The sequence below is a fragment of the Neolamprologus brichardi genome, chromosome 3 (genome assembly GCF_056152115.1).
Source record: "Neolamprologus brichardi isolate AB-2024 chromosome 3, ASM5615211v1, whole genome shotgun sequence".
NCBI classification, from domain to species: Eukaryota; Metazoa; Chordata; class Actinopteri; order Cichliformes; family Cichlidae; genus Neolamprologus; species Neolamprologus brichardi.
Genome location: NC_142106.1, coordinates 15,082,107 through 15,341,804, shown reverse-complemented (window position 1 = coordinate 15,341,804; position 259,698 = coordinate 15,082,107). Strand labels below are relative to the sequence as shown.

The 259,698-nt window shown below is 41.4% G+C and overlaps 15 protein-coding genes, 1 long non-coding RNA gene and 1 other non-coding gene across 24 annotated transcripts; 7 read left to right on the top strand and 10 right to left on the bottom strand.

The window, feature by feature from the left end:
* Positions 1-6,140: 6,140 nt before the first annotated feature.
* On the top strand, positions 6,141-13,564 carry LOC102792150 (uncharacterized). 2 transcript variants are annotated; one of them, XM_035915884.2, is made up of 7 exons: positions 6,141-6,469; positions 7,357-7,437; positions 8,214-8,355; positions 9,522-9,637; positions 9,904-10,130; positions 10,349-10,455; positions 10,768-13,564. In XM_035915884.2, the coding sequence occupies exons 1-7, from the start codon at positions 6,217-6,219 to the stop codon at positions 12,032-12,034; spliced, it is 2,193 nt and encodes a 730-aa protein (XP_035771777.2). In that variant the 5' UTR covers positions 6,141-6,216; the 3' UTR covers positions 12,035-13,564. The 2 variants fall into 2 exon arrangements, with proteins under 2 accessions (XP_035771777.2, XP_006808915.2); XM_006808852.3 differs by having other exon boundaries at positions 10,765-13,563.
* Positions 13,565-19,423: 5,859 nt separating this feature from the next.
* Positions 19,424-23,987, bottom strand: LOC102792452 (ceramide-1-phosphate transfer protein-like). The gene is made up of 6 exons (XM_006808853.3): positions 23,723-23,987; positions 22,467-22,531; positions 21,729-21,910; positions 20,813-20,969; positions 20,385-20,581; positions 19,424-20,289 (listed from the first exon to the last, which is right to left on the bottom strand). Exons 1-6 carry the CDS (start codon positions 23,829-23,831, stop codon positions 20,061-20,063), a joined length of 939 nt encoding a protein of 312 aa, XP_006808916.2. The 5' UTR covers positions 23,832-23,987; the 3' UTR covers positions 19,424-20,060.
* Positions 23,988-25,556: 1,569 nt separating this feature from the next.
* On the bottom strand, positions 25,557-39,071 carry LOC102795637 (F-box only protein 41). Of its 2 annotated transcripts, none has more exons than XM_087832456.1 (17): positions 38,888-39,071; positions 37,177-37,345; positions 35,337-35,858; positions 35,176-35,255; positions 33,897-33,969; positions 31,855-32,085; positions 31,668-31,732; positions 31,430-31,585; positions 31,175-31,344; positions 30,814-31,037; positions 29,955-30,070; positions 29,357-29,509; positions 29,189-29,284; positions 28,883-29,001; positions 28,556-28,717; positions 28,353-28,468; positions 25,557-27,278 (listed from the first exon to the last, which is right to left on the bottom strand). In XM_087832456.1, the coding sequence occupies exons 2-17, from the start codon at positions 37,324-37,326 to the stop codon at positions 27,216-27,218; spliced, it is 2,496 nt and encodes an 831-aa protein (XP_087688582.1). In that variant the 5' UTR covers positions 37,327-37,345; positions 38,888-39,071; the 3' UTR covers positions 25,557-27,215. The 2 variants fall into 2 exon arrangements, with proteins under 2 accessions (XP_087688582.1, XP_006809625.2); XM_006809562.3 differs by lacking the exon at positions 38,888-39,071 and adding an exon at positions 37,515-37,590.
* Positions 39,072-42,178: 3,107 nt separating this feature from the next.
* egr4 (early growth response 4) lies at positions 42,179-44,572 on the bottom strand. Its single transcript, XM_087839153.1, has 2 exons — positions 44,313-44,572; positions 42,179-44,188 (listed from the first exon to the last, which is right to left on the bottom strand). Exons 1-2 carry the CDS (start codon positions 44,437-44,439, stop codon positions 43,014-43,016), a joined length of 1,302 nt encoding a protein of 433 aa, XP_087695279.1. The 5' UTR covers positions 44,440-44,572; the 3' UTR covers positions 42,179-43,013.
* A 6,928-nt stretch (positions 44,573-51,500) lies between these two features.
* On the top strand, positions 51,501-64,985 carry cyp17a2 (cytochrome P450, family 17, subfamily A, polypeptide 2). The gene is made up of 9 exons (XM_087832448.1): positions 51,501-51,863; positions 57,010-57,130; positions 58,688-58,826; positions 61,745-61,974; positions 62,475-62,561; positions 62,928-63,140; positions 63,359-63,528; positions 63,768-63,871; positions 63,972-64,985. The coding sequence occupies exons 1-9, from the start codon at positions 51,628-51,630 to the stop codon at positions 64,235-64,237; spliced, it is 1,566 nt and encodes a 521-aa protein (XP_087688574.1). The 5' UTR covers positions 51,501-51,627; the 3' UTR covers positions 64,238-64,985.
* Positions 64,986-71,822: 6,837 nt separating this feature from the next.
* Positions 71,823-86,984, bottom strand: LOC102783099 (uncharacterized). Its single transcript, XM_087832438.1, has 5 exons — positions 86,775-86,984; positions 79,657-80,341; positions 76,715-76,876; positions 74,570-74,774; positions 71,823-74,190 (listed from the first exon to the last, which is right to left on the bottom strand). The coding sequence occupies exons 2-5, from the start codon at positions 79,799-79,801 to the stop codon at positions 72,132-72,134; spliced, it is 2,571 nt and encodes an 856-aa protein (XP_087688564.1). The 5' UTR covers positions 79,802-80,341; positions 86,775-86,984; the 3' UTR covers positions 71,823-72,131.
* A 10,152-nt stretch (positions 86,985-97,136) lies between these two features.
* LOC148103612 (alpha-tectorin-like) lies at positions 97,137-104,904 on the top strand. The gene is made up of 15 exons (XM_087838158.1): positions 97,137-97,184; positions 99,341-99,425; positions 99,540-99,669; positions 99,835-100,078; positions 100,398-100,554; positions 100,672-100,759; positions 101,420-101,482; positions 101,626-101,825; positions 101,935-102,066; positions 102,160-102,347; positions 102,508-102,659; positions 102,742-102,987; positions 103,075-103,237; positions 103,543-103,629; positions 104,795-104,904. Exons 1-14 carry the CDS (start codon positions 97,137-97,139, stop codon positions 103,627-103,629), a joined length of 1,983 nt encoding a protein of 660 aa, XP_087694284.1. The 3' UTR covers positions 104,795-104,904.
* Positions 104,905-112,904: 8,000 nt separating this feature from the next.
* On the top strand, positions 112,905-124,912 carry LOC102785195 (uncharacterized). Its single transcript, XM_087832429.1, has 18 exons — positions 112,905-112,956; positions 115,913-116,004; positions 116,287-116,511; positions 117,628-117,699; positions 118,046-118,157; positions 118,287-118,416; positions 118,550-118,787; positions 119,009-119,165; positions 119,283-119,370; positions 119,479-119,541; positions 119,729-119,928; positions 121,448-121,579; positions 121,673-121,860; positions 122,021-122,172; positions 122,260-122,505; positions 122,619-122,781; positions 123,578-123,670; positions 124,764-124,912. The coding sequence occupies exons 1-17, from the start codon at positions 112,911-112,913 to the stop codon at positions 123,668-123,670; spliced, it is 2,397 nt and encodes a 798-aa protein (XP_087688555.1). The 5' UTR covers positions 112,905-112,910; the 3' UTR covers positions 124,764-124,912.
* Positions 124,913-126,784: 1,872 nt separating this feature from the next.
* On the bottom strand, positions 126,785-133,662 carry prelid1b (PRELI domain containing 1b). Of its 4 annotated transcripts, none has more exons than XM_087832418.1 (6): positions 133,600-133,662; positions 132,452-132,575; positions 131,920-132,145; positions 130,729-130,842; positions 128,561-128,639; positions 126,785-127,874 (listed from the first exon to the last, which is right to left on the bottom strand). In XM_087832418.1, the coding sequence occupies exons 2-6, from the start codon at positions 132,541-132,543 to the stop codon at positions 127,783-127,785; spliced, it is 603 nt and encodes a 200-aa protein (XP_087688544.1). In that variant the 5' UTR covers positions 132,544-132,575; positions 133,600-133,662; the 3' UTR covers positions 126,785-127,782. The 4 variants fall into 4 exon arrangements, with proteins under 4 accessions (XP_087688544.1, XP_087688536.1, XP_087688549.1 ...); XM_087832410.1 differs by lacking the exon at positions 133,600-133,662 and adding an exon at positions 133,439-133,589; XM_087832423.1 differs by lacking the exon at positions 133,600-133,662 and adding an exon at positions 133,439-133,589 and having other exon boundaries at positions 131,920-132,097.
* trnag-ucc (transfer RNA glycine (anticodon UCC)) lies at positions 132,993-133,064 on the bottom strand. Its single transcript has one exon. It is a non-coding gene; the product is annotated as a tRNA-Gly (tRNA).
* A 6,600-nt stretch (positions 133,663-140,262) lies between the features above and the next one.
* Positions 140,263-155,325, top strand: LOC102783385 (uncharacterized). 2 transcript variants are annotated; one of them, XM_006809565.3, is made up of 4 exons: positions 140,263-140,471; positions 142,095-142,324; positions 143,989-145,044; positions 148,093-155,325. In XM_006809565.3, exons 2-4 carry the CDS (start codon positions 142,208-142,210, stop codon positions 148,138-148,140), a joined length of 1,221 nt encoding a protein of 406 aa, XP_006809628.2. In that variant the 5' UTR covers positions 140,263-140,471; positions 142,095-142,207; the 3' UTR covers positions 148,141-155,325. The 2 variants fall into 2 exon arrangements, with proteins under 2 accessions (XP_006809628.2, XP_006809627.2); XM_006809564.3 differs by lacking the exon at positions 140,263-140,471 and adding an exon at positions 140,710-141,569.
* Positions 155,326-162,451: 7,126 nt separating this feature from the next.
* toporsb (topoisomerase I binding, arginine/serine-rich b) lies at positions 162,452-176,175 on the bottom strand. Of its 2 annotated transcripts, none has more exons than XM_087832392.1 (4): positions 175,958-176,175; positions 172,426-174,911; positions 170,321-170,452; positions 162,452-165,075 (listed from the first exon to the last, which is right to left on the bottom strand). In XM_087832392.1, the coding sequence occupies exons 1-4, from the start codon at positions 176,045-176,047 to the stop codon at positions 163,089-163,091; spliced, it is 4,695 nt and encodes a 1,564-aa protein (XP_087688518.1). In that variant the 5' UTR covers positions 176,048-176,175; the 3' UTR covers positions 162,452-163,088. The 2 variants fall into 2 exon arrangements, with proteins under 2 accessions (XP_087688518.1, XP_087688521.1); XM_087832395.1 differs by lacking the exon at positions 175,958-176,175 and adding an exon at positions 175,833-175,945.
* A 1,828-nt stretch (positions 176,176-178,003) lies between these two features.
* LOC102784335 (uncharacterized) lies at positions 178,004-181,130 on the top strand. Its single transcript, XR_437767.2, has 3 exons — positions 178,004-178,134; positions 178,719-178,851; positions 179,530-181,130. It is a non-coding gene; the product is annotated as an uncharacterized LOC102784335 (long non-coding RNA).
* Positions 181,131-187,432: 6,302 nt separating this feature from the next.
* Positions 187,433-198,516, bottom strand: LOC102785773 (atrial natriuretic peptide receptor 1). Its single transcript, XM_087832385.1, has 23 exons — positions 198,417-198,516; positions 198,120-198,231; positions 197,807-197,939; positions 197,584-197,716; positions 196,557-196,658; positions 195,169-195,271; positions 194,773-194,918; positions 194,619-194,691; positions 194,165-194,309; positions 193,041-193,127; positions 192,821-192,964; positions 192,520-192,641; positions 192,060-192,198; positions 191,836-191,884; positions 191,642-191,743; positions 189,509-189,628; positions 189,247-189,340; positions 188,968-189,055; positions 188,659-188,798; positions 188,109-188,261; positions 187,930-188,028; positions 187,715-187,806; positions 187,433-187,627 (listed from the first exon to the last, which is right to left on the bottom strand). The coding sequence occupies exons 1-23, from the start codon at positions 198,450-198,452 to the stop codon at positions 187,436-187,438; spliced, it is 2,604 nt and encodes an 867-aa protein (XP_087688511.1). The 5' UTR covers positions 198,453-198,516; the 3' UTR covers positions 187,433-187,435.
* Positions 198,517-200,377: 1,861 nt separating this feature from the next.
* On the top strand, positions 200,378-214,916 carry LOC118455997 (nephronectin-like). Its single transcript, XM_087832376.1, has 13 exons — positions 200,378-200,967; positions 201,822-201,922; positions 202,537-202,629; positions 204,370-204,489; positions 205,457-205,576; positions 205,659-205,793; positions 206,694-206,768; positions 209,833-210,348; positions 212,930-213,013; positions 213,175-213,273; positions 213,400-213,586; positions 213,659-213,743; positions 213,828-214,916. Exons 1-13 carry the CDS (start codon positions 200,900-200,902, stop codon positions 213,912-213,914), a joined length of 1,770 nt encoding a protein of 589 aa, XP_087688502.1. The 5' UTR covers positions 200,378-200,899; the 3' UTR covers positions 213,915-214,916.
* Positions 214,917-216,983: 2,067 nt separating this feature from the next.
* Positions 216,984-242,344, bottom strand: LOC118453478 (scavenger receptor cysteine-rich domain-containing protein DMBT1-like). Its single transcript, XM_087838157.1, has 16 exons — positions 242,257-242,344; positions 241,480-241,580; positions 229,728-230,103; positions 227,214-227,645; positions 225,711-225,964; positions 225,333-225,489; positions 225,118-225,205; positions 224,954-225,016; positions 221,307-221,506; positions 221,066-221,197; positions 220,785-220,972; positions 219,314-219,465; positions 218,971-219,216; positions 218,726-218,888; positions 217,566-217,652; positions 216,984-217,115 (listed from the first exon to the last, which is right to left on the bottom strand). Exons 1-15 carry the CDS (start codon positions 242,342-242,344, stop codon positions 217,566-217,568), a joined length of 2,727 nt encoding a protein of 908 aa, XP_087694283.1. The 3' UTR covers positions 216,984-217,115.
* A 13,120-nt stretch (positions 242,345-255,464) lies between these two features.
* LOC148103611 (low affinity immunoglobulin gamma Fc region receptor III-like) lies at positions 255,465-259,474 on the bottom strand. Its single transcript, XM_087839152.1, has 6 exons — positions 259,439-259,474; positions 259,028-259,063; positions 257,346-257,606; positions 257,021-257,266; positions 256,748-256,945; positions 255,465-256,660 (listed from the first exon to the last, which is right to left on the bottom strand). The coding sequence occupies exons 1-6, from the start codon at positions 259,467-259,469 to the stop codon at positions 256,611-256,613; spliced, it is 822 nt and encodes a 273-aa protein (XP_087695278.1). The 5' UTR covers positions 259,470-259,474; the 3' UTR covers positions 255,465-256,610.
* Positions 259,475-259,698: the final 224 nt, after the last annotated feature.

Below are 259,698 nucleotides of genomic sequence, written 5' to 3'. Positions count from 1 at the left end.
ATAGCAGACACCAGCGTGTTTTAATAAAAACATCAAACATAAACATTGTAGTATATAATCCTCACTTTTTGGGAGGAGTTGCGCTCTCTGAGTGCTTTGTTAAAAAAAATTAAAAATTACATTTTTTAAATGTTGCACGTGTTGTTGATACCAGTAAAGAAAACATTGCTGCATTGAATACTTTCCAATTCCAAAAGTTTAATTTCCATATACCACTGCTCATTTTCTATGGGCTCAAGTTGTTTTCAAAAATATTTTGTGCATGTAAATCAAATGCGTAGTTGTGAACTGAGTTTTGTAACCTTGTAAACCAAAATTTCTGAAAATGTTATGGTTGTGCGTCTATACAGGGTGGGCCATTTATATGGATACACCGTAATAAAATGGGAATGGTTGGTGATATTAAAGTCCTGTTTGTGGCACATTAGTATATGTGAGGCAAACTCCTCAAGATGGGTGGTGACCATGGTGGCCACTTAGAAGTCGGCCATCTTGGATACAACTTTTGTTTTTTCAATAGGAAGAGGGCCATGTGACACATCAAACTTATTGGTAAAGTCACAAGAAAAACAATGGTGTGCTTGGTTTCAATATAACTTTATTCTTTCATGAGTTATTTACAAGTTTCTGACCACTTATAAAATGTGTTCAGTGTGCTGCCCATTGTGTTGGATTGTCAATGCAACCCTCTTCTCCCACTCTTCACACACTAATAGCAACACCGCAGGAGAAATGCCAGCACAGGCATCCAGTATCCGTAGTTTCAGGTGCTGCACATCTCATATCATCACACCATAGACAATTGCCTTCAGATGACCCCAAAGATAAAAGTCTAAGGGGGTCAAATCAGGAGACCTTGGGGGCCATTCAACTGGCCCACGACAGCCAATCCACTTTCCAGGAAACTGTTCATCTAGGAATGCTCAGACCTGGCACCCATAATGTGGTGGTGCACCATCTTGCTGGAAAAACTCAGGGAACGTGCCAGCTTCAGTGCATAAAGAGGGAAACACATCATCATGTAACAATTTCAAATATCCAGTGGCCTTGAGGTTTCCATTGATGAAGAATGGACCTACTATCGTTGTACCCCATATACCACACCAAACCATAACTTTTGTTGTTCCAGCAGTCTTGGAGGGAATGTGGGTTAGTGTCAGACCAATAGCGGTGGTTTTGTTTGTTAACTTCACCATTCACATAAAAGTTTGCCTCATCACTCAACAAAATCTTCTGCATGAACTGAGGGTCCTGTTCCAATTTTTGTTTTGCCCGAAGGGATGTTCGACAAATGCCACTCTCCAGTGACATGCGGCGAGTGCTGCACTGTGGGCTCTTGCTGAATGAAGCTAGGACAGCCACTGATGTTTCTTCATTAGTGACAGTTTTCTTGCGTCCACATTTTGGCAAATCCAACACTGAACCAGTTTCACGAAACTTAGCAAGCAGTTTGCTAACTGTAGCACGGGAGATGGGTGGTCTCGTAGGGTGTCTTGCATTGAAATCTGCTGCAATGACCCGGTTACTGCGTTCACCAGATATCAACACAATTTCGATCCGCTCCTCACGTGCTAACCTCTTTGACATGTCAATGGCTGTGAACAAAGAGAAACTTGTAAATAACTCATGAAAGAATAAAGTTACGTTGAAACCAAGCACACCATTGTTTTTCTTGTGACATTACCAATAAGTTGATGTGTCACATGGCCCTCTTCCTATTGGAAAAAAACAAAAGTTGTATCCAAGATGGCCGACTTCTAAATGGCCACCATGGTCACCACCCATCTTGAGGAGTTTGCCCCCTCACATATACTAATGTGCCACAAACAGGACTTTAATATCACCAACCATTCCCATTTTATTACGGTGCATCCATATAAATGGCCCACCCTGTAGATTAGAATGTGTTTGTATAAAAAAAAAATTACACAAGTTACACTTGCTGTTAAGGTCTAGTTATAGATACACAGCAATAAACAAAGTGTAAAACTTTGTGCTCAAGTTCCCTTGCTGTGTGTGAGTTTAAACTTACAAATATGAATTTTCACCCAATTGTTCTTGTTTTCAGCTGATTGGTCAATGTCATGTCAATCACAAATTTAACAATCCAATCAGAGAACAGATGGATGTGGTTGTCGGAGGGGTGCCTTACTGAGCCTCAGGTCCTGGAAGGGTGATGGTCCTTTCACGTGCCAGCCCAGCGTTTTCCTTCATCACCACGAAGGAAAACATTCTGTGCGTGTCCGAGTTCGGTGAAATTCCATAGATGCACCAACCTAAAATGTTCAGATATTTTGGTTTACAAGGTTACAAAACTCAGTTCACAACTATGCAAAATATGTATGAGCACAATTTGAGCCCATAGTTTTCATTGAAAATAAACATTTAGTTCATATTTGGGAGAGTTGTTGACAATAAGAGAAATACAGATGATCACCAGATGCCATCAGAAGACTTTTCTACGGGAAGTTTAACAAAGTAAATGTGATTACGTTCATTAGTGGTCCCTCAAGGGTTAAAGTCCTGTTTATGTTATTTCATCTTATTTTTTATAAGAAAATGTGAGTTTGTTGTTACCTGTTTCAGATCTGAACCTTTATTTATCTTTGGTATTCCAGAGTAATTTGTTTATGGAGGTAAAAATAATTTTGCTGGATGAGTTCTTTGCTGTTTACGTACTAGTCTCAAGAACAAAAACTATTTTTATGTTTACAGGAGATGTTTGATAAGTTTTGAGCAGCTCTAATTGACGCCGGTTGTATGAAGGTTAGTTTTATATTTGATCATTTTACGGTAAATGTTGTTTTGGTGGGTTGTTTCCTATGTTGGACCTCGGTAAAGCAGGCCTACAGATCGGCTTGCACCTCTTTGGCAATCAGCGGTAAGTAGTGCAACCCGACTGTTTGCTGGAGGTTTCTGGCTGTTGATGGGTGAAATTGTTTGTAAAGAGAGCGCTGCACCGAAAACCTCCTTGTGAGATTTCTTTTGGTGACACTCAGGTTGCCACAGCCTCACCAATTAATATGGGAGACATCGGTTGTAAACTACTTGCAGAGTTGTTTTAAAACTGAAAAGTTTGCCTCTAAAGAAAAAGCTAACTGCTCCTGTAAGGTGCAACTTTTATTTTGAAGATGAATGGTCTCTGTCTCAGTACAGCTTGGGACTTAGTTAGCAACTGTTTGCAGACCCGTCTGTATCTTCCATGCAAGCTGAGGGAAACAGCAGAAATCTGCTAGTGACCAAAGCAATCACAAGCAGGTTTTTAGTGCCTCACTGTGCAGTCTTTCCAATGAGTTTCATGCAGACAACTCCCAGCGTCCTCCACAAACCACTCAGCAATTGACTTGGGATTACATATGTTGGTTTGCAACCAGTCTGTATGCCTGTGTGACTGAGGTCTTAGTTATAGTTGTTTTGAGTTAATTCAGAGGCCTGTATCACAAAGTTCGCTGTACTAACAATGAACAAGAACAAAGTGCCCAAATGCAAAGAAAGAAGAAGTGAAAAAAAATTCAATAATGAAAAGACAACATTGTTTCATTTGTGTTATTTAAAGGTTCATCAACTACAGTTGACCCCCAGAAACCACATGTGAATAGTTTAAATCCACAAATACCTGAGATCCCTCTAAAAACACCTATAACTGCCTATTTTAATAGTTCAAACACCAAATATAACTTAAACTGTCATCCTAATGAAGATAACCTGATAATACTGAACTGTGAATAGGTGGGGGTCGACTACACTACTTTGTAAGTATGGCAGATTATTTGACAGTAAGGAGGCATATAACTGATGATTCCTCTGACTCCACATTAGATTGACAGTTCAGACTCTCATGGTGTGATTCACACTTAAGGACTCAAAAGCTGCTTGCTGCTGCAACATGCTATGAAAAGTTGTTTTTGACATTTTTACTAACTGCAAAGCCATCCGGTGGGCCGGATCGGACACTTCGGAAGGCCGGTTCTGGTCCACAGGCGGTGTGTTTGACATACTCGCTACAGATATTCTACAGGGAACGTCAAATTGTTTCCAGAGTCTGTGAACACCCTTGCACCGCTCCCGCAATCTGTGGGACTTTTATCAGCACACAGTCATTTTAAAACTCTTCGGGGTTAGTCATTGTGAATGTCGTCCTGCTTGGATTGTCTTGACTTTTGTTTAATGTGTAATGTCTTGTTGGTTTGTTGTTGAAATTTGGATTAAAGTTGTTATTTTTCCACTTCATTATTTTACCCTGTGTGCACAATTGTTTTTTCTTCTATTAAACATTTTATTGGAAAATATTCTAGTTGGATCAATATTGTGACAGTGTTTGAGTTTACTGCAGTAATCCCACCTGTGCAGAATCTATCAAAAGATTGTGTTAGGGGGTTAGGGTGAAAAGTAACTTCATAAGAAGCCAAATTTAGATCAGTGCGTTGAGCGGGTGACCACATGCTATACAGCTGAGAGCGGCCCGCCCGGGTTTGAGTCTGACCCGCAGCCCCTTGCCGCATGCTTTCCCCTACTTTACTGTCCTTTCTTCACTGAGTCTATCAAATTTAGCTGAAGAAGTCCAGAAAGAAAAATCTGTTAGACAGTTTTCAGAGATTTTATGTAATAAAATGACCTCCCTGTTTACTCTTAATCCCTCTCTATAATTTCTAATTAAATAGAAGTTTCTTGTATTAAATCCTAGATTTATATGTCAATGTGAATTTAAAAGTACAACTTACACTATACCCATTTCTTAACATTTTGAAAAATCATTTACGTTAAACACCTTTTTGTTCAAAATTATACTTCCAAAATACCTTAAAATGTAAAATTTAGTTTGAATAAAGTTATTAATATTTTAAAATTTAAATATAAAATGCAATTTATAAAATAATAATTAGAAAATACCTATGTTAAGAGTATTTTTGTGTTATATATTAGCTTATGTGATATAGTGTTAACTTTTCATTTTATTGAATTATTGAAATAATTTTTAACTGTTTAATGGAGAACATAAAAATAATGACAAATATGTTAATTTATTTATTTGTTATATTACTTTTAATATAGCCAATTCAGTCTAAACCATTGGTTGTTAATAGTACTAAACTGAATTTTTAATGTTTGTTTTAATTATTTTTTATATTTAGTAATGTATATATGTATAACAATATGAATTAATCTAGAGGCTTTAGTGAATTAAAGTCAGAATATTAACAGACAACATTTTATTTATTTGATTTTTTTTCTTTATAGTTTTTTTCCTTATGATTTTAAGCTAAATACCTGAATGTAACCATTTTAATAAAAGGGCAATAAGTTAAAGTAACCAAATAACAGAAATGACCATTTTTGTCATACTTGAATGTCACCTGTCATTTTGCTTTCGAGCAGCCAGACTTGCTTGAAATTTTTCTTATTATGTGTAGACAACGTCACAAAGCACCAATTTTAAATTATATCTTTAGTCACTTTGTTACTATCACCCTGTCACAAAAACACATATTTGCTTCAATTTCTATGTAAAATGACAAAAATATAAGTTTAATAGGTATAAAACTGTATTTCCTTATATTCGACTGTGCAATAATCACTGTGTAAAATCACTCAAATGTGCAATCCACTGGTATTCCTATTTATCCATATTATATATTCTGTATTTATATATGTGTATATATGGTATATTTATGCCTATATCCTTACTCTCATTCCCCTTTATTGTATCTGTAACATGCTGTACTTCTGTCGGTGCTGTGCTACTGGACAGAAACCCCTAATGTAAAGGTCCCCGAGGTCACTGCAGACTGTGCAATATCCAATGCTGAGGGCTAAAAGAGGAGATAGAGCTTTTGAAGCTTGAGATCTATGAATTTGGTGATTTGTTTTAAAAGCAGCTAAAAATATAATCTTTTTAAGCTTGCTTTTGGGTAACTTTTTGTTCTAACATTTAACCATTTTTGTTATGATGTTTGTCCTTAAAGGTGCTACATTAAAAATGCTTTTCACTTACTTTACTATAATGCCATGATTTTCACCAGCATCTTAAATGTACAGCAGACACCAGTTTTACTGGGGTTAGCTAGTAAAAGTCACACCAGCAGGGGAACTAAATAACGCCTGATTTTCTTTTCCGGACACAATTTGTAGCTGCACCAGAATCCGCCGGAAACGCACCCTGCGCTGTATTGTGTGGATGTGTTCTGCGTCAAAACACAGCTGAGAAAACAAACAAACATGTTTTACTGGATGAAGAGCGGCAGCAGCGGCGGCCCCGAGCCGGTCGACAGCGTCGGTAACATGTCTAAGAGCGACATACTGAGAGGAATCGTCACCGAGAAAATGAGCACAGCCGCCCGGGAGATCTTAGCGGTGGTGGAGAGGACTGTAGCCGATTACGAGGAGGAGGCTGCGGGCTTCAGGCGGGAGATCGGCCGTCAAAGGAGATTGCTGGAGCTCCTGCAGCCTAACGTCTCTCTGGAGAAAAGAGGTGAGTGGACAAATAAAGCGAGAGATAATGTCACTGCCCGCAGCCACAAAAAGCTGATTTGTAAATTTAGAATTTGCCGAACTTCGTTTAAAAATCGCTGATTTTATGTTTACAAGCTGTTAAACATACAGATGTGTAATTACAATAAAATGTGAATGCAGGGAAAACAATATTAGCGTTATTTGCGATTCGGCATGAATCTCTCTCAGCTTAAATGTAGAGAAGAGCAGATGATTCAAATATGTTTTGTGTTATTCATAAAAGGATATACCTCTGGTTCACCCTGGGATTTTTTTGTTTTTGTTTTTTTTCCCCTGAACTAGACCTTGAGGTGTATAAAGCCTCTACTTGAGGTAGAACCTTCAGCCTGGAGTGGTTATTCCATACATTTTTTTAGTGCCATGACCTCAGACTTTGAGGGACTAATTAGAATTTCTGCTGCTTCAGACTGTTCCAGTGAGATGGAGGTCGCCAACAGAAAACATCTGAGACCACCCAACTAAACTCTTCTTGAGCGTGCAATCTGACTTACTGCTTTTTATTAGCCACGCTCTGATGGCTGTTGTACAGACTCTTAAAAGCATGTAGCAACAGGCCATATAACCCATAACCACGCCCTTCTTCTTACAGGATATGCCACTCGGCGTAATGTAGTTATCCTTGAAAGCATAAGAATCTGGTCTAATTCTTATCCCAGATTGTCATTCTTTATTTTGTTTTGGGTTTTTTTTGTCTTTTTGGAATCTAGAGTTAATGTTTTCTTAGTGGTTTACAGAATAAAAACAATGATCAACAGGAAGGAGCGTCTTCGGAGCTGCAGTCAAACACCACAGTCACACAAAGCTGATATACTGATCAAATGTTCTTTTTGACCAAAAAACACAAAGTCCTACAGCCTGATGTGGAGAGGCATGAGGTGGAAGTCGTGCCTGAGGACGGAGAGGAGCAACAGCCCAAGCAACAGACAGGTACGTCTGAACAGTCTTACCATTAATTGTTTTTCTTTCTGTGGGGTGGGGGGGAGGGGTCGGGGGGTAGTTCAAGGCTTTTATAAAGAATATTGCAAAATGACACAGGCACCCCATAACATAGGTAACCCCATATATAGGTATATATCCAGAATACAACCAGTTGGCAACCAGATGAGTTGCGCTTATTGACTGATTAAGATTGATTGCAACATGTTGGCAGTCTGTCCATGTTTGTAAATTGGCCTCGAGTTATTTGCAAACATCACCAATTTGTCACCAGCAGTCAGTCAAAAGTCAGCCTGACTGTTTAGAAACAATTTGCCTCCTACTGTGTGTTAATAAGGAGGTTCAAAGTTTTTATTTTTTTATCACCATGGCCTCATCTGGTCAGAATGCAAAGAAAACTGCTATCAATTAGTTGCCGTATATGTTGGTTTACTTCACTGTAATCAGTAGTAACTTAAAGGAAGACACGCATGGACTGCTAAACTCTGAAAGAGAAAACAAGTCATTTAAGTTAATGATTTTAAGTCATTAACTTAAATAAAGATTTAAACTAAGAACTACAAATCAAACTCACCTAAGCTGCCGCCCCATGTGGGAGTGAAAAGAGGGCATGAAAGTGAGTGCAGTGCTTATATAATGTGCGCCAGGCGAGTTCAATTAGTCAAATTATTACTAAAGCAAACTGACTAAACCACATGTATTGTGTCTTTATCATCATATGATTCAAATTAAAAACCATAACAAAAAGTGACTTCTGATGTATCCAGGTGTGGAGGACACTGAGAGCCTGGGCCTGCTTTGGTACGACGACATTGATGACGATGAAGAGGAGCAGGAGTTGGTGCAACCAACAAGTTCCCGACAAAAACGAGAAGATCTAAAGGACCCAGATTATATAATGCCATCAAGGTTAGAAAAAACACCACTTTAAGGAACAACAAACTGTAGAGTAGGGATGGGTATCGTTTAGGTTTTATCCGATACCAGTACCAAACCGGTACTTTTGAAACGGTGCCGGTGCTTAAACGGTGCTCAAACCGATGCTTAAAGAATGGAGAACACAAAATTGGTCCAAAAACCTCTCATGTTCAGCTGTTTTTTTTGTAAAAAGATAACAATGTTAGCCTTTTCTGCAGCTATGGGGGACATATGGTATCACTCTTGGCTGGAAGCAGTGCTTAAACAATGGAAAAAACACAAACTTTGTCCAAAAACCTCTCATGTTTAACTTGCCTTTTTAGCCAGGGTGAAGAGAGTATCTGCCGTCAAACAAGAAGACAGCCGCATGTAACTACGACGGTGTTTGCTAGTTCACCTTACATGCATTAATGTCATAACGTGGTTAGCGTACTCAACGTAAATTACACATGAACAACATTAAGCTACTCACGCAGAGAAGAACGGCTGCTGCTGCCATCATCATCCGTCATCATTTCTGCTACACTGGCAGGGCTAGGGGCCAGGACTCTACTCTTCGGGTTTTTGGGGGATGTTGCTAACTCCGGGTCCGATAACAGGCACCACACCCACAGTAGATGTGCTCGGTGTGAGGTCTCACAGCAAGCTATCAAATACAGCGCATTTCTCGGCTTTTAAAAAAAAAACGCTATGCGTCGCCAGGTGTTTAATCAGATTTGAGGAGTTACCTCCTTTGACAGTATCACAGTATCAGCTTAAAGCACTTGTTGCAGCTGCTGAGTTTGCATCTTTTGCATCTTTTGCTGTGAAGTACAGCCAGACTTTTGACCACTTCCCCTTGAGTATTTTTAATCTGTAGCTCTGCTCTAAAAGAACGTACGTACCTGGGCCTGCCTACTATCCTCGGAAACGTAAAATGATTGGCTAGAATCTAAAGTGTGTCACAGCTCAGGAAAAAAAAGCACCGAAATAAAGCACCGAAATGTGCGCTGCTTTTCGGTCTGGTTACTACCGTTTATGTCAGAACCGGATACCGGTACCCATCCCTACTGTAGAGGTTTGTGATGTGGCCAACAATATGTGGATGGTCTCCAAGTTTATTTGCATTTGCTTTATAGTCTTTTATGGCACTGACTTAGTTCCTGCATTTTCACCAGAGTTCCGACTATCAGGAAGAAGCCCGGCAGACCTCGCATCAGTGACACAAAGAACCATATAGATCTCAGAGTCCGCATCCTGGAGGACTCTCACACCAATGTGCTTTCTAAGACGAGTATGAAATGAAATGTTAATCATTAAGGTTTTGTATTTGTCTGTCATGTGGTACAGTGTTAGCCGTGCTATTAATACCATTTTTTCTTTGTTCCTAAATCAAAGCATTTTCCAATGCTTACAAAAATATTTAATTACATTATTCATCATCAGAAATAGTCAAAGACTGGCCAACTAATCACTTGAACTAATGAATACTAGGGCAAGGTTTGGTTTTACTGACTGCCTAAGGACTATTGATCTTAAGATGAATTTCTTCTGTTCCAGTATTCAAGAAGTTCCCAGCACACGACCTGAAGTGCCCTCTTGGTCTACAGGAAGCTGACTTCCTGGACCTGTTGAAGTCCACCTTTCCTCAGCTGGCAGATGATGAACCTTTTGACTTGTTCACAACTGACAGAACCCGGAGGCTCCAGCCCCTGAAAGTGAAGACTGTGACTCCAGAGGAGATCCACAGGTTTACTGGAAACTCTGCCCTCTACATCCGCCTGAAGGTAGACGCTGTACCTGTTTGTGCTGCTTTTGCCTCTGACATTGGTAGGATTTTGATAATTTTGCCTCTTTATACCACAATAACAGATTTAAAATGCAACAATCATGATGTGATTTAAATGTACACTTTAAGATTTTACAAAAATGTTAAAGAAATTTTAGCTATTTTACTCTCAGTTAACACAAGTACTGATAATAATTTGGAAATGAACTCTTGCAGACTAGTGAGGAGGGAGAGAAAGAGTTTCCCCCTTCACCAACAAACGATGACTGTCCATCCAGCGATGCTGACATAACAAAAAACAATGAAGCCGAACTCCAGTCAAGGTAAAAATAAAAACGGGTATAAGGATTTGTGTGCTCTTCATTGACCGACGATATCAAAAACAAGACTCGATATCAAGAATGTTGATGTAAATCTAGATGCTGGATTGTGATAATTCAATGAAAAACATGAAATTTAAAAATTATTGAGGGAACAAATTCTGATCTAACGAATACCAAACCCAAAATTCTGTGGTTCAAGTTCTCTAATGGATGAGTTTGTTGTTTTTAGTTATTGCAAGTAGACGAAACCTATGGCTTATATGTACAGACGCTCAGTACTTACTTACCTTTAACCGTTTTGTTCCACAGCAGCTCTGATCAGCATACAGACAGTCCCAGTGTGGACATGCTAGCCAGCAGCTCAACATCACAAAAGCAAGACCTGCAAACAGATAAAGAGGCCGGTGAGAGGGAAGTGGACAGAAAAGATGAACACAAAGCCTTGGCTGTAGACAAATGCTTTAAACCTGTTTCTGAGCTCCAGGTGACAAAAAAGATGAAGAAACAAGTGCGCAAAACTGACATGAAGGAGATAGAGAAGAGTAAAATAGCCTGTAAAGTGTGTGGAGTGTGGTACTTGAACCTGGGCAGCTTGATCAAACACACCTGGAGTCACCTGGAGGAGCCACAGGGTGGTTGTGGAGTTTGCGGAGAGCAGTTTGAATCTGTGGATGAGTTGAAGAGACATATCAGAATTCACCAGAAAACTCACGACTGCTCATATTGTGGGAAATCTTTCTTCACCATCGTCGGTCTTAACAGCCACGTTTCTCTGCACACAGGAGACAGGCCATTCAAATGTAAGATTTGCAGCAAAACCTTTGCTTACATGTCTGGTCTGAATGCTCACCATTGGGTCCATGTGGAAGAGAAACCACACAAATGTGACATTTGCCCAAAATCCTTTGGTTTGAAGGCGCAGCTCCAAGCTCACAGCAAGATACACACCAGCAAAGACAGATACGTCTGCAATATCTGTGGAAAGTCTGTCTGTGACCTTCGATCTTTGACCCGCCACAAGTTCACTCACTCTGGAGAGCGGCCGTATGGCTGCCAAATCTGCGGGAAGCGTTTCAAACTTTCCGGCAACCTGAAGTCCCATGAGAAGATCCACATGGCCAGGGAGCGACCTTTTCTCTGCCACGTCTGCTGCAAATCCTTCCTGTCAAACTGCAGCCTGATGACTCACATGAAGACGCACAGCAGCGAGAGGCCGCACGTCTGCGGCGTGTGCAGCAAAGGCTTCGTGTCCAACGGCGAACTCAAGGTTCACATGCGAGTGCACACTGGTGAGGCGCCGTACGGCTGTTCCGAGTGCGGCCGTTTCTTCAAACGCAAGACTCACCTGACCAACCACATCAGGAGCCACTTGGGCATCAAACGGTTTGTGTGCGCGATCTGTGGGAAGGCGTGCTCTCGCCAGGAACACCTGACGGTCCACATGAGGACCCACAACGGAGAGAGACCGTACCAGTGCACCATCTGCGAAAAAGCCTTCACCCAGAGCCACTGTCTGAAAACGCACATGAAGAGCCACCAGGTGGAGGAAAACTCTGTCCCCAGTCCATCCACAACCTAAACGACACTGAAAACAACAACTTTTTTTTATCATAATATACTGTGATCTGTGAACTTTATATTTCATTTTTTTAAACTGGAAAAAGTGTTGTGGATTTTTTTTCTTCTTTTTATAACTTTTTGTGCTAAAACACGTGGTTCTTAGATCATCATGTCACTTACAGCAAACATGTAGTCTGGTGATCAACAGTTCTACTAAATCGTTATTTGTTTGGGCATCAAAACCTAAGTTACTGAAGGACCTACTTATAAAATAAAACAAAAAAAATCACAAAGTTCTGTAAAAAATTTACAGTAAAATGTTAGTCATGTAAACCACTCTGCTTTAAATAAAAAGGGGAAAAAACGTAACTATTTGAATTCTTGGTTTGTTTCTTTTCTCTTTTAACACAGTAATACTGATAATCAGAAGTCTCAAAATTAGTTTAGTATGATTTTGGCCATCTTAAAAGTCTTTGAGTTTCATCTTGTTTCCTAATTGTTCCCCTTAATTGTGTTTCAGGGGGAACTTTGTATTAATCAAATTGTTTTAAAAGTGAGCTAATATCAAGCCAACAGCCATTGTAAACAGATGTTCCCAGATTTTTTCTTAGAAACCACAGATATCCTCCGCAGTTGTTTTAAAGGAAAACGCACCTTTGAGTGTTGAAATGCCAGTGTACTCAGAGGCAGGGATTTGAAAGTAGCCAATCCGAGAGCGTTGTTCATCTCTCTTAATTGCATCTCCAGCAGATACAGTCCAGCGTTCCCACATCATACATGTAGCTCGAGTGTTTTTCATTTTGTTCTTAAAGTCCTGCATCCCCAGATTTATATATTCAGGGTTTAAACTATAAAATCATTTATAGGCAATTTTGTTTTACCACATCCAAAATTCAAGGTTTTTCAAAATTCACGGGTGTTCTTGGACCGTAACCCCCCATCAATTTCAGGGCTCAAATGTACATTAGCACACACTTTAGATCAGCATATAACTGTAAAAGTGGGCAGTCAGAATAACGAAAACCAGTAAAAAGCTTTAAAAAAAAGCCAAACATCTGCTGTCACACTCCTCTGTATTCATACAGCGTCTTTCATCACAGCAGCCCTAACAGCATTAACTGCTGCAGTGCTTGTATCTACTAGGGCAGTAAGTGGAGGTGCTTTCCACCACAACGAGTCTCAAAATCATTTATGTTTGTGAGCTACAGTTTGACTGCAGCTGTTCCTTACCACTAAACTATTGCCTAATCTAATAAAACCAGCCTGCTGTCATGAGGAAAATATAAAATATTTGCCCTTACTTGTACTGAGATGAAAAAAATTGTTGAAAATCTGTCTGAGAAAAAAAAAATCAGTGGTTTTTCAGTCATGACTCATGTTGGTTCTTTAACATTAATTCATGTTGAAGTGTTATTGGTCATTGTAGTCTGATCACATAGTATTATGATCAGACATTTAAATAATATAACTGAATTGTGTTAATTTTGTTTAATTATTGTATTGGATGCGTCAAAGCTTGAAGGTGTGTTTTGTTGTCTCCATTACTGTAGAAAATAAAAATGGTTTAGTGGCAATTAAAATGAGTTCAGAACTTGAGTCATCTCTTAAATCCTGAAAAACTGCTCTACTCTACATATGCTATTTTATTTTATTTTATTTTATTTTATTTTATTTTAATTTGGGAAGCAGAAAAACTGCTACTGCCACTGAAATACTGCAGATGGCAGGAGAAACTTCCAACCTTGCAATAATAAACTGGAGAAAAAAAAGAACAAATGTTGTTTCTCTGCAGACGGGATTAGAGCTGCACCAAAACAAAACAAAAACCAACCTTGAAAAACATCAAATAAAAAATAGAAACACTTGAGTGCGCAATGAAAACATAATTAACTAGAGATAAAGGAGTGGCGGAGAGATCAGCGAAAGAGTTAACTTAAACAGAAAAAAAATCTCCACACAGAAACAACCATCCAGGTTTATAAAACTTTGAAATCCAGAAGCTTCTCTAAAGTTAGCAGCTGAAAAACAATCATTTTGGGGGGATTTCTGTCGTATTCTGTGTCATTTTACACTGTTAGTTTGTATAAAAATTGACCAATACTTTATTTTTTGTTTTAAACCTTTAACCCTGCAATTATATATATACAAAACTACCTTGTACTGCTATTGTTTTTAGTACAAATAGCCTAAAATATCACATTAGTTACAGACATCAGTCATACAAATAAAAAAAAGACACTGGATGATCGCTTTTATTTCCTTTGGCTCTCAGCGTTCTTGTGAAGTGATTGCAATTAAAATTAGCACCTTGAAGCCAGAGGCATTGGTAGTAAGCAGAAGAAAGATGAGGCTCTACTCAGGGTTGCTGCCTCAAGTTGAAGAGTTCAAGTAGCTCGGGGGTTGTGTTTGCGAGTGAGGGAGCAGAGCACTGACTCTGTGATGTCTGCTGCGATGTGGAAGACCTGGCAATCTATCCATTCTTACAAGCACAAGCTGAAAGTACAATAAAATCTTGATGTCAAGTAGTGGGAATAAGTAGGACTCTAAACTGTACAACGGTGTTTTGATTCTGCGTTCTGCAGTGTTCTTATATCTAAAAAACTCCAATAAATCACTTCGAGGAATCAAACCTTGCCTCTCTTCCCTCGCACGATCTAATATCGTCGTGTTGGTGTTGTTCATGTTGTTCCAGATCAACATTGCAAGTGACCAATCAGAATACTATGTTGATCTGGGAACAACACCAACACGACGATATCAGATCGTGCGTGATCTCGTGGGCTGTGATCCAACATGTGATTGCTTTTTGTGGTAAAGCTACACAACATCAACTGCATGCACTCTGACAGTATGTGACACACACACACACACACACTCATGAAATCTGCAAGTGTTTTGTTTTTCTTCCTGGGGGAAGAAACTGTTTCGCAGTCTGGCAGTGAGGCCCGAATGCTGCAGTACCTCTTGCCAGAAGGCTGCAGGGTGAAGAGTGTGTGTGAGGGGTGTGTGGGGTCCTCCACAATTCTGGTGGCTTGTGGATGGAGCGGGTGATATATGCCTCATGCCTCTTTCCTCCATCACAGATGGAGGGAAGAGGCATGATCTGATATCGTCGTGTTGGTGTTGTTCCCAAATCAACATAGTAAATGTTGTTCCAGGATCAACATTGCAAGTGACCAATCAGAATATTGTGACATCATACTTTTGCGACTTCAGGAAAAACCGCCGTAAAACAAAAAACTGTACTTAAGCTGCGAGAAACCGCCTCTGTCCGCCGATCAACGGACCCTGACCCTGACCCTGACCCTTTAATAAACGCTAAGCAGAACTGACATTGTCCTTGCAACACTGGAATTTCATAAATGCACGAATGGCTTGGCACGCCAAAGAATAACGTCACAAGAATGTGATTGGTCACTTGCAATGTTGATCCTGGAACAACATTTACTATGGCTGTATCCCAATACAGGGTCTGCAGCCTTAAAGTACGCAGCCTTAACGGTCCACAAGGGCCGCGTACTTAAAGACCGCTAAGAAGTGCGAGGCTTGTGAAATGGGACGGTCTAGCCTCCATCGCGCTGCCCAGGTTGCCCAGCAGCCATGATACTAACAGCTGGAAATGTTTCATACAGCTTTGTTTGACAGAAATGAAGGAGAAAATCTTTTGTTCATTTGTTTGGTTGTTTCTACATAAGCTTTGATTTGATAAGTATCTGAGGCTGAGACCACAGGACAGTAAAAACATGATTGTTGGGCTTCATTTCTGTACTGAACAGTCATTTAAGATTAGCTAGTAAATAACAATTAGCTAATGTTGTTCATGAGACTAAAGTCATCTCACTTTGGTAATGTAAATATAATATGGCCAATATTAAAGTTATTATTTCAATCATTATTAGTTATTACAGCAGTGAATGACTCTGTTTCAAATACTGAGCTTCAGTAAAGATTCAAGCTGCATTTATTTATATTATTTTTATTTCCTGTCACCTTAAATCTTCACTCAAAGACAGGTTTCTTTGACACTGTATATATAACTGTGTTATATATAAGAGACAAATATTGTTCTTTTAATATGTTGGCATTACTAAATTTCTCTCAAAGCTGACTTTAAATATCCATGAAATCATCACATTCTCTGTAAGATTAACGTCAACTATTGACCGGCGTATATTTTAAAGTAAAGGCTTTAAAACCAAGTTAGTACAAACGTCACTAATGTCACATAACTTTGCCGACATGTGGCCAACAGTAATGTTTTAATGTTATTAAACATCCACACATAAATAAGTAACATAATATTCAGTACTTACTTTTAAAAGTTTACTCTTCGGGCGCCCCTCTTCCGCCGTTTTTTTTTTTCTGGCAAAATTATCCACACCCACTGCCACGCTATGCATTCTGGGATATGTTGGGCCACGAAGTCTACACCGCCACGTCCTTAAAATTCAGGGAAATGAAGGACGCATTTGAGGGCCGCATTTCGAGCAGCCTTTGAATTGGGACAGCGTTCACAGCGTCGCTGTGACGTAATCGGCCTTAAAATGTGGCCTTTAAGGCTGCAGACCCTAAATTGGGATACAGCCTATGTTGTTCCAGGAACAACACCAACACGACGATATCAGATCATCCCAAGAGGCACAGTCAAACACTCATGCGCTGTCCATGGTCCTGAAATTATCACAGTTTCATAGGAGTGTAATAACAGCACTTTGATCTGTTATATAAATAAAACAGAACTGAACTAAATACTTTTTTCACATGTTTTTAAAGATAACATAACATAACATAAATTAATTGATCAGACTGATGTCCATACAAGGGCTCATTATTTTTAGGACAGTCTGTGATGTCATCCCTCTGCTCTGCTATCTGTTCTGCAGCCATTTCTCTTTGTGATTGTCATGCTGGTATTCTCCATGTTTGTTCCTCATCTTTGAGTAGATGATGCTTCTTCCACGCAGCAATAACTGTGACCATAGCAAGCACCCTTTTTTGACGTTTAATATCTGTGTAATTAGCAGTGAACTGCAAGTTGCAGATGTTAGAAAATCAGTTTGCGCCCTTGATTTAAACAGTGTTGGGGTTCATTATTTTTTTCAAAGTAATGTATTACACTCTACTCTCTCATTACTAACATTACATATTTAAGGTGTCCTGCATATGTGATATATTTTTCCCTATATGAAGTCATTCTTTTTTGAACAAAAAGACAACAACACAGAGCCTATTAATCTTTCAGTCATTTCAACCCCCCCACAATCCCACATGCGTACTACCCTTTAGGGCTAAGCCCCGGGTGTATCAAATGTCTGCCTCCGCCTCTGAGCTAATGTCTACCCTACTGTTACTTATTTTATATTAAGATTTAAAAATCTACTTGGTATTAGTATTGCTTGTAGCCTTCATTAATAGTAATAAATAACACGGCAATATTCATGTAGTTGTAAAAAGCTTGATAATATATTAAGTAATCCAAAGTATTCAGAATACGTTACTCTCCTTGAGTCACTTAACTGAATACGTTACAAAATACATTTTGGGGCATGTATTCTGTAATCTTTAGTGGAATACATTTTAAAAGTAACCTTCCCAACACTGACAACACGGGTTCTCACTCCCTAAGGGTAATATTTTACGCTAGGTGACAAATCGTCAACATTTTACGCTTTTGCGTACCCAAAACGTTCCTAAATGACGAGATCGGAGGGGGGAAAAAGAGAGAGAAATTATGAGAACCGTTTGGACTCAATCTACACATTTTTGTTCATTTTCTTAAAATCGCTTTGGAAAACACTATTTTACGTCATTTCAGTGCTGGTTATGGTTAGAAATAGGCTTATGGTAAGATTTAGGCCTGGTATACATGGCTGGAACGTCCACGGGAGTGAGAACAGGCTGACACTGAACATGAAGAGCCACCAGGTGGAGAAAAACGATGTCTCCAGTCCGTCCACAGAGACATCGTGGATGGACTTTAGATACTCTAAGTATTTCAGTTAGAGCACTAACAACAACTTCTTTTTGATCAGTTTTACACATAATGTACTTTGAGTTGCAGTTTTTTTACATCTGAAAAATTTGTATTTCATTTTTTTAAAAGAAAAAAATTGTTGTGGAGATTTTTCTTTTTATTACAATTTTTTTGCCAAAACACGTGATTCTCAGATCCTTTTGTGACTTACAGCTTTCACTTACTGAAGTCCAGGGACAAACGCTTGATTTAATTCAGCGTTTTGCCAGTTTTATTTAGTTTTTAATCTATTTCTCATTTTTAAAAAGTGACTGTGAACTTCTGTAAATATCAACACTCACCGAGTTCTTTTGATTCCTCAGAGGCATCTGATGGAAGACAAAACACACTGCTCACTACACCATTTCACACTTTATTTCTCTTTCACATTACTTCTAGAAGGGAGATACGTCATGTATGACACGGTGCCGCAGATCTCAAAATGGTGGTGGTGCCCCTGACAGTTTTACAGAAGCTCTCTCATTCTAGTCTAAACAACAGTAAGTGTCTCAGTAACTTTCCACTAGAGATGGTCCCCACTTATCTGCATTTTCCAAAGCAAGCATGAGAGTCTGCAGCTTTCTACTCCCCAAGGACACCTGGTCTAATGCCTTTATTTTTCAGGGCTCCGTCCACTCAATACTACACTATATAACTTTATTAATAAAAAGCATAGCATTATTGAGGCACTGCAAATTATTTAATTCCAACAGTCCCTCCTTTGATCTGCCCCATGGCAGATCAACACTATTAAAAGCCATCAAACATCATCATGTCTGCTTTGGTATTAGATCCAATCCCCAACAGCCCTGTTAACCAACCTTACCAATAATCCCCTAATAGACCACAAATTACCCAAATAGCTGTAAGTATGAATAAGGAAACCCTAATGAACCTAATACACACTTTCCTGTTCTGGTGTCTTAGATAAACCACGGCCTGAAGCCTGCCCTGGGGTCCTGCCCTCCTTTTCAGGCTGTTTGCGACCATTGCTGCTGCTGCTCACAGTGCTGTCCATCCTGGCTCTGGCCCCAGTTGGGGCAGTCCTCTCTCCAGTGTCCATGCTCACTGCAGGTGAAACCTGCATCGTGTTCTGTGTTTTGTCCGTTCTGTATAACTTGTATATTTTATAGTGAAATGCCATCTTGCCATCATCTTAGTGGTAGCAATAAAAAGCAGTTAAGTATTGATAATCAAACAAGGGGAAAAACGCTGGCTTTCAAATAGCTTTCTGTTAATGCTTGTAACAAATAAAAGTATTTCAGTTAGAGCACTAACAAAATTCTCCAAACAAAACATAAACTTCAGGCCCATAGTTGTCTGCAGTTTTTTGTGACCTTTTGAATTAATGTTAAACATAAACCATTGCAGCTTCTTCAGTCTGTTAAAAAGCCTTTACCCTGGAACACGAACCTTTTACCAGTCATGGAAAGCTTTATTACATTTGTGGAAATTATTGTCAACAATAACTCTAATGAAACTTTGAAATTCTGAGTTCTTTCTTTTGATATTATTGCCGTCTTCGTGCTCCTCCTCAGCGAATAACCTTTTTTCATTTGTTCATACAAACCTCTGTTCCTTATGTGTGAAAAAAGGGAAAAAATCAAGCCGGCTTGTTTTCCATGACAGAATTTTATGTTCCAAATAAACCAAAGTGTGAAAAATCCTAAACATGTCAGAATAGTCCGTATAATCCTCTCTGAATTTGTGAGGTGAAAGTTTGGTTTGTTCCTGATGTTTCCAGTTTTTTCTTAGTTTGACTGCTCACATCCATGGGTCCGTTGTGTTTTAAGCCAATCCATGATCTTCGTTTAAACCTAATCCATCATGCTCAAACCTAACCAAGTAGATCTACAATTGCTAAACCTTATAGTAGTAGTAGTAGAAGTACTAGTCTCAAAGTTAGTTTCACACTTTACATTCTTCTCTCAGAAAAATGAGAAAATTCTTGTAATGAAAAAATAGGATTAAATAAGATTAAGATTAAATATTGTGACTGTCTCACAAACTGCCGTGAGACTGAGTTGGCTGGTCAGGGCAGATCCAACATGTCTCGCTCGACCAGAAGCTGCTGAGTTTGTGTGTGCACCAGCATCAGGGCGTGGATGATGATGCGCAGGATGGGCGTAGCCTCCTGCTGGTTCTGCACACACACCAGCTGCAGAAAGTACTGTCTGTCGGGAAGGGCGAGGAAGACAAATTCTGCTGCCTGCCGGAGCACCCAGGGGTGGTGTGGGGCCAGCGCCACCTTGTAGGCATCCCTGAACGGATAACAGTATGTATGTTAGTCAATTTTTACTCTAAACATGAGAGTTGGAGTCTGTCTGAGTACTTAAAAACAGACTGGTGGGGTTACCTGCTCAGCTCCCCCGGCGTTTTGTATTGTCCGTTTTCATCCGGTCCTTCAGCCAAACCCTCCAACATTAGCTTCAGCCAGAGGAGGGAACGGTGCAGCCGGAGCAGGGTCCTGCAGCCTGAGTCTGTGCGGTACGAGAAGTTAACCATATCCGCTCTCAACTCCGCCTCCATCATGGATCTAACAGAACGATACGCCTCCAGAGAAAAATAAAACCAAAAATGACAGTGTCACAGTGTGATGCCAGGATTTTGTGAACTTTGGCCTCACTATTTCTTCAGGAATGTCTTTGTTACCATTTAAAAACATCAACAATAAACCAAAATGTTAAAAAAACAAACAAGAAAATTCACATTTATTTTTTGGCAGGTATACTAGAACATGGTTTGTGTTAGATGAAAATTTCACACAATAATCCTCAAACTCACCCCTGTTTTTAATCCAAATGCTTCTGGGGTTTGTAGTCCAGCGGGTTTCCCATTAGCCTCTGCACTGTGTCTGAGTGACAGCTCTCGAATCAGCACAACCTTTTCTTGCACCTTCTGAGAGAAGAAACTGACCATCGGCCCAAGCGACTCCATGAACCTGAGGGCAAAAACATTGATGAGACCCTTCTGTGAAGATAACACGAGTGCTGTGAGAATCAGCTTTCACAGATTTTAGTATTTTTTTAGTAAACTTTTTGTTTGTCCCTGCATCGTCATTTTTAATTTTGGACCTTGGTTTTATGTTAAATTAGTCAATCAAGAGCACATACCAAGAAAACATGCCCCTGTGGGACCACAGTGGGTAGCTGTGGGTAAACTCTGGGGCTGTGTGGGTAAGACAACCCAACACTTGTCCAATGCACCCCCCAATGGGTGTGCCTGCACTGGGCTCGCCCATAGAAAACATGTGGTAAGTTAAAGCTAACATGTTTTGTCTGATTGATTTTTAATTCATTTTTGATTGATTGATTTTTAAACCCAGAAATGTTACATTTATTAGCATAAAATCAGATAGATGGACAGATAGATAGATACTGTCACCAATGGTGGATACTCACAAAAAGCCAAAGTTTTAAACAATGACATCAGCACAAGTAGTTGCCGTAAGCCAAAATCTCAAACTGCTCTAAACACTTGTTTTCTGTGGGATTTCCTTAAATGATCACTTGTGAGCCTTGAAGCCACACCCGCAATAAACTTTCCACATTATATTGTGATATAGCTCTATTTTTATTTTGCCTGGGTGGCAGCTCTACGCTTCCGTACTAAAGGGCTCCACCAAGGCCTAAAGTAAAACAAAAAGACTCATGCAAAGTCAAAGAATAAGAGTAATGATACTGTCGAGCTGTTTGTGTACTTCAGCAGCTGGTCCCAGCTCTTCAGGTATGGCTCCAGCAGGATGTCACCGTCGTTTGCCAGGCTGGATTTCAGGTACAGCAGCAGATGTGAAGCCTGAAATGACTGGCCGGGGCACTCCTTTATGAGGGACAGGGCTCCATCTGGCTCCGCCCACTGCTCAGGGGCCCACGGAGGCTCCAGCTAAAAGAGAGAAACTTCTTTTACTGAACAACATGATATTTACTGTTATCATGATCATGTTAGTTTCTCTTTGTTTCTCTTCTTCATTTCTAGTCTCTTCATGATAGACTTTGTATTTGCTTTCACATGTCCTTAGTCAGTTTTAATAATTTAATTAAAAAATATAGTAATATATATATTATTAAATATCATTCAAACCTTTCTAGTTTAACTAAAACTATTAAACTTAGGTGAAGTATTGACTAATTTTATGTCCAAACATTTTGTTGAAGAGATATTAATCGAAACTCTCCTATGGCAGGCTGTACTTTCCAGCAGTACCAGTTTGTACTGCATGATGGTGCAGCAAGTCATTGTTAGCTTTATTTCACCAGGTAGGTCTTAAAACAGACATTGGTATTTATACAGGTGTTCTGGAAAAACAAAACAACAGTCCTCTAAGAAAAATTTGATTATATCACTCAGAAGAGCTTTTTAAAGGTTTGAATTTTTTGTGAAAATTACAGGTTTTTATTTATTGTGCGACTTACATGTATATAAGTGGGATTAATCTTACCTTCTGGTGGTAAAAACTCAAACATGGCTGCCAGGGGCTGCCACAGTCCCAGACTCCACCCTGGGCTGAAACAAACAGATGACAAACCAACCAAACAAACCTCTGGTTAGACAAATAAGATGCAAACCTCATCAGCTGTCACGCAGAGTTAATATATTAAATGATTGCATTTGGTAATAAAGTTGGTTAAAAAGAAGCAATGTTCAGTTAACATTATTAACTTTAGGATTTCTGGTAATGTAGTTTTGATTTTAGGGTTCATCATATGTTTATCAATGTAAAATGAAAATATAAAAGTAGCTAGTGCAGTACTTCCAAACTCTAAAAATCTAATGTGCGTTATTGTTACATTTTTTTAAATTTATTTTGGGACTCGTAGAGTAGCTCTGTTATTTATACTGGGCTTTTATACAGCCCGACTTACACGATGAGCTCACTTACTTTTGACTGGCCAAATTCTGGAAGCCTGCTGAGGGGCAGCTGAAGTCTAGTTTTCTCTCTGTCCACACTTTATGTCACATTTTCTAAGTAGCAGGGTATTTTAGGCTGATAAAAAGCTAGGAAGACGGCTTTACCGGATAAAATTGTAAGTTAACATGAGCTTATCTGTAGAACATGTTATCATAAAAAGTGAGTTCAGGTTAGCTTGCTAGGGTTAGGGGGTACCTTAACTCACTTGCTAACATTGATGCTAAAATTACTTTATGAAGCCTTACTAGCGTGATTATTTACTGAGGGTTATTTTCTTTTCCCTATAAAGAGTAAGCCAGGCAGGCGTTTATCAGATCAGTGATTCTGGCTGATATCAGCAAACATTAGCTTACCTGATATTATTTGATACCAATAATATCAGGTAAGCCCTTACTGACTAACCTTAGCTTGCTTGCTAATGCAAATGATACAAAATCAAAGCAACAAAACCAAACACAAACTATCTCGAGCCTCCCTAAAAACTCACCTGATTGGCCAACTTCTGGAAACCTGTTGAGGGGAAGCACCCAGTGCTTTGTAAACTTAAACAGAGTCTAGGAGTGAATCTTTGCTTCCTGAGGTTGAATTTATATACTTTCAACTCAATATTTGAAACCATATAAAATGTATGGTCTTTCATATATCTGTATCTAGTTATTTATGACAGAATAAGCAGAATAGATCATCTTTAAGTGTCTTAACACTACATGAGCAAATATACTTTGTTACAGTCTGTGGTAGAAAATAACTGAGATTTGGAACCAACAGTGACGAAGGAAACTCACGCAGCCAGAAAGAGCTGACGAAGAGGAGCAGAGCCAACATGGCCGACAGCAGCACGTAATGAAGCAGCAGTGTCCGTCTGAGGAAAACCATGGTGACCAAAACACACATACACTCACACACACACACACACACACACACACACACACACAATCAGCCAAACCACACAGATTTGCCTGGGATCCTCACTTTTTTCTCACACAAATTAAAACACATCATCTACCGTTACTTCATACCATGCTCTCTCTATCAGTCACTCTCTTGGGATCAAAGGTCGCTCACTCCCACAGGTGTAAACACACGGGGACAACCTTTGCTCCTGACCTTCTTTGTGTAGCAGCTTATCTTAGCCCATTTTATCTTAACCACATGTCATCCGCAGAGTTTGCTGACTGAAACTCAGACCTCACAGAGACAGTTTTTATACACTGATTGGATCTTTTTGTAACAAAAAAAACCCCATCAACGCTGACCAGGTGATATTTGTGCTTCAGACTGTGTATCTCGGAAGCTGCAGAAGAAGCTGGATGTCTCCTTTTGGCAAAATATGACTTCCATTGATGCAGACAGGAGGAGCTGAAGGAAGGGGGAACGTTTGTGTTCCTGGTGGTTCTCAATGTCTTTTACGGCGATTATACTCACCGTTCTTGCCCTTGGTACAACAGTGCTGTATGGCAGTTACAAATGGATATGGTTGTGTGATGCCATCACTGCTCGCGCCCAAAGCAATCAATGTGGTGGGTATAATGTGGCTCACATTTAATCTTCAAAAAGCTGTTACTATGAATGACCCCTGTGGCTGTTAATTGAACTGCAGGCAGCGAGTTGCTATCACCCCCAACATCCACTTACAACGTATTACTACTCTATACTGTATGTCATGAGTGTTGTACAGCAGCTGAAAAGGCAGAACATATTAAGGTTTTGCTGTCACATGACTTAAACCTGCCAGTTACAAAGGTTGCTTTGGTTGCCTTGGTTGCTAGCAGTTTGCCACAGTCACCTGAATATTGTATGGAAGATGCCAGCTTGTCCCGAAACACTCGCTAACAACTCACCGAGCTGTAGGAAACTTGCAAACCAGAATCGGAGACAATGCACAGGCATAACTTTTACTTTTAGAGTCCTCGATTTTCAATTTCCATTTCACTTTTTCTAACTTCACTAGAGCTCAGAATACAGAACAGCTGTTTGCCCATAGTTTGCCTTTTCCACACACTTGTTTGGGCAACCAAACCAACAAGAATGAGGGTTTTGGTGCAGCACTGTACACCTCTTTGCAACCAGTCTCCCCTTGTAACTACTGGCAACCAGTCACCAATAGGTCAGGAAATATAAACTCTATTTTGGAAGTGATTCTGTAAGCATTCAGCAAATGTAACTTTAGTAACAGGTCTCAACCTCCAGGAATCACTTGGCAAATACAGTAGACCCCCAGAATTCACGAGGGTTGCGTTCCTAGAGCACGCATGAATTGTTGAAAACCGTAAATTTTGGATATGGTAAAAAAAAATGCCAATGTTGTCAATAAATGCCTATTTTTTATAGTTTAAACAGTTTAAAGATTCGGCAGGGGGTTCTGCAAACAATTATCGGTAAGCTTCTAAGCAAAAATCCCCAAATGACTGAGTCCACAAACACTGAGCCACGACTTCTCAGGGGTCGATTGCAAACAATTTGCCCTCACAACCCCTGATCGTTAAGCCTGTGCGACTGGGGCCTAAATCCTGTGTGCAGCCCTACATCAGGTTTTATTTTTGTGTTCAAACGTCACATCCTTTAGATTTCCATCTCACATTCATCAGACAGGAATGAGTCCAAAGGCTGTTTGAGGTAACTGAGAGACTCAAGGAACATTTTTATTTCTAAGTGGAAATACAAAGTGTTTCACATGTGACAAAGCATTGCATAGGGCACATTTAGGAACAGTAGATTCCAGTCCAACATTAGAAACAGAAACCTTTGATTGTAGAAGACGAACATATCTTGATTGTTTTATAACATAATTAATCAAGAGGAGACACAAACCTGATGAGGAAGTGATTTATTGATGGGGAAACCACACAGGTAGCATCTGCAGCTTCTAGGGGTTGCTAAAAGACATTTTTTTTATCAACACATCTGCAGTTCTCACTGACAGGTTGGTTCAATGATTGCTCGACTGATATCTTTGGGGCATAATTCAATGCGCCCTGCTTGCTTGTGCAAAAAATCTTTGTGCATATGTGTGTTCTTGTGCTTATATTTAAGGTAAAAATAATGAACAAGGGTTCTGTTAAAACTTGAGGTAAGACTAAAGGTTACGATTACTTCAATACAAGTATGGCTCTTTTTTGCGGAACAACGATGTTCTGTTTGATGAGGGTAAATAAAGGTTTATTAGAGGTGCCTCAACTTTGCTGAGGTCTGAGTTATTGCAAAAATAGAAGAGATGAATAAAAGTTAAAGGGCTCTAAGATTCGTGAGGAGAAAGAGTGCTAAAAAAGAGGTCACTATGGTAGAAAAAGTTCTTATTCACACTTTTAAGTAAAAAGTTAAAGGATCAAGATTTTAGTTTGAGGTCTTGCCTTCTCATTTCACTCAATGAGTGACTCATACAATTATTTTAAGTCTTATTTTTAATGTTAGAAGCTGTTCATAATAATAAAAGTCTCAGTCTCATTCTAAGAGTTCCAAATACTGCCATGTTTCTTAGCCAGTGGCATCTCAAAGATAAAATGACAAGTGGTGTTTGTTCTTCATGTATCGACGCTTGTGAAGGGCCCTTTCGTATCATGCCATTTAAACAAAAGTTTTTAACATAAGGCCATACTTATTGAACAAAAAAACAAAAACAAACTTGACCAAGTAGTTTTCCGTGCCTACAGCTAACTAATTTCTTTTTAGCAGCCCCAATCTCCTTGAGAGGTTTTTTTCTCATATAACTTTAATCATTTTTCTGGTTAAAAAAGTCTCCACTGAGTCGCTGCACTTTCTTTGGGTATACAGTGGTATTACACCAAACTACTGCTTTTTCTTTAACACAGTGTTTAGTTCTGTTGAGCTTTTCAGCTTTAATTTGATTTTGAAGGATTTAAACTATTTTTGAAATAAGTAGCTTTAAAAGAGGACTGTTAGATATGTCAGGACAATGAAGCCAAAGGAAACCTATCAATAGGACAACAGCAGCATCAGATAGAGTGGCAGTATTTGACGCCATGGGACTTGACTGCTTTGCATGGGTTTAGCACAGACATTAAGGGATAAGTATGGTTTATTTTAGCCTAAATTCCTAAAAACACATTAAATACCTTTTATTCTTTTTTTTTTTTTTTTTAAATAAATCAAGCTACAGGTAGCCTATTTCCTTAAAAAACAGTTTCAGTTTGGGCCAGTGTGTAGTAAATATTGCACACATTAGTTCAGGGAAAGATTAATGGCTTCAGGTAAAAAAACAAAAAACAAAACCCAGATTTAGACGTTCTCACGTATAAAAGAAAGCAGTTTGCGCTGAGGTCAGGAGAAACTGTCGGCTTTAACTCGCAGGACGTCACTCACACCAGGACGCGTCTGAAGAACCTGAAGGGGCACAAAAATGACAACATGAAGGTGGACTGTGCTTAAAGTCTCTCTGAGTTTTAAAGCTGACCTAAAAAAACTTCCTCTCCAGTTAAGTCGTCCAGAGTTGGGTTTATTTCCAGGAAATTAGATCCTTGGTAAATCCAACCATGACCATTTACAGATTTAAAGGAAAATACAAAAACATTGTGGTTAAGTAGTACAAGCATGTTCTGACCACTGAGTCTGACGTTGTGGGATTGCATTTGTACAGATTTGTATGCCTGCACCGTTATACGGATGTATCCTGTACTGAATCAGAGGGTTTCTGTCTGTAGACACTTTATCACAAATGTCCGAAAATCACACGAGTGCAGAGTGAACTGATGCACTCTGCTTGTTGAAAGCACACTTGCAGAGGTATTTTGAGAGCTTGAAAAACTTGTAGAACTGCTTCTGCAGTTCTAAAAACAAAGCAAGTTGTAAAGTGACTGTCAGTGATGTCAGTTGTTTGTGATGTTTGTGATGATTTATTAAGTATTCATGAAGCCGATAGTGACCAAAGGGTTTTTGTCTTAATTTGAGCAATTCAGAGCAGGGTTTATTTATGACTGGCACATCTCAGGCACATCATTCCAAGAAAAGCATCAAACCCAAGTCAAACCCGAGCTTTGCAGACCCATGTTGTAGCTATGTACAGTCACCAGGGGGCAGTGTCAGGAACTTGTGGGAGAAGCAGCAAATGTGAGCTACTCTTGTTTATATTTGTGTTTTATTTGATGTTTTAATGTTTCATGTTAAACATAAGTGAAGTACATTTGAGGGGAACTATTCTGCTCATTTACTGTTCCACATTTTATTCTAGATGAGCTTTTCATGATTCACAGTTAAAAATAATCCTTCTTTGTCTTATACTTGGCTTTTTTGTAGTTCCTCAAGTGATTGCCCATATTTGTGGAGCCTGCTGAGGAGCAGCTGATTTAGCGCCCTGTCCATAAGCCCAGTCTTATTTTGTCTCAGTGCACACTTTACATTGAAATAAATGTTTGTTTGCTTCTCCTGACAGCCAATCAAAGAGCAGTATTTATAACTCACCTTCAGTGTACTGAGAATCTCTCCAAACAGATGTTGTGCTTCCTCAGTGTCCGGTTCTTCAAAGTAATCTGACGCAGAGACCTCGACAACGATTGACCTGATGTTCTCACACTCACCTGCACAGGTACACAGAGGAGTCATCAGCAATCATTGATTAATAATAATCTCACATTTCTGTGTTCCCTTCAGTTACAGAGACTCACTGTGGAAGTGCAGGATGGCCTGACCGCTCACGGGCGTGTGTGTCAAGATCAACGTCTGCAGGTTCTTCTTCAGTCCAGCCTTACACAGCTCTGTCGCCGCCTGCAGGCCGAGGTCAGTAATACGCTCCAACTCCAGCACCTGTAGCTGAGCACAGTTGCGTACTGCACACAAAACACACAACAACAAAAAACCACACACAGCTAATGGTATAATGCATTGTATTTTTACACCAAAATAAACTGTAACTTTACAGTTATTACGGATTTCATTTGTACAAGCATGTAGGAGATGAAACAAAAATGTCAATAACCATATTTTTCACTGACCAGCAGCAACCAACCCCTGAGTCCCACAGCCAGCTCCGCCCACACTGAGAGAGCGGAGGTGTGGCCAGCAACGGCCAATTGTCTGCAAGCAGCGGTTACCAAAACGAGTTGGCTGTTGGCTGGAAATATTGAAGAGAGAAAAAGACTGGTGTCAAGGTGACTCAAATCTGCTCATTTGTTCCTGCACTGTAGACTGGATTCACAGCAGACAGGACAGGAATTTTTTTTTTTTTTTTAGAAAAAGGGAAACAGGTTTGTTGTTTTTCAGTATGGAGCTATCACAGTGGACTGTGTGTGTGTACTAACCAGGGATGAGCAGGCGCCACCTGCAGGCTGGTGATGCTCCTGCATCCAGCACCCAAAGCCCAGAGAACCTCCTGACCGAGAGGATCTGATGAACTCCTGCAGATGACCAGACAGACAGTCGAGTAAGCGGACAGACAGGTGAAGAAGGGGACAGGTAAACAGTCTTACCTGTATGTGAGCATCTGCAGGTTCCTGCTGTAGCAGCTGGCCAGCCACAGGGTCCTATCGGTGAGGATGTGGGGACACTGAGAGATAGACAGGTGGAGCAAGCTGCCCCCTGCTGACCGCAGCAGGGCCTCCACCCCAGGCTCCACACTCCCTCTGATTGACACACAAATAGACGTATGCCAACTACAGTACCCACTGTGCACTCAGAGGACAGCTTTCTTCTCTTGTAACGAACGTCTCAGAAACCTGTTAATGCACTGAGCACTGACCAATCAGATAGCAGCTGCGTTACCATGACAACATGCATTTCAAAAAGATAAGAAAAGCTTGTACATTTCCTCGGTAGCAGCATTAATCCTTGAGAGCGGTGTGTGTGTGGGGGCAACTCACACAGTCACACTGTGGGGACAAAAATTAATCCTCAAAATGTAAATGATTAGGTTTGAATGAGGGCTTGACTCAGTGGTTATTTTTGGTTTAAATCATCACCGTCTGGACATTTTGGCTAGCCAGTAACATTAAAGACTTAACCTATGCTTGGGCTACAACCAGGGCCGTCAGATGTACAGAAAGTCAAACCTTTGTGAGTTTAATTTACCGTATGTTTCTGTGGTAATCCTCTCGCGTCTCGTTGGCTCGACGACTTCGAGGCTTCAGGTTGCTGAGCACCACGGCCTGAGTTTGAGTGCACCACTGTGACAGCGTCGTCAGGAACTACACACAAAGAAACACATTTTAAATGTGAAATAAACATTTTAAAGTATAAACCTAGTAATTCCTGCATTTTTCCCCTGACAACATCTTTCATGTAGTGACTCTGCCACACAGTTTAATACTACGAGACAGTAACTGTTTATTGAATAAAAATCAGATTTTGGAGTATTACTGAATAAAGAATATTCTGCCATATTAAGGTTTCTATGTGTGAACACAGTTTTAAATTAGCAACAATTTTAAAACTGAGACAAAAAGCAAACACATATTTATTTTGTATAGATGCTGCTCTTTCTTTTATCTTTCTGTTGAAGCTACTATGCTCCATCTTGTAATCGCAAGGCTAAAATTATGGAAAAAAACAAATTTCAAGTATGAAGTCAAAAAAGAAAACCAACCAGCCAAGCTTAAGTTTGGATGGAAATACCCAAACTGAAAGCAGGAAGTGGTTAGTGTTGCAGTTTTCAGTTTCTTTCATGCAAAGTGGCGTTCTGCTAGTGACTAAAGCAATCACATGTATGTTTTTGCGAACATGCACAATACACATTTTCCCCTAGCAACCAGTGGTTGCCAGGGCGTCACTGACTAGTTTCTAAACCTGTGTGAGTGGGGCCTTATTCCCTCCACCCTACACTGTCACCATGACTGTCACATGTTAAATGTTACATGGCCAGCAGATTATCAGGGACAGCTATAAGAGGATGACATTAGTAACTATTTGAAGATGATGAGGACTTCGATACCTCTGTAGACACTCTGGCATTCTCCAGCTGGAGGCGTGTCCAAACAGCAGGGTGCCTGGCAACGAACCGCCAATCAGAGCACACCTCGGCTGCAAGCAGCATTGAGCGCACGTCCAAATATGGGAAGATGCAAAAAAGGCCCGCCCTCAGCCGCAGGGTGTCTGCTACCAGCTGTCTGTCACCAAAGCAACGGGAGGGTGTGGAGCGGATGGAAGAGGGGGTATCTGGGTCAGGAGAGCAGAGTAATGAAAGGCAGAAGCTTTTATTGTGAAGCAGCCACAGGAAGTGTTGCATTAAAGCAGCCTGTAACAGCCAGAGGGGAAAAGAAAGACCACAGGAATGATGGGCAGAAATTATATACCTGATCCAGGTGTGTGTGTCCTGGCAAAGATGAGTCTCCTCATCTCAGCACTGGTCCACAGTTCCTCATCTTCCTCATCTTCCTCCTCTTCCTCCTCGTCTTCCTCCTCGGTGCTATGGTGACGAAAGTTTCTTTTCTTCCACGTTCTCCCCCATCCCTCTTCCGCAGCCCTGAAATCACAGCAGAAGAAAGACTTGCTCTTTAAAATTTTAAGCCCCGTTCAAAATAAAAGTCACAAAACAAACATCTGCATACCAGAACCTCTCCCTCCTCCCATCTTCTCCTCCTTCTCCTCTCTCTCGTTGAGTCCAGGGTTGGGCGTAGGGATTCAGATGGAGATGGGTTGATGCCGCCTCGCAGTTCCAACCTCCCGAACCCAGAGACGAGGTTCGCATTCGTCCAGCCAGACCACTTGATGACAGAAACCGAGAGGAGGTGTGAGCGTTTCACTGACACTGTAAACTCTTTAAAAGAGTCAGGTGTGTTCAGGTACCTGTAGCGATGGTGTCCATGCAGCTGCTCTCCCAGCCTGTAGGAGCTCGACACGCTATAACTCCTCTGGAAGAGCAGGATGAGGAAATGTTGAGTGAGACCTAACAAATCCAGGTCCTGCTCCTCTCTATAGACAATACATACTCTCATGAATACTTTAATCAAAGATGTTCGTTTGTATTTCCCACCCTGTTTCCAATGGTTTCCTGCATCTTATTTGCAATGATGTCATCAGTGCTGCCATCCAGACTGCGTCCCCCTTGGCTCCGTGTAGGTTCGTAAACCTCAGTGAGCACATAGGGCTCGGTGTATGCGTACCCGTCACTGTCTGGGGAGAGGTTGCGATGTTCGTGCGAGCCAAGCATCAGGAGCCGTCTCTCTGCGTGATCTGCTCGCTCCAGCAGTGTCTCAATGAACATCTGTAATCAAGCAAAGCACCACAACAGAAAGATTTTATCCGATTTGCCGACTTCTGTATATTTACTGTAAGCTGCATCTGAATACCAAAGGTTTTTGATAGGAATTACTAACACACCCCACAATCATGAACTAGCATGAAGTTGTAAGAGGTTCTCTTACACTATGAAGCACCAAGACATGACTAAAGAAAACTGAATTGAGTGGAATATCTCATTCCAGCTCTACAGTCCTTAGCATCGCCAGCAGCCAATGTCCTTGAGAAGAGAGGCTGTCTTTAGTTACACTTCAGGAAGAACAATGAGGTTTTCATCCTCAGGAAGCACTGGACCAGCTCTTCTCAAGGATATTCAAGAATATGTGGGCGTTTGCCCAAGGCAATAAGACAGACTTGTGCTCAGTGGCTTTTGGACTTCACCAGGACATTTCTGGACAGTCTGGTTCTGATGGCTTTATTGAGCAATGAGCTCCAGCATGGATCAGGAAATTGGACCTCAAAGTCTGAGGCCAAGGTTGGAAATGAGTCGCTACCCCAAGTGGAAGAGTTCAAGTATCTCGGGGTCTCGTTAATGGGTGAGAGAAGAAAGCAGCAGGAGATTGATGAATAGACTGGTGTGGCATTGATGCAGACCCTGTACCGGTCTGATGTGGTGAAAAGAGAGCTGAGCATGAAAGTAAAGCTGTTGTTTTACATTACCACCCTCACATGTGGCCACAGGATCTGGGTAGTGACAGAAAGAATGAGGTTTAGGGTCTCTGCCATTTGGTTGGTACTTTGAGTAGAGCCGCTACTCCTCCACACTGAGTTAGCCTTCGACTCGGATGCCTCCTGGGACCCTTCTGGGTGAGGTGTTTTGGGCATGTCCAACTGAGAGGAGGCTCTGGGACAGACCCAGGACTGGCTGGAAAGCTGTAGTAGGGGAAGAGGACGAGGCAAACAAGGCAGGGTTTGCCTTAGAGCATGTTTGATGAGTCACTTTTGGGTTTGTTATTGAAATCGAATATTTTGGGTATTTTTGTGAATGTCTTGTAGTTTTCCTTCCTTTGTGATTGTTCACGCCACTCGCATTAGTTTCACTGTGTGTGTGCGCTGTTATCTGCACCCGTGTCAGTTAAATTTCTTGTTTGCGCTGCATGTGCACCCCCGTGTTCCTCATGTTCATTGTGGGTCTCTTAACTCAGTGTGAGTTAAGATCCAATTTCAGTGGATGTGTTTTAAAATTGTTTAAAATTGTTCTAGTTTGAGTGACAACAGTGTTTGTGGGCCCACAGACTAAACAGCGTGGATGACACTAAGGCCTGAAAGGAGTCCTATGACAGATACTTACGTATTTTACTTGCAATAGAATTAACATCTGTGCATTTTGCAGGAGTTTTCTTAAGTTGCCAACAAAAGCTCGCTTTTTGTATATTAACTCCAGTGTCCTTTATTTTCTCTCTGGAATCTGAACACGTTCTTGTACATGAACTCTATGATTTTGACCCAAACTCTAATCTAAAAATCTAATCAAACTATGTGGGAAGAAAAGGTTAAGTTAAAATATAAAGTATAATATAACACTTTACAGGTTTTGAATGACAAAGGATTATTTCATAGACGAGTGCACATGCTGCATACTTGCCCCCCTCCAATACGTAGTTTCATGTGTAAATAACAGCCTCATCTTGGCCAACCCCACTATAAAAACTGTCAGGTTACCCTGTGTGAGCTGAGTCAGATTAATCTCACGCATTGCTCTTGTCAAACAAATCAAAATAAACCACCAAGAGTTTAATTACAAAAGAACCAACAACAGAAGATCTCCTGCATCACCTGCAGCCTGGATTTGGCTTCGGCCTCTTTCTCTGCCGTCTCCCTCAAAAAATGCTCAATGTCCACCATCTCCCTGCAAAACACACACAGTTCAGAATGTACACATTATTCAGTGACCCAAATGATAAATAAGTTAAATAAGATAGACGACACAAAAAACACGCAAAACAAACCGAGTGACCTCCCAAAAATACACACCCTCGGGCTGCTCTGCCTCATTGTCATCTTACATTTATCATCCCAGCAAACCGCAGCAGTTTGTGTGTGTGTGTGTGTGTGTGTGTGTGTGTGTGTGTGTGAGACAGAGAGAAACACAGAGTGAGGCAGATTAAACATGACGTGTCCTCTGCCTGTGCACCGTGTTTCTGTGCTCAGCGCGCTGTAGTTTCATGATATTACATTACATGCTGTTTGCTTCTGCTATTAGTGATTCATTTCCCACAAACAAAAACTGACCACACGACAAATTCTGCCACACTGCATCTACTGCTGCCAGAGGATACGAGTGCAAAAGATTTTAACGCCCAAAGCACTTCCTACTTGGTATTTAAATCTGACCCCATTCAGCTCCACATACTTCCCTTACATTCTACACCAGAGTTCAAGTTTGCCACTGAGGGCTGAGTAAAATTAGCCAAAAACAACCTCAGCAGTTGCTGCCTGCAGTGCTTGGAGATCTGTTACGTGATGAGTGTAGTACTAGAGGAAACCTTAAAGCTTGGTAAGATTTAGGTAAGCGCTACACATCATTTTCAGAAGAATTTATGGATATCTTGGTCATTTTATTGGTGATAAATCCAAAGGGACTCCAAACTTTAGTCCTTCATACAAAATAAAAGGTGTGATATAAACAAATTAAAACACCCAACAGAAACTGGTTTTGTAGCAGGCTGCAGACATGTTTATTTCTGCTGTAAAGTTGGAAAATTTAACATGGAAGTCTATGGGCACTCATTTACTTTTACACCCTGCCCCAAGTGGACAATAGGGGAACTGCAGCCCTAAACTGCTGTTTAGTCTTTTCAACCTTGTTTATTTACAGAACAAGTTAAAAAATGTACACTGTTTAAAATAAATACGCGAACATGTTAAACTTTTTACCATTGTTATTGTGTTGACTAGTCCATAGAACATAGAAAAGTGGCTGATCATAAATGAATAATAACAATGGTGCAATGAAGAAAACTTTAATCTAAAAAAATTTCTTGTTTGTTCCATAAAAAGAGGGAAAATAAATCCTGAAAACACAGTTTTATCCACAAAACTTCCAGATACTGACTGTTGTCGTTTGCTGAGCTCCTTCTCTTTCCCTGTAAGATCTTTCTTTAATTTCTCCATCATCTCCATAGCAGCTGAGACCTGAAAGAATACAAAAATAGGACTGTGAATATATAGCGACTTCGAAATCGTGTTTAAAACATTGCTTAAAGCCCCACCCACCTGTCGGGACAGGTAGGCTGCTTTCTCTTCCACTTCCTGTTTCTCACTCCTGAGTCGTTCCTTGTCTCGCCTCGCCCGCTGTAGCTCCATCTCTCTCCTCTGTAGCTCCACTTTCAGTCGGGCCATGCGTCGGTTCACCCTCTCCTCAACCTCCGCGAAAGTCCGGGCGATTTTATGATCCAGCCCGAGCCCCAGTCGCTCCTCCAGCCCAATCTCCACCAAGCCTAGCTGGACCCTCACCTCTCCAAGGTTCTTCCCAGCAAAAAGATCCACAGATCCAGGAAGGGCCAGAGCAGTGGAGGGGCCTTCTGAATGTACCGTAGAGGAAGGCAGAGGGCAATCTGAAGCACCGAACATCTCCCTGAGCAGTTGGACGGAGGCAGATGATGAGGCGAGATCCAAGCAGGCCAGTGGCAGGGGCAGGCTTTGATGTTCCATGTCCAGAGAAGTGCTCTGACTTTGGGATACAGCTGGGCTAGGGAGTGGGAGGAGAGAACTGGTTCTGGAGCTTCTGACCCGAGCCTGAAACATTAAGACAAAGTTAATACTGGCACTGGTAACGCAGTTCAAGGGCTGGTCACATTAAAAAAAATGAATTAGTTACAGGTGGAAGATCTGGATCGTCTCAATGGTCTCCAAACCATCCTGTAAATCTTCCTTTCACTCTTGCTGCTATCGTTTATTCACAAATTACCCCTGACACTCTCCCCCCACTCCACCCTACCTGTCTGTTGCTTTGAATGGTTGACTCACCTTCACCATCTTTTCCTCTCCAGAGCATACCTCCACCTCTCCCTGCTCAAACTATAGAACACAGTGTCATCTGCAAACATCAGAGTCCACAGAGACTCCCGTCTGACTTCCTCTATCTTCCTCTACCTGTCTATCATACCTCTAAATAAGGGGGGGTAAAGCCAAACCCTAATGTGGTTCCACCCACCTGCCACTCCTACCACCACTGTCTCGCTGTCTTCAAATGTGTCCTGCACCGCTTTTAGAATGCAAAGAACTCAAATATTCTCAATAAAATGAAGGAGAAGAAACGAATAGCACTGGTATAAATTTCATGGGTGTCTCAAACTCACAATATTAGTTACATCCCTGAGTTTATGATGCTGACATGAGGATCAGAGAGGTGATGCTTGACAGAATTCACATAAATCTAAACAGCTTAAGTCTTAATTATTTAGAAAAATAAAAATAAAAGCCTGCGTTTGTTTCTATTCACAAACCATGCACTAACCAGATTAACTGTCAGACAATGCCGCAATAATCGTTGCAATAATCTGGTCAGTTTTTTTCCCTTTCTAAGGTCTGACACGACCTCACAAAAACAGCACGAACATCCATCGATCTATGGTTTATTTTTGCAGTCCTAGCATGATCAGTTATGACCGGGCAGATTATGTTGGGAATTCAACCATGTTTGCTAGGAAATTAAAGCTACCAAAGTCATGTATTGTTGGCTAGCTTCATTACCAGCAGGTGTCAAATAGAAACAGAGAAAATCTTAAATCTGAGAGGCTGAAAAATGAAACAGACAACATCGATTTGTTTTAATGTAGAGTAACTAATGAGTCTCTGTAGCTCCGTATAGCTGCTTTCCATCCATATTCCATATTCACCGGGTGATGTCAGACAGATTTCCCAATCAGATCCATTATTATGTGTCCAAATTCCAATCGTTTCCACGATGTGGCCTCTGGGAGGACACATTATTTCTTTGTTCCACATGACAGTAAACTCAAATCTCTTTAGTTTGTCACATATCATGAAATCTTCCACAACAAAGGTACTTTAGCAGTTAATCAGTGGTGAAAATGATCATTTGCTTGGTTACCTGGGAGAGCACCAGCAGGGTCTCGTAGGTGTGTCGGCTGACCAGGTGCGCCCGGAGCTCAGCTACAGATGAGAACCGAAACCCATCCCCGCAGCGAGGACAGAAGTAGGGCAGCTCCGTGGAAGAAGAGGAGGACGAGGAGGAAGACATGATTCACGAGGAAGCAGACCTGGAAGAAAAGATATGAGCTCATTAGGGAACAACAAAGAGACTGCAACAGAGATAGTAAGAGTAGAAGAAGAAACACACAGAGTAAACCGGAGTGAAAACTGGGTCAGAGTGCGTGTGAGCTCTACATAATTGATTCTATGCAGATGAAGATGTAACGAGGCTCAGACCTGAACATTAAAAACAGCAGAACACGTGTGTGATTCATTCTTCACGGATAAGCCGGATCCATGCTGGAGCGTCACATGCGTGTCCTGTGGCGAGCTGCTGGGTCTGATGTTAGTGGGGCGCATGTGTGTGTTTGTTTCTGTGAGGCAGCAATCTTTCACGCCGCTGCTCAGACCCGTGCAGAGGAATTTAAGCACGCATGGATGAGCAGGAAGAAAGAAACGTCTGGGGCGTGGAGTCTCTGTGTTCGCCTACTTCAGCCTCCTCTTCCTCTTTCCATGCCCTCCATGTTTCATTCAGGAGTTTTTATTTGGTACGGACTACAGCAAGGGGCTGCTGCATTACAGTAACTCGCCTGAGAGCTTATACAAATATAGAAGAAGAGCAGATTTGTGCTTTAAGCAGCACATGCTCCACCTCTGTGTGCCACAGAGGAGGGTTTGTTCACAGTTCAGTTTTTACATTTGTTTTAAGGGAGTTATGCAGTTACTGAATGTCCTTACACTCACAAACAAATTGGTGTGGAGGCCTTTGATGATTAAATTTATGTCACTCAGACCAACACCAGCTTAACAAACCAAAATGTTTGAGTCACGAAATCAAAATCATGAGATAAAAAGTAAAAGTGATCAAAAAAATTAAAGCTTTAAACATACAGCAACATTTTTAAATGAAAACTGAAACTGAAAGAAAAATATACATTTAAGAACTAACCACTAAGAAACAAGTGAATTTTGAGATATTTTGACATAAAAAGTCTAAATTATGCCACTAAAGAGTCAAATTTTGACACAAAAATATCAAAATTGGAAAATTAAAACTTAAAACGTTTAACCTAATAAGTGAAAAGGTAAGCAAAACAGTCTAATTAATTAAAATATAAATAAAATAATACTTACATTACAAAGAAAGGTCAAAATAAGAAATTAAGTAAAATTAGTTCTGTGATGAAAAAAATATAAAATGTAAATATATTAAAAAAAAACATGAAAAATAGAAAAGTTTGATTTGTGACACGAGAAAACTTTAATTTAAGAATTTAAAAAATGAGACCTGAGCACAAATCAAAGAAAAGACTGTCGAATGACCTGCAGCATAAAGTATGAACACTGAACAGGATTTCACTGATTAATCAGCCCGCCCACTCTGTGTCCAGCTGTTACAGCTGCGGGCTCGTTCACAGTTATTACACGAGCAGGTGTTAGAACGTAAAAGTTGAGCCACGCAGACAGAAACTGATTGATTATTCGAACATCTGCCTGCAGCTGTGAGGAGAACGAGCTGCTCTTCGGGTTCTTACCGAAATATCGAGACTGATGACAGCTTCTGTGCTGCCACACACACGCGCGAGCGCGCCCGGTTCACCTATCAGTACCTGTGACAATCGATCCGCGGATGTCTGGTCCTCGCGCTGCCTGAACCCACCCTTATCGACCGCCTGCGTCACTCAGCCCCAAAATCCCGTTGCCATGGTTTCTTTCCCGCATCTCCTCGGATCGATGGTCCATCATCCCGGTACCGACCACGTTTTATCGTGCAGCAGCAGCAGCATTGCACACGGAGCGAATGTGTGCGTGTCTGTGTGTGTGTGTGTGTGTGTGTGTGTGCGTGTGTGCGTGCGTGCAGCTGCTGACGTAGAGAACGCGTGATGTGGGCCATGATTGCCAAGGCGCTCTGGTTTCACACATTTGTGTTTTTATCGTTCAGATTAGACTGAATTGGACATAAAAGCATGAACACGGTGACGCGCGCGAGGCGATCTGTAGATAATTTGATATTCATTAACACACATCCACTGTGCGGGCTTCAGTGTGTCTTTGGAAGTCACGGAAACTGTGTCATTCTCACAGCGTTCAGACCACTTTTTTTTCTTTTTCTTTTTTTAACTGAGAATCAGTCCACTTCTTCACCCCTGTAACCAAGGAGACACGTGTACTCCAAAACATCTCTCCATAGAGGAAGAAAAAAACAACTTCAAGCATCATGGGAATGTTTCAGAGTCTTCCAGCTCAAAACATCCTTAATTAAAGTCATTTGTGTAATGTAGAAGGAGTGCAGTGACACAGTGTTTATTTTATAATGAGTATATTTGGCTTCACCGACAAGTTTTATTCTCCCAGAGTGACACTGCTGGTGTTTCTATTTGTCCGGGGGAACTTTTCATACCACAGAAATGACAGTGTGGGCTTAGTGCCGCTTTTAATAAGACTGGAAATAAATGTCTGTGTTTTATACATAAGCAGCAGCCTGCCATCATCATCATCATCACTACCCAGATTTCACTGTAATAGCTCCAGCCACCAGCCAGTTCCTCTACAGAGTGTCTGACCTTTAACCCTAACCACAAGCAGAAAGAATCAATTAAGAGATCTGTTTTCCCAGTCGAACTGATTAACTGATCAGGATGTCAAACACAGAACAGTCCTGCTGGATGAAGACATTTGAATCACTGAAACTCCTCCGTGTGAAGTTTTGTTCTGTAATCTGTAATCATGTTGAAATTTCATCATGAGATGGCTCCCTGTGCAGTCTATATGACCTGTCACCGACCACAGAGAGACAGCAAGACTATAAGTTTGTGGATATTAGGTGGTCTCTGTTTTGCAATCTGTGTAAAAGGCATTTTTTCTGACACATTCTTTTGTGCATGAGTGTATTATTTTGTCTCCTTCTGTGATAATGTGGTGGCCACTGGAGGGCGCCAGAATCCTGCGGCCTTCAGGAAAAGCTTTTATCCTATTTAGTTTGTGGTGGAGGCCAAAGATCTCTGAAAGCAAACATGTGTGAGGTGTTTCCAAACACGTCTGGTTTTAGTATCAGGGTTACAATTTGGTTATGTTTAGGTTTAGGCTGAGGGTTAGGCTTAGGTATTCATTTTTGATGGTTAGGGTAAGCGACTAGGGAAAGCATTATGTCAATGAGACGTCCTCACGAAGATATGAAAATGAGTGTGTGTGTGTGTGTGTGTGTGTGTGTGTGTGCCTGTGTGTGTCTGTGTGTGTGGGAGAGAGAATAAGACTGGGTAAAACTGCTGTTCCCATAGCAACATGACCTTCACTGTTCAAAAAAGTGTTGCAACAAAAACCTGTTGATGCACGGAAAACAGAGAAATCTGGAGAAACCCGAGAACGACTGAAGTGATGATGCATAAATAAGTCATGAGGAAGATGAAGGTGATAAGTTGGTATAATAATTACCATTTAATTGGTGTGAATTGTGGACTTAATCGTATTAAGTGGCTGCTAATACAGTGGTTCCCAAACTTCTTTTTGCTGGGCCCCCCTTTGTTTTACACGAAAAACATTCGCGCCCCCCCCCCCCCCCCCCCCGCGCGCGCGCACACACACTAACACATTAGCACTAACACATTAGCACTAACACATCCTCCAACCACACACACCCATATTTTGCTCAATTGCACACCTCAAGCATTTAGTAAACAATTAAGCAAATACGAGTAAACTGCAATAAATGACAAGTAGTAATAAAATAAACTACAAACTCTTTTACGCTGCGTCCGCAGCTACACGGGTATTTTTGAAAACGCAGCTGTTTCGTCCACACGTAAACGACGTTTCGAATCATCGAAAACTGAGATTTTTTTAAAACTCCTTTTTTGCGGTTTACGTGTGGATGAGGAATACAGAGTTCCTCTGGTATGTGCCTCTTTAACGTCACGCTGTGCGCCACTTATTGTTTACATGAGATGAATTGCAGAATGGCAGATAGAGACAAAATACTGTTAATCTGACTGTCCTCAGGTTTTATAGGCAGTTACTGTCCCTCCATTTACAAAGGCAGAGGGGTCACCATGTGATTATTTTACATGTAGTTGTTTTTTCTTCTTCTGTGTAATAATATTCAACATTGCTATCAATACATTTTTCAAAAAATGCCTCTCTGTGCAAAATGGGTTTAAAAACATAAACAACTGTGGGATCCTGTTTGTCCGTGATTTGAACCGAGGGAACAAATCGTGGCAGGATCATCCTGATGTTATTTGTAACTTTACTGTATGAAGAGCTAACATGTCCAAAATGTCAGGAGTAGTTAGTCATTACAATAAGTGTTTGTGAACTAAAAATCAGGAATGTGGGATACTGTTTGTCTGTGATTTGAAGAGCCCAGCGCTGCTCCCAACGAAGGGAAAACCAATCCTGCTGAGGAGACCTACCTCGGCACTTGTGCAGGTGAAGCCAAAGGGAAGATTTGCTTCACCATATTTTCTAGTCTTTTCTAGTCTGTGGACGCCTGTGCTAGCAGTGTCCAAGCGTTTTGTTTTTTTTCCTTTTCATACCGCGCCCCCCCTGCCATGGTTCTGCGCCCCCTACACTTTGGGAAGGTCTGTGCTAATAACACTTAAAAATGCTGATATAGCAGAACAACGGAGGAACAACTGCCTGTTAAACATAAGAGGACCGGGCTGAAACTCAACCTCCTTTTTAAATGAGTAATGATTAAATATAATTAAAGAAGTTGAGGTTGAGATCAGGGGTGTCTGCCCTGGTGAGTGTGTGGAAATCAAAGAAAAACACAGAGTGCCCCCTCATATCCCCTCTGAGTGAAGAGAGCCTGAACCCCCCCACAGACCCATATAAATTAGACCCTAACCTGTGGGCTGTGTTATGAAGCAGCAGAAGAATTAGTCGGACACGCTCACTCTTTGTTTGTTTGTTTATTGACAGCGACAGCAGCCTCCATGCAGAACGAGGGAACAGTAAACCTGCACAGCCATGTGTGCTACTTGGAGCTCAGCTCTCACTGAGCTGGTATGTGTTCAGTTTTTTTTTTTTTCACCGTCACAGTACAAACAACACGATGCACCGGTGCAGCTCAGACCTGCACCCGCAGTAATATAAAGTTCAGTCAGCGTCCAAAGACGCGGGCGTTGGTTTCATAATCAGTCTCATAGAAAAGAAAGAGTGACATCGCAGCACATTCATCTTTAGAAATATATACAATCTGATTGTAAACACGAAGAGGTAGACGAGCCATCTAGAAAAATAGAGCTATCTTACAAACATAGAACTCCTCGAATATAAAGATGTTCACATAAAAATAGCAGTCAAAACAAAGCACGACATTCTGACGTCTACATTTCTTCACGTCCTCATGCAGAAAAGTCACAGGTTGGTATTTTACAGGAGAAACCTCCCAGCGGGCAGCGGACTGCTCCTTTAACAGTCCACCACAGTAAGCAGGCAGACGGGCGCAGACAGGAAACACGTCAGTGGCACCTGCGGTACAGCCCTCTCCTGTGCGGCCCTGCTCACAGTCCAGCTGCAGGACAACGCTTGCGCATGCGCCCTGAGAGGAACCAAAACGTGCACTTGGTAGTCCCCCGAACACCTGTAAACGCCTGGCACGTCCTCCTCCTCTTTCGGGTCCAGCCAAAATCGCCCACGATGTGACGTTATGTGGAAAGGTGTCTCGGACGCTTTCCGGTCGACGGTTCAAATCCTGAAGCTCTGAGCGAGCTCGCCTGCTGTTGTTCTTCGCTTTTAGACGCCAGGCGCGTTCAGGGCCAGGGAGTAGGCGGCCATCATCTGAGCGCGCAGCTGCTGCTTGACATGCACGCGCCCGTGCCTTTTTCTCTCGTCGCTGCGCGCGAACCTCTTTCCGCACACGTCGCAGGAGAAGGGCTTCTCTCCGGTGTGCGTGCGCGTGTGCGTGGTCAGGTGGTCGCTGCGGCTGAAGCTGCGCGCGCAGATGGTGCACTGGAACGGCTTCTGTCCCGTGTGGATGCGCACGTGCCTGTTGAGCTCGTCGGAGCGCGAGAAGCGGCGCTCGCAGCCCTGCACGGAGCACGGGAACGGCTTCGCCTTCGGCCCCCCCTTCGCGGGGGCTCGCCTGCCTCCGCGCGACAGCTTGGGGGCTGCTGCCGCGTGCACGCCGCCGATGTTGACTATCGGGAACACGCCCTGCAGGAGGGAGGAGAGCAGCTGGGAGTCGAGGGTTGAGGGGAGGGAGGAGGGGGCGCAGTGGAGGTCGCTCCCGCTCTGCACGAGCTCCGTCTTTATCGGCGGTCTGTTGATGACGTAGCTGCCGGAATCTCCCCCGGTAACGGGAGCGGCGGACAGGCTCTTCAGCCAGTCCTCCAGCCCCAGCGGCTCCTGCTTCACCTCGCATGCGGGCTTCAGGTCTCCCTGTGCGGCGTCAGCGCTCAGCAGCGAGTCGATTAGATCCGCCACATCTACCTGTTGCTCCAGAGCTGACAGCGGCAAAAGCGAGTCCGCGCTGGAAGGGTACAGTGCGTCGTTTCCGGCTGTGGAGAGCGGCTCACACCCGCTGCTGCAACTGGAAGCCACAAACTCGCTCTTGACCACAGCTGGCAGGGAAGCGGAGGTGGAGGGCAGCTGCTGGGCGGCAGGCAGGGTTGGAGGGAGGTCCGGGACAGGTGCTGGGGCGAAGCTGGAGGCTGCAGAGGTGGTGGAGGTGATGGTGTTGGTGGCGGGCTGCTGCTGCTGCTGCTGCTCCATCTCTGTGCAGATTCCCACGATCTCTGTGATCATGTTGAGGATCGCGTCTGCGGTGCTGCTCAGTCCCGCCGGTGCCGCCTCCGGCTCCGCGAAAAAGCTGCCGGTGTAGCCGAGGGAGGGCGAGAGCGTGTCCGAGGAGCAGTCGCTGAAGTCGGAGAAGAAATCTGAGTCAGAGGCGTCGGTGCCCGGAGAGAAAACTGGAGAGAGAGAGAGGGAGGGAGAGAGGGGGCGTTACTGTCATTGCATAATCAGCGGGCAGCCTCCTCGTCACACATCAGTCACAGGTGCAAACATCTGGCACAGCTGCTCTATCACACTCACCTTGGCAGAAAGGTGATCCCACGTCCGAGTCCGCGGGGTCGCTGAGGCTCGAGCCCACACTGTCCACCCAGGCGCTGCATGCGTCCTCAAACTCCGACATGAAGCTGTCCTCGCGTTCCAGAAGCATTTTTACACGAATCACAAACAAAAATCCAGTAAAAACGTAAAGCTGCTGGGCTCGTGCTGCCGGGATTCCCTTTAAAAACGATAATCCGGCGGTTAATCCGGAGCGGGTCGGTTAGTCCGCGCTCTGAGGCTGAGGATGCTGAAGATGCTGAGGATGCTGGGCTCCCTGCGCTTTTATACTCTCCGTCTCCTAGGTAACTCCCGTCCGGGCCTTATTGGTCGACACCGGCGCGAGGGATTCCCCCCGCCGCGACGCTTCGTAGCTGCCCAAATATGGGCAGCATCCGGCCGTGACGGCGGGTATCCCCCATGCCTTAAAAGGACAGGCGGCAGAGCGACGTAGAGCTATAGGAGAGAGGGGTTTCCTCCACTGCGGCAAGACAGGAGTTACACAAGCAGAGGAGGAGATGGAGGAGGAGAGGAGCGGGCTGTTTTTGAAGCTGGAGCTCCAAGTTAGGAGCATTTGGCCTCGCGGGGAGACCGAGGCTGTGACCGGTGTCAGTGAAGTTTGTTTTGAGGACAAAGAGGCTGCTGCTCTGCTCAGACCTGCAGGTAAACACAGTCCGCAGTGCTGCAGAAGGGTCGAGAGACACCCAGAGGAAACATAAAGAGAGAGGGTGGCATGATTACATGTTAGTGACATTCCTGCACAGCCTCGTTCTGGCTCAGCTGCGGTGATGTTGTCTCCATGGAGATGAGGGAGATTCAGGGCATGCGTTATGTAAAAGGAGCAGAGTTTACTTAGATTATTATTTTTATTTATTTGATGTTGTTTGTACATTTTTCTACATAAAGCCACACAGACTGCAGCTCAATCACAACTACAGTAAAGCGTTAAAATACTGAAGGTGATATCAGCGCACAGGGAGGCATCCATCCATCCATCCTCGATTCAGCTGTCACAGACAGGAGGACAAATAGAATCAATTACCCATATGCCCTGCTGATTAAGATTCTGTTTGAGCGCTGGTTGGTGGTGTGCACATTTCTGTGTGTGCACATTTATAAAATAAAAGCACAGCAGGACCAGTGGACTCTACGGCTCCACACAGAAGTTACGTGGGTGTGAAATGTCCACATGTGAGTGTCTGCCTCGGTTCAAAATTAAATTTAGTCATTAAAGGATGAACCAGAGGCTCCGAGTGGACATCAGTGACCTCTGCTATAAGAGTTTGAAGCCTAATTTTAAAAGCAGAGCTAGTGTCTGTCTGCTGAACCCAGTCTGGGAGCTGGAGCCTGAAAGCTGAAGGCCTGTCATTCTACTTTTTATTACTCTAGGAACAACAAGTAAGCCTGCAGTCTAAGAGTGAAGTGCTCTAATGGGACAATATATTTCCATGAAGATATGACAGGGTCTGATTATTAAAGAGCTTGTATGTGAGGAGCAGGACTTTAAATTCTGGATTTAACAGGGAGCCAATGTGGGAGAGATTTTAGAAGAACACAATCAATAATTTTTGATGTGTGACAGTCAAAACATTATGACTCTTGTCCCTGATTACAAAGACCAAACTACATCCTCTGTTTGTGGTTAGTGTTAGGGTCATCAGTAGGGATGGGTACCGGTATCCGGTGCCATGATGGCACCGGTTCTGTCATAAACGGTAGTAACCAGACCGAAAAGCAGCGCACATTTCGGTGCTTTTTTTCGGTGCTTTTTTTTCCTGAGCTGTGATACACTTTAGATTCTAGCCAATCATTTTACGTTTCCGAGGATAGTAGGCGGGCCCAGGTACGTACGTTCTTTTAGAGCAGAGCTACAGATTAAAAACGCCCAAGGCGAAGCGGTCAAAAGTCTGGCTGTACTTCACAGCAAAAAATGCAAACTCAGCAGCTGCAACAAGTGCTTTAAGGTGATACTGTGCAAAGGAAGTAACACCTCAAATCTAATAAAACACCCGGCGACGTATAGCGTTTCTTTTAAAAGCCGAGAAATGCGCCGTATTTGATAGCTTGCTGCGAGACCTCACACCGAGCGCATCTACTGCGGGTGTGGTGCCTGTTATCGGACCCGGAGTTTGCAACATCCCCCAAAAACCCAAAGATTAGAGTCCTGGCCCCTAGCCCTGCCAGTGTAGCAGAAATGATGACGGATGATGATGGCAGCAGCAGCCCTTCTTCTCTGCATGAGTAGCTTAATGTTGTTCGTGTGTAATTTATGTTGAGTAGGCTCACCACGTTATTACATTAATGCATGTAAGGTGAACTAGCAAACACCATCATAGTTACATGCGAGAGTGATACCATATATGCCCCATAGCTGCAGAAAAGGCTAACATTGTTATCTTTTTACAAAAAAACAGCTGAACATGAGAGGTTTTTGGACCAATTTTGTGTTCTCCATTCTTTAAGCACCGGTTTGAGCACCGTTTAAGCACCGGCACCGTTTCAAAAGTACCGGTTTGGCACCGATATCAGATAAAACTTAAACGATACCCATCCCTAGTCATCAGCAATGGCGACTGAATTACAAGGAGCCTCGATACACCAAATTTGGGCTAAGTGTGCTGTCAGGGTGAGGTAAAGAGAAGTAAATATTCAAATAATTTTAATAAAGGAGCCCATCTCACATTTTACAGAGAATACCTACATTTACACATAAATTTTACATCTTATCATCTTATACTAATATCACTTAAAAAAGTGAAACACATATAATATAATTAACTAATAGCACACTATAGTGCTGCATTATGATTATTTTAACCTGAAAGAAGAAATATAACATTAAGGTAAAAACACAAGGTGGAAAAAGATTTTAATAAAAAGTTATTCGTTTCAAACTATGAAACAAATGACATACGGTCGTGTTGAATATAAAGTTTTCACAGGACTCTTAACAGTCATGGCAAAAAACAAAATAACTCCCAGGGGGTGATTATCAGATGCATTTGATTAAATGATCATCAGGAAGTCCGAGCACATCTATAAAAGCAGAAGTTTTACACATTTGCAGGTCTGGAGCATTCAACTGTGTTCCCACATCCAAGAAATTCACTGTGAGTTCAGACCCTCTGATGATCAGGGAAACTGCAAAATATCCAACTCTACAGGCCTCAGTCAGCATGTTAAACAGTGAAGTTCATGACGGTACAAATAAAAAAACTAGATGTGTGGAAGCAGAAAGCCTCTTCACTCTAAAAAGAACAGAAGGTGCTCCTAAGCAAACCGCAAAACTTCTGGAACTACGTCCTTTAGACAGATGGGACCAAAATGATCTTGTGTGGAGCAAATCAGCACGAACACCTCAGACCAACAGTCAGCGAGGTGGTGGGGAGGTGATGATTTGCGCACCTTGCAGTCACTTGGTCTGTCATGAATTCCTCTGTGTACCAAAGTATGCACGAGTCTAACGTAAGGCCATCTGTGTGACAACTAAAGCTTGGCTGAAACTGAGACATGGAACAGGATGATGAGCGCATGCACAGCAGCAAATCTACAACAGATTCCCTGAATATTAAAAGAGTCAGTGCAGCAGCGGTCAGGTCAAAGTCCAGACCTTCAGAGAGCTGTGCACGAACCTCAGTGACCTGAAGCAGAGAAGACAAAGTCATAGAGAAAATAATTACTTCAGCCTGTTGCTGCTAAAGTAATGTGCGACATCAACAAACAGCTGCTCTGATTTCTGCTGAAAACATCTCTGACATATTTCAGAAAGGTCCCCAAACTTTTCAGATACTTTTTCTTTGACCTTCAGCATCGCTCTAAGTGTAAGCATACAACAAAGTTAGGAGCACGGCTCAATTTGGTGTATACAGAAAAACATAAATGAAATATGTTATATGCTATCATAAATAAAAATAAATGAATGAATAGGTAATATTAGTATAACAACACATCGAATGTGTAACTCTTTCTGATGGGAGGGTTTAGCTCAAGTCTCTGATTATGCTGTTAGACCAAACAGACAAGCTTCATTTTTTAGTTTAACTTTTACTTCCACACATTCAGAGCATTCCCCGGGAGCATCTGGTGGCTGTCAGAGGAACTGCGGCTTCGGGCATTTTTAGCATCCTCTGTTCTGTATATTCATATTTAATCAGCTCGGGTTCTGGTGCTGCTTACGTTTGTGAGTGTTTGGATCCCGGGCGACTAAAATAAGCCCGATCACATCGGCGTGAGAGCGTTCAGGCGACAGGGCTGCAAAAAACAGTCAGCTGACGATGCAGAGAGAAGAGAGAAGGAAGCTATATCAAGAAAGATGATGGAAGAGGGAGTGTGTGTGGGCGAAGTAAGAGAGGCTGTTGCCATGGCGCTCTGCCACCTCCTGTTCCCTCCACCTGTTACAAATAACACACTGCGATGGAGACATTAATGTGGCGTCAGAAGCGCTGCGGCCTTCAGTTTCTGTCATCTGCAGCCACTGACTCACACTCCATACAGTATGTGGCTGCTTTAGATTTCCCAGATTCTCCTACATCGCAGAGGCATCTCATTGGCCCCAGACTCATCCTGCAGCAGGACAGCAAGCCCTAGCATCCAGCCACAGTCACAAAGAACCAAATTCAACTGCGAGAGGAATGAGATTTGTGCTCTTTCAGGTTCTCAAGAGCACAAATCTTAACATCATGGCGTCTAAAATCAACCGAGTCCTGCATGATGAGTCCGCCACCAACTTCAAAATGTGGGGCACAAGTGTGTTTTGTACCTTACTCTGTAAGAAGGTGGTTATTTAATAAAAAGTCCTTATTTTGTCCTGAATTTACATTTAGAGCCTAAAACTTTCCATACTCCTGTAGCGAAGGACTATAAGGAAAAACTAAAGGAGTCCAAGCACTGATCCAAAAACCATTTGCTGACTCTGGATGGCATTACCTTCACCTCCAATACACTGTGAAAAATCTTGGAGTCGGTTTTGACCAGGATATGTCCATCAGTGCACATATTAAACAAACACATAGGACTTCTTTCTTCTATTTGTGCAAAATTGCTAAAATTAGAAATATACTGTAATTCATTATTATCAGGATGTCCTAAAACCTCCCTGAAAAGTCTTCAGTTAATCCAAAATGCTGCAGCAAGAGTCCTGACAGGGACTAGAAAGAGAGAGCAGATTTCTCCTGTTTTGGCTTCCCTTCATTGGCTTAAATCCAGAATTGAATTCAAAATCCTGCTCCTCACATACAAGGTCTTAAATAATCAGGCCCCATCTTATCTTAATGACCTTGTAGTACCATATCACCCTATTAGAGCACTTCGCTCTCGCTCTGCAGGCCTACTTGTTGTTCCTAGAGTATTTAAAAGTAGAATGGGAAGGAGAGCCTTCAGTTTTCAGGTCCCTCTTCTGTGGAACCAGCTTCCACTTTGGATTCGGGAGACAGACACTATCTCTACTTTCAAGATTAGGCTTAAAACTTTCCTTTTTGCTTTTTTTTGCTCTTGTTTTTATTAAGAGATGAAGCATGTATTTCTGTCATGTAGTGATTGTGGTTAACTGTATGAAGCTTATTAGATATTATGAAACCAATGATATTTTTAAATTATCTTTTTTTTTAAAGAAACCTACTACATCATCTGTAATTTTTTTTATGTCATGTGTAATTTCCATTGCAAATATTAAACGCAGTTAAATTACGAGTCAGTCTAACCTCAGCTAACACCAGCTAACAATGGCGGATACTGAAGTTTCGCCCATCCCATTCATCTTATGAAGTGGTGTTGGAATTTCCAAGAAAAGCATTCCTGCCCGTGTACCGCTGGCTCTGAGTCCATTGTGTAACTGAGGCCACCAACATTAACAGAATACTTACATTAGAGCCTCTTATTATGTCTTTTGTTTGGGTTTTGGGCAATCAGAATCCAAATCAGAAAAATTGTATTAATCCGAGATGGAAATTGAGTAAAATAAATAAATAAATAAAAATGACTCCGATTCAAACCCCAACCAGCAGCCCTTAACCATGTGTCATATGAGTGCATGATCAGCCAACTGAACTAAAGTGGACCCAACTCTGTTTAATCACCAAAATTGGAGAAACAATAGAGAGGGGATAGCCTAACATATGAAACAGGAAATGACTGCAAAAGGTGGTATTCTAAATACCACCTTTTTAAACAGTAACTGTAACAGAATACAGTTACTCATACTTTGTATATTAAATACGGAACACGGAACACAGAACACAGAACATGTATTCTGTTATTCAACACTGCTCATAAAACATTGTCTGATTGTTGGTGTTTTCTCTGTATTATTGCACAATCTGTGCAATCTGTTTGTTGTGATTTGGTGCTATATAAATAAAACTGAATTGAAATTGAATACGTGTCTTTTTGACTCTCTGAAATGTTCATGGAGTTAATCTGAGGTCCAGTAATAAGTGCTACACGGGTCTTTATATAAGAACAGAAACAGACTTTTCCCGTATCACTGTACCACAGAGTTACTCAAACAAGAGTCAAATTAAAAAGAGACCACAATGAAGCCAAAAACAAAGCTCAAAACTAGTTTTTAAAACAAGTTAATTTGTCAAACACAACATAACAAATATAATTAAGCAACAACAGACAGCATAATACAAACTCACATAAGTATACACAAACACACACCATCTCATTTTGTACCATTATAATAAATATAAATATATAATAAATATGATGTAAAATGGTAGTTTAGAGTGAGTCTCAAACAGTCCGAGGTTAAAGGCGTTTTATTTTGAAACCCTTCAGCTTTAGAGCAGCAGCTGTAAGTGTTTGCTGAGCCTCCTGTGGGCACTCGGGTATCTGTGCAGCTGCTGAACAAACAGACAACGAATGATAGACCAGTAACAGTAACAGCTCGTTAACACATTAATAAGAGCTTTGAAATGCTCACAAATCCACTGGGGTGCATCTGGCATGTGGTCTATTGATTTACAGCTATCCAGGAGATAATTTCGAATGTCACCTTGAAGTTTCATCCTGTGGTGAAACAGAACAAACTGACTTGGATGAAACCCACTGACGAGGTCGTATTCTCCTTTAAGGTTGCTATGGAAACCAGATATGCAGCTTGATAACATCAAGGTTGTCGAACCAACATAAACACCCGCCAGCGAGCGCACACACACATTCACGGCCATACATAAGTGATAAAAACAACTCCCGCATACACACACAGCGACCTCTCCAAGGTTTTTTTGCGTGTGTGAGAGGTTAAAGCCGGGGCTCTCCAGCGTCTCCCTGCACTCTCCTCCACCTCACCGCAGACATGCTCACCTGTCTCCTCTCATTCCTGCCTCCTTCGCTCTCTCCCTCTGTCCTTATCACCCTTTTTACTGTCGTAGTGGTCGTCCTGTTCTTGACCACATGCCGGCTCGTTCCTGTAACCGAACCCTCGGCTCGGGGCTCCATCCCCTGCCTGCCACGGCTCCCCTTCCTGGGCAGTCTCCCCTGGCTTGGAGGAGGCCTCCCACCTCATCTCCTCTTCACGCAGATGTCCCACAGGTGAGATCGGCATGTTAATTTTCTGGTCGTGAGTTTGGTCATGAGTTTGGTCAGGAGGAATCAGTCATGTTTACAAGACAGCAATCAGTCACAGGTATGGAAGGACTGGTTCATTTTTAGGGACATTTTGGCAGGACCTTTTAATGTTTGAGAAGACTAGTTAATGTTAGTCGGCAAATATTCCTTCAGTTGGGGGACAAAATAAGTGGAAAACCTAGTGCATGTTTAGGAGGACAAACTATACAAATATGTACATCTTTGGGGGACTAGTTTGAGAGATCTGGTTAATGCTCAGAAGCACCAACTTATCATGGAATGAGTAGTTAATGTTTGAGAGGAATAGTTAATATTAACTTTAGTAGCAGAGCTGCACTGGGACAAAAAATCGGCCTGGACATTTTGACTGGTGACCGGCCCACCAGCTATTATAGGAAAAACCATAAATCCTCTGAATGAAAACAAACGCTGTTGTCACAGTGATGTACACTGTCTTGCTGGTATATATGTATCAATCTAATAAACTTAAACCTACACCATCCTCCCTATTCTGGTATTCTAAACAGTACCCGAAAGTAGACTGCTTGGTCAAGTTAACGTCCTGAACTATCTACAACACATGGTGAAAACCTGAAATTAAGACAGAGAAGACTAGAGGTGAGACATGATCATTACTGATGACAGATTTAGATATATTTTCATAAACCATTCATTTGCCACATCAATAAACAGCATGGCAGGGCAAAATATTTTTTCTAACATGGCAACCTTTAATAAGTGAAAGGAGACAGAAAGACAGGTGAGAAAGAATAAAACTTAATTGACTTTTTGATGGCATTTTACACACAGTACTGGTACAGTATCTAGAAAATGTGGGAAAATGCTGGCATCATATACAGTACTTACTTCTGAAGAAATTATGTTGGGACCCTCAAAAAAATTACTATGCACAATAATGGATTTCTATATTCCACATCAAATGAAAACGTTTGTTGTAAGTTTCAGATAATTATTTGTTAAAAGTGAGAAATTTTAAATGAGAATAAGAAAGTATTTCTTTGTGCCCACCTCTCCCCCGTTAATGCCCTACCTGTCCACCTGGCAAAACTTTGCTAGATCCGCCCCTGCACAGTTACCAGCTGTCAGCTATGTAGAAAAGGATGCTGGTGTTATTTGTCTCTCAGAAACAGTTCATAACTTCCCTTCAACTGATTCATGTCACCTAAAAGGTAAACCTGTTTCTCCATCACCTGTTCAGCTCTGATGATTCAGTAAGGACATCTCCTGGTTTCATCTGCATGTTTCCCTCTCACCACATATCCAAACCGACATCATGACCAGCAGCTTTTGCAGCTGTGGCTCCAGCAAACATCAGCTGATACTAGAAATTAATATTAAATAAATTCTAGCTGATCAAGCTTAAACGTGCTGCTGTTGTTTAGCGCGACATCCGCTGGTTTCCTCTTTCTGGCGCAAAGTGGGCGATAAACAAACAAGAGAGAAAAGCTGATCAGCTGATCATTGATCAGTTTCATGATTGAAGTAGAAACAGGAGAGGGAGGGGAGAGAATGAGAGAAGAAGAGGCAGCTGTGCAGCAAAGACACAGAATAACTCGAGCTGTGTGTCTTTTTCATTGTAGTCCGGGACAAACTGTGGGGGTTTTTTTCACCTCAATACCAAACGCACAATATTTTCTCAGAATACGAAACGATTCCGTTTTTTACGGGACAGTTGGAAACTGTAATAACTAACCTTATAAATAAAATAAGATAAAACAAGTTCAACATCAATAAAATCATAGCACCCGCCCAGCAGTATAGAAACTCTGTCATGCTAGCTACTCGAGTTATTGTAACTGACTGTAAAAAGTCAGCATAACGAAAATAAACTCCACCTAAACTTGGTTTATATCTGACCCAGATAGACTGCAGGTCATAACTTCTTACCTGAAGTTCAGTTCACCTGACACTTGGACCGGCGGCCGCCTCAGGTCTCTGCTCCTCCTGCCTCCCCTTTCCCTCATCCACCTGCCAGCGTGTTGCATCTGCTGGTCTCCACCATTTGCTAATGCAGGGGTGTCGAACTCCAGGCCTCGAGGCCCGGTGTCCTGCAGGTTTTAGATATCACCCTAGGTCAACACACCTGAATCAAGTGATCAGTTCATTACCAGGCCTCTGGAGAACTTCAAGACATATTGGCTGTATCCCAATCCAGGGTCTGCAGCCTTAAAGTACGCAGTCTCAACGATCCTCGAGGGCCGCGTACTCAAAGACCGCTAAGGCCGGAAGTGCGAGGCTTGTGAAATGGGACGGTCTAGCCTCCGTTGCGCTGCCCAGGTTGCCTAGCAACCATGATACTAACACCTGGAAACATTTCATACAGCTTTGTTTGACAGAAATGAAGGAGAAAATCTTTTGTTCATTTGTTTGTTTGTTTCTACATGAGCTTTGATCATTCTCTGTAAGATTAACCTCAGCTATTGAACAGCGTATATTTTAAAGTAAAGGCTTTAAAACCAAGTTAGTACAAACGTCACTAATGTCTTATAACTTTGCCGACATGTGGCCAACAGTAATGTTTTAATGTTCTTCGTTATTAAACATTTGCACATAAATAAGTGACATAATATTCAGTACTTACTTAAAGTTTACTCTTCGGGCGCCCCTCATTGTTTTTTTTCGGCAAAATTATCCACACCCACCGCTGCGCTATGCATTCTGGGATATGTTGGGCCACGAAGTCTACACCGCCACGTCCTTAAAATTCAGGGAAATGAAGGACGCATTTGAGGGCCGCATTTCGAGCAGCCTTCAAATTGGGACAGCCTTCGTCGTATCGCTGTGACGTAATCGGCCTTAAAATGCGGCCTTTAAGGCTGCTGACCCTGAATTTGGATACAGCCATTGAGGAGGTAATTTAGCCATTTAAATCAGCTGTGTTGGATCAAGGACACATCTAAAACCTGTGGGACACCGGCCCTCGAGGCCTGGAGTTCGACACCTGTGTGCTAATGTTACTGAATCTGTGGAAGCTCTGCAATAGCCACCACCAAACAACTAAGTTCTTTTACACATCTCCCAGCATCTGGCCAATCCACCACCTTTCAGTGTTTATATCATTACGGAAAATAAACAAAATAAAAAACCCATCGGCCCATAAAAACAAAAAATCACCATAATGCCCGGTATGCCCGATGGCCAGTCCAGCTATGTTTAGTCGGTAAATGTTTATGTGTGGAGGACTAGTTACATTTCAGGAGTAATGTTCATCAGCCCATGTTCACTGTAGAAGCTTAATGTTTGGAAGGACTAGTTAATTTTTGTAAACAAGTATACATGTGTTGATAGGGACAAGTTTATATATATATATATATATATATATAAATCCATTATGGAAGTACTGGTTAATGTTTGGGAGGACTAGTTAAAGGATAGGAGGACAGGTTAATGTTTGTAAGCATGCGTTCATTATTGGAGATCTAGATAATGTTGAGGAGGACAAGTAAATGTTAGTGATGTAAGTGGAGGAAAAGTGGAGGGGAGGATGAGTTAGTGTGTATGAGGACAATTTACTGTTTACTATGACTACACAGCAAATCCAGCATGTCCAAATTAACACTGTCAGATTTGATTTCAACACTTTTAAAGTGTCTATATGGGTCCACACCAGAGAGTGTTAATTTAACTCTTTTTAGAGAGTTGGTACGTTAACTCTGATTTAGTGTTAAACACCAAATCTGTCTGGAGTTGATAATTTAACACTTGGTGTTAAGAGTTTATATATTAACTCTCAAAGAGTATTTTAGTTTAACTACATAAGAGTTATCTTCTAATTAATTCTAAAAAGCGTGAATTTTACTGTTCTGAACTTCTAGAAATTTATTTTGGAAATAAACATTGACTAAAAAGATGCAATGGTTTTTGAAAAACATTTATTCTGAACTGTGCACCACAATTTCAAAACATTTTCTGAAAGATGTAACAGTGTACATGTTCTCACTTTCATTAGAATTTTGTTTATCAAAAGGTCTGACATAGGTGAGCTGGTAAATGCAAATAACAGCATTCTCATCACTTATTTCTTCAATACAATATGCATGTCCTTCATTCATCACTTTGTGGAACTTCAACGCACTTCTGCTCTCCCCCATATTCCATCTTCACAAGCATATCCTATGTGGAGATTGAACAAAAATTAGTTGACACTAATTAATGGCACAAATCAATTGCAGCACAGTAAAAAAAAAGGAATCCTTTTTGAGCCATTACTTGTGTAAAGTATTTTCCCAAAAGACAAGGACACAGGCAACAGGTAATACTAAACTAAATGTAAAACCTCAACCTTTTTCATTTTTACCTAAGCCGTGTGCACAAAACTCTGGAGGAATCTAAATGCTAACGTAGAACCCAGTCAGGACGTCTGCTACTGCTGTCTGCTCGTTTTTTTTTTTTTTTATGGGAGATCATTTTCAGGCTTCAAGTAGCACCATTATACCAACATTTCACATTCTAGACATTGTTTTAGGTGCATTTGACCAAAAAATCTAACTGAAAATTCACATGCAAGCTTTTTTTCAAGGCTGTGGTATTTGCCGCAAACAATACCTTTCAGCTAGCTAAAACAGAATATTATGCTATCACCGAGCAACATGGCTAATGCCTTTCACACAGCTTTGTCTCAACTCCAAAGAGCCACAGAAGTAAAAGCTAATAATAATAATTGAAACAATCTTTGAAAAAATGACTTACCAAGCATGGCAAACAACTCAAATATGCAGAACAAAATGTTCTGAAATGGCTTCACTTCAGCTTCGATTGGAGCCGTGCTGGGGGCGGAGTCTGTGAATTTACTCTATTGGTGTCATAGCCCCTGTAGGAGTTCAGAGTTAAGAGGTCAAGAGTTAATGTTTCCATTGTAACACCTCCAGATTTGAAATAGAAACACTAATTTTTAACACTCGATTTTAACTACTATCATTTTACACCTCAGAGTTACATTAAAAGAATGTGACTCTACTTAGAGTAAAATTAACTCTAAGACTACTAACACCAAAACATTTAACACTTTTGAATTTGCTGTGTAGTTAGTGTATCTCAATTCACTGTGGTCATGTTTTTATGCATCAGTGTCCGCACTGTTCTGTTTCAGGTATGGGCCTCTGTTTGGGCTCTACCTCGGTCCTCACTACACTGTGGTCATAAACAGCCATCAACATGCCAGAGAGGTCCTGATGCAGAAAGGCAAGGACTTTGCTGGACGACCGAGCATGGTGAGATATGCAGATGCAAAGATAGAGAAAATACCCACATAATATTCTGTTCCAACAATTGCCCAGATTCTTCAATTTAATTATGTTTTTGCAGCTTGAAGGGCATAAAGAGGGTATATGGAGGTTCATGATCTAAATTTAATTTTAACTGGACTGGTTAGTTTCTAAAGTGGGAAATGATTTTAGGCTCTTTAGTGTTTGATTTCTGGATTTTTTCTGGAATACTTTGGGTTTTAGGCTGTTGGTTAGATCTTTTGGTACTTAATGACACTCATGTCTTATGTGATCTGTGATAATTGAGAAATAATTTTATTCAGTTTAATAAAATTTCATTTCAACAACTGCCCCCTCAAAGAGCTTTACATTATAGGGTAACGACTCTAAAGAGCCCCCAACAATCATATCGTTATCCACCAAGTGCTTGGCAAAGGAAGGAAAAACTCCCTTTTTGTAACCTGTATATATATTGATAATGACCAGAATTCTTCAATTCTTCACTATAGCTTTAGTGTACTGCTCTCCTTGTGTGTGCAGGTACACAATTCACGCAGCCAGCCAAACTCCATTCGAAAGAATACATGAGTTAGCATATACCGTCCAAGCTCCAGGTGCTTTATTTTACATTGCACCGCCATACACCATTGAATTTGAGTGAAACTAAAACATATGAAAAAATACAATAGTAAGGTGATTAACACAATGATATATTACAAATGCCATTATCTACTCTATAGCAAGTCAAGGCTAGCAACAAAAGACAAAGACATATTCATGTAATAGGTCATCCTATGTATACATGACATGTGGTTAGCTTAGCAAATTTAGCAAATGTTACTAAAATATGGCTCTATACTCAACAAGTACTTACAGACGCTGCTTTCGAAGGCATAAACAAGAAAGAGAATTGCAGTGGATAACTACAGGAACCCTTCAGCACATGTGAACCTGCTTACCCTAACTAACATGGTCAACTTCCTGTTCTGGGTCAAAGTGCATGTCACATTAACAACAATTTACAAGGCCCAGGAGGGGGCACTAAACTCAAGGCAGAACATCCAGTTTATGGAACATTTTACCTAAATCAAAAAACTATATAACTCATATTTCATTTTACAAAAATTATTATTATTATTTTTTTACAAAGTTTATTTGAGGTTAACGCTTATCCATAATTATAAACCCTTCACCTTTACTGTACTTCCCACCCTTAATTAAACACATGTGAAGTCTTTCATTAAGATGCCCCCAGCTTAGTGAGAACCTCAGTAATGTAACTGTTACGTAATGTGGATTTTCCTATGTATATTTCATGCCTGTAAACCATTTCACAGCTACTCTGATATGAAAAACACAACAGAAGAAAAACCCACTGCATTTTTAGAAAACCATTCACAGAAACAGAAATAGTGTTGGTTTTCGTCCTTGGTGTCAAGTCAATGTCATTTCCTGTCTCTGTGCTGCTCTCAGCAGTGTCCTTGTCTGAATATTTTTCTTCCATTTTATTTTGAAGTACTGTTTTAAAACTGTTCTTACATTCATCCTGGTTTTCCCCTGCAGGTCACCACCAACCTGCTGACCAGAGGAGGCAAAGACATTGCATTTTCAGACTACACCCCTCTCTGGAAGCATCAACGTCGCCTCGTCCACAACTCCTTTACTCTGTTCGGAGAAGGAACAACTCGACTGCAGGACATTGGTACTTGGCTCCATCCTGCTACTTGATTTTCATTCACCCATCTGTTTCGTAAAAAAACAACAAAACCCCACACTTCTAATATTTTAACAGATTTAGCTGAAGTACACTGCTGTTTGACAGGCAAAGTAAAAAATATTCATCAAAATCAACATCAAGCTAACGTAAACTTAAATAGCCTTCAGGTTGGCATGGGAATTCAGAAGAAATGTTTAATATAAGGCAAAAAGGAAATGCTTTTTCAAATGTGCCAGTTTATGTTGATTGTTTGATGGATATAAACAACATGTGACTCCATAGACAAATTTAGAGGATCATCATTTAGCCTGGAGAAATAGTTTGTTGCTTTATAAGAAAGCCCTCCGCAAAGCCAGAACAGCTTACTACTCATCACTGATTGAAGAAAATAAGAACAACCCCAGGTTTCTCTTCAGCACTGTAGCCAGGCTGACAAAAAGTCAGAGCTCTTTTGAGCCAACCATCCCTTTAACGTTAACTAGTGATAACTTCATGAACTTCTTCACAAATAAAATTTTTATCATTAGAGAAAAAATTACCAATAATCATCCCACAGATGTAATATTATCTACAGCTACTCTTAGTACCATTGATGTTAAGTTAGACTCTTTTTCTCCAATCGATCTTTCTGAGTTAACTTCAATAATTACTTCCTCCAAACCATCAACGTGTCTTTTAGACCCCATTCCTACAAAACTGCTCAAAGAAGTCCTGCCATTGATTAATTCTTCGATCTTATATATGATCAACCTATCTCTAATAATCGGCTATGTACCACAGGCCTTCAAGGTGGCTGCAGTTAAACCTTTACTCAAAAAGCCATCTCTAGACCCAGCAGTCTTAGCTAATTATAGGCCAATCTCCAACCTTCCTTTCATATCAAAAATCCTTGAAAGAGTAGTTGTCAAACAGCTAACAGATCATCTGCAGAGGAATGGTTTATTTGAAGAGTTGCAGTCAGGTTTCAGAGTTCATCACAGCACAGAAACAGCTTTAGTGAAGGTTACAAATGATCTTCTTATGGCCTCTGACAGTGGACTCATCTCTGTGCTTGTCCTTCTTGACCTTAGTGCAGCATTCGATACTGTTGACCATAATATCCTGTTAGAGCGATTAGAACATGCTGTAGGTATTACAGGTATTCCACTGCAGTGGTTTGTATCATATCTATCTAATAGACTCCAATTTGTGCATGTAAATGGAGAGTCCTCTTCACACACTGAGGTTAATTATGGAGTTCCACAGGGTTCAGTGCTAGGACCAATTCTGTTTACATTATACATGCTTCCCCTAGGCAGCATCATTAGAAGACATAGCATACATTTTCACTGCTATGCAGATGACACCCAGCTCTATCTGTCCATGAAGCCAGATAACACACACCAATTAGTTAAACTGCAGGAATGTCTTAAAGACATAAAGACCTGGATGGCCGCTAACTTTCTGCTTCTTAATTCAGATAAAACTGAGGTCATTGTACTCGGTGCTGAAAAGCTTAGAAATATGGTATCTAACCAGATTCTTACTCTGGATGGCATTACCTTGGCCTCCAGTAACACTGTGAGGAACCTTGGAGTCATTTTTGACCAGGATATGTCCTTCAACGCACATATTAAACAAATATGTAAGACTGCGTTCTTCCATTTGCGCAACATCTCTAAAATTAGAAATATCCTGTCTCAGAGTGACGCTGAAAAACTAGTTCATGCATTTATTACTTCCAGGCTGGACTACTGCAATTCATTATTATCAGGATGTCCAAAAAACTCACTGAAAAGCCTTCAGTTAATCCAAAATGCTGCAGCAAGATTACTGACAGGGACTAGAAAGAGAGAGCAGATTTCTCCTGTTTTGGCTTCTCTTCATTGGCTTCCTGTTAAATCCAGAATTGAATTCAAAATCCTGCTCCTCACATACAAGGTCTTAAATAATCAGGGCCCATCTTATCTTAATGACCTTGTAGTACCATATCACCCTATTAGAGCACTTCGCTCCCGCTCTGCAGGCCTACTTGTTGTTCCTAGAGTATTTAAAAGTAGAATGGGAGGCAGAGCCTTCAGTTTTCAGGCCCCTCTTCTGTGGAACCAGCTTCCAGTTTGGATTCGGGAGACAGACACTATCTCTACTTTTAAGATTAGGCTTAAAACTTTCCTTTTTGCTAAAGCATATAGTTAGGGCTGGACCAGGTGACCCTGAATCCTCCCTTAGTTATGCTGCAATAGATGTAGGCTGCCGGGGGATTCCCATGATGCATTGAGTTTTTCCTTTCCAGTTACCCTTCTCGCTCACTATGTATTAACAGACCTCTCTGTATTGAATCATATCTGTTATTAACCTCTGTCTCTCTTCCACAGCATGTCTTTTATCCTGTCTTCCTTCTCTCACCCCAACCGGTCGCAGCAGATGGCCGCCCCTCCCTGAGCCTGGTTCTGCCGGAGGTTTCTTCCTGTTAAAAGGGAGTTTTTCCTTCCCACTGTTGCCAAAGTGCTTGCTCATAGGGGGTCATATGATTGTTGGGTTTTTCTCTGTATCTATGAAGCGCCTTGAGGCGACTTTTGTTGTGATTTGGCGCTATATAAATAAAATTGAATTGAATTGAATAGACTATAAATAGTTTATTCAGAATATGAAGAAACAGACTTTTCGTTTTTTTTAAATGTCTCTGTATTGTACTGAAGCGATACCTACTGATGCTGGCAAAGGGTCAGGCAGTACTTTTATGTAGAACCACTTCCTACCACAAGACGGTGCAGCAACTCTCTGTAACCCTGATTTATGTTACCTTCAGAAAAGAGAAAAACCTTTCATTTCAAAAGTGTTTTGTTAAAATTCTGATTGTGCCATTTTCTGATCTTTTTTCTTTTTCTTTACATTTTTTTTTTTTTTATCATTTCTTTCTTCAGTTCTGTCTGAGGTGGACAGTCTGTGTGTTGAGCTGTTGTCCAGCGAAAAGCAGGGGTTTGATCCATCCTCTGCAGTAACCAGAGCCGTCACGAATATTATTTGCACACTAGTGTTCAGTGCCACCTATCGACACGGCGATGCTGAGCTGCAGGAGGTGATTGAATACAACAATGGGATTGTGGAAACAATTGCCAGGGGAGGACTGGTTGACATCTACCCCTGGCTGAAGGTATAATTCTATACTTGGTACTGAGGTGCTCTGTATGCAATCTTATATCCTATATCTGTTTGAAAAAAAGAAGAAGAAAATTGCCCTTATGGAAAAAGTCAAACTCACTCTAACTTTATTTAAAGATATCAACTGACAAATTAACAAATACATGTAAATATTTAACTTTAGAGAACACATTTCTTCTCACTGTGTTGCTAAAATGATCAGCTAAAACTTTCTCAAGGACTTATTGTCACCATTTGGTGACAGCTGGAGCTGTACGATTCAACTTAACTTTTACATAGAAACAAACAAAAATAAAACATGAGGACTTTGAGAAAAGTGAGAAAAACTGTACGACTTACTGATAAGTTGTAAAAATATGATACAAGGCCCAAATATTTGGCAGTTAAAAAAAGATCCAAAACCATCCAGTAATGGCATTTATAGTAACACAAGCAAAACATTGCTTCTTTCCTTGTCTGAATAAACTGTAAGAGTCTAACTCTATCCCGCAGGTATTCCCCAACAAGTCTCTCAGTAAATTGAAGAAGTGTATCACTATCAGAGACCAACTACTGACCCGCAAACTGCAGGAGCACAAGGTAATAAACAGACTTGCACTACTTTAATATAAGCAAACAGAATGGATTTTTATCATAGAAACACATCATGTAGCATCAGAGGGCAGGAGTCACTCATGGCTCAAAACTTGAAGATGGATCTCTCCAGTAGGCAACGTCAGGATTTTGTCTTGGGGAAATAAGGAACACACAGCATAACAGTGTGGCATTGTGGGTATATTAAACCCTTAAAAATGATATTAGATATGTTAGGTTTCAATTTATAATGTATTAAGCACGTGTTGTTGCCAGTGTTTCAAAATATATTTACATATCTTCAAACAATTCTAGAAAATTGTCTTTGATCTTGCCTGATTTTTTGTTTTGTTTTACCCGATCTGTTTTCAGTTATCAAGAAGTGACGGAGACCCACGAGACCTCCTGGATGCCTTGTTAAAGGGCCAGACTGGTGGGCAGGGTCAAAAATCTTCGGAGCCAAAAGACGATGGGATAACTGACGACCATGTCCTGATGACAGCGGCTGAGACTTTTGGAGCTGGAGTGGAGACAACATCCACCACACTACTGTGGATTCTGGCCTACCTGTTGCATCACCCTGAGGTAGAAACATAATGTCAGTCAAAGAAATGTAAAAGAAAAGGCATTATGAAGACTTTCTGTTTATCAGCCCAACAAGAAAAACATGAAGACGTTTGGGCAGAAAACTGGCGGCATATAAGACACTTCATCTTGTGCCCTCCATCATGCTGGATGCCTTTTCTGTAGTCTTTAATTATGAATGGTCAATTTGGTCTGCCAATATGCTTCATCCACTCCAGGTCCAGGAGCGCGTGCAGAAGGAGCTGGATGAGCATGTTGGCAGTGAGCGGACTGTGACCATATCAGACCGTGGTCAGCTGCCGTACCTGAACAGTGTCATTAATGAGGGCATGAGGATCCGGCCAGTGAGTCCCGTGCTGATCCCACACACCGCTATGACCAACAGCAGGTAGACCAGTTTAAATCTGTATTGCAGCCATTGCTGATTTGTTTAGTACATTAAGTTTCTTGTTATGATGAAAATGTGAACAAGGAAACATTAGCTTATTTTCTCCATCCATTGTCTTCTGCTGAACTGAAGCACTGTTAGCTAAAAAAAATTGCAACAGAAATGCATTATAAGGTAATCTGATTGTTTTGTATAATAAGAAAACCTTAAAACCTTAAATAACTGGGGATCTCTGGTAGCATTGGAGGCCACATTGTCAGCAAGGGGACACGTGTTTTGGTCAACATGTGGTCGATTCACCACGACCCCGATCACTGGGACACACCTGATTTGTTCAAACCAGGTTAACAGATGCACATAAACACCAACAATGTAACTCCAGCTTTTTTTTAAAAAGAGCACCTAATCACACCACCTTCTCCTGTGTTGTCCTATCATTTCAGAACGTTTTCTTGACCAACATGGTCAGCAGGTCACACCCTCCTCTTTCCTTCCATTTGGGGCAGGACCTCGAGTCTGCGTTGGCAAATCACTGGCTATCCTGGAGGTCTTCCTTTTCTTGTCCTCTCTGCTCCAGCGAATGAGCTTCAGGGTGCCAAATGGTGCTCCTCTGCCCAACTTGCAGGGACGGTTGGGTGTGGTGTTGCAGCCATTGCCTTTTAAAGTTGTTGTTGTTCCCAGGGCTGGATGGGAGGATGGAGGAAAATGACAGTGAGAGAGTGTGAGGCAGACAGTCAGGCTGGGTGATGAGGAACAGAAACGTAAATTGCTCATTCCATGTCATTTCATCACATGCCTCCTACTGCCCAAAATCCAAGCAAAAAAAAAAAAAAGGAAGAAAACCCAATTCAGGTGAAAGATACACTTCTTAATAGCAAGTCAAAGGAGCTTGCAAAGAAAAGCGTCTGGCCTTCTTTAAGTTGCTTGAAGACGTTTCACCTCTCATCCGAGAAGCTTCTTCAGTTCAGGTCATTGTAGTTCTTCAGTTCTGAAGAACTACAATGACCTGGATGACTGAGAACCTTCACAGACATACTTCTTAATAGCAACAGAGGGAGGAATACCAGTTTGTGGTGTCTCTGCTGTCATTAGTTTTCTCACAAAAAACAAAACAAAACAAAAACAGAGAAAAAAAAGTTTTTAAATGTTTTTGTTGCATTGTTTTTTGAGGATTCATGTTTGCAGGTCCTTTATCCAATATGACATTTTACATAAAGATGTGAATCTTAACCTTGGGATTTTTTTCAGGCAAAGGGGAGATTTTATTAAAGCTTATGAACTGTGATGGAGCCATACCATAACCACAATGCACATATAGCTAAGAGAGTAAGCTAAGCACTTCCATAACCATTAAACTAACCCATTAAACCATTATTCTAGTCAAAATATTCTAGATTGTTGTTGTTCTTTAGGAAGCTCTTTGTCGTAACATACTTCCATCATATTTGGATAAAACACAGTTATTTTGTTAAATAAACATTGGGTAGATCTGACCAATAAACGTGTTACTAATTAGTATAAAATTATTATGAAGTATACTATATAAAGTATTAGTATAAAACTAGCAACTATCACCTGCCACTATTGCCGTTTTTAGGGGGTTTTCCTACCTGTGCAGTTTGGTCAGTTCAAGTCAAACTCTGGTTGAGAGGTGTCACACTTTGCGCTTGGTAACAGGAATGTCCTGTGGATCTTTTCCCACATTTTGGCTCACATGATAACAGTGGTTTAATGACCCACAGGAACGCCTCAAAAAAAGCATGACCAGGAGGGGTTAAATACTCTGGGCTGTCAGTTATTTTAGAAGAATCCTCCTGGATGCAAGGCAAAACAACTTCACAGTCCAGTTGACTTCATTTTAACCACTCAAGGTGTGTTCAGTTGTGAATATGGGCATCACACTTAGACGTGGGCCAATATGAGTGGTTTTGGTCGGGTTTCAAACAAACTCCAAAGCAGTTTTTATAGAACCATCCGACTCAAGTACTAGGTCTATGCTGCAGTTTTGAGTTAGACGGCTTCCCGTAGCCAGCCATGGTCTGCAATCTGGTGCGCAGCAGAGCACTACAGACACAGACTACAGTTCATCCTGAAATATCATCTAATATAATGAGTTTGTAAACTACAGGTATGAAAATGCCCTGAGAAGATTGACAAGAAATTGTTTGACTTGGTAGTTTTATGCCAAATTCCCTTCCTGACACGACCCCAAAGCAAACTTATGTCCCCGGCTGGAATCAAAGTTTACCACTACACTATGAAACCACATAATGATTTCTTCTTTAAATAACAGACAAAAAATGTACAAGAACATTGTAAATCCTTAGAAATGTTAGTGTAATGGTAGAACCTTCCCTACAGCTTCAAGCTGCTAATACCTTCAAATTTTCACTACTTTTTTTAAACTTTAGTATTAACGACTATGTGATAATTTTATTACTTGTTCAATTATCATCTGTAATTGTTACAAAATATAGTCTGTCATTATTATTATTTCAAATGAATAAATGATGATTAATCTTCAGTGTGGTTGTAGCACTTCTTCATTTTCTGTCCTATATGGATGAAATGTTGCTCTACTAGAAAGAGCAGAAAGACACAGGTGGGTTTTTTTTTTAGATTTGACAGTTTATTCAGTATATTTTCACACACTTTTAGAACAGGCTGGTTTAGTTGGATCACACACACACACTCATACATACACACTAGCTATTAATTTAGTATTACTACTAATTAGCTCCGTTGCCATTGTAATATTAATGGGTTTTAACAACTAATCTCTTCTGTGCTTCTTTCGACATCGCCGACAAACCTCATGCATACAGGAAGGACAGAAGAGATTACGAGAAGAGCATAGCATCCTTTGGACAGAGGGATGGATCCCTACAATAGAAGGAACAACAACACTTTCAGAAAAATAAATAATTTTGCTATACACCACAGGTGAAGCTGCTTACAGTTGCATCGTCCAAAAAGTGAAAATTGATCAAAGAGCCAAAAAGAGAGAAATTTGGTTATTCCAAATCTAAACTGACTCTAGTCATGTTAAGATCTGTGTTTGTTTCACAGAGTAAGATAATAATAACAGGGTACAGACTCTGCATGACCAAATACTGACTGTACCATGATCATGACCAAACATTTGGTCATCAGACTTTAGTTCCGAATTTAGTCTTTTGTTAGCATCAATGTAGGCAGTTTTACATAAAGAGAACCGGTCACCCCAAAAATTAAAATATGATTCATTGCCTCCAAATAGCTCCTGCTCCTGGATCTCAGGACGGACTTCCATTTATAGCCCCCACCCATTAGCAACTCTGATGAGAAGTTATGATGAGAATACAGAGTTTAGCTTGTAACATTCGCCCACCATCTTCACGTAATCATCAAACAAGCATGCGTCTTTCTCCAGAAGTTAAATAAACCTGGTCTCTTCTGACAGAATGTCAATGACGCAATAGCTCATCTGGCTTACAATCCATCACAATTCACTGCTTATTAACTTGAAAATAACAAATTGATCTTGACCTTGACATTAGTTGATCATTTTGTGCAAGTTCCACTAAAACTTCACAAATACTTCAGGAAGAGCAGAGATTCTTGTGAACTATTAAGAGAAGGCAGATGCCTCAACATGGTCTAAGTTCAACGATCCTTTGGCCAGATGAGCTAAAATAACAAGATGGCATGGCCTTTAAGATAAGGAACCACAGAGTAAGATTACAGCAACTATGGTATTCTTTTATAAAATGGTCTAAGAAGAAAACCATTTCAGTGGTTAGCCAATGGGCTGGGTAGGTGATCAGTTCCCTTTAATGGTTACACTACCTCAAATGTATGGAGTCAGAGAAAAACAGGAACATAAATGCTTTTACATAGATACTTTTTGACTCTGTTTGAGCTAAAAGTTTAAAATAACATATTGTGACACTACAAACATGTGACCTGTCGATGCAAAACCTGTCAACGTGCTAGTAAATGTAAAACTCTTCAGTGCAAGAGAACACTTGTTAACATCTGATGAAAATGATAAGTCCCGGTTTAACTCTAACAAAAAGACAGAGACTGGGGTTTCCAAAAGTTATTCAGCTCTAAAATTAGCCTCACATTCAAGGAGACTGGGTACAATGGGTTGAAGATTTTATCCCCAAAACGCCAAAGGAGACAGTTACCATGTTGGCTCCCAAGAGCTTCAGTAAAAACTCTTGATGGTCAACATGTCACAGCTCTAAAGTCACAATCACACAGCTCTAGAGACTCTTTGACACTGACTGGCAACTCCTGGTTGCAAGGAAATATTTAGCATTTCCCAACTGGTTGCAAGTGGCTTAACAACGGCAAGTGACTTCTGGTAACCACTAGTTACCAGGGAAAAATGTGTATTCCCCAAACGGTTGCCAGGTGGTTGCTTGATGCTGCTTGGTAAAATAAGTCACAAGATGGAGATGATGTTGAGTCTAAAACCTTCTTGCCTTTGCTTTGGCTGCTAGGAGATTGCAGTGGTTGCGTGATGCAGAGTTATCTGCAAAGACTTATCACTGAGTGGCTTCGAAAATGAAAAGTGCAACATAAAGTAGAATAAGATTGTTTCCCTCCAAAGTAAAAGTTATGCCCTTTCAAACAAGATGGTTTCTATTTCAGCCCCATGTTGCCCTGTGTTGCACTCTTCAGACCTTCAGAACCACCAGTGAGTAGTTTGCAACTGTTTGCAGACATGTCTGCATCTTCAGTATACAGGAAACTGCTGCAATCTGCTAACAATCAAAGACATCACAAGGAGATTTCTGTTGCTGTTTGTTGCTCATTGATTTCAATGAGTTACCTCCAGCAAATACTCGACATCTGGTTGGGAATACATATTTTTACATACTGACCGGACCTTGCCAAGGTTCGCCAAGTGGTCTCTTGGCTTGTGTGACTAAGGAATTGTAAGGCAGATCAAAGAGCTCCACAGCTTTGGGAACCCGGGCTTGCAGACAGATTTCAGGCAACATTTCTCCAGTCATTCTGGTCAAAAGTCCACACAAACACACACACGCACACACACACACACACAGAGCAAGAACAGCTCTAGCTAATGCTAAGTAGTAACAGTTGTCAAGTAGAAATAGCACTCATTAACCATGGAGATATATAACCTTATTAGTTCAGGTATACAAAAAACTTCAAAACAAAACAAAATTAATAAACAAAACAAAAAAAACAAACACCACCAGTAACAACATTTACCACAACATCAACGGCTTGTTGTCATCCTTGAACTTTCTGGAGGTCCATCAGCCACGGCAAACTCTTTGATCTCAATCCATAAGATGAATCCGTTCAGACTCACATAAGTCCAGGTTCAAAACCAAATATATGCACACTGATCCAAGTATTAATCCAGTCTTTTGTACGTTGGCTACCAAAACAGTCTGCTTCGTCATGTCCTTTGTATGGTGGGACACTGCTTCTGTCCATGACAGCGTCGTATATTGTGAGAGGTATCCGTATGGACACCTCTGCCAAGAAAGTTGTACATGAAGTACGTGAAGTACATGTTGTAATGCAGCATGGACACAGGATTTAAGGATCAGTCCAGGAGACTCAGTGTCTGTCCATTTGACAAGGTTGAGTTAACATATCACCAGGTGAACCCTGCACCATGGGGACCTGACCATTTTCATGTCTTTGCTTTTTTTAGGCAACAGTTAAACTTTCCAACCTTTAAGAGTTCTGGTTTAAGCATTCACCTGCCAGTACGATCCAATAACACCACTGTGCACTATTTCTCTTATTGGAGTCAACACACTTTCCAACACACTGCAAATTTAACGCACGTCTGTGAAAACTTTCAAACGCAGCTAACATTAACAGGCTGCAAAAACAAGTGCACTTTGTGGGAGCAGATATGAAGGCATCTCACCCTTTGTGCTCCAACCAGTTCAGTTTTAAGAATCCATGCGCTACAATGCTACAACACAAGATAACAAAGTGACAGTATACATTTTTGAATTGTATGCATTCGACTTGATGTTATACACCGACACACAGAGTCTCACAAATGTGTGATGGCGCACTTCCATCAAGCGCGTTGGAAATTACTTGTGTCCTTAAAACTGCACAATTATTCTACTGCTGTCAGGTGAAAAAGAAAAGAAAACACAGACAAAGGTAGGCAGAATTTGCTTGAACCACAGTAGAAATCCAAACCTTACAGATTTTACAATCAATGATGATGCATTCTTACTATGAAGCCTTTCAGAGGTGGTTATTCTGCAGCTCTCTCTCTGGCTATTTACACACAGACTCTTGCTGAAAAATATTGCTTTTCACTAATTTCACACTCTAAGGTGACTTTAAACACATTAGCCATTACTATACAAACATTATTCTGTGTCACTGACAAAATATACTCTACCTTCAAGTCTTTTTGTCACAAAATATCAATATTGACATGTTTATTATGTGAAGAGTGTACGAAACATTAATCGGTACCAACCGCTGCCAAAAAAATAAATCACAGTTCTAGCCAGATTGTGGGGCATCATTTCTAAGGCCTTAAAATATCTTGACTTACTGGCAAAACGTTGATTGGAATACATTTACTTGATTTTTACCATTTTACCAGGACAAAGGAGAGTTGTCTATGAATAAGAGGTGCATGAAGCGTAAAGCAAGATGCTACTGTTTAGATGTATTGTATCATCTGACCTCAAACTCAGTGAAAGAGGCAAAGAAGGCAAGACGGGAACCATGACGTGTTTCGTCTCTGCTGTGTTTGGCGCTTTGTTTCTCTCTAAACGTTCCCATTGTTTGCGTTTATTTATGTAAGAGCTTTTCTCTGTTGAATGGCTGACGCACAGGAAGCCTGCCGATCCTGTCCACCCCGAAAATCTTCTACACACAATCGGGATCGCAGGAAAAAAAAAAAACATCAACAGAAAAAAGTAAATGAAAAATAAAAAAAGCGACCCACCTAATTCTACCCTTCTGACAGACTTCTTCATCAAAAACGTCCCCTTAATGAATGAATCAGCTTTCCTGCTGTCAGTCAGCGTGAATCATCCGCCTACATCAGCCTCTCTTCAATTCCAAACCAGCCAATTTGTCCCCAGCACATTGCCAAACCTACGTCATCACCCAAGACGAGCGAGGCATCTCTGGCTACATGTCCAACTATTTAAAGTTCCTTATTTCTTTTTATTAACCGTGGACAACATAATTTCTGTGAGGGGTGTGATGCAATCTACAGCGACAATCTGTGCAGTCTTAATTCAGTATTAATGACGAATTGTGATAGTCATCGGATCGGCTGAGTTCCTCTCTGAGCATTTAAATCCTCTGCATCACTAAAACAGCATTAATCTGCTAGTCTGCTGAATTTGGGGGAAATAACCACTTTTTAAGGTTTCTGGTGTAGCCAACAAAAGTCTGTATCAAGACTACTTCTGCCCATGAGTCATTGGTCTACAAATGCACCAAAACTTAGGCTAACAAAAGCCTAAAAGCTAATGATTTTGTGGTTTTGCAAGTAAAATTACACAAATCCAATCCCTGACTGTTTGCCTTCATGCAACTTGCTGTGCAAACATGGTTAGAAAAAGAACCTGAACTTGAAGTGGAAACCAAAAGTTTTAGCAATTATCATCAAGTGTTTGATGACTGGATGCAGAATATGTTTTGTAGATATTTAATGGCATGTCCATCTGCTGTCACAACCAAACCATGACTGAGATGGTTATTTGTTTAATGGAAACTAATAATGTCATCAATTACTTTGTGTTTATAATTTTTGTTGCTGGCTAACAAATTACTCCATCTGTTGTGAAAGCCTCCAATGTACATGAGTTAAAATCACGTTGGAACTGAAAACGTCAACCTCAAGACGATCCTACAGTCAGAGTTAAGGTTAACTCTAACTGTAACCCTAATGTTCTGAATAAAGAAAACTATATTTTTGCTAGTTTAAAGTTTTGTGTCAGTTTTTCTTTTGCCCTGGATGCCAAAGCTCAGGAGAACAACTTTCAAAAGCTAAAAAAACCTATTGTTCAATACCACAGATTAGATTTTAGGGTTTAGTTCCCACTTTACAAAGACTATCCTGTAACTGTGAACGCCACTTAATGGATGTGCAGATCCTTTACGATTGGGTGCTTCAGATAATGCTCCATAATCTTTGTTAGAGATATAGATTTTCTTCATAAATAGGCAACTGTCCAAAATGAAGTAATAATGGATGGGTAGAAATTTTAGAGGCCGCTTTTGCAGCACCATCTAAATGAGATAAAATTAGGGAGATGGGGCCCACAACAGCTCTGCAGTGTGGTAGTCCTAAAACTTTTCCAACATTGCATGGAATTTGAGTGAAAACCGCTCTTGTACCTGGATATGTCAAAAGTTGGCACAAGGACTCTTTATGATTCCAACTCATTTTAAGAAACTCTCAAGTCAGCCATCTAAAAATTGTGCATGCCTATTAACGGGACCTATTTTATCCTCAGTCAAAATCACATTTAACTAAAGCCTTTCCAGTTACAGAAAGATTTAAGGGTAAACACTATCGATCAGTTCTTGTTGTCTGGAACTCCTGTCTGGATGGCGAATGACCCTACTTATGTCAGTCACACTGTCTCCATGACAATGACGACTTCGCCACTGTCCTCAGATGTTGGTGTTGTGGTGGCGGTCGGGGTACACAGTGTAAGTCCTTCCTCTGTGGTCACCTGACCCCTTGCAGGGCAGTCCACACTGTCATGGAGATCAGAGTCACTATTTCTTTTATCTCTCTCCCCTCCATTTCCTCTTCTGCCACCTTCCTCCTCCTCCTCCTCCTCTTCATCCTCCTCCTCTACACGACACCTGCACACCTCGATCCCAGAGTCACCTGTGAGTCGCCGGTGTCTATACTGGCTCTCATCAGCTCCCATGTCCTCATCTTCGTCTTCGTCATTGTCCTTCTCCTGCTGGTCCTCGTCCTCATTCTCCCAACTGGGTGGTCCTGGCTCAAAGACATCCACGCAGGGAGAAAACAGAGTCTGTTTTGGTGGAGACTGAGTAGCACGAGGTGATGGTGAGAGGGAGGATGCGTGGCCAGAGGAAGATCCACCTTTGTCAGACTGGTGCAAAGCAGTAAGGGGGTCCAGAAGTAAGGCTGGAGCAGGAAGGGAGGTGGAAGAAAGGGCTTGAAGAGTTAGGGGAGGAGGAGGAGAAGTAGAAAGGGATGGGGGTGAGGATGGGGAGAGAGTCGCAAGGGGTGACTGACAAGTAGCATAAGAAGATTCAGACTCTATGGTTATGGCTGGGCAGGGGGACGCAGTGGACACTTGTTCTGAGAAAGTGAGAAATGGTGTAGGGGTGGACAGAGGCTCAGACTCAGAACCAGCACCAGGGAGCAATTCAGATCCAGAACAAGAACCAGAACTAAAACACGTCTGGGCATTTGAAGGCAATGGAGGAATATGGTCAAACTCAGACAATCGAGGCGGGACCAGAGAATGACCTGAATGATCTGTTTCTGCAGTTGAATCCAGGCAAGATGTTGAAACAGCAATAGACCCTAAATGCTGGGATAAATGTGACCCAGGGCTGGGCTGACCCTCGACTAAACCTGATCCAGGTGATAGTTCTAGGTTCTGGCACTGAGTTAGGATGGGTAAAGTTGGTGCTGCATCTGTGACTAGGGCAAGATTTGCATGCCTTGGAGACAGAAGGCTATTAACTGGTGAATCTGCAACTACCCCAGCTTTAGGCTGTGGATTTGGAAGCAGGATATGATCTGAAGTTACCAAATCTGGAGGTTGTGTAAGCTTTAGAAATAGCGATTGTGGTTCCTGACCTTGTGTAAACTTTGTATGTTCTTGGACTGGAGACTGGGTAAGCTTTGTAGGTTCTTGGACTGGAGACTGGGTAAGCTTTGTAGGTGATGGAATTGGTACAAGATTTGGGTCAGGAGTTAGGCAACCAGAAACAGAGCCTGCTATTGGAGACAAAGTTCTTCCAGCATCTGGGGATGGAACTGAGGCTGGGCTATTAGGAGAACTGGCTGTATCAAAAGTCCTTGTTAAATTTAGTGTTTCCAGTGATTTTATGGTTATAGAAGAGTCAGAAGCAGTTGGGGTAGGAGGCCTTGACATTAAGGGAATCTTTGGGGTATCATTTTGGACAGTATTGGTGTCCATTGCTGGGCTATGTATTATTTGGATGGAGGGGAGTGCTGTGTCAACAACATTTGGACTAGGGAGTGTACTTGAGCTACAGGTGCTGACTATTGGGGTACATGGTGCTATGTCAAGCTGCTGCTTTATGGGAGATGTAGTCCCGACTGGAAGGGTGAGCTGAAAACCAGGTGAGGGTGGAGGCTGAGGGGAGGCTGCCCTGGTAACAACCGCCACAGTAACAGTCTGGTTGGAAACCGATGAGTTTGTGGCAACTGCTGTATGAGCTCCAGCACCGCTTACGTCAGCAACGTCAAGGACCATCCTCTCAGAAGCAACCTGCGTCTCGTTTGAATTCAAGTAGGCTGCAGCTGCAGAGATGGTCTCCATGGTGACATCAAGGGTGAGAGGCGTGGCTTCACTGGGTGTGGAGGCATGGCTAGTGTCAGTCTCATATGTAATGGGTGCCGACAGGGAGGAGCTACATGGAGAAGAGGGGCAGCAGGAATCACAGGAACAGCTGGAGCTACAGGAAAGATTTACAGATATTGAATAACACCTGAATATTATATACTAAAGCTGCAAAAATCCAACTCATAAGGTAAACACAGTAATCAGTGACAGAAAAATGGTTTGAATGGTATTATCAGTACTGAAAAGGCTACGTTAATGAACAAAATGAACCTTCTGGGATTTTCTTACCTGGATTGAGCGTGCATCAAGACAAGCAAAAATACTGGGAGTAGCTATTATTTGTGATAGTACCACTAATACCAGTGACACTTGATGTTACACTTGAGCTGAGGTAGGAAAAGCGCCTGGTTCCAAATCAGTAATTACTGCTACTTTTGCTGTTGTGGTAGTAGTACCACTTGTACTTCCTGTACCATTAGAAAAACTGTTACCTGTTGTCTGAGCTGAGGGAGGACGGCCCATCGCTGTGCGGCCGGTGCAGCAAGGGACCGTGTTGTGTGAGCAGATGGGGGTCGGCGGTGCGTGGAGGTTGAGGGTATCGAGGGGTGGTGAAGACGGAGCTGTAAGGAGGAGGAGGAGTCGAGGGCTGAGCTGCCACCTCCTCATAGGAAGGCAACTTCAGGGATGCCAAGAAACCTACAAGCAGAAGAGGGAATGAAGGTTAGCACAAAGACACTGTTCAGTGGCCCTTTTCTTTTGTTTTTTTCTACATTTGTTTTGATGTAATGCACCTAGAGGGCAGTGGGATTGCTTTTTTTAAGCAGTCCCTCAGCAGGTTGATAGTGGTAACTTTGTTAAACTGAACTTAATAAAAGCCCAACTCAACAAAAGTGCTCTCTCCTGCAGCCATGTCAAAAGGTGGAAACCAACATGGCGGTAGATTCGAAAACCTTGTCCTATTTAGCAATATTTTTTCTATAGAATGTGAATGCATTTGTATTCCTAGACATGGAATATATCATGGTTTTCCAAATAAATAAACAATACCCACCTGCCAAGGGGGGGCGCTACAGCAAGTAGCTCCACAAATTAGATATTTTACGCTGGACTCCCAAAGCGGCTTTTATCCCCTCATGGGTAATTATAAATTATGCCTGGGTGATCTACCCCAAAAAAGTCCAAACCCGAGTTTAAAAGACGATCGAGGTGTTGTGGTCCAGCAAGCATCTGTGATTTATATGACGTAGCCTTGATCTGGATTACAATAATGACAAGTGGGCAGCTTGATGCCGAGGCTCTACAAACAAAACCTGATGCATTTACAGATGCACTTATCTTTGGAGTGCATTTCAGCACAAAGTTTCTGAAAACCTTTGGTCTATGTAACTCATTATGCAGGCAAGATATATGCTAATGGAGCTTTTTCTGCCAGCTGTACACAGAACAAGTGATGAAGACAGTGTGATTTATCTGGAAGTAGCAAGACACTTAGAATTCTTTGATCATGCAAACCCACTGCATGGGGTGGGTGTAGCAGAGGAGGGTGCTAGGGGATAGGATGAAATGGAGGAAGATGATCTGCTGTGACGAACCCCAAAAGGGTGCAGCTGCATAAGGCAAATTCATAAAAATCAAACAAACAAGAAGTGGTTCAATTGTGATGCCACTTTAACTCGATTAGCACAGCGTTAGCATGATCCAACATCTCCTAGCTCGAGTGACCCCTGCTTCTACTTCAGCATTTTGGGAAATGACTGACTGCATAATAAGACTTCAGAAAATTAACCATTCATTTGTGCTATTTTGCAGACACAGACCAAGAATGGGATGTGTGGAAGTGATGCATCACATGAAGATCTACTGCAACTTTAATTTTTCTCTGCAACACTTCAAGAAATGTGCTGAAAACCTTTTTAAACATATAAAGACGCAAAAGTACATAGACTGTACACAGCTGAAGCCTAATATGCATTAAAATGAGCTGATATGTAGCGCCCAGTGAATATTTTTAAGTCATGCAAAAAATTATTCCAACGTTTAAAAGAAAAGAGAAGAAAAAGCAGAAAAGAGGGTAAACGTCTTCACAGGAATCGTTCTTTAAGGCCTCCACACTGTAAATTTCCACTGAGTCGTCACAGCCACAGATTACAAAAGCGGCACGTCACTTGACTTGACAGCCGAGCATCAGTCACAAACAAGAACAAGCTTCATTGTCTTGATGCTGTGAGTGGAGTTTAGAGGCAGCTCTCATACAGACAGAGATCCCACTGGTCCTAGAAAACCAGAAACCTATGGTTTTCCAGCCTCTGTTGTTTTGTAACAGTGCTCGGAGCTTCAGAACAAAGCCTGAACTAAAAAAATGGCTCTCAGTTAAAGTTTTAATGCAATTTAACAACACTTTGAAGAACAGTGAGATGTTCATTTATTTTTTTTCTCCAATCAGCCAGAAAAAGATGAAGTTTGGAGCATTTTATCTTTAACCTTCTGTCCAGTTTGGACGAGTCTTGTTGTGGCTGGTTCTCGCTTTAGCCCTGCTGTGATGAGGTACGGATAGAAAAAAACAGACCTAATCTAAACACCTCATTTTTCAAATAGCCACTCAAAGCATCCAGAAAACACAGATTCAGGTTTCTTACTGAGGTCCAGCATAGAGGAGGGGTAGGAGTTGGCTCCATGGTAGGCCAGCAGGCTGATCTCTCTCTGTCTCTGCTGCTGCTGGACTCTGAGTTTGGCTCGACGGTGTCGGTACGCACAGCAGCAGCTGAACAGGATGAGGACGGTCCACAGCAGCCAGAACCCTGAACACATCACACACACACACACAGATTTCATTGTGATCATATGAAAATCTTCATTGACATTCTTGTATGTGAATAAACATTTAAAAAGTCCTTATATACAGAATCAAATAACCCAGGGGTCGGCAACCTGCGGCTCTGGAGCCGCATGCGGCTCTTTTGTCCTTATACTGCGGCTCCGGGTGGTTTGGGAAAATAAATTAGAAGTATTTAGCTGAAGTGTATTTTATTTGTGTTTAGTTCTTTTTTTTAACTTGTAGTTCTAAATTGGAAGATTATTGTGATTTTGAAATATAAAAATAAAATTATATTATATTATTTTTTCACCGCTCAAAATAAGCGTCACACTCGCGGAAGCCGGTATACCCGCCGAAACGCCGTGCATTTATCGAGACTTTTGACCCCAGGTAGGCCAGTTATGGATCTTCGGATCCACATTATGTCAGCAGCTCCACCATGAACTATGTTAAAACAAACACCGCTCACGCCTCACAGATGACAGCTTAAAGTCCTGCGTAAAGATGAAAGCCCCGATTTGCAGATGCTGTGCGCAGCGGTCGGGACCATAAGTCTTATTGTAAACATATCACGGCAGACCCGACGATGTTTCCATGAACATGCTTTTCAGCATCTTTTTACTGACCACTTTTCACACACGGTTGCTGCACGCATACAGCCGGCTGTAGCTTTTCAACTCACAGCCCGACAACACAACAGCACAGAGAGCACAGACTTTAAGGCAGCGAGGCGTGATTGCGGGTGCAGCTCAGGTGCGTCCGCCTCCCAGCGGCGCTGCAGACCACGCCCCGCCACACACATTAACCAGGTAAAATAAATATTTAGGCGGAATTTTGCAAATATCTATTTTTCCTTTTTTAGCAGCATAGTGCTTTTTTCCAATTACTTTTTAAAAGTCAGGTCAAGGCTCCAAAAGCCCAAAGGCGATATAAGGGTGGTAGCTCACAACAGTTTTTGTTTGCTGGATCATTTTAGTTCAGCTGGGTGTCTTTCCTTTTGTTATATTTCTTTAAGAGTTCAAAATGTGTTAATTACATAAATAAAATGTAATTTTCTCTGTAGCACTTCATGGATTTTATAAGCAACACACCTTATTTGCTCTGTGGATTCTTTTAAAAAGCAGTTAAAAACTTTTCTGTTCAAACAAGCCTTTTGTTGATCTACGTATTTTAGATTCTTTACATTATTTACATTTGATCTTTTACATTGTGTATAATGTCTATTGATTGTATTGTTTATTTTAATCTTTGTGTACAGCGCTTTGTGACTGCCTCTCTGTGAAAAGCGCTTAATAAATAAACTTTACTTACTTACTTTAGTTGTTCACACAAAGCATAAAGGTAAAAAAACAATATATGCAGTGTTATCTTCATTTTAGATTTCAAAAAGTATTTGCGGCTCCCAGTGTTTTCTTTTGTGTGGAAACCGGGTCCAAGTGGCTCTTTGGGTGTTAAAGGTTGCAGACCCCTGAAATAACCCAATGATGACATGATGAAAATGATTCATCTGAAAATGTATGAAAGTAATTTACAAAGTGCAGTAAACGCTCAGAGTCTACAGGAGCTTGGCAGAGAGATTCAAATATTCTGGGAAAAGTGAAACATGAGGAAACTGTTTTGTGGGTTCTTGTACAGTGAGAGCTCGGACCACCACCCTGTCAGATAAGTCTCATTATCGGTGGGTGTTGAACTCCATCAAGGGCGCCATTTGTCACCAAATCTTCTGTTTTTTTTAGGCGCAGCCAACAGCAGAGATGTGGAGGACCTCTCTGCTGCTGTGCTGGGTTTATCATGCGTTGACCTCCAGTGAACTGTGGGGCGGTTTGCAGTGGAGTGTAACGTGGCTTTAATAGGAAGTGGCACATCTAAGTCGAGGAGTAGGTGCTGCCCCAAGTCGAGGAGTTTAAGTTCCATGAGATGTTGTTCATTAGTGAGGAAGTAATTGAGCAGTGTCTGTAGTCATGTGGACGCTGCTCTGGTCTGTTGTGGTGATTCGATTTGAGCTACCAATGATTTCTGGGTAGCAAGAAAGAAGGAATGAGTCAATGCAAGCAGCAGAGGCGAACTTCCTCTGGTAGAGCTATACTCCACTGCAGACAGACAGCTGGAAACCCCACGACTGAGTAGATAATCTTGCTATGCTTGTTCTTCTGTTTGGAGCGCATGCAGAAGCTTTAGGAAATCAGCCATCTGGGAGGGACTAGGGGTTTCTACTTCTTTACATTTAAAGGAGCCATGAGAAGTTCAGGCATCTGATCGTGTGATGCCTCATTGGCGAGTTCGGCTATGTTGGTTATGTCCAACTGGGACAAGAGCTGGGGGATTTGGTCAGGTCCTGTTACCCGGACGAGCAGCAGAAAAATGTTATCAAAGGTTGGAAATCACACAAAAGCTATGAAGTTATGATAAAAAAAATGAACAAAAACATAATTAACTTGTTTTCCTAAATGCTAATATTATAACAGCCTTGTTTTGAAAGAGATAATTCACTCATACTTTTCTATAAAAAAATCAAGCCAGCCCATAAAGCGGTTGTTAGTGTTTTGATATTCTTTTTCTGTTAAATAAATAAATAAAAATCAGCTAATTGTAAAGCAGCAGCAAGTAAAGCAGGCTTCCTTTATTATTATTCAGTACAAGCACTCCTACAGCTGCATACATGCATGTATAAGAGCGACAGACCCAATTAGGAGTGCAAACTGATGCTGAGACAGCACTTTAAGTCACCGCTACATCACACTGAGCCTTAATAAATGAACTTACACCAGAGTTCGTAGTAGTAGGTGCAGCAGCCGGTCTCTCCGCAGCAGTGTCCTGTCTCACACAGGTATCCTCCGTTAACGCTGGCACCCGGGCAGTACCGCGGTCTGCCCAGCAGGGGCTGGCTGCCACCGGAGTGGTACTCCATAGCACCCCTGCTTCATGCACACTTAGCCCCGAGCCACCGCTGCCTGCTCGCCGCAAGCCGCTAACTAGGCGTTAGCTGCTAAAACGTGTGATCCCGGTTGCAAATCCAGCTACATTTTTTCATGTAATCTGTTTTGTAGCCAAACTTTACTTCAGGAGCAGAAAGCCTGTTATTCTTAAATTCTGGTCAGTCAGTAAATCCAAAAAGCTTCAAAATTAAGCTAATCTACATTTTCAGCGCAGGTGAAACACCTGAAATGATAGATTCAGGCAGTTTCAGCGACGCCTCTGTGATAGCAAATTACTGAGCTGATCACCGAGAAGGACCAGAAACCAGGCGGGAACTTCTGCATCCAAAGAGAGACCGACGGGGCAGGGAAGGGCTTCCTCATCCGTTAGCACCACTCATGCACGATTTAAAGGCTACAGAACAGCAGCACCTACACCACCCTCATGTGACAGCTACTAAATCCTGTTAGTACTGCAGCTGCAAGAGAGCGCCGGGGAGGAGACAGGATGACAGCCAGTAGGAGGCTCTGAACTGGAGAGAGAGGAAAAAAACAAGAAGAAAACAATAGTTAATTGATAAGAAACAAGACAGGGTGTCTCTCTCTCTCTCTCACACACACACACACACACACACTACTACAGGCCTGTTTGATATTCATTGCCGCAGCGAGTCAAAGCACAAGTGACACAAAGCTGCCACTCTGTCCATGTCACACACACACACACACCCGTGTTTGCACTTGTATCCTTGTGAGAACCATTGCTGACATAATTCACCGCCAGAGTCCCGACTCTGATGGACGGGCTCACACACAGGGACAGAAGATCAACATTTAAAAAAACTTCAGGAGGGAAAGTAAAAGTGGCACTGAGACATGAGAGTAACCTTAATGAGTAGCAATTAAAATAAACTGCTGATGTTTGCAGCCATGATAAAAAGAAAGTACATCTTCATTCTTATTCTAATTTTTTATGAATCTGAGCATATAAAAATCTCCCAGTTCTTAGGTCTTAAAACTATTTAAATACAGCCGAAGATGAACAACGGCTCACAGCTTATTACACGGTTTCACTATTTGTTTAACGTAACTCTAGCAGTAATGCAGAAGCAGTGCGTGAAAAAAGTACACCCTTACTGCTCCCACAGGAATTCAGAGGCTAAGCAGCAGCCAGCTGCTGATAATCAAATGCACTTGATTAAAGTCATCATCAGGACGCGTGAGCACCTCTCTGAAAGCAGGCGTTCTGGTGGCTTGCTGGTCTGCAGCATTCAGATGTGTGCTAACACGATGTCGAGGAGGAAAGATATCAGCAGCAATCTTAGAGCAGCAACTGTTGATATCAAATGGGAAGGGTTATGAGGATATTTCCAAACAATCTGAAGTCCATCATTCCACATCATTTTCTGAAATGGAAAACATTGAAGGCAGCTGACAATCTTTCCATGAGTGGACATCACAGCAAATTCACCACAAAATCAGAGCAACATCTCAGACTCGTCAGTTAGCATGTTAAACATTAAAGTTCATGACAGCACAATCAGAAAAAGACTGAACAGGTGTGCCTTGTTTGGAAGCATTGCCAGGAAAAAGCACACAACAGCACGGCTTAGGAGTGCTTCTGAAAAAATCAATTTTTCAAGACTTCCAGAACAAAGTCCTTTGGACAGATCAGACCAAAGCAGAGACGTTTGGCCATAACGTAGAAAACCAGACACAGCACATCAGCACGAATACTGCTTCATACCAACTGTCAGCATAGTGGAGGATAGGTGATGATTAGGGCTTGTTTTGCAGCCCAGGACCAGCACGGTGCAGTCATTGAGCAAACCATGAACTCCTCTATATCAGTGTTTTCCAACCACTGTACTGTGGCATATAGGTGTGCCGTGGAAGATTATCTGGTTTCACCTGATTGGTACTCTAAGGCCAGTGTTGGGAAGGTTACTTTTAAAATGTATTCCATTACAGATTACAGAATACATGCCCCAAAATGTATTCTGTAACGTATTCTGTTACATTACTCAATGAGAGTAACGTATTCTGAATACTTTGGATTACTTAATATATAATCGTGCTTTTTACAACTACATGAATGTACTATTGCCGTGATTTATTACCGTTACTGAAGGTCCGAACCGTAGTAAAGGGACCTCTGACTAATACGGTGGGTTCTGTGTCGGGCTCGTAGCCGAAAAATAGCTTTACTTTGTTGTTTGGGTCAACTTTGCTAGCAGAGACAGAGAGAGGCGTTGAAAGGCTGCTCCAACGGAACTTATTGTTTTTGGAGGAAAACACGAACACGGTGTACAGTCGAGTCTTAATAGCTTACTTACAACTGGGCTCGTCAGGCTCTCTTCTTGGCTGCAGTGGTTATTATTATATTTACATGCTTCCAGCTCCCGTTTTTGCTCGATGACAGCTCGTACTTTTCCTTTTTCTCCCTCCCTCGCTCACAAACACATAACGGGTATGGCAGTCCATTCTCCCTGCAGCACGGACTACACTGCCTATGATGCTACATTCTTTAGAGCTATACCTGTAGCATTCTGCCTGTTAGCTTAGCACAACAACAACAAAAAGGCCTCTCTCACCCAGGAAACACGCAGAGAGAGAGCGTCACCCTGTAACCATGGCAACCGTAACGCTGCCGCCTGGAACAACAGAACGTAGCTGTCAAACAAAACCCAAACAGTCCTGACCCGCCACAATATGAAACAGGGAAGTACCGCCGTGTAATCCATTTATTTCAACAAAGTAACTGTATTCTAAATACCACCTTTTTAAACGGTAACTGTAACGGAATACAGTTACTCATATTTTGTATTTTAAATACGTAACGGCGGTACATGTATTCCGTTACTCCCCAACACTGTCTAAGGCTACGTTCACACTGCAGGTCTTAATGCTCAATTCCGATTTTTCGATCAAATCCGATTTTTTTTGTCTGCTTGTTCACACTACAAATAAAATGTGACAACAAACGCGCTCTAGTGTGAACCCTCAAAGCGGCCCGCATTCGCAAAAGAAGACGTCACACACAACCCGCTCTGTTTACAGAAGTAAAAATGGCGGCTACAGAGCTAGTAGGTGTTGTTGTAGCAGTCTATCAATTTGTGTGCAGTCGTAACCGACAGAATTTTGACAAATTAATTAGAGAAAGAAGGACACTGAGAAAAAAGAGAGCCCGTGCTTTAACAATGGCCTTGTTTGATGCAGTGGCTGCTACTTCCGTGCTGAGGTTTGTCTTCTCCGGCGCTGATAACTGGCGTCTGTCTTGTGTCATTGACGTAAAAGACGGATTTAATGCGACATGACCATTCAAACAGCAGTCGCTTTGTAAAACATCAGACATGTATCGGATTCAGTACCACATACGAAAGTGACCCAGATCGGATTTGAAAAAAATCTGATTTGTGCTGTTCAAACTGTCATACCATGATCGGATATGGGTCGCATAGTGTCAAAAAAGTCGGATTTGATGCGCTTTCACCTGCAGTGTGAACGTAGCCTTAGTGATTGGCATGAGTAACAGGCAGAACAATTGCATTCTCTTCCACTAGAGGGCAGTGCAACTACCTGCTCTAATTAAACAAGTTGCCATCTGCCAGTAAAACAGAAGAAGATGAAGAAGGAATGACATAATAGTCATGCTGCAAGTGAGATGATGCAGCTCGTAATAGCAATAGATAAGTATTTGAAAAGAAAAAGTAGTCAATCTGACCTGGGTCCTGGAGAAAATTCTGACCCAGATGAAGGCCCTAGCATGAGTACTGGTCAGAAAAAAAGCAAAAGATGTATACTGGGGACAAGCCGAGCCAACTCAGCTATACCTGGTGTGCTGTAGGGCTGCCCAATTAGTCGACTAGTCACGGTCGACGACTAATTTAATAGTCGACGCGTCGTTTGAAGCTTTGTAAGATCCCAAAACACGCAGGAATAGGTAGTAGGATTTAAGCGTGTAATAACGGACTGAAACAGAAGATGGCAGCACTGCATGTACAAGGATGCCAGCTGCCGTTAAAGAAGAAGAAGAAGAAGAAGCTGTGTCTGGTATCGTAGCTGTGTCCAAATTCAGGTACCGCATCCTACTGTAGCCGCATTTGTAGGCCCGTTACGTTACAGCGACACGATGAAGACTGTCCAAATTTGAAGACTCCGACAAATGCAGCCAACAAATGCGCCCTTCACTTCCCCAGATTTGAAGGATGGGTCGGGTGTATTCTTCGTGGCCCAACCTATCCCAGAATTCATAGCGCGGCCCTGCTCAGTTTCCAACAATGGCGGCAGCTAGTTAGTTTTAATATTACTCTTATTATTCTTTCTGGGTCACAAAATAAATGTTTTACATATTTTCAGGCGAGAGTGTAACTGTGTAAACCTCAAATATCTGCTCAGTTTATCAAGACACCACATATTTTCAAAAGCGCTCCGACGTTTTCGGAAACGTCTGTTACCCACTAGCTTGATAGCTAGCCGGGAGCAAGGCTCACTAGAGCCGTGAGAACACCGGACTCCCGGCAAATCGTTTTCAAAACCACCGCCGTCTTTCGCTACTCAGGTTAAACATGATATATGAGTCACTTAGGTAACTTAAAAATGTTATTGTTTGGATTTTTTCAGTGTTTTATTTGTTCCTGAGTAAATCGGTTTGGCTCAGATTAAAGTTATAGTTTTTACACAGCTGAGTAAACGTCAAACAGACAACTGATTAAACAGAAGTGTGAGATGGTCGAGAATTTACTCCAATGTCCTGTTATGTTTTAGCGAGTGAGAAGCAGACGGCTGAGTTTATTAAACTCCACTGAGACAATAAGTTTAATAAACTATCATCTTGTCTTTATTTTTAGTTAGCACATACCTTAAACACTTAAAGCTGTAAGCTAATGATAGTTATATAAGAGCAGATGCTGCTGGTGCAATAAGCTGTACGTTTTACGTCCAATGGATGCATGATCTGATTAGTCGACTAATCGCAAAAATAATCAGTGACTAGTCGACTATCAAAATAATCGTTTGTGGAAAATTATCAATATGGTTTTTGTGACACTTTTGTTTAGGTGGTGTGCCGTGTGATTTTTCTGATGTGAAATATGTGCTGTGGCTCCAAAAGGTTGGGAAACAGTGACCTATATAACAAAGTATTCTGGAGTCAAATGTGAGGCCATCTTAATTCACGCAACCGGACAACGATCCCAATAACACCAGCAAATCTACAACACAACAACTGAAAAACATAATAACCAGTGTGCTGCAGTGGCCCAGTCAAAGTCTAGACAGCAAAGTGGGAAGCTGCCATTAGTCCTAAAGAGTGCTGAAACAATGCTGTCAAGAAGAGGCGACGTGAGGAGCTGATAAAGTCATACAGGATATCAGAACCACCTTTGGCAGCAAACTATGAAATCATGGGGTGGGCTTAGATTCTCACACACTGCGTCTTCATTTTAGCTTTATTTTTGTTAAATAAAATGTAATAAGGAATGACAGCACAATCACATCACAAGGTTTGTTTATCTGAGCTTGTAAATCCTTAAAACTGAAAGAGATTTTTTTCACGTCTGCAGGAAGTCTGTTTTCACTGGTGTAGTTAAGGAAAATGAAATTAGCGACATCCAGATGTCTCTCTTACTAAGATGGCTCAGAATTTGAGGAAGCTTTTCCTTTTTTGCGTGTAAGATAAATGTTTAGCTAAAAATTTCTGGCAAGATTCACATCCCCCTCTGTACCGTCCGATGAGTGAGAGACACTGCGCTGCTTCTAACTCTGAGTCATTTCAGCATAGACCTGTTTATTGATTAATCAATAAGAAGAAAATTAATCTGTGTACGTAAAACAGTCTTTAGTTTCAGGTTCTCAGTCGTGTCTAATGCTCCAGCTGGTGGAGAAGTAAACTGAAAAAAATAACCTTTTTAAAAGAGGTTTGATTGTGAAATTTGTTTTGTTTTTGGCGTTTTATTGTAACACCATATTACAGAGCAAACATATCACCATATCACAACAACAGTCACCTGAAGGCACTTTATATGTAAGGTAAAGACTCTGCAATAATAACAGATTATTCAGCAGCAGCTGGTTGTAGCCTGATCACATTGTACTCTGTATCAAACAGTTACGTCTTTAAAATGAAGTTAATTTTCATGTTTCTATTGTACACAAATACACCAGTCAAATATCATTACCACATTCTTGACTGCCATCTATAAACAAGATGGCAGAAAAGATAAACAAAGCCAATGCACAGAAAACTGCTTAATTCAAAAGTAAATCAGACATCCAACTCTGCATTGGTTTATGCATCTAATTTCCCCATTTATAACTGCATTGCTATAACTCATTGATTTCTCTTATTTTAAGAAGGATGTGACATCTGACTGAGAGTTCCTAAAATGCGATCATACTTGTTTTTCTTCAGCAAGCAAAGGAGGAATTCATAATGCAAACATTAACAGTGATTCTTTTTTTGTGCGTGGAATAAACTTAAACCCTCAAAAAAGCCCTGTAGAAAGGTAAAAACCAAAATGTCCTCAGTACGTATAGATGTCCTCACTCCCTAAAACTCAGTGGTCCCCACACTGACAGATGGACAAGTGGACAAACACAGTGGTGCAGAGTTCACAGGAAAAGCTGGTGGTCTGTACAGGACTTTCTTTCCTGGGCCAAGTTCTAGCTGCATTCTGCAGTACTACAAACACGCGCGCGCACACGCACTCACACATTCTTTGCAGCCTGGTAAACATGATGGCTGATGGTCAGTGAAGGCAACACGCGCTCACACATAAAGGCCATATGTGCCAATACAGAGAGACGTCAGTGGCAAACACATACACGTTATTTATGGCCGCAGAAGCCTGGAGCCGCTGACTGAACGCAGGTTTTACTCAGACCCAGGCAGCCTGTAGACGGACCCCCCTCAGCTGCCGTTAACGGTAAAACCCCCCGGTAGCTCATAAACAAAAACAGCCCTACCGCTCCGTCCGTCCGCCCGTCCTCCACTGGGTCAGTCTGCGGGGCTTCTGCAGTCGGTGTGATTCCTGTTTGTCTGCCGCGGTGTCGGTGCTGGGTACGCCGGGGCCTCCTCTCTCAGTCGCTCTGGTCCCCCGCCTCCTCGCGCTCCCTTCTCAGTGCGACCCTCCGCCAGCCCCGCCGCCATCAGCGCCAGCAGCACGTCAAGCACGCACAGCGCGAGACCACACACCTCCGCCCTGTCACCGCTGTTCCTTTCAAAGTAAATACCTCTTTTGAAAAGTGCAACAGAACTAATGTGTATTTTCATAACTGTGCCACAAAATGCAAATCAGTCAACTAATCACGAAAACTTTGTTTTTTACCACTTTACATACACATCTATGACAAGTCTCTGAAAGTGTGACCTGATGGATTTTACACTCAAATATGGGTTTTCTTGCATGCACCATTAAACAGAGAGCATTGTGAAAAACGAAAACAGGAATGAGGGGTGAATTTGTACAAGCCATGGAGTTCCACAGGGCTCTGATATAGAGCCTATACTTCTTGTTCATGTTTAAATTATATTCTTGTTAAAAAAACAACGACAACAACTCGTAACAAGTGATCGATGGGTTATTTTTCCTTCTATTCTTTTTAAATAACTACCTTATCAAATTATATTAAGGCTTAAAATGTACATGATCGGGGAGTGGTACTTAATTCTGATCTTATTCAATCAACATTATTGGCGGTACGCAGCCCCATAGACAGGAGGCAGTAGGGGCCTTCGACACCTACTAGTTTATTAGAAGTTTTTTTTTAAATCATCCATTCACATAGATGACCACTAACAGAGGTATAGGAAGACTCCATAATCTGTTGCTGCTGGCTTCCAGTTGATAAGGCAGTATTTACAGGTAAAATGATTTAAATGGAGAGCATAACGTCTATTGAATGGACTGATAATGATGAGCTAAAGCAGGTGCTTTGACAGTGAATGGCAGCACAGGCTGACTTCAGTTAGCCTGCACCACCTGAACTGTGTTTGTGCTGTTGATGCCTTTTAATTCTAATGAAAGTGCATTTTAATGAAATTATCTGACAAATAACAAGGCTGCTGTGTAGTTAATTGTACTAAGAGGTCATCTAAGATGTCTGTGCTCTAGTAATAGCGAATGAAATTCTAGGATTTTATTCAGATCTTGCCTAAAACCACCATACTGGCAGTGAAAAAGCTGTGGCTTCAAGATTCAAAACCAGTGAGTGAAATTATGGTGGCTACATCGTGTAGACTCCAAACATTTTGGTCAGCATTTGACAAGCTACTGTATAAATAAAGTTGGCTTGGGGCCTGGAACCTGGAACAAGAGGAGACTAATGTGCAGAGTAGCAACAGCAAAATGTTTAGAAAAATATGCACAATATTAACTGCAAATACAGTATTAATACAGTATTAACAGATATACAGTTAAAGTAAAGTACCCCATGAAACTATATACTATATATAATATAAATATTAAATATATAAAATATGTTTTAAAGAAGTGTTTGTATATTTTAAGTTATTCGTATAATATAAAAGAATACATCTGTGTAGAGTCATGTTGTTTCATGTGTTTTTTTAATATAAAATACGAGTGTATATCTAAAGTAAATATAATGTTTCACATGGCATCATCGACAGTGGTTACAGTTTCACCTTTATTCAGTTTCACTGCAGCAAAGTCGATACATTTGTAGCGTCGCCCATTGCGAGTTTTATTTTGTAAAAACCATTAAACTAAAACGGAAGTTGTGCGTGTGCGCTTTTTTCTGACTGCACCGCCACGAGCCAGCAACAGCTGCTGCTGCAGCACATCCCCATCGGTGTGTCGGTGAAACCAGGAGAGAGAAAAAACACACCTCACCGACGAGGACGTGTCTGTGTGTTCATCAACAAATAATCAATTATGTTGACATGTCCTCGCGCGCAGGTACAGAAAACCTCAGACCAAAGGCACGTTCAGGTTTCACAGGAAATAAACAGGTCCTAACAATAAATCTTAGTATAGAAGAAAAAAAAAAGGACCATGGTTTCTCAGTACGGACGCACTGGTATCTGATTGGCTCGAGGTGGCGGGCTGGGAGCCAATCAGAACACCTTGAGGGATTTTGCAGGTCCTAGCAACAAGAAGAAACACCAAAGGGTTCCGCACTTTTCTCAAAAGAGTAAAAAAAGAAATGTGGTGAATTTATTGAAACTTTTACTGCTAAACTTTTTTCTTCGCTGAATCACGTGCTCTGACACACATCTGAAAATCTGCTTCTCACCGTTTTTTGTGTCAGAAATGAGTCCGAGTTGTGAGAAATGCATTTAGAGGGTTGATAAAACTCAGAGCTTTAACAATTCTTCTTTAACTGAACAAGGACTTTATAAATCTATTATAAACTATGAAGCTGTTTGAAACCATTGTTTGTATGGACAGCATGTCGACATATAGGGAATGATATATGGGGATTTTTAATATCAGGTTACTTTGGATCTCTGACCTCATCTTCAAGGTCAAATAAGGTCAAAATTTAAATTAAATGTTTGATCTTTAAAACTTTTTTTTTAAATTCTGCTCCTTATTTGTATTATTCACATGTAGGAAATGATAGTGGCGATCCTAAATAATTAAGTCTGCATCCAAATCAATCAATCAATCAATCAATCAATCAATCAATCAATCAATCAATCAGCACATGTATGTAGCACAAAGTGGACTGTTCACCCCACCCCGCCCTCCAACTCACTCCCCACACTCTCATTAACATAAACGATCATGGATACATATCCCCCCCCCCCCCCCCCCCCCCCCCCCCCCCCACACACACACACACACACACAAACACACACAGTTAAAGAGTAAAATTGGGCTGGGCACACATGAGCCAGGTGAGGAAACACTATCACAGGGAGCCATCACAGACCGCACCCACCAGGCTGGGCACACAGCAGGAGGGAGGCAAAGAAGCCCCCCAGCCAGGCTGAGAGGACCCCCAGAGCCCCATCAGCCACGGTCGATCAAAGCCCCGGTGCAGAGAGCCCCCTCCGAGGAAACACTGGAGATATGACCCAATAAGAATATATACAGGATAAAAAGATAAAATAAATAAGAATGGGATACAATATAAATATAAATAGCGTAAGAAGTTTAAAAAAATGAATAAGAATAAAATCAATAAATATTAGGTAAAACCTAAATTAATAAAGTAAATAGAATAACAGGATATAATAAATAAGCATAAAATAAATAAACGTTGGGTAAAAGCTAAATTAAAAAGGTGGGTCTTGAGCCTGTTCTTAAAAACATGTACGTTCCCTGCGGCCCTGAGCTCCTCCGGCAGGCTGTTCCACAGACGAGGATCATACCACTGAAACGCTGCCTCTCCGTGAGTATGTGTCCTGACTTTAGGAACAATCAAAAGGCCAGTACCAGAGGACCTCAGGGTCCGCAAGGGTTCATATGGTAACAGCAAATCTGAGAGATAAGAAGACATTTAAAAACCAATAAAATAACCGATAATCGATCCTGAAACACACGGGGAGCCAATGCAGCGATTCTAAAACCGGTGTAATGTGGGCCTCTGGTCTTCGTCAGCACACGAGCTGCAGAGTTTTGTAAAATGTCATATTTGACCTCTGACCTCTTTGAAGTTGACCCTAAATCATGTTACATCTTTAAATAAGGTATTGTCAAGAGAAAGAGAATGAGCTTCTCAGTTAGTCCGAAATATACTGAGTTTGATATGATACAATAAGCTATTCATGCCCACTTAACTAACCTTATTGCTAAACATTTATTGAATCCTACATTATGTGGATGTGTCTTATATCCACATAAATACTTTTTAAAGTATGTAAAAGTATGTTAAAAAGCGAAGAAATGGAGGTTTAGACTCTCTGAGTGTTATTTGTTCTTCGTATTCCTTCTGATTGATTTATTGCTTCACATTAATGACGTCAATGATAAAATTTATTCAGAAGGAATAGCGTGCGTTAAAGAACACAATGATTTTTTACTTATTTAAAATGCTGACATTTTTCCTGAGCCAACTGTCAGAGACCTCAGAGGAGCTGAGTGTGTGAGATAGGAAATATAAATATATATAAGTGCAGCTGTGTTACACTCATTTAGTTTAGAATGTATGCTGCTAGACAGACATGCTATATTTTACTGCATTTTGCTAATTTGACAATTATAATTACAGATTCCTTTGCAGATTAAGATTTGTTGTCTTAGAGCTTAAAAAAGTCAGATTCATTAAAGTGCGGGTTCTCGGCAATAAAGGAGTCTCTGTACTGTACAGTTTGCAGTGAATTGAATGCTGAATGCAAACATGACTATAAAATTAAACATCCACCATTCACATTCATAGTAATGGGTTTAACCTTTACATCACGGAGGTGTTGGAGGCTGTGAACCACTTTCTCTTCTTTGTGCCCATTTGTAGACACAAATGTTGTTATGCACATATAGTAGCTGCAGTTACAGATTAATGCATGGTTACACAGTCAAAATGAATGGTTTGTTGTTATTATAGTCATCGCCAGGATAATACGAGTCAATTCAATCTTATTTATATATATAACAGCTGCCTCAAGGCACTTTATATTGTAGGTTAAAGACCCTACAATAATACAAAGAAAACAGAGAAAACCCCAACAATCATGTGAACCCCAGTGAGGAGGCACTTTGGCCACAGTGGGAAGGAAAAACTTCCTTTTAACAGGAAGAAACCTCCAGCTGCGACCAGTTGGGGCGTAAGCCAAGTCAGACACAGGCAGTATAATCAATAGTAATAATGGATTGGATTTATATAGCGTTTTTCAAGGCACCCAAAGCGCAATGGTTGCACAATGCCACTATTCATTCACTCTCGCATTCACACACTGGTGGAGGCAAGCTACGGTTGTAGCCACAGCTGCCCTGGGGCAGACTGACAGAAGCGAGGCTGCCATATCGCGCCATTGGCCCCTCTGGCCATCACCAGTACGCGAAAAGTGGTAAAGTGTCTTGCCAACGACCAGGACAGAGAAACCGGGGATCGAGCCGGCGACCTTACGGTTACAGATACGCTTCCCAACCCCCTGAGCCACGGTCGCCCCATTTAGTGGTTGTACTAAAACACAAAAACACACAAATAAGTTCAACAAATGCACAAATGATGAACACAAAAACTATTTAGACGATTTATTATCTATTTATGAACTTCACTGCCAGTGAAGCCTAAAACACTGTCAATTTTTTCACAGCGGCTCCTCGACTTTTAGTTGAGTGTTGCGGCTGATGGAGGTGGGGACTGCTAAAGATTTGATTTAACACCTGGAAACATGGCTGGAAATGGAACAGCACCCTCTGCTGGCTGGACTGTATACTTTACTGTAAACGTTAACTGAAGCTCACTGATGTAAATCCAAGTTTTTAGTGGTTCATGTTTCCTCTTCCCAAAGTTAAGCATATGAGCAAAACTTAGATTAACTGAAGACAGAAAAAGGACAGCATACCCAAGCATGGACTGGACATTCACATACTAACATATTTGTCAACGTCATTTTAAATGAACACAAGTTACATGTGAAAATGCGGAGGGACATTTTTAGATCTAGAATTGAATTTGAAAAGGAAAGCTTTAAAATATGAATGCTATAGGTTTTAATGAAATGCCAGCGGGAACAAAGCGTACACCACAACATTGATTATGTCAAGTATCCTACCTCTTCCGTCTGCATCCAAACAAAACTGCAACCTCAGCCGAACAAACACATAACAGCTGAAAGGTCAGCGTGATAGTACGTGTGTCAGGCAGAACTACGCAATACTGACATGATAATCTCAAATACGCCGTGTACTCAGATGTATCTTGATAAAGTGACATTGGGAGTTTTTCAAGCTCTTCTTTGCTTTAGACCCAACAGTTCTGACATGAAGGTAATCATCCAAATTTTACATCCAACTATGTTCTCTTCATTCACGTTACCATATCATAACCTACAGTTATTACAACTGAAGCTGTTGTATTAGCCACTGAAACAGTAAAGCATCTCAGTGAAAACAAAACCTCTAAGTCTCTAATTCTGTGCACCCCACACTTTTATTGTTTAATCCCACTGATCACCAGCCATTGCTCAGACTGCTCATATTCATTTTGCATTGCTGACATGTGTGTCTCATGTATGACAAAAGATTAATACAACAGTTGGCACAAGGAGAGAACTGATGGTAATTTTTGAATTTCTTTGATACAATATCTCTGGCTTCAAAGACTCAAGCCTCTGGACTCTGTCTATGTCGTCTTTATCATGGCAGCCTTGAAGACGTTGTTTGTGTATTTGTAGCTGCACAAAGATCAGGAGATGCAGCTACACAGGGGAAAAAAGGCTAGAAAGTGCCCAATTTAAACCCAATATTTCTCATAAGAATGAAGATGGACCATAGTAGGAGGGTACACATCTGCAGATAGCCATTAAATGTCAGTCAGTACCTGCTGATCAAAATATACAGCCTCAAATCACAGCAACTGTCACCTACAAGTGTGAGGCAAAGACCCCTCAATAATAAAAAGACAACCCCAACAATCAGATGAACCTCTTTAAGGAAGCACTTTGGTGACAGTGGGAAGGGAAAAACTCCCTCTTAACAGGAAGAAACCTTGTGTTTTAGCTTTGGAAAAGGTGGAATCTTTAGAGGGAGGTTTCCATGATTTAGCACCGCTGTGGACTCCACCTCCACCCCTTCACTCCTAATGGGTGGGGACAGCAGCGAGGATCCACGTAAAAACAGAGACAGCTGATGGTTCGCTCCACCTGCTGCAGAATCACCAGAGAGCCTACTGAACAGTAGCCTTCAGCCACCTCATCCTCCTCATCCTCCATCCGAGCTGCAGAAGGTAAGAGGATCTGCACATGACTGACATCTGCAGACATGTCCACAGCTAATAGTCTTTCAATTCACCAGATTTCATTCCTCATGATTGTTCATACATCAACGTTATCCCCAAAACAGAAACAAGTGAGAGGAACTGTAGGGTCAACAATAGCTTCCTGTAGCTTCATTTCAAAACAAAAGCCACCTAGAGTACCGTATCACACGCTGATGCCAATTTTTACTGTCTTGGTTTGAAAAATCCAAACCTTATAGCTGGTTGCTATTAAAGTTTAAGACTCCCAACAAGCTGTGTGAGCAGAACAATACAAAGAAACAGTCTGAGTTCAGGGCAGGCAGGCTTTAACAGGAAGAATAACAAAAATGAACTCAACTCAAGGGTGAATTTTGGCTCCTTTTTAAAAGCAGTAGTTCATAGTTGAATAGTTTGGAGTCAGAAATACTCTTTTAACCTTTAATTTCAAACTCTAGTCCGACAAGAGCCTTTTTCCATGGACTCTGACACAATGAAACCTGTAAGACAACATTTTAAAGAAACCTAATTGATTCAGCAGTATTACATCATAAGCAGTTACTTCCTCAATTCCCAACAACAAGCATCAGCAGCTCAGCCAGGTTACAGACTCTGGTCAGACACCTACTGCAGTACCGCCTCCATGGACTTCATAGACAGTTGTCGTCACCTGTTGAGATTCATGGTTAAAGTAACTCAGTCTGTGTTAGCTGTTGATAAATACGAACTATTGCATCACCTCTCAAAACCATTTTAGCATTTCCTGTCAAACTATCCTGTCAGTTTAAGTCGGGGCTACATTATTGTGACTTATTTTTAGGAGCGCTTCGTTTTTGTCGTACAGTCACGCCCACCCATTAATTACATCTTAAATGTAGGTTTGAAGACAAGGGAAAAAAATACTTAAATTGTGCTTTTTTTACTATATTTGAGCACTCAAAGTGTTTTCTTAACACAAGAACATTTGCCTCATTCATATACACATTTATACAAATGCTTTATTCTGTGCCAGAGTGCTTCTAAACTAATATAGATGCATTGAGGTCAACTCAGGGTTCAGTACCTTGTCCAAGGATACTTTTAACATGCAGACTAGAGGAGCTAGGGACCTTCCGGTAGCTGGGCCAACCGTGATAAATGGACCTTTAAATTGGTAAATGACCCACTTTACCTTCCAAGCCACAGTGACCTGTATTTGAAATTTATTTTGTATGGCCACTCATGTCATATCAGGTCTGTAAAACACTTAGGCATTGTGGGTGTGTTTTCACCACGTGTTGAGAACTGGAACAGCAGTCTGGAAACCATGTTTGAGCATGAATGAACTTAAAAACAAAGATAAGAAGGACATGTCTTGCATCAAGGTGACCCCACACATGAGCATGCTCACAAGATAAGTCATATTTTTATGACTAGTTGGGAAAACATTATAACAAAAGTTGTGGAAAACAGCGAGTATATAGTCATTCCATTATATTGCTGTTAAGAGGCCAGTCGTACCCTCTCTGTCAGATACTCATTCAAGGTAAAAATGTTGTTTACACTGACAGTTTTTGTTAGCCTACAGCTATTTCAGGTTCCATGGTGATGGAGTAAATTTGATTCTGTATAGGACTTTGATGTTACAGTTTGATTGTGGCTGTTACTTTCTGTCCAATCAGAAAACTTGTGTCTTTCAGGTCTCTGTGAGCTGATGGTCCCCCCTCCAACATGCCCCACCCTCTGCTCTTCCTGTCTGCTCTCATTGCACTTGCATGTAAGCATCGGCACAGCAGCCTAGAAGACCTGAATAGAAAGAGCATAATTAAATCTGAACAGTATAAGAATGAAAAAGCAGAAAGTGTTCATGGGCAGATATTTCTGCCATCTTCGTAAAAACTGCTAAATGATGACATCATGGTAGAAGTGTCGACCTTTCATGAAGTCGACACTTGTAGTACCTTGTAGTACCATATCACCCTATTAGAGCACTTCGCTCTCGCTCTGGAGGCCTACTTGTTGTTCCTAGAGTATTTAAAAGTAGAATGGGAGGCAGAGCCTTCAGTTTTCAGGCCCCTCTTCTGTGGAACCAGCTTCCAGTTTGGATTCGGGAGACAGACACTATCTCTACTTTTAAGATTAGGCTTAAAACTTTCCTTTTTGCTAAAGCATATAGTTAGGGCTGGACCAGGTGACCCTGAATCCTCCCTTAGTTATGCTGCAATAGATGTAGGCTGCCGGGGGATTCCCATGATGCATTGAGTTTTTCCTTTCCAGTCACCTTTCTCACTCACTATGTATTAATAGACCTCTCTGTATTGAATCATATCTGTTATTAACCTCTGTCTCTCTTCCACAGCATGTCTTTTATCCTGTCTTCCTTCTCTCACCCCAACCGGTCGCAGCAGATGGCCGCCCCTCCCTGAGCCTGGTTCTGCCGGAGGTTTCTTCCTGTTAAAATGGAGTTTTTCCTTCCCACTGTCGCCAAAGTGCTTGCTCATAGGGGGTCATATGATTGTTGGGTTTTTCTCTGTATCTATGAAGCGCCTTGAGGCGACTTTTATTGTGATTTGGCGCTATATAAATAAAATTGAATTGAATTGAATTGAATTGAATTGAATTGAATTGAATTGAATTGAACTTGAACGTGCAGTACTTCCTGTTAAGGTATAGCTCACACCCGTCGTCTCGTGTCTGCATGTTTTCAGGTGCTCAGCAGATAATTACACCGTCCTCAGTGTTGAACATCAGCTCATGTCCCATCACGTATTATGGAAAGAAGTATGAACAAATCTATGTGAGTAGAAACGTGATGTTTCAGAAGACCATTGTTATTTATTGATGAACTAAAGCAATCCTTGACTTATGTGTAACATTTTCAATTACAGCTCAGTAATAAAAATGGAAATAGTGGAGTAATATGGTGGAAACAAATATGTAAATAGCAAGTCATTTAATTACCATTATGACCAGTGATAATGCCCATGTAATTATCCTGTATCAACAGCGGTTGTAGACGAGTTGTAACACTTATGTAATTGTGTAATAAGAGGCAAGAATGTGGCAGTAATGTGGAAAGAAATACACACCTATGAGGCAAAACAGTTACTAATTATAGAGTAATTTTTGTAACACTGTAATAACCTTTGGTAATATAATGATACCATCTCTGCATTCAAGTTTTTATATACTGATTTGTGGTAGTAACCTCATAATAACAAGTTAATATTGAATGATGATTTTAATATATAAGGAAACCATTAGTGTACAAAGTTTGTTCTTGATGTTTGTCTCGGACTTCCCCAGGTGAACAGCACGACTGAAAACTTTGCGCTCTGCTTTGATGGTTTCTTCAAAACTCAAACTGGAGGAGATTGTCTTGTGGGAACTGCAGTCAGCTATGTTACCTTACACATAAATTCAAAAAATTCAAAATTGGAATCACAAGTCAACCAAGAAGTGCCATCAATTAAGGCCACTATGAAATGCAACTTGGAATTCTTCATGGGATACACCAAGGCGACAAGTGTAAGTGTTGTTGATTGACATGAGAAGTCAAACTTGACTTTTAGAGTCCACAGCTTACAATTAACTGCTAAAACAATGAATTCAAGCATCCTGATTGTGTCTGGATCTTTGTTCACCCTTTACAGGCCGATTTGTATCTGTTAACTTATGGGAAACAAGCAGCTCTATTTGTGCTCACAGATGTGACAACTAAGGTGGTGAGTGTGAGTTTGTATGTAAACACTTGTGTGTGTACTTTAATATGATAGAACCATTTTATGCACCAAATAATCTGGTTGATACTTTTCACTCTTGGGCTGAAAGGTACGGAGCCCCGCAGGGGACATGGGAGAAAAAAAAATTAAGACGGACTTTTGCGAGATCTCGCAAAACTAACTCGGGATCTCGCAAAACTTTTGCGAGATCTCGCAAAACAAACTCGGGATCTCGCAAAAGTTTTGCGAGATCTCGCAAAACAAACTCGGGATCTCGCAAAAGTTTTGCGCGATCTCGCAAAACAAACTCGGGATCTCGCAAAACTTTTGCGAGATCTCGCAAAACGAACTCGGGATCTCGCAAAACTTTTGCGAGATCTCGCAAAAGTTTTAGCCGCATTCTTCCCGTTAGCTTCGAGCTATCGGGAGGTCGAGACCTACTACAGCCGGGAGGAACACCGCTTTCCCGGCACATCGTGCCTCGACCTCCCGGTCGGCTTCGAGCCAGCATCCGAAGAATGCGGCTAAAACGTTTGCGAGATCTTGCAAAAGTTTTGCGAGATCCCGAGTTTGTTTTGCGAGATCTCGCAAAAGTTTTGCGAGATCCCGAGTTTGTTTTGCGAGATCTCGCAAAACTTTTGCAAGATCCCGAGTTAGTTTTGTGAGATCTCGCAAAACTTTTGCGAGATCTCGTAAAAGTCCGTCTTAATTTTTTTTTCTCCCATGTCCCCTGTGGGGCTCCGTAGAAAGGCACATATAGTTCACAAATCTCACAGCACATGAAAATGAAAAACACTAAATGGAGACTGGGCGCCATAACCAGCCACAGCTGGCTGCTTTGCATTCCCATACCACTGTTTGCGCATTAAAACGTGTCAGATATTTTGTGGTATTAGTGTTTTTACCCCTGAATCACTGTTCTGCATTAAGTGTAGGGTGTAAGTCTGCTGTTTACCTCAGCTCTCAATGCGTCCACATTTACTTACTCTTTATGAGTAAGTAAACTGTGTTAAGTTTGTGAAAGGAGTCCAATACGAGTTGATGAGTCAGTGAAGCTCATTTCTGTGTGATGACAGTATATTAAAAAGTAGTTTATGAGGTGTACTACGTATCTGGCTGGCCACTAATCAACGTACATCTGGAAGTACAACATTCTTCTGTCATGGTCTGCGGTGGGTGGCTGGAATTTCCATAAGGCTCCTGAACTTACCTGGGATCCGCCCCTGGGCAGGGCCAACTCCTCCAGCTCCTGCACACCTGGAGCCTATTACAGGCAATCAAGCCAGAGGGATTTAAGCCACACGTTGAAGTTCATTCACTGCCAGTTTGTCATCAACACATTTGCTGTATTCAGCTTGGCTCACGCGCCGCCTCTGGACTCAGGATACCAAGCAATCATTTTGAAAGTCTCTCTGTGCCTCACCTGCCTGCCCTCCTGCCATCACACTCCATCTGAAGCCCTGGATCTCAGGTCAGCCTTTCCACGCCACTCAGCCTCCCCTGGATTCTCTCACCCCCCTCTCAACACTCCATGTCCCCTACTGCAAGTAAGAATTGCTACCCTTACAACTTGCCACTTCAGAGCTGCCTCCACTACCTCCCTAACTCCACTATCTTCTCTCTTCAGTGTGACTGCTCCCTGCTCAGCTCCACTCGGCATCTCAGGCCTCATTCCCTCGCCCTAGCCACGTTTCCCAGGCCACGCCTCGTCAAACTCCCCGTCTTATTGTTTTTTTGTCTTTGCTACGTTTTTTGCACTTAAGCCTAATAAATTGTTACATCATCTGCTGTCTCTGCTCTGGGTTTCTGCACCTGAGTCCTGTTCAGTACAGGCCACTCGGCCCCGTGACATCTTCTTTTCTATTAGATGACCTACAGATTACTTACTGCACCTTTAATATGTCTGAAATTATTTGCCTCAACTCTGAGATCATAACATGAGTTTTGTGCGGTTCTGCTTAGGACTTGGAAGTTTACATCGGTGGTATCAAAGTGACTACAGTGTACAAGAATACAATACAAGATATCAGTGGATGCAGACACTCAGGTTGGTGAATCTCAGGCTCATTACTTTGACGTTGGGATGTTACAGGGAGTGCTGTGCCTTTCTGCTTGCTCTTGTTGGTTTTTAAACTAAAGTAAACCGTCCATCACTTCTCAGGTATTGCCTATGAACCTGACACTGTGGTGAGCTCTGATCCAGAAACCTGCTCCAAACTCACCTGCTCTGAAACTGCAGTCCTTGAAACCATTGGTTGTGGTCCACTGGAGCGTTGTCAAGGAAACAACACGTGAATATAACCCCATTTATATTTAAAAGAAAGAGCTGATGCGTTAAGGGATTTTTTTTTTTTTATGTAATTTAATTATTTGTTTTTATTTTGTGTATTTGGTCTCTTCCTCATCAGCGGCTTATGAGGTTAGTGGTTGATTGTTTTCTTCTTTGCTTCCATCAGCTGTGTAGTGGACACCACCTGTACTGTGACTGGCCCAACTGTCATCAACGTCCACGGCCAACTCAACTTCATCAAGGATCGGTGTGCTTACTCTCTGGTTTCTATTCCGTCAATCCCAAACTTGTACCTCGTGGCAAATTTCAGAGACCGCCGTCGTGAAGATGTGAGCTTTTTGGACAGCGTGATACTGCGTCTAGATGGGTCAGGTGTTCATATTCACCTGGAACAAGGCGGGAGAGTTTGGGTAAGCTGCCTCAGGCAAGCTAAGGGTACATCTTTAACCATATTGCCATGTACATTGTTGCAGCCATTCCCCGACTCTCAATGGTGCTCATGGCAATTAATTAATGGTCATGACAATTCGGTCGATTGTTGGTCAGTGGTGCAAGTTTAGGTTATGCAAAGAAACTGCTGTGTCTCCTCGCATCTTTCTTCTCAGGGCTGTTAGAAGCAGTTCTTTCAGAGCTGCTGAACTCAGTGGTTGTTGCTGTGAAATCAGCCTGTTTGTGTGTTTGACATGTTTCACTCAATGTTTCCTCCACTTTGTCTCTGCTGTGATGCAGCTGGACGACTCCACACTGACCCTCAGCAGCTCACCTCAGCTGGTTCATGGTGTGCAGCTCTCTAAGGACCAAACTGGAGTCACTGCCAAGCTGTCGCTCTCCAACCTCATCATCTCTGTCTTCTTTGACGGCTACACCGCACAGATCCTCTTAGAAGGTACAGAAGATAAAGTTTTATTCATGTAACATAAACTGTAAACTGTGCTGTTATTTAATGATCTCTCTGTTTGATTATTGATGCTGATCTGACTCATTCTGTCCTGATCCTGTGCAGGACCTGCTGGTTCATCTGTGGAGGGTCTGTGTGGAAACTCCAGCAGGTCTCTGAGTGACCTGAGGCTCTCTGAGTACAGCTCCACCAGGTAAGACCTCATCACAAGCTCAGAGTCCCTCTAACTGCTGCTGCTGCTGTGTCCAAATTCATGGGCTGCATCCTCCTGAGGCCGCATTTGTAGACCGATTACATCACAGCGATGCGCCGAAGGCTGTCCAAATTCGTAGACTCCTCCGAATGCAGCCGACAAATGCGTCCTCCTTTTCCCCGAATTTGAAGGATGGGTCGGGTGTGTCCTTCTTGGCCCACCATATCCCAGAATTCATAGCGCGGCCCAGCCAAGCTCCAGTTTCCGGCAATGGCGGCCGCTACTAAGTTTTAAAATTACTCTTATTAATCTTTCTGGGCCACAAAAAAAACTTTAAACATATTTTCAGGCGAGAATGTGGGTTAGCTCGTTGATAATTAAAAATGAACACAAAAAACGGAGAAAGATTTCGGGGTCCATTTTTGATTTTCGTGCCGTGGCGCTGACAACCGGAAATACTCTGAATTAAGGGCGGGAGTAGATCGAGAAGGCTAGACCGTCCAATTCCATAGCCGTTTACTTCCGGCCTACCCGACCTCCTGAGGACCCGGCCCACGTAGACCGCGAAGGCCGGGTCCTCAGGAGGATGCAGCCCATGAATTTGGACACGACCACTGTTTGTATGAATGAGCCTGAACTTTGTTGTTTGTCACCCCCTAGCTGTGAGATGCAGTACAGTGAGCCTGCTGACAGCACGATCAACTGCACCAGTGTGACTGAACGGTGAGCAGACTGATCCACACAGCAGGAAACATCTGTGTTGCACCTTGATCTCTGTGGTACTGCAGCACAGATAGAAGATAAACACATCTGATTACAGATGATCATTTTATTGTCTTCAACTTCTTCTTCTGTCTGTGGTACAGCTGTAATCTCCTGAAGGAGGCGCCCTTCTCCTCCTGTAACAGTGACATCGACCCAGAGCCCTACATAACCGCCTGCACCGACACTTTGTGTAAATATCCTGCAGTGGACGGACTCAACTGTCAGTTCCTGAAGGCCTACGCCAGAGCCTGCAGTCTACACAACCACGCTCTGGATGGCTGGACATCAAAGGCCGGCTGCTGTAAGACCTTAATAAGACATTAATAAGCTCTCCTTTGTTAAAGAACCGAACTGTGGAGTTTTAGAGCTCACATGTTTTCAGGATAATACATCAGTGTGTTCCTCTGTAGCCTCTGAGGCCTTCTGTCAGGACAGGACCTGCAGCGATCACGAGTTCTGTGGTGAGAAGACGGTCGGTGGTGACACTCGCTGCTTCTGTCGGACCATTTTTGCCTCCAAGTACCAAGAAAACAACTCTTTGGGTATGACAGCTGTGATATCATCATGACAACAGGGCTGAATAATGGAGGAAAACTTCTAACTGTGATTTTTCTGACTGATATTGTGACGTTCAGGTGATCCAACGGTCTGCAAGGAGAACTCTGCTTCACTCACTCTGGTCGGTTGTCTCCTGGAGGACAAAGGCATCGACTACTCTGCCTTACAGCTCAATGACCCGACCTGCAGGGGTCAGATGGATGAGCTCACCCACATGGTGACCTTCAGCTTCAACAGCAGCAACAGCTGTGGGACGGTGGTCACGGTGGGTTTCATCTCCTGCTGTTTAAGCTTTGATCTCTGTGAATTCTAAATTTTTTGGTCATCTGAAGTTTATACCAGTCAGTCAACATCTTAAAGAGTATCAGATGTTAAAGATGAAACAATGAAGAACTTGCCCAGTATCTGATTGTGTGACCCTGCAGACCAACAACAGCTACGTCATCTATAAGAACACCATCAGGAGCCAGAGTTACTCTTCTGACGTTATCATTCGCAACGACCAAGTCCAGATCGACTTCTCCTGTGTTCACAGTCAGCCGAACATCAACACTGCAACCTTCAGAATCAGAGACTGGTTTGTAGTGGCTGCTAGGTATTGTTTGAATATGTGTTAAAATGTGGGCATTGTTAACAGTGCAAATGTGTGCATTCTGCAGCTCTGTTGCACAGAAGATCTCATGTGGAGCTTGGAATTACACTCTGATTATCAAGGCCTACACTGACGCTGGGCGGATGCAAGTTGTGCAGCTGAACAGTGAAGTTAGACTGAACCAGAGGATCTGGGTAGAGCTGGAGACTAATGGGCTGGATGGAAGCATGGTCACTGTGGTGAGCGACTCCTGCTGGGCAACCAACCAGGCATCACCTACCAGCAGTCCAAGACATGATCTGATCATTAACGGGTGAGAGAGACTCAGAGTCACTCATAAGTCCTCTTTGATCACCTTTATCAGCTCCTCAATAACGTGTATTTTTGTGGTTTTGAAAAGCTGTGCGAACCCCGCTGACCTGACAGTGGCAGTGGAGGAAAATGGACTGGGAACATCCACCTTGTTTTCGTTCAACATGTTCCGGTTCACTGGGGGTTCTGGTGAAGTCTACCTGCACTGCAAACTCCACCTGTGTCCCAAAGAGGAGACCAGCTGCATACCGGTAGGCCTCGCTGTCAAACACTCGTAGCAAGCTTTACCATCCCACCTGTTAAAGGAGGGCTTGAATTTTTATGCACAAACCTAACCATCTATTCATTGTTCCAAAGCACACCATTAACATATATGGTCATATATAATCATTTTGGTGCTTTAAGTAAAGCAGGTGCATGTGTTACGTTCTAGCTAAACACCTGGTTTATTACCAGATTATATTCTTCTGTACATTTTTATCCTCACTTAACTCCACTCACAGCACAACACTGAAAACAAGAAGTGAATTCAGTTGTATTTTGTTTGAACATTCAGAATTGTAATGCAGCAGCTCGCAGACGCAGATCTGTTGGATCCAAATACGAAGGTGAAGCCTCCATCGGCATGTCCTGGACTCATTAGGTAACTTCAGGTGACAAATCTAATGAGTGGTGTAAGAAGTAAGATTGGCTGCGAACTAGGGATGCAATGATACCAATTTTTTCAAACCGATACGATACCGATACTTGGATCTGAGTACTTGCCGATACCGAGTACAAAGACCGATACTTCTACCACACACACACACACAAATGCAATGAATTGGAAGACAGGTTTTATTTTATTCTCTGCCGATAATAAATAATATCTTAAGAAAAATGACCACAAAAAAATTTCAAGTAAAAAATAAGCACTTCTGTTAAATTATTGCAGAATCTCCACATTGTAATTTTACAAAATATCACTGAACTATTGGCACTGTCTCGAGCTTTCAGAATAATAAATAAACACTTCTGTTTGGAATAAAATAAATACAAATTAGGTTTGAGAATAAAATAAACTTTTAAATTATTGCAGAGTGTCCATATTGTAAACAAACAAACAAAATAATGAAAGTATTTGGCATTGACGAACGAACTCCCCATCTGCCCGTGGATCATCAGTCCACTGTGCCGTTAAACCGAGGACTGACATCGTGCACACACTGCTTGTCTTTACCTCTTCAGAAACTTTTGGCACCATTATCTCCCTGATGTGTGGGCGGCTGGGAATTTCATATCGCAGCTCGAGTATGCTGAGAAGACGGTGCAATCCTATGTTTTCCACGACCGGCATTGGCTGGTCATCCAGAGCGATAAAATGAGTCAGAGCCTCTGTTATTTTAACTGCCCGTGGATTTTCTCTTGACATTTTTCTTCGCTTTTCCAAAACCCGAGTTAAAGTTGGCTGTTCCGGTCCACACTGCTGACATTTTGTTTAGCCTATACAGCAGCCTCCAGTTTCTCTTTTTTATCTGGAGCCGCCAGTCTCACTCGTCTAACCCTGTGCCTGTTTAGCGCGGGAAGTCCCCCTAGTGGCCAATCTAAAAAACTACAACAAAAATGACAATCCACCCTCTGATTAATGAAATAAGTTGGTATCGGTTCGTGGTATCGGTTAACTTTTACGAGTTAACCGATACCACATTTTACAGTATCGGTCCCAATACCCGATACCAGTATCGGTATCGGTGCATCCCTACTGCGAACAGAGTCACGAGAGGGCAAGAGTGTTTTTCAGTCGCAGTTTGGTTTGATTATCTTTCCAGGTGGTTTCCATGCTGACTACGACTGAATGACCAGTTACCGACCAAATGCTGAACATTGTTTTTGAGGACAGTGTTCAGCAGACACACAGAGAGACACTACTTTACTCCATCTTTTTATTCAATTTTATTTATATAGTGCCAATTCACACCAAAAGTTGCTTTGAGGCACCATATATTGTAGAGGCAATATATGGTATATATCATATATATGGTATATATGTGATATAATTATCTTTATTGTTGTACTTTCTGCCAAAAAAAATAAATAAAGAATGTGGCAACAACCAGCCTGAGTTTGATTCTTCTTTTCTGGCTCAAACACCATTCAGGTAGAAATCCAGTAATTATCCAGCTGAGGATTTCTCCTTTTACGCCACCTAATGGAGTCAAAAGCGTACAGTGTATCACAGGTGATTTGACCAAGTGTTTTTAAGTTTTTAGACTTTTGTTTTATTTATGTAAATATTCTATTTGACTCTTGGTTTACTTGTTTATGTGGTTTCCTGCATTTTCCTTGTGCCTTGATTTTAGCTACCCTTTCATTGGCTCATCCTTCAATTTAGTTTACCTGTGTCTCGTTATCCCCGGCTTTCTCCACTTCCCCTTCTCCGTGTACATATATTAGTGCTGTATCGGACTTTGGAGTCTGTTCATCTCATCTCGGTGTTTCTGCAAGCTTTACGTTTCAGTTGTTTATAGCTTCCCCCCCTTGAGCACACAGTTTTTGATGAAAACAGAGAGGTGTGACAATAGCAAACAGGAAACTAAGGTTGTAGGAGATGAGGCAAGCACTGAATTATTTTAAATCTTGTTAGGCAGAATTTAGAAGTTGACCACACATGTATACAATACTATGCACCCCAGATTATTTCAGAGCATTCAAAACAAAACAAAAACTAAGCTTTATGCAAAAAGACTACAAGAATTTATGAATTTTTTGGGATGAGTTTTTGGGGTTCACTTTCTCACAAGAAGAACGCCGGTGAGATTTGATCCAGGAGTTAAAATCTGTACCAGATCGTGCATTTTTCAGGATGTCAGTGGGGCAGTTTGAGCTTTGGTTCGCAGAGTTGGGAACACATCTGTGGAGGCAGAGAAGTAATTTTAGGGAACCGGAGCAGCTTCTAGCTGCGTATCTGAGGTAAAATAAAGGCCTGAATACTTGCAGATGATTTTGAGCTTCTAGAAATAAATTGAACACATCATTGTTGAAGTGAGAAATGTATCTGGTGACTCAAAGTCCTCCTAGAAGCAAGTCCTTCCACTCAGAACAGTTTCTTAAAAGCCTCCTGACACTTTAAACATTGGAAAATTTTATTTCAGTTGGTTGGTTAATGTTTTTGCCAAGTACTCTTTAAAATACCAGAATAGAGAGGATGGAGGATTTAAGTTTATTAGATTGATCAGTATTGCTGAACTATGAAATATTTTGAGTGCAGTGTATTTTTTGCATACAGGTAAAACAGAATAGCTTTAGTGTTTTGTTTTTTAAACTTACAAAATGCAGCAAGATATTTAAAAACGGTTTTAATGATTAAAAAATACACTATCGGATTCGTATCGGTATCGGACATAAAAAGTGGTATCGTGCCATCTCTAGTATATATAGAATGTGGCAACTGAAGTATACACAGAGGGAAATTCAGGGAAGTGCAGACAGCCATGTAGAACGAGACCCAGCTGAACTAAATTATCAACAATGGCACAAGGAAAGCACAAGCACACCAACTCAAAATAAACCAAAAATGTCATAATTATATGTCAAGTTTATTTCTAAAGTACATTTAAAAACTACAGCTGATGATTAAAGTGATGTACATCTAAAAAAAATAATCAAATAACATAAAACACAATCAAAGTTTAGATTCAACAGTTTTTCCAAACAGTTAGAGTTGAAGCATTTGCAGAGACAATCCTGTCTTTCATCCCTGACCACCAAATACAGCACAATCCTGTCAGAGCTTCACAGTGCAGCGATAAAGCTGTGCTGCACAGTGGGGACCTAAACATAATCATCAAATAAATGACAATGATAACACGATCACATGCTTAACTTGTTACAGACAAATATACACAATACACCTTTTACATCCTGTCAGAAAACACTGGAATTCACACTACACCTAAAAATTTCCATGTATGGTGGATCCTAGATGCACTCCAGCTGTCGATGGTGTACTGCCCACAACTCAACAATGGCCTCTGGGAACAGACATAAATAAAAAGTTGTGTAATGTTCTCACAATCCTGTCCAACCTTTTGGAATGAGGTCTGTCACACTAGGTGTTTTGGCGAGACGCACTCCAGAAAATATGCCTGTCACCTTTTCATTGACATTTACATTAATTTTAATGTAAATCAAATTAATTTGATTTGCATTAATTAACATTAATTATGTGCAACCACATAATTTCCTCAGGGATTAATAAAGTATTCTGAATGTGTCATTTAGTTCACTAATTAGTAGCATTTACCTTCACGACAGTGGTGATGTCTTTCAATTTGTAGCACAGCAAGTTTTTTGTGTTTTTGATTCTGTGAGAATCGCTCCACATGGTTTACCCAAAGTATGTTGATTTCCTCAAAATCAAATGTGAAATGCGCCCTTATATCTGCTCTTCTCTTTCTCCCAAGCCTTGACATTCTAGATGTCTCATCCAAGTTTTTATGAATCTCAAAATACCTAAAAATTGTCCTTGTGTCCTTGCATGATGATACCGTAACTAGTTTTGTGTTTTTGCGAATATTTTGTTGACTCCTTTTTTTTTTTTTGCCTGTCCCATTTGGTTCTTTAGTCGTCAGAATTGTTGTCTGAAGACCAACAAGGATACCCAATGGATTTATTTTGCCAAATGGATCATCATGGCATTGCCGTATTGGTCCATTTGATAAACCTTTTATTATTTATTTTATTTTATTTTCAGTTGTTACAGACGGGACAGACATGAGTGAGGGATAGGAAAGGTAGAAAGAAAGAGGAAGGAAAAGAAAAACAGAAGGGGAGAGGGACAGCGAGAAAGGGAAAAAAATCTCCTGGATCACCTGTTGAGAGAAAAAGAATAGAAAACAAGCAAAAAAAACGAAAGCAACATACTAAACACAACACCATCACATTAATCTAGCTAAGTGTAAACAGCAGTAAATACTAAATATTGAATGTTGTTGTGCAGCACGCAGGACAGACAGCGCACAATGTGCTTTGAAGTAGCAGCCAAGAAAGGTGTGATTTAACTCTATGAACAGTGAACACCTGTGTGCACACCTGTGTGGATCAGTGCGGTTGTATTCAAATGGTTTCCCCATGTAATGCTCTGCAAGAGCATTGACTCTTTTGTTGACTCCTTTTAAATAAAGGGGGTTTTCACATACTTCACTCAAGTAAAATTGTAAAAATTGTAAAGTTAAATTTTCTACATTCCCCACTGGTTCCTGGTCCCTAAAAAGGTACCGTCTGAGCAGAAGCAGATGTAGATTAAAGTTGTTGTAATATGATGGCATTAACAGGACTCTAACAGTGTGAATACACAGTCATCCCAAAGATGAGGTGCAGTGAGGGTGACACGAAAACTTTCAGTGCATGCAAAATGACATCATTGCACTGAAAGATCATCATTTTACACTCGGCTCCACCAAAATCCCATCTCGATGCAGTCTGGCCAGTTTAAAATACGTGTTCTTGCACAAGCACAACCAGAATACCATGGTAAAATGTCATGTGATTGAAAAAGTGAGACTGTGATGAAGATGATGTACATATGACAAAAATTAAATTTTTGCACGAAATGCATTTTGAAAGTACACATAGTGTACTTTCTGTGGTGCAGTTTGTTAGCCCGAGTACATAAGCATACGCCGACAGATGTTCACCATCAGAGAAGCATGTACAAACTTAACGGTTCTTGATTCAGAGCCCAAACGTCAGAGTAAAGGAGCTTTCAGAATGTAAAGTGCGTGTTGTTGTTAGCTGTAATAAAATCCCAGTGGGAACAAAATGTACACTAAAGTCCTTATTATCCAAACTGTTCCACATCCTGTATCTGTGTCTACACCGAATCAAAGCAACATGACGTATAATGGGGTTTTTCAGATGAGTGTGTCAAGGACTGATAACAACTACGTAACACTGACACGATAACCTGTAAACATGCTGTGTACTCAAATGCATCTTTTGATATTTCAGAGGGCTGATAAAGGGACTGTGGGACCTTTTCTATCTGTTACACCCAATAATTCTGACATGAAGCTGATGCTAATGACACTTACTAGAGATTTTTGTCAAACATCAGAAAACCTGCTCACAAAGGATTGGATCAATGGGTCAGTGAGTCCAAAGACTAAGCACAACAATCCTTCTAACATCTTTAAATGTAATGACCAATATTTTACATCCTGTTATGTTCCCTCCATTCATCCGCTAAAATTTAAAATTTGGGTTAAAATTTTTCAAACTTCAACATGGCATGAGTAAACATACTAGTTTTCTTAAGTAAGCCTAAATTATTTCTGTTTCAGAATCAGAATGAGAATCTTTATTGTCAAGAACAACAAAATTGTAATCAAACCCGTCCTGAAAAAAATACTTTTTTATTAAGCCACAGCTGTGCAAATGATCTAGTTTAACTTTAAATCCACAAAACTTGTGAAATAAAGTTAAAACTGAGGATTATCTTTCAACTTACACAGACACATCGTGTCAAAACCAAAAGAAATCAGTTCAGACTTGAGAAAAAGACTTGCTGAGGCTCAGAAAGCTGGAGCTAAAAATACAACATTAACCAAAATTTTCCAAGTGTCAAGAACTGGAGTGAGAAGGATCATCGATACATTCAAAGACAGCCAGACAGTTCAGAACAAGCCTGGCAGAGACTGGAAGGAATAGATCTCAAAGACTGGACAAAAAAGGATGATCTGATATCGTCGTGTTGGTGTTGACCCCAGATCATCATGAAAATGTTGTTCCAGGTTCAACATTGCAAGTGACCAATCACATTATTGTGACGTTATTCTTTTGCGCACCAACCCATTCGTGCATTTATGAAATTCCAATGTTGCAAGGACAATATCCATTCTGCTTAGCGTTTATTAAAGGGTTATGGTCAGGGTTAGGGTCCGTTGATCGGCGGACAAAGGCCGTTTCTCGCAGCTTAAGTACAGTTTTTTGTTTTACGCCGGTTTTTCCCGAAGTCGCAAAAGTATGACATCACAACATTCTGATTGGTCACTTCCAATGTTGATCCTGGAACAACCTTTAGTATGATGATCTGGGAACAACACCAACACGACGATATCAGATCGTGCGGACAAAAAACTAGTGAGAGACGTGTCTAAAGACCCCAGAACAACCAACTCCTAGTGAACTTCGTCCCCACAGTGAAACACGGCGATGATGCTTCATAGTGGAAGGAAACATGAAGAAAGAAGGAAATGTGACAACCCTGAAGGAAAACGTCAAGCATTTAGCAGCAAAACTGTGCTCAGGTCTTCACTTTGTCTTCCAACATAACCGCAAAACAAAACATACGTGGCTCCTTCTGGAGGCGATGAAAAACCAGCTCACCATGAGGCTGCACAAAGTCCTGACCTGAATCCTGCTGAACATCTGTGGAGGGAACTGAAGACCGAGCTCCATAAAAGATGATCGTCAAATCTGGAGGTGCTTGAGAGATTTGCAAAAGAAGAATAGGCTGGGGTGACTCGGTTCAGGCTGTTATCCAACAGAGACCACACACAGCGGACTGTTAGCATCACTGACGCTAATAATTCTGACCTTGCTAGTTTTGTGTTTTTGCAAAGTAAAAAGTAATGCGAGCATTCAAAATAAAACCAGGATGTTTGAACACGCTGTTTTAAACATTCCTGCTCTGTTTAATGAAATGTTCATTGAGCGACTAATGACCTACAGTGAAGTGATCATATTAGCCAGTGAAAGAGTGACGTTATTCCATTTTTACCTATAACAGTGACCGATCTGTGTTTAATTCTGGGTAACTCACTCTTACTGCTTAACCCTTTAAAGCCGGTCAGAGCAGACACGCTCCATTTTGCGTAACTATTTTTAAATCCCGGTAGCACTGCAACCACGTAAGCTAGCGCAATAATTTTTTTTGCATATGAAACCAGAGGAGTTGTACTTACATCTTATGCCATCAGCTTGTCCTCGGTCACAGTTTCCTTCCACATATAGCTTTGCAAAAACTGCATAAAAAGCACTTGCAGCAACAAAAACATAATATTCCAGAAACACGCTTTGCCGATCCGATCAGCTGTTCATAACACTTCCTAGGTTGGAATAGACGTCAGCGCGAACTATCGCATGTCCGCCATTACTTGCCCGAAACCGGAAGTGACGTCATTTTCGCAAAAATGTAGTCTTTTACCATCAGGGCCTCATGAGCCTATACTTGTGTTTTTAAAAGTTATCTTTGACTTTAGGACTTTCTGTGTCGTTTCTGGGATGCTTAGGACTCATATTGCACTGCTGGAAATAGTTTATTTTGATGCATATGCTGCTTTTTTTGCAAATTAGCACTATAATATTTATTTTCGTTTTTCCTGCAGTATATAAAAATTGGTGTATTTCAAAAATAAAACTATGAAGACACTCAAAATAAATTTCCTGTGGTGGGAAACTATTTTGTGCAACTTTTTTGTATTTGCAGCTTTGAGGGATAAGCCTCTTAAATTTCTCTAACTAGAAATATATGTTAAAAAAGCAAAAAAGATTTTCAATTTTTTTGTAGTTTATTGCACTTTTTCTACAATTTATGTAATTACTATGCACTTAATGCATACATATTATTAAAATTTAGGCTATAATGGTTGTATTGATGTATAGCAACTTGAAATGCTCCCAAAAATGGCTCCACAGCATGTAAAAATATAATATAAGCTCTGGCAGACTTGGTTCTATGGTAGGTCTTAAAGGGTTAATCAGTCTCTCTGTAGCTACTCAGAGTTGTGTTGCTGGCATATGTGACGTGCTTCTGAGAAAAATTGATTCATGTATTAATCTTTTGTTTATCTGTCAGCACAAGGAGTGAACTAAAGGCATTTTTGTTTGATACGATATCTCCGGCCTCAAACGTTCCAGCCTTGGCACTCTCCTCCATCTCTGCCATCTCTGTATCTCGGCGGCCTTGACGACTTTCTTGCCCGTGTGCACTTGTGTTTGCAGCCACGTGGTGATTAGAAAGCTGAGATTACAAACGGGACCGAGACAAGATGTTGGTCACTAGAAAAATCTCAGCAAGCAAAGTTCATAAGGAATTATTTCTCATTTTATTCCATTTAAGAAGACATAAATGTTATATGCTGAAAGGTTTCAAAAAACACCTGAAGCTCTCCGGGGCTTATTTCAGGTGTCTCTCTGTAAGAGGCTGATTCATCAGTGGGAGGTTCCCATCAGGTAGCTCCTCCTCTCTACCTGGGTGTGGACAGCAGGAAGGATCCAAATAAAGACAGACGGACTGCTCACAGAGACACCATCACCAGAGAGCCTCCTTAGCAGCAGCCTCCACCCTCCTCATCCTCCAACAGAGCTCCAGAAGGTAAGACAAGCTGCACAAGTAGAACAATAAAGAGTCACTGACGGGCAGCTCTGTGGCTTTAACAGGATAAATAACAGACAGACGAAGGAGTGGGGAAAACTCGCACACTGACTTTTAGAACTTTTAAATGCCGAGTCCTCCTTTTAAAGGATAAATTCAAGGTTTTCTTTGTTTTTTTTGCTCATGATACGCATTCCTCCAGTCTTTGATTCATATTGTTATGTTTCTCTTCTTTGAAGTTTGGTGTTTAATGAGAAAATAAACTTAGATTCAGAGAGGAAATGTCCCAAGTGTTGATGCAAGGAGACAAATTTCACTGACAGCTGAAGGAGCATGGAGATGTTTAAATCGCACAGTGATGATTGTTCAGTTAGTCTGTTTCTGTGACATCTTCAGAGTCATAATTTCAAATATTCTGCATGCTGGGATTTTCCTAACCTTACAGATGATGTAGAGTAATAACCCCAAGTGTTACCATTTGATGTTTGTGCTACTTTCTGTCCAATCACAGATGTCCAACTGTGTTTTTTTTCTTTCAGGTCTTTGTCAGGCAATTGGTTCCCTCCAACATGCTGTGCCCACTGCTCTTCCTGTCTGCATTCATTGTACTGGCAGGTAAGCATGCGCCACAGCTACTTTACAAGTATCCTTACTAGACTTGAGTATTTGGTGATTAGTGTTCAGGAAATGATAATCAGAGACTGAGGAACAAAGACCAAATGACCTGAAGTGAGGAGGGACAGTGAAGGACATTTGAAGTGCTGATAATCTGACAAACATGGACAGATTTTCCTGGGATCCTTGCTTTCATATCTTTATTTTAGAATAAACAATCATACAAACAAACAAGCATTTTTAAAGAGTTCAAGGGATGTAGATCTCTGTCATCCGCCCATCCATCAATCTGATGGTTCATTAATTACATTCAACACGACTCCCTGAACTCTTTCAAACGCCCTGTCTTGTCTTTTAGTTTCTATGTTTTTCTCGTGGAAGGTTTGGTGCGTTTGACAATGCTATGGTCTTTTTTGCATTGGAAACACTGAGATTTACTAACATTTTGCTCACATTTAACATGTTTGTGTCCTTCAGGGTCCAAACACAGTAAATATAGTTTTGGGTCTATGTGGAAGAAATTATTTCCTGTTTTCTGTTCACAATAAATTTAACTCACTCATCTTAAACTTTTCACGTAATAACTGAACATTTCAAGTCCTGTTTTTTGTTAATATTGAGTTATTTTCATGGCATTTTGAACTAATAAGACTCGGACAAATTATGACCCCTAGTCCTGATCCTAAACTTGAGTTACTAAATTGAAATTTAAAGACAATAAACCAAAAGTGTAACTTGCAGATAACTGACAGCATTTTTTTTCAGTGGCAGAAACAAGCTTCCATATTTACTGGATGCAGGAAGATAAAACTGTACCATGGGGAAAATATGGATCGCTACATACAAAAATAGCAGTGTGTGTGTGAAGAGAAAGGCACCGTAGAGAAATATGTAGTACTAAAAGTTTATACTTTAAGCACTTCAGTTAGTAAAACTGAAAAATGTTTAACAAGGTCACCGATACAAATATCTGCTCTCTTTTAGAATAATATATTAATGCTTATAAAACAGAAAAGATGTGTTAAGATATCTGCAGCCGGCCAGGAGAAAATCAGCAAATAAAGTTGAGAATCTTTTTTTTAAAACTGATACTCAGAGAAATACAAAAACATTAGATGTCATTGGAAAAGTTTAGACCCTCCTTACTCACCATCAGAGATGTAATCTGATTACTTTTTTCAAGTAACGAGTAAAGTAAGGGATTACTATTGCAAAAATGGTAATTAGATTACCATTACTTTCCCATAGGAACGCTGCGTTACTGTGTTACTAAAACCGTGATTTTTTCTGAGAATGTCTCGTGACACTGACATAAGCGAGTGCGACGTTCGTGACAACAGCTGTGTGCAGATCAACAATGGATAATATATCGAGTGCGGGAGAGAGTATGAGCGTGCAGCGTTTAAAGCGTGGAAGTACTGACCTTACTTTGAGTTTGATTCCATAAAAAGTGACAAAAACATTAGTGTCCGTTGTGCGTGGGAAGAAAACTTCTTTTTACGGCGAAAAGAACCCCTAAACAAGCACTGAGTGCGCTACGACGTAATGGGAAACTCACAGAGAAACTCGCGGATTCTTCCACTGACCACTGCGGCACACCTGCACCAGGTCTACTAGTCCACTAGTCTGTGACTTTATTTATTTTCTGCTGTGTTTTACTTGCATCTATTTGAAAGACTGAGTGTAAACACAAAAAATATTTTATTTTATGTGCAGAAAATAGGTTTAAATATTAAACAAATTTCTTCCAGTCAGATAATGTTGCATATAATTAAATTTTTGCTTAAAAGATTACAACTGATAAAACAAGTTTTAAAAAGAGACTTTTCCATTTGATTACATTTTGTATGATGGATTATGTAGAAAAAGTAGAATTGGGCTGAAAGATCTATCGCTTTATCACCTATTCAGGTTGTAAATTGTGTTTTTAAAAAGTAACTAAGTAACTAAGTAATTAATTACTTTTGAAAATAAGTAATCAGTAAAGTAACGGCATTACTTTTTTTTTGGGGGGGGGGGGGGGGGGGTAATCAGTAATTAGTTACTGATTACTTTTTTCAAGTAACTTGACCAACACTGCTCGCCATACAGAGGTCCGGGGGATCTTCCAGAAATGGCCAAGCTCATATCTGGAGACTAGGTGATTGATTTCATACCTGCTGATCTCTTACCCAGTGCAGGTTAGGTTTGCAGTATTAGTTACTATCATGATATGCCCCAGTCACACTTTCACAGGACAGGAAACCCAGCGCAAATAAGATTAAATCCTGCTTCATAGAGGACCTCCACTCTTTGCATTTGGAGTTTTTTCCTTGTCCATATCTGTCTGTTACTGGTTTTTCAGCTTCACCCTGATTATCTGTGAGTCCCTGTCATGTATTTCATACATTTTGTTTTACTTTGTTTTAGCCTCACTGGCACTCTGAATGTTATCAACTCATCATATTCAGATCAAAACAGCTCTCACTCTCTTTTCCAAACACTGCATAGTTGATCTATACGATGCAATATCTGAAGTTACAACATAGTAACATTTCTGTACTTTAGTGTTTAGGCCTGTCGTGAGAGTACATGTTAATGTACTACCATAACATAGATAAGACTTCACAAGTCCCCATATATCCATCAACCCTATTTCTTTAGCGAAATAATTTGAATAGTTGTTTTACACCAGCAATGAGACTGATGATGACCTATCCGGCTGTCCATCGCTGCATCGAGTATGCTCTGCTATTACAAACGAGAGTGTAAAGTGAGTAAGTAATAAAAAGGTTAAGTCTACTATACCCATCCATATAAGTTCCCCAAGTTTAACTTGTAATCTACCCTCCTTTTCCAAGATTTTGGCAACTTGTACGAATACTTTGTTTCCACAAACGCGTGAATGTGAACCTTTGTTTGTCCTAACAGCTAACAGGCTGCAGCTCACACCTATCACGTGTGTCTGTGTCTTCAGGTGCTCAGCAACAGACAATCACTGAGTCTTCAATGGTGGACATCAGCTCATGTCCCATCACGTATTATGGACAGAAGTACGAGGAGCTCTATGTGAGTAGGATGAAGCCTGATGTTTTAGAAGAGCTTTATGTGTTGTTGCTGTTTAATCTCCACCTGTAGCAGAGATGATGTTTGCAGACTGAGTGAAGAGTTCAGAGATCAGCGTCTTATTAATGTCCTCTGCAGTGATGCTGAGTATGTAACCATCACCTGATGCAGCTTCCTGAAGCAGAGCGAGAGCTCTGACTGAAACCTGAGCACCAACAGTTCTGCTGACAGAAAAACCCACAAAATATTTTGCTATTTGATTTGTTGTGTCTCTGATTTTTACAGGTGAACTTCACAAACCAAGAGACTGTGTTCTGTTTTGACAAGTTTTACGACCCTGGGAATAAAGGCGACTGCATCATGGGGCACTTACCTGACAAAAGGAGAGCAGATTTTGATATAGTTCAAGCAGATTATTTTCTTGAAAGTTGGATTAGAACTAAAACACAAACAATTCAGAACCGTTTGAGATGCAGTGTGCAAATAAGCATGCAGATCAGCAGTTCAAAGGTGAGTCCTGCTCTGTATCACAAAGCCTGAAGGGTGTCCCTAAAATTAATAGTTTCAACACTGAAAACAAACATAAAATGAAAAATGTTTTTTTATTTTTTTTTATTTTTTAAAGGGACATTGTAGACTAATTAACATGAGTATGTCAGATGCAGCCGTACAGGCTAGTTTTTTGGGGGGTTTTGCCTGTCCCATTTGGTTCTTTTGCCATCAGAATTATTGTCTAAAGGCGAGGAAAGATGCCCAACGGATTTACTTTACCAAATTGACCACCCCAGCCTTGCCGTAATGGTCTATTTGATTCACCTTTTATTGTTTATTTTATTCATTTTTTTATTTTCACTTGCTAGATATGGGACAGACTTGAATGAGGAAAAGAAAAGGGAGAAAGGAAGAGGGGGAAAAACAGCGGAGAAGAGGGACGGGGATAAAGGGCAAAAAAACAAAAAACAACTAAATAAGCAGACAAAAAAAATACATAAATCAATCACCTGGATCACCTGTTGAGAAAGAAAAAAGAAAACAAGCAGAAGAAAACGAGAGCAATACAATAAACAACATCACGGTGATATATGGGAATATAACAGTTATGGGAATATAACAGGTACAGGCTAGTTTTCACCTGAAGGGTGAAGGAAAACCAAAGATGCAAAGGCATCTAAGCGTAGACAGGAGACAGGACCAATGCATGTGAATGGTAAAAGTAATGCATAATCATAACCAAACAAACTAAACATCAAAAGCAACTATAAAACATTGAAAACAGAAGCACGTTAAGACAATACAGACCATGAAAACAGAGACTTGCATGGATACCACTTCAGTATATGACAACATGTCGGATTATGATCGTGTTTGTTTAAAAATCACTTTTTCTGCTATTTTTGTTGCTAGCAGAAGGATTGGTCTGATGATTGGTTATATAATCACCTGATTTAAAAACATGATGACTGTAGTTTTTATAGCATATGGAAACACTCCATTATGAAATTCAAAATGTTTTAGCAATGCAGCTCAACAGGCCCAATGTTAATGTTGTGAACCTGAGCTTTTCTAAACACTTTCAGATGAAACTTCTTCACAGTGACTGAATCTTTCCTGTTAACCTGTTTACAGATTAGCTTAGACCTATTCAACTTTGGGACAGAAGCAGCTCTGAGTTTGGAAGCACATGACATTGGTTTAGTGGTGGTGAGTCTGTGTGTATATGAACAATAACACTTTGACGTAATATGTTAAATACTTTATATTTAATGCCAACATTTGTGTCTGTTTTCAGCTTGATAAATCGCAGCAAAAAAATGTTCTGGCACAACTTCACTTCCAAGAGGATAAAAGAATTCACAAAGCAGGAACTCCAGCAACACTTGAGAGAAGATGAACAACTTTAATAATAGACCGATAATAATGGTCTATTATTAAAGTTGTTCATCTTCCCTCAAGTGTTGCTGGAGTTCCTGCTTTGTGTTTTCAGCTTGATGTCAGTTCTTTCTGCTCTGTGATTATAACATTAGCTGTGTTTGTTTCTGTTTAGCTCTATCGTACTTGGGTCGGTGATGTCGTAATCAACAGCGTAGAGGTTAATAACATTCTTGACAACTATCGAAATGATGATACCATAGATATCAGTGGATGCAGACACTCAGGTTAGTGAAGCTTAAACTCCTACCGTGTTTTGGGATTATGTAATTCTGAAAGATTTGATTGTTACTGTTTTATTTGCACTTACAGTTGGAAAACTGTTGAACTAAAGTGAAGCCTCTATCTCTTCCCAGGTACGATGTATAAACCTGGTACTGTGGTCAACTCTGACCCACAAATCTGCTCCAGTGTCACTTGTTCTGAGACTGCAACCCTCCAGACCTCTGGTTGTGGTCCATTGGAGCATTGTCAAGGCAACGGCAGGTAAATATTTTCTCTTCATATTTGTTTCTAAAAGGTTCTACAGTGAAATAACTTAAGAAATAGAGGGTCCCCTGGGGTAACCTTCTTTGGCAGCAACCCATGGTGATGTTTGTGGTTGGTTGCCTTTTGTTAGCTGCGTGTTGGCCTCCACCTGCACTGTGACCGGCCCCACTGTCATCGACGTCCACGGCCATATGAACTCCATCCAGGATCGGTGTGCGTACTCTCTGTTCTCGACTCCGTCACTCCCAGGCTTCCATGTTCTGGGGAACTTCAGGGACAGACGTCGTAAAGATGTGAGCTTTTTGGACAGTGTGACGCTGCGTGTGGACGGGCATGACATTCACCTGAAACAAGGTGGGAGAGTTCAGGTAAGCGACCTACAGCCACAGTTCATGTGTCAGAGTGGAGTCTGATCCAAAGTCCTCCCTCATCCTCTGCTGTGTCTCCTCTCATCTTTCTTCTCAGGGCTGTTAGAAGCAGTTCTTTCAGAGCTGCTGAACTCAGTGGTTGTTGCTGTGAAATCAGCCTGTTTGTGTGTTTGACATGTTTCACTCAGTGTTTCCTCCACTTTGTCTCTGCTGTGATGCAGCTGGACGACTCCACGCTGACCCTCAGCAGCTCATCTAAGCTGGTTCACGGTGTGCAGCTCTCTAAGGACCAAACTGGAGTCATCGCCAAGCTGTCGCTCTCCAACCTCATCATCTCTGTCTTCTTTGACGGCTACACCGCACAGATCTTCTTAGAAGGTACAGAAGATAAAGTTTTATTCATGTAACATAAACTGTAAACTGTGCTGTTATTTAATGATCTCTCTGTTTGATTATTGATGCTGATCTGACTCATTCTGTCCTGATCCTGTGCAGGACCTGCTGGTTCATCTGTGCGGGGTCTGTGTGGAAACTCCAGCAGGTCTCTGAGTGACCTGAGGCTCTCTGAGTACAGCTCCACCAGGTAAGACCTCATCAAAAGCTCAGAGTCCCTCTGACTGCTGCCTCTGATGTTGCAGATATTCTGTGTTTGTATGAATGAGCCTGAACTTTGTTGTTTGTCGCCCCCTAGCTGTGAGATGCAGTACAGTGAGCCTGCTGACAGCACGATCAACTGCACCAGTGTGACTGAACGGTGAGCAGACTGATCCACACAGCAGGATCTGTTTACCCTTTGACGTAATAAAAAACATGTGTGTTGATCTGTCTTGTAAATTACATGGTACATCACATGTGACTGTAGCATAGATGGAAGATAAACACAACTGATTACAGATTATTATTTTATTGTCTTCAATTTTGTTTCTCTATCTGTGGTACAGCTGTAATCTCCTGAAGGAGGCGCCCTTCTCCTCCTGTAACAGTCACATCAACCCGGAGCCCTACATAACCGCCTGCACCAACACTTTGTGCAAATATCCTGCAGTGGACGGACTCAACTGTCAGTTCCTGAAGGCCTACGCCAGAGCCAGCACTCTACACAACCACGCTCTGGATGGCTGGACATCAAAGACCGGCTGCTGTAAGATGTTAATAAGATGTTAATAAGACCTTAATAAGACGTCAGATCGTCACTGATTTCTAGAATCGATTCGATTCTATTCTGATTCGATTCGATTTGATTTGAATCGGGGAAATTTGGCCTCAGACAGTCAGAAATATTATAATTCAGATCATGCATCAGTACATTTCTATATTTTTATATCTATAAAGAGAAAGCTGACACTTGAGAGACTTTATCAAAGGTGAAAGCATCACAGCAGATGCATTTGTGTCAAAGTAACTGAGGATAAAACACAGAAAAACGTGAAGGTGATTTTCCTGGCCTGAGATTTTATAAAAATATTCTGTAGTAGATCAAAAACGAAAGAAAACCATTAATCAGCATATGAACAGTACCTGATGCTGCTGAAGTGAAGCAGAGCAAAGTTACAGAGGTTTTATTAGAGACAAAGCTAAACGTTTTGCAATTTTGCACAATTTTAAAAAGTTTAAATTTGTTCAGTAGCCTATTGAACAGCAGAAATTAGGTTTACTTTTCAGAAGTAAGTAAAAGGAAAAAAACAGCGGCCAACAGCGCTGTAAACAATGGTAGACCTGTGCGCAAGCGAATAATGAAGAAAACAGATTTTTAGACTGGAAACTTGTTAGCAGAGACGGGTCTTCCAGCAGAATCTGCATGAATATTGAAGATACTTTTTTATCTAGATGGAGGAATAATCACACGTGGGGCATCGGCTTTTATCGGAACATTCACACCAAAAGGTGACTTTGTTTATTGAACTCTCGCGTATACTCCGCAGCATAACAGGAAGCATCCTTTCAAAATAAAATCACAACAGATGACAATGAGGGCATACCTATTATCTAGCTCAACAAAACTGTTCTTGAAGTAGACTGAGAGAGAGAGAGAGAGAGCTGTGCATGAAGTGTGATTGTATCGTGGTGGAAGCAAAACAGCAAAAGTAAGAGGGAATTCACGTCGATGTTTATCAAATGTGAAGCGTAGTTTGCTGCTTCTTTTGCTGCTGGTTCAGTGAATTTTGGTTGGAGAGAGATAAAACCTGCAGCTTCGGAATCTAGCGCAAAAAATACGTACACACAAAGCGCGTACCCGCCGAAACATCGGAATCAGTGAGCTGTCGGCTTTCAGCCCCGACCGTGTCTGTGCCGCCGGGTGAGAAAGGCGACATCTCACTGATTCTGATCCTGATCCGCGGGTCCGGGCTTTGTGTTTACGTCTTTGTGCAGAATCCATGTACCTGCTCTCATTTACTGTTTTAGCTGTTTGGTGGTTGTTGAAATTGTGTGAGGTTTAACCTGAGATTCTGGCTTTTCGGGAAAAATAAATTTATATTAAAAAATCGATTCAGGATTTTAATGAATCGATATCACGTTATCCAAGCTAGAATAAATTTTAATCGATAAATCAATAATCAAAACCCACCCTATTAATAAGCTCTCCATTCTTAAAGAACTGAACTGTGGATTTTTAGAGCTCACATGTTTTCAGGATAATACATCAGTGTGTTCCTCTGTAGCCTCTGAGGCCTTCTGTCAGGACAGGACCTGCAGCAATCACGAGTTCTGTGGTAAGAAGACGGTCGGTGGTGACACTCGCTGCTTCTGTCGGACCATTTTTGCCTCCAAGTACCAAAAAAACAACTCTTTGGGTACGACAGCTGTGATATCATCATGACAACAGGGCTGAATAATGGAGGAAAACTTCTAACTGTGATTTTTCTGACTGATATTGTGACGTTCAGGTGATCCAACGGTCTGCAAGGAGAACTCTGCTTCACTCACTCTGGTCGGTTGTCTCCTGGAGGACAAAGACATCAACTACTCTGCTTTACAGCTCAATGACCCGACCTGCAGGGGTCAGATGGACGAGCTCACCCACATGGTGACATTCAGCTTCAACAGCAGCAACAGCTGTGGGACGGTGGTCACGGTGGGTTTCATCTCCTGCTGTTTAAGCCTTGATCTCTGTGAATTCTAAAATTTTTGGTCATCTGAAGTTTATACCAGTCAGTCAACATCTTAAAGAGTATCAGATGTTAAAGGTGAAACAATGAAGAACTTGCCCAGTATCTGATTGTGTGACCCTGCAGACCAACAACAGCTACGTCATCTATAAGAACACCATCAGGAGCCAGAGTTACTCTTCTGGCGTTATCACTCGCAACGACCAAGTCCAGATCGACTTCTCCTGTGTTCACAGTCAGCCGAACATCAACACTGCAACCTTCAGAATCAGAGACTGGTTTGTAATGGCTGCTAGGTATTGTGTAAAGTATTTTAAGATGTTGGGATTGTTGTTAACAACAGTGTAAATGTGTGCATTCTGCAGGTCCATTGCACAGCGCATCACACATGGAGCTTGGAATTACACTCTGACTATCAAGGCCTACACTGATGCCGGCCGCACACAACTTGTGGAGTGGAACAGTGAATTTCAGTTGAACCAGAAAATCTGGATGGAGTTGAAGACCGATGGCTTGGATGGAAGCATGGTCAGTGTGGTGACCGACTCCTGCTGGGCAACTGACCATGCATCACCCACCAGCAGTCCAAGACATGATCTGATCATTAACGGGTGAGAGAGACTCAGAGGTGGTCGTTGCTCGCTGCTGCTCAGAGATTAATTCAACTCCTTTTGATCGCTATTATGGACTCCTGAACAAAGTTTATTTTCCTGCTTATGAACAGCTGTGCAAACCCTGCTGACCCGACGGTGCAGGTGGAGGAAAACGGACTGGCAACCTCCACTTACTTCTCCTTCAACATGTTCCGGTTCAATGGGGGCTCTAGTGACATCTTCCTTCACTGCCAACTCCACCTGTGTCCCAAACAGGGGAACAACTGCATCCCGGTACGCATCACTGGCAAATGTTCATAGAAAGACATACCAAATCTGGCCATCTTTTCTGATTTCATGAGACATTTCTCTGCACATAGACCTTTCTCTTCAGTGTGCAAATGTTCAAGCACTGAAGCGCATTATTTACTGTTCCTTATCCATAGTGTCTTTTGCTATTGATGTCCAAATAGCTTCTAGCTGTCCACAGAGAATTGGTTTGCATAAAACTTTAGCGAGCTGTCTTTGAATACATTAAATCTCAAATCTGCTCAACAGAACTGAAGTCTGACCTTTCACTTCGCCATTTCATCGGGTCCAGAACTTCACATTCTTTTTTTCTTGGTCAAATAGTGTCTGCACAGCTTTGACTTATGATTGGGGTCAATGTCTTGTTGGTATATGAACCCACGACTAATCAGCTCCGGTCCAGAAGAGACTCCATAATGCACTAAAATGTTGTGGTAGACTTTCTTGTCCATGACACCATAGATTTTTTTCCTAATTTGCCCATGCTGTTAGATATGGCTGCAGTGCATCAAGCATTAAAAGGTTCTTCAGCTTTTGAAAATGCTGTTGCTGATGGTGTTCATTGTTATCACCGGAATTCGTCATTTTTAAAAGATGAATCGACCCATATAAAATAGATGCTGATCGACTTTCAGAGACTACTATCATCAGATTCAATAAAAATGTTATAATTGGAGGGTTTTGACACAAAAGGTCAAATGTTTGCTGTTAGTGGCTTCAGTCCTAAATGAATGGATCACTCTTGGTTTTGTAAAGCCTGGACTTTGTCTTTAACTTCCAGATGTGTAACACAGCTGCTCGCAGACACAGATCTGCCAGTTTGACATATGAACCTGAAGCTCCAGCCTTCATCAGCGTGTCCTGGACTTATTAGGTATGGTACAATCGGCTTTTGTGATTTACCATCATATATGTTATGTGGTGATTGCTGAAGAGAACAGTGAAGTTTAAGTAAGAAATTCAGAAAGAGGAAACATGCCTGTGGAAACCTCACTGGTGGAGGTGGAAAGAGACATTACAGATATGTTAGCAATTTTTACTGGGGTTAAGTTTTCTGCCCACCTAAACTGATGGGTTTGTATTTCCAACTTTGCCTGATAAGCTGTTGAGTGAATAAAATGTCCTAGTTTATACAGTGGTTCAAAACGATAACACAAGTAAACACAAAATGCAGTTTCTAAATGAAGGTGTTTATTTTTAAGAGGAAAAAACCTACATGGCCCTGTGTGAAAAAGTGATCGCTCCCTTAAACCTAATAACTGGTTGGGCCAAACTTAGCAACAACAGCTGAAACGAAGCGTTTACCATAAATGGCAGTCTGTCTTGTACAGTGCTGTGAATGAATTTCGGCCTGCTCATTTTTGCAGAATTGTTGTAATTTAGCCACATTGGAGGATTTTCAAGCCTAAACCACCTTTTTGAGGTCATGCTACAGCATCTCAATCAGATTCAGGTCGGGAATTTGACTTTGACCACTCCAAAGTTTTCATTTTGTTTTTCTTAAGCCATTGAGGTGGACTTGCTGTTGTGCTTTGGATGATTGTCCTCCTGCAGAACCCAAGTGAGAATATACGGCCATCTGTTCGTGATCTCAGCTTGAGGTCAAGAATTGTTCTTTTGTGACCTCCTGGATGAGTTGCTGATGCACTCTTGCAGTAATTTTGGTAGGCTGGCCTGTGAAAGTTCATCACTGTTTGAGGTTTTGTCCATATGTGGATAATGGCTCTCACCGTGGTTCACTGAAGTCCCAAAACCTTAGAAATGGCCTTCTAACCCTTTCCAGACTGAGAGATGTCACCTACTTTGTTTATCAGCTGTTTCTTTGGATCATGGTATGTTGTTTTGCTTTTTGTTTTGCTCAAACACAGATGATTCCAACAGAAGAACTGGGATATGATTTGTGAAAAGGAGCCAAGGTCTGTGACAGAAAGAACAGCAGTCACAGTTTACTCTGGTTGTCTTCTCAGGTGGTTTCCACGGTGACTTGGATGGACTGACTGACCAACCGAGTGCTGACCTAATGTGACAGTGTTCGCAGAGACAAGAGACATGCTGCTTTTATCCATCTCCTTTATACTTGTACTATTTCTGCTAAAGGATGAAAATAAAGCGTGTGGTAACCAACCAGTCTGTGTTTTTCCAGAATTTCATTACTTCTACTTTTTGGCTCTGAAACTGTTCAGCTTGAACTCCAGTCTTTTCAGCTTTAATGAATATTTTCTGCAATACATTCAGAGGCTTTGAAAAGCTTACAGGCTTAGAAAAATGAAAAGATGTGCACTAATATTAGTGTTACAGACACCACCCATTCATTCCACATTTAAACATACAGTTGTGGTCAGAAGTTTATATACACTCATCATGAATGTCATGGTGATTTGTTTTTTTTAAATAATTTATTGGAACTGACCTTTTTCGATGGTGGAATGATGGTATAGCATACATCTTTAATTACTTTAAAAAATAAGAGCTGGGTGCTTAAGTTTGAATTTATTTGGAATTTTCTCTAATTCACACAGGGTCGAAAACTATGCATAAAGACTTAAATATATACTTACATCCTCACTAGTATTTGGTTAAATGTCTCAGAAGGTTTGACCTCAACCAAACACTTTTGGTATCCATCAACATCTTCTGGCATAATTCAGGCTGGATATTTGACCATTCATCATGGCAGAATTGGTAGAGTTTATTTCAATTGGTTAGTTTCCTCGGAAAGACCTGGCTTAGCTAATGTGAGCTAATGTGCTTTATCCATTTGAAATCGAGTTTTCGTTTGTGTTTGGGATCATTGTCAAGTAAAAAAAAAAGGAGAGTCCTGTATTATTGCATCCACATTGTGTAATGTACCAGTAGCAATAGTGTAAAAACAGCCCCAGAGCATGATGCTACCACCATGCTTGATGGCCGCTGCAGTGCTACTCCTCCAAACACACCTCCTGTCATTTTGGCCAAATAGTTCAACCTTTGTTTAATAATAATAATAATGGATTGCATTTATATAGTGCTTTTCGACACCCTTAAAGCGCTTTACAATTCCACTATTCATTCACTCACACACTGGTGGAGGCAAGCTACAGTTGTAGCCACAGCTGCCCTGGGGCAGACTGACAGAAGTGAGACTGCCATATCACGCCATCAGCCCCTCTGGCCAACACCAGTAGGCAGTAGGTAAAGTGTCTTGTCCACCGAACCGGCAACCTTCCGGTTACAAGATGAGCTTCTCAACCCGCCGCCCCGGTCATCTAGTCTCATCATGATGTTCTGCAGAATGCATTTGGCTTGCCCATATGGGCAGCTACAAATTTCAGTGGAGTTTGAAGGTGTTATTTTTGGAGTAGGGGTTTGTTTCTTGGTCAGCACCCTCTCATTCCGTGGCAATTTAAAACTGACTTCGCTATTGACGTTGATGCTGGTGTTCCAGAAGTTTCCTGTTCATGGCAGGCTTGAGCCTGGGGGATCCCTGAACATCCTGACCAATTTCCTCTCATCTGATAGTGACAGTTTGGCTCTTCTTTCAGTCCTTAGCAATGAGACATCCAAATAACTTGTACTTAGATGAAACTGCTTGAACTGATGATCTTGGAATCTGCAGTTGCTTAGAAATGGCTCCAACAGACCTTCCCAACTCATGTTAATCTACAGTTCTCCTTCTTATATCTTCACTTAGGCTTTCCCATTACAAGCATTGGTCAATCCAGTGAGGGCTGTTTAACAAATTCTTAGTATCCGGGCAAAGAGAAACTACCATTTGCAGCCCACAGGTTTTTTCTCTTTTATTTTCAGGTGCTTACTTTACCATGTAAGCACCTTGAGGTAACTGGTGTTGTGACTTAGCGCTACAAAAATAAAACTGAATTAAATAAGTTAATCCTGATCACTAACAAAAAGAATATACCTTGGCCAAGTTCAGATATTTTAGAACCTTCAGCGTCAAGATGTGTGAAGAGATATTATATAGAACACACAGGGAGTGGGCAGTAGTTTTAACACTGATGTCCCTCTTCTAGCCAACATGCAGGACAGTTTATATGGCCAAAATATCTTTTTGTAACAGGCTGTAAATATCTTTATTTCTGTTGTAAAGTTTGACATTTTGCGTTTGTGGGAACTGACTCACTTTTGGTCACTTTTGGAACCAGTCTGAAGTGGATATTAGAGAAACTGCAGTGTTCAGTGCTTTAACATTAGCTTTATTTGTTAGCCCCAGAGGTTGATTTTGCATAATGCAGCTTGGCATGCTGCAATATTAACATACACCAGGTTACTGACAACCCTTTTTCGAGCTACCAAATGGAAAAATGGGAAAACGGATAAGACTACATCTAAAACACAATATCCTCTTTAGCATGAGACAAAACAAAACTCAACTCTGACCTTCCCCTTGGTCTCAATGGGTTGGCCAATTATCCAGAACATAAATCTATTGGAATTTTAAGATCAGAGCCATACCACCAGAAAACAAACATCTACTCAAACTGGCATATGGATACTATGAAACATGCATTTCTACAACAGTCTGATTCTAAACTACCTGAATCTGATGTAAACCCGTTCCTATTGATAGAAAATCTCTTAAGACATTTACTGTGGGAGGTCCCAAAGAAATTCAAGATGACAATAATCATTCAGAGAATTCTACAAAATAAGATAAAAAAAACTATTTCCATATAAAAATATAAAAACAAAAATAAGTCAACATAAACTTAAATTATTAACTTAATATCCTGTTTACATTACATAACTGACAAATTACAAACTGAAAACTTAAAAAAAAAATAAATTACTAAAACTTTAATAAGATGATTAAATCAGTCCCAAGGAATCCTGGGAATTACTGTAGTTCATTGCTCTGATTGGTGACTTTGAAAAGTAATCAGTATCAGCTAATGAGTCACCAATCAGAGCTGAGGATGAGTGGATGCCCCACCGTTTTAGTGCTGCTCTTCAAACGAGCCATTGTGGGCTTGTTGTTCCTACTGAGGTTCAGACAAACTGTTTGGGTTTCTGGTTGGGGGTCGGCGTGGCTTGTGGTGGGAGGGGCTTCTGCTTCTCTGATGACTCTCCTTGGTCACTAGCTGTGGATAAATAAAAGTAGAAAATGAGGAACTGTCACACTGATCTGAGCCCTGAAGTGAAAAATAAACTGAATATGAGCATAATGGAGCTGAAAATAGGTTTAAGGTTTAAAACAAGAAAAGAAAATGCACAGTTCTCACACCCAGAGTGTACCGTCGTCTTTTATATGCAATCTAAGGTTTAAGTTCTAATAACCGAAAATCAGGCTGATCTAAACTACATCTACATAAAAAAGTCAAAAGAGAAGACTCCTATGACATTTGTTATTCATATTTTAATAAATAAATAAAATTGTGAATCCTGTGACCAAATCTAAAAATCAATGAAAAATTTGACATCACTCTAAGCCACCACCAAAGGTGTGCAATACAGTAAATGTTGGTCTCAATCTGATACCAGATTGAGACCAACATTTAATGAAATGCTCTAAAAGTTAAATTAGACAAAGATGATCAGAGAAAATAAAAACCATAGTTTTTAAATGATGATTTCCCTTTTTAGGAAAGAAAAACAGCGGTTTTGTAATAGGCTGATGTTTGTTTTCTTGGTTTTAACTGGATTTCTTTTTACAGTTTCAGGACTTTTGTACAAAAACACATAACTTCAATGGTAATTAAGCTTCAGGTTTTGGTGAAACCTTCAGAGGTGAAATACAAATGTGTGTGTGCATGTATTTGTGACTTACTCTGTAGCTTGGAGAGAGAGTACTCCAGCCCTCTCATGGCTTTAGCTTGGTTACTTTTAAACCTGGCGAGACCGAATTCCTGGTGGAGAAAGACAAAGAATTAGTCAAAGATAAATACCCGCACCATACGTTAGCTGTATATAGATACTGACAAAGTGTCACATAGTTGGTTTTTGGTATCTTGGCTTGGCTTGAGAGCCAGGAGGTATTACTTCACAATTTTCTGAGTGTTTGCAGACAAGTCAGCATCTTCCATGCAAACTATGGGCGACAATGGACAATCTGATAAGAGACCAAACCAATCGCAGACAGAATTTTGGTGCAGCACCCTCTTTGCAACGAATTTCCCCAGCAACAACTCGCTAACTAGTCAGGGGTTTTATTTATGACCTGCGTTGCCAAGGAGTAACTGAGATATTAGCTAATCCAACATGAAGCTATGTAAAGCATAACATGAGCAACCCAACTGCAAAAATAATGGAATAAAATTATAATCGCAAACATGCAGAACATTAAGGCAAACTAAGCAGCCGTTATCAAGTTCGTGCTGACCACACCTCCAGCCATTACTGGGCATCTTTTATAGAGATTGAAAATGTGATGTCATTCTGGGGTAAAACCGCAAAGGATTCTGGGAACGCGTGGCAAGCAGTACTAGCACACACAGGCTTTCACATGAAAACAGTCACACAGCGATAAAAAGAAACACAAAAAATGGCGAGAAGCTGTTGTATTATTAACTGCAATAGCTGGTCGCATGACAGCCACGGGAAGCCGACGGGTAAAGAGATCGTTTATGGGATTATGTCGTGGAAGAGAAATTGTTCAAACCATGTTTCCGAAGTAACAAAGAACCGACGTATGGCCTGGATTGCAGCCATTCGAAGACCAAATATAACGTTTCAGAACACTCCAGCTCACATGTTAGTCTGCTCCAAGCATTTCCACAAAGTTAAGTCTTCTGTTGTAGTTATTACGTAATTTATCATAACATAATTGTTGATGTAGTTTACAAATAAGTCATATTGATTTGAATAGAAGTCATTGAGCTATGCTGCTTTGTTCACTGTGGCTTTGCGGGCTAATGTTTGTTGTGTTTTGTAGGAAAACCAGCCTACAAAATGCTGGAATGTGATCCAGACTGGGCACCCTCTATCAACCTGGGTCATACCGAGTTTAAAGCTGCTACCACAACCAGATTTGATCGGTTAAGAGAGAGTGAGATCAAAACAGCCACGGAAATCCCACATATATGTGCCCAAGGGTTGTTTGGAAGCAATCAAGTGATGAGTAACTGTTTTCTAGTATGCTGGTTTGCAATGTTGTTGTTGTTGTTTTTTTGTTGGGGTTTTTTTGCATTGTTGATTTGTTTTTTATCGAAGCAGCTAATAAAGTTAATGGAATACAATTTTGCCTCTTTCTTGTAAGATTCTATAATAGAATGAAACAGTAATGCAGTTATAAAGAAAGACAAATTGAATGAATTATGAAACACTTATTTTTTTTCTATTAGATCTGAAAATGTTGTGTAATACTACAACCTGAAACGACAAATAGATTGCGTTGGCCTGTACAGGAGATAAAGAAAAAGAATGTAACAACAGCTGTGAAATGGACTAGTCCAAATCACCAAAGTAAACTGGACCTGGGCTTGTTGCAGGGATCAGAAGTTAATAAACGTGAAGTGCATACACTCACACTTAGGACCATATAATAATAAATATGTTCGTGATGAAAGTTGGGCAGCACGCTAACGTCCTTACTCCACTCTGTATGGTCGTATGGGTCTGACCCTTTCAATCCTTAGATTTTTTCATCGTCCTTTTTTTTTTGCCTTTTCGTCAAGTCTGTCTTTGTACGAACCTGCCGTGTTGTCCGTCGTTTTGTACACAACTGTTTTTGGGGCAAATAAAATGCAAGTAGGGATTAAAACCGCAGAATTAATGATTACCGGTGCTGGAAATACTAGCGCTTGATGCAGTGTTTTGATTTTGTTGCCATGGGTACCCACAAAGCAATGCACAAAGGTCACGTGGTCTGTCAATCTCTATCAGAAATACACTAAGAGAAGCTGGTGTGTTCTTTATACTTTAAGTGATAGTAGGTTGAGTTTGAGCTTTGGTGGCCAATTTTCCTTAGGACTGAAACATTTGTATGTTTGTGTATACCTGTATGGGTCGACCCAGTCCATATACAGCTGTGGAGATCCAGGCCTCCCTCCTCAATTTGGTCCAAGATGGCCGACCATGGTTCTCTTCAAACAGACACCGCTCCACAACAGTCTTAGAAAATGTACAAAAAAGCCAGTTTTTACTCCAAACACAAACTATGTTCAAGCACAGGAAAAAGTATTATATTCAACTTAGTTAAATACTGAAAACGTTAAAACCAACCAGACTGTAAGAGGCCTTGTAGTTTTCCAGTCAAAAAGCATTTATACCTGTGTTCAGTGCAGTTCTTTAAATCCGCAAATTCATCCATTTTCTTGTCCTTTCTGAGATGAGCAAAAGTGGAGAGAATGGCCTCATTTAGGCAACTACCTCCAACCTTTCCAGCAAGGCATTCCCAGTCCAGTCCTGTTTCTGTCCCAGGTCTCCTCACAGCTGGACATGCCCAAAAAATCCTGACCTAGTCCATCAAAGTCTAGATGTGCAGATCTCCTATTCAGGTGCTCAAACCATGTCAGCTGGTTCCTCTATTACAGTGGTTCTCAAACTTTTTTTGCTAGGCCCCCCTTTGTTTTACAACACGCACGCACACGCACAAACACATCCTCCAACCACACACACCCATATTTTGCTCCATTGCGGTTTCTTTCACACCTCAAACATTTAGTAAACAATTAAGCAAATACAAGTAACCTGCAATAAATTACAGGTAGTACTAAAATAAACTACTAACTCTATTACGCTACGTCCGCACCTACACGGGTATTTTTGAAAACGCAGCTGTTTCGTCCACACGTAAACGGCGTTTCGAATCACCGAAAACTGAGATTTTTTAAAACTTCTTTTTTTCAGTTTACATGTGGACAAGGAATACAGAGTTCGTCACGCAACGTCAAAGGTATGTGCCTTTTTTCATGTCACGCTGTGCTCCACGTTATTGTTTACATGAGATGAATTGCAGAATGGCAGATAGAGACAAAATACTGTTAATCTTACTGTCTTCAGGTTTTACACACTAACATATACAAACACAGTTACTGTCCCTCAATTTAGAAAGGCAGAGGCGTCACGGTGTGATTATTTTACTGTATGTGTAATAATATTCAACATTGATGACAATAAGACAATAAGAATCAGAGCTCTTATTGCTCTGATTAGAGCAATAAGAGCTCTAATCAGAGCGCATCTCACCATCAGCGTGTTGTGGTTCAGGTTCCAGGTCTTGGTGATGAGCGTGTGGGCCTGAGGGTCCACGATAGAATCTTCCAGGACGTAGACCGCCCGAGCCATGTGCATGGGGAAGACCCGCTCCGCCCAGCCCGGCAGGCGGTTGGTCTTCGTCAGCAGTCGCCTGGACAGCAGGTGGTTGCTGGAGGTGACCTCGCGGTATAGGACATCTTCCGTGAGTACATGGGTGCTGGTACACCAAAACAGATCTATTTTTTTGAGGACACTCACACATTCTGTTTTTTTTAAATGTCTTTTATTGTTTAAAAAAACTGAAGTTCTCCAAACAACACCCAGGGTTGATGCAGTCAAGATAAAAGCACTACAGTTTGGTCCACTTCGTCCATTGTCTGGAGAAAATGGACTAATGTGTTTTTTTTTTTCTTTTATTGTACTAGATAATAAGATGACATTTTTCACTGTTTTATAAGGAAAAAATATCGGATTCATTGATGAGAAATGACTTTGCATATTCACTGAAACAATCGTTAATTACCTGTATGGGTTTGGGTAGCGCTGCCAGAAGGCAGCCAGCACCTGATGCCACGGGCTCTTAATGTCCACCTCGCTGTGGAAATACCTCCCCATGTCGGCATGTACTAACAGAGCTCATTCAGCAGCTGCAGGAACAACATAAGAGACAAGTTATATTTTTTAAAATTTATTTTGTATTTAGTGTCATGAGTTCCTCTTCATGTTTAAGTTTGTAGAATAAAATTTCTGTTCCCGTTGCTATGAACACTCACTGAATTTGATCACGGCAAGTATGAGAGGATAGGACAGTCGTGCCAAAGTCCCCATTAACAGGACATAGACAGCTGATTGTGCCTGCATTAGTGCCTGAAAATCCGGGTAGCTTCTAACAGTGTGTTTAAATGACTTTAGTTTTCATACGACAAAAAGCTTTTCCCCCACAAAAAGTTTTCAGACGCTAGTTTTAAGACACCAAATGAAAACCGTTGGGGTGAGCACGTTTTTAAATATGCAAATGTTAACAGTAGAACAGAAAAGTTGCCACTTTAGTGAAAAAACGACTTTGCGTTGGCCGGGAATCGAACCCGGGTCAACTGCTTGGAAGGCAGCTATGCTAACCACTATACCACCAACGCTCACATCAGTGGAGGGGAAAGTAGGGCGACTTATCCTGTGATGAACACAATACTAGTACTTCTATGCAACGTTTTCCATCATAGCATTTGTTTACTGTAAAAACTGTTAGCTGCGACCGTTATTAGGTGTTGCTACAGCTCGAGGCCAGCATTGCTAATCCCTTTATTTTATAACCGCACTTCACCAGCGGGCTCAAGCTAGTTAGCTGTTTAACGCGGTCGCTGCTTCGTCATCGTCTTCTCCTTTTTTTTAATCTAAATGCTGGAGTCAGCGTCCGCGGCTGCTAGCACAAACACCCTCTACCGTAAACGTCGCAGGCTGTTGTAGATGCTGAGGAAGCTAACAGCTTCGGCTAGCCAAGTAACGGACGTACCTAAAGCGCGTGTTTCTCAAAGCCCGGCGGACTGTAAGGGAGCCGGCATGGATAAACCACAGCAGCGGGGCAGTTCGGGGGTTTCTTTGTAGCAGCTGCTTATTTGAGACAGAAACAAAGAAGAAAAAAAAGTGGACCCAGGCGGTCATACGTGCACTTACCGCCTTTTTCCACCAGATGGCAGACTAGACAAGCAGAAATCAGGTCGCGCTGCTTGGTAAACGGTTCACGACTAAATCCACATGATCTGCAGACCGCATGAAGTTTGGAGGTCTGTGGCGACTCTGCAAAAATGTGGTGCCCTCTGTGCACTCACTCTGTCAATTTACATGATTTACATATTTTACTCTAGACAACCCAAAATGTGACGTCCACATATGTGGACGCCAGGTTCTAGGAGGTTAAAGAAGTCCAGACGCTTTTCCTTCCAAGCTCCTTAGATCACAATACAGTTTCTCTCAATCTTTTAAAGTGTAAATCTGTCTGTACTTGCTGGTACCACTTCTGTCTGTTGCACTTATTTACTCTAGGATGGGTGTCAGCTAACAGAAAAGGAGTAAATACTTTTTTCCATTGTTACAAAATAAAATAATAAATAAATAACTATACTGTACAGGCAAAAATATTCTACAGACACTTTTCAGTTGTGAATTGAAGCCGGCCTGGTCAGATTTAGATCAAATCTAAGTTTCAGGTGATATATCCTCTTAGACTATGGTTTAAAGATATAATGTTTAAGAGAATAAAGTTGTTATGATGAGATTGAGCAGTGATTGATCCCCTGGACTTGCTTGATACCCTGCACTTGCCACGGAATTCCTATCACATAAGCTGGCCCTGACAACCTGCACTTCATGTTGTTGATGAAAAAAAGACAGTTGAAAAATGCAAGAAATGTTTAAGAAATTCTAAGATTTTTTTTCTTTCGCAATCACTGTTTAAACATAACTTCCAAAAGAGCTGTACAGGAAAGCAGTGTCTCCTGTCTGGTAAAATACCTTGAATTCAGTCCAGGTTAAATGACTCAATAATATGGGCTGCACCCCATAAAGTAAAGCAAACTTGTCTTGTTAAATTAGGGTGACCATATTTTGATTTCCATTTGATTTCCAAAAAAGAGGAGATTTGGCTAAGTCATGAAAAACTTTAATAATACTATTGCTTATAGAAAACTTTAACATATTTAAACGATAGGCTTTTACAAGTCAACAACTGCAAAAAAGAGGACGGTTGGTCACCCTAGTAAAATGGTGAAATATTATCCGTTCATCCATTCTCTTCTGCTTATCCAATGGGGAAATATTGTTTTTCTGAAAAATTCTCAATAAATTACGCAGCACAGTGGTCCCTCGTTTATCGCGGTAGTTATGTTCTAAAATTAACCCGCAATAGGTGAAATCTGCGAAGTAGCCAACTTTATTTTTATACAATTATTATAGATGTTTTAAGGCTGTAGAACCCCTCACAACACATTTTATACACTTTTCTCAGATGGGCACGAACATTTTCACACTTTTCTCTCTTGTTTAAACACTCTCAAAGTTCAAACCTTTGTAGAAAAATAAGTCCAGTATTATAGAATGAAACCAAAGACACCCGCAGGTGACTTTGACGGTGCAAAACGTTTTATCGACATTGTTGTGTTTGTTGGGGAGAAAACTTACAAACACACAGTACAGCACTTCAAAGTCACACTGGTAGCGATCGAGGATTTATTTAAAATTGACAAGCTGGACGCATTCTGTAATGTACAGGAGACACGGCACGAGATTGCTTGACAATGGTCTACAGCCAATCAGGATGCAGAACACAATGTGGTGGGGAAAAAAAGAAGAAGAAAGAGAAAAAAACCACGGAGCCCTGCAAGGGACATGGGAGAACAAAAATGAAGATGAACTTTTGCGAGATCTCGCAAAAGTAACTCGGGATCTCGCAAAATAGGCTGCCAGTAGGCAGCCTATTTTGCCTCTGATGGATAGGCATCCTCTGAAGGATCCTCTGAAGGATGCCTATCCGGCTGCCAGCTTGAAGCTGACGACCCAGGCGACAAAGGCTGGCCCAATTCGAAGGCTGCTCCAAATGTGTCCTTCATAGGCCAGCCTATCCCAGAATTAGTCAATTCCATTTTCTAACAATGGCGGCAGCTACTTAGTTTTAATATTACTCTTTCTGGGTCACAAAATAAACTTTTAAGATATTTTCAGGCGAGAATGTAGCTGTGTAAACTTCAAATATCTGCTTGGTTTATCAAGACATCACATATTTGCAAAGGTGCTCCAACGTTTTTGGAGATGTCTGTTACCCACTAGTTCAAAGTTTTGCGAGATCATCTTCATTTTTTTTCTCCCACGTCCCTTGTGGGGCTCAGTAAAAAACAAAGCATGCAAAATTGCATGCGAAACAGCCGCGAAAGGTGAAACGTGTTATAGTGAGGGACCACTGTATTGAAAAATTAATTACAGTATAATTTGTTTCTCCTGTCGTGTAAAATACCTACAATTTAGGCCCTTTTTAAAATAATTTATGCAGTACTTAAATGTAGTTAAATAAGAGTTATCCTCTTATTCGAGTGTACCTATTTTGCCTGGTGATTTTGTGTCATTATACACATTAGACAAAGAAATTTAGAACCAAATTTTACATTTCATACTGGTGTTTACTATAGTATACTATGTGTCTCTATCAAGTATCAGTGTCTCCTTTGTCTCCTTCTTCTTGGCTTGGTAACATGTAACAACTGAACATGTTGGCATTTTACAATTATCCCCTCTTTCTGTCAGCATTATAGATTCAGCTGTGTTGTAAAGTTAATAGGCTAAATAGGATAAGTGATGTGTCCTAAAGTATCCTTTAGATCAATGACTAGATGCTGAAAAAAAAAAAGAGCCTACCTCTTGGGTCGCAGTTGCCTTTGTCTTCCTCCACACGTACACGGTTAATTTTTAAAACAGCTCCCCCAAGTTTCTTTAAATAAAATACCCCCATCCACATAAAACTAAAAAAAACCCCATCTCAAGCGTTGTCAAGACCCAAACAAACATATAACCCTAATCTGACTGAAAATCAGAATCAGAATCAGAACACTTTATTGATCCCTAGGGGAAATTATTTTTTGTTACAGTGCTCCATTATAAACAAACATTAACAAGACAGACACTACACTAACTAAGAATAGCACAATATATACATATATATATACATAAAAGTCACTTATTAATAAATAGCTGAAAAAGAAACATGTGTAGCTGTAGCAGTAAACAGTGTGTTAAGTGGATGCGTTGACCCCCTGGATTGAAACAGGGGTCAAGTGTTTCCTGGTCTTCCTGAAGTCCACTATCAATTCCTTGGTCTTTGCCACGTTGAGCTGCAGATGATTCTGCTCACATCACGTGACAAAGACTTGAAAGACATCACGTGACTTTCAATCTGAAAAATGGTACGAAAGCCTTGAAATAAATCTGGACTAGTACACCCCATGCCCCCCTTTAGTCACCACTATTTGCTGGAGGTATCGCTTCCATATAAAATTTGAATACACCTTCTGGAGGCTTACTGCAGACTTTTTGCTGTGTAAAACAAACAGTGGTGGAGGGAAATGGCACAAAGTTTCCTTTTCTTCATGTCGGAGTTTATTGATCAGGTGGTTTGATGAAGGACTCCTGCTAGCTTTTTCCCAGTTAAGGTTTTAATGGTGATTACAGGAACAGGGCCTCTGTTTTAAACACTAGAAACACTCTTTCTTTTACTCAGTTTGAGCTTACCATCTCATTAAAAAAAACTGTGGCAGCGTCATCATCACTGCTGCTATGTTATCTGTTTTTTTGTTTAAAACTGGGGCCTGTGTGGGCTTAATGTTTTCAGACTTTTTATTCAAACACTGCTCCTAAATACGTTCCTACTGCAGAGCTGTTTTTAGTTACAAGTAGGGATGGGTACCGCTATCCGGTGCCATGATGGCACCGGTTCTGACATAAACGGTAGTAACCAGACCGAAAAGCAACGCACATTTCGGTGCTTTTTTTCAGTGCTTTTTTTTTTTTCCTGAGCTGTGATACACTTTAGATTCTAGCCAATCATTTTACGTTTCTGAGGATAGTAGGCGGGTCCAGGTACGTACGTTCTTTTAGAGCAGAGCTGCAGATTAAAAATGCCCAAGGCGAAGTGGTCAAAAGTCTGCCTGTACTTCACAGCAAAATATGCAAAAGATGCAAACTCAGCAGCCTGCAACAAGTGCTTTAAGCTGATACTGTGATACTGTCAAAGGAGGTAACACCTCAAATCCGATGAAACACCTGGCGATGCAAAGCGCTTTTTTTTTAAAAGGCGAGAAATGCGCCGTATTTGATAGCTTGCTGCGAGACCTCACACCGTGCACATCTACTGTGGTGCTTGTTATCGGACCCGGAGTTAGCAACATCCCCGAAGAACACGAAGAGGAGAGTCCTGGCCCCTAGCCCTGCCAGTGTAGCAGAAATGATGACAGATGATGATGGCAGCAGCAGCCGTTCTTCTCTGCGTGAGTAGCTTAATGTTGTTCGTGTGTAATTTACGTTGAGTAGGCTAACCACGTTATTACATTAATGCATGTAAGGTGAACTAGCAAACACCATCATAGTTACATGCGGCTGTCTTCTTGTTTGATGGCAGATACTCCCTTCACCCTGGCAAAAAAGGCTAAAATGACCAAAGAAAAAATGGAAAACAGTTAAACATGAGAGGTTTTTGGACAAAGTTTGTTTTTTCCATTGATTAAGCACTGCTTCCAGCCAAGAATGATACCATATATGCCCCATAGCTGCAGAAAAGGCTAACATTGTTATCTTTTTACAAAAAAACAGCTGAACATGAGAGGTTTTTGGACCAATTTTGTGTTCTCCATTCTTTAAGCACCGGTTTGAGCACCGTTTAAGCACCGGCACCGTTTCAAAAGTACCGGTTTGGCACCGGTATCGGATAAAACCTAAACGATACCCATCCCTAGTTACAAGAATGAAATGTTTGTCTTTTCATCATTTAACACAGCGGTCCCCAATCCACCAGTCCGTGAGGCGTTTGGTACCGGGCCGTGACAGTTGAGGCTTGGGTGTGAAATGTACTGTTTTCAGGGTTTTTATTGTTTTTTATCGTTATTTTTTTAATCACTTTTATCATTGACTCTGTTTCCCCGGGTTTTTTCCTGTGTGTTATGAATAAATCTTTTTTTGGGTACCGGCACTGGTTTTATTTTGTTGTATTTGTTTGCGACACCTTAAAGGCCGGTCCGTGAAAGTATTGTCGGACACAAACCGGTTTGTGGCACAAAAAAGGTTGGGGACCGCTGATTTAACACATCGGCGTACTGCAGAGCCATGTGTTAAATGAAGCACTCTCTGTGTCAAGAGTTTTATAATCAAATTACGGGAATTACTCGATGAATCGTTGCAGCCGTAGTTAGAGCAGTTGATCCGGGTTCGATTCTGAGTCAATGCAAAGCTGCTTTGCTGCTGTAGCGGAGAGGAAGAGCAGGTTGTCTACTGTCCTTGGCTGCTCTACTCTTTATGTAAAAAAATATTTTTGGGCAAGATACCGTACCTGATGAGCCTGTGTGTGTGTGTGTTTGTGTGTGTGTATGTGTGTGCAATTGTTAGACAAGGTGTGGGTGAAATAACTCCTCAGACTAAGCGGAAAGGTGCTTTATACGCACCAGCAATCACTTCAAAGTTTGCTTGTTGTTGTTGGTTTTGTGTTTGTACTATAAGAAAAATCATATGTGTATTCTCATTAGCATATATGATGAGGATAGGGGTTTGTAGCCTCAGGTTTATATTGTTATCACATTATGTGACAGTGTGTTTAAGTTCATGTTACAGAGTTAAGCAAAAGTAACAGTAACCAAATTAGTTTCTCTGGAGAGTAAATAAGCAACACACTGCATTGCTTTTAAGGAAAGTAACAAGTAATGTTTAACGCTTTAAACTTTTTGAGTAACGACCACAACATTCTGAAAACTTTACCCTCCGACCTCTTTAAATGTGGGCACATCTGGGTCCAACAAGTCCACATTAACAAAAATGTAGTAAACAATCGCACTAATAATACAACAGCAATCCAACAAAGTCACAGGACTCAGTTAAAATCATCCACACTGTCACAAAAATAGCGAGTAAATTCATTCAGTGTTTCCTCGCTCAGCTCTCTCTCTCCGTGTGGTTTCGAAGGTCTCTCCATCTCTCTCTCTGTTACCGGCAGGCAGCCAATCATCTGCAGGGTCTCGCGCCTCCTGTTTTCGCCTCACCTCGCCTCAGTGCCAATCAGACCGTTCACGCTGCGCACACGCCACGGCACGTCGCCACGGGCGCCGCTGACAACAGGAGACACGGCGGAGGGCACAAGCCACCACACACACACACACCTCCCCTCCCTGTTACTGAACATCAGCGTTGTGTGTACCCCCTGCCACCACCCTCCCCCCTCCCTCGCTCCCTTCACTCTGTCGCAAGAGCGACGCACGTATCCGTTCATAACCTCCGCCATTATTCATCACCCCCCACCCCCTCCCTCTCCCCCGTCCTTCTCCTTTCTTCCCATGGTGCCGTTTTTTTTCCTTTCCTCGAGCTCGTCTCTTTTTCCCACCCCTGCAGGGTCTCCACAGAGCTGCTTCCTCCTCGCCTCACCCGGGCTAATTTAACGCCTCTCTCTCTCTCTCTCTGTGTGTGTCTCTCTCTCCCTGCCTCGCACTGGCTTGTGCCAAGCCCAGGTGATTATCCATCCGCCCCCCGTTATCCGTTACCCCCCCCCTCCTCCTCCTCCTCCCCCCCTCCATTCCTCCTCCTCCTCCTCTCCTCGGTACCAACAGACCGACAAATCCCTCCCGGTGCTCCTTTCTCCCCCCTACCCCTCCTCTCCTCTCCTTTCCTCTCTCTCTCTGTCTCCTTCCCGCCAGCCATGATCCGTGGCGGGCTAATTCCCAGACGGTCTTCTTCCTCTTCTCCTCCTTCCTCCTCTTCTTCTCATCACCCTCTTCCTCCACCACCTCCTCCTCCTCGCGGGCCCGGTAAGTAGCAGCAGCAGCAAGCGCCGTCCATCTTCTCGTTTACTCCTCCTCTCTCTGTCGGACTGCATGCTGTGTTCACGGTATTTACCGCTCGTTATCGAGTCTGGCTATTTTTTTTTTTTTTTGATTGACCCCCCTCCCCCCCAACACTCACCCTCCCCCCTCCCTCTCCTCCTTCTTCCCCTCCCTTCCCTCCTTCCTTTTCCTTTCTCGTGCTGTGCCGGGGGAGGGGGGGGGAGGAAGGAGGGGAGGTGTTAATGTGTCGCGTGGGAGAGCCGTTTTCCCCCCTCGCGGCCGGTGGCCACCATGACCTTCTGTCGGAGCTCGCGCCAGCCCGGTTGACCAGACAGGGTAATTAGTTACGCCTCGGGGGAGTGGGAGAGTGGTGGTGGTGAGGAAGGGGGGGGGAGACACACACACACAGGCTTGACGCACACACTGGCTGCGCACACGCACGCAGAGCAGAGCGCACGGACGCACACACACATTTGAGGCTGCGCACATTCAATTCTTTTCACATAGACACACACACACACACACACACACACACAGGGACACAATTTCAGTCTCTTTCTTTCTCCACGCACACACATTTTCAAGCGCACACATTTGCAGCCCGTTTATTCTGCACACGCTCACAAACGACAATGACTCCTTTACAGTTGGACTTAACCATTTGTGTGTGTGTGAGTTTGTGCGTGTGCACACCGAGAGGTCAGAGGTCACTTATAATCAGATTATTCCACCCTTTCTGATATTTCGAGGCCTCTGCTTGGACCTGAGATCTGCCTTACGTGAACTTTTTTGCCTATTGAGTGCCCTCCGTGGAAGCACTGGGGTCACGACCTGGCCTTGAAACCGACGCTGACGAGCTACAAATAGCGGCCTCGGTTCACTCGATGTCAGATGTTGTGGTGTCCCTGGTGGGGATTCGGCGCTTGCTTGCTCAGGGGCACGTCATCACCTGAGGAAAAGGGAATTCCACAAAGGAAGACGAAGAAGATGGCAGCTTGTTCTTTGTTTCCTCTTTTGTTTGCAGCGTTGTGTCATCGCCATCTCCATATAAAAGATAAGACGTAGCCACCGTGATGTCACCAGGTAGTTTGTTGGAGCGTTTTGTGCGCTGCCATTATGGTTTTTGAAACCAAGTGAGCTGTTGATGCGATGATTTGAGGAGAGCTTATTCTCGACTAAATTTCCTAAAATTTCCTAAATTCATTAGGAAAGCATTAGCCGAGGTCAGACATCGAGTTAGAATCAGACTTCTACACAGTTAGACTTCTTTTTGCAGCTATGAGCAGTCGCCCCCTGCTGAACCTCAGAGGAAATGCAGGCTTAAGGGATTTCCTCTCGCTTGCTGTCACAGGATAGTCGGTCTTTCATGTCCTCTGACAGCTTTACTTTCTGGGTTTACTTTCAGATTAGACGTGAATAACTGAGGGTAATGGCCTGCCGACTTAACTGACCAATCAATCAGCTCCATTAAAATACTCTCTGTAGATCATTTGTGGGACTAAAACCACAGAAAATCTTGTTGCTGAGCCTGAAAAAGATGATCCACAAGAGTGAGGGTTTTCTTTATTGAATGCAGCGCCTTCACCTGCCTTTTCTTTTTACTTTCAGAGCAAAACGTGGCGACCACGCAGAACTAACTAGCTTCCTGTGCAACAAAGCCCACCTGAGTGTGTGTGAGTGAGTGTGTGTGTGCGCTTGTATGTATATGTGTGCGTGAGGTCATGTCGGGCATGACGAGTGGCGTGTGTGTGGACAGTGACCTCTCCTCGATGCTCCAGAGAAGCTCAGCCCCCTCGCACCATCACCCGAATCACCATGGCTACGGCGGACAGGGACAGGTGAGTTGACGTGTAAACTTTTGCATCCATGTTGGTCTCCCAGTGCAGGGCTGGAGAAGCAGCGGGAGAAGCGAAGGTTAAATCAAATTAAATTTAGAAGGTTCCTGTTGAAACTGGCCTCGGGTCATTGCCAAAAACTCAATTAGATCATCCAGGTAGGCATCAATTACAGAACCCACCGCTGCTCTGCTGCGAGGGCGCCGATCTCAGGGTCAGCTGGTCGATTGTTCGGTCAATACGCTTTCTCATTAGTCCAATCCACTGCGTTACTTTCAAAGAACGAAACAAGCCTTTTAAGGATTGATCCATTAGCTGTGAAAATGACCCCCACATTTTCACAGCTAGGGGGGGACTGCCAGCTTAATTAATGCTCACATTTACAGAACTTTTACTTTTCAGTTTCCTTCTTGTCACTCTGCTCCAGAGAATACAGCGACGGTGTGGTCAGACCAACTGCAAAATAGATGTTTCCTGCAGTGAGACGACAGACGAAGTCTAGGCAAAAATGGATTTACTACAAAGAAAGAATGTGGTACTGTTCATTAAGAGTTGTACTTTGGAATGAAGTAGTTCTTAGATTGGCTCTTATGAACGAATGTTTGTAGGCAAATAATAGAGATGAATAAAACTGCACTGGTGAATACAGCGGATATTTCTTTGTGAGCTGTGAAGGAAGGAAAACGTGGAACAGATCTGTGCAACAGTATTTGCTCCCTTCCAGATTTTGTAGCAAGTTGCATATTTGTCTTGGATTTTTTTTTTTAGATTCGATTAGATAAAACTTTATTAATCCCTCCGGGAAATTCGGTAAATCGTTTAGATTTAATGTCAATATTAGACAAAGATAGCCTGAGTAAATACAAAACACAGTTTTTAAATGATGGTTTCATTTATTAAGGAAAAAAGCTATCCAAACCCACTAGGTCCTTTGTGAAAAGTAATTGTTCTCTAAACCAGGGGTCCCCAATCCCAGTCCGCGAGGGCCGGTGTCCCTGCAGGTTTTCGATATCACCCTGGGTCAACGCACCTGAATCACATGATTAGTTCATTACCAGGCCTCTGGAGAACTTCAAGACATGTTGAGAAGGTAATTTATCCATTTAAATCAGCTGTGATGGAACAAGGACATATCTAAAACCTGCAGGGACACCGGCCCTCGTGGACTGGGATTGGGGACCCCTGCTCTAAACAGTGCTTGGTTGTTCTGCCCTTGGCACCAGCGATTGCAATGCCAATGAGTCTTTCGTGTCATGGTGGAGGAATTTTGGCCTACTTTTACTCTGCAGCATTGTTTTAATTCAGCCACACTGGAATGTTTTCAAGCATGAGCAGCCTGTTTAAGGTCATGCCACAGCAGCTCAATCGGGACTTTGGCTAGGCCACTCCAACACCTTCATTTTGGTTTTGTTGGGCAATTCAGAGGTGGACTTGTTGGTGTGTAGCCAGCTTTTAGCAGTCGTCATTAGGCATAGTATCAACTCTGTCGCCTTGGTGTTTGCTGATATTTGAGGCTCCATTAACAGGTGAACCGCTCTGTCCTTTGTATTTTGCTCCATGAAGACAGCTCTGCCCACCAGCCTCCCTGTAAAGCCACTTTATCCGTGTGCTTTTTTAAATTGATTATGGCTGGTATTGATAACAGTGATTGGTGCTATGTCCTGCAGGTGTCGGGCCTGGCTCCCATGCTGGACTACACTACAGAAATGGATCGTTACCGCTCCTCCATCGCCAGTTTCTACAAGACCAACGTCAACATGAACATGAACGTTACAAACTTCCCTCAGTCAGCCAAACTGGCCGCCCGCTTGGCCGCGGCTGCCCCCATCTTCCCTCCCACCGCTGCCAGGCTTGGGGCTATGGCGACGACGCCCTGGGGTTGCCACGACAACATGAACATGAACATGAACCACCCGGCGGCAATGTTCTGGGGCCGACCTAAACCCGTGGCGGCCACGCCGACGCACCACCCCCACCATCATCATCACCCCTCTGCGACGCCGGGTCACATGACCTCCTCGCACCCCCATAGTACCAGCATGCACCAGAGCAGCAGCAGTGGGTCGGGAGGGGGAGGAGGTGGTGGGAGCAGTGACGGTGGAGGGGCTGAGAAACACGGACACACTGCCTCACTTCCTGTTTCACAGGGAACGGCACACCATCACGCCATGGCATCAAGCAACGGGAACTTCCTTCCTGGATACAGTGGCGGAACAGACTGTGGCGTCATGAACAAGCAGGGACACACCCACGCGGACATGATAGGCCTATCAGAGGGTGGCAGCTGCAACGGAGGAGGGGTTATGGGTGGCAGCTTCCTGGGGGGGCTGGGACTACCTCCCGGGGTCATTGTTATGGCGATGGGGTCAGCAGGGGGCGGGATCTCAGACGCTAGCAGCGCCTTTCAGATGACAGGCGGCCAGCGGGCGCTAACAGACTGCCAGCAGCATGCCAACTCCTCCCCCTGCCCCTCCTCCTCCTCGCCCCCATCATCAGGCGTGACAGCGGCGGCCGTTTCCCTGTCGTCATCATCATCTTCGTCATCCGGGACGGTGGCTAAAAGAAAGAGGAAGCGGTGTGGCGTGTGCGGGCCGTGCAGGCGGCTCATCAACTGTGGCGTCTGCTCATCGTGCCGCAACAGGAAGACGGGTCACCAGATCTGCAAGTTCAGGAAGTGCGAGGAGCTGAAGAAGAAGCCGGGGGGAGGAGGGGGGGTGCTGGAGGTGAGTTCATGCACGCACACGCACGCATACACACGGGCACACGCACAGCATTGGCTGGACGTTAGCAAATGTATGTCTCATCTTCTCTTTCTTCTGTGTGTGTGCGCATCTCTGTCTGTGTGTATGTGTCTTCTGTGTATGTGTGCGTGTGTGTCTCGGTGTGTGTGTGTGTGTCCTGGCTCACTTAACCCAGATCACTGGCAGTGATGCTCGAGCTGGAAGGCATCGCTCACCCTGCTGAGTGTGTATGTGTGAGTGCTGTGCAGATGGTGGGTGGTGAAAAGCGAGAGCTCGGTCCCTGCTGAGGTCTGGCAAGCCGCCAGCAGACACACACACACACACCAACACTGATTCACGGTGATAAAGCGGCCGGGCGAGAGGGAGGGAACGGCGAATATTTATGTGATCTACCACTGCTGTGTGCGTGCGTGTGTATAAGAGCGTGTGAGCGCAATAAGAATTAGTGGCGATCAATAATTCTTTGACACCAGCATTCGACCTCACTGATGACTCTATATATCTCTCTCCCTTTCTCTCTCTCACACACACACACACACACACACACTTCCTGTGGGAATCGCTACAAACTATCACTAATTATTCCCTCATCTGCACACATGTGCTGTGAGGACACGCGCTGAAACACTGAGTGTGTGTGTGTGTGATGGGAAGAGAGTGAATTAGCAGCCATAATCTTCCTCAATTACACGCTAATTGGACCTGTGGAGGCTAACGGCAAGTGACAGCGGCATGTGTGTGTGTGTGTGTTACAAAGTATGTGAATGTTTGTGAGGGCAACTCTCTCTCTCTGTGTGTGTGTGTCAGCAGGTGGTTTCACACTCTTGCCTCATTCTTTCCGCTCTCTTTGATGTCGACCTGACAAACTCTCAGCCTGGCACCAAGTTTACTCTGTGAGATGAACAGCAAAGCACCCTGGGTAGTTTTCTCCACCTTTCTCTGCAGCAGGATAACCTGTCAGAGCCCAGAGCAAACTGGCCACTAACTTCAAAGTGATTTCAAAACCAGTCAAAGCTGATTTCAGTGCACTCGATGCAACATATGCAAGGATATCATACCCCGCATATGTAGGCATCGTCACTTTTAAAAAGTCCAGTTTTGAAGCCTTAATTTCAACTTCATGTCCATCGTCATGTTGGCGGTTGGGGAGCTAGAAGTGACCATATTTGGATGAGATGATGTAATTGAGTATTCAGTTAACTGTGCTAATTAGTGAGTGTCACTGACCAAAGCTGAAGCACTGACTTCTTTGATGGTCAACTCTTAGCAGGTAGGGTGACCACATGTCGCTCATTACGCAGAATTTATGGTTCGAGTCTAAGGATGGCCCTTTCTACCTGCAGTGGCGCCAGTGTACTAATAAGTGGTACAACTGGTCTGTGGGCCATTCTTGCTTGTTTTGTTGTTGGTCCGTTAGCCAGCCAAAGAGAAGAGTGAAGTTATAAAATACAAAGAGAGATCATGGCAGTGGTGGAAACTTTTCATTGTTTTTCACACTCGGTTTCACTTCAAACATTTTTCTATTCACGGAGTGAGCAGAGAAGGGTTTTCCACCACAGACGTGCTCCCATCCTGGCCTCCAAAGTCCTAACTACAGATTGCTACCATATGACATTTGCATCTGCCAAATGCTAATTGGTTGACAAGTAGGTCAGAATAGGACAGGAGCAACAGGAGTTCACCAGGAATGGGAGAACTGTGAAAAAATCCCATCAAAGATTAAAAAAGAAAAAAAAATCACAGCAATGTAACAATTATGCAGGTTGAAAAATTATGCTTTAAGTGAGACTGCACAACATCTTAAACATCTTACAAAAACCTCCCACATTTTGACTGGTTCTGCACTTTTCTACGCCTTCTTTTACCCAGAGCATATGAAGGGAAAGCATTTTATTATAGTCACATGAAACTTAGCCAGTTTAATACTGAGCTCATATTTTGTTGAATATGATGGAAACCACCATAAAGGAAATGAAGTGGTAGTATATTCTGAGAAGTAACATTTTTGTCTTTCAGGTTTTTTTCTTAAACATATTTTTCAGTTTCGCACAGAAGAAGAGTACATGTGTCATAGTTGGTTAAAAATAGCGAAATTGTCACATATGGCTCTGTCAATCTACAATGTATCCCTACTGAAAACCACAGACCACTCACCATACAGAATTGCAGCTGTACAGAGGTGTATAAAGACTATTTCATGGACCATAAAATAAACTTATTATCTTACTATCTTATTAAAAGATCGAAAGCAACAGGAAAAGTTGCATTGAAATATATTAGTCTATTACGACTATATTAATCATCAGATAATTGCAATAAAATCCTCCAAAAGGCTCAAAGAGATCAAACAGTCCAAATGTAGCGGAGCTGAACCTATGTCGCCAACCATCTCTCAAAGAGGCCACACCCCCAAAAATGCTGGGGACTGCTTCATTATTGGGGTCACCTTTTAATTTATATTAAAGAACTTGTTTTTACATGCTTTCCCTTTACAGATGAATACTTTACTTTGTGACTGGTGGCTCTACTTTCGACAAACCCTCTTTTTTAAGATTATCTCAGTATTAAACTAAACCAGTGATAGTTTGTGTATCCACACAGTCAAAGAGATCTGCTGTTAATTTTTCAAAGTTAATTTATATCCCAAACCCTAAATTATAATGAAATTAAACTTTATCACAAGGTGACAAGACAGAAAATCTATATTGACTCTATGAAGTTTTGCTGGCAGCTTTTCAGAGGAAGGCAGAGTATAGTCGCAGCAGACCGACTTTGATCTACAGCCTGCATCACTGCGGATGTGTTTACCCACACAAACGGTTCAAGAAACACAGCAGAAACTGCAAGCCAGCGCTGATGTTGATGTGATCCAATATTTACAATTTAACTGAAAAAAAGTCAAAGGTAAAAGACTAAGATTCAGGAAAGAAATAGTAGAAAACAGACATTTAGGTGTGTATTTAATTTGTCATTTCGATTTTACTGTCAGTTTTCTTCTGTCTCACGCCACATTTTGTCTCCTATTCTTAGCGGCCTCCCTCTGTCCCAGCCAGTGAGGCATTTCGTTGGTTCTTCTAGCCTTCCCTCCGCCAACAGAACCAAAATCTGGAGGCCTAGCAGGAAGTCACCATCACACGGACTGCAAAATCAGCAAAAGGACTACAACCTCTGGAACTGAAATTGATTCTCTGCGACAGGATTACAATTTCATACTGTATGGATGACAGTTTGAGACTATAAATCCCACCTCAGCTGGAACAGGGAGTAGCTAGACAGAAGGAGAGGAAGAGGGGGCAGTTTGGTCACAGGCAACCGGACTTGGCCAATTGATGTGGTGATGCCATAATTGCATGTTTTTCCCAAGATTGTGTAAAGGTAAATTTATAAATCAATTCTTAAAAAGGCGCACACAGAATGTCCAGACCATAGCAAGCTAACTCGCTAGAACAGATACTAGTCTGTATTTGTACTGGCTAAACAAACTTGTTCCAGACCTCTAAATTGTCTATCACTTCTCCTATTTGCTTTTCTTAACAAACAGTTCAGGCCTTGACTATTGAAAGGATAGGCCGCTAAGTAGCCACATAAAAATAATCTATAAATTCTGTAGCTCTAATCTATTACATAAAAATTTCGAAAAGCTCAGGTTGTTCCATTGCAAGCTTGACTGGATGAATATCGAAACATTAACGGTTCTCTTACGGCTTACTCATAGAGTTGCAATCAATTCAAAGACTAGTGCTGGAACAAAGCTGCCACTATGTCTGTAGCTAGGCTGTTCTTAAAATTACATGAAATTGTATCAAAACTACATCTTTGAGGGTATATGAAATCTGACATCTACTAGTGAAAATGCAAGAGTATTGCCCTGTACCTCTACTTTTAGCAGTTCTTTGGAAGGTTCCAGTACAATCCAAGCTTGAAGGAGCCATGCAGATTGTAGATCCCATTTCAGCCAAGAGAAAACTGGGAACTCCCACGGGTAACTGAAAAATGTTGCAGACATTGGGAGAATAATACCCTGCATAATTTGCTATCAATGCAACCTGACCCCGAAAAACAGAAAATAGAGGCATGACATCAAAGATCAATAAGCCAACAGCAGAGAGAGTGTTCTGTACCTGCTTTCAACAGTAGATGTTAGATTTGGGAAGTTGGGCTTCTTTGTAAGCTTGACCAGATGTTTTGGCCAGATGTTCTGGTCACGTGATTGCTCTGGCAAAAGCGGGTGGTGTTATCAATAAGGTAGATTATCCATTTCAGATCCCAGTATGGACCTCAACATGAAGTTTACCTTAGCCTGGTGTACCTCATGTAGCCTTGATTTAAAAATGTCTGAAAATAAAAGAAAAAAAAGGATGGAAAAAGGCAATCAAAGCAGTGTTTTTGTAAGTTCCAGAACAGTCTTGACAATCTCATTCGCATAAACATGTATTAATTACATATAAATCATTTTAAGTGCCAACATTGTGACCGTTTTATCTATTTCCTCTAATGTGTTATGTAGCTTTTCTGTAAAGGTCCATCAAGTCACAAAGCCCAAAGTCCACACCAAAGGAAGGTAGTCTCTCCCAGAAGAAGAAAAGCCCAGTTTGTAGCCTAGGATTTCCTGTTGTTACTTATAGACATCATTCTGAAATAACAATATATGCCAGTTTGGTCCTGTTAAACTAATGATAATGGATTACTCTCACTGTAATCCCCCTGACAGTAGGAAAATCATGTAGCTAACATTACCTCACCTCTGACTGACCACCCACAGGAAAGAGCTATCTGGAAATAATAATCTTCAGTAAATATAAGAAATTATACAAACTTTAGTACCAAATGTAAACCAGTTAACAGATTTCATGAAATTCAGCAATCTTGCTGACAAACATATTTTGCTAATAGAAAAAAGTATTATGTTAATAGTAACATTATTGCAAGAATGCTTTGTGTACTGTGCAATGTAGCAACTTTTTTTTTCTTTTTCCATAACACTTATATTACCAGGAAGTAAAACAATTGAGATCAAACATCTCTTTCTGGCTTCCTGGATTTTGTGAGTGCCCTTATCCTAAACAGGGAGCATAAGTCTAGCCTGGTTTTCAGTTATGGCAATTATGACAAAACCATAGCTCTCAGAGAAAAGCTGTTCAAACATGGGGAGAACATGCAACAGGGCTTACCACTGAAGCATCGTGCTGACGTGCTTTTATAGAAGACTGTTCTTGTTCTGGGTCAAGGTCCAAACTCCTTAATCTGGATTTCTTTTATGAATAACATATCTTTAAGGTATGTAAGCGGTGTTCACATAAACATCCAAGACATTACCAGTGAAAAGCTGATTGTCTGAAAGTTCGAAGTAAATAGAAAAAATAACTATATCTAATTAAATTGGCTACTCTTCCTTTCAGGTTGTTCAAATTCATGTGTAGCCCAACATGGCTTAGGTTGCATAGTGGAAGTCATCCTCTAACCCCTCAGGACCCTGCCTCGGGATGTTGGAGCAGAACTCTGCATTGGCAGCCTGACACCTGAGAGTGAACTCAGGGTGCACAACACACTTTTTGCCATAATATCAACTAGCATGGTAGTAGAACTCCTGATCTGACCTTTGAGCTTTAATTCTTCCACATTCTGCTCTCTCACAGTTGCACTTTTTGATTTTAGTATAATTTTGGTCAGCTGTAGTCAGCTGTAGTCTTGCTGTCTTGAGATGTCCGATAATGTGAACAGAAGCCGTATATATGGTATATAGTTTGTGATCATGGCACAGATTATGTATGTTTGTGTACAGCCTTCACAATCTGTGATAAAACTGTCACCTGCTTCCTCTTCTTCTTCCTCCTCCTAGCAAACCACAAACCCCATTGTAGCCAAACCAGGAAGAATCAGGACTTAACCACAGAAACAATTACAGTCTGACCAAAACCGGATGACACGTTAACCTCAAAGGGAAAAAAAACCACCACAGAGAGGATACAAACTGACCTCAGCAGGACGTGATTCAGGACTGTTATTAAGGACTACAACTTCACCACAGTAGGACTACCACATCACTGTTATCTGTCTCTTCTGTCTACCTCCTCCTCAAGAACATTAAAGGCACCTTGATTGATTCTTATTGGGCTCTGTTCATGTTGGTACGGCATGATCTGCTTCTTAACTCTCTAGATGGTCCGGAGCTGATCTGCCTCTTGTGGAATCTGGTGTTTAGATTTTGTATTTGCAAGTGTACTCTGCTGTCTAAATGAGTCGTGAAATGTCTGAATTTATTTTATTTGTCTAGATTTAATGGAAAGTTCTCAGGGTGCAGTCACACTTCTGGTTTATATGAACTACAGTAGACTGAACACAAAACTCACTTTGTTGCATTTTTTTTTTTACATTTGATTAAAAGGTGGCAGTTGAAGGTTTGAAATTCCTGTCTTCACTAAAAGCTTAAAATGGCAAGATGCATTTTTAGAGAAGTATGGATCAGAAAAATTGCTCTCAAGTTACACCTCCAGTCCTGAATATTCAGATCTCTAAAGTTCATATCTATGAGACCCCTGCCAGGACCTCCAAGAGAGTTCAGAACCAGTTTCCTTGTACTTGTATCTGGGCATATTGTACCACACATGGTGACCAGTAGGATCCAGAACAGAAGAACTCACCTGCAGTTTATTTGTGGCACAGGGACTCGCCTTTGGATCATCTGGAGAGCTCTGAGGTTCTGAGTATAACTCTGGGACTAAAAGGAACTGAACTGAACTAAAAGATCAAATCAGAACATTCCACACACACAGAAAAAATAATGTGATTTCCAACACGTCTGTAGGCCATTGATAACATGCCCTATGAGACTTTGTGCACAAAAATCTTTATTACTGTTAACAATAATTTGTCTTATAAAATGATTGGACGGCAGAATCCATAGCCTTCTTAAAGTCTTATTTTAAAATATTATCTTCACGAATGTTGAGCAATCTGCCATCAGCAGACCTTTGATATGCTATATGGATGAAAGTACTGGGCCAACCACACATTAGGAGCTGCTCGACCATGGAAACCCATGCCATGAAGCTTCTGGTGCTGTATTTTGCTGATGCTAGAGGCCTACTCTTTGTAATGTTTAAAATGTTTGTGGAGAGACGCTGCATGGCTAAGTGCTTGATTTTATACACCTGTGGCAATGGAACTGAAAAAACCTGAATTTACTGATTAGGAAGTGTGGCCCAGCACTTTTGTCCATATGGTGTATCTGGAAACAGTCAAGAATGTTAGCCATTTCACATGTTTTCTGGGTTGGATCACATAACGTTTAGAAGATTTTCATTATAACACACTCTTATTACTTCATCATTTATCTACTCAGTAGATAAGTGATTTGTAAATAAGAAAGGAGAATATTAACCCCTGAAATACATAAATGTGATTCCAGCCAGACACTATAAAAAAGTGGATGTAGATAGTGTAATGTCATCCACTGGTTTTTGAAATCCTGGGAAAATTATTTCTAAATCCCCAGTCACGCTTGTCTACAAATGGTTCAGTGACCTGATGGCAACCTGATGGTTAGCGAAAACTTCCTTGTGATTGCTTTGGTCACTGGCAGATTGCAGTGGTCATAATTTGGATGAATGTGACAGACTTGTCTACAAACAGTAGTCAGTTACCGTCCGAGCTACAAGTAAACTGAAAAGAAGGATGCAAACTGGAACTGGATACTATTTGCCTTCACGAAACCGAACTTTTACTTTAGAGGCAAACATTCTCCCTTTCTGGTTTGCTTCAAACTTTTTCAAGTTTTACTACCCTAGCAGCCTAGCAGTTAGCAAGTATTTGCAAACAAACATGAAAAACTTTAGTCAACTGTGGAATTTGGTAGCAACCAAATTTAACATCAGGAGGTTTTTGGTGGTGGATCTTTTTTTTTGCAACAGATTACACCCAGTGTGCAGCAGAAACATTGAGGAACCACTACCAACTAGTTGGGAAAAACAAATTTCCTTAGCTACCAATACAGCAAAATTGGTTGTATCACATCCAACACTGAAGACAACTCTCGAGCAAAGTGTGCATAACATCATATAAGAAACTTCAACGGGACCGTAAGTCTTTCTGCAACCCTAGCTACCACCATCTAGTGGCTTTCAGATAAATTGCAGTGTTTAGGTAGTTGGGCATTGGCTTCATTTTTCCAACCTGAAAATACATCCGTATTTTATACTATGGTCCTGTGTAGCTGATCAGTACTTCGACAAAGTGGTCTTTAGGTGAAACACAAATACTGAACTATATTTTCTAACACTATATTTGTTGAATTTTGACCAGAAAGAAGAAATAACAGAAGACAAAAAATAGTAACCACAACCTGATCCTTTTGTTCCACAGACAGCAAGCCCAAAAATTCAGATTTAATAAAGAAAATCTTTATTAATTTTTAATTATTTCAAAGAGCACATATTTGTGTTAATTTGTTGCAAATAATCTGACATCATCAGCATATAGCCATGTAGCTTTATGCTCAATGCATCCTCCTATTATTCCATAAATATATGAGTGTGATGCCATCATGATTGCTTGCTCTGACATGTTGACAAATCTGTACCTGACAAATCTGGCGACAGCTTCTTGTAATAGAAACTGGCAGTAAAATATTTTAAATGTTTTATTTGGACGTTCACGTCCATAACAGACTGCACCACTAGTAGGTCAGAATTTCAACTTCAAAGAAAATGTCTTGATAATTACTAGATGATTTGGTGTTAAATTTGTACAAAGATTCAGGTTTCCTGCTGAATGATTCCTATTAGTTTGTTTGTGGCTGGTTTCAGTTACTACCATCAGTGTGTTGAAGTTTCTGCACCTGCCGACGTGTTGGAAATACAGATTACTTTTATTTTGACGTAAGCCTGTCTAATTTATTTTTGGAGGAAAATGTTCCGTTGCTTCATTGTCAGAATCAAACATCCCCTTTTTCTCAGGTTGGCTGAGGTGTCGAAGGTGTTGACGGGGGGTTTGAGGGAGGAAGGGGGCGTTTGTTTAGTATGTGTGTCCTCCTCCTCATGTATTCTGTCTCTGTGACCTCCTCATGTGCTGAATTATAATAAAGCATTTCAAAGATTAGCTGCGAGTGTGTGACAGACACGCAGTGGATGTCAGGTGATTGCATCATACAGTATTGTTTGTAATGATGTGTGTGAGAGGGAGAGTGAGAGAGCTGGAGGGGAGGGGGAGAGTGAGAGCAGGCAGGCATGAAAATGAACAATATGTTTTCTTGTGTTTGTGTGAAATTCTCTGCCAGTGTACTGCTGCCACAAGATGGAAGCTGAGTGTGTGTCTAAGAGTGTCTATGTGTGCGCGTGGGCTTCTCATCTCAGTAATGGTGTTGCTATCAGAAAAAGAGAGAAAGACTGAAAGGCTGGTTGTCCCTGACGACAGTGTTCCGTGTTGCCTAGCAACAGCGCTAACAATGGCCCACCACCAGTGTTCTAGAATGTGGGCGTGGCCTGACAGATAGAGACGGGTTGAGTGATAGAGGAGGGCACTTTTCTCTCAGCAGAGTTTTCAGCCCATTAATCTCGTGATAAACAGCTGTGACATGAATGATTGATGTTTATTACAGTCTGTTGCAAATCTGCAAATAAAGCAGCTTTCCTTAAATCTGTCAGAAATCTAAACAAACAAACACCATGCAAAAGGAACGCCATTACACAAAAAGAGATGACAAATCTAAAGGCACATCTAGAGCTTTAAGAACCACTTCGTGCTTATGCAAAAAACAAAAAACAAAGTCTTTAAAACTCTGACGTGAATAAAATTCTGCACAGGGTTGAGGTGCAAAAGACATGGTATGCTGAAAATGACCAAATCCAAACAAAAATCATAATAATAACTGCACTATTGTACAAAAAGTCTTGATCCACTCTTCGCTTCTTTATTTGCTGATAGGAAATTAGGAATTACAGCAGGTTAAAAAAGTATTGAAGAAAATATATTTCTAAAGTTGCTATTGACATGAAATTCTCACCAAAGTCAGCTACAACCCATTCCATCTGCACACAGAAAGAAGTAGAACATAGATGTCCATAAATTATGTGTAATAATGAGGTAATAATGACGCTCACCACGCAAGACTCCAAAAAAAATCTCCCTGTTGGAGCTCAGTCTGGGGGGAGTTATTTTTTTCTCCTTATCTTTCCTCATGTGGTGCATTTTTCCATTGTTATACCTCTCTGATCTGTCTTCCCCATGTGATGTTTTGTGTAATGTATGTATGGTCGGAGGGTAAGATGGCGCCGCCATTGCGTGCAATAGGTTGGCAGCCTTATGAAATTTGACTGATAGCGTCCCACTGTCTGGTTTTTTTTATTTTTTTTATCCAGGTATGCTTTTGCTGCATTGGCAGCGTGTCATGCTGCAAAATTAATCCAATCAGATGCTTTCCAAACATTGCATGGTGGATCAAAATCTCACTTTATGTTTTTGCATTCATTATTTTATCAACGTGGAACAATCCCCAACACTACTGACTAATATGCCGACTCAAACCATGTACTCCATAAAGTATAGCAACGATACACGGTGGTCCCTTGTTTATCGCGGGACTTGCGTTCTAAAAATAACCCGCGACAGGTGAAATCCGCGAAGTAGCCAACTTTATTTTTTACAGTTATTATAGATGTTTGAAGACTCTCAAACCCCTCACTACACGCTTTACACACTTTTCTCAGACAGGCATGAACATTTTCACACTTTTCTCTCTTGTTTAAACACTCTCAAAGTTCAAACCTTGTAGAAAAATAAAAATAAGTCCAGTATTATAGAATGAAACCAAAGACACCCGCAGGTGCCTTTGACGATGCAAAACATTTCATCGACATTGTTGTGTTTGTTGGGGAGAAAACAAATTCCCTCCTGTAAGACCCGTTACCTGTCATTTTCAGTCCGGCCCTTGGGTAACATGCATTACATACCTCAGCCTTCTCTCCCTGTTTCTCTTCCTTAGAAATAACTTCTCGACAGCTGTTCCTTCCACTGAGACCATTTCTGGTGAAGGTTCGGTGAACAGGTCAGCTGCAGTGCCATCTACGGGCCCAGTAAAGTCACCTTGCCTCCTCAGGTGAATTCTACTAATAAATTTCAACTAACAACACTAATTAATACCATTTGGTAGTGAAAACCCCCATTTGCATTGAAACACAATTTAATTATTTGGTTCACATTGCTTATTGCTTCTGCAGCAGTCATGATAACCAGCATGACTGAGGGGGACCCTGAAGAGGTGGGCCTGTGCAGGACAGACTTTGAAAATAAAAACCCTCATGTCTCTTTGAAACTAAAGAGAGGTCATTCATCAGCTTGTGCGACTAGTTTTAAAGGATGACGCTACTAAAAAACTGCAAGACAAATGGAAATGTGGTGTTCTAGTGTGTGGTGCATTCACTGATCCAGTTCTGCTTTGCCAATGCAACTGAAGATAAATCTTTTTGCACTTCTTTAACTGTGGATATATTTCTCTGAGTGTATTATGTATGTTTGTAAATATGCATAGGACTTTGTTTTTTTTAATGGAAAAGAAAAGTGACTTTGGCTACGTCCACACGTACACGGGTATTTTTGAAAACTGAGATTTTCCGTTTTCGTTTTAAAAAATAATCATGTCCACACGTAAACGTAGAAATGAAGGAAACGCTGCTAGGAACATGCCAAAACAACAGGTGGCGATATATTCCTAACCGTGCAGAAATGTTGGCCAATCAGAAGTCTAGAAGCCTCGGTGGGAAAAAGTAAAAGCTGGGGCATAGAAGCAGAACTGAGTCGTGTGTGTGGAGGGACAGTAACTGTGTGTGTATATGTAAGCATTTAAACACTGCAGAGACAATTAACCGTAGCAGTATTGTAGAAATTCATTTCACCGAAACAATAACGTGGCGCACAGTGTGACGTCAAAAAAGGCGCACACCTTAGACGCTGCGTTTTCTCAGTTTTTCTCGTCCACACGTAAATGCAAAAACTGAGTTTTCGAAAATATCCACCCTGGCAGGTGTTTTTAGAAATCTCCGTTTTCAGTGACCGAAAACGCCGTTTACGTGTGGACGAAAGGTGCAAACGCATAGAAAAATCTGCGCTTTCAAAAATACGTGTGGATGTAGCCTTAAACCAAATGGTACCCTGTCAAAAGTTGGTTACCTGGCCAGTTCATATACTCTGGCACCTACACTGGCCAGTGGCATCTCTCAGGTCCTGAGTCAGGTTTATTTTTTTGTGTGTGGGGGAGGGTTGTTTTTTCCCTGTACTCAGGAAAAAACGGCAGACTTTTTTTTTTTGTTTTTAGGCCTACAACCTCTTTTTTTATCCTCCACTTTTATTTTTTCCTAAATTTCTTTGAAGGACACATTGGACACAATGCCAAGATATTCCAGGTTCGCAGCTAACAGCTCTTTGGGAATCACTTTGGTGGTGCAAAATACTATTTTTATGCGTGTTGGCATTCTTCATGTATTCTTCAAGAAATAGGAACAAATTATGAGTTTATTGTGGCATTTTTTTTGGTTAAGTTTTATGTTATGTATTAAAACTGCTGAAATGATGGGCCAACTTATCTCCTATGCAACATATTTATTTTTCACTGAAAACTGTAGAAAAACAGAGAAATGGCAGATTAATCAGTTCTTTCAGCGTACGAGCCGTACACTGCCTCTTCACACTACTGAGTTACACTACTTCTAGTGCAGATGACATTAGTTTTCCTAAACTTATAGTGTCATAGTTACACGCACCACTTTTGTGAACTGCCTAAATCACAAAAATACATAACATGTATTTTAACGTGTATTTAACATATTTCTATAGCATTCACCCTTGATTAACTGAACATACAGCAGTTTTCTCTTATTGTGTAAAACATATTAAGTGTGGCTTTAACCCAAAAATACCTGTATGAAAAGCACAGACTTTCGGTCCAGTCTAATAACTGGATTAGCATAGGCTAACAACTGGAAACTTGGAAATTAGTTCTTTAGCTAAACATTGCAAACTACAAGACATTTATCATCAATCGCCACTGCTGTCTGTCACTTTTATAAAATATGCCACCCAGCTTACCTGTAGAAAAACAGAAATGGCAGATTAATCAGTTAATTCGGCGCACGGGCCATATGCTGCCTCTTCACTACTCACTTACACTTCTTCTAGTGTAGTGTCAGCTACCGAAGCGTACGACACGGAGCGCCCTCTGCTGACGCACCTTACAAAACAGGAAAATGACATTAATAGTGTCCTTACCAAAATAAAGTGTCTTTGGGCATAAAATAAAATGGGGGGGGGGGGGGGGGGGGGGGCGTGTGTTTATCTTTATCATTGTGCCACCTATGTGCAGACACAACACAGGTTCATCCCTTTTTACGCTTGTATAATTCATAGGTTAGTGGCTTATCAAACTAAAAACATTCTTTTGAAAGTGGTTGTGTACAAGGACTGGACTGAGAATGAGTGAAAAAGCAGCCAAGGGACAGACCTTTGGAAAACCTCCAGAAAGCCTGGAGAACAACTGCTCAAGACGACTTTAAACAAAAAGAAACATGTAAAGAAATGAGGGGTGGCTCAAGACTTTTGTACAGTATCTTTCAAAACAAGACTTTACAAACTGTGAAATTGTACTTATAAAACTACTTCATATTTATGCTGTGCAAAGACATGAAATTCACTTCTGAAGAGTAGTTTTATGGGTTTTCAACAAGCAGTTTTATTTTGAAATTTAAAAAATGTAAATGCAGCGTTATGCTGCTATCTATACTGTCTGAGGTTCATTTAAAATCTTTCACAGCACATTTTCCAGTCTGGACATGAATGCTGGAAAAGATGCTGTTTTCCACTTGTGTACTCAGCTTTTTCTTTAGGTGTTTTTGTACAGCTCATCATGTCCTCTTTTCTCCTTTACACTCCTCATTTTTTTCGACTGTAGCAAGGAGTTGGCATTGATCCATCACAGTGTGTAACTGTGTGTATTTAACAGCCATTTAGTGGGACCCCAGCGGCTTTAATTAGTGTGGGAGAACCTCTGTCGCTGGCTCGGTCTCTCTCTGGGCTCATTATCCCACTTAGTGTTCTTGCTCTCTTCTAAGGGCCAGTGAAGAGGAGGACACGGAAATTGGGAGGAAGAAGGAGAAAGTGAAAGATGAGGATGTGGTGAGAAAGTGATGACATGATGAGGAAGAGGAAAAAAGGGGGGGACCACTCTTCTGGCTCCATCTGGTGGTGAGAAACATAAACTGCACTGACTTTTCTGTTACTCTTTTTTTTCTTGTTAAATTTGTAAATCACAGAAAAACGTTATTTTTTCTAACTTTATTAAATGATTTGATGAGACGGGCAATGAACTGTGGGGGAACTGATCCACTAGTCCTTCACAGTGAAGGGATCTGGAGGTTCTGTCACTGTTGAGTCAACTTATCCCCTTAGACTTCTGGCCGAGGTACTACCTGTATCTGCATGTGGTTATTTTCATGTCAAATAAATTATTATTTTTAACTGAAAAGTTTGGAATCATGGATGTAAATGGGGAAATGTTCCTATGATGAGTTTCTGGGCTCAGCCTTAGAGTGAGAATAGCTCAGAGAACTGCTGCTGCTCCACATCAAAAGGAGCAAGCTGGCTAGGATGCCCTTCTGGGAGCCTCCTAGCTGATGTCCAACAAGGAGAACACCCTGAGGCAATCACAAGAGAAGCTGGGGAGACGATGGGAGATTTTCAGTATGACAATGATCCCAAACACACTGCGAGTGCAGTAAAAGCCCACCATGATACAAAAACACACAGTGGACAGTCATGGATTTTCTGAAGCCCAGATATTACTGATGAAGTGTGGGCTCATCCTGACAGAGAACATGACAAAAGACAACATCTAATGTAGAGCTTTGAATGTCCTTCAAGAAGCCTGGAGAACTAGTCCCGCAGACTACTTAAAGGAATTACAAGAAAGATTTGCTAAGTGAGTTCCGGCTGTGTTGAAGAATAAAGGTGGTCATACCAAATATTGACTTGCAAGCTCGTTGACAAACTCTGTTTTTGTCTTATATTTCTTTGTTTTTATGTTTTCCAAGAGCTACTACTCTGAAAAATAATTAATTGAAAATTAAGGAATAAATGAGATCTAAAAAGGAAACGTTTTATGTGTTTTTATTCTCCTGTTTTCCACATTGTTGGTTTAATTGTCCTTCACTCTGATTTCCTGGCTCAGTCTGGTGACTCATTTTTATTTTCCTTTCCTTTTTGATTTTTGTTCATTTTATGTTGTTGCCACCTATTCTGTTTTACTGATTTTTTAATGTCACCTTTGTATAAAATAATTTACTCAGATCTGGAGAGGCCTCCCACCTGTTAATCATAACAATCACACAGCTTCAGATACGTTTTTCCAGTATTGATAAATTTGTTAATAACGCACTAAACGTACTCTGTGTATATAATGTCTGTAAGTAGTCATTTTATATTATTTTTATATTATTATTATATATATATATATATGTGTGTGTGTGTGTGTGTGTATATATATATATATATGGGCTTAGCAAATTCACTGGGCCACCTTTCACAGAAGCCAGAGGACACAAATATGATTCCTCAATGCTTTGTAATTTCAGAATACATTACCTGGTTATGTTTACACATTACAAATAACGTTTAAGTTACAAAAAAGAAATCCCATGGTTTGGCCTGAAGTAGCACAATTACCACTTCTTTGTGTCTGTGGAGGTTCTCAGTCATCCAGGTCATTGTAGTCAAAGGAGCTTGCAAAGAAAAGCATCTGGACTTCTTTAAGTTGCTTGAAGACGTTTCACCTCTCATCCGAGAGGCTTCTTCAGTTCTAAGGTCAAATTGTGGGCAGTCGACGCAACAACATTGTCATCCCCTATGTAGCCGGTGTATCAGAAAAACTCAGGAGAGTTTTCTCCAAGCATGACATCCCGGTGTACTTCAGACCCAGCAACACACTCAGACAAAAACTGGTTCACCCGAAAGACAAAACTCCAAAACACAGACTTAACAATGTGGTGTATGCCGTACAGTGCAGCGAGGAATGCCCAGACCTCTACATTGGAGAGACCAAACAGCCACTTCACAAGCGCATGGCACAACATAGAAGAGCCACCTCCACGGGACAAGACTCGGCAGTCCATCTGCATCTTAAGGATAAAGGACACTCTTTCGAGGATGCCAATGTTCACATTTTGGACAGAGAGGACAGATGGTTTGAAAGAGGAGTGAAAGAAGCATCTATGTCCACTGTGAGCAACCATCTTTGAACAGAGGCAGTGGTTTACGACACCAACTCTCTGCCATCTATAATCCAGTTTTGAGTTCCCTCCCCAGACGCCTTAACGCCCACTCACATCCTGGGCCATCTGACCTCAGGAAATCACATGATAAGATGGGGCCAGGTTTCACAATGAGCTCACCCGAAACTCTGGCTGATTGGGACCCACACCCAGTTTCACACCTTGGCTCAGGCGATTACAGGATCATCAGGGGGTCCTTTTGTCCCTCTGTGGGGGGACACTCCCACTAGGTTTAAATCTGGGACTCCCCACCATTTGACCTTAGAACTGAAGAAGCTTCTCGGATGAGAGGTGAAACGTCTTCAAGCAACTTAAAGAAGTCCAGACACTTTTCTTTGCAAGCTCCTTTGACTACCACTTCTTTGCCTTCATGATATGATGATGCACCTTTAGACCAGATGTGCACTTCCTGTTGAAACTAGTCTGTTGACTGGTATAAAAAGCAAAAAAAACCCCAACAAACCAAAACTCGATGATTCATATCCGTGAACACAAATGCACAGGCGGCTATTTGTGACTTTACCCCCCCCCACACACACATTTTGCTACTAGACTGGGCCAGACCCAAACACCCCAAAAGACTACTTTTTTTTGCTAGCTTGGGAGCTGTGAAGGGTTGAGCTAACTGTCTTCCCTACTGTTTTCATTTGGTTGAAGGAGCTGGAGCGCGCAAGTTAATGACTTGCATGTCTTTGTTACCTTTCATTGTCAGGCATGTCAGATTTCGTGTTGTTGTTGTTTTTTTAAAATCTTAAGTCAAATTTGTTCCATGTAAGTTCGTACTTTATGTTTAATGTGAAAATAAATGCAGCCGCCCTTTTCTACAAATCCCCTGTGGGAGAGGAGCTGGAGTGGGCAAGTTAATGATTTGGAGGTCTGTGTTTCTTTTACTTTTCGTTGTCAGACAACGCAGGAACACACCAGTGTAACCGGTTTGAAAACAGAAAAGAGAAAAGATCGGTTACCACGATAAGCTAATGCCACGTATTTTAAGCAATGTACCCCAGTACATAAATCCAAATTCCATTCAAATATATGATGATTCAGAAAGCTTTAATGAGTCATTACTTTCTCCATCAGTTTTACAAGCCACTGCCAACATTGCTCATACATTTGAGTAAAAAAAGAAAGCATTTTTAAACCAAACTTTTATTCAGATTTTTTTTTTTTTTTTGCACACAGAACATGTAAACACACAAACATCCACTCACTTACACAAGCATGTGTCCGAGTGTCATTACCAAATTCAGTCATCAATCCCCTGAAAAGGCCAGTTTTGTTCAGTTTTACACCTTGTCTTTTACTTTTAGACTAGAGCTACCGGTTTTGTGGACTACATGTGATTGAGAGCGCTTCACTCTGGACTCATCCTTACACTTTTTTTTTCTTAAGCAGTTTGAACATGGAAAAAAAAACCCAACCAATTGATAGCGAGGTTTGGAGGGGGTTTCACCCGCTTGCCTCAACGATTAAAATAATAAAAGTAATACAAAAGTACATGACAGTGCTCATGTCTAAACAATCAGTTTATTGGTGCTGCCTCAGAAAACAAGTTTATTTTGAAAATCAGTCACTAGGAATGTGTTTGTACTCGAGTTAAATTCTAAATAAACACAAGTTTATAAATGGTTCATGAAAAATGATGCCAAAAGTATAATGCAACAGTTCGTCCCTGACATTTATTCCGAACATTTAAATCTTTCGTTTAATCGTGCCCTACGTGGCGGAGCGTTCGTATGGATGGGTGTCAGTGGTAGAAGTGGAGTTATACTCCGAGATGATGTGATTGTCCGTGTGGGGCTCAAAGTCCCTCTGAGCGTATTTTGGTGGTGGAGGCTCAGAGTCAGGGTGGAAGTTATGTTTTGAATCAGGATCAATGTGGTTGGGGGGCCGGAAGAGATTCGGGTCCATGCCGAGTTCGGACTTTCTGTGCGAGGCGTTGAATGTAATGCTGTGTTCAGAGGGAGTAGAGGAGGAGGAGAAGGCTGTGTGGTTCAAGTGTCCGTCAATCAAACAAGACGAATGCAAGTTAGCAGGTGCAACAAGACCCACGGAGAGTGGCTTTCCCTCGCAGTTCACCACCGACACCGTCTCCTCGCCTGTCCGTCCTCCCGAGGCTGGACTGGAGGAGTGGAAGTCAACAGGAAGCAGGTTCACGGTGGACGGCGTGGCAGCTGTTGTCAAGCCAATTAGAGTCAGATTACTGGAACAGGGGGAGTTAGGGGGTGAGACATCATTCTGAGTCCTGGAATCACTAACAGAAACAGGAAGTGATGTGTCGTGAGAGTTGACTCCTGAGTACATGCCGCTACGTGCCGGGGGCCCTCCAGCAGCACTGCTGAATCGATGAAAGTCAACGGGTGATGCCCAGAAGGAGTTGTGAGTCTTATTCCTGCAGCTGGCGGAGGTAGAGTGAGCAGGAGCTGGCTTCTCTTTGGACCAGCCAGCAGCTGAGTGGAAATCAATGTCAGATGAAGAATTCACAGGATTTAAGTCGACGGATGAGAGGATGGAAGATATTCCTATCGTGCTCTCCCTGGTGGAATGTAACGCTGAGGAGTTTAAGGAGTAATAACGAGAAGCCGTGGGAGTCGAATCACACGCAAAAGAAGAGGAAGAGGGAGCGACAGGAGGTTTGTGACCGGAGTGATCGAAATCAGTGGTCAGTGCTCGGACTTTAGAGAGAGCAGCTGAAACGCTGCTCATGTTGGCCGGCTTGCTGCTCAGTGCGAACGTGCTGGTCAGATGTCTCTTCAGTGTAGAAATGGGCGGGATGGACTCGCTGTTGTCGGGCAGCTTCGCGGGTGAACAGGAGTCGGTGGGATTTAAACTATGCAGAATTGGTCCGGCAGAGGTGTGATCTGAGTGGAGGTCTTTGTTAAAGACAGGGGAGCGGCGTGGACTCCCAGCATCTTTGTGTTTTAGTGGTGGCGGCGTGTTCCTGTTGTATGACCGAACCGGGCTGGCCTGTCTGAGGAGCGGAGGGGCATCCCTCCCCTCCTTCCATTGCTTGAGTGGAGATGGCGAGTTTATGGACGAAGTGTCCTGATTTCCAGTGGATTTCCAGCTGTCCTGCTGTTGATGAGCCTGACTAACGCCACACGGATCTCGGTCGCGCCTTTTTTTGGAGTCTGGGGAGCAGCTGGCGTCAATGTCCAACGGGGCTTCACGTTTAGGTGCAGCGATCCTGTCCAGGTCACTTAGGATGGAGGCCAAGAGGTGGCTGTCAGAGGTTGAAGCTTCAGTACGTCTTTTATGAAGATCCGTCATTACGCGGGCAGCATCCTGGTCTCCCATTGGTCGAGAGCCCACGCTCACAGAGCCCATGTTTCTGTGACTGTCGGCGTTGGGTGTCTTTGGATCTGTCGCTTTGATTGGTCCTTCTACATCAACATCCAGGTTCTCCACGTCCACCTCGTGATCGCTGTTGTCAATGGCGATCAGTCTAGCTGCCTTGGAACGGCCCGCCAGCTCTGTGTCCGACCCATCGTATCCTCGGTCCAGAATGTCAACGGGAAGCTCTCCGATTTCAGCGTCCAAAACGCCGCCCACACTGGCCGAATGCACCAATGGAAGCGGAGGAAGGTCTGAGAAGTCGACGGTCTGCTGGCTGCTGAGCGGGCTGCTGCTGATACTGCCGCTATTTTTGTTGTTGGCGTCGTCGTGGGTGCTGTCGCTGTCCAGGGTGATGATGACCGGAGAGCTGACAGAGAGAAAGACAAAGGAATAAAATAAGCACGAGTATAACAGCAACAACCCTCATCACTTGAGTCTTCTGTGATCAATAATGGTGTTCTTCTACAAAGGGATCAATACATAGATCAATCCCACCTGAAGTACATATTGTGGTAAAAATCTTAACGTTACTAAAGATTTTATTCAGCATTTGTGAGCATTTATAGCTTTATTAGTGCAGAAGATACCCACATGACATTTTTTGGACTGGTGAACACATTTTAGCTCTGCAGTAAACACAAAACTGAGTTGGTGTCAATTTTTAGCAGAGGTTAAAACTGCTTTTTTTTCCCTGGAAATTTCTACTGTACTTACGAGGCTTACAAATAATACATATTCAATCCTGTAATGTGTATCGTATCTGAAGTTCTGTGAAAAACCCAAATAAAACTTTTAAGAAACCATCTGCACAAATAGCAAAAATTATTCATTTAAATTAAAATTTGTAGCTGCAAAATGATATTTATTTTCCTTTTTTTTCCTAGTAAAAGGTTCAACAAACAGGTTTTTTGGCATTTATTTAATTGTTCAGGCTTTACAGGGTGAAAAACCTCAAATTTGGATGTTTTATTTGGGGAAATTGTAAAGTTCAGCCATTTCTTTTGTTATTAACCTCCTAGGACCTGGCGTCCACATATGTGGACATCACATTTTGGGTTATTTAGACTAAAATACTCAATTTTGCTCTACATGGGCCTGATATCCACTTACGAGGACATTATACTGCCACTGTTCTATTAAAATTTGAAACGAATATCCTCATATGTGGCTCTTATTTTTCTTAAAAACAAAAATAAGGTTAAAAAAAAAACAAAAAAAAAAAAACTTTGTTTTTACATTCATCAGGCCCCAATATACCCAAATATAAAGATAAATTAAAAATGCATGTCGTGAAAGAGTTCGGGTCTTAGGAGGTTAAAGTAACAACGTTTTGAACATAAAAGTAGATTCTACTCATATAATGTTTGCATCACCAGAAACAAAAATGAAATTGGACAAGAAAATTGCAGTCTCTGCACCTACGTGAATGTTCCCCGCAGATGGCTATAATCAAGCTTTTCTGCAGACAGTGTCTGAAGGTTAATAACGAAACAAAAGATGGAAGCTCTGCCAATGAAATTTTAATTCACACTGCAGTCAAACAGGCAGATTTCCTCAGGAAGGCAACAGAAGTGGAGCCATCATCAGAGATGGATGAACTCTCTAAACACAAAGGAAAGGAGCTTCAATGCTTCCTTACTTACCTCATTTAGCAGAGGATACATTGAAGCATCATTGATGAAAGGAAAAGAGATAATGACATCACAAAATTCCCAGAGACAAACAAAATACCTGCTAAGTGTTAGATGATGTTAATGTTTACTATCCGTTACACGCTACAACCTGATGTTGACTCTTAAACAGCTGAACTCTGAACGCCATGCTGCTGCAACCTTAAAAATTACCGTATTTTTCAGACCATGAGGCGCACCGGATTATAAGGCGCATTAAGGGAAACAGTCAGATAACTCAAACTTTACTCAACTCATTCTTCTTGCCTTGTCTACTTCCGTACCATTGATTCATTAATGTTGAATTCTCTCGCAGCTGCTCTATTCCCATGTTGTTGCAGTATATTAATGACCCAAATACATGAATGTACTATTGCTGTGTGATTTATTACTATTACTGAAGGTTACTCGCCATACCAATACCAACTAGATATTTAAATCTTAATATAAATGAGTAACAGTAGAGTGGACATTAGGTAAGGCTGCACTTTTTGCAGCGATCTTGTATAGAAAACTATTCCACGCGTATATAAAACAGGTCTGTGGCTCCGAACCGTAGTAAAGGGACCTCTGGCTAATACGCCGGGTTCCGTGTTGAGCTTGTAGCTGAAAACTAGCTTTACTTTGTTGTCTGGGTCAACTTTGCTAGCGAGAGACAGAGAGAGGCGTTGAAAGGCTGCTCCAACAGAACTTATTGTTTCACATGAACACCGTGTACAGTCAAGTCTTAATAGCTTACTTACAACTGGACTTGTCAGGCACCGTTTTTGAATGCAGTGGTTATTATTATATTTACATGCTTCCAGCTCCCGTTTCTGCTCAGTGACAACTTGTACTTTTCAAATCTCCTTTTTTGCACACAACAGGTATGGCAGTCCATTCTCCCTGCAGCATGGACTAAACTGCCCATGAGGCTACATTCTTTAGGGCTATGCCTAGGGCTGCACGATTAATCGTTAGAAAATCGCGATCTCAATTCATACTTATGTGCGATCTCATTTCCAAATGACAACGATTTAAAAAAAAAAAAAAAAAAGATGACGATTGTAACGCATTTTGATCTGGGACGTAATCTGCATGAAAACAAGCGCTCACTCTTCCTGCTCAACAAATGACAAGAGTGGAGCCTTATACCACGTGATACAGAAGCTGGTTGCTAAAATTGGCAGGGAAAAAAACAATGGAGAGCACGTCAGGGATGACGAGAAAGTGACAGGAGAAAATCCGTCCCGGTCAACCACCCAAACATCAATAACGGGAACCTTATACAGCGCTTCCCTATACCCGTATAGGTATACTTATACCGGTCGAACTCCCGCAGGCACAAAGAAATTACGGAGGCTATTACTTATCACCTGACCAAAGATATGGCTCCATCAACACTGTGCAAAATGAGGGATTTAGGAAAATGATCAACACCCTAGACAAACGCTACACAGTGCCGCCCCGCAACTATTTTTCTATTGTTGCACTACCTGCTGTATACACGCAGTGTCGAGCAACGGTGGAGATGGAATTACAAGCAGTACAACATTTTGCGGCAACGACAAAATGTGAAGCATTTGTTGTTTTTATGTTTATTTATTGTTTTTATGTTCAGTCTCAACTGTTACAAAGTTGATGTGCAGTTAATAAGTGCAATAAATATTTATATTGGAAAAGAAAATCGTGAGAGAATCGTGATCTCAATTCTAAGCAAAAAAAATCGTGATTCTCATTTTATGCAAAATTGTGCAGCCCTAGCTATGCCTGTAACACTCTGCCTATTGCCTTGATATTAAATTTTTAGAGTAATAATTTTCGCAAGTAGAGGTGATATGGGCCATGAGATTGAGACACAGGCATTAGAGCCTGTTAATGCGTGTTTTGTTCGGGTTTCCACCGGCGTGGAATTACCAAAAACAGAGAGAGCATAGCCTAACATATGAAACAGGAAAAGATTGTTGAAATAAATGGATTACACAGCAACGTAACTGTATTCTAAATACCACCTTTTTAAACGGTAACTGTTAGGGAATACAGTTACTCATATTTTGTATTTTAAATACATAATACCAGCACATGTATTCCGTTACTCCCCAACACTGGTCACATCTTTCCTCCAGCTTTCACTGAGGACAAAGGAAATGTGATTAAAGGGAACCTCGACTATTACGACAAGTTACTCTGAATATGTTACAAATTATCTCCACTATATAAAAACATACTTGAGAATAACTAAAAAAAATTTGTTATTCATTAAATCTTTGTTGTTTAAAACTATTTTGGAGCCGTGGGAGCAGCCATGTTTTTTCGCACACAATGCATTCTGGGACGAGGACGTGTATTGGTTGTCGGCAGTTTTCTGTCGGTGCTTTCGTTCAGCTAACCTGTTTTGTTTTTTAAAGTGTAGCAACCGTATTAATTAACTTGCCTATTAGTGACCTGGTTACGACTTGGTAGACCAGCACTATCTGGTCTAAGTCTGACGTTATTAACCATGTCTGGGCCCAAACTCCTCTGCAAAAGTCAAATGATCACTGCAGCATTACTGAGAGTTGAAAAACTGTATAAATTTGTTCATCTGCAATAAAATGATCAGTGTGGCTGCTCTGCCAGGTGTAACAATTAAGTTTAACATCCAGGCAACCATGAAAACGGAATTTATGACATTAACTGAGTTAGAAGTTAGCAGGCAATTAGCTTGCTAGCTTCCATCTAAATATAATATACCATGTTCTGACTGAGAGATTTATTTAACAAATTAAAACGTACAGCTCTGCTACTACTTCCAACATAAATGACAACAGGAAAGTAAACAGCAATGACGTTTGTAGGGTTACTGAAGTTGGGCTAACTGGTATATAGTGATGTGCTACGTGATCGCTAGCGCGACAAGCTATGCTAGCATAATATAAACAGTAAAGCTGGAGGACGAACGCTAACAAACAGAGGACTTATGTTTGCAAAGCTTGGTGTAAATGTTACAGAGCTGCGGTGATGTCACCGTTTGCAGGTCCTTAAACTTAGGCTGCATTACTGGATATAATGCCTGTGTTACAACTGTTACAGTATAATACTGCTGCTGCTGGCACTTTGTTGGAATTGGACGTCATCACTAACATTGCAGGGTGGAAATCCGGTTGTTAAGTCTGACGTCACTAGCCGTGTCTGTCCATATATCAAACGATCACTATGGCATTACTGAGAGTTGAAAAACTGTCTAAAGTCTTTCATCTTTAATAAAATGATCAGCGTTCTGCTCTACCAGGTGTAACAATTGAGTTTAACATCCAGGCATCCATGAAAACGGAAGTTATGACATTTAACGGAGTTAGAAGTTAGCAGGAAGTTAGCTCGCTAGCTTCTATCTAAATACAATATAGCATGTCCTGACTGTTCCTTAATCATAATTATGCAAATTCTCATGACCATTGATCAAAGACCACTGATCAATGGCCATGAGTACCATTCACAGAGAGTTGGGGAATGGCTGCAATCACAGCATTGTAAGATGGCGAAAGATGTACCCTTAGGCCCCCTCCTCGAAAGAAAGTAAGATATCCTAAACAAACCAGAGAAATACAGGCAGAAAAATCCACCTTTAGGCTGGAAATGTAGCAGCAGAAATGTAGCAGCCTGTAATTTCTAAATAGCGTTTCTGTTCCCCGTCTGTGAGCAAAGTCTGATGCAGGGATTGACAAAGACTTGTAGAGTGGATGTGTAACATCTCACATTCAATAACTGATATCACCTGTGCAAACGGTACACCTGATAAGGATCAACAGAAGTGTTTCATCACTGTGTTCATTTAAAATAACTGATTTCACAGTTAATCAGGTGACGACCGCTTCACTTCGTCTCAGACTCTTCTTTGCTGGTTAATTACTGTCAGCTGTATGAATTTGTGTAACATGCTAAAACAAAGCTTTTTTCCCCTCCCAGCAGTGTGACAACTCGTACCTGCTCTGCTGAGCCTTGCGATGACGTTTCCGGCGCCGTTTGTGGGCAGGAGGCTGCGCCCCGTCGGCAGTGATGGTGCCCTCGTAGATGATCTCCACGCTGGGGCTGCGGTCTTGTCTGGACCTCCGGCTGCTGCAGAGAGAGAGCATGGAGTGAGCAACTTCTGGAAACGTCATTAAAACACCTGAACCACAGGAAGCTATAGAGAGGTCTTCCTCATCTGTTGAGCTGAGCACTTCACACCCAAACAGCTGGTGAGATGTTGCAGCTGACAGTTTTAGAGTCAGGAAAGCGACTCTAAAAAAAAGAAATCAACAGTAAGAGGAGAAACAACACGCGAACATGAAGCCTTTTCATTGCTGAAAAGAAAATCCCAAACATTAATATTAGACTGAGGTTCATTTAAACTTAAGAAAATACAACAAAACTGTGTCTGTTTCCAGAATAAAGAGGAAAACGTTCATGCTGATCTCTCATGGTAAAGGATTCATTTTTCGTGCATCGTCCCCTGAATAAAGAGCTGCAGCTTAGTGATTAGCCAAAGATAACCATTTTCAAAACCTAAACACTTGCTTCTTCTGTTTACCTATCAGTCAGATCTAGCTAGCTCTGGCTCACGTTTAAGCAGCCATCACATCAAAATGTATAAACAATGTTGCTAGGCACCACTGGCCTGCGGGAACTCTTTTACATTAATATTTATGGGTTCAAAATCACATCCTCTGTGGGGAATTCATTTACATGATTTTGAAAATCACAAGAGGTCAAAACGATGAGAACCAACAGGCAACATCCCAGGTAGGAAATGTTTCTTAGTTTCACCGTACAACCAGTGACATCATGTCTGCTTGTGCAAGTCGCGCTTTGTGGTAGCTTCAGTCGGCCAAATAAATGTGTCAAATTACCGAAAAACTTTTCACTCACAGCACTGTCCTGTGATTTTAAAACAACCTTTTTGTTAATTTGAAGAAAATCCCCCCACCCACTGTGGATCCATTTAAAAAAAACCAAACAAACAAAGAAGTCACTTTTCATTTCTTGTATTATTATTGCTAAATTATTTGGGGGTAGCTATCAGGAGAGGTCTTTATCTTTAGGAAAAGCTGTAAAATGTTTAAAAACACAGACAGAAATACAAAAGTTATTTCCTTGACATTTTCTTCTTTGTCAGGCCGATTCTGGACCCCGAGCCTTATGTTTGCAAAGCTTGGTGTAAATGTTACAGAGCTGCGGTGATGTCACCGTTTGCAGGACCTTAAACTTAGGCTGCATTACTGGATATAATGCCTGTCTTATAACTGTTGCAGTATAATACTGCTGCTGCTGGCACTTTGTTGGAATTGGACGTCATCACTAACATTGCAGGGTGGAAATAGACAGGTGAAACACGATATATCATGTTCTGACTGAGAGATTTCTGAAGAAAATGTAAACGTACAGCTCTGCTATCACTTCCAACATAAATGAAGACAAAAAACTAAACAGCAGTGACGTTTGTAGGGTTACTGAAGTTGGGCTAGCTGGTATAAAATGATGTGCTACGTGATTGCTAGCGACACAGCTATGTTAGCATAACAAACGCGGTGAAGCTGGAGGATGAACGCTAACTTTTTCCCCCACTCGGTAAAAGTTAATGTGAGGGTTCCCAATGGTTGGGGACAAATGCACTCGTATGGCAGGATGCTGTAAATGGACCAAACTTCAGTCAGGAGAACAACTGAGATAATCCATCCACAATACGAGGTTAGTCATTAATATACTGCAACAACACGGGAATAGAGCAGCTGCCAAAGAATTCAACATTAATGAATCAATCGTGGAGGAATCAAGAAGAATGAGTTGAGTAAAGTTTGACTTATCTGACTGTTTTGTTTCGCTTCGCTTAATGCGCCCTATGTATGAAAACAGACCCGTTCATCGACAGAGCACCTTATGGTCCGAAAAATACGGTACAAGTCAAATGAAACCCAAATCAGAGGTGAGGGTGGTCGGTGAAACCGGCTTATCCTGCAAATCAAAATTTGTCAAAAACAGTCAATAATAGACCACTGATAATTTACACTCTTCTGGAAAGTCTAATAATAATAAATCCAGTGGCCTCTTACCTCTCACCACCGTAGCCACTGCTCGCCCGCCTGTGCCTCTCCCTTCTCCTTCCTCTGTCTCGCTCCTTCCTCTTCCTCCTCTCTTTCCTCTTCTCCTTGCGAATACCGCCACTGCCGCTCGGCCTCCACGTGGGATCCTTGACATTGTTGTCCAGGTGGCGGCTCTTGCATTTCCTTTTCCCGCCGGGTTTCTCTCCGTGATGAGCGCTGTCGCTGGGGGACAGCGTGGGCGTCGGTGGCGTCCGCGGTGGTGGTGGGGGAGGACGCGGTGAGGACGAGGAGAGGGATGGTGAAGAGGCGGAGGAGGTGAGAGGGGACACCTGGGCGCAGGGGTACTCCCAGCTGGAGTCCGGCGGGCTGGGCGACGGCGGGGAGCTGGAGTCAGCGCTGGAGTCAAACGGAGGCGAGGAGCGGTGCCGCATCATGGCGGGATAAATGGAGCGATTTGGGTTGAACAGAGTGCCACTTTTCCTGTGCTGGTTGCTGCTGCGTTCTTGCCTTCTCTTCCTCCTCTTCTCTCTTGCTGCCTCACTGGTGGACTTCCTGTCTCTCCAGCTCCCCATCTCCTGCCGCCGCTCAGTCTCTCCAGGCGTCGCCGGGCTGAGCGTGCACACAGAGCTCCTGCTCCGACCAGAGCTCCCTGACCACGAGCGTGCACGTGAGCGCTGTCCTGCCACCTCGCCAGTTTTCTGCCCCTTGTCCTGCTCCTCTCTGTAAGTACCTGATGTGGAGGGAGGGATCGTGGGTAGGTAAGAGAGGGGAGGTGTTGCAGAGGGGGGAGGAGGAGCCTCCTTCTCTTTCTTCTTCTCTACCTCCTCTTCTTCTGTGTCAGAGGAGAGCTGCACCAACTCCGGTGTCCGTTCTGCAATCGGCTTCTTGTACCCAACGATGAGACACTCATCCTCTTCTCCCTGCCTTTCTCCTCCATCCTGATTGGCTGCCTCCGGCAGGGCAGGACTGAACGAAGATGAAGGCTCGGCGGTGGAGTAGGAGGGGCCTGGGGTTTCATCATCCCAACCCGAAAGGCTAAGGACACTCGCTGTTTGGATGGGGTCATCTTGAGCTCCCACATCCCTCCCCAGCCTCTCCTCGGACCCTCCCCCTGCCCCCCTCTCTTCATCCTCCCCCTCGGAGATGGCGATGACAGAGCTGCCATCGGACGAGCTGCTCATCCCATCCAGTTCCACTGCAGCGTCCGGTGGCTCGTACACCGCCTGCAGGTCGTAGTTCTCCAGGCTGAGCGACGAGCGGGCGAAGCTGATGAGCTCATGCAGGAAGTGCTCAGTGCGTGCCAGCAAGAATGGCCGCAGCTCTTCTTCTACGTTGGGTGTATTCTCCAGGCCGTGGCGGGCGAGCCTTGCCATGATGATGCGCTGAACGATGTCAACCAACGAGGTGTGCGAGCCATACAGCACCGTGAGCTCCCTCCGCAGCCAGGGGCGGAGCCTGTTCAAGTGGGCAGGGTTCCGACGGAAGCTATCTGCCGTGATGTCACGCTGTCCCTCGTTGCCGTGTACTCCAGCAACCCCACGGACCCGAATGCCACAGCGATAGAGTCCACGGCGAAAAGCCACCGTCTCTCTCTCCCTAAGTCGGCGCACGGTTCCACCTTCACGCTGCAAACGCTGCCTTGCCGCTAAGCGAGTCATCAGTCGCCGTGATGCCCGGTCATTGGGGGCAATGGGTGCCACTGCCCCTCCAAGGCCTGTTAGTCCTTCAAATATCACACCGCGCTCCACCAAATCAGCGCCTCCTCTTATCCTCTGTTCCTCCCCATCCTCACTGTCCTCAGCAACGACTGGAGGGTGAGGAAGAGGAGGGAGTGGAAGGGGAGGGGAATCGAGGTACCACTCCCAACCCCCTGCCCTCTCCTCCGCCCTTCTGGCCCCTCTCTCCCTCCGCCGCCTCCTTGTTGTTGTCTCGCCAGCCTCTGACACCCGGTGCCGCCTCAGCATTAGCCTCATTTGATGGCTGCTTCTTGCAGCCGACGCCATTGCTGCCACCATTGCCACAGTAGCGGCCACGCTGCTGCTGGGGGGCGCTGAGCGCAGCGTATATTCCTTGAAGTCATCCTCAGCTTGGTTCCGGTAAAAGATTGAGGCAAAGGGCTGCTTGCAAAGCGGACACTCTGGCTTTTTGTGAGACCACTCCTGGATGCACGGGAAGCAGAAGCGGTGCTTGCAGCGGTCCAGGAATGCCAAGTTGTTGAAACGGTCCAGGCAGATGGGGCACTTGGAGTCAGGCGACGCCTCCTCTGCTGCCATTAGATGGGGGCGTGCTGATGTTGAGGCGGAGGACGCGGGTGGAGACAAGGACGAGGAGGATGTGGCCGCAGTAGAAGATCTGCTAGCGTTTTTCCTCCTGCTGCCACTCTCTCGACTCCTCTGCTCTTCATCTTCCTCCAGCGCCGCGCCACGTCCAGCAGCACCTGCGGCTGCATTGTCACGGCGGCGAACACGCAGCTTCATTCGAGTCGGCGCCATCACCTGAAAACAAACAAAGCAGGAAAAAATGTGTCCTTATTCAGTTTTCAGGATTCAGAACTGTTGAGTACAGGTGAAATGACACCTGCTGAGAACAACAACAAAGTCCTGGATTACAAATTAATCAGGTCACATGGCTCCCCAGTGCTTCACTTTGATCTAAAAACACAGGAAAGCTGTGGCACCAACACAGCTAGCAGCTACTGCTTCTTTGTCACTCTTTAAATTTCGCTACTCATTTGACTTTCTGCTTTTATATTTGACTTTTTATTGAAAAAATAACTTAACCATAAATCAAAGCCCCTCTTGTGGTGCTGTACTTTAAAGATTTATACTTCACTGATGCTCCTTGTAGCCACTATGTTAGCGTGCTAACACTGACTAACTGAAGCTCACAGTCAGGATTGAACACTGCGGTAAACACTTTGCTCCTCTCAGAGCCTCTGTTTGTTTAAATCATCCGGCTGTTTAACCCTCCATCTGTGGAAACCCTTCACACAGTTGTGTTAATATTAACGCTGATTATTATTCTAATTATTCACCCAATTACCGACACGGAAGGACTCCCCTGAGTTTGTTAGCCTGCTAACACACCAGCTAGCTGTTACCTAAGCCTTCCATTTGGTTTAATTCTATAAAGACCTTTAATTTTGCAAAGATTATTCGCGAAAAACCTAATTGTTTAAATTAAATATTTTTTTTGTTTAAAGATTTTCAAGCTATGGATGCTCATCGTTGCTTAAAAACCCTACATGCTATCTCTGGCTAACAGAAGCTCCCTGCCTGTTAGCATTTAGCCCACATTTGTTATTTTCTACGGTCATTATAAAAATCTGCGTTTAATTACTTGGCTTTACTCTTTAATTCTTTCTCCATAACAACAATGATGTTTTAAAACATTATCCTGTTTATTTTATTACTTACAACATATTCTAGAAGGACCGATGCCCCCAGGTTGCTACCCGACAAACATGCTAACCAAAGCTAGCCGGGTTCAAACAGACGGCTTCCCCCAGCCTGTTAGCATGCTAACACTGTTAGCTTCGTACCGGAGCTGAGGAAGCAGCAGGCTCCGCGGGTTGCTCCTCATCCGGATTCTTTCTCCTCCTCCGGGTCGAGCTCCGCGCTTTCAGCGGCATCCGCCGTCAGCGATGGCCCCGGACACACACTGTACCGATCCGTTTAGATACCGACTGCTGTGAGAAACACACACATCTGCCTGTCACTGTCCTCAGAAGCGACGCTCCTCACAGCTGGAACGAGAAAAACGCCGCGATGGATGATGGGAAATACAATGACAGTCGAGTTGTCTTCCTCTTCTTCTGTGGTCAGCCCCCACAATCAGTTTATCACTGCCACCTAGTTGGGTGGGGTGATGGTACGAGGATTCTGAATGCGATCTGCAGCACAGGGTGTGAGGGACAGCACGGGGGGATCTGTGGGCTCAAATTGTGGTCATAAATATTTTGTACTTGTAAATCAGGATTTGTATGTGTAAAAAGAATTTGTGTGTGTGTAAAAAAGATTTGTATGTGTAAAAATAATTTGTGTGTGTATAAAAAAGATTTGTATTTGTAATCTTTTTACACAAACAAATCTTTTTTACAAAAAAGATTTTGTAAAAAAGATTTACACATACAAATCTTTTTTACACACACACAAATTCTTTTTACACATACAAATCCTGATTTACAAGTACAAAACTGATTTACAAGTACAAAATATTTATGACCACAATTTGAGCCCATAGGGGATCACAAGATCGTTTCCATGATTAGAAAAATTACTTCAGAGCAAGAGAAGAAGACTCTCCGGGGAGTTGGCATATTATCCCACTTGGGTTAGAGAAGATCAAGGCTGAGATTATGCACGTGTGCAGGAGGGATAGTGGATGTATTGGAAAAAAGAATGTTGATAAGTGCAATCTAGATGACTTGTATACCCCCAGTCTATATTTGAAATCAACTGCAGGACTACTGTAGTGCTGATCTTTAGCCTAAATTTAAGATGTTTAACAACAACTATTCATGAGTTACAGTCATTTCTTACACAGCCTCTGAATTCTCAGTAAAGTAGTTTGCACACTAACAAGCATTTGCCTGAATCTGATCTCTGTTCATGGGGACAGAGGCCAATATTAGGCTGCAAAAAAAAAAGAAAAAGAAGGTCCTTTACATCTCTATCTACCATTGCAGAGTCCACAGGATACCTGGCTCCTCCCTCAAAGACCCTACTCACTACCAACAAACTGTGTTCACACTCCCAGCCTCATGCTGGAGGTGTAGAAGTGTGTGACTGAAGAACTCTTTCTTCCTGCCATCAGACTCCTAAACACCTGACAGGAGTTTGTAAACTTGTTTTACCTCCATCCATATTCCTCTGTTTGCACACATGCAATTGCACGGATGATCTGATATCGTCGTGTTGGTGTTGTTCCCAGATCATCATGAAAATGTTGTTCCAGGTTCAACATTGCAAGTGACCAATCACATTATTGTGACGTTATTCTTTTGCGCACCAATCCATTCGTGCATTTATGAAATTCCAATGTTGCAAGGACAATATTAATTCTGCTTAGCGTTTATTAAAGGGTTAGGGTCAGGGTCAGGGTTAGGGTCCGTTGATCGGTGGACAAAGGCGGTTTCTCGCAGCTTAAGTACAGTTTTTTGTTTTACGCCGGTTTTTCCCGAAGTCGCAAAAGTATGACATCACAACATTCTGATTGGTCATTTGCAATGTTGATCCTGGAACAACCTTTAGTATGATGATCTGGGAACAACACCAACACGAGGATATTAGATCGTGCGCAATTGCACACTCACTGCTGTCTACTGCACGTACAGCTGAGGTAGCATTCTAGATTGATATTTACATAGTATTTGACTTTATTTGTATATATTTATATAAAAATAGCATACATTTTTAAAAAAAAATGTTATATTCCTATTATTTTATAACCTATTATAACCATCCGCTATTCTATTTATCTAATTTATTTGATTTTTTTATTTGACATCTCCTGTTGATTAATTGAAGGACCTGAAGGGGCAGCAATGCGCCTTTTTTTTTAGTCTGCCGGAAATCCAAGAAGAAGAAGCAGCAGCAGTCGAAGAAGAAGAAAAACCGTAAACAAACTAAACTGAGGCGGCGTTTGTGTTTAGTTTTTAGGTTTTAACAGAAGATGGAGGCACTCAGCAGACGGGCTCTGGACCGGATTTACTCCGCGGTAAATTTGCTTTATTTATTCTATTGACTTTACTCGTTTTGCGCGCGCTGCTCAGTCACCGGGACTAGAAGCGGTAACCGTTAGCAACAAGCTACAGCCTGGAAACAGTAAAGCTAGCGAGGAAGACACTAACAAGCTGATATTTAACATCATAAAGACCAAAAATAAATGCATAAAAAATTTTCACTCACATCTTTCACAAAAACAGAACACGTAGAACATTGGAATGCCTGTTTGATTGTGAAAACACAAAATTACCGACATGTAACAAATTGCTTTATCGTGTGCGTTTATTGTGGTTCAATTTTTGTTTATTACGTACGACAGGAAAACAGTCATAGTCTGAATGTCAGCATCATGTGAGTTTGTCACAGAAAAGTTGTGTGTGGTCTTATACACTCATCAGCCAATATATTAGGTACAACTTGCTGGTTTGACATTATTTTCTTCTTCAGAGCTGCTTTAACTCTCCATGGCATAGATTCAATTGTCCAAAATGTGTTTAAAAATGCTGCTTAGAGCACATTTAACCATCTTTCCAAGGTTTGAAGTCCTTCTGAATCAAGTCTCTCTCCGGCCTTCAGGTATTGCTGGCAGTTGTGGTTTTGTCCTGGTCTTATGTGATCTACGCCAGCAGGATCGCCTCCGTTTGGCTGCTGGAACAGAGGACGCGTCGTTGAGGCAAGACTGACCGTGCGTCAGAGTGCAGGCGTACAGGTCGGTGTTCTGGTCATGATGATATGCGGTATCATAAATAAAGTCATCTCCACGGACACCTGCACAGTGTAAACTGTGGTATTGTTTGAAGCACAGAGTGAGCGTCATGCATAAAAGACAAAGCATGTTAGGAAGAGCTCTTTTAGCTGCTGGTACAAATGGGAGAAACAGACCCTGTTTCCCTGCTCATATGAACACCTCACTGCTCTTTTCACATCCCTTTAAACCCAGCCGTCTGGTTGAAGTCGCTGCAGCACCACTAGGGGTCAGTATATGAACTGTGATCTGCTGCAGATCTCAGGCTTCAGTCAGATTTTTGCTTAACTTTTTAAATTTGCTAATTAAAGTTCCTAACTGAATGACATAACCCTAAATATGAGCCTGTTGTGGGTTAGATTCTCTAAGTACATAACAAAAGACCCTTTAGTGCTTGTTTATTGACTCCTTTAGTGGAGTTGAGGTGCCGAGACACATTTAGGTGAGTGAGACGCTTCACTTGAAGCTTGAAGATCAGGCTGGTCATTTATCCCCGCACGAGAGGATGTTGTAGGATTTTTCCTAAAGTCTACAGTCGTTTGTTTAGTTGTGGATGTATTAGTGTGTCTGGAAGGACTTTCTTTGAATTGAAGATCTTTGGGTTTCAGAAGGTTAAACCTGTTCCTCCTGTTCTGGTCTCAGGCTGATGGACCCCTTTGAGCCCTCGTTCCAGAGTTTCAGACCTGAACATATGGTGACTGTTCAGGTAGGAGAGGACAGAAGCAGCTGAAGGCACCAGAAGTTTCCAGGAGGTCAGATCTGAAAGGAGACGACACAAACAACCAAAAACTGGTTTAAAAGCGGGAAAAGACGGCGTAATGAGAGACACAATGAGCTTGAGTGGGTTCTATGGGGACTGCGTTTAGCCCACAACACAGTAAAACCCCATAACACCCACTCTGATACTTTATGTTGTAATTACTGCTGAGTAACTTAGAGTAATTGAACTATCCAAAGCTGGATTAATGACTTCTTGGGCAGTCAGACCAGATCTCTGTCTTTAATTGAGACTTTTATTCATTGTCCCACATCTGTCTCACATTTTGACTTCTTCTGCACTTTTCTAAAGTGTGGCTTTCACCCAGTGCATATCAAGGGAAGGCTTTTTTATATGTGTCAAATAAAGATTAGCTTGTTTAATGTTGTGAATGTTACAAATTACCAGAAAGTCATAAGATTTTCACATTTTAGTGATTATGATTGGAACCACCACAAATGAAATGGAGTGTCAGTGTATACTGATAAATAGTGTTTTTGTTGTAGTTGATTTGATTTTGCACGGAAGCAAGTCTGGTGTGAAGTGACACAGTATGCTGTGTCACAACTGACTAAAAATAGCTAAACTCTATGTCAATAAAAAGTATACCAATCTATGGATACATCACTACTGACACCCACAGACAGTTACAGTTGGAACAGCAGGAGTATGTAAAGACTATCACACGAGCGCCCTTTAAATCTTATTATATTTACTTAAAAAAGAGTTGGGAAAATTGCATTCACATATATTGGATTACCTCCCAGCATTTTTAACACTTTCTCCCACACTTACACAAATCGTTTGTTGGGATCTGGTCAGCCAATCAGGAATCTGTATTTTTTTTGTCTTATAATCACAATAAAAATGCTCCAACAACATAAACAGGGTCCAATTCAGGAACTCCAATTAGCTGAGGTGAAGCTTAGCCGCCTGTGTCATCATCCACCTGTCAGTCAAAGAGGCCACGCCCCAATAATGCAAACTTTAAACCTTAATGTAATTTAAACAGATGACTTATAAAAAATTCACCCTCCCTTAGAGTTGTTAAGAAGAGGGGAATTAGCTATAGGGTTCAAAACCTTTATTGTAGCAGGGTGTAAATATGTTTGTTTGTCTTGTAAAGTCAGATGTTTTAACACAGTCACTCTAGTGGACATTAGAGGAACTGCAGGCTTCACATTCACAAAGTTATTTATTCAGTACATGTAATTCTATAACTAGACACTACGGCTGAATCACCAAAAAGTTTTCTGCAGTTTTTTAAAAATGTTTGTTTGTTTGTTTTTTAAAATTCAATTTAAACTCCCAAGTGTGAACTTCCCTAAGGTCTAAATGTGTCTTTAACATTGGGAAACCTGATGGTCTGATGCTTTGTTTGTAGTTTAATATTACCTGATCTACCTCTAAATTAATGTAAAAGCAATAAAAAACGAGTATCTGGTCATTTTTCTGTATATTTCAACATTAAAGATTAGTTTCTTCAGCTCATGTGTGTTGAGATGCTTCATTTTCATGCCACCAGGGTTGAACAGATTTATGTTAAACAGAAGCAGGGATAATAATGGAGACGTGTGTCCTCTGATGTATTCAGTAAATAAACCTCAGACACACACACAGGAGGTTGATTTGGAAGGAAGAGGTTTGCTCTTTGATGTGTGCCCTCAGATATGTAAATGCTCTTAACAGAATGGGTGAGTGAGGGCAAGTGAGGTAAGGAGAGAATGAGAAGCAGAGAGAGAGAGAGGGGGTTCTCTTTATGTAAATACTCATTCTGTTATCAAAAACCACTTCAAGCACACACACACCTTCCGTCATCTGTAATTAAAATCCTGCTCATCGTGTCTCCATCTGCTCTCTGTTTGGGGCCCCGAGACCTTTTCATGGAAAATTAAAAACATTGATGGGAATGTGGGCACGATCCCACCTGCCAGAAAGATCCAGAGCCCTCTGGAAACCACTGGAAATATGTGATAAATGTGAGGGGGGTGCATAAGGGTCTCCTAGGAACTACAAGTGGCGTCTGGAGTCTAAACAGAGTCTTTCTCAGTTAGGTAAAACACTTGTTGACCTACTTCCTAATTAACCAAGGCGGTATAGTTCCAAAAGTATTTGGACAGAGGCAAATGTTTTGCGTCTTTTTCCTTCTACATCACCAAAAATCTATTTGAAATCAAGAAAAGGAGTACTGAAGTGTTGGTGTGTTCACATGTGTTTGCAGCCCTTCGTGCTTTTTAGTTTTCGTGTTCAGCAGTGAAATACAGCATGTTGAGATCAGTTGGTGTACTCAGCTGCTTTCCAATAGTCTTCACTTTCAGAGTGCTGATTCAGGGGATTTTTGTCCGTCTAACCCAGCCTGTATGATTTGCATCTTAACTGTCTCTTATGAAGTCTTCATGATACATTACTGATATGTCAAGTCTTTTTTTAGCTGGATGTTATAAAAGGCTTTTATTTTATTACAATGGAAAAGATTCTGTGATCGTCCACCACGTTTGTATTCCCTTCTTCTTGGTGCTCATGCAGCCTGTTGATTTCATCTTTCACCTGTAATGACGCCTCTTTGAACTCCATACAGCATTTCTGTGAATGCAAAACTAGCCATCCATCTCTTTTCCTATCTGTTTACCCATTTGATTATGGATTTAAATCAAAGTGTTGAATTTTTAAATTGAACACATAGAATTAAATCCAGTTTATCTCCTTAACCTGTTTTGAATTAATCAGAAATGAAACGACACCTTGTAAGGACATGTTATGTTTTTTAGGTTTGGTTACTGTTTTGGTCTTTTCCTGATTTTTGTAGTCAGTTCATGTGCATCTCCAAAAAAATCTTTTTTTGAAATACAGCATTTTTACATTTTATATTTTAATATTGATGGCCATTAACGTGCACTGTTTCTATTTAATTAAAAAATAAATAAATACATGGTTGCACCGAGTCCAGTGGATGATGAATACCTGTTAAATTAGCACGATGTCCTCTGAAGTGAGACGTCACTGCTCTGCATGCTGGAAAGAAAAAGCGAGCTGCCTTCTGCAGCTGTGCTTGTATTCAAACCTCTCATGCAGATGAGCCATAAAACACACAAGCACTCGTGTGAGGCTGCAGGACTCTGTTTATTCACTCACTATCAGCCACTTTGTATACACACACACAGCATGTAGAAGTAAATCATGAAATATATATTCCTTTTTGATAATAAGACACACGGGAGTAGGATGTCTTCACAAGTTGTAGGTCAAAATTATTTGAAGCATTTCAGTCAGGTTTCAGGACTAATCACAGTCAAGAAACAGCGTTAGTGAAGGTTACAGAAAGAGAGCATATTTCTCCAATATTGGCTTGTCTTTATTGGCTCCCTGTTAAATCCAGAATCAAATTAAAATTCATCTCAGGAGATAGAAGCTAAAAAAACTGTAAGTAACACTTTTTAATCAGATATATCATCAAGTCAGTGAAACATCTGGGATATTGACCTGGTCTGGCAAGTTTCAGCTGCTTTGGTGCACTAGAGGGGCAACAACGAGGCATCCCTCAAAACAGGAATGCTTTTACAGGTGGAGGCCACTGGCAATTTCTCCATCCTCATTTTTTCTGACTGTTTTTTCACTAGTTTTCTATTTGAGTAGGCTCAGTGTCGCTATTGATAGCATGAGTTGATACCTGAACCCTGCAGAGTTTGCACTGGTAGTCCAACTCCTCCAGTGCAGAACATCAATTTGTTTGCTGTCTCCCAGCACAGTCTCAAGAGCATGGAGGAGATTCCAGGAGACAGGCTCTTTCCACACTAGGAGAGCTGGACAGAGCCATAGATTGCCCTAAACCCTTTAGCAGGAAGGGTATCTTCACCTTTCTATACAGTGGCTTGCAAAAGTATTTGGCCCCCTTGAACTTTTCCACATTTTGTCACATTACAGCCACAAACATGAATCAATTTTATTGGAATTCCACGTGAAAGACCAATACAAAGTGGTGTACATGTGAGAAGTGGAACGAAAATCATACATGATTCCAAACATATTTTACAAATAAATAACTGCAAAGTGGGGTGTGCGTAATTATTCAGCCCCCTGAGTCAATACTTTGTAGAACCACCTTTTGCTGCAATTCCAGCTGCCAGTCTTTTAGGGTTTGTCTCTACCAGCTTTGCACATCTAGAAACTGAAATCTTTGCCCATTCTTCTTTGCAAAACAGCTCCAGCTCAGTCAGATTAGATGAACAGCGTTTGTGAACAGCAGTTTTCAGATCTTGCCACAGATTCTCGATTGGATTTAGATCTGGACTTTGACTGGGCCATTCTAACACATGGATATGTTTTGTTTTAAACCATTGTTGCCCTGGCTTTTTGTTTAGGGTCGTTGTCCTGCTGGAAGGTGAACCTCCGCCCCAGTTTCAAGTCTTTTGCAGACTCCAAGAGGTTTTCTTCCAAGATTGCCCTGTATTTGGCTCCATCCATCTTCCCATCAACTCTCACCAGCTTCCCTGTCCCTGCTGAAGAGAAGCACCCCCAGAGCATGATGCTGCCACCACCATATCTGTTAGTGGGGATGGTGTGTTCAGAGTGATGTGCAGTGTTAGTTTTCCGTCACACATAGCGTTTTGCATTTTGGCCAAAAAGTTCCATTTTGGTCTCATCTGACCAGAGTACCTTCTTCCACATGTTTGCTGTGTCCCCCACATGGCTTGTGGCAAACTGCAAATGGCACTTCTTATGGTTTTCTGTTAACAATGGCTTTCTTCTTGCCACTCTTCCATAAAGGCCAACTTTGTGCAGTGCGCGACTGGAGTTCGACACCTGTGCTCTAGTGGTTCTCGGACTCCCTGCCTGACACCCTGGAGCCCGATTGGCATTTTCCACAGAATACCAGAATTGGCACGTCCACCACTGGTGCACTGTGATTTTCACAGAGAGCAGGTTCACCCTGAACACATGTGACAGATGTGAAAGTGTCTGGAGAGGCCGTGGAGAATGTTATGGTGTGCGTGAAATTGATCACCATGACTGTTTTGGTGGTGGGTCAGTGATGGTCTGGTGAGGCATATCCATGGAGGAACGCACTGTCCTCTACAGGCTAGGTGACGAATTTTAATTCCCAGCAAACAATGCGGCATCCTTGTGTTCCTAACATGTTACCCTTATCAGTATGGAGATGCAGAATGATTTTTTTCCCATTGAGATGTGACATGTTTTCAAAGTGCTCATATATTTTTTTGGAACAATATAGTTAAGGTTGGATCAGGTGACCCTGAATCCTCCCTTTTTTACGCTGCATAGGCTTAGGCTGCTTTCATTCTGTTTATGCACCTCTCTGCATTAAATCATCAGTTATTATTAATCTGGCTCTCTTACACAGTGTAATTATGGTCCTGTCTTCCTCCCCTCAACCCCAACAAGTTAAGGCAGATGGCCTCCCCGAGCCTGGTTCTGCTGGAGGTTTCTTCCTGTCAAAAAGAGAGTTTTTCCTTCCCAAGTGCTTGGTCATTGGAAGTTGTTTTATTGCTGGAGTTTTCTCTCCTTTATTGTAGGGTCCTTACCTTAGAATACAGGATGGTTTGAGAGGACTCTTGTTGTGATTTGGTGCTATATAATGAAACAGAGTGTAATTAAGTACAATCATTGACCAGGTATAATGAAGTAATTAATTTGGTAATCTTGGGAGGGTCAAATGCACTTACTAAATATTAAAAATCTACTTTTCTTGACTCTCCACCTATATTTTTGGCCAAAATAAAAATTATTTCTGAACAAAGCCACAAAACCCAACAGCTGTGAGATAAAATGCACTTTATGTCTGTAGACAGGAGAGTCTGGAACTGGGAAGTCCTCCTCTCTCAACTCCTCATCTATTCTCCCTCAGAGCCTCTTCTTCATGTCCGCCAGTTGTCATGTCAGCCATCTTTGACACAAAAAAGTAAACAGACCACATCGCCTCCATCTCTTTAAGTCTTCCATCTGCTCAACAACGTGACATGAATATTCACACAGAACATTCGTGACAAAAGGTGCTGATTAACCAGCCGGTGTGAAGTGTCTGAGTATGAAACTAACTGGGAGGAGAAAGAAATGGATGGAATAATATAATTGGTTTGATTTTATTAATGCCTTTAGAGAAAAACCTCTGTGTTGGTTTATTGTTGAGTATTTCATGGATATCACCATTTTAACTGTTGACCTATTTTATTTTGAAATATTAGAAAGAAAGAAAGAAAGAAAACTCTAATTATGTTCACTCCAGTATGTTTATAGACCGACTTTTGTGTCTCATTTATAATCCATCCATCCATTCGCTTCCACTTATCCTTTTCAGGGTCGCGGGGGGCGCTGGAGCCTATCCCAGCTGTCATAGGGCGAGAGGCGGGGTACATCCTGGACAGGTCGCCAGTCTGTCGCAGGGCCAACACACAGGGACAGACAACCATTCACACTCACTTTCATTCGCACATTCACACCTAGTGGCAATTTGGATTATCCAATTAACCTATCCCCACAAGCTGCATGTCTTTGGACGGTGGGAGGAAGCCGGAGTACCCGGAGGGAACCCACGCAAACAGGGGGAGAACATGCAAACTCCGTACAGAAAGACCCCGGCCTGATGGTGGAATTGAACTCAGGACCTTCTTGCTGTGCGACAACAGTGCTAACCACTGTGCCACCGTGCTGCTCATTTATATTGATATTTCTATTATTCCAAGTGTTTTACAGAAAAAAAATAGGAGAAAAAAAATCTAAGATTTGATTAAAAACATAAAAATAAAACTGAAACAGGCAAACAGGACAAAACATAAAACCAACATGGCCACATGTTAAATGTTCATGAACCACAGGCGCTAAAGAAAACACTGGCAAGTACCACCAAAAGTCTTTGAAGTCAAAATGTCTGAAGTGCTTTTCAGGTTTGAAATCACAGAGTCCCTGTTTTTCATGAAGCATATGCAGTGTTTGAGATCATGAATGTAACTTTACAAAAAGGACTGGTTTTGTAAACCTCGTGCCATGATTGCGAAAGCCCCAGCGAGTCGATTGCAGATTGTCTTTAATTGTGTTTGAATCTGTGTGACTGTGATTTGAAGCTAAACAGTGACCTAGAAAGGTCCACAAAACGAGTAACTGCAGTCTAGACACAAAAGAGTTCAAGAACTTCCTCCAGCAGTTCTTTAAATCATGACAGGGTTGCTCTAGTCTCACAAGAGGGACTGAATATATTAAAAGAATATGCAGAAACTTCAGCGAAACTTCCCGTGAACACAGGATGTATTTATTCAGCATTAATGTCAGTTTGAGTTTTTGTGCACAGTCCAACAAACAACACAAACTAATAGCAGTAAAATATACATGCAGTATTCTGAACTGCAGTATTCTGCCTTTCACTTGTAAACAAATTTAAGACAAAACATCGAAGAAGAAACAAAGCAACTCATTGGTTCAGACCAGGCGCTGTCTTCATCTAAAAGCATCCCTGGTATCACATTAAAATTCTATACATAAACTTTTCATCATCATAGTCGACTAATGGGAAAGTGCTTCTTCACAAAAACATAATAACAGCATAGAATATAGTAAAACATAAACTATCACACGAAGATTTGACTGGAGTGAAAAACATAGCAGATGGCACAATTTAGACTAAGATTATTCTGTTTTCAGTTTCTTTGAACATTCCTCGGTGGATTAATGAGATCCACTGGGTTACCATACATGTGAAATGTAGCACACAACACAGTAATGCATTCTTCTTAGGCTAACAGTGAGGACAACACAACAAAGGATAGATCCACAGTTTGGGGTTCAGGCCGGGTCCAGGAGAAGATCGTCATTCAGATACCCCGGTATTGATGAATACAGCTCTTGCTTCTTCTCTGCTTCCTCTTCTGTCTCCGTGGTGATGAGTTTGGCTGTCTTTGGGTCTGCAATGATGTCCTTGGAGACCAGAGAAGTCTTCTTCCCTTCCAACCAGTAAGTAACCATGTCACCTTTACCCTGAAAGAAATTAATCAGGTCCAGAGTGTTAACTGTGCAGCTCCCAGTTTTACCTGAACTGGACTCCAATGGGAGTGTACAGCTCACCTTGACCTGAAGTGTTCCTCTGCACTCCAACACGTAGCCACTAATCTCTTCCAGTAGGTAAAATACACTGGAGCTGCACTGGATCTTCAGGGCTGCAAAAATGGAACATACTAGCTTGTTTCACCCCAAGAAGAAGAAAGTTAAGTCTGTGTCCAGTAACCAGCATTTGTTCCAGTAATAATTACTCATACTCTTATTAGGTCCCGCAGTCTTACCAACGCTTGTTGACTCCATCCTCGATGCTGTGTTCACAGTATCTCCAAACAGGCAGTAACGAGGCATCTTTGTCCCAACCACCCCTGCCACCACTGGACCTAAAAGGACTCAGAAGAGTCACGGGTGGAAAAATGATTTAACAAAAATTTTAATTACAGTGGCTCAGTAGCTTGTATACCGGAGTGTATCCCAGCTCGTATCTGCAGCTGAGTGTTGGGTTTATGGGGGATCCTGAAGGTGCGACAGACGCCCACCAAATCCAGAGCCATGCTGGCGATCTCTGAGGCGTGGAGTATCCCGTTCTCCTGTGGAACACCAGAGACCACCATATCTACACAAAAACAAACAAAAAACAACAATCAAGTAAAAAGTTTTCACAGGACACTATAGAGTCCTGTGAAAAACCAAGTACGCCTTTATTGCTTCCACTTATGAGCAAGTGGGTAAGAAGGAGCCAGATGCTGCTAAGATAAGAGAGCAACATCCCAAAAAATTAACCACGAGGTCGGACTGAGGTCAGTTTTGAGAGAAATTAACAAAACCGAAAGAGCTACATCTTTGACTCTACCGGCTTCCGTTAGCATTTTAAATCTTTTAGTTCATGGCAGTACAATTAGAAAAAAGACCAAACAAGGGTGGCTTGTTTGGAAAGGCTGCCCGGAAATGAGCTACATATTTATATAGCTATATCTTTAGAGTAGCTACATATTACCATGTGTGTCACTTACATGCGTCTCCGATGGTTTCTACCTTGTAGACATCGTAATTGTCAATGATGTCATCGAAAGTTGTGTAGAGCTTGTTAAGGAAGTCCACGACCTGGTAAGGAGTGCTGCTGCTGGACAGCTGGGTGAAGCCCACTATATCACTACGCAAACACACACATACCATCCTTTATTATGGTGGCTGTAAAAATATAGAAAAGTAGAATAGAATCCAGTAGAAATTTATTTAGCTCATGTGGTTGCTACAAACCAGCATTATTAGCCTCATCTGACTAAAGACCCCACAGGTTTTCAACTCTAGTCTATCTTTACCTGAAGAAGACGGTAGCACTGACATAGCTCTGAGCTTGGGAGGGTTTTCCCTGACGGAGGTCATCAGCAACCTGTTTGGGAAGCATACCTGAACCACAAACATACAAATGTCAGTAAAAGGTGAGTTTTAACTGGTCAAAGATATAGAGAATTGTATAATCTGCATACAAATAAATGTTTTCTGGATGAAAATGTGTGTAATAAATGTGAAACAGAATCATCCTACTAACCTAGTAACACATTAGTATGTGTGTGTGTCTGTGTGTTTGTGGGTCATACTGTATAGCAGCCTATCAGTTTTCTGTTTCTCATGCATCAGATCCTGAGTCCGCTCAGCCACCAACACCTCCAGATGTTTGCTGTATTTCTCCATCTGAAACAGAGACAAAAGAAAAAAGCTTTACATATACAGTATATAGCACTGATATAATTTAACATATGATATTACATGAGAATATGGTGCAATACACAGTTTGTTACTATAGTAATAACATATAATGATTATTGTACTGTCCACTGTATTGACAGAGTTTGTTTTTACCAGGTTCATCATCATGTCCACTGGGCTGGTTTTGATGGGGTTAATTCGATGCACAAACTTCTTGATCTGTTCAAAGGTAGGTCTGTGGGTAGGGTTATGAGAGCGACATCGCCGAATCAGCTATGGAAACACAGGTGGGTCAAAACAGCAGAACAGCCGAGATGGAATATTCAGTCATCGAGGAATATTTATAATTTTTAATGAATTATTACATTTGCTTAAAAATGTTTTTTTTTTTGCAAATTATATAATATCTTTAAAGTCATATTTCAAAGTTAGCATCATTCAAAGAAGAAAACATAATTTAAACAAAACATCAACTAGTTCAAGTATACACGACCACAATTGCAAGGAACACCTGACAGCTGTCAGCTACAGACATCCTTCACCCAGTCAAGTTAAAACATTAACTTGACTGTTCTTCAGAAGTCCAAATCACTTAAATTTAGTGTTTAACTCGGAAAGCAAGGTTTTAGAGTATAAAGGAGTAGTGTAGAGGCACAGAATCCATGGTGTTTTAAGTCTGATGTGACGTTTCTGCATTCTGTGATAATTTGGGGTACTTTATCATCTCCTGGTCTTGGTGGTGATTCATCCACGTGTTTTATCAAAGTCAGCACAGCCCTCTACCAGATTTTAGAACTCTTCATGCTTCAGTTTGGTGACAATATTTATGTACATCAGAATCAGAATACTTTATTGATCCCTGGGGAAATAATTTTTTTTGTTACAGTGCTCCATTATAAACCAACATAAACCAACATTAACAAGGCAGACAACATGCTAACTAAGAATAGTACAATATACACACACACACACACACACACACACACACACACACACACACACACACACATATATATATATATATATATATATATATATATATATATATATATATATACATACATAAGTCACTCATTAATAAATAGCTGGAAAAGAAACGTGTAGTTGTAGCAGTAAACAGTGTGTTAAGTACGTTGCGTTGTACAGGGAGATGGCCACAGGCAGGAAAGATTTCCTGTGTCGTTCAGTGGTGGTTTTCGGTAATCTCAGTCTCTCACTGAACGTGCTCCTGTGATTGACCAGCATGTCATGGAGTGGGTGGGAGGTGTTATCCAACATTGTCTTTATCTTGGACAGCATCCGCCTCTCCGACACCACCTTGAGGGAGTCCAGCTCCATCCCCACAACATTACTGGCCTTGTGGATGAGTTTATCGAGTCTGTTGGCATCTGCTACCCTCAGCCTGCTCCCCCAGCATGCAACAGCATAGAGGATCGCACTGACCACAACAGACTCATAGAAAATCCTGAGCATTTTCTGGCAGATGTTGAAGGACCTCAGTCACCTCAAAAAATAGAGACGACTCTGGCCCTTTCTGTAAAGTGCTGTGGTGTTTTTAGCCCAGTCCAGTTTATTGTCAATGTATACTCCAAGGTATTTATAGTCCTCCACAATGTCCACATTGACCCCCTGGATTGAAACAGGGGTCAAGTGTTTCCTGGTCTTCCTGAAGTCCACGATCAGTTCCTTGGTCTTTGCCACGTTGAGCTGCAGATGATTCTGCTCACACCACGTGACAAAGGAGTCGACCACAGCCCGGTACTCTGTCTCATCATCCCTGCTGATTCATCCAACCACCGCAGAGTCATCAGTGGTTGGATGCATCAGCATGTACATGCAGATTTCCTCTTCCGGGAGGACTTAACACTTAACACTTCCCACTACCAAATAGTTAATAAATTGTTTGGTGGTGCCAGAACTACTACCAAACAGTTTGCTAACGATTTTATGACTATGCTTATTTGGGGAGCTAACTCACCTAACCTCAACCTGACAGATTCTACAGGTCGCTGACTGAAGGAAGATGAGGAAGCTGAAGCTGAGGTGCCACAAGCTGATCACCTTCATTGTACGAATACTGTAATTACTGATGCAGTAATTTTTGTTAAAAGAACTACAACGAAGTACTAAGTATATAAATGAACACATTTTTTCCTACAAAAGTATGCTTATAACAACCTAGCATACGAACACTACAAATTTTTATTTATTTTATTAATGATAGCACATTTCATACAGCCTGCTTTCAACCATTTCATAACAGTCAGTTTAAAGGGAATGACATACCTCTACATAGTCAGCGGGACAGGGGCAGGTGTTGTCAGCTTTACTGGAGATCAATTCAGGAAGAGGAGGACACCAGGAACACTCGAGGTTTGACTCCTCTGCCTGTAAACCAAAGCATTTTATGAATTTTACTGAGGGAGACCATGAAAGCAGCACAGTTACAGTGAAGTGAAAGGACACTCAGACTGACTTACAGGGACCGGATCACTGCGAGTTGCAATCTCCAGCAGGATGATGGAATAACTGGGAAATTTACATACAGAGAGTGTCAACTGATCTATATTTATTCATCACATTGTGGAGACTGAGCTAAAACTACAGTTTTGCTTTGGTTTAGGGTAAAGGTGAGGGAGGCAGATGGAAGTCTTCGGGGAACTAAGGTGAGTAAGTGAAGGAAATTTAAAGTTAACTCTGTGACCTGAACACATCTCCTGCCAGTGTTGGCTCCGTGTTAGAGTCCTGAAACTCAGGCGGCAAGTACACTTCCAAGAGCCTCTGCTGATAGGTGGAAAGAGGCTCCGCCCCATCGCCCGTGCGGTAGGTTCTCAGACCGTAATCTAATTGGAGATTATATGTAAAAAAAAACAATTGTAGATATATAATCAAAATTTTTGCTGCATTCTAGATTATTTTTCAGATCAAGTTTAGGATGACAAAAATTAGGTTTAATTAAAATGACAATAAAAACGGAGATTAGAACAATTCAGAAAGAGATTTCAGTTATAGAAAATGATCTTCACTAAATTAGGAATAAAGCAAACTTTCACTTTCAAAGCTAGTTTATATCTGGTAAGTTTAACAAGTATTTACTGGGTTTTTTTATTTACATGTATAGTTTTAATACTTTTAGGAACATTCTTTCTGCACGCTCAGATCACCTGTTATTTTGCAGACCCAGCGGTCGTCTAAGACACAGTTTAGAGAATTCAGTCGGCCGTGACAGATCTTGTGTTGGTGCAGGTACGACATCCCTCTGGCGATGTCTGTGGCGAAGGAAAACCTGGCAGGCACAAACAGTCATGCATCTAAACAGACCTCATGAGAACCCCAAATAAATTGGAAATGTGTGTGACCAATTAACTTACAAAGACAAACACTTTATGTGTAGTCGCCTTATGCCTTAATTACCTCAAGATGTCATTGTACCATTAGTAAGAGTCTGTGTGATTATCTGAGTACCTGAATCCCCAGTTAAGTGGGATCTCCTCGTTAAGAAGGACATCGTTAAGGCTTCCTTTTGGGCAGTACTCTGTCACTATGGCAACATTTGGCACCTCAACACAGCCACCGATAAACTTACACAGGTTGGGGTGATCAAGCTCCCTGGAGACAAACATAAAGACAGAAACATGCTGTGTATTTGCAGTATGAAGGGGATACGTTTGTATTTGCATCTTACCTGACTTGCTTGACTTCCTGTCTGATGGTTTTGGACAGAGAGAACGTCTTTGTGTGAATCCTTTTGATAGCCACGGTGCGCCCATCACTGGAAAACAAAGTGGCTTTTAACATACATTTCCAAATAATATACCAGGAAGCTGGAGACATTTCTATTAGAGATAGGCATGGATGGTGCTATAACCAGTGTGTGACACAGAAGTGGCAAAGGACAACTTGTGGCTTTGACAAACAAAAATCTTGACCTCTGGGAATCAGGAAAAGATACTTGAAACTGGCCCTGGTGGCCTATCAAAGTATCCGAAATAGCACAGTACAGTTTTATATAAAGACAGACAGGTGGTTACTAGGGGTGCAACAATACTTGTATCGGTATTGAACCATTCGATACAGTGCTTTCGGTTCGGTACGCATATGTAACGAACAATACAAAAGTTTTAATTTGTTTTATCAAATTTAATCGAGCGCGGATCCACTGAGCGCAGCGCAAGCTAGTGAGACAGAAGCTAACCTCGTTGCAACATGGCAACTGCCTCAATGCTACCCGAAATTGAACCTCCCCCACCCTCATTCGGATCTGGCGTTTGGAACTATTTTGGTTTTCATGTGAAGCATGACCCTGATGGACTAAAGTAAAACAGTATGTCGGATGTGCCACGCAATGCTCAATTGGTGGGAACTAGTGTGTTAGCGCAGTTAGCTTGTTAACGTGTTGACGCCGTCCAGCCCCACACACGGGGCGATCCGTGGTAACTTGTTAGCGGCAATTTGCCGTGTTGTGGCGTTAATGTCATTTTAACGAGATTAACGCTGACAACACTAGTGGGAACACAACGAATATGACTGCACATTTACTCCGACATCATCCTAGTGCAAAGACAAGTGGAAGCAGACAAAAACAACAACCACGCATGCTACAAACTTTACCCGCGTCATTTAGACAGCCGTTAGCGCATGACACTTTTGAGGTAAAATATATATTTAGAATTTTAATAAATGACAAATTAAAAAGGCATGAACATTTTTTTGTATCGAAAAAATATCGAACTGTGACACCAAAGTATCGAACCGAACCGTGAATTTTGTGTATCGTTGCACCCCTAGTGGTTACATAGGTAGGCGTACTATATGCCAGTGCAGGTGAACATAGTTTTTCGGGTTCCCAGTTGTCCTGTACAGGTGCTTAGCGCTGATACACAGCTAGTATGACTGTCATTGTTCCCCACTGGTACACTCATTATGCTGCCCATGGTCATATGCCCCTCTTGATCTGCAGAGAAAAACAGAGTTAAGTTTTAGATTTCCTTCATGTACATAAAATGTATACAAATTTACAGATGTGGGTCCATTTCAAATCATTCTAAATCAGTGCTGTTAATTAACTTTTTTTGTGGTGCTTTGTGTCCTGCTCTGCACTGTAATGTTTTAGATCTGGTTCATACTCTTTTTGCAGTAATATCTCTCTTGTGCAACTTGAGACTATTTTCGCTGTCACTTTTAGGCAATTCCAGCATACACTCAGAGCCTTTCAGTGCTTACTAAGCTACTATCAGAGTTTTATCTAGACTGTTAAAAGGACCTTGTTTTATTGTAGAGAAGTCGATGATCCAGCTTTCGTCCCACAACATTTTCTGTTTCTGGTACCTTAGCCACTACAAGAGACAGATTTATTTATTTATTTTTAACTGGCAGACTTTTTTTGAGCATATGTGTGTTGTTGTGTGAGTCCTTACCACAGCAGTCATTATGAAGGAGAGGCAGAGCAGACTTAGTGGCAGACCGATGGCAATCTTCGTGGAAGGGGACATAGGGCATTCACCACAGTCAGCTGGACAGGTGGAACAAAACTCCGCCTCCTCACAGACACCATCACCACAGACTTCAAGGGTGAAATTTAAAGATGAAATTGTGACTTATTTACTGTTTTTATGGCAACACGATGTTTGGGGTTGACTGACTGCTGGAACCTTATGACATCTTTGCTACTGGGTTATCAGTATAATCTCTGTCATCAGTGGCCAAAAAATGTTCACATAACAATGACAATATGATCTAATACAGAAGCTTTTGTGCACTTCTTGTTGCACTTCTTATAGTCAAGTCAGGATTTTGAGAGGGGAAAAACATACCCACAGCAGGCAACACGGTGGTTTTGGCCTCCAGGGCAACCTGCATGGTACCGACCCGAATGTGAGCGATGAGTGAGTTTAAGCCAGGATGTAACAGAACCACCTACAAATCAACATGTTTGATTAACGGGCTGTAGACAAAACATCAGCAAAGAATCAGAATGTGAGTATTTAATAGTAACTGAATGTAGCATCTGCATACAATTATATTATTTTGTCATTGGGACAGATTATAATATTGTAGTATTGCCCTACTTTGAATGAAATAGGTTTGTCTGTACAGAAGCATATGTTACATCTTTTTTCTGCTTAATGTTCTGTATTTAAAGAAACTTGGGCTCCAGTAACCAGTACAAAAGGCTTCATTTCTGAAGAGACTAGGTCCTAGACTTGAAATAACAGTCAAACCAGAAATTTTTAAAACTGTAAAAGATGCTTTTTGGATAGCTTCCTCTTTTGCAGAAACACTGTAGGGTGTAAATACTAGAATTAAGGAAGAAGAACACTGTCTGTATAAAACAATGGAATAAAAAAGATGGCTCTGGCTCTAGTGATCCCGTGATTCACTCTTTGTGCTTAAACCAGACAGTTATCATTCCTGCTGAGTTATGCATCAACCTAAATTGCTAAATTCAACCAATGAGATGACCTGTAGGTCCAGTAAGTGTATTAGTATGTTCCTAAAATGTTAGTTTTCCTATTTTAAGTTTTTGTTTCATTGAGAAACTGCTGCACTTTTGAAGACCTCAATGACCTCATTGCTGGATATGCCCAATCGTGTGTTGTGTATGGATTAATGTAAACTATTTTAAACAATTATTTAGGCTTAATGTTCACTATTACACTTCCATCCAGCCATTTTCTACCGATTATCCAGGTTAGGGTTGTGGGGACAGCAGTCTGAGCAGAAAAGCCCAGGTTTCCTTCACCACCTCCTCTAGTTTATCCAGAGGGGACACCGAGTTGTTCCCAAGCCATTTGTGAGATATAATCTCTTGAGCAAATCCTGGATCTGCCCTGGTGCCTCCTCCTGATAGGACATAACTGGAATACCTCACCTAGAAGACATCCAGGGGGCATCCTAGACAGATGCCCAAACTGGGTGAACTGGCTCCTTCCAATTCTCCTTCTTATTCTTTGAATTAATTGACCTAAATCCATTTAATCAGTGGTGGAGTTATATTTATTTAGTTTGCCTTGGACCCAGTCACCTTAGCTGTTTTCCAGTCTTTGTACTTCTCTCATGTCTGACGAGAAAGTGTATTAATATATTCCCAAAATGTTAGTTTTCCTATTTTACCTTTTTGTTTCATTGAGAAACTGCTGCACTTTTGAAGAGGAACTATGTGAGATATGGACTTATTGAGATAAACTGGCATGTGTGTTACCTTCGCGGACCAGTTGCTTTGGGTCATCTTCCCAGAGGTCGAGACGGTATGTGTGAAGATTTTTCCATCATCAGGAATCCAGGGGCCACAAATGCTCTCTGTCTGTTAGTGAGGAAAAAACAGAAAACTTTATTTTTATGAGAGAGCTTTTTATCTGTTTATTTATCTGTCAGACATTACATAGATGGACTACATCTAGAAAGTAGATCTGGGAAAAGTAAACTGATCCTAAGGTGTCTTAGACCTGCAGTTTCTCACCACTAAGGGGTGACTACTTTGGGTAGAAAATAAGTGAATTTGTCAAGAAGTCTATTAGAAAATGATCCCACTGCTTATGTAATCTGTGACCTCATTAAACACTAGTCTAGTTTATTTATGGCCTCTGTTGTGAGTTTAAAGTTTAACTGAAATCAGCATAATTTAGTAAATTATGGTCCCAATTTTGAGTTAAACTGTGTAAACAGTTTAAGTTTTGGAGCTGACCAACCTTGGGATTAACCTGTATCTCCATAATACTCTATTGTGTGAGGATTGGTGACAAAATTTGCTAAACTACGTTTTGCAACTGGATTTTGGAGTTCTCTGTGTTACAGAGAGGGCACGATCTGATATCGTCGTGTTGGTGTTGTTCCCAGATCATCATACTAAATGTTGTTCCAGGATCAACATTGCAAGTGACCAATCAGAATGTTGTGACATCATACTTTTGCGACTTCGGGTAAAACCGGCATAAAACAAAAAACTGTACTTAAGCTGCAAGAAACCGCCTCTGTCTGCCGATCAACGGACCCTAACCATAACCTTTTGATAAACGGTAAGCAAAATTGATATTGTCCTTGCAACACTGGAATTTCATAAATGCACGAATGGCTTGGCATGCAAAAGAATAACGTCACAACAATGTGATTGGTCACTTGCAATGTTGAACCTGGAACAACATTTTCATGATGATCTGGGAACAACACCAACACGACGATATCAGATCATCCACAGAGAGGAGTGATGAAGACAAGAAGAAGCAGTGCACCATGTATCCCAGCGGGCAGGAGTGGATGTTAGCGTGGTGAATGCAGCAGTTCTCGCCATTTGCATCTTTCCAGTTGGCCGGACATTCGTGATGTTCACAGAACCTCCGAGCTGATTCAGCGTCTTCTATGTCACTGAACACACAGACAAGGCAGACCAGTTTATCTAGTTTATTTTGTTCAGTCTAAAATTATTCTGCTTTATACCCAGTTTAACCAGTTTACCTATGAGTGAAGACGCGGTTTTGGACGGCCCAGTGGTAGAAAGAGTCCTGGGCGGTCACCGAGTATATGACACTGAATACCTCACCACTCTTTATCAACTCTGGAGGACGAAGAACCCAAGCCATCTCCAGACCTGGACAAGAGCCACAGGATAATAGACAGACAGAGATTTTAGACTGCAATCTTTAAAATAAATAATTTCAGACTTCACTGGGGAGCTGTAATACTTGTTATTTAATCTTGAGACCAACCAAAATCTCTCTTCAAGACCTACGGTTAATGATTGTATTGTAACTGCCGTCTGTTTTCTCACCTCCACAGTCGATCATGTTGTACTCGTTGGGCCTGTCCAGAGGCCAACAGTCGTACTCGCTGTTGTCCAAATCGTGCCAGCAAAACACCAAACCAAAACCACAAACAGACACCTGGAAACAACACGACACATGTTCAATGACCAAAATTACACCACAAATAAAAAAGGAAAAAGCATCCAGAGAATCCTCCGAGGTGCTCACATGATTAAAAACTATGGACCTGAGCTCGGTGCCTTGAATTCAAATATATTAAACTCTAGGCCTGTAAAAAAGGTGTTTCATATATGATGTCTTACCCAGAACAGAAACCAAAGTCTTTGTTGTTTCTTCATACTGTTGCTGTTGAAAGACAGACAGGTGGACAGGATGGAGACAGGTAGGAAGACTGACTGAGAGTCTCGGACATCTGCAGCTTATCTGCTGCTGTGGAGTCCGAGCTGATGGAGCGGTGGAAGGTAGAGCGAGGCAGGAGACACTAGAGAGAGAGAAAGAGAGATTGGATTCTGTATTTCTCCCGTGCGCTGAAAGCTGAACTCACTGTTTTACATAGAGATGGCTACACTTCACTGCCCTCTGGTGGTGGCTGCTGTTACTGCACTGATCTTTAAACATTTACTATTAACTCAGTGGAGTTTTTCCCTCTCTACATTTTTAATTCTCTACCGATCAAGGCATTAAAAAATTAAGAAATATTGTATTGGTATTCACTATGCAAAACCAGTTTTCTATGTGTGGTCTTTTGGAGTTTTTTTTTTAGATTTTTTTTTTATATTTAAAAGACAAATTATTTTTCAAACTTCCTGCAGGTTTTTTTTAAAAGAGTCAATATGCGCTGACTTCACTTGCTTTATTTACTTTGTAATGATGGATTAAAGCAAAAACAAACAAACAAAACAAAACAAAAAACTTGTCAGTTACAGTTTAACCATGTAAGGCAGCGGTGTCAAACATTTAGCCCACAGGAAGTAAACCAGCCCACTGGATGGATCTTTTGAACTGTTAAGATATTGTGACAGACTTTACCCATGATCTGCTGCACCACACTGCAGGGATCTGTGCTGATGGCTCTCCTTGGGTTGTTTCCAGTACTGAATGTGGAAAAAGTCAGACATATTGATGACTTTGCATTTAATTTTAGATTGTTGGAAATATTTAAAGATGCTTTTCACAAACCAACCAAGATGTTTGCATAAAGGTTATCTCAGTTTTTTTTTTTTTTTTACTGGTCTAGCCGAAAGCCGACCAAAACTGGTCTGTATGCAGCTGATGGTCCACAGTGAATTTGACCCCCTTGCTTGAAGGTTTATGACTTATTGTGAGTGTTCAGGATGTTACTCTAAAAAAATGAATGCTACATTCCTTTCCTTATGTAATTACTCAAAAGTTTTCCCACTCTTGTCCATTTGAGCAATACAAATTAAAGTGTCCTTATGTCTACTCCAAAGAGGTTACAGACCTCTGTGTCCTACCTGTACACAAGCTGAAATCTGCTGATTGTAGCACTAAATAGCTTTTTTTCTTTCTATCTGCTCATCATACAGACAACTGAGGAAACTTTGTAACATACATAACGGCATATTTGTAGCTAATGTAATTACTGATGTTAACCCACACGCACACACACATATAAAACTGTCGCTCTGGTATTTTAGGTTCTTATATAACTCACAGATTTTACAAAGACTGTAATCTCCAAAAGAAAACAACAAACCAGCCAGCTCCTGACAGCTGTACCAGCTAATTGTAAACATGAACCACATCCTTAATTATCACTAATGAGGTCATTTAACTTCAAATATAACTATTATAAAATTGCCATACTTTCATTGAGTTATCCCTTTGTTTTTATTTATCCATGAATACATATACGAGGGTCATAAACTGCAAACTATATATTCTTATCAGAATTTAAACATCTATGTTAATATCTTAAATATTTATATAGAGTAACACAGTGTCAACTGTATTTTATTTATTCCATATTGCCTAAATTATTTTTACAGCAGTAAAAATGTTGATGACAAAATAACACTGTTATTATTATTGTTCTTGTTGTTATTACTAGTACCACCGTCAATAATAATAGTAGTAGCGACAGCAGTGAGAAAAAAAGTATCAGTAATTATTTATTAACATTGTAACTTTGGTCGCGCCTGACTGCTTAAGAACATGACGTCACAGGGGAACAGCTTCATGAAGTGAAAGGCTCTGATTGGTGCAAGACGTTCATGAAAACGGACGAGAATGATTAACCCCACGCGCCTACGGTCCATCTGTGTTTATGCATCAACAGAGAGCGCGTGGGGGGTTAAAGAAACAAATCCGTCTTCGTGTTAACGACTCTAAACTTCCTGCTCGCGCGCTGTCTGAATGTCTGTCGGGTTGTTCCCCGGCACGCGACTCCACACAGTCCAATTCAAGCGCGCGAGGACACTCTCCCGGCTCTCTTTCTCTCGCGCCTGCTCGCGCGCAGGGCAGTGAGAAGCGCAATGATTTAGCGGCTTTTATTTCATTTTTCTCACATTTAGCATCGCAGCTGTGTGATGCTACATGTCGTTTTTGATCTATTTTTATGTTTTACTCACTGGATTCAGCGGCTTTTTGCACTTTTGATGAGCCTTTTTTTTAACCAACTGCATGTTTTGAATGTCTCGGTTTTTTACGCACTGTGTAAGTTTGCACGGGTACCGGTTCCCTGCCGAAATCCGAGATATTTGGAGCGAGCTCCTTGACTAACCCGGGCCGTGCTAGTGTTAGTGTCCCGGGTTAAAACCGCAGGATGTTGACCATAGTTCTCCTGTCTTGCTTCTGTTTGTGGACACGGGGCCAGCGCTTGGACCACGACAGGTCAGGAATTTCTTTTTCGTTTTAGCTGGTTAAGCTTTTTTAAGGTAATTTCATTGAAAACATGTTTTAAAAATAAATGTAAATAGATAATTCTAAATAATCTTGCTCACAATGATACATTTCAACTGTCTGGTGCTTTTCAGTGGTCACAGTAACGCACACCTGTGCAAAACACGAGCGTCTTCTTCCTCTCTGCATGGTCTTGTTTCTAATTAAAGGGTTTGGCTCAGAAGCAGTGCTGAAGAAAAGGCAAACAAGTCAAATACTTTAAAGTCTGTGCAATTAAAGTACATTTTAACTAAAAGACAGCAACTAAAACCGTGAATTCATTTCTAAGGGGAGAGACCTGAGAAGAAAGGAAGAAGAAAATCCAGAGTTAAAAAATAACTAGCAAGGAATGATGAAGGGAACACTGAGGGGGACATGATGAAGAGGGGAAAGTATGTGGAGGGAGTGGAAAAAAGGCACGCACAGCACCCTCCCCTCCTCTATGGTTGATATAGTTCATGTTCAGACAGGCACCAGGAAACAGGAGATGTCAATAACACACACACACACTCTCTCTCTCTCTCTCTCTTTCTCTCTCTCTCTCTCTCTCTCTCCAGCCGGTCTCAACTAGTACAGGCGACATAAAAAAGTCATGGAGCCACAGAGTAGTTTTTTAAAGCCTCAAGTCATATTTCTCCCTCAGATTGTTTCTGTGTGTTTTCTTGTTGTCCTAACAGTTCATTGGATTTCTGTTCAGCCACAGGGTCACATGACCCCGTGCAGGCAGCAACACCCCCCCACAATGCCCCAATCCTAACAACATGATATGATCCTCAAACATGCTGTGTGTTCATGTGTGTTTGCAGCTGGGCGGACCAGGCCACGTTGTCCCGTGGACTCTGTCGCTATGGAAACAGCGTGGAGTGCTGCTGGGGCTGGAAACAGTTGGACTGGGGGCGATGTGAACGTAAGGACACACATTTATACTTCCTTTCAGTGAAGTCAGTCTAAAATCCTCCCTAACCAACTGATCAGCCAGTGGACTTTCCTTTCAACCTACTTAATGCGACTGCTGATAGCTGTTAAAGACACAGACTGTATATAGAAGAAGGCAGTCGATACAGTGATGTCACTTGTAGTTTTTTTTTTTTAACCTGCATATTTTTAAGCTTCAGTTTTAGCTTTTGTGACCAGGCATTTGTTGGTTTGTGAGGTCAGACATGACGTTATTTCAACCCTAGGGTTCAGTGATCAGCTGTCAGCTAATGCTAGCAAGCTAGCATCCTCAGCAAAACCAGCATGTTGGTTAGAGAACCACAGTCAGACTGGTGATGGAAACCAGTCAACAAATAAACTGGACTGTGTTGACTGATGGTTCTTTGTTAAACCAGCAGCTGCTTGGAAGGAAGGAAATCAGTGTTTTTGTGAATCTGTTCAGGGTTTAAACACTGAAGGAGCAGCTGCAGAGACCGGAGTGTGTTATTTCATTTAGGACTGAAAACTGATCTGCAGCCAGTCAGCCTGACATATGTTTGTACATGATTCAGTGTATGTTAACACCCTCTGTGTGTGTGTGTGCAGCTCACTGCCAGCAGGGCTGTAAACATGGAGAGTGTGTGAGACCAGACCAGTGCAAATGTCACCCAGGATACATGGGAAAGGCGTGTAACCAAGGTATGTCTTTTTACTCAGCACAGAGTACACCAGGTTCAGACGTACCTATTCAAACTGCACCAACTTCTCTATTTTTATGCATTTGTAATTAAATGCAGGTGTTACATTTAGATATGAGAAATGCACAGACGCTGTGTTGCTGTTAATAAGGAATATCACATTTTTTTAAACTGGCCATGCCACACCATGGCAGAGATAGATACTGTGGTGCTTTGGATCATGGCCCGTTTCTATCCTCCATCATTCTGATAAAAATGTCTCATCTCACCTTCATGTTTTTGAATTTAACCAGTGTTTTGCACCTTGTTGTGAAGCCTTTGCCTTTAGTCATTCATTCATGTTTGTTTGGTGGTTGTGAATGTTGGAGGTATAGTGGTTAGCATAGCTGCCTTCCAAGCAGTTGATGTCAGTCAACTGGGTAAAAATGGCTGTGATTCCTGAGCACTTTTGTTAAACCCATTTGAATTAAAGCCGGAAATCTGTACTTCAGTCACATCTTGCTAGTGTGATTTTTGCTAGTGTGTGTGGGTACAGAGAAGAAAGTACGAAAGCTGTGTCTTTGTCCAACAAACTGGACCTAATTGTATGTTAATATATATGCATGTTAAAACTTGACTGTGGATCTGCTTCTAAATTAACCTCAGTGCATGAGCAGTGCAGCAGTGAACCTCACAGGCGTGTTTCTAAATTAAGATAGATATAAAACTGCCTTTTAATAAACTGACAGAATAGGAGATTGCTCATAAAGTTAGCTCACAAAGTGAGAACTCTTCAGCACATCTGCAGGGAGCTGGTCCAGATGTGGACTCCTGGTTTCACAGAGATCAGATTGCCCATCATGCATCTGTTTTGCCTCAACAAAACAGATGCATTCCTGTCATGTTTGTTTGACCTGCAAGGGCGTGTTTTACCTGAAGACCCCCAAAACACACAAACACACTCTAACTAACACACTCTAACTACTGTTTCTAATCTTAGGCCTACTCCACCCACACACAGTGTTAATGTCCTGATTAGAGGCTTCATTATGACTCATATCCTGACCATAAAGCAGCATCTGGAGACCCCCCCAGAGACACTCTGTCACACAGCGTGTGTGTTTGGACTTCTGTCTTTGAGAGGACACTCACTGAGAGACCTCAAAAAGCCCTTTGAAGCCATGACGACCGTCCTGCTTATGATGGTTTCAGTCCTGAGTTTATCTAAACTCAGATGTTTCTCCAACACTTCAGAGCACACCACTCTGCCTTCCTTTCATTTAGATAATTTTAACACACAAAATTGCAAAATTATAAAATAATTCTCTTCTTTCAGGAACCATTTCAGTTTTCTCTCGAGCCCAAAATGTGAAGCGCACATGGCAAAATCTATTTGGAGCTGATTTTCCTCTGTGCTGCCACGATAAATCAACTGTCAGCATAAAGCTCGTCTTCTCTCCTTTCCAAAGATGATTCAAGTTTGTCTGTAGCACAAATGGAAATTTAAAGAGCGCTTGTAAAATGGCCCTGCTACTGAGCCTGTGGTAATAAAGGGTTAAACCAGGTGTTTACCTGAGGAGTGGGTGATTTGTTCCACCTGGAATGCACTTTTTGTCTCAGAGCAAGAGGTGTTTTTACAAACACACACTTATTTAAAATGCTCAGGGCTTAAGGTCAAAGGTTAATCCCGCAGGCTGACAAGATGAGTGAAAACAGGGAGGAGTTTTATGTTTAATACTCCTTCTGTGTGTGTGAGTTTCAGATCTGAACGAGTGTGGCGTGAAGCCTCGGCCCTGCAAACACCGCTGCATGAACACGCCAGGCAGCTACAAGTGTTACTGCGTGGACGGGTACACGCTGCAGCCGGATGGCAGCTGCAGGAGTGAGTTACTCATCGAGCGTTCGATTCCCTTTTGCAGAAGTATTTATGCACATGTTCAGTGTGAGCTATAAGCTAAAACACAGTGCAGTCACCAGCTTTATGAGGTCTACTTCTTGTGCAGAGTGTTTTATGAGTTGTCTCTTAGTAAAGACAAACATTATAATCCTTTTTGTCCTGTTTATTTTTCTCTGTGAGTCTTTGGCTACGTTCACACTGCAGGTCTTAATGCTCAATTCCGATTTTTTGATCAAATCCGATTTTTTTGTCTGCTCATTCACACTACAAATAAAATGCGACAGCAAACGCGCTCTAGTGTGAACGCTCAAAGCGGCCCGCATGCGCAAAAGAAGATGTCACACACAACGTGCTCTGTTTAGACCCAGACCAAACAGTATTGTTTGACTGATGGGCCTTAATATAAAGACTTGGGACTTCACGTTTCCCAATTTTTGCTTTAAGTTATTTTGTTATTTACATAATAATGTAAATAACCTAATAATGATCCTTATTGCTGTTTTAGAGGAGCGGTGCTTCAAAGGATAGTTGCAGATTTCTGTCAGAATCTGCAGATTATACAGTACAAATAAAATGTTCACGTTTCTCCAACGTTGTCTTCCCAATAGTTTCACCGGATGGCCAGGAAGCGTTCACGATGTCTTCGCGGGCGCTTCTCCGGCGCTGATAATTGGCGTCTGTCTTGTGTCAGTGACATAAAAGACGGATTTAATGCGACTTGACCGTTCACACAGCAGTCGCTTTCTGAAACATCGGATATGTATCGGATTCAGTACCACATACGAAAGTGACCCAGATTGGATTTGAAAATATCGGATTTGTGCCGTTCACACTGTCACACCATGATCGGATATGGGTCGCATAGGGTCAAAAAAATCGGATTTGATGCGCTTTCGCCTGCAGTGTGAACGTAGCCATACTTTGATTTTTTTCGGTGTCTGTACACTCGCAGATGCCCAAACCTGTTACCATGCCAACTGTCAGTATGGCTGTGAGGTGATCAAAGGGGCAGTGCGATGCACCTGTCCATCGCCAGGGTTACGCCTGGGTCCAGACAGACGCACCTGCATCGGTAAGTTAGCTTGCTTTTTAAAATTCCTGGATGAAGAAGTGCAGGATCATCTTTCGTCCTCGACCTTTTTCTTTCTGTTTAGACATCGACGAGTGTTTCTTGGGTGGAGGCGTGTGTCCTCGTCGCAGAAAGTGCGTGAACACGTTCGGGAGCTTCATCTGTAAATGTCACCAGGGCTTCAGACTCGTGTACATCAACGGGCGGTACACCTGTATCGGTGAGGCTAAAACCCTGGAGATTAAAGTAAATTAAAATAAAATATGATTTTACAGAGCTTTCATTTCTTCTTATACATAAATATGTCTTAACTATTCACAAAACTCCCTTCTAAGTCACTGTGGCTGTACATAGACTTTTTAGCATTTTAGCCACTGCCCTGCTGTTTTAATTAATTAATTAATTAATTAATTAATTAATTAATTTTTTTGAGGGAAGTGACCATATTTGGACAAGAAGGTGAAGTTTTAACTTATCAGTTAATGCTAGCGTATTTGGTTTGCAAGCAGCATCACAAAACTGTATGGGTGCATCACACCTATCTAACTATCTAACCCATAGTTAGATAGGTTTACTGCAATTAACTTCACAGCAGCCATATTAGCGGTCAGACAATTACATGTAAAATGTTCCGATATGCTAACAGCATAATATCACAAACATGCCACAGGTCCAGTTCAGGGACTCTACTTACCTGAGGTGGAGCCTAGCAGACAGCTAGCAGCGACATCTGCCTGTTTAGAATGATCTATAAAGACTAAAATGGTTTTTGTTTTTTGTAGCAGGCTGTAAACATGTTTAGTCTGCTGTGAAGTTGGCCAGTTTGACATCTGAGTCTGTGGGGACTGACTGAGTTTGGGGGGCCCTCAAGTGGACATTAGAGGGACTGCAGTCTATCAATTCCATGCTGGCTTTATTTTTTAGTTCTGGAGGTTGCGGCTTGTTCTAATGGAATGTTTTATCTGCTGTTTTAGCCATAAAAATATGCTTTGTTAGGTGAATACATTTTGCTGTAAATAACTTATTCTTCAGACTTAATCAGAATGAAGTTTAATTTGTTAGAAGTTAAAAGAAAAAAGAAAAGAAGGCGCTTCTTCATCGTTTCTCTCTTTGTTACCAGATAAGGACACACGTCCGTTCTGCTCTCTGAATCCATCGTCTCCAAAGTGCAAGTGTAAAGACGGCAGCTGCAAAGGTAAAAACATATACCATATATATCATAAACACTAGGGCTGGGTATCGTCACTGATTTCTAGAATCGATTCAATTCCGATTCACAAGGTTCCGAATCGATTCGATCCACGATTCGATTTAATTCGATTCGATTCGATTCGATTCGATTCACTGCGATTTGAATCTGGTAAATTTTGACAGTCAGAAATATTATAATTCAGATCAGTACAGTTACATATTTTTGTATCTATAAAAAGGAAGCTGACACACTGACTTTATCAAAGGTGTGAGCATCACAGCAGATGCCTTTGTGTCAAAGTAGCTGAGGATAAAGCACAGAAAAACATGAAGGCGATTTTCCTGGCCTGGGATTTTATAAAAATATTCTGCAGTACATCAAAAACGAAAGAAAACCATTAATCAACACGTGAACATTACCTCTGAAGTTACAGCGGTTTTATTAAAGACACGGCTAAGCGTTTTGCATTTTGCATAATTCTAAAAAGTTTAAATTTGTTCAGTATTGAATGGCAGAAATTAGGTTTTCTTTTCGGAAGTATATAAAACGAAAAAAAACCCCATCAGCCGACAGTGCTGTAAACAACGGTAGACTTGTGCGTAACAAGCAAGCGAATAATGCAGAAAACAGTACAGAGAGAGAGGGGGGGAGAGTGAGAGAGAGAGAGCTGTGCATCGTGGTTGAAGCAAAACAGTAAAAGTAAGAGTGAATACCTGACGATGTTTATGTGAAGTGTAGTTTGGATCTTCTTTTGCTGCTGGTTCGGTCAATATTGTTTGGAGGGAGATAAAACTAACAGCTTTAGAATCAGCGCATAAAGGGCATGAACACAAAGCGCGGACCCACCGACAGATCAGAATCAGCGAGCTGTCGGCTTTCACCCCCGACCGTGTCCGTGCGGTCAGGTGAGAAAGGCGACATCTCACTGATTCTGATCCGCGGGTTGCGCTGTGTGTTTAAGTCTTTGTGCAGAATCCGTGGACCTGCTCTCATTTACTGTCTTAGCTGTTTGGTGGTTGTTGAAATTTTGTGAGATTTCACCAGAGATTCTGGCATTTCGGGCAAAATAAATTTATATTAAAAAATCGATTCAGGATTTTAATGAATCGATTTTACGTTATCCAAGCCAGAATCGATTTTAATCGATAAATCGATTATAAAAACCCACCCCTAATAAACACCTGTTCATCTCTTAAAAGGTTAGGTTAGGGTTTATTCTTTAGACTCTTCTTGTTGTTTCAAATAAAAAGAGAAATCTGTCGAGTACATTCTGAAGTTGTATGCTGCATTTCACACAATCATATAATCAGCACGGTAAAATAAAATGATTTATATCTGTTGATTCAGTAGTGTCCTAGACCTTCCTTCAGTCTCTGTCTTCTTACTCTTTTATTGCTACTCAGGACAGATGAGAGGCAGGTGTTGGTGAACTGCAGGCACCAGTCAGACACATTTCAATGATAAAATCTGCTTCAAAGTCTGAGCTGAACTTCAGCTTTGCTTCTGTAAATTTTCCCAGCAAAAACACAAAACTTTAAAAAAGGTGTTGAGCATATAATTAGCTCCACATAATGAACACTGGCTTTGTCATATCTTCACACACTGCTTCTGGTTTAGATTTAAATAAATAATGACACAGTGCAATATGCCATGTGAATTTTTTCCTTTGAGGTTGGATTTCATAATCTTTTATAGTATTATGTTTTAATTAGTGCTGTCAAAACTAACGCGTTAAAGCAAATTAATCCACCATCACGGTCGACGCGATTAAAAATTTTAACGTAATTAATGCATCTGGAGCACAGAATGACTCAAAATCCCTGAAATATTTCAGCTAACACATTTCGGGCAGTTTGTCCAAGTAGAGTTACCTTTGCACATTCGTAAATGGGCAGTTGATCTGTTAGTGACGGGCAGCTGAACCAATCAACTCAATATGGAAGATGATAATGATTTCTCAATGGGAAATTTGAGTATTTAAAAATAACAAGACGGAACAGTCGACCGACAATTTTCTTTTCACCGAAGCACTTTGAGCTTAAAATTTCACATTGACGCAAAGCATACGTTAGTCTGGGATGGTGCTAGGACTTTGGCTAATGCGTCACCCAGCTTGCGACAAACCACTCACGGAGCAGGGGACTCCGTAAGTCTACCTCAGACATATTGACTGAAACAATGCCATGTGGATTGCAACAAACTGCAGACCTATTAATATCAATGAGAACACGCTCTTTACATAGCTTTGGTGCCTCATTTCAAGGACTTGCCTCGCCAAGAGTGACAGAGAGAGAGTGGATAAATATTTACAGAGTTTTTTGTTAACGGGAATGTTCAAGCTGTTCAATAAACATGTTAAGTGCGGATATTTTCCCTTTTTCTTGAGTCTGTTTGCTCATGCAAAATGAAATGCGGTTAATATAGAATAAAAATGAATGATATTTAATCGTGACTAATCAAAATTAATCCACAGTAACCCAGTGATGAATCTGATTCAATATTTTAATTGTTTGACAACAGTAATATATATTATATATTAGTGTACACTTACCTATTAGTATATAGGTTTTTAAAAAAAGTTGTATTTCACAGGAGAGAACCTGTGTTAAAAGATATAAGTTAAAACTATTTAAATTCTCTCTGAAATGCTGTCATTGGACTAACATCATACAAAGTCTAAATATGATGTCTTAGCAGACAAACAATAGACAGACAAACAGATTATATTATATAAAGTTGGGTCTGAGAACAGCCTGTGTAGATCAACAGCATGGAAACATGAAGGAAACCTGAATCTCTTTCTCTTCTTTACAGCTGATGGGAAGATTAAATTTACTTCTTTACGCCCCAGCACACTAGTTCTTGTTCTAGTTGTTTTATTGGTCTTATGCCTCTTGTGTATCAGTTAATGGCACACAATTTATCCAGACTATACAAATATCGCCTAACAACCACTCATTTTTACACTGTTTTTAAGCACGTCAGCAGTTCCCCTGACTGCAAGTTTTGATTTTGGCCTCAAACTCTGAGGCAGCAGTAAAGTTCACTTTCTTTGTTTTACTCACAGCCATCCCCAAAGTGACGGTAGAACCGCAGAGACCAAGAACTACAACTCCCATGACCTCCACCATCATCACTACCGCTACATCTCCTCCGACCACCACAACTACTCCCATCCCAACAACCTCCCTGTCTACATCCACTGATGTTATGACCACCACTCCAACACCTATAACTGATACCACTGCTACACCAGTTACTGCCACTACTGTGACAACAACAACACTTGCTGCTACTACTACAACTGAAATGGATACGACGACTCCCACAACGCCTCCTCCGTCCACCACTTCTGCTATTACTACTCCTAGTACAACAACACCTGTTACTACCACCACTGCAAGTTCGACTACACCCACCACTCTGCTAACTACAACCCAGACGACACCTTCTTCTCCTCCTCCTCCAACAACAACAACACCAGCAATCACTACAGTGCTGCCGAGTACCTCGCTGCAAACCACCACGGTGAACAACAAGATCAACAAAGACGTGACACAAAAGCAGCGAGGAGACGTGCACAGTAAGGACACACAAACACAGCACACATCCACGGACCTGCCGAGTATGAGCTCGCCCAATCACACTGTTGCTAGCTTAATTAATTGGGAAGAAGTCGCTCTTGTTGCTGTGTTTCATTATGGCCAGGTACAAAGTTAATGTTATAAAATGTTTGCTGTGAAATGTTAGCTTCATGTATCAAATACTTTTATTTTTAAAGCCAGTTCATCAACTTTCAGGACATTTTTTTAAACACTGAAATCATCAGTTTCTCAAAAACTATTAAGGACTAAAGTCTGAACTTTTCACGAACCCCAACGTAAAAGTGACTCAGTGTCTGTAATTTGAGACAGATGCAGATGCAGGTCAGAATGTTGACCAGTAAAAATAGAAAAAGAAAAAAGAAAGTCCACTCCGGGTCGGGGATGAGTTCCTGCCCCAAGTGGAGGAGTTCAAGTATCTCGGGGTCTTGTTCGCGAGTGGTGGGAGAAGGGAGCTGGAGATCGACAGACGGATTGGGGCTGCAGCCGCAGTGATGCGGACGCTGCACCGGTCCGTCGTGGTGAAGAGGGAGCTGAGTGTAAAAGCAAAGCTCTCAATTTACCAGTCGATCTACGTCCCTACCCTCACCTATGGCCACGAGCTGTGGGTAGTGACCGAGAGAATGACATCGCGGATACAAGTGGCAGAAATGAGCTTCCTCCGAAGGGTGGCTGGCCTCTCCCTTGGAGATAGGGTGAGAAGTTCAGCCATCCGGGAGGGGCTCAGAGTAGAGCCGCCGCTGCTCCACATCGAAAGGAGCCAGCTGAGGTGGTTCGGGCATCTGACAAGGATGCCTCCTGGGTGAGGTGTTCTGGGCATGTCCCACCGGGAGGAGGCCCCGGGGCAGACCCAGGACACGCTGGAGAGATTATATCTCTTGGCTGGCCTGGGAACGCCTTGGTGTTCCCCCGGATAAGCTGGAGGAGGTGGCTGGGGAGAGGGAGGTCTGGGCTTCTCTGTTTAGGCTGCTGACCCTGCGACCTGGCCTCGGATAAAGCGGATGAAGATGGATGGATGGAAAAGAAAGTCCAACACTTGTGTAAATTCTAATATTAACCTCCTAGGACCTGGCGTCCACATATGTGGACATTACATTTTGGGTCATTTAGACTAAAATACTCAATTTTGGTGTACAGGGGCCTGATATACACTTACGAGGACATTATACTGCTACTGTTCTATCAAAATTTTAAACGAATATCCTCATATGTGGCTCTTATTTTTCTTAAAAACAAAAATAAGGTTGAAAAAAAAAAATCTGGTAATTCTTTGTTTTTTACATTCATCGGGCCCCAATATGCCCAAATACCAAAGAGAAATAAAAAATGCATGTCGTGGAAGAGTTCGGGTCTTAGGAGGTTAAAGCAGAAAGAAAAAGAAAACTAATTGAATTAGTTGGTGTGTTGTTGAATTTCACAGTAATGTCAAATGAAACACTTAGAGTACTTTTTAACATGAAATACTTGATTACAAAAATAAAGAAATTTCTATTTTTGTTTGACTTTAATGCTCAATTGAGTAGATGTAACAAAGTAAAAAATATCAAAAACAGTCAAAAACGAAAGAAGGTCAAGCAGAAGATACAATAGCGTTGAAGCTAACCTCCATGTTTCAGTATGTTTGGTCTACTTAGAGTTTTATAAAGCTTCACACTGCCAGTTAGAGCTTCAGCAGCTCCACCAAGATCATGGTGGATGTGATTGGATCCTCTCAAAACGCAAAAATTAGCTACCTAATATAAGAAACAAAAAAATTAAAAATTAAGAAGATCCAGTAATAATCAAGGGAAATAATCTGGCAGTAAGATGATTACACTTGGTAAGATTTCTTAAAATAAGATTTTTTTTTTTAAACATGTGAGAAATATCTTAAAGGAAGTGCTGAAACACTCCTTCCAAAAAAAAATCAAAACTAGCCTGTCAATGCTTCTTTCTCATTTTGAGAGAAAATATCTTGAAAAAAGATGATTCTTCTAAGGCACACAGTGAAGTCGAACCCAGGATGGTGTTGCTGTGAGGCAGTAGTGCTAATCACTGCTCCAGTATTCTTACCTGTGAGTTAAAGTTTGAACAAAAAAAGTCTACGTTTGTAAATCGTTACTGGGAGGTCTTGAAGTAAGATTTTTGTCTGATTGCGTTGTTACTAAGCCAAAATAATTCAAAGAAGTGACTTAGATTGATGTCTTCCAGTTAAAAATTGATGAAAATAAACAAAGATAGAAAAATGAAACCAGTTTTTGCATGCTAATCTAGACTTACATTTTTTTTAAGGATATGTAAGAAAGAAAAAACTGCAAACTTTGGACTTCAGTCTGGTTTTCACATGTGTGTATACAAAGCCTGCGTGTCGGTTGAAGAGGACTAACATTGATTTTTCTCTTTTAAAAATTTCAGTAATTAGTTTATATATGTGCTGGTGTGTTTGCTTTTGTTGGTTTATAGACTGAATGTCTTTGATGGGCGGTTAGAAGCATTTTAAATACTGAATATCAGCATGAACCAAATAATACATTTAGGATAAACTTGATCGTTTACTTGTTTGTGTGTGTGTGTGCTCTGCAGTCCCTCGACATCCCGGTCACAACCACGTGTGGGAGTTTGACATCGAGCTGGGAAACATCGCGGAAGATGCCAGAGACGATCCTGGTAAGCACCGGTTACACTGCGTGATAAAGGAGGTTAATATTCATATTTTTAAAAAAGCAGACACGTCTCATTTCCCTGTTTAAAAGAGGAGATTACAGGGTCATATCAAACTTCCCCCAGCTGGTGACTTTAGTAGCATTCCTGCTTGTCTTTGATCGTAGAGGTCGGGGAGCTCCGTTGCAGCTTCAATCATAGACTCTGTGACTGGATGTCTGACAGTGAGGGAGATCTACACTGGGAGACGGTTCACAGTCCTGCAGGTAACACACACACACACACACGTTTTCATGTCATAGTAAGGATGTCTGATTGACATGATGCGTTCCCAGTGAAAAGCAGAATTCGTTTCAATTCAGTTTCTGCTCTGATGATCGTATGTGTCTCAGGTGGGTGGTACCTATCTGTCCCCGAGCTGAAGGCGGGACAGACGAGCATCCGTGGTGCTCGACTGGCCATCCAGGTAGTCCCTTCCTGGAGCCATGGCGACCTGTGTCTCTCCTTCTCCCATTGGTTGACGGGGCATCACGTGGGCGTGCTGCAGCTGTTCGTCAGGAAAAAGGGACGAGACCAAAGGTTCTCGAGTCAAAGTGCCACGACTGTTAACTCCTGCTGGAGTCGCCTCATTAACACTTTTTGCTACGGCAGGTATGGCCCCGCCCTCTGGAGTAGGACAGGTGGGCACGGTTGGAGACACACGCATGTTACCTTGACAACACACTCTCTGGACAGGGTGAGGCAGACATACCTGACCCAAATTTGTTGCTGAGCTGAGTTTGTAAAGCTGATGATGACGGATGTGTGTGTGTGTGTGCAGGTGCTGCTCAAGGCCGAGCGGAGGATTGGACGAAGAGGACAGATCGCTGTTGACGATGTCACTTTGAGACGGGGGCCGTGTCGATGACACCAAATATAGACCTTCAGGTCACATGATTTAAAGGACCAATGTTGCTGCAATCCCAGCATCAGGATTTCTGCCCCCTCAGAGGAAGAGGAAGTTATGTGGGTTTGTGGTGAAGCCACAGCAGCAGTGCTTCAGTTTAAATTTTGGCGGATTGATGTGTTTGTGCTGCGTGACAGTAGAAGTTCCTGTTTATGAGCCGGACTGAAGATTTGGAAACACTCAGAATTCATTTTGGAAAGGTTTCAGATTTACTTTAACTGTTTACTTTATATGTTAATGAGTGCAAAGATTTATTATCATTAATTATCATTTATAATCAATGTAGTAAAAGTAACATATCTTTACAAAGATTTACAATTTCACAACCCCTCTTAGTTTTTTCAGGTCAACCCTGTGTATCTGTGGTTGCTACATACATCAAAGTACTTTTTATCACCCAGTTGCACAAACATTCATGCAAGTCCTTTCTTATTAACTTGCTGATTTTACACAGCTGGTCAGTGGCTGTGTTTGTTAGTGGCTTTTTAAAATTTTTTTATAGCTGATAGAGTAAACCAAACAGTAAGTTAATGTGTCACAAGGAGAAAGCTTCTTCTTCAGAAGTCAGAAACAGTGCACATAAAGATGTCAGACATTTTTTCATTCAGAGGTGAAAGCCCCACCCAGGCAATCCTACAGATTGGTTGCCAGGCATTAGCAGCCAGTGGTTGTGTCTTCCCAACTGTATATATACCCCAGCTGTTTGGTAGCAGATCCCCACTGTTGCTTGCAGTTTGTCTGTTCACAACTTCCAGCAACCACTCATCAACCATGCACATTTTCCCATAGCAACTGGCTGTTGCTGAGGGGTTGTTGCCCAGTCTCTGGACCTGTGTCAGTGAGTTTAATCTGAACCGATCACCTATGGAAATGTTTCTTAAAGTCTCTGGTTGAGTATTTTTTTTCATTACTGCAGAGAAATTTAACCTAAATGTAGACAAACTGGTTGCTTCAACATGTTGACGAGCAAAAAAAGTGAGAGTGTAATAAATATTTAGGTCCATATTTTTTTGTTTCACTGTAACGTTGTAATAAACTTTATCGATCATATAAATCATGAGTACGAAATCCTTCTAAATCTTCTGTGTTGGGAGACAGATGCAACTTCCCATGCAGGAAGAGAGGATGAGGAGGGCAGAGATTTGCCTGGTGAGCATCTGCTTCAGAGGGCGCACACAAAGAGATGGGTGGAGCAGCCAGAAAGCTGATTGCTTTCCTGTTAGATCAGCAGATTTATTGGTTTATAGACACGTGACTGTGGAGAGTGAAACCTGTCGTTAATCTCTAAGCCTGTATGTTTAAAGACGGTAACACCGCAATCACCAAAGTAAAACAACTCCACTCTACAGCCAAGCTACGTCATATTGTCTGTCAGAACAACAACACGAAAGTCATTACACTGAATCTATATATGCATTAAGTTAGAGAGTCTCTTTTCACAGATCCATGCATTTAACTCGGCATTTTTCAGGGAAATGTGCTGTTTCACTGCAAAATGTCCTGTAATCCAGTTTATCAGTACATCTTCTTCACCGTTATCTAACATTGTTGTTTTATGTTGTTAATAAAAAAAAAAAAGTATTGTTTAAAATAGTAAATCAAGAAGGCTTAGAGTTAAATTTGATGCCAGATACAATAATTAACTGCAGTGGAGTCATGTGTAGGATGGATGCAATTAGGCAGTGGAGAAAGCTTTATGTGTCAAAATACTGAAATTCAAGAAGAGAGATTGTTCTCACTTTGGTACAATCTATATTTAGATTTCATTGGACAAGCACTGTTTGAGTGCTTGTCCTCACAGAACATCACTGAGTGGAAGCTATATGTTTTATCTCATCTCTTTCTCTATTTCTAATATGGATTGTTGCTTATTCTCTTGTAATCTCTCTTCATATATGAAAGAGATTGTGGTTTAAAACTTCAACTCTGGTTTAGAGTTATGCTGAGTACAAAGTACTTATTGGTAGCCCACAAAGTGTTACTCAACAGAAGAAAAAACAGGTCATTGCCTTCTTCTTTCTGATTTAACAGGTGTTAAATAGATGAAGCCTGCATAAACATGCACTGTTCTCAGGGTATATAGAGCCCCGTGTCATTCAGAAAACCACTGTAGTTAATGGAGTTCGGGCTAAATAGTTTCTTAGTGAGAAAGTGGAAATAACGAAAAAATACTTGAAGCTTCATTTTTACCCTGACCTTTTATTTTATTTTTGGTCTTTCATGCAAACAGTAAGACAGAATAAGAAAAAAGAACACAGCAATAACTCTTGAATGATCACTTGAAGGCAAAATTCAAAACTCAACCCATACATAATCAAATTAAAACAAAAGCAGCTAGAAAACAAGGAGTAAGAGAATAAATGATACTACTCTCCTTTTAATGAACCACCCTGGTAAAGAATCAATTTCCATTTATCTATATGGGACTTTATGGCCCCAAACTATATGTTTCTCAAACTCTCCTCTTGTCGTTTCATTTCATTTTCCTCTCAAATGGATACTTTCACATCTTTATGACTAAAACATCTTCACCTAAAACAACTTCAGAAGTAGGAATGCTTCTTTATTGCTTGTGAGACCTGTTACCAAAGATGTGTTTATATTCAGAAGGGCACAAGTCCAACAAGTCGTTAGTCTCGATTCTAATCCAACTACTGGTCCCCAGAAGTTCTAGAGTGCAACCAGCTTTGCTTGGAGACATTTGAGGAATATATCAATTTGTTCAAAGAAATAAAAAAAAACCTGACACACTTCCCTTCACCAAGTTAATAATAAAATATAGTAAATGCTCTGATGGGTGCATCAGAGAGCAACTTCAGGTTAGTATTTTGACTGGAGCAGCCAGCGTTCAAACAAACAACCTTCTGGTTAGTAGATGACCTCCTCTACCTCCTGAGCTACTGCCACCCATAAGGAACAGAATCATTATCTCTCTGTTTGGTCCTGTCCTTACAATACTTCCAATAAAACTGCTATTCCCTATTCCCTATTCCCTATTCCCTAAACTGCTGCCTTTTCCAGCTGTGCAGTGATCACAACACCATAGCAGCCAGAAGAGAGCTCAATCTTTCATACAACCAGCAGCCGGATCATCATCAAAAGTCAGGGATCATCATGGAGGTCGTCAGCCTGTCAGTCAGTCCGAGTCACCATGGAAACCACCTGAGAAGATAAAGGACACTGAATGCTGGAAAATCTTCCTGTTTTTGGTGTCATACCAAATTTTATCTATCATTCTCCTCCCACTTCTTCCTCTTGTCTGCTCATTATCATTATTTGAGATGGACCTTCACCCTGATCCTGGACTGTCAGGCTACAGACAACCAACCAGGACATTTCACTGACTTAGAAGATCAAACTCATCAGATGTCAAATTTATAGACTTTTAGTGGGAATAATAAAGACATTATATTTGCTTTAACTCAATGCAAGAACCTGAAATCATAGTTCAGCTGGAATCAGTATTATTTCTGTAGTTTTTCTTTCACCCTCCATCAGTGAGGTTTGAGATGTTTCTATTATATTGAGGCTTTTCATTGTGCTAATGAATAGCACTAACTATCAGCACAGGTTTCAGAATGATATCATCTAAAACAGCAGACTGTGTCTTACCTAATGAGTCCAGGCCATGCTGATGAAGGCTTCACCTTCATATTTGGACCTGGCATATCTGCGTCTACGAGCACCTGCAGGACAAGTCTAAAGACAAAGAGAGACAAAGTCCAGACTTTAGAACATCAACACTAGATCCTTTCATTCAGGACTGAATCTGCTGAGAACAAACATTATAGCTTTTGTGTCAGAATCCCTTAACTGGATCAGTTTAATTCCCAGTGTCCAGTGTTTTGTATAAGTTTTACTTCCCTTGCAGTCTTTTTTGCCCTGGCTTTTGGAGGAGGCGGATGCATCTTTCACCCTCTCCTTACCCTTATCTTCCCTGCTGCTGCTTCTATGTCCTTGTCTGGTCTTGTCTCACTCTAACCCTGAGAGAGCCTCTCATTCTTGCTCTTGTCCTCTAAAACCTAAAGAAGAACTATGGCTTTGATCAACTGGTCCCTTAATGCACTTGACACCCTTTTCTCAACGAGAAGCCTAGGATTGGGAAAGCCTGCATGCCCTGGAGGGACTTTCCTTCCGGATACACGATTTATGGGTGGCAGAAGTGGTGCATCGTGTGCCTAGCGGGACTGTCTATTGAAGACATCTACCTATTCAGCACCATGATAAAGGGGCTATTCCTGATCGGAGCTGGCTTGGCCCTGGTTTATCGGAAATTGAAGAAAACGGTGAATGCTGTTCAAAAGCCCACAAGGCTGGCCGCTTTGATCGAAAATGTGGGAAGAGTGGTGAGTGCTCAGATTGCAATCATTGTGTCTATGCATGTCTAGTAGTTCCAGTTCCAGAATTGTGTGTTAACCTTTCCTTATTTCATTGTTACTGTGGATTCTGTTTATGTTTTCCTGGTGGATCACTTGAACAGCCGTTAATGAAGCGCTTTATGTTATGTATGTTGTCTGCCTACTGAACTGCATTTTGGGTCATCATTCCTCACTATGTGATGCAAACATCAAAGCCGTGGAAGAATTTTAGAGATTTAATTTGCCATGTATTGATCTGGCATACCTGCCAGATCAATACATCTTTAAAATTCAGTAATGTAGGAGTAGTTACATGCAAATAACGATTGGGTAGAAATAATAAAACTAATAAAAATTTGGTATTTTTTGATAGAGCTTAACACATGCTGCTAATGTGTTAGCAGAATGTTGTACCGGGAGGCAGCTGTACTCCTGTTTAGGGCACACGTGGAGTTTGCAGTGCAGGTAGACGTCACCAGAGCTCCCAGTAAACTGGAACATACTGAAGGAGAAGTAGTTGGAGGTTCCCAGTCCATTTTCCTCCACCTGCACAGTCTGGTCAGCAGGGTTGGCACAGCTGCTCACAGACAGGAAAACACATTTTGTTCAGGAGTCCATGAGAGAGATCAAAACCACATGACTGTCTGAGTCTGTCTCACCTGTTTATGATCAGGTCGTATCTTGGAGTGCTGTCGGGTGATGGCTGGTTAGTGGCCCAGCAGGAGTCGGTCACCACGACGACCACGTCTCCGTCCAGCCCGTCAGTCTTCAGCTCCACCCAGATCTTCTGGTTCAGCTGCACTTCAGTGCTGGACTCCACAGCTTGTGTGTGGCTGACGTCCGTGAAAGCCTTCATGGTCAGAGTGTAATCCCAAACTCCAGATGTGATGTGCTGGATCACAGAGCTGCAGGACACAAACACACTTCAGCTTTCTCTGACAAACCTCATGAGAAGCTTCACATCTTAAAGTAATTCAAAGAAAACCAGCAGCCACCACACACCTGTCTCTGATCCTGAAGGTCTCAGTCTTGATGTCCGGCTGAGTTTGGACGCAGGAGAAGTCGATGTAGATTTGGTCGTGACGAGTGATGATGTCAGAGGAGCTGTTCTGGGTCATGATGGTGTTTTTGTAGATGAGTTGACTGTTGTTGGTCTGCGGAGTCACAAAATGAGATCTTGCTAAACAAGAGTGTATAATTTTTTAATGCTGGACATCAGGAATCAACAGAGATCTGTTATGTTTCTACAACTTACCAGCTACTATGATTACTTGGTCAACACAAAGAAATAGGAATGCACCAATCCAACTTTTATTTCTGACCTGATACTTATATCTCCTGATATCATTGTTAATTTAATTAGCTTTTTTCATAACTCTGAGGTGATGAAGAGATTGGGAATTGTTCTCCATGTTCAATGCAATATCTAACTCCAAATGTACAAGCTTCTTGTACATATAGGCTCCCCTTGTGTCTTTGTCCTCTGTGTCCCTCCCTGTCTTTATGTTCCTATTGTCTTGTTCCCTCCTTGTGCCATTGTGTTTCCTATTTTATTTTGACAGTCTTAAGTTCCATTTTCAGTGTGTTTAGTTTTGCTGCCTCTCTCTCATTACGTTAATTTGTCTCAGCTGTGTTTCCAATGTGTTTCCTGTTCACTCGTCATTGTGTTGTGTAGTTAAGCCCTCTGTTTCTCTCTATCCATTGACACGTTCTGCTTCATGGTTGTATGTTTCTCTGTGTGCTTCAATGCGTGTTTAGATGTTTGCCCTCGGGCACCCTCCACGGGCCTAACTCCAGGGCAGGGCCCTGATAACCCTAAGCGCGCAAGGTGAACTGTTCCCTTGATGCTCTATTCATAGGGACCTTTTGAATCGCTCTTTGTCTGGTCCCTCACTAAGGACTAGTTTACCATGGGTGACCCTCCCAGGGGGCAAAAGCCCCCCGATAACATAGCCCCTGGGATCCCTGGGACACACAAACCCCTCCACTACGGTAAGGTAGTGATTTCCTTCTGAGAATTACTACCTTAAGATAATAAATGTTATTAATCTTGCACCAAATGTTAATTAATGATAATAACTCTTTTTCATGTGACAGTCATTAGGCTTCTGTAAACAGCTGTTATTTACAGTGTTGCTTTTTGATAAAGGACAACTGGAATTAAATAATATTTAACTGAGTTGCTGTTAAGATGTCACACTACCATAAATATAATAAAAGCGTATGAAAGCAGTTTGGCAAACCAACAGCCTTGCAACAGCCTAGCATATAATTCTTAAGCAGATGCGTATGCACAAGAGAAAAATATTACATTGCTGCTGCATCTTTTTAGTCATTTCAACTCACTTTAACCAGCTTCCTCTTTGTTTAGCTTTGTTTTTTTAATATAACAGAGCAGAGCAGCAGAAGCTCAGCAGATGCTGGAAGATGTTTGGCTGCTTGTAGAAGGTAAAGAGGAGGAGATGAAACCCACCGTGACCACCGTCCCACAGCTGTTGCTTCTGTTGAAGCTGAAGGTCACCATGTGGGTGAGCTCGTCCACTTGACCCCTGCAGGTCGGGTCATTGAGGTGTAAGGCAGAGTAGTCGATGTCTTTGTCCTCCAGGAGACAACCGACCAGAGTGAGTGAAGCAGAGTCCTGCATGCAGACTGTTGGATCACCTGAACGTCACAATATCAATCAGAAAAATCACAGTTAGAAGTTTTCCTCCATTATTCAGCCCTGTTGTCATGATGATGTCACAGCTGTCGTACCCAAAGAGTTGTTTTCTTGGTACTTGGAGGCAAAAATGGCCCGACAGAAGCAGCGGGTGTCACCACCGACCGTCTTCTCACCACAGAACTCGTGATCGCTGCAGGTCCTGTCCTGACAGAAGGCCTCAGAGGCTACAGAGGAACACACTGATGTATTATCCTGAAAACATGGGAGCTCTAAAACTCCAGAGTTCAGGTCTTTAACAAAGGAGAGCTTATTAAGGTGTTATTAATGTCTTACAGCAGCCGGTCTTTGATGTCCAGCCATCCAGAGTGTGGTTGTGTAGACTGCAGGCTCTGGCGTAGGCCTTCAGGAACTGACAGTTGAGTCCGTCCACCGCAGGATATTTACACAAAATGTCAGTGCAGGCGGTTATGTAGGGCTCTGGGTCGATGTCACTGTTACAGGAGGAGAAGGGCGCCTCCTTCAGGAGATTACAGCTGCTCACCACACAGAAAACAAAATTAAAGACAATAAAATGATCAACTGTAATCATTTGTCTAAATATAGCTTATCAAACACTACTTATCTTGCGTATGTGCTTATCTAATGGATTTTTATGGTAGATCAAAATTAAATGAAGTCTGTTTTTGTAATTTTGCTTCTACACTAATGGTTGTTAAATAAAATCATGCAAATCAATCAAGATGTGACTGAACTGCAGTTTTTCAGTTCTCATTTTCATTTCATCAGTTTCAAGGGACTTGACTTGACTGCTTGGTTTGTATTCCCTTGTCAAGTCTGCATCTGTGTTATGTTTCCTGTTTTACTTTGACAGTCCGTGTCCTATGTTAATGTTTACCATTTTGCTTCCTCTTGGTCTTCTCAGGTTTGATTACTCCCAGCTGTTCTCCCTTTGTGTCTCTCGTTCCCTCCTTATCCCTCTGTGTATTTTAGCCCTGTGTTTTCCTTGGTCTGTGTCGCGATCTCCCTCATTCATGGCTGTGTTTCCCTGTGTGCCTCACTCTATGTTTAGTTATTACTTCCACAGTGTAGTTTTTATTGTTTTACCCTTGAGTCAGAAATAAAGCTGCTTTTTGAGTTCACTTTTTCGCTCTGTGAAGTCTGCATTTTAGGTGCTTCTCTGCCTGCACACAGCCTCTTCATGACATTTTTTCAGGGAACTCAAAATGGGTTAACAATTTAAAACTGTTCTGCAGGAAGGAGGAGGTTGATCAAGGCTTGAAAGCTGGTGCTACAAATTCCAACAGGTGATCCCAATTTTCTGGATTACTTACAACCCCCTTTGTCTGCGTCACTGCAGTATCAAACCCTCTTGAGCATCAGTTGATCAGTATTATACTGCTGAAAGAAGTGTGTAGCTACAAAAATGGTGAGAAAAAAAGCAATTAACAACGGAAGAGACACAGACCATCATAACACTTAAAAATGTACGTCTTTCCTACAGAGAAATTGCAAAGAGAGTCAGGGTGTCAGAGAGTACAGTTTCTTTCACTATTGAAAGTTACTCAGAAACTGCAGCAAAGTGACAGGAAGATGTCGGGCAGACCCAATACCACAACTGAATCAGAGGACAGCTTGCATGATAGGCGGCTCAAAGGACAACAGCTTCAAGCACAAGCTTAATAGTAGTCATGGCAACCAAGTCTCAGCTTCAACTGTGAAGAGAAGACTTCGAGCTACAGCTTGGACAGGATGAGTTGCAGCAAGAAAGCCACTGCTAAGACGTAAGAATAAGAGGCTCGCCTGGGCCATGAAACAAAACCATTGAACTACTGAACACTGGAAGGGAGTATAATGGAATCAAAAATTGGAATCCTGGTTTCATTATGCTGGATTTTCGTATGCTGTTGAGTAGGTGAAAGATTCCACAGTGTGTGGCATCAAGTTTCAAGGAGGAAGTGTGATGGTCTGGGGCTGTTTTGCTGGATCCAGGGTCAGTGACTTATACAGAATGAGGGGGACCCTGAACCAAAACAGTTACCACAGCCTTATCCTGCACCATGCAACAGCCTCTGGCCTAGTTGGTCAGGGGTTGGTCATCCTACAGCAGGATAATGACCCAAAACACAAGTCCAAGCTATGCCAGAATCAGGAATAAAGAACAAGATGGTAAGCTTGAAAACATGGAGTGGCCGGGACAGACTCCAGACGTAAACCCCATTGAGCTGTTTTGGGATGAACTGGACAGAAACGTGAAAGCAAGGAAAGTGAGAACATAACTGGTGGCACTTGGACTGTTGACGGCCTTTTTTTCCTTTTTGGTGAGGCAAGAGATGGACAGAGAGACCAGCGCTGCCTTGACTGTGGGTTGTTGTATGAATGTCCAATAAAATTGACAACTGTGAACACAACTGTTGTCGGTGTGAAGTGTATTCCACAGTATCATTGCCAAAATTGGCAATGAAGAGATGCCTTCATGAATGTAAATACAGAGGATTCATAACAAATTAAGGGTTACAATTACAAACAAGAAGGCTGATTTTGACTTTAGTAGCGGAATGATGAAGTTTGGAGGAGAGAAATAGTTCATAATCTGAAGCACCACATTATAAGTCACACATAGTGGAGACAGTGTTATAGCATGGGCATGAATGCGTTCCTGTATAAAAGGCACCAAAGTTCATAGAATACTTTTACTGGTGTTTATAAGTTTATATAAGTTCATTTAATATTCAGTCTTCTGTCAGTTTGGGCCAGCCCACCTTCTAGTGACATCATCCGGTTAGTAAGGTGGGCAGTTTAATGTCGGATGAGCAGTGTTGGTCCGGAGAGGGTGCACTGATTCCTGGGGAATATATGTGTGCGTAAATGACAAGTAAGTAGTGACCTGTGTTGTATTTTGCGTTTGTTTGTGTCAGTACTGTAGTATGTTACCATTTAGGAGCTAATGTAGTCCATAGTTGGAGCGGTAGGCCACGCATGCAACGCGTGAGTTCACCCTCATTTCATATGCTAATTTATGTTGTTAGCTTACCCCGGTTTAGCTTTGTCGACGCATGTACGGTCGCTCGTATGTCCATAATGTCATTCCTGTGTTATCAGACCTTCTCTGTATGTTGTATGTGATGCTTGTGATTGTTTACTTTGACGTAGCGGAGTTTGTAGCGAACAATTAAGTATGAGAACTAATAAAATAGCGAACGTAGTTCGACCGGAAGTATGGCGTCCCGCTTGCCCTTCACAATAAGAGGCACTATAGCGGATTATAATGGGGACGCTTTTATTTTGTACAACTACCGGAAGCAGTTCCTGTATACTGACGGTTGCTTAACCTTGCACTAATGCTGTTGCATAGTGTGAGCAGTTTGAAGTGTATTATATTTTTATGATCTTTATATGTGATTATGTTCACTATAATGTATTATGTTCATATTTGAGTATTTGACTTGTCTATTCTCTTTATTTATTGTTATTTTCCCTTGTTTATTTCCTTTGTAGGAAACCACACACACAGACACACACCTATGTACACCCGCTGTGTTTACAGCCCCAGAAATTGAATGGTGACAATAAAGTGCCTCAAACGGAACCTCAAGCTCCCTCCTTCTTTCATACTCTGGGACAATTTGGCCTTAAGTGGTGTTCTGGCCGACACACCGGGGTGACCGTAGTGCTCAAAGACTGAATCAGTGCCACAGCCGTGCCTATCTTTGATATCTCCACTACAGTTACAGTGAAACCAATTATTTCTGAGCCTGTGAAAACATCAAACTGTGTATATATCTGTAATTCCTAAACAGTTAATGCAAAACCTTTGCTGAACACCTTTGCTTAATGCTATAAATCTGCTATAAGTCTTAAGTGTGGCATTTAATGTGGTGGTCTGCAAAGGCAAACTTCTAAAGAAGTACACAAGGTAACTGCCACAAAAGTTATATATCCAACAATATAACAGATGTTCCCTACTGTGTGGATCTGCTCACCGTTCAGTCACACTGGTGCAGTTGATCGTGCTGTCAGCAGGCTCACTGTACTGGATCTCACAGCTAGGGGGTGACAAACAACAAAGTTCAGGCTCATTTATGCAAACACAGAATATCTGCAACATCAGCATCAGAGGTACTCTGAGCTTGTGATGAGGTCTTACCTGGTGGAGCTGTACTCAGAGAGCCTCAGGTCACTCAGAGAGCTGCTGGAGTTTCCACACAGACCCTCCACAGATGAACCAGCAGGTCCTGCAGAGGATCAGGACAGAATGAGTCAGATCAGCATCAATATTCAAACTGGACAAACACAGCAACTCAACAAATAACAGCACAGTTTACAGTTTACATTACATGAGTCAAACTTTATCTTCTGTACCTTCTAAGTGGATCTGTGCAGTGTAGCCATCAAAGAAGACAGAGATGATGAGGTTGGAGAGCGACAGCTTGGCGATGACTCCAGTTTGGTCCTTAGAGAGCTGCACACCATGAACCAGCTGAGATGAGCTGTCGAGGGTCAGCGTGGAGTCGTCCAGCTGCATCACAGCAGAGACAAAGTGGAGGAAACACTGAGTGAAACATGTCAAACACACAAACAGGCCGATTTCACAGCAACAACCACTGAGTTCAGCAGCTCTGAAAGAACTGCTTCTAACAGCCCTGAGAAGAACGATGAGAGGAGACACAGCAGAGGATGAGGGAGGACTTTGGATCAGACTCCACTCTGACACATGAACTGTGGCTGTAGGTCGCTTACCTGAACTCTCCCACCTTGTTCCAGGTGAATGTAATGCCAGTCCACACGCAGCGTCACACTGTCCAAAAAGCTCACATCTTTACGACGCCGGTCCTCAAAGTTCCCCTGAACATGGAAATCTGGGAGTGACGGAGTCGAGAACAGAGAGTATGCACACCGATCCTGGATGGAGTTATTATGACCGCGAACATTGATGACAGTGGGCCCAATCAAAGTGCAGGTTGAGGCCACACTGGGCATCTCAGGTAGAAATTCTTTAAAAAAACAGAGGGGAAAGGGTGTCTTAGTATCAGCTCTACAAGTCTTCTGGATTTTGGAAGTTTTAAGTTATTTAGAACTTCTTGAACAGTTTCACAAGATATCATGATAAGTTCAAGAGATGCATATATGAATATCTAACCATGGTCACACTTTTAGTATGGATGATGTAACCTCTGGAAATGACTGGTCTCTTGGATTATCTTTAAGCTAACATTTCAACATATCTCAGCACACAATCTACTTTGTCTTTTGCAGAAATGACCAGAAGTGAGTGATTGATCCTTACAGCCAGTGGATGGAACTGGGTACTGGAAAATTTTGAACAACTTCAGTATGATTGATTTTAATTCTCTTCATGCAGCTAATATTAAATTAAATCATTATCTCATTAAAATATCTTAAGATACAATTTATGTCCAATTTTACTAACACATACGTTTGTTTATAATATTAATATTATTATAATTTTTCAACTGTAAATATGTGGTTTTAGAAAAGAAGGTAGAAATATTTATTGTCCAAGCTTCATGAGCTCTTAAATGGTTGCGTTAGAACAAAAATTCAAGAAATGCCATAATTTTTTTGATGTCTGTAGGATTTCATTTAATGTTTTGGAAATGCAGAGATAGACTAACCACAAATACAGTTGGTAAATCTAGTAAAAAAGGTTAAAATATAATGCCTGTAAATATCAAAAAGGCCTTAAAAAATTTAATTAAAAATAAACATCTGTATTATTTTGTAAATAATAATCACAAAACCAGAACAGATACAATGACTGAATTCATGTCCAAAAAAGAAAGAGCTTGTGGGTAAAACAGTGTAGCATAAATCAAAAAAATCATAGTTGTTGACTGCAAACCTGTCAGCTAATATCAAGTGCTGTGGAAACGCATTGCATTTTGGTGTTGTCCCACTTTAACGAAAACTCAAAAGCCTCCCAATTTACCATCACAAAGAGCTGAAAGAAGAGTTGGTTAAAGTGCAAAGCCTGTGAAGAGTAAAAAATCATACACATTTGCATTTTAAATGGAAAATGATGGACTTTTTGTTGGGGTTACAGTAAGGCTCCAAGATATTGTCTGTAAATAAAATATTCAATGTGAAAGATCTTGTGGGCAAAACAGTGTAGCATAAATCAAAGCTATGATAATCGTTGACTGCAAACCTGTCAGCTAAACATCCTGGACAGAAAAATAATCAAGCAGTGGGACTTCAGTGTCTGCAGCTGCACAAATTTACCTTCACAGATGACACCAGCGTCCTCATAGTGTGCACAGTTGTGAGATCCATATCCTAAGTGCTGGCACTGAGTGAGATTTGATTCACTGCCTGAGCATCTGACATCATCCAACCAGATGGGTCCGGTGCCCTGACCAAACTGAGCATTTGCTGGTGCTGAGACGACCCTGCCGCAGCCCAGCTGTCTACACACCACCTGAGCATCCACTAGGTCCCAAAAATCATCACACACCGTCCCCCACTGCCCACTGTGGAAGATCTCCACCCTGCCAGAACACAAGCTGTTTCCTCCAACCAGGCGGATGCGCCCCTCCACTGCTGCACTGTTGCTCACTGCTGTTGTAGAAGTGAGCCTGACCTGATTGGCTGTAGAGGTCTGTGGTATTGGAGCAGGTGTGGTTGAAGAAAGTGCAGATGTTGTTGTGTTCACCTCTGTTTACAGTCAATACATAAATGAATAAGTGAGAGTACTGCGGTAAGGCTGACAGCATTTTTCTTCTGAACAGTTGAATTTAACAGCAGGATGAAAAAGATTAATTTGTTACAGTGTGATCATGCTTAGAGGGCAACAATACCTGCACAGTACGCAAGGTGGCACGCAGATGGCCTCTCAAGTTTGTAGACGTAGTAGTTTCCATAGCATAGTTTGACTTGGATGGTGTGTGATGGAAACTGGCAGCAGCTTCCAGACCAGTTGTTGCACACAGTGCGATTTACAGTTTCACCTGGCTGTGAGGGATGAGGTTGTGTTATCCACAGAGGAGCATGGGTTCCACACCTGTTTGAGTCTATACACGTCTCGGGAATACGAGCATTGGAGCTCCCCAGAAACAGGCGGTACCAGCCTTGCCAGTTAATAGATTGATCACAGTGTAGGTCCTGAGTATTTGTGTTGTTTGTTGAACGCCATTGATCATTCAGCACAGTGTAGTTGTAACAAGGATCGACACTTTGGGAATATCCTGAAGGATGAAAAGATGTCATCTTTACTTCAAGCAAATTTCACTGATATTCTTACAACACTTTATTCTATGCTATAACCACTTAAAAGAATAGTTGAAACATTCCTTCCACCCACTTTATTGTGTCAAATAAACTCAAAACAAGCCTGTCGGTGCTTCTTTCAGCATCGCCTCTTCCTCAATTTAAGAGAAAAAAAAAATCTTAAAACAACAGCAAATGCAAAAGATGATTCTTCTGGTCACAAGTCAGTCACAGGGCTTACAACCATTCTCACACACGGACATTTTAGAATCACCAGTTCACCTATCTTCAGGAACAGCAAGTCATCGAACTGTGGGAGGAATCCGAATTACCCAGAGAAAACACACAAGGCGAGGCCTTGAAACCAGGGTCCACAGCTAAAAATGGCTGTAAAATACAATGTAAATTCCAACAGTGTGGCCATATGAATTAGTCTAATATGCATGTAAAGTGCTCAATTTACGGATTTATAAACAAAATAAAAAATAAAAGGCATATATTCTCAAAAGAAGATTAACGATCTCATTCATCGTGCTCTTGCTTACCCTGTTAGTCTCAAAACAAAATCAAAAAGACTTTTTGCTGGATATAAAATTGTTAGATTTGGTGAGACAGACAATTTATGTAGTGCATACACGGTGTTGTTTCAGCAGGCATGAACACACATGAGCATGTAGGAACAGAGGATCACCGGAGAAAACTCCTTTTTTATTTTTCTCCTTCCCAAGTACCACAACAACAACGATATTCATTAGCGCCCTCAAGTGCTTCTAGTAAATGCATCTACAGAACAAAATGCAATAGTATGTGGACACAACACAGGGCCATAACATTTCAGTGCATGTCACATGTCCAGCAATCAGGGCATTTAATGCAGTCACATGGCTGTTTCAAGTCTTGGATATTATTTTGCTGCTCACAGTCAGAAAGAGGGACTTCCTGTGGACATAAGGTAAGGTTATAGAGGACCCACTATGTTTCATGCAGCTGTATATCATTTGCGGAACCGACAGTGAAAATGTAGTCTAGAATGGATGAAGTTTAAGCATTTAATCCTGAAGTCCTGTTTCTACCAGGTGCAAGTATGATTGTGACCAAATATTGTTACTTAGACGTCTCCAGAATATGATTCTCATCGAGCCTGTAAAAGCAGGTATATGTTGGATAACATATATTTGAGTGGAACAATATCAAGTGCTGTGGAAACACATTGAAAACTCAAAAGCCTCCAAATTTACCATCACAAAGAGCTGAAAGAAGAGTTGGTTCAAGTGCAAACCCTGTAAAGAGTAAAAAATCATCCAAATTTGCATTTTAAATGGAAAATGATGGACTTTTTGTTGGGGTTACAGTAAGGCTCCAAGATATTGTCTGTAAATAAAATATTCAATGTGAAAGATCTTGTGGGCAAAACAGTGTAGCATAAATCAAAGCTATCATAATCGTTGACTGCAAACCTGTCAGCTAAACATCCTGGACAGAAAATAATCAAGCAGTGGGACTTCAGTGTCTGCAGCTGCACAAATTTACCTTCACAGATGACACCAGCGTCCTCAGAGTGTGCACAGTTGTGAGATCCAAATCCTAAGTGCTGGCACTGAGTGAGATTTGATTCACTGCCTGAGCATCTGACATCATCCAACCAGATGGGTCCGGTGCCCTGACCAAACTGAGCAATTGCTGGTGCTGAGATGACCCTGCCGCAGCCCAGCTGTCTACACACCACCTGAGCATCCACTAGGTCCCATAAATCATCACACACCGTCCCCCACTGCCCACTGTGGAAGATCTCCACCCTGCCAGAACACGAGCTGTTTCCTCCAACCAGGCGGATGCGCCCCTCCACTGCTGCACTGTTGCTCACTGCTGTTGTAGAAGTGAGCCTGACCTGATTGGCTGTAGAGGTCTGTGGTATTGGAGCAGGTGTGGTTGAAGAAAGTGCAGATGTTGTTGTGTTCACCTCTGTTTACAGTCAATACATAAATGAATAAGTGAGAGTACTGCGGTAAAGCTGAGAGCATTTTTCTTCTGAACAGTTGAATTTAACAGCAGGATGAAAAAGATTAATTTGTTACAGTGTGATCATGCTTAGAGGGCAACAATACCTGCACAGTACGCAAGGTTGCACGCAGATGGCCTCTCAAGTTTGTAGACGTAGTAGTTTCCATAGCATAGTTTGACTTGGATGGTGTGTGATGGAAACTGGCAGCAGCTGCCAGACCAGTTGTTGCACACAGTGCGATTTACAGTTTCACCTGGCTGTGAGGGATGAGGTTGTGTTATCCACAGAGGAGCATGGGTTCCACACCTGTTTGAGTCTATACACGTCTCGGGAATACGAGCATTGGAGCTCCCCAGAAACAGGCGGTACCAGCCTTGCCAGTTAATAGATTGATCACAGTGTAGGTCCTGAGTATTTGTGTTGTTTGTTGAACGCCATTGATCATTCAGCACAGTGTAGTTGTAACAAGGATCGACACTTTGGGAATATCCTGAAGGATGAAAAGAAGTCATCTTTACTTCAAGCAAATTTCACTGATATACATGAAATTTACATAAGTCATAAAACCCTTTTTCTTATGCTTTAAGCATAGACAACATTCAGGCAGAATGTGATCAGACAGAGTATATTCTGTCTGATCACAATACTTTTTTACCCCGGTAAAATATTATGAAATTTGCTTATATATATTTCCTAGGTAGTGATGGCCAAATTTAGTTTTCTGATGCATTTAAGCTTGTATTGAAAAACAGTTCATCACTAGAAGCTGTTCAGTACAGTCTTGGGTGAGATCTGGTGGTCACAAATATGAAGAGCAGCTTGAATCTACAAATTCGAATGCACTGCTTTATTAGGACTGCCCACTCTATACAGCTGAATGACAGTGACGTGCCGAATGAAGTTTCGGACATCATTGATCACTTTGACTCTGTTCAGACAAACCAAGCTTCAACACAGTGTTTCTGAAACAATGAGTTGATTTTTTTTGACACTTACACCGGAGCTTCAGCTTTAAATTGGCCATCACTACCCCTAGGGTATATTGTATTTATATATCTGTTTAAAGTCATTCAGGTGTCCAGCATTGTATTTACCAAGGACTTAAGTTGTTTAAAATTTGCAGGATGGTTGGTGGGGTTAAAGGCTGAATGACCTCGCAGGCCTAAGGGTTGCTATTTATGGTTTTTGTAATGTACTTTGTTTGGTTGTTTCATGTAACCTTGACAGGATCCCACCTGCGATAGAGAGTGACTGCAACTCCGCCATGAAGTGGTTGACCACACAAAACAGAGCAGTGTCAGTGGATGGTAAATGGTACTGAAAGCAGCTGTACATAATTGTCACAAATACTTTTTCCTTGATTGGTTTTATGTGTGAAGAAATTCATGAAGTCCTTGCTAGTTAATGTTAAAGGAATGGTTTGCTCAACATAAATGACTTTTTGACAGCTTGGTTACCGTGCTGAAGAGAAACCTAGGGCTGTTCTTATTTACTTCAATCAGTGACGAATAGTAAGACACTAAGATTTTTTCAGGGTAAATGAAGATCTCCTAAATACATGAATAGGACATGACTTTCAGTATAAATTCAGATGGAACTGGGCGTCTCCAGGGTCCATATTCTAGAATGATCCAAGGTAAATGATTGAGGTAACTTCTGAAGAGGAGTGATTTTGGTCTTTGTGTGAGACCCAGATAATCATAACAGACACACATGCAAAAGAAATTTATGAGACTGTGCTGGAGTTTACAGCCTTTTCATCTTTCCTTGTGGTTCTCAGGTTGTTTCCTCTTTAGTTTTTTTCCACTCAAGTACCGTAAGGACACTATGTAATGCTCTGCTCTTATCTCTTATAATAAAACGTCTTCTTAAACTGCTTCATTAGTCACCATTTTCTTTATTACCACTCACTCTGTATTCATCTCCAACATACACCTCCCACTTCCTTAATCCCACCAACCCGCTGCCATTATGGCAAACCCAAAGGGACAATAAGTACCAAGTGAATGCAACAACACAAGATCTCCCTGTTTTTTTTTGTGTTTGTTTTTGAAACAGGATACAGGATGTCTGCCAGTGGCATAGCTGATATGAATTTCAAAAGGGTTTTTTTTGGAAACACAAGGATTAGAATCAGTTTTCAACATTGCTACAGATCAAATTTCTGTTACACAAAACAACAACAACAACAACAACAATACAACACGGAAACTGCTCTCAATACTTCACATCAGAATTTGACATGTATTTTTTCTTTTAGGGCAGCAACACCCCTGCCTACACCCTTCACCGATTTATTTTGTTATTGTGGTTAAAAATGAAGAATTAAATGTAAATGTGGAAGATTATCATCAAGCAAAATTTGGCAAAGACAATAATATACAGGGTGGTCCAGTTATATGGATACACTGTAATAAAATGGGAATGGTTGGTGATATTAAAGTCCTGTTTGTGGCACATTAGTATATGTGAGGGGGCAAACTCCTCAAGATGGGTGGTGACCATGGTGGCCATTTTGAAGTTGGCCATCTTGGGTACAACTTTTGTTTTTTCAATAGAAAGAGGGCCATGTGACACATCAAACTTATTGGTAATGTCACAAGAAAAACAATGGTGTGCTTGGTTTCAACGTAACTTTATTCTTTCATGAGTTATTTACAAGTTTCTCTTTGTTCACAGCCATTGATATGTCGAAGAGGTTAACACGTGTGGAGTGGATCAAAATTGTGTTGATATCTGGTGAACGCAGTAACCGGGTCATTGCAGCAGATTTCAATGCAAGACATCCTACGAGACCACCTATCTCCCATGCTACAGTTAGCAAACTGCTTGCTAAGTTTCGTGAAACTGGTTCAGTGTTAGATTTGCCAAAATGTGGACGCAAGAAAACTGTCACTAATGAAGAAACATCAGTGGCTGTCCTAGCTTCATTCAGCAAAAGCCCACAGCGTAGCACTCGCCGCATGTCACTGGAGAGTGCCATTAGTCAAACATCCCTTCGGCGGATATTAGCTACTCACAAATGGCACCCTTACAAACTCCAGCTACTGCAGCATCTCAACGAGGATGACCCAGATCGGCGCACAGAATTTGCAGAATGGGCAAAACAAATATTGGAACAGGACCCTCAGTTCACGCAGAAGATTTTGTTCAGTGATGAGGCAAACTTTTATGTGAGTGGTGAAGTTAACAAACAAAACCATCACTATTGGTCTGACACTAACCCACATTGGATGGATCCCTCCAAGACTGTTGGTACAACAAAAGTGATGGTTTGGTGTGGTATATGGAGTACAACAATAGTGGGTCCATTCTTCATCAATGGAAACCTCAGGGCCACTGGATATTTGAAATTGCTACATGATGATGTGTTTCCCTCTTTATGCACTGAAGCTGGCACGTTCCCTGAGTTTTTCCAGCAAGATGGTGCACCACCACATTATGGGTGCCAGGTCCGAGCATTCCTAGATGAACAGTTTCCTGGAAAGTGGATCGGTCGTCGTGGGCCAGTTGAATGGCCCCCAAGGTCTGACCCCCTTAGACTTTTATCTTTGGGGTCATCTGAAGGCAATTGTCTATGGTGTGAAGATACGAGATGTGCAGCACCTGAAACTACGGATACTAGATGCCTGTGCTGGCATTTCTCCTGCGGTGTTGCTATCAGTGTGTGAAGAGTGGGAGAAGAGGGTTGCATTGACAATCCAACACAATGGGCAGCACACTGAACACATTTTATAAGTGGTCAGAAACTTGTAAATAACTCATGAAAGAATAAAGTTACGTTGAAACCAAGCACACCATTGTTTTTCTTGTGACATTATCAATAAGTTCTACTGAGTGTGGAAAGATGCAACTGAAGAGTTCTGAAGCATGTCTTTATTAGGTAATAACATGGCACAAAATAAAGGAGACGGGTATTTCTGGTAGTGAAAAACGTTGGTAACTAGACACTCGTGGAATAAGTTGATGTCTTTTGTAAAGAAAAATGTAGGTAATCTTAGACACCATTGATATTCAAGGACTTGCAAACCCAGTTTTCACTTTTCTACTCTGAGCATTTAAAGCATGTGACACAACTTTTCTTACTCACATTTTTCTATCTAACATTCACACACATTCATACTCTGATGGACGCATCAGTGAGCAACTTGGGACTTTGCCCTGTAGATTGCCCTGTAGTTGGCATGCAGACTTGAGCACATGGGGATCAAATCACCACAAACCTTTCGATTAGCAGATGACCTTCTCCATAACCTGAGCTATGTGCTATGATTGAAAGATATGTCTTTTCTAATTTAAAGAGAATTGTTTGGACCGTTTCAGCCGTGCATTTGTGAGTGGGCCCTAAGCAATGCACTAGTAATTAATAATTGTGTGTATTTCCTGTCTAATACATATTGGTGTTCTGAGTTTTCTTTTACAGTTAATGTGAGTTTTGTCCATCCATCCTCTTCCGCTTGTCCTTTTCAGGGTTGCTGGAGCCTATCCCAGCTGTCTTAGGGCGAGAGGCAGGGTACACCCTGGATAGGTACCCAGTCTGTTGCAGGGCTAACACATAGACAGAGAAAACCAAATGTGCTCACATTCACACCTACGGGCAATTTTGTGTTTCCAGTTAACCTATCCCAACTAAGCGCATATCTTTGGACTGTAGTGCCCAGAGAAAACCCACGCAAACACGGGGAGAACATGCAAACTCCACACAGAAGGCCCCCGGCCTGATGGTACAACTCAGGACCTTCTTGCTGTGAGGCAACAGTGCTAACCACCGTGCCACCATGCTGCCCCTGTGAGTTTTGTATTCTGATTTAAATGGGAAGACATGACACTATATTGTTTGATGAAGTCAATTAGAGAATAGTTTTCAATCTAAGGTTATTTTTGTTTTTTAAGAATTTAATTTTGTCCGAATAAAATTCCTTTGAATATATATTGTTTTGTCCTAGCCATGCAGATGGCTTCTACAAACATTTGCAAAAGAATGGGTCACTTTGAGGAGCTTAGTGAATTCCAGCTTGGTAAATGGTAATGTAAATGGTAAATTTATATTGTAAAGATTCTTATATAGCGCTTTTCTACTCTCCTGGAGTACTCAAAGCGCTGTATACAACATGCCACATTCACCCAGTCACACGAGCACTTTCTCCAAGCTTAGTGCTGTTTAACCACATTCACACACATTCATCCTCCAAAGGATGCATCAGAGACCAACTTGGGGTTAGTATCTTGCCCAAGGATACTTGGCATTACACTGGAGGAGCCAGGGATCGAACCACCAACCTTCCTGAGCTAAAGCCACCCGGTACCGTGACAAGATGCCACCTGCGATTGGCAATGACTGCAACTCAGCCATGAAGTGGTTGACCACAAAAAACAGAGCGGTGTCAGTGGATGCTAAATGGTACTGAAAGCAGCTGTACATAATTGTCACAAATACTTTTTCCTTGATTGGTTTTATGTGTGAAGAAATTCATGAAGTCCTTGCTAGTTAATGTTAAAGGAATGGTTTACTCAACATAAATGACTTTTTGTCAGCTTGGTTACCGTGCTGAAGAGAAACCTAGGGCTGTTCTTATTTACTTCAATCAGTGATGAACAGTAAGACACTAAGATTTTTTTCAGGGTAAATGAAGATCTTCTAAATACATGAATAGGACATGACTTTCAGTATAAATGCAAATGGAATTAGGCATCTCCAGGGTCCATATTCTAGAATGATCAAAGGTAAATGATTGAGGTAACTTCTGATGAGGAGTGATTTTGGTCCTTGTGTGAGACCCAGAAAATATGTATGTCTTCATCATAACAGGCACACATGCAAAATATCACACAGTATTGTCAGGTCCTGATCAACCTGTTTTATCACAAAGATCAAATATTCTTTTAAGGAAAAAAAAATGCCAGTCACAAACTAAATGTTACCCCCAAATGGCTTTTAATTGACTGCCAGCTGTTTTAGCTTACCTGCTGTCAGCAAGCTGAGAAGAGACAGGATGAGCAGGGGGTGGAGCATGTTGCACAGAGCCAATCAGGCGACTGAGCTGTAAGACACACCACACACGTAGTTGGATATCTCTGATTGGATAGAAAGTCACAATCCCATTCTCCAATCATCACAACTTGGTATTCATCCTAATATTGGACATCATCCCACAAGGTGGATGAAATGTCTGTAAGTTTCCATTTGTGATCTAAATGTTTGAAACCCTCACCATCCAAAGAAGAAAATATAATCATTTGTGACTTGATATATGGACTGATGAATACCATACATTATTTCCTTTTGATGTGTACAGTTTGCTATTTGCCTCGAGCGTAATAACTTGTGTGTGTCTTTGTGATACAGTGCTGTTGTGGGTGATAGGAGACACTTTTTAATTCTGCTTAAAAGAGTATTACAGTTTTATTCAGTCAGAGTCATTAATGGACATCTAAAGTTTGAACAAACCTGTTTATTTTTGAAGAATTTGGTACCAACAAAAATGGAAATGTGGAAGATTCCCAACAAGCAAAATTTGGTTAAGACAACAATGTAGTAAAAATATCTCTAAAAGTTAATTCTGTTCATCTGGACATAGCGTTTTGTGGGAGAAACATTTTGTCACTCATCCAAGTGACTTCTTCAGTCTCAGCTGACTGCAGGTTTCCCCAAATCTTATAAACAGTACATTTGCATAATGACTGAAACCAGCTCAGTGAAGGAACAATGGGCTGGGAGGTCAGTTCCTTAACCTCCTACCTGCCGTCCACATACGTGGACATCACATTTTGGGTTATTTAGACCAAAATACTCAATTTTGCTCTACAAGGGCCTGATATCCACTTACGAGGACACTATACCGCTACTGTTCTATCAAAATTTTAAACAAATATCCTTATGTGGCTCTGATTTCTCTTAAAAACAAAAATAAGGTAAAAAAAAAAAAATCTGGTAATTCTTTGTTTTTACATTCATCGGGCCCCAATATGCCCAAATATCAAAGAGAAATTAAAAATGCATGCCATGGAAGAGTTTGGATCTTAGGAGGTTAATCTTAATTATGCAAATTCTCATGACCATTGATCAACAACCACTGACCAAAACCCACTGATCAATGGCCACTGATCAATGGCCATGAGTACCATTCACAGAGAGTTGGGGAATGGCTGTAATCACAGCATTGTAAGATGGTGACAGATGTACCCTTAGGCCCCCTCCTCGATTCAGAGATGGTCTTTCCCTTTTCACGTAAATGGCCTCCTTGACTCTGCGCTCAAACCAGCGTTCCTCCCTGTCCAGGATGTGTACATCCTCATCCTTGAAAGAGTGTCCACTTGTCTGTAGGTGTAAATAGACTGCAGAGTCTCGGCCTGACGCGGTAGCTCTTCTGTGTTGTGCCATCCGCTTCGCCAGAGGTTGTTTGGTTTCCCCGATGTATAAATCCTGGCAATCCTCCTGGCACTTAACAGCATACATGTTACTCTGTTTGTGTCGGGGGACCCGATCCTTGGGATGGACCAATTTTTGGCACAGCGTGTTTTGGGGTTTAAAAGCCACAGAGACCCGGTGTTTAGAAAAATGCTTCTCAACTGCTCTGATGCTCCTGACACATACAGGATCACCATCTCTGAATTGAGGAGGGGGCCTACGGGTACATCTTTCGCCATCTTACAATGTTACAATCAATGTAAGTCAAGGAGGCCATTTACGTGAAAAGGGAAAGACCATCTCTGAATCGAGGAGGGGGCCTAAGGGTACATCTGACACCATCTTACAATGCTGTGATTGCAGCCATTCCCCAACTCTCTGTGAATGGTACTCATGGTCATTGATCAGTGGCCATTGATCAGTGGGTTTTGGTCAGTGGTTGTTGATCAATGGTCATGAGAATTTGCATAGTTAAGATTAAGGAACTGACCTCCCAGCCCATTGTTCCTTCAGTGGGCTGGTTTCAGTCATTATGCAAATGTACTGTTTATACGATTGGGGAAACCTGCAGTCAGTTGAGACTGAAGAAGTCACTTGGATGAGTGACGAAACATTTCTCCCACAAAACGCTACGTCCAGATGAACAGAATCAACTTTTGGAGATTTACTTACCTGGATGATTGAGCATGCATCAAGACGTAGTAAAAATATGCTGTTATAATATTTAAAATAGCAATGTTGATATTCACACAATAAATGTTCTATATGGATTCAGCACCGATTTAAGATGTTCTATTCACAAGTAAAGAATTAAGTTAATCATTAAGTTCATACAGTTTGCCCTATGCTCTACTAAGTGTTGAAAGATGCAGCTTAAGAGTTCTGAAGCATGTCTTTATTAAGTAATAACATGGCACAAAACAAAGGAGACAGGGATTCCTGGTACTGAAAAACCTTGGTAACCAGACACTCATGGAATAAGTTGATGTCTTTTGTAAAGAAAAATGTGGGTAATCTGAGACGCCATTGATATTCAAGGATTTGCAAACCCAGTTTTTGGTAAAGAAGAAAGAAAAAGGGCTTAGCTTTTAAAGCCAAAAGGAGAATAAGTATAAGGTGATTTAAAAGTGATCAGGACGTCATCACAATAACAGGTTTTGAGTATCTTACATTCTACCCAATTAGGACAAAAGCACAAGAGGAGAGATTACTATGAGCCAAAAACACTGAATTTATCTTTTAAATTAAGATAAAAATAAATAGTTAAATGAAATGAAAAAAATCTAAAGTTTATGTTCGTGTTTCCTCAACTTTATCTGTTATTTCTTTTGATAAGGCCTCAGAGCTGCATGTTGATCTCAAACTGTTTCTGTATGTGTATTGTCCAGCTTATGCAGCAACAGGCATAAAATTGATGTGTTGTATATATGCCAGCTGAGCAGTCCTGTTGGAGCAGGGGTCTCAAACTCCAGTCCTCGAGGGTCGGTGTATTGAATCTTTTCAATGTGTCCCTGTTGCAACTTAACAGAATACAATTAGTATGTCATTAGCAGACTCGATAGAACTTAACTGCATGCTGAGGTGGAAATTTAGCCATTTGATTCATGTTACAGCAGCTCATGAGTGAATGAACATGGTGCAATAAAAGTACTTTTAGAAGTACAATTTTCCAAACACTTACATTTATTTAAATTTAATTGAGTAGCGTTAGGGGTTGCCACTTCAGCATGCAGTCAAGTTCTATACTCTTGCCAATGACCTACTAATTACATTCAGGTTTGTTGCAACAGGGACACATGGAAATGTTTCAAGTCACCAGCCCTCGAGGACTTGAGTTTGAGACCCCTGTGTTAGAGGAAGAATAAGAGTACAAGTGCGCAGCTTGTCTTACCTTCTGCAGCTCTGATGGAGGATGAAAGCTGATGTTCAGGAGGCTATCTGGTGGATCTGCAGTACTTGGACAGATCTGTCTGTTGGTGTCTCTGTGAGGACACCACTCTCTTTATGTACATCCGCTCCACTCTCCACACCCAGGAGGGGTGGATACAGAGGCGGCATCTACATTTGAGCTACCTGATAGCTCCACCATCAGAGTTAATATAAAAGGCAGCACAGATGGAAGGCATGCAAACCCCCCCCACCTTCAGTATTACTCAACCCATAGCCAAGCTTGTACTTACATAGCCAAACCTGCTCCTAGGATCAGCCAGGTATGGAAACAACGTGATGATACCCTTTGAAGGACTCATCCTACACAGACAAACACAAAGTGCAACCACTGTTAAAAGTCTAAATGCCACCTTCAGCAAAATAAATGTGGGAGATGCATAAAAATAATTTATGAGATATATATGTATGAAATAAGTATATCAGCATACCCATGTTCACGTGTCGTATGTGCCACCAATATCTTGACCATCTGCTATCCGTCAGGCTTTATATCCGAGCATACTGTATTAAGTTTGAATCGTCAGCTCGTTCAAACACACGTTAAAGTCCGTTTGGCTCGACACCACCGAACAGAGGCAGCAATATAAGGCATGCGAAACCCCCCCATCTTCAGTACTACTCAACCCATAGCCAAGCTTGTACTTACATAGCCAAACCTGCTCCTAGGATCAGCCAGGTATGGAAACAACGTGATGATACCCTTTGAGATGTCTCGAAGGACTCGTCCTACACAGACAAACACAAAGTGCAACCACTGTTAAAAGTCTCGTTAACGGAGATTTGCCGCGTTATGGCGTTAACGTCATTTTAACAAGAGTAACGCTGACAGCACTAGTGGGAACACAATGAATATGACTGCACATTTACGCTGACATCATCCTAGTGCAAAGACAAGTGGAAGCAGACAAAAACAACAAGCACGCATGCTACAAACTTTACCCGAGTCATTTAGACAGCCGTTAGCACATGATTCTCCTTATGGGGACCTGATATGTTTAATATGCTGCTGAGAAAATACCCCAGAAGAAGCGTATAGTATAGCTTTTATTTTGGAAAGAGCCATTTCTCTGTAATAAACTCTCTTTTCCAAAGATGAGGGATTTTTTGATCAGATAGATTTATTTATTTTTTATTACTTTGTTGTTTCAGCAACATTAAATTTAAAAACTGTACTTTTGAGTTAAAATATATATTTATAATTTTAATAAATGATAAATGAAAAAAGCATGAACATTTTTTTTGTATCGAAAAAATATCGAACCGTGACACCAAAGTAACAAACCAAAAGGTGAATTTTGTGTATCGTTGCACCCCTAATATATATATATATATATATATATATATATATATATATATATATATATACATACACGCAAGAGGGTATAAAGGTTTGAGCGTCTCTAAAATTCTGATTTTAGATCCAACAACATCAACATTCACCTGAATCTAGGAATACAATATAAACACTCAGACTCACCACAGGATCACTGCTGGATGTGGAAACCCCCAGAGCTGCTTGTGTCCCGAAGTTATCCAGATACAAATTTATAATGATCTGTAACGAGCAAACAGAAAAGTTTCAGGCATTGCCGGGAAGAAGAAGGAAAATCAGAGACACAACGAGTCAAACATCAACATCTTTTGTGCTTTGAGTCATTTACAGCTGAACTGTTGGTGTCAGGAAGCTGCATCAGGTAATGTCCACATTCTCAGCATCACTGCAGAGGACATTAATGAGACTCTGCGCTTAAAGCCAGCTGCCCTCTGAGGGCCTGAACCCGTGAACAGAGAGTGTGTGACCTTCATTAACTGCTGATGTTCACTCAGTCGGCAAACATGATCTCTGCCACAGGTTGAGACTAAACAGCAGCAGTGATGGAAACACAAAGATCTCCTAAAACATCAGGCTTCATCCTACTCACATAGAGCTGCTCGTACTTCTGTCCATAATATGTGATGGGACATGACCTGATGTTCAACACTGAAGACTCAGTGAATGTCTGCTCATAGGACGACTGAGCACCTGAAGACACAGAGACACATGAGAGCTGTGAGCTACAGTCTGTTAGCTGGTCGGACAAACAGGGAGAGCTGCAGGCTGAAAAACTGACTTCATGAATGGATTAAACAGCGTTTGTTCAATAATCAATTACATTATCATTTATGATTTAAAGTGTTGCTACATGCTGGATATTCTCCTGCAGGGAAAGGTCAGTTCGTGCTCAGCTGGGATGTTCTCAGATGGGAGAACATCATGGCTGCAGATCCATGTGTCTTATCCTCTGAAATGAATATATGCCACATACTCAGTTTAAATAATAAATTAAGCTTAATAGGCTTTTGCATAGTTTCTGTAATTGGTAAATCTATGTTTTCAGTAGAGAGGTGATGGGAATCCATTTGGACCTTTATGGTTTGCAATTTCTCCAGTGATTCATTTCATTTTGATTTTCTTTATACTTTGACTTATTGGTTATCTGTTGGTAGTAAAATGATATTGTAAACTTTATATAAAGGAAAGGAAAATCAAATTTAATCCCACATATTCTTCCTTCAGCACTGCTAAAGGGGAGCTAAAGCCACAGAGGTCCTTCAGTACATATGGTCTTGTATAATAAAACAGTGCCCAAATTTCATAATCTATAATGCATTGCTGAACCTTGTTACTAGTATTTGTTCAGACAGTCCAAGCATTTTACATGGAATAATGTCTCCATTGCTGCTCCCCTGTTGACTTTTCCTAGTGCTACTTCCTGGAGCAAAATCATTACATGTCTGTATTGGCATTTTTATTTCAATATATTCCAACTTTCAAAGTGAAAATAAACTTTATTGTCATCACTGCTATAAACAATACAGTATATAGAGAGACGACGAGGCTCCAGTTGTCATGTTTCGGCTGTGTCCAGGCAGGAGAAGGACCCAAACGCAAAACTCATCACACCGGAATTAAACTTAAAAAGCTGCTTTATTGCAGAATAGCACACAAAATATAACTAAACTAAACTGGGGCATGGATAACCTGACACACAGGGAAACACAGCCATGAGGGAGACTATGACACTGACAAAGAGAAACACAGGGCTTAAATACACAGAGGGATAATGAGGGAATGAGACACAGAAGGAGAGCACAGCTGGGAGTAATCAGCCTGAACGAGACAAGGGAAGCAAAACTAGAAACACTCACATGAGACGTGGACCTTCAAAGTAAAATAGGAAACACACTGACTGAACTAGAAACATGTAAACTTAACAGCAACTGAGACAGAACATCGGGAGCTGAAACATGGGACAGAAAGGCAAAGTAGACACAACATGAACATATCGACGCCCACAAGGAAAGAGCAAAACAGAGCACCGAAACACAGGACCTCTTTCAAAGTAAAATAGGAAACAATGAAACACTGACATGACTACATGAACTTGACAACATAAGAAACAGACATGAAACACATGAAGGATAAAGCAGACTTAACACAAGGGTAGAAAACACAAGGGGAATATAATAAGCAAATGAACATAGAAATCTAATGAGCTTAAACATAAACTATAAACATCAAAATGAACTAAAACTCAAAATGCTGGGTCATAAGACCCAGGATTGTAACACCAGTTCCATCCGGTCCAAAAGTCAACAGTAAATTTAAGAAGAGTAAGAAATAAATATACACTTTAAAATTAAGGTAAAGGGATCAATACCAATCTAGATTTACAGTTCAATGATTTAAAGTGACCTTGAATCTCCCAGGCCTCATGTGAACAACTGTGTTTATATATTAGACATACCAGTGTATTCAGATGATTCTTATTGCAAAAGCTGTTCAGGTTTGAAGTCAGTTATGACAGTGCTGGAATTCCCAATCTTGTAACATGCGATTATGTTTATTGGTAAAAATGTCCCTTTAGGGTATGCCATTACTTTCACAACAAATGACTACAGAATCAGAACTTTATGAAATATGTGATAAAAAAAAGAGAATTCTTTGATGTGGATACAAAACAAGCTTTTATCAAATGAGAGAACGTGTAACTCCATACAGCCTTTAAAGCTTCCTTCATTACTCCTCATCACTTTGTTCTTCTCTGGTTTTACTGTTGCTACTCAGGTACTGTGAGGAAACATTCAAAATGACCGCTGGGTGTGTGTGCTTACCTGCCAGTGCAGTAAGAGCAGACAGGAAGAGCAGGGGGCGGAGCATCTTGTAGGGAGCCAGTCAGCCGACAGGGAACTGAAAGACACACAGGTAGATATGTCTGATTGGACAGAAAGTCTCTGCCACATGTGCTTGCTCTACTTTGCCATCATTTATGGCATTTATGTGGCACAGTGTATTTATCCAAATGAAAAAAATAACACAACACCAGACTCAGTGTTTGAACTAAAAACGTATAATGAGTCTGTCTCCATTACCAGTCTGTAAAACGTGATTCCTCGCACTGATATTTCACAGATTTCTCTAGACTGGAACAGTAAACAATTAGCAAGAAAACTTTTAAAATGTATTAATAAAATCTATAAGTTTGAAGCCTACCTCACCTATAAAATAAGCATTTATCATAATCTTGTTTGTAATAAAGTCACTTTGTTTTTTTAATATACGGCATTTTAAATACCAGACACTATTTCCTTTCTGGCATGTAGAGTTTGTGTTTGCCGTGCTGTGTGTGTCTGTGAAAAACACACCTGTGCTGTGGGTGAAGAGTCACTTCTCGATTCTACATAAGATAATAAAAAAAAAAAAATCAGTTACAGCAGTTTTAACGAGTCATGTAGTGGAAATTTTTAGAGCAAACATTTCTTTTTTGTCTTTGGAGTTGACAAAATTTAAGGACTGCTTCAGTCAAGCCAGTCAAGCCCTGGTTAATTGCACCACCTGCTTAAAAAGATAGCAAAGAGTTAGTCGGGGTTCTGGGACTTCACAACTCACAGTACTGCGAGTCTTGCTAGTGCACCGTCATTTTTCTGCTTTAGTGCCTTAATTTCTATTTCTGCTCCTAGTGTTTCTGGTTACTGACTGCAGCAGACACAACTAACTTTCTGTGAAATGAAGCACACAATGTGTTAGCCCTGTCTGTTGCAAGGCTAACACATTATGCACTTTTTCATAGATTCAACAAAAGAAATGCAAACAAATGATGTATATTTGTGATAGAATGCTAGTGACAAACTCCCTCCGATTTAAAACAGTTTTTTTGCTTTTGAGTTGTCTGGTATGTGTAGATATAAAAGTGCTCCCTTAGTCTGGTGATCTTTTGGCTTAACACAACGATTCTCTAAAAATGGTCAACTAGCTCACGACCTCTTCTGAAAGTCTGTCTCCTTGGAAAGAAAATATAAAGAAGGCTGTTGTTACTGTTCAAAACATTCATTCCATAAATTGTTATTATGTTATAAAACAAAGTACATCGTGACCTGGGTTATTCTTGATTTAATGCCAATCCGGTGCACTCAATTAAAAAGTTCTTTCCTCCTGGCTGCTGTTCAAAGCCAGGAGGAAAGGTTCAGCCTAGGCTTCATGCCAAACCTGTTTACACACTTATCTGTTTTGACACCTTTAATGTAGCCAGTGCTTACCATTTTCAGGACCTGATCAACAGGTCCTGAAAATGGTACAAATGTGGGTGGGCTTTGAGTCATAAGATGCCTTTAAAATCACTTTTAGTTTTACATTATATTTTACTGTGGCTTAAGTGTCATTAAAACCAATAAAATATAAAAAATATAATGAATCACTGGAGCAACTGCAAACCATAGTATAATATTCAAAAGAGCCACACAAACTTTACTAAAGAAAAACAATCTGCTAATGTTGCACGGGTTAAAGTGGGATTTGGCAGATTGCGTGAGTCATTATGCTGCTTTCCAACCCTTAACCCGTATAATCTTAAATTTAATCTGCCAAATGATTCCAAAGAACAACATAAAATAGTTAACAACTTCAAACACTTTAAATTGTTGTCCTGTTAACAGGTGCACTGCAAATGAATTTTCAGAGCTCAATGTTATACTTCCTGTGGCTGTTTGTAAAAAAAATGTTCTTTCTGAAGGATTTTCAAAGTTGTCTTTTACAAGATGTCCAGTATGTTTGGATATAGGATGCTTTTTCACTCATTTTCAGTCCCTTCCTTGTAGGTGACCATTTTTGCAGGAATTCTTGATACAGATTGAGAGACATAATATAGGATTTTTGCACCAAGATGGTGATTCCCAAAGAGCTTTTAGCAGAAAACTTCTGTATTTCATTGTGGTGTGCAGGGTTTACTTTGTGGAACCTTTGTGGAAATCTACAAAAGATGGAAATAAAAAAGAAAATATAAAGAGCTGAGGGTTGGCACAAGAGTTTTGCACACTGTTGTGCATATCTTTCCTGTACATTCTTCTTGTGCCTTTGGTGCAATGTACCAACGGCAAAGTACATCATGAACTAGGTTATTGTGGATTTCATATCAAGCCTGTGCACATCATTAATTGTGTGACCCTTCGACAGCTTTGCTGTGGCCACATTTGTAGCATTGTGAGGACCTGAGTGGCTGTCGCTTTGAAGAGGCCTCAGAGACAAGTCAGCAAGGACAGAGCACATTCCTGGAACAGGGTTTCTCATTCTTTTGCTCCTGCTGAAGACAGCAGCAGCGCTGTGTGCATAAATCCAGCTGTTCACCTTCTGTATGTGTACTGTTGCAAGTATTTTTTGACCTAAACGCAAACAGACCTGGCAGGGAGGCAGGCAGGTGATGTTCCACGATGAAGGGAGTGCAAACTGATAACAGAAAACCAGACAGAGGTGCATGTAGTTCAGTTTGACGACCAGGTGGGTAGTGAGTTAGCAGCAGATCTGGCGGAGGTCTGTTGTGAGTGCTGGTCTTAAATGCTGGTGACTTGATTGCAGTCAGGTGTGAAGGCTGATTAGAGTCTCCGCCTGAAGGTAGAGCCCAGCAGAGTGGAAAAACCCCGCACTCACCCAGACCATGACACTGAAAGCAAAGAAAAAGGAATAACAGGGGTGCACATAAGTGGGCCGCAGGTGCGCATAGGCTGTCAAAATGAGACGTGTGTTTGCGTACATAAGATTTTCTGGAATAGGACAGACATTTGTTTAGAACTCTTAAAGATGTCAAAGAAGCTCCTTTAAGCAATTACTTTGGTGTTCCTCCACCTCCAAAGAAATGTCAGAAGGAACTGCAAAAGAAGCGCGTATTCTAGGAAAAGTGGTTGCAGGAGGTGAGCTGACTTCAAACAAATGATGAACGCACAGAGATGTGGTTCAGAATATGCTGTGAAAATCCCACACTTGCGGACAAAAACAGTGCCTTTTATATGTACGCAAACGCCCGTTGCAACTTCTTATCTGTTGTGCCTCTTTTATTTTGACAGCGAATGCGCACCTGCGGACCACTTATGTGCACCCCTGTGAATAAACCATCTGTCAGCCTGGCTGTAGAACAGCAGAAAGCCTGCTAAAGCAGTTTGCGCCTCTTTATAAGGTCCATGTGTCCATGTGAGAGGCTTCTATCCTCGCTCAGAGCCTGCAGCAATTGGTTTTGCCCACTATGGGTTTTGGGACCTGATGGGTGTCAGCTTTATATTATATATTAATATAAGACTGCAGCTTATGTGTCACCATGGCAATTAAAGTTGCAATAATCTTGAGCAACCTCTCATTTCTTAATTGGCTTCTTCTAAACAGTGTTTGTGTAATTTCCAAAGTGGTCTTGAGCAATAGTTCTAAATTGCTAAATGTCTTTCAGATATTTCAGTTGTTTCCAGTCCCATCCTTGTGTCCGGCTACTTTCAGAAGAATGTTTGATACAGTTTGGGAAACATGAAATAGCATGTTTGAACCAATGAGGCGATTCCCAATAGGCTATTAGCTAAAGACTTAGCATATTGTGGCATGGTGTGCAGGGTTTCCTTAAAAACTGGACAAGTGGAGAACAAGAGAAGTATCAGGCTTAATAATAATAATAATAAATAAATGTATAGTCTGGGTCTCAGGAGGGTATATTATATAATATACAGTAGAAAATGAAGAAAAAGAAATTTAGAAAATGATCAGGTACAAGGACGGGACAGAAAATCGATGAAGTAAATCTGCCAATATCCAAAGAAAAACTTTGAAAGACCTCCAGAAACCATGTTGAACTACTGATCAAGACCACTCGAAAAACTTACAAGAACATCTCGCTGCTTGGAAGGAAAAGACAAAGAATTGAGGGGTGGCTCAAGGATTTTACTCAGCACTTTGCATATATTTGCTGTACATTCTTCCTGTGTCAAACATTTGACTTCTGTGCTATGTACCAAAACAAAGTACATTGCGAACTCGATTTCATGCCAAGCCTGAGCACTTTAATAATCTGACACTTTGATTTGACCACATTTGTACCTTTATGAGGACTGGAATGGCAGCATTCTGTCACTCTGAAGATGCTTCATAGATGCGTCAGCAGGGACACAGCTCATTCCTGGGACTTTTGTTTGATGTCCTTTTTTTTCCTGAAAAAGTTGTGTTTGCAAAGTCTTGAGCCAACTTTATTGTTTTGTTGTTTTTTTAAGTGGTCTTCAGTTATAGTTCTCACATCATCTTACAGTCCTCATGACAGTGTTGTTAATTCAAAAAAACAAAGTTTGTTCTCACACAAAGAATGCAGACTTTGTGCCAAGAACCTTTATGCTCTTTTAAACGTTGTGCAGACACTTTGGCATCTTTAACATGATTACATATTTGTGGTTTCATCAATACTTAAGATGTATTAAAGTAAGTCACAGGGTGCAGTGCTGGTTCTTAGGAATGGATGTACTACACATGATCATCATGTACTCATACAGTTTCTCATTATTACTCATGCGTTTTTCATCTCAGTACACAGACTCAGATCTAACTCATTATCCAATTAGGTGATCTTGTCAGTTATTCATGACAATTAAAATGTCCAAATGCACAGCAGAAATAAACATGTTTGTAGGTTGGTGAAAAAAATATAATTACTTGGACCTCTGTGGGTGATTTTTGCCATTTATGATAAATTGGATATTTTTTTATGCTTCCATTTGAACAATGTTAAGGTTTTATATCAGGGTCAGCATCAGAAATCACGCCATGGTGTCATGGTAGCTTCATCCATCTTTATACAGACCATGGGCTCCTGACAGAAACTACACACTCAGTATTGCCTCTTTTCCACTCATGGGGTGTCTGCATTGGTGTTGGTGTGGTACCAGCTCAGAGTCTCACCTGACATAGATCCAACATGTGACATTATGTTTCTGTCATGGTTGCACCTCAGGCTGTCCAAGCTTAGTGATGCCCTGGTCTATATCTGGGAAGAGATGCCCCAGCACATCATCTGTCACCTTATTAGGAGCATGCCCTGACATTTTCAGGCATGTATACAAGCAATTGGGGTCATACAAACATATGACAGTGCCTCTCATATCCAAGGCTTAAGTCACATTAGTAGTTGTCATGCACTTGGATAAAACCTGGACACAAGCCCACAGCGGAAAAGTAAAAGTTAAAGGAAGTTTACTACTGACAGAATGGAAAACACATTTTTTAACAGAAGATGACAGGAGTGGTCCCTCAGCAGCTCCCGTGCATGGGCAAAAGAGGAGGGCAGAGAAATAATCAATACAAGTAATTGTTCTCCTTTCTGATGCTCCTCACTCCAATCATCTCTCCACAGCACTCCTCACACTAACTGGTAGCAATTGTGGGATAACTCGCAATCAGCTCCATGGGATACAGGTGCATAATACATTTGTGTTAGTAAGAGAAAAGTCTAAAGCACTGAGTGAAAATGTGTTAAATTTGATTCATGATGTTAGTGGGCTCTGTGTGTGTTCACACTGCTGATTAAAGACATTGAAATCTGACAGGAATGACAGTTTGCTGACTTTGCCCCAAATGTAGGCTTAATAACCCCCCCCCCAGAAGTTAAACGTCTGCCAACATCTTTGCTGTTGCATACCATACAGCCAAAAATATCCACTGGCCTGCCTTCACACGGATATGATCTTCAGTGACATCTCATTCTTTGCAGATAGAACGGATTAAACTACTCTGGAAGGTTTAGGAGTGTAATTGCGGGAATCAGATTATTCTTCCAGAAGCCCATTTTTGCAATAAGACATTGATGTTGGACAAGAAGGTCTGGTTTGCAGTATGAGGGCGACTGTGGTTCAGGGGGTTGGGAGGCTCATCTTATAACTGGAATGTTGCCGGTTCGATCCCCCGCTCTGTCTTTCTTGGTGGTTGTGTCCTTGAGCAAGACACTTCATCTACCGCCTACTGGTGATGGCCAGAGAGGCCAATGGTGCAATATGGCAGCCTTGCTTCTGTCAATCTGCCCCAGGGCTGCTGTGGCTATAACTGTAGCCTCCACCAGTGAGTGAATGAATAGTGGAATTGTTAAGTGCTTTGAGGGTCTCGGAAAGCGCTATATAAATGCAATCCATTGTTTATCATTATGAAGTTATCCAAAATGTCTTGGTATCCTGAAGTGTTACCACCATAGCCTGATTCTTGCAGACTCAGGGAGTTCTGGCATGTTGGTCAGGAGAGAGGAATTCTGACAGCCTAACAGGCATAGGAGTAAAGGTGGAAGTTAACACAGAGACACAACTATTCACATTTACCCCAATACTCAATTTAGAATCACGAGTTTTAACATCGAACATCTGACTTTAGTGTCACTCTGGGTTCTTGGCTAGCTTAGCGTTAGCATGCAATCTGTGCAAGTACCAGTAAAGAGCCAAAGTTGTGTGAGCAGGATGATTTAACTTCATCCTTTAGAAATGTCCATATCCACACTGTAGTCGGCGCCACTATTTTCCTCCAACAGAGAAGTGAAATCAGCTGATTATAGGGCAACTGAAAAATGCAGCATGATTGATAGGCAGTTAGGTAGGCTCAGTAGCGGTTTTTGATACGGGCGACACGGGCGGTTGCCCGGGGCGGCATCACCGGTAACCGGTCGTACTCATGCTCGTACTCATGCTGCCCCGACGTCATGCAAGCGCATACTGGGGATGGCATAGGCACCGATTGGTTTTCTATCGCTCATTTGCTGAGAGTAAGGGCGCCCTCCATTTGCGAGGTGCCTGCTGCTTGTGGCACAGGGAGGAGAGGGCGGGGCGGTGGCGGGGGATTCTCTGGCTGGCTGGAGCAGCGTGTAATAACTAACTCGCAAAATAAAACAAAATAAAAACAAAACAACAAACACGAAAACACCAGACATCATGATACAGACTTAGAATTTGCACCGATGTTTTTTCGAAATTCTGTATGCAAAAAGTGAGCGCGAGAGCCCTCGGAGCGCCTGCTTGCTGCTGAAGTCAAAGTAAACTTTATTTTTATCTCCGCTGCATGCAGTAGAGAGAGACGAGAGGACGAGGCTCCAGTTAAAGCAGTGCAAGTAAACAAACAAGTTATATAGTTCTTTTCGGGGCCCTCAAAGCGCTGTACAATTCCACTATTCATTCAGTCTCACACACTGGTGGAGGCAGCTACAGTTGTAGCCACAGCTGCCCTGGGGCAGACTGACAGAGGCGAGGCTGCCATATCGCGCCATCGGCCCCTCTGGCCATCACCAGTAGGTGAAGTGCTGTTCTACAGCTTTTATTTTTAAGCCATGTGACAGTAAATCCCTCCATGCTCCACCGTGTAAAGTCAGAGTTGTAATGTAACTATAAGTACTTTTACTTTACACTAAACTTTTTAAAATCAGAAGCCAACTTACTTCACAAAATCAACTTTTTACACATGAAAAAAATGAAATGCTGGTTTAAAAAAATAAGTTGAGCTAATATCATCAGCTGATTATACTTATAAGCAGCGTGTTTGACTTTGGTTATTTTTACATACAGAAATGTTGCAGTTCTTCACTCCTGATCTGCAATGATTTCATGCTTTTTCTTTGAATCTTTCTTAAAAGTAATTCGGAGTAGTTAGGAGGGTTGTTTCTCCCCTCCATTTATTCTCTTTTCTTTTTTAAACCACAATAAACACAAATCTGATTATGAAAAAATAATATATATATTTTTTAATATTAAGACATTTACTAATTGCAGCTTGATTAATAGCAACAACAAAAGTCATTATTGACAATTTAATCATATATAACTAACAATAATACATTTTATTTAAAAGTGCCTTTCAAGACACACAAGGACACTTAACAATAGAGTAAAACACATAGTAGAACAATGACAAAATGAAGAACAATATAAACAGTGTTGGGAAGGTTACTTTTAAAATGTATTCCATTACAGATTACAGAATACATGCCCCAAAATGTATTCTGTAACGTATTCCGTTACGTTACTCAATGAGAGTAACGTATTCTGAATACTTTGGATTACTTAATATATTATCATGCTGTTTACAACTACATGAATGTACTATTGCTGTGATTTATTACTGTTACTGAAGGTCCGCGGCTCCGAACCGTAGTAAAGGGACCTCTGGCTAATACGGTGGGTTCTGTGTCGGGCTCGTAGCCGAAAACTAGCTTTACTTTGTTGTCTGGGTCAACTTTGCTAGCGAGAGACAGAGAGAGGCGTTGAAAGGCTGCTCCAACAGAACTTATTGTTTTTGGAGGAAAACACGAACACGGTGTACAGTCGAGTCTTAATAGCTTACTTACAACTGGGCTCGTCAGGCTCTCTTCTTGGCTGCAGTGGTTATTATTATATTTACATGCTTCCAGCTCCCGTTTTTGCTCGATGACAGCTCGCACTTTTCCTTTTTCTCCCTCCCTCGCTCACAGACACATAACAGGTATGGCAGTCCATTCTCCCTGCAGCACGGACTACACTGCCCATGATGCTACATTCTTTAGAGCTATACCGGTAGCATTCTGCCTATTAGCTTAGCACAACGACAACAACAAGGCGCTCTCTCACCCAGGAAACACGCAGAGAGAGAGCGTCACCCTGTAACCATGGCAACCGTAAGCTACCGCCTGGAACAACAGAACGTAGCTGTCAAACAAAACCCAAACAGTCCTGACCCGCCACAATATGAAACAGGGAAGTACCGCCGTGTAATCCATTTATTTCAACAAAGTAACTGTATTCTAAATACCACCTTTTTAAACCGTAACTGTAACGGAATACAGTTACTCATATTTTGTATTTTAAATACGTAACGGCGGTACATGTATTCCGTTACTCCCCAACACTGAATATAAAACAAGTTCAAATAAACAAACATTAAGTTCACAGTGAATATGCAGATTTGAACAGATGGGTTTTGAGCTGAGATTTAAACTGGGGGAGAGAACCAATGTTTCTTATATCTGGGGGTAGAAAGTTCAACAGCAGCTAACATCTCTGCTTCCCATAGTGGTGAGGGGGAAGGAAGGCACAGAAAGCTGGATGGAAAGAAGATGTTTGATATAAGCAGGCAGAAAAGTGCTTAACAGGTCAGAAAGGAGGATCGTGGATATGAAGGGCCTTGAAGGTGAGCAGAGAAAGCTTGTACAAGCTTGTACTGGGAGCCAGTGAAATTCCTGAAGGATAAGGGTGATGTGCTGGAAGGAGGGGGTTCTGTAATAATGTGGGGGGCTGAGTTTTGAACTAGTTGAAGCCATGGTGGGATTTTTGGAGGAGACCATGTAAGAGAGAATTGCTATAGTAAATGAAATGGGTAATGAGACTATGAACAAGAATGGACACAGACTGGGTGGAAAAAAAATAGGACTTAATCTGTTAATGTTGTGTAGATGGAAATACGAGATGTGATTGGAGCCAGGCTAGGGGTGTGTCGGAGACGTAAAGAGACGAAAGTCTGTTTAGAAGGATGGAGTGAGAGATGATGGTGTCAAAGGCTGAACTTAGATCCAAAAGGGTGAGAATCATGAGAAGACCGGAGTCAGCTCCGATTAGAAGATCATTAGTGACTTTAAGTCAGACAGACAGAGGAGGAACAAGACACAGATGCACACAATCCACATGAAAATGAGAAAGTAAAACTAGATCTGAAACACAGGAGACGACAAATAAGGAAATGAGAAACAATAGCTAAACGCAAACACAAAAGTAAACCACACAAAGAGAAAACTGAGATGGAGACTAAAGAATAAGGTGAAATGATTACATGAAAATATAAATAGAACCTAGCCTGCCAAATGTGAAAACAAAAACCTAAGAAAAGCTGAAAAATTCCAGCAATCATATGACCCCCTATGAGCAAGCGCTTTGGCAACAATGGGAAGGAAAAACTCCCTTTGAACAGGAAGAAACCTCCAGCAGAACCAGGTTCAGGGAGGGGCAGCCATCTGACTCAATGGGTTGGGGATGAGTGGATATTACTGGAGCATTTTGCAGTGTTTTAGCACTCATAAGTAAATAATGTGACTGTTTCTTCCTAACTGAGAGTTCACAAGGTTGAACTCCAGAACTGAGGTTCTGCACGGACGCCCAGTACAAAATAAAGAATGATTATTTTCAGTTATGAGTCATGCAAAGTTACTCCAGCAGAGCCAAGGAATTTTAAAAAAATATGGCAGTGGAAAATAGCGGCTTATTTTGTCGAGCACACTGGACAGTCACAGGCTCTACTTCGAAGAGGTTTTACAGAGGATGATTGTGCTTATTTAAAGCAACGTAGCTGCAGGACTCCCAGCCCAGCAGGGGGGCGGTTTTAAACCTGCAGCCAAGTTTAGAAAGCATTTTTCTGAAAAGCCTGTAGAGAAGCAAAAACCACAGAAACCACAGCATATGTTCTGAGGAGGAGTCACAATGTCCGCACTTTGAAAGCCTGAAACTCTTCACAAGCGTGAACGAGCACACACAGTCTTGGTTTTGCCATTTAGGAGGACACAGACATCATTTAAAGGAGATCTGAAGCGTAAACCCAGACTTCAGCTTCACGGGCTCAGTGTGTTGAGTCTGCAGTGTTCAGTAAAAGTAAGAAAAAGAACAAAAAAACAAACTCAAAGAGGATGTGTCGCTCTGTCAACCACAGCCAGACCACAATAAGCACACAGACTTTCCATCTAACTGATGAGTGGAAAAACACTGTGAGTGCCTCTTTATTGAAAAAACAAAACTTTATTTATTAGATGAATATAAGCATAAATATAGCATAAATATAGCATATACATATATATGTACAGTGTTGGGAAGGTTACTTTTAAAATGTATTCCACTGCAGATTACAGAATTCATGCCCCCAAATGTATTTTGTAACGTATTCGGTTAAGTTACTCAATGAGAGTAAAGTATTCTGAAGACTTTGGATTACTTAATATACTGTCATGCTTTTTACAACTACATGAATGTACTACTGCTGTGTGGTTTATTAGTATTACTGAAGGCTACTCGCCACTGCACTAACATTGTTAGCTGCCGTTTGCTGAGGTTAGTTCATGGACTGCTTTCAGAACTGCACATGATTATTTGCAGCTAACAGGTTGTTAATCCTATCCATCAAGTCTAACAGTCTGCAGTCTATGAACTAACCTCAGCAACACTGTCACCAAAGTGCTCGCTCATAGGAGGTTACCTGATTGTTGTGGTTTTCTCTCTTTTCTCTGTATTATTGTACAGAGAACATTCATTGTACTTACAATATAAAGCACCTAAAGGCAACCTTTGTTGTGATTTGGTGCTGCATTAATCAAACTGAATTGAAAACGTAATTGTTTTTATGCCAATAAAGAGCACTGAATATAAATCCTAAAGAAAAGAGAGGTCCCAACGGTTAAGTATTCATAATAATAATAATAATAATAATAATAATAATAATAATAATAATAATAGTAACAATAATACATTTTATTCAAAATTGCCTTTCAAGACACCAAAGGACACTGCACAATAGGATAAAACACATAATAGAACAATGACACAATGAAGAACAATAAAATAAAAGCACAAGATAAAATGAACAAACAGTGGGTTCACAGTGAATATGCAGATTTGAACAGACAGGTTCTGAGCTGAGATTTAAACTGGGGGAGAGAACCAATGTTTCTTATATCTGGGGGTAAAGAGTTCCACAGCCTGGGAGCAGAGAAGCTGAAAGCTCTGCTTCCCATGGTGGTGAGGCGGAAAAAAGGCAGGTCAGGTGCTTAACAGGTCAGAAAGAGGAGGAGCAAGGTTATGAATGGCCTTGAAGATGAGCAGAAGAAGTTTGTACACCATCCGGAGTTTCACTGGGAGCCAGTGAAATTCCTGGAGAATGGGGGTGATGTGTTGGTAGGAGGAATTTTGAACCAGTTGAAGCTTCTGGAGGGATTTTTGGAGGAGACCATGTAAGAGAGAATTACTATAGTAAATGAAGGAGGAAGGAAGAGAACGAGACTATGGACTAGAATGGACGTAGACTGGGTGGAAAGAGAAGGACGTAATCTCTTAATGCTGTGTAGATGGAAATAGGCAGAAAGGGTGAGATTACTGATGTGAGATTTATAGGAAAGTGAACTGTCTAGGACGACACCAAGGCTCTTAACCTGAGGAGAAGGGAAAACTGTGGAGTTATCAATGGTGAGTGAGAAATGATTCGCCTTCAATAGGTTGGATTTGTGCCAATAAGGAGGATTTCAGTTTTATCCTCATTGAGCTTTAGAAAATTAGAGCTGAACCAGGATTTTATTTTAGATAAGCATTCTGTAAGAGAAGAAGGTGGGAGGGAGGAAACAGGCCTGCAGGATGTCATCAGCAAAACAGTGAAAGTGAAGATCAAATTTGCGGAAAATGGTACAAAAAAGGAGGATGTAAATTATGAAGAGAAGAGGGCCGAAGACTGAAACTTGGGCACACCAAAAGTGAGCACAATATTCATCAATTAAACACTCATGGACATAAAAAGAAGAAAACAAAACCCTCTCTCTTCGGTGATTCACATATTGATCCTAAGAATGTATTTAAGAAATTTTACGAGTGAAAAGCAACAAAAACAACTGCTATTAATGTTTTTAAAAGGATTTATGGAAAAAGCCTGACGTTAAGACCTAACAGGGGAAGATCAGGAAGCAGACATGTCTTTGTACAAAGAGTCTATGTTGACTTTTCTAAGCTGCATCTCACACTTGATGCTCAGTGGTCAGTCAAACAAGTCGTCAGGCAACTTCTGTCCAGTGCAGGTAGGTGGTGCTGTTACCAAAGAAACAAGGAGCACCTGTTAAATAAGGTAATCCCAGATCGAGCTTTAAAAATATTCAAGGGGAATCAAAGTGTTACCTTTGGCTCTGCGTCGATATAAAGACACCATGAGGACAGTGGCAATGAAGTACGGACAGAACACCAGCAGGTGGAAAGGCAGTCTGAACTCAAGCTGGAGGGAAGGGGCATCAGGGTGTGGAGCTGATCCAGGGGTGAGGGATGTAAATGTGGGTGGTGGGGGTGTAGATGTAGGCAGGACTGTGGTTATTGGATTACCTGTAGAGAGAATCCCACCTGTTCAGGTGAATATGTGGATAAAATAAGAGTGATAATCAGAGTGAAGCTCCTCACCTGTGACAGTGATCCAGCTGGATGGAGACTCTCCATGACCGCTGATGTCACACTTGTAGAGGCCTTCATCAGACCTGGAAACATGCTGGATGGTCATGTGACCTCTAGCCTCATTCCCAATGAAGATACCATCTTTGAAGAAAGCAGCTGGGAGGTTGGAGGGAGTGGTCTTTGTTTTACAGAGCAGAGTGACGTCATCTCCCTCCATCACAGGGAGGACAGGACTCTGCAGGATCACTGATCCACCTCAACACAGAGACAAACTACAGCATTTCATCCATTTACACACAGCTTCATCAACACTAACTCCACACACTCAGCTTACCAGTGACTGTCAGGTTAACCATGTTACTGATGGGACCCTCTCTGGACTCACACCAGTAAACCCCACTGTCCCATGGGAGCGTCATGCTGATCTTACAGGAACAATTGGACCATCTTCCCCACGTTTCTCCACAGTGACTCTGTCCTTCAAGTGTGCTTCTCCTCAGAGTCCATCCAGCAGAGTTTTCGGCCCCCTCACAGCTCAGAGACAAAGTCTTTTCTTTGAAGAACTGAGAGCTGTTTGGGATCACAGTCAGACGAACTGAATGAAACAGGGAAAAAATACTTGGATATGAGAAACTGTCAACCTGAGCACTGATCACAAAGGTCAAGCAAGTTTCCACCGTAAATGTTGAATTTTTAAAAGTATGTAAGTGATCCAGTTTTGGCAATCACACTGATCCAGGTACAGACTTTTAAGGTTTATCAAATCTGGATTAGCAGGACGCTAATTGGGATTACTGGCAGTTCCTAAATTCATTCAAAATAAACAATGTTTAATTACCTGTGTTAGGTTTGAAACTAAGAGGTATTTCATTAGCAAGGCATTAATTTTTTTACACACAGCCATGTTTACCTCGCATACACAGTGACACAGAATCCCCTGTAGGACCACAAAAGCTACAAATAGGAGAGAAAAAGTTGCCTGCTGCTGTTAGCTAGAAGAGCTAGCAAAAATAACAAATGCTTCCAATACGAAGCACCAATCTTTCCACGCTTTTGTCTTTATGCCTTTACTCCACTGGCTAAACATTAAGACCATATGAACAGATTCTTATCTCAACTCTAATCTACTTATGAGCACCCTTGAATGACTTAATTCATAACATATTTTTAAATGAATGTCTTGACTTTACCAAACAGTTAACAGTTTGTCTTTATAATTCTAATGAATAAAAACGTCTTAATATAAAGAAAATATTGCATACATTTAATCATTAAAAACCTAAATGTGTACTACAAAATAAATATATTTCTTCTGCTATATTTATTTAATGGTACTGACAAGTGGAGGTGAGATTTTTAATTGTTCTAAAAGCACATATAAGATGTCTCTGCTCCAGTTTTAGTGATTGAAATTTCAGGATTTTCTTTGGATGTCACTTAGCACTAACTGGCTAGCATTAGCCAATAGCTTAGCATTGACCTCTCACCCAAGTACGGACACTTCTAAGTACGATGTTCCCGATTGAAGCTAAAACTAAAGCTTTAAACAGTTCACTAATCATTAACATACTGTTGTTCCATTTGACTTCTGCCATCTTTTATATACAGTTTATAGTCCCAGACTGCACAGATGAACAAGCTCTGGTCACCTGCTAATGAATTTTCTGCTCTCATGCTCTGATCACTGTCTGTTTGTCTCTGTAACAGCGTCACTTCCTCCTTTTCTGCTTTCATTATCAATGAGGCCACCAACGGGAGCTCTTGTTAAAACCATCTCCTCCCTTTGTAGCTGTTTGTTTCCTTTTATTTTATTTTTTTCTCTTGGTACAACACGAGTTTGACCTTTTTCATGTTTTATACCATCATGTTGCCCTGTGAAGCATCAGGGTGAAGCAGATTGTATGAAATGAGAGTTTGAACATGTCATCAATGAGTAATAATAATCAAAACTTTTCCTTAAACCTACACCTGAATGTTTAAATTAAGTTTTTACTAACAAAGACGAAGCTCACTGACCTTGGTTTGTCGTGTAGATCAGCAGTGAGGTCAGGACTGAAGACAAATGACACTTGGGTTAGTTTTTAATTTGAGAGGTTTAACGAAGTGATCAGAGGGCAAAGCGAAAAAAAAAACACTGAAGAAAAGTCAGCAAAGGAAGGAGAAAAAGGTCTGAAAACAAGGAATTGATTCAAAAGTGGAGAAAATTTAAATTTGTTACGGCCCTAGCAGGACGTAACAGTATTAAAATGTATTAAAATGAAAAACATGCAAACTTCCTGTAAGAGTATCATTACGACCTTTCTGAGTAAGTCTCACAAATTAATCGTAACAAAGCCAAACATCCCTAAAAGCATACTTCGGAGAAATGTTTTTGTTCCCTTTTGCGCGTATCTTTAACTAAACTTTGTAGAAACAGAGGGAACTTACAGAGCAGCCACAGCACAGAAACTTCCCCCATCTTCACACTTGGTAAGTTAAAAGTTTATAAGTGATCAGTTTCTATGCACACCCTCCTCTTCCTCCTCCCTCTGTGACTGTGGTTTCCTCTTCACTCATCAGTATGAGGCTTTTCTATTAAATCAAAGCTCTAATATCTAATATGAAGTAAATATGATATTAACCATGAGCTCTTTGATTCCCTTTCATGGGGAAGAATCAGAGAGCTTTAATAGACAATGATTGATGAG

Coding starts and splice junctions, on each gene's coding strand:
- LOC102792150 (XM_006808852.3), top strand. CDS start 6,217: ATGTTTTACTGGATGAAGAGCGGCAGCAGCGGCGGCCCCGAGCCGGTC. Junction 6,470..7,356: donor CGTCTCTCTGGAGAAAAGAG/GTGAGTGGACAA, acceptor AAAAACACAAAG/TCCTACAGCCTGATGTGGAG. Junction 9,638..9,903: donor CAATGTGCTTTCTAAGACGA/GTATGAAATGAA, acceptor CTTCTGTTCCAG/TATTCAAGAAGTTCCCAGCA.
- LOC102792452 (XM_006808853.3), bottom strand. CDS start 23,831: ATGTGTGTTTTGGTCACCATGGTTTTCCTCAGACGGACACTGCTGCTT. Junction 21,911..22,466: donor TGAGTTTTTACCACCAGAAG/GTAAGATTAATC, acceptor TCTCTCTTTTAG/CTGGAGCCTCCGTGGGCCCC. Junction 20,290..20,384: donor ACGCCGGGGGAGCTGAGCAG/GTAACCCCACCA, acceptor TTATCCGTTCAG/GGATGCCTACAAGGTGGCGC.
- LOC102795637 (XM_087832456.1), bottom strand. CDS start 37,326: ATGTCTTCCTCCTCGTCCTCCTCTTCTTCCACGGAGCTGCCCTACTTC. Junction 31,733..31,854: donor AGGAAACCATTGGAAACAGG/GTGGGAAATACA, acceptor CTGCTCTTCCAG/AGGAGTTATAGCGTGTCGAG. Junction 29,002..29,188: donor GTGGCGCCTGCTCATCCCTG/GTTAGTACACAC, acceptor CAATATTTCCAG/CCAACAGCCAACTCGTTTTG.
- egr4 (XM_087839153.1), bottom strand. CDS start 44,439: ATGCTTCTGGAACGCGAGGACAGCTTCATGTCGGAGTTTGAGGACGCA. Junction 44,189..44,312: donor GGGATCACCTTTCTGCCAAG/GTGAGTGTGATA, acceptor CTCTCTCTCCAG/TTTTCTCTCCGGGCACCGAC.
- cyp17a2 (XM_087832448.1), top strand. CDS start 51,628: ATGCTCACCTGTCTCCTCTCATTCCTGCCTCCTTCGCTCTCTCCCTCT. Junction 51,864..57,009: donor TTCACGCAGATGTCCCACAG/GTGAGATCGGCA, acceptor GTTCTGTTTCAG/GTATGGGCCTCTGTTTGGGC. Junction 61,975..62,474: donor ACATCTACCCCTGGCTGAAG/GTATAATTCTAT, acceptor TCTATCCCGCAG/GTATTCCCCAACAAGTCTCT.
- LOC102783099 (XM_087832438.1), bottom strand. CDS start 79,801: ATGGAGTACCACTCCGGTGGCAGCCAGCCCCTGCTGGGCAGACCGCGG. Junction 74,775..76,714: donor CTCCTCTATGCTGGACCTCA/GTAAGAAACCTG, acceptor TTCTGCTTGTAG/GTTTCTTGGCATCCCTGAAG. Junction 74,191..74,569: donor TCCCTCAGCTCAGACAACAG/GTAACAGTTTTT, acceptor TCTTTCCTGTAG/CTCCAGCTGTTCCTGTGATT.
- LOC148103612 (XM_087838158.1), top strand. CDS start 97,137: ATGAAATGCAACTTGGAATTCTTCATGGGATACACCAAGGCGACAAGT. Junction 102,067..102,159: donor CCAAGAAAACAACTCTTTGG/GTATGACAGCTG, acceptor TGTGACGTTCAG/GTGATCCAACGGTCTGCAAG. Junction 102,660..102,741: donor ACCTTCAGAATCAGAGACTG/GTTTGTAGTGGC, acceptor TGCATTCTGCAG/CTCTGTTGCACAGAAGATCT.
- LOC102785195 (XM_087832429.1), top strand. CDS start 112,911: ATGCTGTGCCCACTGCTCTTCCTGTCTGCATTCATTGTACTGGCAG. Junction 116,512..117,627: donor TGCAGATCAGCAGTTCAAAG/GTGAGTCCTGCT, acceptor ACCTGTTTACAG/ATTAGCTTAGACCTATTCAA. Junction 122,782..123,577: donor AGGGGAACAACTGCATCCCG/GTACGCATCACT, acceptor TTTAACTTCCAG/ATGTGTAACACAGCTGCTCG.
- prelid1b (XM_087832418.1), bottom strand. CDS start 132,543: ATGGGGAGGTATTTCCACAGCGAGGTGGACATTAAGAGCCCGTGGCAT. Junction 128,640..130,728: donor GACTGGGTCGACCCATACAG/GTATACACAAAC, acceptor TTTCTCCACCAG/GAATTCGGTCTCGCCAGGTT. Junction 127,875..128,560: donor CTCTCTCTCCAAGCTACAGA/GTAAGTCACAAA, acceptor ATTTATCCACAG/CTAGTGACCAAGGAGAGTCA.
- LOC102783385 (XM_006809565.3), top strand. CDS start 142,208: ATGTCGGGCATGACGAGTGGCGTGTGTGTGGACAGTGACCTCTCCTCG. Junction 142,325..143,988: donor GCTACGGCGGACAGGGACAG/GTGAGTTGACGT, acceptor TATGTCCTGCAG/GTGTCGGGCCTGGCTCCCAT. Junction 145,045..148,092: donor GAGGAGGGGGGGTGCTGGAG/GTGAGTTCATGC, acceptor TCCTATTCTTAG/CGGCCTCCCTCTGTCCCAGC.
- toporsb (XM_087832392.1), bottom strand. CDS start 176,047: ATGCCGCTGAAAGCGCGGAGCTCGACCCGGAGGAGGAGAAAGAATCCG. Junction 174,912..175,957: donor CTGCTGCTTCCTCAGCTCCG/GTACGAAGCTAA, acceptor GTTTGTTTTCAG/GTGATGGCGCCGACTCGAAT. Junction 165,076..170,320: donor CGCAAGGCTCAGCAGAGCAG/GTACGAGTTGTC, acceptor TCTCTCTGTCAG/CTCTCCGGTCATCATCACCC.
- LOC102785773 (XM_087832385.1), bottom strand. CDS start 198,452: ATGAAGAAACAACAAAGACTTTGGTTTCTGTTCTGG. Junction 193,128..194,164: donor TTCACCTGCACTGGCATATA/GTACGCCTACCT, acceptor TTTGTTTTCCAG/TGATGGGCGCACCGTGGCTA. Junction 187,628..187,714: donor GAGGAACACTTCAGGTCAAG/GTGAGCTGTACA, acceptor AATTTCTTTCAG/GGTAAAGGTGACATGGTTAC.
- LOC118455997 (XM_087832376.1), top strand. CDS start 200,900: ATGTTGACCATAGTTCTCCTGTCTTGCTTCTGTTTGTGGACACGGGGC. Junction 204,490..205,456: donor GCCGGATGGCAGCTGCAGGA/GTGAGTTACTCA, acceptor GTACACTCGCAG/ATGCCCAAACCTGTTACCAT. Junction 213,274..213,399: donor GACGGTTCACAGTCCTGCAG/GTAACACACACA, acceptor TATGTGTCTCAG/GTGGGTGGTACCTATCTGTC.
- LOC118453478 (XM_087838157.1), bottom strand. CDS start 242,344: ATGCCAATACAGACATGTAATGATTTTGCTCCAGGAAGTAGCACTAGG. Junction 241,581..242,256: donor CAATGGAGACATTATTCCAT/GTAAAATGCTTG, acceptor CTGTGTCTTCAG/GTGCTCAGTCGTCCTATGAG. Junction 225,490..225,710: donor AACAAGGTGGGAGAGTTCAG/GTAAGCGACCTA, acceptor GCTGTGATGCAG/CTGGACGACTCCACGCTGAC.
- LOC148103611 (XM_087839152.1), bottom strand. CDS start 259,469: ATGGGGGAAGTTTCTGTGCTGTGGCTGCTCT. Junction 259,064..259,438: donor TTCTGTGCTGTGGCTGCTCT/GTAAGTTCCCTC, acceptor ATTTGTCTTCAG/TCCTGACCTCACTGCTGATC. Junction 256,946..257,020: donor CAGCTGGATCACTGTCACAG/GTGAGGAGCTTC, acceptor TTCTCTCTACAG/GTAATCCAATAACCACAGTC.